The following is a 243793-nucleotide window of genomic DNA, read 5'->3' on the forward strand; positions in this document are numbered from 1 at the left end:
CAGCCCAAAGGAGATGCAAGAAGCTGCAGGTGTTTCTCCAGTGTGAGAAGCTCCATTGTGGAGGCAGCAGGAGATTTACTGGCCAGAAACCCACACATCAGTAAGATTCTAGTTGAGATCTGGTCCGTGTTTCAGCTCCCATATGCCATAAGCAAGATAGCAGAGACAGATGAAGTTTTCACCATCCCTGTTTGAAAACCATGGAGATGCAGCTCTGGGGAACATGATCAGTGGGCATGGTGGGATGGGTTGGGGTTAGACTTAATGGTCTTAGTGGCCTTTTCTAACCTTCATGATTGTGTGATTCTATCAGGCTTCCTGTCAGACCCAGCTCTAACACATTCAGGACTCAGAGAAACCCAATGCCATCTTTGTATCTCTTTTATATTTAGGTGAAATGGCTGCCAAGGACCTACAGTGCCTCGGACATGACCGAGATTTTGTGGTGTCAGGTGCTATGGAAGGCCAACCCCTGTGTGGGTGATTATTGTCCCTTCTCTTTCTCCCACATGTTCAAACACAGAGGCATGGACTGATGGGTTTGAGGCAGAAAGCTGTGTATATGGACATGGAGAAACTCCCCAGTCCAGATGTTAATTGCATCTGGGTTGAATGACACAGCAGCTTATTGATATCATTTTCTCCTTTTCTACATGCAGTTGAACAGTGGCAGCCTGTGATTATTTTAACTGACTGATGCACAAGGAGATCCTTTCATTATAGGGAAGAACTGCATCTGAGGGAGTGAGTTTAGAAACACAGAGAAATGAGTGCAGCATTCCTGCATCTTCTAAACAGCACAGAAGGAAGGGAGGTGTTGGGGGGAAACCAGGAGGGGATATTAAGGAGGGATTAGTGCTCCGCTGAAACAGCAAACAGAATTAAAATGGAAATACAGAGGGAGGTTGAAAAGTCAGCTGCTAAATGCTCTGCAAGTGAATGCTGTTAAATATTTAAATTTCACAATCAAGCACATTTTCGTTTATTAAAAAAAAAAGAAAGAAAGAAAGAAAGAAATGCCCAGGAGGACTCTGAGTCTGAGTCATTAAGCAGGGTAATGACATTTCCACCTCTTCCCTCTATAAATAATTAGAAGTGAGTTATGTGCAATGGAGGAATAGCACTGCGGTTGTGCAGGTATGGGATGGATTGGCCCAGCCCACCAGGCTCCATGTCATCCCCCATAGCTCAAAACAGGGCACCAAGCTCAGGGATGTTCTAACTGCCAGGAAAGGGGTTCCACCTCCACCAGTATTCCCCAGTAACTACCAAAGAGCTGTTAGTTGTTCCAGGCTGCTGAGAGGTGATGGGGACACACACCTATCGGCGTGGCTTTCTGCTCATCCAATGGTCGTCATTCATCTCAGCTGAGAATGGACGTGTGAATACATGTAAAAATGAGTCAATCTTGTATCTTGTTTCAATATTTTCAATTAAAACAAAACACCGGGGACTGACCTGAAATTTGTTTTCTTGTTTTATTTTCTCACCATTTCCCAGTGGAGTCTTCAGCAGAGCCAACAGGATCCAGCAGGCACAGCTGAGGAGCTGTTTTTTTCACTCAGCTTGGCTGTTAACTTGAAATGGTTGTTCTGAGGTACTACGAAAGGCCCCTCATTTTTGGTATTCAGAAGTTTCCACAAACACCAAGCCACTTCCAAGCCTTTTGAAGCAAAGCTCAGCTTTGCAGAATCAAACTGGAGCAGATCCACCAGCCCTCACCCACTGCGGCTGTTAAGAAGAGCTGAGCCTTCTCCCACTTCCAACAAAAGCCATAGCGACATCAGTATGAGCAAACACTAAAATGAAATTGCCTATAAACAGTGAATTCCTCAACACAGACTCCATCCAAATCATCATTTAAATACGAATTTCCAAACTTATCTCCTGCCAAAAAATAAATGCATTTAAACAGTCCTGAGCTGTGTGTACTATAACACCTTATTTGCCCATTCTAATGGGCCTGGAAAGGAGATAAAACTCTCAGAGAGCATTCCAAATTTCTCTTCCATGCTGATATTTACAAAGATCTGAATCAAAGGAGGGAGAAAGAGTAGAAAAGTGGTTTCTGCTTTGAAGCTTTGAACACTTAGGGTTAGATCAGATAAAGGGCTTGAGCAGAGGGGTGGTTAGCAGCTCTGGACTTTCATCTCTCAATCCTACCTAACTGCTGCTGAATCCTAGAAGTGCCTGAGCTCTGAATCACACTGTTTGACATGAAGGTATTTTAAGCATGGATTTATGTCCAAAAGTTTGGCTCTAGCCTCTCTGCTAGCTTCCACCCATGGTTTTAGGGACTCAGGTGGTTGCTGTGCAGTGCAAAGCCAGTGAAAGCAAATCACTTGTTCAGGGTTTTGCACGGAAAGCTCCCATGGAACAATGTCCATGGCTTTTGGAAGTCCTGAATTTTGGAATTGTCTTTTGAAAACCCCGCTCTGTGTCCTTCTAATAAAGCTCTCTCCAAGTAGGCTTGTGCCTTGAGACATTGAGTGGGAAGAGGGCTGGAAGGAGAAATCAAGGCTGGGAGACCCCGTGCTGCTGGTTCTGAATCATTCATGGAGCCCAGTTTTCTGTTCTTCCCATTTCCACATAATTTGTTGGGAGCTCAGTGAGCAGAACTACAAACAGCATCCTTCTGCCCTGGAGGGAGAACAGCTGGCCAGGCTGTGCACGCATCTCTTCTCCCTCTTACATGGGAAACGCTCCCTTTCTCTCTGACTACACTTCAGGACAGTTCTGTGCATTGACATTATTATTCATGCATGATCCAGAAAATGTTATCTACAGAATAACCGTCTGCATTTAATAAAATTTTCAAAGCTACACTGGTACACCTTTCACATTATTTTGTTCTGAGTGACAGATTAGTAGTGCAGAGGGAACACTTGGTTCCTCTGCTCATCAACACAAAATAAAACCAGGGTGTTTTGCAGGGATCTGGTGGCGCATCAATGAATTTGTTCCAATCTCTTGAGCATGTCTCCCACAGGCAGTATTTTATTTTCCACATGGAAGCAACCTCTCTCTTTGAGATGAACAGGCCAGCAATGTAACTGAGCTATCCTGCTTATGATGAGAGAGAACTGCCTGGAGGCATTCCATGCTCTCAATGAAGTAATCAATACAGCAGCATGGATGGCCAAGGACTGTGACACGCACATAAGGATGGGTGTGCAACCAGTGCCAATACTCAGCATCAGAGGAGGGATCTGGGGGGAGTTTGTCACACTGCAAGTATATCTGTGTTCAACTGATTTTTTCCCTTTAGTTATTGCTTCTATGATCTTAAGGTCCCTTCCAACCCCTATGATTCTGTGAGCCTGCGATCATAGAATGGATTGGGTTGGAAGGGTCCTTAAAAATCACCAAGTCCAGGCCACTGAAAAAAATATGAGACATTTCACAGATTTATGTCCCACTTACTGTCCATTGGCACACCCTCAGGTGTTATTTAATGCTTTGAAATCTACCCGTTTTCTCAGTCCCAGCTCAGTCTAGCCCTGTGCATCTCTCAGGAAGAATCCATCCCATCTGATGGAGCTGGTGGGCTCAGAGCCAGGGAAGTGTCTGTGATCTCAGTGCTACAACAATGCCTCCTTTGTCAGTGCTTTTTAAGGGAAAAGCTGCTAAAAGAACTCTAATATTGCATGCCATAGGGGAAAGTTTAGAAACACGGCATAATTAGGAGTAGGAAAAGCTTTCTGGTTTCCCTTACATTAGGGATTTGTCACAGCTTGTTTCTCCTGAACCACAGAAATTTACTTCCTGGCATTGAGTGAATGGTAGAAAAAGCTTTCCGCAATGAGGCACACATGTGACACCCCAGGGCTCATAAACAACAATTGCTACAGGATAAACCTATTTCCAGGGTCTGCAAACTCCTCCCCCCAGCTGGCAGAGCCCTGATTTTCTATGTTGTGATTCAGATCTTCAGTAAGCTCCTCAGTGTGTTTCATGTGTTAAAGACCTATCAGTGAAAACGCAGCAATATGGAAGGTGGGAATAGGAGACCTTTGCAGAGTAATGACAGATCTGCTTGGAATAATTACTTAATGGGATGCATTTGGGCTGTCTGGATCTGCATCAAGCCCACTACCCTTGAAAGCAGCATCAGCTGCACCTCCCTGGGAGCAAGTGGGTGGGTATATAATGGGATGCAGAGGTGTTACATGAGGTTTGCAGGTGGAGATGGGGGATTTCTTGCAGCTGGAGGAACAGTGCCAACTCTTGAGTGTGAACCAGGAGGGAGCATGAAGAGGATGAAAGGTCCCTGAAGGAAAAGCCAGGTTGGTGTGGCACCTCTGTGGCTGGAAATGTGGATGCTGAGGTATGGGTAAAAACTGCCCTAAGTGGGGGTTTGATTTGCTGGAACACCAGGATGGGGAAGAGGGGGATTGCAACCCTGAGTGATGTGAGGCTTTGCTCCTGCAGTCGTAAATAAAGATTTGCTCTGATGATTTGGGATTTCTAAGCAATGATCTATATACAGGCTCACAGCTGGGGAGTTTCTGCTCACCCAGGGTCCCGACAACCATACTAAAAAAGGTATCTGGGAAGTACTTTGCATCTGCAATGCTCTGAGTGTCACTCTCTGGTGGTGCGCACTTCCCTGGCAAAATGGGTCCCTGCAAATCCCACCCAAAACACTTCAGTGTGTCTATGTGGCTTAGCTTTCAAGCAGTGATATCTCAGCAGCTCTAAAAAAAAAAATAAAAAAAAAAAATTGGGATTTATGAGGGCCATCCCCAAACCTGGGTAGATCATGATTGTACCCAAGTACAACTGTTCTACTGCCCAGGAATGCTGGAGCTGGCCAAACAGGGAGATGCTTACCTGGCTTGCATTTGTGTAAACACTCTATATGTCTTTCCATAGCATATTACTATCTCTCTGCCTTTGAAAACTGGGTGCCTTCACAATCAGATCTTGCTTACCTCGCTCTGAGCATTTTCTTGACTTACAGTCTTCACAAATGCAAGAAGCTTAAATTTTTAAGCATTTGCAACCAGTTTTCCTTCCATCTGCCAGCAACTTGGAGCCAGATGTAACTGGCTCAAAGAGATTGGAGTGTGTTTTTCTGTTCAATATTTGAAAAATGGTTTTGTTCAGGTTGCTGATGGCTCTTTGAGCAGAGTCAATATTTGATGGTGGCTAGTGCTGTGAAAACATGTGCTGGGTTCTAGTTGTGAAAAAATAATTTTATTAAAAGCATGCAAGCTATTAATGTATTAGCTGCTTGCTGGAGGTGTATTTGGTAATGGTCAAAAAAGGCCAATGGCAGAAGTAAGAAAAATAGCAGCTCATAGAGACCTGAACTGCTTGGCAATCACTATGAATCTTCCATGTTGAATGCCAGAGGCCAGTGCCAGTTGCCTGCACACCAGGAGTTCTGTTTGCCGGCTCCAGAAGCTCCTCGTTCATCATCTCCTGCAGATGCTGTCCCTGCAGAGGGTCTGATGCTCTCTGCCTGATGGGCACCAGAGCTCACATAGCTCCAGCATGTGCTCTGTGGTGGGCACTGAGGAACCAGGTTTCCATTATCAGGTTATTATCTTGATGCCCTGAGCCCAAAATAATCCAAGGAGGCTGATCTGGGTCTGCTGGCAGGATGTAGGTTGGCACAGCATTTCTGCGGTGAGCCTCATACACCTCTAATGCCTTTTCCAGCCTCTCTGCAGTCCCATCTGTCTTGAGGTGGCTGTGCCAAGACCCTGTGGCTATGGCCACCCACGCCTGCAAAGAGCCAAGCAAATGCAGTGCTGGTGCTCCTTCCCTCCCTTCAGGGTCTGGGAAAGCCCTTCTGGCTATTGCACAGGGACTGGTCAGAAGCTGTGAATAATATGGTGCTCTTGCCTTAAAGATGGAATTGCTCTCACACAGAGGTGTGCAGCTTCATTCTGAATGCCTCCTCTGTAATACCTTAGACAGGCTGTCCTTCTCACAGGTTTTATACTTTTAAGCTGTTCTTAGGATTCCCATGTCTCCTTGTGATGCATCCTAGTTTGGGAACAGTGTACTGCAAGTAAAGATTGTTGGGCTGATATCTTGGGCACTCTTTAGTTCAATTACTGTGATATAATCTGGAAAACACCGAGCAATCCATTCTTTCTCCTCTCTGAACAATCTTATTGCTCCACAAGTCTTTCTCATTTACAACTTCAGAACAATTTACTGCAGCTTGGGCTTAATACTGCATTAAATGAAGTTCAAAGGTGGAGAAAATGCTAAACGAAGCCTAATCCCTTCCTAGCTTATATAAATATTTCTAAGTAGCTCAGTATTTGCAGCAAATTGCTTCCCTGGAGACACTCTCCTGGGCTATAACCACATATACATTTCAAAGTCTTTAATATTGACTGAGCACTGGAAGAGGAAACTGATAATGAGCTGGGGAATATCGTGACACTGAGACTGAATCTGCATGGATGCTGCCAGAGTGAGCCTCTCTAGCTACTGGCCCAGATCTGTGGTGTAACAAGAAATCCATGGTGTATCATGATGAAGGTGCCCAGTGTGGCTCATTCCAGGGTGCAGTGACACTGGCACCTGCCTTTGTCATCTGGCTGGAGTGGATGAAACGTGACTAGTGGGGTTGCTTGGACTGATCTAACATGATAGATTGCCTGAGGGTGAGATGGGAGAAAATCGCTTACAAAAGCTTTTTTGGTATCTTTGTAATGCGTTCTGCTCTAATGATTACAGCAGCTGCTTGCTTGTAGTGCTATTTCCACGTGAAATGGGGACGATGTTGCTCAGCCCAGGAGCAGGCTCGCTCCTCAGCAGACAGAACTTTGTTAACCTTTGTTTAAATCCTCTCTCAAGCTGTTTTGCTCTTTCTTTGGAAAGCAGCAACGTTTTGCAGTGGTAGAAGGACTGGTAACATGGATCATGGTGCTGGAGGAGGGTGAGCTGCTTCCCAAGGCACAGGGGATCAGAGCCACAACTCCTGTGGGTGCGGAAGGAGCAGCTGCAGGAGGATGGCACAGGGACAGGGCTCAGTGATGAGCAGTGCTATAGCAGTGGAGCTAATGATGCTTCAGAGATTGGTGTATGTTGAACTGAGGTTGAACTAGAAGAATTGTTCTCAAGAAGGCTTTGTCTGAAAAGTGACAGCGGCTGGAGTCGTTCACAGCCCTGCTGAGGAACAAGGATCCAGTATGTCTAACGTTGAGCTGTGAAACGCTGACTGGAGCTGACTTTGTGACTGTGCTTTCTTTTCTTCTGGGGCTGCTTCTGACACTCACTGTCAGGATGCATGAGGGTTTCCACGTGCTGGAGGCATTAGGGGCCTGTGCCAGGAGTGCTGAGATCCTCCTGATACAGAACTGGCTGCATGGAGGTCTGCTTTGCTTTCCAGGCAGGAAAATAGCACTGCAAGGACGCACTGGGGGACACAAACCTCTTTACACCCACAGTGCTGAATGCTCTCTGCAAATGACTTTGAATAAAGCTCTTTGAACCAATTCCACATAAGCTGTGAGAGAACTTCATTATGAAAAATCTTTGTTTGCTCTGGAATAACTGAGAGTTTGGGGTACTATTTTTGCTTGCAGTGTTTGTGATCAGCTCTCAGCCTCTGTAAATGCCTCCATGGGAGCAATGTGCTTTTTTTTTTTCTTTTTTGTCATACTGTGTGAAACCACAGTGTGCTGAACACCTTGCCTTTGTGCCCTTGAGAAACAAAGCAGCAGCCCTAGGCTGCCATGAACATACCTCTCCTGCCCATCCCGGTGGGATGTCCTCATCAGTCCTTCCTGCTGATGGAGACTGCCTGGGTCCTGCTTGCTCAACTGGGGAACCTCCATCAGCCAGGGGGAAAAGCCACAGCTGGATGTGCCCACTTTACCTTTGGCTCCTTTTTAGACCCGATGCTGACATTAGGAAGGACGCAATGCTCCTTGTCCGAGGTGAATGGTGATGTCTCACAGCTATCTGTCTGGTAAAGGCTTGCTTTGTACATGGCTGTAAACTGGTCTAGCCACTAGCCTTAGTAGTGATTAATCTGTAAGACTGATACATGGTTTTTATTCTTTCCATTTTAAAGTCTCTCAGACTACAAAGGAATCTGAAAGGATTTGATAGCTGAGGCTTTTCTTGTCGCAAGAACAAAGGGTAAGTAGCTATCTCTTTCAGCAGCCTAGAGAGGCTTCTAGCCAAGGCTGAGAGATTAAGAGAAGCTACCTGGCAGGCAAGTTGGCTTTTAAAGGGAAAAACAGGCTTTTAAGCTTTTGAGACAAGGGAGAGCTGAGCTGAACACACAGGGAGCAGCGAGCGAAGCAGAGGTGTTTTATATGCTCTCCTGGTTGCAAGGGTAATGGAGTAGGAAAGAATTAGCAAAACCCCTTTGTTTTGCTTTTTGGACCCTTGTAGCATAACAAGTAAATGTTATGTAGTACAGGCATGTTTTAATTGCTCTTGATTGCTTCCGACTCACTTGCTGTCTCAGCTGTTTCAGCTGCAATGAGGAGTTTACCTCTGTAAGCGACCTCAGAGTTTCCTCTGCCTTCACCTTCATTAGCGCATAAATATTTCAGAGGTGAGCACAAAGCCCAGGTATCCTACAGCTGCAGTGATGGATATAAGCTCAGAAGTGCCTGAGTAACTTTTCCATAAGCCCCACTTACTTTGAGCTGTCTGTGTGCTGCAGAGTCACTCGGTGCCCTCAGAGCTTGGTGCAGTGATGTCTGTGCACAAGGTCAGAGGGAGCTGCAGCTCTCAGAGATGGCTGCCTCTGGAGAGGGAAACAGAAGTTGTTCAACTTGGTTGTAGCAAATACTCTGTGATTCTGCAAGGTCTGAACTCCTCATAGGCTGTGCCTGGGATAGAGACTCCCCTTTCAGGTGTGTGATTGCTATGGGAGCATCCTGGTTTTGCAGCACTGTCAGTCTGCAGCATCTATAGAACTGCTGTGTGGCTTGGCTGGCCAAGCAGGAAAGCTGGCCTTACTTGGGAAATTTTTCTGCCCTCTCTTACTGTGCGTGCTTGGTTTCACCTGACTCTGAGCAGCCCCAGTGAGCTGCTGTGAGGGGTTAAGGCACTTTCCTCCAGCTGATTTTCCTCTGGTAGGAGAGCACAGGGAAGCTGCAGCAGTTCAAATGCAGTAAGCTGTGTCCTTCTGTTCAGTCACCTTCCAGGTTACTTTTCCTCCTTCCACTGCTGCCCTGGGCACTGGAGCAGGGAATGGAGAAATGCAGCTGTGCCTTCCCTGGCTGCCATCTCTCACTTCTGTGTTACTTCCACTGTGGCCAGAGGGAAGTACACAGCAGGAAAGTGCCTGGATTGACTCAGCCACAGCATGATGCTTGCAATACTCTGGGATTTCTTGCATCGATGCACTGGGCTAGCCAGGGATGGAGTGGGATCTCCCCATGGTTTGAACAGACCTCCAAGGAGCACAGCCTACTGCACTAATGTTGAAAGCAATGCTTTGAGCGGAATGCCCATGTCCTCAAGCTGGCAAGAGCGTAAGCTTGGTGCTATGCTCAGCTTGGGGTCTGTCCTGAGGTTGCTAGCTTCACAGTGGGGGGAAATGTATCTCATCTCTGTCCTGTGCTGCCCCTCATGCTTCTGCTATAAATATAAGTGGCACTGAGGTTCCTGCAGACCATCCTTTGGCTTTTCTAGGGCAGTCTTAATTTGTGACAAAACACTTATTTGCTGCTCATTGGTGCTTCAGAAGACAAGCTGTGCCAAGACTACAGATACTGCTAACCTTCACTTAGGCTGTAATTGCTTTGTTGAAGCTGTCAAGAGCATAGGTTTGAACTTTTTATTTAAAGCACAGTCATCTGAAGAAAGCAGACTCCTCTTGTCCCATGCCTTCAGGACTCAAAGGGAAAAGTCTCCAAACTGGGTGCTGGTAGAAGGTGCTGCATCAATTAAAAGCTTGGCTGCCAAAGCAAGCAGTGCTTACAGACCTGCATTTATGTCAGAACACAGCTCTTGTCCCTTCTGGAGAAAGCAGGCATTGTACTAGCTTGGTGTGGGAGCTGCAGCAGCCTGAACCCACAGCTGGGCCCATTCTTGCTCTTGCTGTGAAGCAGCACCTCCCTGGGCAGCTGTTGTGAAAACTCCAAAAAGATTGCTTTCCACTGCTCCATTCAAAGAGGAGAGATTAAATCTTCTTCTAGCTAACTCTGGAGCTCACAAATAGTGAAAGGAAGTCTGGAGGCTGCTTGCTAGTGGATCTTCAGGAAATGAAGAAATTGGCTGTTGCTATTACATAGCAATCTTCTGGGGTTTGTGCAAATAGGTCTCCCTCGGCAGCGGGTGCTGCACAGGCTCCTTGCTCTCGTGGCCATCTAATTAGACTGCTCCACAAATTGCATTTTCACCAGAATCATTTTTATATTATGTCCAACATGGTTAGTTAGTTTGGGGAGCACTTATTAGGATTTAAAACAATGAGCTACTAATTATCTCTTGCTCAGGGGCTGAGTGGGAAAAGCAACCTTTTGTCTTTTCTCCTAAATGAGGAAGCTGAGGAGCTGTGCAGGGAGCTGTGCTGCCTGTAAAGTCTCTTTACTCCCTCCTGGGACACTGGCATTCATGCCTTGCTGCTCTCCCTCCTGTGCTGAGTAATTGGTGGCATGGATGCATCTTTGTTTTTTGAAGGAATACATCCATGCATGTACTGCTGAAGTAGTTTAAATGGTTTGAAAGCACTTTTCTGAGTGCACAACCATCCTGGTCATGACTTTTCTTCCAGGTTCAAGTTGGATGTTAGGAAAAACTTCTCTAAAAGAGCAGTCAAATACTGGCACTGCTACCCAGGGAGTGGTGGAGTCCCCATTCCTGGAGCTGTTCCATAGCTGTGGAGATATGGCACTGAGGGATGTGATCAGTGGCCATGGTGGGATGGGTTGAGGTTGTCCTCAGGGAATCTTGAAGGACAGCAGTGTGAGGAGCTCTCCCCTGGTTGCTCATTGGCCCTATGGGGTAGCCAAAGGCCTTGGTTAGATCACAGCATGGGCTCCATGCTTGTCTTTGTGTTTTATTCTCCTACAGAAGAGACCTCAACCTTATGTTCAGTATTGGTGCTTAACCTCTAATGAGTTGGTCAGAGGCTGACTTAGCCCATGAGCTGCCCCTGGGGCGCTGTTCAGTGTGGTTTAAGGCACCTTATCACAGGGCTGTTGGCCTTTCTGGCTTATAAGCTGTTATTAGGGGACAGCAGAGAAATAAGTGTAAACGTCTGCTATGAAGTGTCTAAAGTCAAGCCCTGCAGAGCTGCGCGAGTCCCCAGCAGTGCTGCTTGTGACCTTCTACTGATGCCTTTTTGTGGGCAGTGGCCTGTAAATGCTTTAAACCCCTGGCTCTGCAGTAAAACTACAGTGAGTGGTTTTGTGTTCCTGCCTCTCTGTGGTCTTCACAGTTTTTATGCAAAGAAAATTCTGAAACAGTGAACGCTCTTAAATAGGAGAGGTGGATGGAGCCTCGTGACTGGGAAAAGTAGGGATCGCATCACTCGTGAGGAAACCAAAGCTTAGTATGCCAGCAGGCTCATCCTGCCTGCTGTGTTTGTGTCCATTCCAGGGTGTTTTTAAGGTAAGCAGCATCCTTCAGAGCGATTTTCAAAGCCACAATGAACTAAAAAACCCTGACAACGCAGCTGAAGGTACATCATGCCCTGTGGGTCTGAGCATGTGCCTTGATAATTGTCTTGTTCCAATGTTTGAGTCAGTTTAATATTAAACTTATTCAAATAGTGAGGTCTCTGCCAGTGAAATGGATTTACATATGTCATTTTGTTCTGCCAGCCCAGAATCCCCTGGGATGCTCTTGTAGTCATGTTACCCCTCTGCCACAGTTTTTCTCATTGTAAACAGCAGCCCAAAGTCAACAGCTTTGATTTAGGGCTGGGCATGGCCAGCACTGCTCGCTTCTGTGCTGTCACAGACGAGAGCACTGAGTGCTGACCTTGCACAGTGTGACAGAAGCATGAAGAAGACCTTTGCCCCTTATTTGCTTTAGGAGGAATTGGAGGTTCTCTTGAAGCCCCAAATTCACCGTGGGGACCACCTCATCCACAAGATGCTCCAGCTGGAGTCAAGACCAGAGCATTACTCATTCTTAGCCCTGTGAAATTGGAGCAGTTGGGAAATTTCAGCCAGATTGATGTCTTTATTTATGCTGAGTGGTACTTTATACAAGCCTGCTGAAGCAAATCACCATGATTAAATGTCAGAAGCTGGTTTCTTGTAACCTTTGGTGAGAAAACTTTCCTGTCTGGAGGAGTATTTCAAGGATGAAATACTCTCTGGTGCGGTGTGCGAGTTTAAACCCTCTTGAAATAAAATGCCCTCTGAACAGGGTTTAAATACAAGTGAGGTGACACACAGACAAGTAGGTGTCTCTTGTCTAAGAAAAACCTCATCTCAGATGGGCAGCTAAGCTGCTTTCATGCTGAAAACCCTTCTTCTGCTCCCCACTGGGGTGGCTGGAAGTATCTCTGATGGTCATCTTCAAAAGAAAGCAACTTTGTGGTTTGTTCTTGGTTGTCCTTGTTGTCCAGAGCAGTTCAGGTCTCTGGTTCTACAGACTTTATCATGCCATGGCTCAACAGCAGCTGCTTGGAGCCTCACCAGCACTACTGAAGCTGCTGTTAATGCATGGCACCCATAGCATTGCAATGGAGTAAATACAAGGATGAAACCATTTCTGCACTGCTTGGTGGATACACATCTGCATCCACATGAAAGGCAATGATGCGTGCTGGGCTGTGAGTCTCTCTGAAGCATCTATGGGATCACTTATGACACTCAGGCTGCAACTTGGGATCCCTGTTTGCGTTGCCCTGGGCTGGGAGCTATAAGGGCATGCTGTCATTAGGATCTTTTGGGAAGTGTGATCAATGAAATGTCTCTGCTTGTCAACCCTGTCCCACCCAAGAAATGCTGATTTGTGAGGTATTGCTTTGGAATGTCATTATTTTTTCCTCTGCCTTGTTTTTAACCTTAGATATTAGGACTCTTTGGTGGTTCCTACACCCCCTTCTTCCCTAATGCTGTACAAATATTCTCTAAGTCAGACAGGAATCTCTTTTGTCATTTAACTTTGTGATTGACTGCTAATAAGTTACAATTCCCTGATAACTGGAAATTGTAAATCTACCTTCTCTCATCCTTCATGCAGTCTTCCAGGAATCGAAATCTATATCCTCGAGTACCATAAATCTCCAGTCCTCCATTAGCTGCAAGTAGGAAACACAGACAGCCCAGTTCCTTACCTCTTCTCTGGATCTAAGGAACAAAAGGACTCAAAAGACTGTCTTTGCTGTGCAGGTCACACTTAAAATAGCTTTCCTGGTCTCTCCAGGAGATTAATACTTAGCAGAGAGGCACAAAAGTATTGCTGCCTTCTAACAAATTACAAAGGCATGACAGGAGTTGTCTAATGGGGTCATCTTATTTATGGGATTAATGACACATCTGAAGCCAGTTGTGTCATCTGGCAAGAACTGTCTTAACAGAGGACCCAGGGGGTGGCTTACAAAGCCCCCTCAAAGCTGCTACGGTTGAGTTGCAGGAAACAATTACTTTAGGTAGGTCAAAAGTAGGAAACAAGCTATTGGTGACAGTGATCAATAGTTAAATATCATTACTGGAGAACAAGTGCAGATCAGACGGTGCCAGGCTGCTTCCAAGTGCAAGGGATGCCTAGGGAAGAAAAGACAGCCAAAAAGCTGTGATAAACTCTTGTGGGGAAACATCCGTATCAGTGATGTGCTGCCTGTCAGCTGCATGTCCTTATGTTCTCCTGCTCCCTCGTAATAAGAATGGAGGGACAACTCCCTTGGTGCTGCAAGGATGGCTGTCCCCATGGCACATCTCTCTGAGCCCACTGCCTTCACAGGTGAATCAGGGACACCTCTGAGTCCATAGTGGAGGTGTAACTCATCCCTCATCTGCAGGGTTCATCAGTGAATTTAACCAGAAGACAAGGCAAGAAGGCAATTAAGCTATTGATTCAAGATTCTGTTGGGAAGAAGCCTGCAATCAGCCTGTGCCAATAAACCTTCAATCAATAAAGATTGATAAGTTGTTGTCTGTAGTTTTGGTTTAGGCAGGAGCTTGATAGTTTCTGCTATGCAAGTTAACCTGCTTTTGGAGCATTTCATTGGGAGAATTTGGAGCGTGGAGTTTATCAGTTTGTTGGCCACAGGATTTGTGTGGGGATGCCTGGAATCATTGGGGTAGCGCCTGTTGGGGCTGTATGTGTTCAGGTAGCTGCTAAAACATCAGGATCCCAGCACTGTCCTCCATTAATCACTCACAGTTCTGGTCCTTTCATGCAGATTTGTACTGAAATGCAATTTTCTGAAGCTGAGCTCTTCATTTGGACTCCATAAAGTTTTCTCATATGTATTCTGATAGCTGAAGAGCAAGTGTGCATTGTCTCTGGATTGGGACTTTTGATGAAATCTTAGTGTGGGGCTTTGTTCCAAATGGAACTGAAGGGGATTTTGTCTAACAGTAATGTGGATTTTGGATTTTCTCTGGGGTGGAAACTCTGCTGTTCAACCAGTGCCAGTGAATAAGCTGTCAGAAGTTCAACACAGTGGATTGCTTTTTTTCTTCCCCCCCGTGTTCGCATGGGTGTACAACACAGTATTGTAAAGTAAATCCCTGGGCTGCTCCAACTAATGTGCTCCAGTTTCATTGGCATTTGGCCTACTATTTCAGAAAGGAAAATGTCACTTCTGACCTAAATAAGATTTTGCTTCTAAGAGGCTCTGGGGTGAAAACCCGCTTCCAGTTGAAACCTAAAGGCTGTGCTTGTATGGATCAGAGTGGAGTCAGCTCCACGTTTTCAGTGCAACCATGAGCCAATTAAAGGTAATAAGATTCTTAGGACAGTGTAGTTAATAATGAAGGGTGTGCCTCCAAGTGTCAGGCCTGTTCTTAATGAGCCCATTGGAATATGGATGCATTGGGGAACTTCTTGTGTCTGGACTGGGATGGGAAAAGGTTTTCTTCTGGCTTTTCCAATTCAAGTCAGCCAGTGAGCAGATGCTGCTTTTCAACTGAAGGCAGAACCCCAGAATCTGAAAGGTGTAGAATAAGATGTGAGATTGGTCAGAAAACTAAAGTTGGGGAGAAAGAAGGATGAAGTTGTCTAATCCTTCCATGTAAGCATGAGAAGAAACGCTCTTATCTTTATATGGCATAAATGTCGTTTTATGGACTATCTGTTTAGGACAAATATCTTTGTATGCTTGATATGAGATTCATTTCAGAAACGTGCTGGTGCTGTGGAGGACAGAGATTGAATTTGGATGCTGGGGCCAGCCTTTGTCAGGCTGAGCTGTGGGCCTGGATATTAAATAAGAGCCCTTATTGCTGTGTAACTCCAGGATGGAGAGGAAAAAAGTGAGTTCTAGGAGGGCTTTTTTGAAATGTGGCTTGGGGTGGGTAAGCTTTGGGACTGTTGGGTTCCTGTTCTCTCTTATTAACCTCAGGCTGTGAAGTTGTGGTTTAGTGAAGGAATGACATCCCTCTTTACTTGCAAGTCAGCTCTTCAGGTGCAGATGGCAAAAAGAACGGAGACAGGAGAGCTTTTGGTGATTTGAAAGGAAAAAAAAAAAAACTAACTGAAATCTAGAAAATGAACCTCTTTTTGGGTATAGTTATCCTAATGAAATGGGAAGTAAAATGGGTGAAGGTGGAGGAGATCTTAACTTAGCAGAAGTGCTGTGGGACGACTTTGCACCTGGATCCCTTCTGCTGCCTTACAGCTGGTGGTGCCACTGCCTTTCTCATGCAGGGACATGAGATCCCAAACTCCCTGAGCAAGATGCTTTGCGGAGTGGTCAGGCATGAAGCATAGAAAGAAGGAAAAACGAGATTGACTTGGGGAGAGAAAGTGTGACAGCTCCTCTTCAAATGTGACAGAAAGGGGCCAGGCGCATATAGCCACATTTATTTCAACTCTTTCGCTGGCTGGAATGAGAAGGATTTCTCCTGAATATGCTGCATTTCCTTTTTTTTTTTTTTTTTTTCTTTTATAACCTACCCTATGAATAAGGCTTTGGTCATTTTAAAAGCTGACATGCTAATAAAAGGCTATTAAATCCTGCCACTTCCTCTACAGAGGAGGAATAAGTCAAGACAGACATGACCAACGAGAGGGAAAGAAGGCTCCAAATGTGATGGTTTATTAAGCATTTCACCCTTGGTGTATTTAATATGTATGAGACTACTGTCACTGTCCTACTAATGCTCTTTCAGATCACAGTGACAATGGAAAGGAGCCCTAAAGTGGAGCAGAGTGCATCCCATGTGAATGACATTGCCAGGGATACTTCTGGTCACAGCAGTGTGAAGGGAAGGACTGGGGAGCTCCCAAGCCACAGCTAACAGCACAAAGTTTGTGCTGGTTTGGGTAAGTGGGTCTGACTCTGCATCTCTTCTCTGTGCTCTGGTCACCTGAAAAAAGAAATGATTTTGGCCAGGACCTACACACTCGTAAGCACAGTGTGTGTCAGAAGCTGGGGCCGGCTTGTAGGTCTCTCACCCTATTTCTTAGGGTCAGGAAACAATTTTCTCATTTGACCCCCTCTTCCTCCCACTGCTATCCCACACTTATCTATGATCAGATTTTTTTTTCCTTTACTTCTAGCACAGTGCTTAGCAGATATTTCCTACCAGCCCTGGCCAAGTGATAACGCTGACCAGAAGAGGAGGCAGACCAATTTTCCAACTAACAAAGATAAATTTAAATTAAATTATGCTGGACTGTCCTGCTACAACACCAAAAATGTCTCCCTGAACTCAGCCTTGCAGATTATTGGGAATAAACACAAGGTTGCCCAGAGCTGGTAACCCCACTGAAAAGGTTTTGTGACCCCATTTCAGGTTGAAAACCTCTTTTTGAGAAATGCTGAGCCCTCAGAAAGAAGAAAAAGCAAACTTGCTTATAGTAGGCTGAAGTGAAGCTTTGCTTAGGAAAACCAGAGCTTTTCCTGAAGTTACATAAGCACAAACTTTGGATGAGTGAAGCCAATTGCCTCTGTTGCTTGCTGTGTATCGTGGATGTTCTGCAAGGAAATGTGAGATCTGACTTCCAGAGGTCCTGGTGATTCAAATACGTTCTGGCTTCATCCTCCTCAATAAAGGCCTTGTGGAAGAGGTTGGGAAGGAGCCCATCCAATCTCAGGGTCACTGTCAGCACATCATGATTGTAAAAGAAAGTAAGTGTGGAAATGTTCCTTGCCATCAGTTGGAGGATGCTCTTAGGGACGGCAGGAACTCCTTTTGCTCCCATCTCCTGCCTTGCTCTCTCCACCATCTCTCAGCTTTCAGCCACTGGGTTCAGCTGATGCAGAGCAGGATCTCGGGATGGCCGCTCTCCTCCCTATCCCCGCATCATCATCTCGGTGTGTTTTCAGTTAGCTGAAGCCTTTTTAATAGATGTGGCTGAATTATTCATCATGCACAAATTAGTTGATGGGCACTGTCCTTCTGTGAGTTGTTTATCATGCTGGTTTTTTTTTCTTTCACATGGGCCATTAACTGGTTAGAGATTTTGGCCAGAACTTGGCAGTTTCCAGCCACTTGCTCAGACTGATTTTCCAAGGCCTTGGTGGTCTGTTTGGGAAATTTTCTTTCTCCCATGGGGCAGTTTTTGCTCTCAGTGGCTTTATGGCACATAGCAAGTGCTCTCCTTGCTGGTTTCAAGCTGGAATAGGCATTGCAAATTAAATGATTTCTTGCTTTTTCCTTCTGAGAATAAAACTTTGCAAATGGCTGGGGTGCAGCCGAGGGGACAGCAACTTTAACTTCATGTGGCCCTATGAAGGACCTTGTCTGTGCTCTTGGGGCCTCTTATGGATTGCTAGTGTGAAACAAACTTGTTAATTTCATAGCTCTGAATGCGTCAGCTTCAAACAGCCAATAGGGTGTTAAAAGAATCACGCACACATCTTTGCTCTTTCTTATCTCTAAGTATTCAAAAATCTCTTGAAAATGTAATTCCCAGACATTGTCATTGCCTCCTTCTATCCCTTCAAGTTCTCTTCCCTCATTTTCCCACCTGGGGGCTCTACCCACATGTCTGCAGTCCCTCCCATCCTCTTGTGCCGTGGGGTTTTGGAGGTGTCGCTGCAAAACCTCCCCAAAGGCTGTTGTTGAACTCATATCTGTGTGAAGGTGTAGTTGCTGTAATGCCTGCTGTAAAGGTGCTCTAGTTTGGGGCTTTTGCTGATATCCCAGGATCTCTGTTTGCAGGAGCTGCAGAGCACCCATTTCTCCTGTGCTGCTTTGCAGGGCTCAGTTCCCAGCATGCATGCACAGAGCTGCTTCCAGCCTCAGTATCTCCTCCTCTCCCTCTGCCATGAACCTCTTAGGTTAATTTTTTTCTGCCTTCTTTTGTTGGTGGTGTTTTTTCCCACTAAATTAGCTTGTTGTTGCACCGCCCATACTTGCTAAAGGTCACAAAATAAATACTGCCACTGTCTCATGTATCAAAGCTGCTTCCTACATTAGCTTTTCAAGTGTTTTCAGATCGTTAGAACTGTCTCCTTGTTCTTTACTTTTGGTGATCAAAGCATCATTTAAAAATCACATGCAGAATGTGCTTCATCTCCCCCAGCAGTTCCTGTGTTCTTGGAGAACGTTTCCTTCTCTCTGATTTCTCTGGATCAGCTCAGGAGGGAAATGGTTAAATGCTTTATAAGAGGGAGGAAAACAGTAAAATGGGCCTTATTTGTTCTGTAATGAGACTCCAGGTACCAAGGCGAAGAGTTACTGACTGTCAGTGAGCGCAGCAAATAGGAAACTGTCTTATACACTGTTCTAGAAGGCTGAAAGGTCATAAAAAGGATTTAGCACTATCGCAGGAGACAACTTTGTTTAAACAGTGTCATTAGTCTCTTCGTAGCTCTTTTTATAGTGCTTTCTGCTGTGTTTCGTTGCTCTCTTCTATTTTTCTTTTCCCCCTCTCTCCTTTTTCAGTGTGGAAGTCTGTGCAATCTCCTCAAAGCCACCTGGTGCCAAGGTGGGCTGAATGCTGCATGAAGTGGGGTCCTGGGGGGAGGGGGATTGGGAAAATGGGCTGTAAGGAGCTGGAGGTGATGGGATGGCGGCTGAGGAATGGCCCTCTGACTTTGTGTGTTTCAGAGGTAAAAATCCCAATGTCTGTGATTGGGAGAGATCATCCTGGTGCTTGCATCTCATGTGAGCATGGACAGGCAGAGATCATTGGGGTCACATGCGTTTTCCTCATCTGTAGTGGCAAGAATGGTGCTACGAGGGGTGGGAAGTGCAGGGATGGCTAAAGAGTGCTCAACTATGTGAAAAAAAAACAATTCAGGTTTGAAGCAGACCTTAGTATAGGAAATGGGAGAGCTTGTGCACATAGACCCTGAAAGGGCAGGAGATGGCAGAAAAAAAAAATAAATCTGTGAAAAGACTTTGCCAACAGATATGTCATTCAGGAGTGGTTCCTATAACCAAAGAATGGCAAACAGTACTCTTTATGAAAGGAGGAGGAAAAGCAATCCAGGCAGCAAGTGGCTTTTCACAGTCTGCAAAGCTTTAGACAAATTGTGAAGGAAAGAATAATGGGATGAAAATAGGACCAGGTCCAATCCAGTCTTACAAAGGCACATTGAACCTGCTTGCCTTGATATTTTTTGTTGGTAGGAGAACTGGTTCCCTCCACAAAAGAAAAAATGCATTTCTTCTTTGGCTGGCTTTTGGTTAAGTGATGTTTTGGGGATGTTTCAGTGGATGAAAAGAAATGAATCATCTGTGCTAAAAGACAATGCTGGTGCATGAAGAAGTACTAATATACAATAAAAATAAAAAAATAAAAAACAACCTGGGAAATGGGTTCTTAGCAGTTGGAAGAGAGGCTTTTGCTAGGTTTGAGAAGGGCTGAGGGATGCTTCAGCCACAGCAAATGCTGGAGCAGCAGTACGAGACTGCCTTGTCCCCATAGGCACCACTGATGCAAGGCCCGGAATGAAAGGGATGGAGAAGGAGGGATTAGCAGGATTAGTGATGCAAAACTTGCTGAATTTGCCTGGGTTTTCATTCAAACCAAATCTAAGCACGCAAATATTCATAGTGCACAGTCAAGGTGGTGAGCATGGCTGACATGACCTTGGCGGAGCCCAGCTGATGTGCCATCCTTCACCAGCACTGCCTGTGGAGACGCGGCACAGCCATGAGCATTTTCTTCTCATCTGTGCCTTGCATTAACAAATGGAAGGGACCAATAAGGATCATTGAGTCCATCTTGGGAGGATATATTGACTATAATTCAGTTCCCATTTATCTCTGGGACGTGGTTGCGTTAGGAGAGTGTTCATTTGGCAAGAGCAGATGATGCACTGCAGGGATGCTGGGGCTCCAGCAGGATCCATCCTGGTCCAAAGAGCGTAAGAAAGGCAAAATGTGCAGCAGGAAACTCCCTTTGCTCTCGCTGCTGCTTTTTCTCTCGTGCCACATCTGACCCTCCTTCTGCAAAAAAGTAGGGAAGACCCGGGTCCCTCCTGCCCTTTCCTGTGGGGTTTTGCTGTGCTCCTGGAAAAAGAGGCCACCAGCAGAGGGCACACAATATATGGAGATGGAGATCCCATAAAGTCCTGCGAGCAGCGGCCTCCAGGCACTCCTCAGCACATTTTTTCCAAAAGGGGAGAAATCGAGGCATGGAGAGAACTGGCCCCTCCAAAGTTGGAGACAGTTGGAACACAATGTGTGTCCTGCAATGCAGAGCTCTGATATTCATTGCTCTACACAAGGAAGCTTTGATTTGGTTTCACTTCTTCCCCTCAGACTCTATTTTCGGTGTTTGGGTGTACTTTTATTTTTCTCCTTCTGCCTGACTGAGGCACTGAGGATCTGTATTGAGGCATTTACAGTCCAAAAGCCCCAAATCCGGCAGGGCTGGTTTGGGTGCTCATTGTCCTGGGTGCAGAGATGGCTCCAATCAAAAACGTTTCAACCTTCATGAATGAAAATTTCTTTCAACTACTTCCAGGTCCTTTGGGTTTCCACATACTAAGTCAGCTGCAAATGTTGTTTGAAAATGCTTAGCAAGGTGGAGTCCATTGGCATCAATCAGTCACTGAAGACGACCAGCTTGTTTTCTTGCTCTTCTTTCATATTCCTTCCCAGCAAAGCTCTGGAGGTGTCATTAAGAGCAGTGAGCTCTTTGGAGGCAGCCTAACTGCTGCTGAGCAGGTCGGTTCTGCATCATTAATTTGCTTCTCAGCTTCTCTCCCTGCCACAAACTGAGGGCAGTGAGTGGCTCCTCAGCAGAGTAAGTACCTACTGGGGGTTCTGCTACGACCCCCAAAAAGCCCTGCACCAAAGCAGGATGATGTGCCTACATAGAGGGATGTACTCAGCATCATGTTGCCTGTGTGGATGGAAACATCTGGGTTGACTGACAAGCCAAGCACCCACCCCCTGGCCCAGAAGCATCTCCAGTGATGGGACCTGCTTCTCACCAGCTGCTTGGTGGCAGTGGGGCAGGATGCAACAAGGCAGCAGCGCAAGGAGAGAAGGGAGGAGCAGCAGTGACACATGTACCAGGTACAGAGCCCAAAACATAACACACATGAATCTGTGGTGGGTTCTGAGCCCTGTATCCTCCATCTGTGGTCAGTTCAGGAATTTGGGAGCATCAAAGTGGTTGTGCTAAGTCAGCAATTGGCTCTCTGGCAGCGTTAGTGCAATAAATTGCTGTTATTAATGTCTGTTTGTTTATTTATCCCCCCAGAATTTCTCAGTGGGGCCTAGATTTCCTTCTTGTCCTACCATAGCCCCTCTACATTATTAAAAAGAAACATCCTATTAAATAATCTCAGAAAATAACCCTGAAAATTGCACCTCAGCCTTAAAATGGAGGGCTGAAAACATCCCTGGGAGCTCCTCATACATGTCACCTGAAAATAATAATTCTAATTAGCTTCCATGCCTGCCCTTGGGTCCAGGCTAATAAATCCTAATGAACAATCACTGATTTGAAGTATATTCTTCTGAGTTATTTAAGACAATAAGCGTGCCTCGTTCCAAGGGAACAGTTAACAGCAATGGTGGGTCACTGGCACATCCCCTTGCAACGAGCAAGGCTGGAGGAGCAGATCACTGGTGTTTTCCATGAGACCTTGGGAATGCTGAAGTATGACTTGTAGAACACCAGGGAAGCCTTAACTAATAGAAACATCTTTGCAAAAGAGCACTTTCAGGGCAGGCTGGATACTGAGTGATGTGACTGCTTAAAGCAGCAGTGAGGGCAAGATGACTTGGGCTCAGTCTCCTGCTAGCAGCTCAGTTTCAGGCTTGAGGCAGTAGTCAGGATGTCCCTGCTTTTCTCCCTGTGTGGGCATGGCCTAAGAGAGAGTGAACTGTTGGACCCTGATTGATGAAATGGGGATGAGCTACAGACTGAGGCAGGATAAGAGGTGGCTTTATTCCTGTGAATTACCCAGGTGGCAGCAGATGTGAAAGCAAATCCTTGCGCATCTTGGCTGCTGAGCAAGCGTCCTTCTCCCCCCCTTACAAAACATGTGCTGCCACTTTTCTCCTATAAATCAGCGCCTCTTTTCAATGCTCAGCTTTGCAGTAAACTGGATTTCCCTTAACAGGTGAAATTCTGTAAAGCACCTGCTTTTCCAAGAGCAGCATCTCCTTCCCTCCTCCCCATAAGAAGGCTGAAGCAGCTCCTGCTACGGAAGACCAGGTGGACAGATGACCATGCTGGGGGCACCCAGCACAGAGCTGTGCAGTGGGATGTAAGCCAACAGCATCCCTCAGACACCTGCAGCACATTGGGGTGGCTGCCCATAAAGGAGCACCCAAGCAGAAGCCAGCTGCAGTCTCTCAGCACTGTAATCGTGTTATTCAGAAATGCAGTTTTTCTGTGCACTTGATGTCTGTTCAGCCATGTCCACCGAGCTGTTCTTTGTCCTGCAGATGCATTTAACCTATTGCTTCTAGCTCGTTTGCACTTTTATTTACTTGCCTGTCTCTCTAGGTCTATAAATAAGAACATTTTCACCTACAGAGTTAATGGAAGGGCAAAGGTGGGATGGAGTAGGACTTCTTGCATTCATTTGCCTTTAGTTTGCAGAACACTTGTGTTCTTGCTTGGTTTTTTGATGCAGCCTGAGCTGCCTGGCTCCTGTTACATCTAGCAAGAGCTTTACTTCTATAAGCATGTGCTGTCTCTTTAGGCTTGTGTACCTGCTTCTGTTGGAAACCTACAACACGCAGAAAAAAGATGATGGGAAAGTTCAGCATGCCACTGATCTATGCACAGCTGCCACAGCATTGCCCCATAGGTGAGACTCTGGAGCATTTTGCAATATCCACTTCTAAATTACCCAGCAAAAACATTTTACACCTCCCTTCCTTTTCAGGATTATCCTAAGCAATTCCTATTCACTTTGGTACTGCTGGCCATAAAGCAAAGAGGCAGCTGCAGAGATTTTAGCTAGAAGCTGCATCTCCAGACCTACCTGTGGCATGAGTGGGAGCCAGCCCTGGTGGTAGCAGTGTGATGGGACCACGTGCAGTGTGTTGGGGCAATGTATGATTCCCATCCAGCCTTGTAGCAGAGTCTGCCAGCAGCTGCCTGGGAAGCCTTGGGCTGCAGGGAGTAAAACTGACTTTGACTTTGCCTTGTATTTATCCCCAGCAACTACTGCTCAGATTTTCTATGTCTTGCAAGCTTCGGAGAAGGTGATGAGCAGATGGTGCACTCCACCAGGACAGAGAGCCCCGCATCCTCTGGGTGTCCGTCTGTCCATCCTGCACAGCCCTGAGATGCTATTGCAGGGGAGGAGCAGACCAGGTGTCCCAGACAAGGTTTGCAAACCAGGACGTGACTGCACCCAGCCTGCACCCGGCACGTGCAGCTGTTCGATGTCTACGGTGTGGGATTAAAATAGCCAGCGTGCTCCTCGTGTCCCACAGCTCTCTGCTTTGCAAAGCTGGAGCCTGCAGCAGCCCTCTCCCACAGTCCCACCAAGGGACACCCCTGGGCCAAGGGCACTGCATGGTGAAGGCATGCACTTGTATGGGGCCTGCAGAGCTCTGGGCTGTGCCCTTGGGGACTGGCTGCATGGACTTATTTCAGTTTTTGGAGACAGGAGTTAGCAGAGTTTCATGGGAACGCTTTATACTTTCGCTGTGCGTTTGGTCCAATATTTTCTAATAGTTCTAAATCAGTTACTCATTTAACCCGGGCTGAATAAAGAGACTTTGAGAGGCTGAAATTTTGGCCTTGGAGCAATAAAGTCTTTCTAAATACTGCAGAAGCTGAAATATTTATTTTTGGCTTTGTTCGCTGTCTAAAGTGATGAAAGGATTCTTTCAGGCAGCTGCTCTCTGTGTCTTGTAAAAGTTGGCTGCTCCACAAAGAGGGAGAAAAAGATGCTCCCCTGACCTTCTGACACTCTTTGTGAGCCTCATGCTTCATATAGAGCCTCTTCTGCTGACCTCCCTGGAGCCAGAGACCACTTGGATGTCACCATCTTGGGCTGTCACCTTCCAACACACGTTGCTGCCCAGCCAGGGAGAAGTTCATTTTGTCATTAAGGCATAGGGGAGCCTGGATCTGCTCCTGTCACAGGCTTCTTGTGTGAGGCCAGATGATAGACTGCTCGGGTAAGATATTGTCTCTGTAAGATTGTTAATGGTTTTGTTCTCCTGATTTCAGCTTTGGAGGCAGTCTGAGGAACACAAGCTCCATAGATGTTATGTATGGAATTAAGGCAGAAGAATAATAGGAGCTGGCAGAAGGGTGCGTGGGCTCACGTTCTGTGCCTATGCAGTGCTGGATCTTGGTGACAGTGGAAGGAGGGAGCAGAGCAGTGCTGACCCCATTGCAGGTGAGTTTATGGGATGCTGAGCACCATGCAGGTACTCTGAGGACGAACACCCATTGCAGACTACAGGTGTTTGGGCTTTGATTAAAGACAGTAAAGTCATGGCTGCTGCCTCACCAGGCAGGGCGGCAATGCAATAAATCCAGATAAAATCAGCAGAGCATTAAACAAGCCATGAGTGATTTACAATAAATTGTGTAAAGAACATCATAGGAGTTTCATAGCACGAGGAAATTACAGCTGGAGCAGGGTGAGGCACTGCTTAGTTCTAGTTTCCTCTTGCATTTAGTTGCATTCAGCTAGAGTCCTGCATGGGCACTGCTTGTGCTACCTGCATGCATCCCAGACCCTGAGTGCTTTGCTGCTTGATACCTGAACCCACACAGCACTACAGTGTTTTGCCTCTTTGGTTATACTTCCTTACCTTGTGTTTGCTGCCCAACAGTTGTCTTTGAGGGCTGGAAGAGAAATGTCAAACCACTTAGTGTGTGTAAAAGGCATCTGCTTGCTTCCCCTCTGTGGATGCGTAACGGTCCCAAATTAAATTATTGCTCATGCAAAGCATCTTCTAATATATTCAGCCCATACATATTCTGTATATATCCCTGTGTACGTTAAACCCCCTAATATATTCATCTCCTTGACATCATCAGCTTGGGTAATTCGTTTAAACTATTAGCAGCTATTTAAAAGACTTTTTCCCCATAAGATTTGGTTCTTAGTGCAAGAAAGGTCATTTTGTCCACTAAATTAGTGAGTCTGTACCATCAGCAGTTTGCCTCAGTGATTTCAAGTATTCTGTCACGCCATAAATGCATTTACCAACAATAAAATCAATTAGAATAATTTTACCTCTGATGGGGCCTGACCTACAGTGAAGTCATTTAAATGAACAAATTCATTTTAATTCATTTTAAATCTACTCAGGTACTTCTTTAGTTAAATTGTGCTTTATTTCCCTTTAATTTTCTGTTGTCTTCTGCGTGGAAGAATAAATTGTCTGCAAGAAATCAGATTCTTGCAGCCTTTAAGGTTTTAGATCTGCACCAAAAGTGTTTTTGATACTGGCAACAGGCTGAAAAGTCATTATTTTTGTCTTGTCTTGCCCATCTAATAAACAAGTGGGAATGTAGCAGGCATCTGTAAAAGCAAAGCTCCTCTCATTCTCACTGCATAAGGCTACAGAGTCATCAATGACGTTAAGGAACATGAAATTTCAGCTCTGTGGAAGGAAACGCTCTTGCTGCAGCAAGCAAAGTTATCCAAAATGCAGATGGGAAGAGTAGCATAGGTACTGATGAATGCTGGATGGCGTTCAAATTGACCACAGGTCCAAGAGGAGAGTTGCCAGTAGGTATGTAAAGGCAGAGCATTGGGACAGCAAGCCTCAAGCCAGCCTAAATTTGTTTTTTCTTTGCAGGGACAACACTCTGTATCTCTGGGGCTTTTGGTGTCGGCTCCCTCTCACCAAGCATGTGTGCATGTATGTGTGTAAGCACTGTGTTGTGGAGACGAAGGCATAAGCGAAGGGCAAACACGGAGACCAACTTCTTCTCCCATTTCAGGTTTGCCTTCCAATAATTTTCACTGAATCAGAGAATGGTTTAGGTTGGAAAGGACCTCTAAAGGCCATCTGGTCCCCCTCCATGCACTGAGCAGGGACACCCACAGCTCCATCAGTGCTCAGAGCCCCATCCAGCCTGACCGTGGGTGTCTGCAGGGATGGGGCACTGCCACATCTGGGCACTCTGTGCCACTCCTCCCTGCCATCAGTGTATTATCATGCCCTTATTTTGGGAACATTTTCCAAGAAAGCACTGCCTGTCACTGCCAACCTGGTAGCTCCTCTTCTGCCCTGCTGGGGCTGTTGGATTTGAATCAACTTCACGTGGAAATTATTTTTAACAAATATTTCTTATGGAAATATTCTATTTACAACATGTGCTAAAAGCATAAAACGTGAGAAGGCAGATTTGGGCACTGTATTTTTATTTTTTTTTTTTCCTCAAGGACTCGGAGAATATTTTGCACAGTTATTTTAAACAGCTTTTATATTTAGCAAGACTAAGCATGATACGAGAACTAAATAAATCAGAGCAGCAAACACAACAGAAGAAAGAGAGAAGCCACAAAGCAGGTTTTGAGCCTGTTCAAAACATGTGGATTTGGAATACGTTTGCATTTGGAAATGTTGCATCTCGGTAGCAGTGCAGGTGGGTGAAGGGTTTGAAGCTTTGTGCTGCTCTAACATGGCACTGAAAGCTGACAGGGATGGAAAATGGTGTTTTTCTGGAGGATAATTGGAATTGAGGTGGAATGGAAGCATCACAGTGTGCTGGTCCTGGTCAGGGCTTAGGTGGGATTTGAAGCCTTTGTACTCCTTGCGTGATCCTGGTGGCTTTCTCCAATCTGGCAACTGAGAGCCTGTGGCTGCAAAATGCAAAACCCAAGATGTTTTGGCAAGATGCCCTCCAGGGCTGTTATGGGGATAGCAGCACCTTGCAACTCACTTTTCAACAGAAGGCCAGGGAGGTGAGGTGTGGACATCAGAGCACAGGGCAGGATGGAGGCTGAGCACAGCAGAACCTGATGGAAAAGGAAGGGGAAGGGCTGAGATGGGAGTGCAATGGGAGAAGGAGCCCTGGAGTAGGTGAAGTGTTTTCTGGTGCTGAGGAAATGACAAATTACTGGTGAGTTTGAAAATCATAAAAGTAAAAATGTAACTCTGGCCTGGGACCTATTTATCTATCTATTTTAAAAAGCATTTTAACATCCATGTATTTTTAATTAAAAATACATTTTAGCACCAGCACAGCCAAACTACCACAGTGCCAATCTCCTTTTTTGGAAATTTTTCCTTAGCATTCTGAATTTATTACAAATTCATTGTTTCTAATACAATTTTTCCCCTTCTCTCGTCAATTTATTATCTGTTTTTCATTTCCCTTCTCTTTTGTTAATCTTTCTAAATAACTTTAAAGTGGTCCTCCATCTATTTAGCTAAATGAATTCACTCCACAGATACTCATTATTTTGAGAATGATTTATGCAAGCACTATTAGCTAGATTGTTCCTTGTTTGAAGGTTTTTCTGCAATCAGAAGAACTCAGATTTGAGTCAGCTAGAATGAGATCCAGTGGAAAAAAAAAATTATTACATAAAGTATTCAGCACCTCCATCAGACTTCACATGTGGGAGGTCAGCTCACAAGGCATAAAAACACAAAGCAGCTTTCTGCTGTGGGTCTGACCCACTGATCTCATGTTAGCCTGGGAAATGCTATAGCATCATACCCCAAAATTAAATCAGATTGTTGGGGTTTTTGGTTTTTGTTTTCCAGCTGATCCTTGCAACTCTATGGGAAGAGGTTCTGTGTCGCAGTCACAGTGGGGTGCAGACGTGTCATACAGAGGAGCAAGAGCCAGGATAGCCCTCATTCCTTAGGGTCACTGGGGGGTTTACAGCCCTTGGGAGGCTGTAGGAAAAGTGGGAGGGGGAACAGCCCGTAAAATTGGCTTTATGAAAAATGCTTGAGAAGACTTGGGGAGCTTTCTGCAAAGTCCTATCTTGTCTGTACCAGCAAATAGCTGCTTTGCACTAAATAAATGAAATGATGAAGAAGACAAAGGGACTGAGGTTAGATGCCCTCAATCCACGTGTAGGCTGTGACAGAGCACATCTGCTATTTAATTTACAGCAGCATTGTGGTTGCTGTAGCTGTGGGAGCTGTCTTGGCCCGTGTGGCTGCTGCCTGTGTGATTTTGGGGCAGCTGTGCCCATCTCCAGCCTTCCCACCTCCTGTGTGCTCTGGAGTACAGCCAGGTGCGTGCCAGTGGGGGACGATCTATGAGGGCCAGTTAAGAGCATTACACATCCCATTAGGGCAGCTGTGAAATTGCAAGCCAAGTGCCCATTCAGGGTATATACATCCTCAGATCAGTATTGATCTTGAGATTTCTGCTGGCTTATTAATGACAGCAGTGCTGTGGCCAGATCCTTCTAGCTGGTGTAGACCTGCAGCAGCTCTCCTGCTGCCAGCGCAGCCATCTGGAGTAAATGGAGCAGGATCTGCCCTGCTCCTTCCAACTGCCACACGTAGGTTAAGTAGGAAGCATGGGAGGGAGGGAGTGTTTTTCCAGCAAAACGTTGTCTCTCTTCAGCAATGACCACCATTGGAGCTAATTCATCTTTTGGAGGATGAGCCAAAATCCTCACTGAGGATTGGTTTGGGCCTATTTTTTTGCCAAGCTTCATCAGAATCCTCTGTTCTTGCAATAAAAGTCCCTCTCAGCTGCCATCGTTGTATGGAGTTTATTAATAAGGCTCTTGGCTTTAAATACTCTCCATCAAACAACAGGTTAAGACCTTGAAATTGCCATGCTCAGTATATGATGCCTGGCCATGGGAAGGCTGTCTGCAGCCCAGGCTCCCCACAGCCCCAGCCCAGACAAGGACAGTTGCAGGGGAATGGCTTTGAGGGTGGATTTGTTGGCCAGGGGAGCAGCATCCTGCTCTCTGACATGGGGCTGGAGGGAAGCAGTGCCTGGTTTATGGCCTGGGCAGCAGAAGCTTGGCCTCTTCCCACTACAGTAGAACTCCTTTTGTTCCTTCAAAGGTCATTTTCCTGAGCAAGGTAATTTACGAGTGGAATTCAAGTTGCTCAAGGAGAGCCACACCAACTCGCAGACAAATCTTCCCTTCCTACAGTAAATTATGATTTGCCCTAATTATCCAGCATGGAAACTCCAAGCGCAATCTCTCCTTCGCACCATCGCTTTGCAGGCCCGTGTCCTGCTTGTCAGAGGCATTGTTTGTTCAATAATAAAATGGCCACATACTGTTAATCACAACCTGCAAACATGTAATAAAACAACCACCGAACGCGCGTGTGTAAAACCATCTCCTCACTGGCCCCATTAGGCTCTGTGCTTTCTGCTCGGAGAGCGGCATGACCTCCCTTTTCAATCAATTCCCAGTTATTAACCATGAAGAATAGCGTTGGGAACTGCATTTGCAAATTGAATGTGGTGGTGTAGACTGAGCTCACTCTTCAAAAGATGCCAGTCGAAGGGAATGCATCAAGCTAACGTTCTTAATCTCCCTTTCCCCTCTTTCCACCTGCGCTACAGACGGATATAATTTACCAAATTTGAAATAACTTAGAAGAATCAAACTTCCTAAGCAGAGTTTTGAGGGGACAGTGCCTGTAACGGACTTTCTATTATCTGTTTATTCTGATCCCTCCAAGCTAAGCCCTTGAGAAGATTAGCTACTCAGCTAAAAATCACTGCAGTTTAAGAGCTGATCTTTATTTATTAAAACGCTCCGACCTCTAACTTGGGCTTATCCATTTATTTATTCAGACTAATGAATTAATGCCCCCGTGGCATTCAGGGGGGGGCTGCGGGACCCCCATGGGAGTGGGGTTGGGTGCAAACCCACAACGCCGCGCTCAGAGAAAAGCACAAACGGGGGGCTGCATCCGCCCCTTTGGGGTGCGCGTTCACGGGGAGCCCGGCGGAGGCGGAACAAACCCTGTCCCCTCCAAAAAAAAAAAACCAACCAAAAAAAGCTTTGTAAGGCCTTTAGGGGAGGGGTCCGCCTCCCCTTACTCGTGAGCGTGGCAGCCCGAGAGGATGGGGGGGAATCTTCCCTTCGCCACGCATCGCCCGGAGCCTGAACAAAGGTACGGGAAACGCAGCGCAGCCGTCCGGGGGAAAACATGCAGCCGACCCCCCGGGGCTGCCCCGGCTCCTCCCGGCCGCCCGCCCCCGCCCTGCCCCGCCGGGCTCCCAGCCCCCTCCGCCTCCGCTTCTCTCTCCTCCCCTCTTCTCTCCCTCCTCCCCCGGTAAATCCGAAGTTTCCTGTTAAGCACGGGCGAAGCTTTGCAAAGCGGTTGCGGAGCCGCCCGCTCGCTCCTTGGGATTACCGTCGGGAGAGACTCCGCTCGGCTCCGATCGGCTCGGGAAGGGCCCCCGCCCCCGCCACCTCTCCTCCTCCTCCCCAGCCTTCCTCCATCCCCGAGGGCGGACGCTGCACGCCGAGCCCCGGTCTCCCCCCCGCCTCCGTTGGATTTACGTTGTCGTTGGGGAGCTGTGTATGGAGGGGGGGGTCGTCCGCCTTCCTTTGCCCCGATTGCAGCCTGGTCCCATGTGAACCGCACGGCACGGCTATGCTCCTGGGGACACCGAGCTCCGCCGAACTAAGGTAGGACCCCACCCCCTTCCCAGCAATATTCCATCCCTGAAAATCTAAAGGATGGGTGGGAGCACCCCAGAGGAGGGTGATGGAGGGGTGGGGGCACGGACATCCAGCTTCCCTTCTCGAGGGTGGGAGCGGCCGCGCCCGGAGGCGGCTCCTCGCCCCACACCGCCCGGCTTTGTTGCGGCCGAAGCGGCGGGGCCAGGTGGGAGCCGCGCCCGGCGCTGCGAGGGAGCTGCAGCCCCTCACCCCTTGCCCTTGCCCCGCAGGTCCTGGCTGCTACCATGAGTGATGGCGAGAGCCGAGAGCCGCGCCCGGCCGGCGGCGAGGTGCGGGTGCCCATCACCGTGCCGCCCCGCCGCCCCGCCGAGCAGCCCCTGGACGATGCCGGCTCCGTTCCCAGCGGTTCTCCCAGCCGCGACCCGCCGCCCGACCTGGCCTCCGAGGAGGAGGAGCAGGTGCCTTACCCGGCTCTGGCACCCACCGCTTTCTTCTGCCTCAAGCAAACCACCCGCCCGCGCAGCTGGTGCCTCAGGCTGGTCTGTAACCCATATCCTTTCCCCGAGGGACACCGCACCCCGCACCATCCCCATCCCACTCCCGGAGCCCCTTCCCGTGCCCGGAGCACTTCACCAGGGTTCTGCATCCTAGTGCCCAGGGATGCTTGGAGCCCTGGGGTCCCTGCGGTTCCCTCTCTGCACTGCCCTGGTTCCCATTCCCAGGAGGAGGATATGGGTCTGCACCCCCTCACTGCAAGAGCGGGACATGTCGGTGTGCATCACCCCCTGTGTGTAACCCCCTGCCCTGGGGAGGAACACGGTGAGGTCTCAGCTGTGGTATGGGGCAGTGGGATGAGGTGCTCTGGTGTCACAGGGATGGGGACAGCACCGAGTTGCCCCCTGCAGAACGAGGAGAAATCCTTCAACTTCGCTTCTCTCCCAGTCCGGGTGGGAGGGAGAGAAGTTTATAGGCGACCTCGTATTTATTTGAGACGCGGTGGGGAATTTCAGACAGGCGCTGACCCTTTTGCTGTTTATATAAGAGCTTGGAGTGCATGTGTGCTTTCTCGTGGCAGAAAAATGGAGCGGGTCGGAGTTTGGGGAGGGCACACACATTGCTCCTAAAAACTCCCCTTTGCTTTTGTTCTTTTGCAACTTGCAGGCAGGGAAGGAGGAGGGAATGCAAAGCTCTGCATCTTCCCCCGTCTCCTGTGTCCTTTATCCAGTTTATTAACGTTAAATAAGAAAGAGCAGTCTGTTCTTTTCAGTTGTGACATACGGGAAAATTGAATTTTACCCGAAATGCTTGTGTGAAAGCTGAGAGTTGTCAGTCTGTCTCAGTGATCTTCAGAAGTGAGCTTTTAGCTGTGCTCCGCACGTCAGCTCAGCAGCATTGACATTGTGCAGATAATTAATGCTTTTTACCTCTACCCTGGTACCTGCCTGCAGCTCGCTGCCTGCATCCTGCCGCCGCTATTAAAAGCATTATTTATTAATACTGTTAGTATTGATCTCCTTTCAGTTAACCAGAGAAACCCGTGCGCATCTGAGATCACCGCTTTCCACCGCCCGGTGAGCGGTGTCATTAGGAGGAATTGCACAACCCTCCTCAGGACGTTGCCTTAATCCGTAAGGAAGAGAAATCTTGGAGGGAAAAGCCCATGGGTTGTTTTTTTTTTTTATGGCCTTGAGCTTCCCCTTGTTTCAGCTGGGTTCACGTAAAGTTGCACAGAGAGATTTCTGCTTTATGGTTTTGCAAGAAGGGCCACGTGTGTATTGAAGGGAGAAGGAAACGAGCAGGAGCTGTGCACAGCAATGCTTCGGCCCTATAGCCATTAAACGTGGAGGATGGTTCTGTAAGTACAAAAAGTGAAGTATCCATTCCATATCCTCATATCTGAGGCAGAGCTGTTCCCACAAAGTAGATTATCTCCTTTCAAAACTTTGGGGGCTAAAGGAGGGTGAGGCCTCTCCCCGGGCTCTGGCAGCAGCTTGCTCTGGAGCATTGCTCTGGGCTCAGCAGTCTTAATGCACAGGTGCTGCCAAATTAACCCACAGCTGATAGGAAGCAAAGTGGTGTCACCTCCCAGCCAACAGCATTCTAGGGAAATGGGTTCAGGTGCACTTGTGTGGGTGAGGTTGTGCTCTTATTGTTGGGCAGAACTTTGTGTCACAGCATCTTGCCAAAGAATTCACAGGAGAGCAAATTCCTTTGTAAAACTTAACTCGTGTGACATCATATTGGATGGAAATTGTGACGGTTGGTTCACAGTGAGGCAGAAATCTAATAAAAGCTCATAAGCCCCTTCTTCAGCATTACTGCTGTCGGAACTGGCATTTTTTGGCTGGAACAGAACAACGCTCGTGACAGGGGTCAAGCTCCTGGCTGGGATTTTTCCCCACCTCTGTCTCCTCCTGCCCACCACTAGTCCCATGTGTTGCAGTGAGAAAGTGTCAGCCCTTACATTTCTTGGTGAGAGTGCTCGCAGTGCTGCTGGGTGTGCTTTTGGAAGCTGTGCGGAGGAGCACAGAGGTGTGCATCGCATTGGGAACTGGGGCTGAGTGCATGGTGGTGTTGGGCTTCTCAGGGATGGATGCCACTGCTGAGGGCTGGGAAACTTGGAGAGATTGGAGGAGGGCTGAGGTCCCCCCATAAGGACTGAGATCCCTGCCAGTGATGTCCCAGGGGAAGAAATAACTCGAAGCAGAGGTTGGAAGCACCAGCGGGTTTCTGGCCAGCCGTGCAGTTGTGGTGACTCTTCCTGCCTATGTAAAAGCACAGATCCATAAAGCGTGATAATGATCTTTAGGTTTGCATTAAAATCTCCCTCTGTTGCAGACAGAAGGGTGTAAATGTGGGGTTCTTAGAATCTTGTGTCTGAGGTGCGTGCTTCTCTGGGAAGCACTGAACCTTTCTGTAATGCGGGTTTCCTCCTTCAGTGCTGGTTTTTGTTGTCCTTTGGTCTCTTTGTGATTGGGAATGCTGGGGAAGTTTTCCCTCTGAGCCTCTAATGCCCCTGTCCCCCCTCTCCCCGGCTCATGGGGTATTTCACAGTGTGGGGTTCATTGTTTCTATGATATTCTTGCTCCGAAACTTGCACGCCGCTATGCAGAAAGCCTTTATTTACCCCTGTGCTACTGAGTTGTCTGTCTGCCCAGCATGCCTCAAATCCTGTGGGTGCTCCATCCTGCACGATTGGGGTTCTGTTTCCATGTAGGCAGCTCTGTGGCATCTTCCTGGGGTTGACACCGCAGAGCTGGGTGCAGGAGCATCCTAAAAGGAGACGCCGTTGCAGCTCAAGAAGTGCTGCTGAGTGCATCTCCTGGCTTAGGGCAAGCCCCTGTCAATCCCACATCACTTGAACTGCAAAAGCAGCCCAGCCGCTCGGAATATTTGTTGTCAGCAGAGATAGCGCAGACCTGTGCCCCGGAGCAGGTGGAATCCCACACGGCTCAGCCAGAAGCATGGTTCCCTCTGCAGCTTAAGCAGGAGGGGGCTGCTGCCAGGCTTAGGAGCAGCTAAAAAAAGCCCCTGCCTGGTTCTTGGGGGGACAGGTGGGGCTGGGATCAGCTTACGGGACCGGGAGCGTGCTGGGCTGGAGGCATGCAGCCACCCCAGGGCTGTGCATCGGGTGCTGGAGCAGCAGGCAGGAGGTGTGTGGCTGTGGGGTTGGTGACGGTGCTTCATTTGGAAGTGGAAAAATCTCCCCCCACAAAAAAAAAAAACAAAAACGCACATGTTTATGTATTAATAAAAACACCAAATTTTGCCAAGAAATGAAAGCGAAAGATGTGCGTGGAGCTGATTTTCACATACGGGAGCAATAAGCAGAGAGTTGTGACCATTAAAGTTTAATCACAGGAGCGGAACGCCGGGGCTCCGTGGTGCTGAGCGGCTGATTGTTGTCAAACTGTGTTTGTGTGTTGTCTTGTGCAGGCAATGGGCTTTCATAAGCGATGACTGCAGCTCAGGAATCTCCTTCCTAGCTCAGGCTTATCTCCAAACCCTGCTCCAAGCAGGAATCCATGTGTGTGTATATATATATATATGTTGGGTTGGAGCAAATACACAGCTTGGGTGTAGCTCCTGTGACACAGGCAATGGTCAAAGCTGAGTTCTTTGCTGTCTGGTGTTGTATTGTGTTACCTTCTGTTATTACCGACATTATTTGCTCTTTTTTAAAAGATATATAATTGGAAGCAAACTTACTTATTTCTCCAGTCCTGGATCTCCTACGTGGGTTTATTTATGGAGGGCTGTGGGTGGGACGTTGTGTACTTTGTGTGCACGTTGTGAGGCGCAGAGCAGGATTTGGGCGTTGAGACCCTGCGAGGTCCTTTCCTGGTTATTCCCAAGCTGTCAGCCCACAGCAGCCCCAAGTTATGTATGTATGTATGCAGCTCATTTTCCCCCCCCCCCCCCCCCCCCCGAACATAATGTTTTGCTGTTGCTTACATTTGGACCATGAAGTGCCGAGTCGCGCTGTGCCCATCACTGGGTGTCCCTGCTCCCCATGGGTGCTGGGTGCAGCAGCGCTGTGCTGGGAGGGCAGGGTGCAGCCAGCTCTGTGCATGCACTAGGGCCAGAGCAGCAGCAAGGAATGCTGCTTGGTGCCCCCTGGCACCTTCCTACGTGCGTGGCTGGGAAATAGGCTGCAATCCGTGCTGGGACCTGCTTTCCATCACAGCCCCAAGTGGCAGCACGGCTTCGATAAGGCTGGAGGAACTTTGCTGCTTTGTTCGTGATTCATAAAAACATTCCGTGATTCATAATAGGTTGAGTTCTGTGTGCCTTCGTTGGAATAAAACCTCCTGTGATTTATGGTCTCGAGTGGTTACAGAGCGTGGTGGTGCCAGCGGGGTTGCTGTGGGACTTGGCTCTGCTCTCCTATTTGGTAGAGCCTCTGCTTGCATCAAACCTGATTTTTTTCCTAGTTTTTATTATATTTTCTGAAGCGCAGCTCTTTGCAGTGCTTGCTGGTCGCCCTGACATCGCTTTGGGGCAAACCCAACATTCCCAACAACATCCTGTGTGTTATTCCAAACCAGCCCTCAGTGCAGGTGTCTATAAATACACTTGGATGCTGAAAAAAAATGTACTTTGTGCAAAATGATGTATGTGATCTGTGTCCAACGCTCCACGCTGCAGCTCCGTGCTATGGACAGGGCCGAGCTGTTTGTTGGGTGCTGCTATGGATCCAGCTCTGAGCTGGGGCTTGCAGTTGGTTCATTCCTTATTGCATGAGCAACATGTGCTGGCTCTGTTCTGCTGCAGTGTTGCAATTTGTGGCTCGGGGCTCTGTGCTGGAGCACACGGAGGTGTGGATGCAAGCGGCTCCCGTTGCTTTGGCAAACTTTATTTGCTTGCGTTCTGCTCCGTAACCAGCGTGTATCAGATGTGAGGAGCTTTATCAGAAAGCCTTTGCTGCTAATCTGGCTTTATTCAGACCATACCCTGACAAGTGCAGCGGGAGGCTTTGAACTAATCATCGTTTGTCATCTCGGAGTATAAATATTGCTGTTAAAATATTGAAGCGTGCCGTGGAAAAACCTGTTCCCAAACAGCCATTCTTCTGGTATCATCCGGAGCTGCTGAGCACTCACAGAGTGCAGGGAGAGGTGCAGGTGCAGCACCCAGCAGCATCTCCTGCTGAATGGCAAGCAATTAGGCACGGCGAGGGAGAGAACTTGTGCAAATTGTGACTTGTCTAAAAATATGCTGTACCTCCACATGTGTTTTTAGTTCCGCTTATTTTGGCTCTCTGTGTTGGCTCAATACAGCTAATCAAGAGTTTAATCCCGAGCTTCCTGTTTAATGTCAACAGAAACTGGCTCGGTTGGCACCCGAGGTCCGTGCTTCCCTCACCCTGCACTCCTCAGCTTTTGCTTTTCTCTGTGAAATGCCCTTTGTTCCCATCTCCCAGCCAAGCTCAGGTTCGTGGTTCAGCAGTGGGAGTTCCCATCCCTTGCAAAGTGACTGACAGCCACAGAGCTTCTAGTGCTGGAGCACAACGTTGGGATGGCTGTGATTTCAGGCAGGCACGTGGGGATGCTTGGTTCCTGCTTTCAGGATGGCTTTTGTAACAAGGGAGGTTGGAAAGCTAATTACAGAAATGCTTGCAAAGCAGATGGGGGGTTTTCCTTGTTGTCTTGCAGTGAAGGTTGGCGTGTGGAACACCTGTGTGTGCTCGGGAGTGTGAAGAAGGGAAAGCAGATGGGGCTGGTGCTGGTGCCCAGGAATGGGAATGTGAAATTGTGGCTGGTGGAGTGAAGCTGAAGCAGAACCAGGAGAAAAGAAAAAAAAAACCAAAAAACGCATCTGGGCAAAGTAGATCAGGAATATAAATAATGGAAATAAAATCAGATTTTTGACTTTAAAAACGTAACGTTCTGTAAGCTGTGGTACAGCCATGCTGCTGCCATTCCTCACTCCTCACGCTAACATCAGCAGAGCCACATCCACCAGCCTTGAGTTGGACAGTGGGAGTAATTTCTTCTCCAAAAGGACAGTTGTGCACTGGCACTGCTGCCCAGGGGGTGGTGGGGTCACCATCCCTGGAGGTGTTAAGAACTATGAGATGTGGCACTGAGGAATGTGATCAGTGATCATGGTGGGGTGGGTTGGCGCTGGGCATCTCAAAGGGCTTTTCCAACTTCAGTGGTTCTATAATTCATCTCTGTCCCTATTCCATTTGTGCTTTAGTTACAGGCTACGCATGCAGTGACTCAGAGTAGAAATTTGTCCCAATATTGTCCCAAGCCAGGTGTGTCTGAGCAGGTTTGATTCCAGATGCACTTAGAAAACAACTGCTCACCCATTTCCTCCTCATTTCTTAACCTCCTTAGTGCTCCTACAAGAGCTGGGTGGTTCAGAAGTTAACTGTGCATCTGCACACAGCTTACTATACCCACCATTCACTGCAGGCAATCATTACAATTCTTTCAGTGTGTTTGTGTGTGCTTTCCCTTTGCTATTAATTTTTTAAAATTTATTCCATGTTGGATATTTCCTACTGAGAGAGATGCTGACTTGTTGCAGTAGATATTAATAAACATTTCTTGTGAACTGTAGCTGTTTCGCAGGGACTACTTTTTATTTTCAGGCTGTAATTTATAATGCTTCAGAGAAATTCATTTGCTGCTTTTTGAGGCACTTAGAAGCTGCATCCCAGACTGCGCTTTGTGAGGTTCTTTGGTTGCCTTCAGAGTTCTCACTTCTCAGATTTGGTGGGAACCAATGAATGCAATTTCAGTTTGCAGTTTCTTTACAAGTTGGCCTGATGCATTGAGAACACATGTCTTTTTCCCAGCATGTTTCCACGCCAGATCCACCATTCACTGAAACAGGAGGCGCTGCGTTTGCCCTATCTCTGGTGACATGCAAGGCCATGGATGGGCCCTGGGCAGCCTGGTCTGTTGGGAGGCAGCCAACCTATGGCAGAGGGGTTGAAACTGGGTGATCTTTGAGGTCCACTCCGTCATAAACCATGCTATCCAGTTGAACTCTGCTGATTAATGGCAGCAGAAGTCCAGAGCTCAGAGTCAGTGCTATTTCCTCATGTTGAGGAAGAGTTTTAGGCAGTTTGGGGCTTCTCTGCCTCTAGATCTTTTCCAAATTACCATCTAGCTGTCTCTGAGATGTTCTACTGTATTTTGTGTGTTTTCTTAAATAGAAAAGTAGGTTTAAGTTTATAATTCAGTTACGCTCTGAGCAGCACCTTCCTAGAGCCACTCAGGTTGCAGCTAGCTCCTGTTTACCTTTTCCTTGGCTTCTGTCACCTACATTTTTAGTTTGGGGCCAGCAGCGTCCACCCACCTTACTGGGAAAGAAAAGATGAGATTTATCCGATGGGCTGTGCCTAAATGACATCTTTGGAGTAATTCCATTAGAGCAACCAGGATCGCATTAGTTTACAGTGAATGAACTCTGAATCATGTTTCTGTGTTGGTTGGTTGTTTTAAATTGCTTTTACAGACAGGGAGCACTGTGAGTGCCCACGGACAGAGCTGCGATTAGTTTTCCCTGGATTATGCACAGAGCTGATGATCTTGTGCCCATGTAAATGAGGAAGAGACGCAATACAGCCCCAGCCCCACGTCTGCATGCCACAAACACTTGGTGGGCTGCATTCTTACCCCATGTTCCTCCCTGAATTCGACCCTCCTGGGCCCCCAAATCATACCGCAGCAACCTCTGCCGTTAGCGTTAAAGCTCATGCAAGAAATATGTTACCTCTATTTGCACAGATGTTTTAAGAGAACTTGAGCTCAGATTTTGCCCTTAATTCTTAAGGTAGCATCTGGCGTTCATGTCCAATCCGTTAATCCTACTGGTGAAGCAGCGCTGTGATTTTAAATGAGATATACCTTTAAGTGAATGTTTAGCTTTTGGGATGGTGGGAAAGTTATGATGCGATCTCCTGTGATAGTTAATCCTAAGATTTCAGAAAGCCTAAAATCACTGGGATGTGAGCTGGATTTTTGAACCAGCGGTCGGGAGCCACTGGGCTGCATAGAGGGGGAACTGGGAGAGAACTGGGGCTGCGGTCCACTCAGAGCTGGGTGGGAGTCACAGCTCTGATGGTATGCAGCTGTAAGAGACCTTTTCCTCTTTATTCCCCGTAATAAAAATCTGTACTGAGCCCTGTACCAGGCGGGCTAGTTTTGGCAATGGATTAAATGCATGGATTTGGGATCTAATGATGCCGGTTTCAATTGACAGATGGAAATGGTGCACTTTCACAATGCTACCAGTATTTTGCTGTTACTGCTCAGCAGCCGGGCCTCTGGAAGCCATCCGGAGAAATAAGAGAACTCTGTGTGCCCATCTCTGTGTCACGGTTCCTTCAGGCAGTGAGTTCAGGGTGGGCACTGCTCTGCGCCTGCTGCTCCCATCCTTGTCCTGCAATGCAGGAGAAGGACTTGCCAGATTTTCTAAGATTCCACAAACCTTGTTGCAGAAAGTCATCCAGAAAGGATGGGACATCTGTTGTGTTCCAGAAGGCTGGAGAGTGCCACGAGCTGTGGGTGTTACGAGCAGGGATGCCTTGGGACTGGTTGTCCCCTGGGGCCATTGGCATACCCAACTCTTCAGTTCCCCCCCATTGCCCATGTTTCTTGTGATTTGCTGTTGTTCTGATGCAAGGGCTTAAGCCCTCTGAGATTTGTGTTGGAAAAGCAGCAATTTGCACAGAGCTGCTGTCTCAGAGGAGCTGCAGCCCAGGTTTCTTCTTGACGTGGCTTAGGAGAGGAAGCAGCAGCAAGTTGCTGCTGTCCCTTGTTGGCGATGGCAGATGTGGGGAAGGATGAAGAGCTCACCAGGAGACAAAGCAAACTGCAGCATTTGGTACTGCGCATGGGAATTCTTTGGGCTTAGTTTTCAGGCACAGGTGATGGAAAAGCAGAGGGACAGACAAAAGCAATGTGTGTGTGCATGTGTGATACATATCTGTATGATACATACAGAATACTTATCTGTGTGTACCTGTGCTTTTGTTCCTAGTGGAGTAGACCTTGCGTTATTTATTTATTTGTTGCAAAGGAATGGAAGCCTTTCTTGTGCAGCTTGATAGCAATCAAGCTTATTCCTTGGTTTCTCCATGAGGGTGTATTCAGGTGGATTTGGAGGTGTTAACAGAAATCTGAACTGAACTGACTGAAATAATGAATCTGCGAGAGCTTTGTCATTGACTTTGGTTCCCTACCATAGAAGAAGCTCAGAGAAGGTTCAGCAGGAGACAATGGGTTGGCTTTGGAAAAGAAAACAAGACTTGATTCTTTTTCTTTGGCCCCATGTTCTGGATAGGTAATTCCAATGCCAGCAAGGCGGATGGATCCAGGAGCAGGATTTAGCCCTAAACACACTGTGTATCCCCAGCCTCTTATTACCAAGCCCTTTTGTAAGTGTGTTTGTGCGTAGCCTGTAATGGTATAATGTACACTGTAATTTTGTTGTTAAATCTGAGCCACTTTGGCATGGTGGGGACTAGACAGCTTATAGCGATCGGAACATTAGGGCTTATTGAATTTCATAGCCTGGGGGACTGAACCGCACAGAGCAGCTCTTGTAGGGGGAAAAAAAAAAATAATACCCCATCTATTTCTCCTGAATTTCTTTTCTGGATTGATTTTTTTTTTTTGGTTTTTTTTTTTTCCTCATTTTACAGACTCGGACTTCTGGGCACAGAGGGTTGGGAGAGATGCCAGTGGTGGGAAACAAACCCTGGGATGGTGGTGTCCTATGAAGTAGCCTCTCAGGGAAGGAGGTTTGGATCCATTCCCAAAGGCGCTGGGAAACGCCGCGTCTGCTGGGATTTCCTTCACCTCCCTTCCCAGTAGAGGCTTTGGTTTCATCTCTCTCAATACTGGAAATGAAAAAGAAGCCAGAAGGGCTTTCTGGTTCTGATGTGGTTGCAGCATTTTCCTTTTATCATTGATCTCAAATGTTGTTTCTGCAATTCCAGGCCTACACCTGTGCTGTAACCACTTCTGCCATGCTCTCACAGTCTGCTTAGACTGGGAGAAACTTGGTCATTGAGGGCTACGGTTACAGAAAAGGACAGGTTTTCATTACTGGGAACTTAGCTAGATGCTTGTCTTGCATACTATGGATTAGCTCCATTTTTCTGATCCTGTCTGAGTGTTTCTCGCATGTATGAGATGGCTCCATCCCCAACCCACAGCTCCACACACCCATTAAGATGAGCTGAAATCTTACTGTATTGCTGGAGCAGGGCTTGCCTGGAAAAAATCAATGCTCGGCCATAGCCAAGGGAGGGTCGTCTTAAGGCTGTATTTAGTCTGTTTTTACATTAAAAAAAAAATTAAACACATCTCTTATTGAAATTTCCCAGGCCCTGCTGAGTCATGGCTGTTTTCTTGGTGCTCTGTTGAGTTTTTGACAGGCACCTACCAGGCTCTCCTGTATATGTTTGTCAGGGGGTGGAGCTCACCAAGCTGCTTCTCATGTGCACAGGCAATCAATTATGGAGCCCATTTGCTGCTCTGTTATTAATATTTACAGAGCAGCACTTGCATTATAAGAGCAGATCATGTGCTTGGAAAGCTTCAGGGAAGAAAGGTCATCATTTTGTAGAAAGGAAGAAAGGAACCAAAGCCAAGAAGCAAGAAGGTGACATGTAAGGGGCCAGCAGCTGAGGTGTGAGACACAGGTTGATAGTCAAGGTTGAGGCTGGGGCTGTAATTCCTCCTGTGAAGCATCACCAAAATAGTTTATATCCCTGTGAGCAGAACAGAACTTCTAAGAGATGGGTTCTAGAGGTGAGTACCAATTTATGAAGCTGTGCACTGCATATGGTCAGCGTTCTCCAAATGCTCCAGGACTTCTGATTACCCCAGTGTTGGCTTGAGGAGGACGGGCAGAGCTTGGGAATGATGGAAAGGGAATAACTTAAGCTAAATCGCAGAAACCTTTGGGTGTTACGTGGTCATTGGGAATCTTGTCTTGCTGTGAGCTTTTCTGATATCTTCCTGTTGCTGCTTATCTGAGACCAGTGGGTTCCATGTGCAGGGAGCTTCCACCACACAGTCCTCTATTGCACTGGTGCATTCCCACAGTCCCATTGTGACCTAGCAGAGCTGCTCATTTTGGTAAGGGCTGTAGAATTTGCCCTTAAGCAAGACAAGAGGCATCAGTTAGGCAAAATCAATCCCCTGCCTGCTTCATATCACTTTGTCCTGATAAGCTGTCACTTTGGCTCTTAACACTGCATTTGAAAGCACATCCCTGCTCTCCAGGATGGGTCAATGTCAGCAGCAGTATCAGCTGAAGGATGGATTTAAGCCTCCAGCTCGTCGCAAGAAAAGGGAACGACGTCTGAGGCATCACTTCTTGGCAGCCTTTGGTCTTTCACAGGTTGGAGAGAAATTTGGTAGGCTGAAATATCCCTGAGCCATCCCTTTTGGTTTAATGGCGCTAATAGGAATTGTGACGATGAGGAGCTGGAAGTGTATGAAGGAGACTCTGTGTCACCTCATGGCTGTACTTGGGGGATGCACCAAAGCAAACAGGTCCTTGGATGTCATGTCAGGGGGTCACGTAAGGACCGAGTTCAGCTGACCTTAACCCTGCGTTTCCTGGCTCTGCCTGATGTAAGCCAGACCTATTGCCTTGTTTGCACACTGGCTTTGCAGCGGGGGTGATGGATTGCAGTGTGAGCTTTACCACCCTTCATCGCTGCTTCCTGTGCTCTTTTGGCCTGTTATGTTCAGTTCAGTCAGAGTTTATTATAAATAACTTCAGATAGCTGAAATATCCCGGGCTCGCTTCTTTTTTTTTCTTGGCAGTTGCAGAGCATGAATCGGCTTTGAGGTTATTGAGGTATTTTAACGTAACATTTACAGCCCCTATCTATACAAAATGTGACTTGTGTTTATAGAAGTGTGCCTTTAACAGTCTCTTATCAAAACATATGGGACTCTACAGTTGGATGCTGGGGTTCCTCTAAAGCATTCCCCAGACAACACAGTTCCACGTTACGTTGTCTTATGATGTCTGGAGACTTAACCGAGTCTGTTGTTCTGCAAATACAGTTGTGTGTCTTTCTGTCTGGCCCATGATGCTCGCCTCTCCTCCTCTGAGCTCCCTTATCGCCGAGTCCCCCTTCGCCCCTCTGTGTCCTTGGCAGGCAAGGCAATGTCACAACACAGAAAAGCACGTCGTGCTAAATAGGATAAGATATCAGCAAAATGGAGCGACAGGCTGACATCACGATATGTCTGGGAGCAGGAGGTTGTGAATAAGCCCCAAGAAGTGACGTTTGCATTTTTCCCTGCTGCAGATCTCACAGATGTTTTGTTCTTATTTACGGCTCCTTATTTACATGGCCAGAGGCTGGGGTCAGACTGGGCTGTGGGTCACCAGAGTGTAAAACAGGGAGAGCTATCCTCCCTCAAAGACATCAAAAGGAATGTGTTTGGCCCTATGAGTGTGTCCTCATCCAGTCCCACGTTGGACACTGTCCAGGTTTTATGCAGCATCAGAGGGCTCTTGGTGCAGTCTGTTACCGCCTGTTGTTTCACAGCAGGAGGACGGGGTGTCCACTAGATGCCCTCTGCATTGTAACGCCCAGACCAGCATCCTTAAAGAGTTGCATTGTTGTGTTGCATTTAATAGGGCTGCCAAGAAGAACAAGATCTATTGGGCTCTCGTCCTGCAGTGTTGTTTTCTTTGGTACATTGTGACACGTTGCCCTTGCTGGAGAGCTGGAGAGCCTTCCAAAAGCTTCACTTTCTCATTCAGAGCCTGTCCAAGCTTCTATCCTGAGCTGCTGTAGTCTGTAAATTGGAAAGAAAGTTTGAGCAAAAATTGGCCTTCCTGTGGAAGCTCTTGTCCTCTCCAGCCCATAAATTTTAATGGGAATTGGGCATGCTGAATCCCTAGGTGGCTATGCAAATCTCAGCCTTTTCTGAACCGAATCACAAGTACTCAAGCCTAAAGTTCTTTCTTATCCTGGTGTCAGGTTTGAACTTGGGTACTTAAGTTTGTATCTTATGGCAATTTGTGAGAATTGATCAATTTATCTCGAGACATTGTTTGCAGAGGCTCTGGTGAGTTGAGGAGGATAATGCTTTATGTCTGAGCAGCATTATCTAAATTAAGTAATGAAGTTGTCTGTCTATGGGCAGTCTGGTTTGCCTTTCTGATGGAGGTAGATGCTTTGATTTATGCAAGTTCACAGACTGGTAGCCCAGGCCTTGCTGCAGCTGTCAGGGGGAAGGGAGCCTTTAGAAGGGCTGAGAGTGGGTGACCCTATTGAGCCACCCCTTGTGAACCCACACTGCAACAGCTGGCAGCCTGTGGGGCTGATGACTCCGTGCAGCCCTGTTGGGTTTTGGTAACCCTATAGCAGTGAAGTAGGGAGGCACTGGCTTGTTTTTGGCATTTCAAAAATAGAGTACCACATGTGCTTGCTCGATGTCCCAGCATCTCCTGGAGCCTGCCTTGCTCTTGGATCTCCTGCCAGCACTGGGCCTGGGTAACCTCTCCCTGATCTTGATGCTGCCTGGTGTCTTTTGGTTGCAGTAACACCCCAGCTGTCGTGTGGTTGTCTGTGGGGGCCGATGAGCCCCTGCTCTTTGAGTCTCATCCAGCAGGGAGGTGACTTTGCGCTCATGTCCCCTGCCTGCACGGTGACAGCTTCTTGGGAGCCGTCTGTCCACTAGATGTCAAACCTCTGCTGCAGAAGGGGTGCTCCAGCATGCGGGGAGGTTTCAAACACCGATGGCGTGTAGGGAGCAAAAATGGGATTTAAAGTCTGACATGGGCGGACGTCCACCGATGACCTCACTGCCCATCTGGGGAGCATGCAGGGTTTCATCTGGCTTTCTCTGCTGACATATTTCAGGTTAAAGCAGGGTGGGACAGGACTGCTTTTTTTTTTTTCTTTTTCTTTCTGGAAGCATATGAATTAGTTCAAGTGAAGTATTTCAAGGGTTCAGTTCTCCTGCAGATGCAGTCCTTCGGACTGAAGGGGCTTCCAGATTCAGAAGTAAACCTACAGGGACCCACTTCTGATCTTATCTTTCTTTTATACCCTCGTTTGTTTGTTGTTTTTTAAATGGGAAGCACCTGCTTTAACACAAATAGCTGTTGATCATCATGAGCATAACTCCCTTGAGCTGTTGCTGGACATGGATGAGGCTGGAGCACAGTCAGAACCTCTGCTCTCATGCAGACTGGATGTCTCCAGTGCTGTTGCTTGCTCCAATTTTACTTATTATCAACTTACAGCAGGAATTTGGTGTTTCTTTTGTCTTGGATCTTACTGTTTCACTTTCATTTGGTTTTCATATTCTTTTTTCTCTGCTTCTTTGCTCCTGCCTGCTACCAAAGACAGGACATAGACAGATTTCTGGTGGTGCCAGGTATGCAGGCATGGATGGAGGTTGGCGCATTGTGTATGTTCCCCAGTGTGTGCCTGTCCCTTAAGGGCTTGGCTGGGCCCCATGTTTGGGTGCCCCAAAGGAAGGGAGAGTGCTTCTGCAAAACAGCAGACAGTCCCAACTCTGCCATGACCCCATTGTGCCAAAAGCCAAACGCATCTAGTCCTTGGCAAGTGCTGCTCAACTTGTCTCACAATTCGCATCAATCATGGTCTCCTTTTGTCTTAATTAAGCAAAACATTGTGCTTGTGTGTTCCTCAGTGAAAAGCGCACGCAAGATTCCTGTTTGGGATTGTTTTTAGTCTCTGAAATTATTCATGAGGCTGCTTTTCCTGATTTATGACAGCACCCAGCACATCGTCATGTAAATGACTTTTAAATGGAATGTTTCAGCAGTTTTATAAGAATTCCTCATGTGAGGGGAAAATAAACAGTTTGTCATTTACCAGACTGTATTTGATTATTAGATTTGTTACTATAAACAGCAGGCTATGCTTCCTTAAGCTGAAGCTGCCGGAGATGTATGACTTCTGAGAGACATACTGTTAAATAAAAGCAAACCTGATGTGAGAAATCAGCACGGGACTGATCAGCCCCATTCCTCACTGGCCAGATACACAAATCTTGGCCAGAAATGAATATCTGACGCTGGGATTAATGAGACTTTAGATTTTTATGTCTCATTTGAAGAGCTGTGAAAGGTGGTAGACATGGGTTGGGTGTCCTGAGTACATGGTGGAGCTCCAGGCTGTGCTTTAAGGTCAGAATACTTGTGTGATGTTTGAAGAAGTTAATGCAAAGGGGTGAGCATGGCAAGACAAGTGCAGTACAGTAAAACTTCAGCATCCTGTGAGGGGATGGGATGGGCAGAGCATTTTATATGCAGGCAGTGGCATGGAGGGACCTTCTTGTTGAGTGGAAATGCAACCATGCAAATTCATCAATGTGTTGCTAAAGGGATGTAGAATGTCTCTCAGGCCCATGGGGATTGGGTTAGAGAGGAGAACCTTAAACCAATAACTGCATGGCAGGTTAGGAGCTTCATGCAGAACTCATCTTCTTCCCTCAGGCTAAAATGCACCCTGCATGGAAAGGAGTTTTGTGTAAAACTGTGATTTGGAGGAACGTGGGGGCTTTAAGGTCTGCAAAGAGCATTTGGGAAGTGACAGGATCAAGCTGTGGGGCTGGTTGTGTTGTAGGTGACTGTGTGCACAGGGGTGCTTTGGGCCCTCTGCCTGCAATCGATGACTTTGTGCTTTGCCACAGCACTGAGTCTGCATCCCCTGTCCCCGTGCACGCGTGATGTTGGCATCTCCAGTGCACTTGGAAATGACTCAAGCACCAGGACAGACACAAAACCGGTGACACATTCCCGTCACTAGGCTCCAGGCAGCTCCATGAACCCGTCCCTGCTGCGACGCACCAGGAGCCAGGAAATGTGGGGGATGCGAGTTACAGACAGAAATGAGCAGGGAGCAAAATCAACCATGAAATTGGTAATTTTAGGAGCTCCACGAGGGAAGAAAATGCTTGTTGTTAGACACCATGTAATTGCATCGCGGTGCCCTTGGTTACAGGAGCCAGACAGCATCAGTTTGCTTAGGAGTCCTCACGCCTCCTGACACCCGTCTGCAACAAACATGGGAAACAAGGCTGGATGGAAAAGATGTCATCATGACATGGACCACGCTGTGCACTTGGATGTTTGGGTCCCCAGTGGGTATGGCTCATTCTTGCAAAGGCTGTCCCTGACCTGGCTGAATTACTTTGGGCTACGTGGTGAAGGAGATGTGCTTACGTCTTATAGTATGACCCTATGGCATGAGCAGTTCTTAACTAGCTCCTGCTCCTTCTCTCTTGCACGTTGGTGCAGGATTCTCTCAATTGAGGTGCGTGGTTTCAGATGCTCCTGGGGCTGGTTTGTGGTTGGTCACAATCACAGTTTTGTAGAAGTTCGGTCTTCAGAGGTTGAACTTCAGTGTGAACCAAACATAAACCATAGTGTTAGGGGTTAAAACCTGTTGCATGGTAAAAACCGAGACTCGACGAATAGGTTAAGGTTGGATTTTAGGAAACGTTTATTCTCTGCAAGAATGATGTTGCATCAGCACAGGCTGCCCAGGAAAATGGTGGAGTCATTGTCCCTGGAGGTATTCGAGAACTGTGGAGATGTGGCCCTAAGGGATGTGGTCAGTGGGGATGGGTTGGAGTTGGACTTGGTGTTCTGAGAGATCTTTTCCAACCTGGCTGATTCTACGGTTCTCTATAATAAAGGGGAGAATGGTCTGAGAGGTTGTGGTGGTGCGTGAGTGGGCAATGTTTGTAGGGAGAGGCTTTGGGCATGAGTCCCCTCTCCATTGCAGCAGGGTTGGCTGTGATCCTTCACATCCTCTCAGCAGTGCTAAGGTTGGCAAGGGTGAAAGCCAGGGAGGGCATGGGGAGCTCGTGCTTCATCTGTCACGGGAATTTAACTGGAATTAGCGTCTGAGCCGAGTGCTGTGGTGTCAGCTATAAATCCTGCCGGGAATACGGTGTATGTCTGGGTGAGCTGTCATGAGTCTGGGCCCCTTGCAAGGGATGATGAGCTGCAGGACAGCCCTGGGAGGAGCTCTATGCCCTGAAGTCACGTGTGTTGCTGAGTTTTGGCAGTTCCCAAGTCTGCAGCCCAGGCACCTGCAGCTGGGGGCCATGGAAAGCAGCAGGAGTGGGGACCTGGTGCCACCACAGAGCTTCAGATAGGACTTTTTTTTCCTTTACTTATGGTTATTTCTATCAGTGCTGAGCTGAAGGGCTGTCCTTTGCTGACACTGGGCCTGGTGCCAGCCCACATGCAAGTTTGGGTCTACCTACTCACTGGCACCCCTCTGCTCAAGGGTAACAGATTGTGATTTTTACATGCAAACTTGTTTTGCTGACTATTTTTATTTATCCCTGAAAAATGAATGCTACCTCAGTTGTAAAAACAAATCTCTGCCCTTTGCTTCCCAACCAGCACGAGCCTATGGATGGGAGGGAGGCAGGCAGGCACGGGTGGTGACTGCCAGTGGGGTGAATGCGCTCCATCCCCAGCACTCCATGTGCCTGGTGGCCACCAGCCCAGGTCCAGGAAGCTTTCCTGCCATGGCACGCATTCTCTGGATGGGTTTTGTTGTCTCCAGCCTTTCGAGCTGATCTCATGGTGGTAGGGCAGTGCCAGGAGGAAGCTGCTTGCTGCTGTGCAGGTCCTAGCGCTGCCTTCGCCCTTCCCTCCTCCTGTGGCCTCACTGCTCTTCTCCACAGGGAACTGTATCATTATTCTTTCTGCCTGCTGAAAAGGCCTTTACCTCCCCTTGCTCCTCAAGTGAGCCTTTTCCCAAACACTTTTTTTTTTTTTTTCTCTTTTTTTCTTCAACAAAACTGATTTTTCACCTTTTGCCGAGGAAAATGTCATGCCATTCTTTTTTTTTTTTTTTTTACAAGAAGTATGGATTTTCTTCCTGCTTTTACCAATAAAACAGCACGTCCCTGCATCTTCACCCTTTCAAAAACTTGTAGAGCTGTGCTGAAACTGATTCCAGATTTAGATGTATTTCCATGAGGGCTCCACGTTGGGACTGTGGGGCAAGGACATGGACATCCCAGTTTTGTTCTATGCAGAGCCACTGTCCATAGCAGCCCATCACAGGGGATTATTCTATATATGTTTAAGACATTAGCAGTATTATCCCAGTAATGCTCTCTTTAGACTTAGTTCAATTCAGTGGGCTTTGGGACTATGAGAGGGACAGGATTTGATCTGATGGAGCTCATTGCAGGGAGTTGGACCAGATGGCTTTTAAAGGTCCCTTCCAACTCAAACCATTCTATGGTTCTTTGGCTGTGAGAAAAAGCTCTACATTAACTCTAAAACAAAACAAAACAAAAAAAAAAACACAGCACTTTGAGAAATGGAACCTATGTAAAGCCTAATGACCATCTATTATTTCCCTTTCCTTTACTGTTTTCAAAACTTGTAATTCGCAGAGGATCACTTACGGTATGCAGCTGTGCTGTACATAATATGCAGCACACGTTCGTATTCAAAAACCCAATAAAACTGGTAATTAGCCCCTGAAACAAATTAGAACCGAAGATACAGTTTTATTTTGCGTAGTGCCTTTTTTGCAAACTATGCGTCTCAAAACACGTTGGAGAGTTAAGTAATGCAGAACGTAAATAATAAGAGCACTGGGAGAGCAAATTAGTAGAGAAGGGATGTATATTGCTGCAAAGTGTGGGAAATTGGGGTTGGGAGGTGTATGTGCAGGTGCCACGTGGAGCTCGGTGTGGTGAGGAGGGGATCTGTCTGTCTGCATGGGTCAGGCAGCCGAGCTGAGCAGCCAGGCGGGTGAGGGATGTGCAGCAGGCTGTAAAATTAAGGAGGGCAATTTGGAGGCAATTTGTTCATCTTTCCCTTCCGTGACTGAGGACAAGCAGTTATTGCACCGCGGCGTTTCCCTTCGCTCCCTCTCTGCCTCATTGACTCAGCTGCTCGCTTTAAATCTCAGCTGAAGGCATCACTTTTTCTCCTTCCTTATAACTCTTACTTTGCCTCTCTGTGCTGTTATTTTTAATGCTAACTTCGTAGCTGTATTTAGTGCTGGGCAGTGGTGTGGGGTGTGAAATACGGTAGTGTGGGCACAGCTGAGCCTTCTCACCTTCTCCTCCATAGAGATATTATGTTTGGAAAAGGCCTTTAGGATCCCACAGTCCAACCCCAACCCATCCCCACCATGTCTCTCAGTGCCGAATCTTTAGGGTTCTTGAACACCTCCAGGTACACCTCCTATCCTTGAGATGAAGCAGATCTTCCTGCATGAGCTGAATGCTCTGGGGAAACTTGAAGAATGTGAGGGGAAAAAGTATGTAGGATTTCCGTAGGGCTGATGGACCTGATCTGGGTCCCACTGAATAGTTTTAGCTTTAGGGCGTTTTGTCTTGCCTTGATAGAATGGAACTCATATTTTGATTTTTGCTTCAAGAAGAGAATGGGGAGTAAACTTTAAATAATAAAAATAATAACAGTAACAAGAAGTGTTTCTAAAACAGGTGCAGGAAGCAAAGAAAGAAACCCTGTGTCAGGTGGGAGAAAGCTGTTGCAGTTCTTAATTTCTTTGGGACGCTCACCAAGACGAGGAAGCCAAGCATCACTCCTTGCTTCTGCTTCATTGCCCCAGATGGGTTTGATTTGTGGAGCAGGGCAGAGGCAGCAGCCTCACCCATATGGAACCCTGATATAGGGCTGGATATAATAGGCACACTTCTGCATGGATTTTGTTGACGTGGGGCTGAGCCGAGGCAGCACAATGGGAGCAGCATCCCATTGCCCTGACCTTGTGAGGAACAGCAATCAAAGAAAGCCCAGACCATTGGTTTTCCTTGGGTGTTATGTGGTTTGTATGGTGGACATCAGCCAACCTGTGGGACCTGCAATCCATCTCCAGCCCTGGTGAGCTGTGCAGTCTGATTGTTGATTTAAAAACAAACAAATTTCTACTGTTACATCTAGAGTTTCTCAGTTTGTATTTTTTTCAGCACATTGATCCGAATGTTTGTTTGCTTTACAAAAGCCAAGTTGTTTCAGTGACTGGGAGCACAGATGTAGTTATAGTGGTCTAAAGGATGAAAGAAGATGAAGCCAGGGGAGCACTTTCTTTAGGCCAAATGATTTATCAACAGGGAAAAGACACCAAAAAGCTTTGGGGTTCAGAATCGTAGCTTGAGCAAAATGTGCAACTTTTGACACTTCTGAGGATTTTTGATGTTTTGTTTTTGTTTTTGTCCTGGTGCATGTTTGCTCCTGCGTACAAATTCCCCAGGCAGATCCTAGAACAGAGAATGTCAGCACCTGAATTTGTTGGGTTTTGCAGCAGAAGAGAAGCTGTGTTTACAGCAAGCCATGCCATGCTGCTGCAGGAGGATGCACTGTGATCTTGCAGGATGGGTTTGTGCCAGTTTCACAGCCTGGGAGGGAACCATTTGGTATCTATTTGGGATTGTGCAGGGCTATGGAGCACCTTGTTGCCACAGGAGCTGTTTGCTCAGAGAGGTTGTGGATGCCCCATCTCTGGAGGCATTCAAGCTAGTCTGGATGGGCCCTGGGCAGCCTGATCTGGAGGGGGGCAGCTCAGCCCATGGCAGAGGTTGGATCTGGGTGATCTTTGAGGTCCCCTCCAACCTAAGCTGTTCTGTGATCCTATGACTTACAGTCATTCAGGGCTACTGGAAGTTGGGCCTTGAGTTCAACGCCCCAGAGGCTCAGGCTGGGGAGCTTTAGGCTCGTGGTGCCATTATTTCAGTTACCATGGAAATGTGGTCAAGCTGCTGGTAACCTGCTTCCGTCTGATCTCTGGTTTGGGTTTGCTCCCTTGTGCAGCCAGCTGCTGAACCGAGCTCTTGGCACACATTCATGGCTCTGCTTGAAGTTAGAGGGAAGTGAGAATATTTGGGTTTATTCACAAGTAAAGCAATCCTAAAAGCAATGCAGTTTGGTTGCCCGTCCTTCCCTGGAGCACACAGGAGGCATCAGCTCCCCCTCCTGCATTTTACCTCCTGTTGTTTTGGTGCTCTGAAAACTTCCCTGCACAGATCCTTAATGAAGAGAGATGTGCGAGCGCTCGGAGGAGACGTGGCTCTCCTTATGGTTCCGGGACATTTATAAGCTGAAAGAGGCCTGCAGCGTTCTGTATGCTGAAAGATGAAACCATCTCCTGAAGCTACACTGGAGAGATCCGGTGATTTTTTTTTTTTGTGCTTGATTTTTTTCTGTTTTACTTTTTGGGGGAACCCGGAGCAGTCTGCACAGCGCTTTTAACTCTTGTTTTGGTCTGATGGGATTTCTTCATCTCATTATGCAGCAGATGAAATGCTGTCCTTGAGGAAAGGAATCACTGCTTTGTACAAAGCCTTAAAATACTGAGCTTTTTCTTCTCTATGGAAGCCTGCTTATTTAAAGTGAAATTGGGCTGTGGTGAGAGGCACTGGAATGGTGGAACCAACCTGTCCAAAGCAACGTCCTTTCCCTTGTGCTGTTGGGGTCCTACATATAAAACAGTTCCCTGGCAAGCTTTGCTTTTCAAGGCCATGATAGCATTACATTTCTAAAGACCTACATTAACCCAACAACAGCATTTAATAGGACAAAACAAGCAGCATTTAACATCTTTACTCTAATCCTACTCTGTGTAAGTTTCTTTTAATTCCGCTTGTTAAGCTAATTAAACCCCACAACTAGTGTAATTATTTAGGTTAAAGCTATAGGCGTTTCTAAAAACAACTTGTAATTCTGATTTTTTTTTATTTTTTTATTTTTAAGAGCACATTCCTGTAGGTGGTATTTATTGTGTGCCCCAACAGCACTGGCACTCCACAGCTGAGAGATGTGGTGACTCCATTGATAGGAGTGTTTCACATTCCTCTGCCATCCTTCACAGTACATTTCTGCCCTTGAGACCAGAGAGATGACACTGCTTGTGGGTGGGTGTGACAGAACCGAGGGATGGTCCTCTCTCTTGTGTTCAGGATGCGTGATAGTGGGGATGTTTCGTGTTTGCATGGTTTGGCCATCTGCAGAGTGGTAATGTGTCATCCCCAAAGTATGTGAAGCTGGGAGCATCATCAGGCACTGGTCCCTGGGGAGAGGTGACTGTTGTTAAGCTTGGGTTTCATCAGGTGGACCAGTGTTATAGGGTTTTTTTGTGCAAAGGAATGCTTTATGACAGTGATGTTTCAGGAGGCTTTAACCTCACCACCCTCAGCTTCTGTCCCATATGCTGATGGTTTAAACAGCAGTGAGATGCTGAATGGCTTTTACAGATGCAGTGCTCTTGATGGCATGCAGATCTTGGGATATCCCTCCCAAGCTTCAGCTGTTGCAGAGAGCACACACGTCCTCCCAGAGGTGCATCTTCAGCAGCTGACCTGACTTCACATGTATGGACACTTGGCAGATGCTTTTTCTCTTATTTCAGATGAATTTCACTCCACAAATGTGCATGCACATGAGCTTTAACAAGCTCTCAGCAGCTTTGCATATTTGATTCTGCAATCTTTCCTGTGAGGGTGGTGAGACACTGGAACAGGTTGCTCAACCAGGTTGTGGATGCCCCCTCCCTGGAAGCATTCAGGGCCAGGCTGGATGGGGCTTTGAGCAACATGGTCTAGAGGGAGGTGTCCCTGCTTATAGTGGGGGGGGGGGGGGGGGGGGTGTGGAGGCGGGGGGAGGGGGTTGGATCTATATGATCTTAAAGGTTCTTTCCAACCTAAACCATTCTATGATTGGCTGGCATTGAAGGAATGGCAAACCTGGTTATTACATCTCTGAGCAGCAAACGAGGCAGCTACCTCAAAAGCATGGTGGATCAGCCATATGCAGTGCTGTTTTCTGGGAACCTGCTCACCCCTGCTACAAGAAGATGGGTTTGAGTTTCTGTGGCCAAGTCATGCAGGATGTTTCGTGCCTTGCAGTGGGATGGAGACCGAGTGCAGCCAGAAATGTGCACACAGCTTCAATTGCAAAGAAGTCATTGGGTTGCCTTCTCCCATCAGAGCTGCAGCATCAGACTGGAGCTTTCTCCTGTGCCATCGTCTTCATCCTGGTCCTGTTGAATCCATCACGGCAAGCCAAGCAACTCCCTCTTGAGCACTATTAATATCTCTCTTCAAGTCTTACAGTCTTATTATGGTGAATAATGAAAGCGTTTTCCCTGACCTTTGCTCCTTCGATCCAATTGCATTCTAACAAGTATGTGTATTTTTGACCCATCACGTGATGGGAAAAAGACTCTGTCCTATTCAGGCAGAATTAAAAGGAAGTCCAATTTCAGAACGTATCCAGATGATGGCTTTCTTTTTGGCAGCTTATTAATTTGCTGACTCTCTCTCTCTTTCCATCCCCCATGTTATGATGAACTTTAACAGCAGCCTAAGCAATTGTAATAAAGAGAAGCACTGAAGTTGCTTCTTGCTGTTGTCGCTTAATTGCTACAAGGGAAAACAGTTAAGATGCCAGGTTATGAGGTGTCTGGGGCTTGGCTTATTAAAATTGAAAGAACAATCCTAGGCTGGGAGCTCAGTGGGAGCAGGGCTGTCCTTATAGCATGTTTGTGCCATACTGAGCGTGATGGGATCCCGCTCTGACTGGGGCTCAGGGGTACTTCTGCATTATGAACATCTTATTGTTCAGCTCATTTACTTACGTTTGTTGCTGTTTGGAGAATTGAAAGATTCAGTTCTGTTGAAACTCAGCAACTTCGTAACAGGTCTGTGTTAATGTTCATCCACTGGTGCTGCACAGTGATTCCCAAAGAGTCCCTTTATCCAGAGGTGATGCTGTGAGTGGAAAGGTTTGAAGTGTCATCCTTATATTTATGAACAGAGAGAAACAGCAGTGAACCTGAGTTCTGATTGATTTAATGAGATTTCTGACTCGTATCAGCAGTCTGACTTGGTGAGCTCATTCTGCTGCCCTCTTAAACACAACTCTTTTTAATTCATGTATTATATGTAGAGTTCCCAAATGTGTTAATCCATACTATCTGACAGCTTCTCTGAAGTGGGAGGTTCTTTCACCCAAGATGTTGGTTTTACTATTTAACATCTAAATGAGAGATTAAGCTGGAGGTATAGGAAATAAAGCTTCTCTTGAAAGTCTGACAGCAGTAGGCTGGGATGTAATATTTGCATGTGAAAGGTATTGGGTTAACATTGCTAAGACTTTTTTTATTGTAACTGCAGAGGATAAAAACCATAGAGACGGCTTGATTTGTTTGATATTCATAATAGTTTATCATAAGAGATTATGTCCCATTTACACAAAGCAAACAAACATGAAAAAGTAGAAGCCATACATTCTTCCCCCAGGCTTGTTTAGTTATTATGCTATTAATACAGTTAATTCAATATTATTTGCCTTTGAAAGGAATGGTGGTTGTTATAGAGGTGCTCCAGAATGCTTCATACTATGAACGCTCCCTAATGGTCCTGCGAGCAATCTCACCAAGATCTGTAAATAACAATAAAAGAAGAAGGTTTGGGGTTTGCTCCGCTTAGTCCTATACTATTTGGACTGTTTTTGAAATACTAGAGCTCCCCTGTTGAGAAGACATGCAGAATAACGGCAGAATAATAGCAAAGGAAAGCTGAGCAAATGCTTTTCAATCTCCTTGATCCACTGTGTTTGAGTTCAGCACAAGCTGCATGCATTGGAGTCTGTGCGTGGTTTAGGGAACCTGTTGGGATCTGAAAGATGTGTGGTGGTGGTATCTTGGAATAAAGGAATTCTTCAGGGATCAGATATTGCTGTCCCTTGAAGCCGCATTTCTCCCTGGAACTTCAGATGTGACAGGACAAGAGGTGATGGCCTTACGTTGCGTGAGGGAAGACTCAGTTTGGATATTAGGAAACATTTCTTCTGGTCAGACGCTGGCCCTGCTGCCCAGGGGGTGGGAGAATCACTGTTCTGGAGGTGTTCAAGAACTTACTCTGAGGATCCTGATCAGTGTGCATGGTGGGGATGAGTTGGGGTTGGTGATCTGAGATGACTTTGCTAGCCTGAATGGTTCTGTGTAAATGAGGGAAACCTCAACTCAGCTGGAAAGTGAATGTTTGTTACAAACAAACAAACAAGCAGGGATTCTTCTATGCTGATCTGTAGTGTGTGTCCTGCTGTACTGACACACTGTTTTTGTGTAATTCCTGTTCCGCTTCCCCAGCTCTGTGCCAGGCAGTGGGAGCACTGTGTGCCATGCCTGCCCAGTGCCCAGCTCAGTGCAAAGCACAGAGCACTGCCATGCAGAACATCCCATTCCACCACCTCCTCCAAAAGCACTTTGCAGATCTTGCATTGTGCTACAGATGTTTCCTCGTTTGCAGCAAATTTGCTGTTACAGCAGAGAATGTAGAGGTTTCCTCGGTTGCTCTCTAAGCCCTCTTAGTGCTTGCATCTCCTTCCTTGTCTCCTTCCAATCAGACAAATGCTGCCATGTCTCCCCAGCGCCTCTGCGTGCGATCTCCTGTGATGCTGTATGAGCTGGGATGTCCCTGCCCAATGCTGGTGTGTCCCAGCCCATTACCAATGTGTCCCTCCCTGTACACCACTGGGGTGTCTCTGCCCATCGCTGCCCACTTTGCATGGAGAAAGCCAAGAGAGAGGGGGGACAGTGCTGGAGTTTGGGTCTCACTCTGAATGTGCCAATATCTTCTGTGAGCAGTTTTAGAAAGCAGAAAGCAGGACTCGGCTGTGGGAGAGGAAGGGGGGAACTGTGTGGGTGAGGCAGGAGGGAGAAATGTCTGCTCTCAGCCCAACCCAGGACTGTTTGGCCTCCATCTCAATGGAGAAACCTTTTAATTTTGCCCTCTCCAGGATGACGTACCCCTTATAGCATGGTGCTGCCCTGCAGAGGGTGTTCATCCACCCTAACTGCTTGCTGTTATTTTATATCAAGGGTTAAAATGGCAAATCCTGGGGGTGGGTGGTGGGGGATGGCGCAGTGCCATGTGTGTGCGCATCCTCTGTTGGCTCAGCCCTCCCTGGGGGTTTTGCACACCCACACACCAAAAGTTTTTTTGTTTTTTTTTTGAGGGGGAAGGGAGAATTATTAATGAGTTTGGAGCCGTTACCATGGGAACCTGTTGCTAATGAATCTCTGGGGTTTCCTCTCCACCTTGAGCCTTGTGTTTCCTGGTAATAGTGTTCCCATGGCAACGGATGTCACCGATACCCCGCTGGCTCCATCCCCGCCATGGATGTGCAGAAACTGCTGCTCACTGTGTTGGGTGATTCACACCATAAACCAGCCGTCCCACCTTGCACCTCCTGCAAGTTTGGAAACTTCTCTTTTTCCTTTTTTCCCTTTTTTTTTTTTTTTTTTTTTTTTTTTTTTTTATAGCAAAGAGTTTAACATTTACCCAAAATCCCAGATGTGATCTCCTTCTCTCTGCTTGCTTTCCATCCAAAGCTGAGCACTGCTGCAAACATGACCTTTGCTTCCCGCATACCTGTGCGTGCAGCCTCCTCTGCATCACTGTTGGATTCAGTGCTGCAGGAAGCTGGTGCCAGTTTTGAGGGCAAAACCTGGGAAATTGGTGAATTTCTCCCGAGGTTCTTTGTGTTCGGCCCAGTAGCAGAAAGTGGGAGTTGTCAAATAATTACCGTAAGGTAGTTAGTTTGCAGCCCTGTGTTTTTGCAAAGGCTGTGCTTAGCTGGGGCTGTGAGCAGTGCCTTGAGTGTGACTGATGGACAGTGAACACCCCAAACCATGCAGTGCCCACAGTGAATTTTCTGGCTAGGAGCAGGACAGCTTAGAGGACAAGACTTTAGGACAAGGGCCACAGCCCTCAGCTCCAATTGCCCATCCGAGATGCACAGAAGTTGCTCATCTTTGGTTTTTCACTTTTTTTTCTGCCATTAGAAAGAAGTGCATTGCTTTGGGAGCTTTGATCCAATTAGCTCCGTGGTTGTCAGCATGGATGGCAGTGGTTGATGGCCTGTTGTCATAGGATGGGGACAGTCCTCACTTACACGGTGTGGGCAGCTATGTCCCTGTTCCCATATTTTTTTTCAGGTTTGTTTTGGAAGTGTCTCAGTCCTGCATAGTAATGGGGAGCACTAGGAGCTGGGTTTTCCATAGTGGACAGCTGAGGACGGATGTAGGTGTCTGAGTGACAGCTTACACCCAGGGCCAGATCCTGCAGGCCTTGTGCCAGCGATACCAGCTTGGTGTGCTCATCTACTTTACTGTGTTTCTCTGCTGAAATCGAGTTTACAATTACAGGTCAGTTATCTACTCTAGGACTGATACTTGGGCATCCCCGTCCCTGTGCAAACAGTATGTGATAAAAACAAAAGAGGCAAAAAAAGCACATTTGCATTCTTGTTTAGTACCAATATTCTGGTAAGGATGGTGAAAGAGGTGCATTTCCTTAATGGGAAGTGTGCCTCTGTGTCTGCTGTAGCTGCTGGAGTGGCCGGTGCAGCCTGGCGCCATGAGCTTGTTATGCAACACAAATTCATTATGAGACCACAGTGCTAATGCAGCCCTGAACAGAGGCTGTCTGCTGATTCAGCGTGGCACTGTTTGCTATGGTTGGTCTGGCCATTGGGTTTCCTATCATCTAAAAGCTGTTCTTCAGCAGGAACAAGAGTAGAGCAATTGAGAATATACAATAATGTCAGCAACAACCACCCAAAAGAAAAGAAAGAAAGGTGTTTTTTTCTTTGAGTTATGTCACGAATGCAACGTGACCAAAATCTCCCCCGTCTCAGCACTGTCTCATTGGCAAGCAATGGCAAGACGTGTAATGGATGATTAGTATCTGTGAGGCCTGGCCGTTTATCTCCTTGTGCCAGCTATCTCCCAGCCACTGGCCCTGGCTGTAAATTGTCAACGAAGGGAGAAGCAGTGTGCGTAAGCACTTAAGTGCTTTTGCTATTCAAGGCAGAGCAGACACCGAAATCCATCAGAAGGTCTATTTTTCACCAGGCGGTATTGACTAATCTGTTAAAGCCAAGTCACCTCTCATCACAGGCTTTGGGCATGATGATATTTTTCCCCTCTCTTGGCACCTCTTGTACAGTGATATTTTTTGTTGGTAGCGCTTTGTAGGTGTGAGTAAATCAAAGCTCTGTGATTGAGGTGGAAGAAGGGAGGCAAGAGAAGGCCAGAATCCAACAGGGGAGGGAAGCAGCACTGAGAACTCCCAAGTCCTCGTTCCACGGTCAGACTTTGGCTCCTTAATAAAATGAGAATAGCCGAGGGCGTTTCTCCCAGGATTGCTATCACTGGGATGAAAGCTATCTAGCGTTAATGATGATCATCTAAAGCTTTCCATGTGCCTGTATTCCGAGGTATGAAAGAGCATGGCTAATGATACCTTGTAAAATGATGAATAATTTATCTTGCGGTTGATGGTAGCTCTGAAGTAGATATGAGATCCTGTACCCATCTCACAGATGAGTAAACTGAAGCTAATTGAGTCTTTGAGAGATCATAAATAAATTGAACGTGTTGTAATACAGGATGTTGCTGTTGATATTTTTTTATCTGAAAGAGGAGGAAGGCTCTTGGCAGCATGAAATTATCACAATGCAGGAAAAGGAAAATTAAATAAATGCAGCCCACCAAGTGATTGGCAAGTGAAGTGGGGTTCTGCTAAGTGATTCAGCCATTGTGTCTGCCCAGATTCCCACCAACAACAGAGAGAAGAGTTGTTTTACCTCAGTTGCGTGCAAAGACATGACTGGGGAAGGATGGGCATGGGGACAAAACTACCTCATGGGAAAAGATGTGCTCTGTGTGCTGCTTATTACCTCTTTCCAGTTCAGGAAATATAATAGTGGTACAAATTTATTGCACTTTGAGCACTGCTCATGTATCCGCCTTATGCTGCAATATGCAGTAGGCTGTTTGCATCTATGGAGAAGGAGCCGTAAATGAAGCACTTCCCCTTGCTCCTTTTTGCTTCCTTCCTGCTGGAGGCTGTTGCCTCCAGACCTGACACACTCCAGGCAGTTCCCCACATCCCACTCTCCCATCTCTGCTGGCAAAGACTTCTCTGGATGGAGTTCCTCCAGTACTGAAAAATCTCAGCTCATTATTAAGCAGCTGTTTGGCTGATGTTGGAGCCATCCCATCTGCTCCCACGTTCCTACTGAATACAGAGGACAGAAGAGAGATGATCTCCCCACCCCTTGCCTTTGCAGGAGCTGTTGGCTGCAGCACATGGATGATGTCCTCCCTGTCACCAGTGTTTTTTCTTCCAATGTTTTCACATGTCAATGCAGGAAATGGCAGCAGCGTGTCCATAAGGAAGGGTTGAGGTCTGCCTGTTTCCCTCTCCTCCCAATTAGTTACCTCTCATTTATTTCTGTTGTTCCCAGTTTTCTTTCTCAGAACTACACATTGCAAAGAAATCTTTTGAGGGAAAAAAATCCTTTTTTTTTCTTCTTGTTTTTAGTTGTTTTGGAATGATAAATATTTCGTCAAATGCCTGCCTTCTGGCCTTTGCTCTCTTTCAGCACTTCCAGTACAGTGTATGTAGTGATCTAAATAGATGTATTTAGATTAGAAGCACTCAGAAGAGCTGTTTGCTTTTTCTAAGAAAGTTGAGTTTTGGAGTAGGCCGGTCATCTTGTGTTTAAATCTGTGGAAGGCCGCTTGGAGTCACCAAAAAATGTTTTGAAGCCCTATGCTCGTCTCCAGTAGATGCTTTGCCTTCCAAGGGCTCCTCTGAAATGGATGGCTTTGCTAGGGAGCCTGGAATGTTTTGCTGCTTAATTTAGACTGTTTATCTCAAGAGGTCCTGGAGTTCAAAGCCGAAGAGATGTGCCGAAGCCATTCTCTCTCTTTGCAGCAGCTGCCTCTCGGGTGCACTGATCCCGGCTGCAGGTTGACCATCTTGGGATGCCTGTGCAGAACGTCCTAATCCATCTGCTTAGGATTTCTGCCTCTTCACAGCTGGGTAACCCAACTGGATTCTTCTTCTTACTCTTCTTTCTTTCTGGAATTCCAAAATTTCCACAGAAAAACACAACAGCCAGTACAGCGTTGTGTGCACAGCTCCCACCGCTCCATTGCTTGCTTTGAAGAAGAGCAGTCAGGAGACTGAGGAGGATTTATTGAATCTGGCAGCCCCTCTTCAAGGTTGTCATTGCAATCCTGACCTTGGACAGGGTGTGCAGGACAGCACTGTGGGATGGTTGCCAGTCGGTTTGCTGGCATGAAGTCCCCAGGCTGTCAAATCAGGTTGAAATGCTGATGTTTTCGATGAGGTCTGGGTTTGGTGGATGTGATTCCGTCTCACTCGGGCTGATTCCAAGGGAATTAAATCATTGCACGTGAGAGGCTGTTCGTGGCCTTGCCTCCTTTATCTGAGGGACTGATACAAGTTTTATTTATGATTTCTGCTGTTATCATTTAAAGTTAAAAAAAAACAAAACAACAAAACAAATCCCTCTGCTCAATGAAAAGAGGATTTACTTATTTCATTTAGATCAAAGCCAGACCATTATGAAATCTTTCAGTTGCGAGAAGTAACAATTTCTACAACAAAATGTTAAGTGGTCACACTCTGATATATGCTACCCTTTATGAATTTAATTAGTAAGCATTTGTTTTATTTCATCCGATAATACCAGAGTGCTGGGAAGGTATTCCAGTTGTCAGGACAACCTGTTTTTCTTTATTTTTCTTTTCTCTTTCTCCCTTTCTTTATTTTCTGTCATTTTTGATCACATCACATTGAAAGGAGATTTTATTATTTAGGTGTTCGGGCTACTTTGATTGAAAGGCAGATTTCTTACAGCTAATGTCGTTTGTGGAGCTCTTCTTGCAGAGTCCCTCTGCGTTTTTGCTAGTCCTCTACAGTAAGTCACAGTGGCAGCAATGACAGAAAATGATGTGGAATCAGAGCAGCAGCAGCAAGCAGTGTGTTCCCCTCATCCCACCAGAGCCTCTTCCCTGCGGATCGTGGCTCTGGAAGTCCTTGAGCTGTCTTCCTGAGTTAGCTTCAAGCAGTGCATGCAGCACTGGCAGCAAAGCTCTCCAAATGAGGGTGTAGAGGAAAGGTGGTTCTTTTTGGGGTCAGAGTCCTGGGAAATTCCTGGGAAAAGCCTGGCTGTGGGTGTGTGAAGGGATGGGTCACCACTGTCCCACTGCAGACAGTGGGAGATGTTCTGTTGGCATTCGTGGGATGTGGTGTCTCTGCTCATGTGTTTTATTTTTACAACGTGGATAGCATGCGTGCATAAACTCAGAAGGAAATGTTCCCACTGTGTTATTTACATATGAAAATGTAGTGCTGTGTTGGGACGCTCAGGTGGATTGCTGCTGCTGGTGGAAGGTTTTTCTCCCCCTAGCCAGTAGAACAGCATGGTTAGATTACAAAGATGCTTGTCTTTTATTCAACCCAGGCAGCAGGGAAAAATGGGAAAAGCTACAGAATTCATAAAAGATTTGTCATTGGACTGCAGTGATTTACAGGGAGATAATTTTGTTGATTAGTTTTGGTGCTGTTCCCATGTTACACAATGTCACCCAGCACACAACCAGCCCAGATGTTTGATTTTTATTGCTTTTACAGAAGATTGGGAATCAGGCACTAGTTCTGATAGCATTTCCTTTTCTTATGAAGTATCTGGGAAGCCCAAATGATCCCTTGCCAAATGATATATTGCTTCTCTTCCTGGATTATACTGCTTTGCATCAAGCCTTATAGAAAAATGCAATGGAACTGGTGTCCTTTTCCCTCCTTTCTTTCCTGTTTTGAAGTAATTACAATGGCTGTATTGTCTTCAATAATGATACGATATGGTTATGTTTAACAAAACACTGCTGACTCAAGATTCCAACCGAAATGCATATTTGCTGTTACTGCTGGTAGAGCCATGGGAATGGGTACCATAAAGCAAAATGAAGGGGTTGGGGTGGGCTGGGGCTTGGGGTTGGCACTTCTGAGTTGTTGGTCTGGGGAAAAGCAGAAGGTAATCAGGTTTTCAGTTCAAAACAGGACTGTATAGTTTCTTTCCTTTGCGTCTTCTTTTGGTCTTAAAAGTCCCATCAAATGCATTTTAGAGCAAAGCTTTTTTAAAATAAAATAAGGTCAAGTTTGAAATTAAGCACTGCACTGATAGCAGCGTATCTTGACCTGAAAAAAAATCAGAGGATGAAAGGATTGCTTACACAGATCACCCAAGTGCTGGGAATAATGGAGCAGAGCATCAAAAGGCTTGGGTTCTGAATCCTGCCTCTGCTGCACACTTGCCATATGATGTTGGACAAATTGCTGATTCTTCCTTGCCTTTAGACCCACTGTAAATGTCTGAAAAGCTTGGAGATGCTGTGCTAAAAAGCTGAGTGTGTCCCCAGAGCGTTATTATAGCGACAAGTGAGCTTGGGATGGGCCATGCCGTGTCACCTCCTCCTTTGCAAAATCTGGTGGCTGAAGAAAGAACCTCCTACACGAGCCTGATTCCATTTGTGGGGCAGTGGCATTGCCAGGGATGATTTTGGTTGGCGTAATCCAAATTCTACAAGTTCTTTGCTTTGACTTCTGTCAAAAGGCATGAGCGAGTTGGAACACAAAGCTCATCTCCAAAATGCAGAAAATATCATTAAAAAGGGGCTCTGCATGTATTCCTGTGAACATTTAAATGCTGCAGGTTTTCAGTCTTTCATTTCAAATTTAATAATGCTGAACAGGAGAGACGAAGGAGGTGGATTTTTTTTGTACCTTGATGGGGGTGAACCCATTAATGGACTCCATAAATTGATTTTGTGCTGTGCCTTCTCTAAGCAAACAAAAGTAACTAGAAAATCCTTTAGCATATTTCTGTGTTTGAATTAGCAGCACATCATCCTGTGTTACAGAGTTGGCATGTGTTGTTTGATGAGAGAAACCATAAAACCAGTGGTATAATAGAAATATTTTCCAAAAGAGTGAATTTTGTGCAGATCTTTGTCCCAACTAAAGCAATGGCTTTGGCTATCTGGCTGTCTTTGGGGTCAGGCATGGAGTGTGGTCAGGGCTGATTAAGTCCTCTGCTTTTATTGCTCGTAATCAGTAGAAAGCAAAAAGGAAGATGTGAAACTACTAAATATTATGTTGAATTTAAAGCTCTCTGATTTTAAGAGACTAGTTAAATGTTTCATGGATTTCTTGCATGGCTTCCGAAGCACTCAGCTTCTTGGCATGAGACTTTGCTGCTCTTGGCTTCCCATGGCCAAGAGAAAGCCTCCATGTCCTATTGCTACATGACTCATTTGCTGATCTGTAATGTTAAAATGATGATGTTTTTTTTATTAGTTTGAATTTTTAACTGGCACGATCCATGTGGAAGTCATTTCCCTTTCCCTTCCATTGTCCGCCTGGGACAGAGCTCCCATCCCTTCTGGGTCTATTTGGGCATCACTGATTCATCCAGCCTATGAGTTCCCAAGTTAGTTAACTGTGTGCTACCTGTAAGTTGTGCTGTTTGAAGCCAAAACAAGCATAAAGTTTGCACTGTAAATAAGGAATTCTGTGCAAACCTCCTCCTGGAATGTCAGAAAGATTTTTGTGGGGATTTCAGAAAGATTGTGGCATTTCAGTGCTCACTAGAGCTGCTCTGCCTTGCAGGAACAGCAGGTAAATAAAGCAGGTAAATAAGCCAGCAGCTGATATGTTGTGCTGAGCTCTGGTGGGAGCTAAGGAGCACTGTGAAAGCAGGTGCTTGCTCATGCAACCAGCTTTTTTACAGTATTTTTTTAGCTTGATTTTTCAGCCAAACTCTTTTGCAAGCTCTTGACCTACTGTGGTCTCCTATCCCAACTCCAGCTGCTGCTCTCAGTGGCTCTGAGCATGGCGTGTCCTGCTGGGATTCCCAGGGGACTCGTGGTGCTTCTGCCTCCATGTCCTGAAGGGACATCTCGCACATCAAGAGAGAAAAATCCCTAAGATCCCTTATTTCTGACAGCAAGCTGTTACCCAATTAGATTGCACAAGGCTGGCCAGCGGAAGAGACAGGAAGCCATCAGCGTGCTTGGGAGGAACAACAAAAATGGTGCTGATGGTTTATAGCTGACTTCCAAATGAGATTAGCAGTTCCTGCTGCCTCATTGTCCTGCCAGTTGCCCTTATAACTTAATCAATAGCATTGATTGGTCAGTAGCAGCATGTACAGTGCTGGGGAGCTTTGTTTTTGGCCAGAAGGGTTGTGATGGAGATGAGCTTGGGGGAACAGGTAAGCCCACGAGAGGATGGCCACCAGTTAGGAAGGTGACAGAGGAGGACAGCCACCATCTCGGGTGGTGCCAGAGGATATCTGTATTGTCACCGATCTCTCCTGAGCTTTGTGACTTCACAGTCACACGCTGGGGATCCACCCTGGAACCCAGCAAGTGGTGGATGGGGACAAGGTTGGCAGAGGGTGAAGCTTGGGCTCGGTGGTGCTTTGGAGGTACGATGGGGGTTCCTCTCTGGGAGGATTGTCACCGACAGCTCTCCTTTGTGCTGTATCTCAGCTGGGGTGAGCAGTTAAGAAAAAAATTATTCTCCAAAATAGTGGTGATGCACTGGCACAGGCTGCCCAGGAAGGTGGTGAAGTCGCCATCCCTGGAGGTGTTCAAGGACTGTGGAGATGTGGCACTAAGGGACATAGGTTGGTGGGATGGATTGCGGTTGGATTTGATGATCTGAGAGGGCTTTTCCAGCCTTAATGGTTCTGTGACTCTGTGATTCAGTTTGGGGGTTTGAGTTGAGTTCTGGGTTTGGGCATACATGGGGCAAAGCAGACCCTGGATGGCTGGTTGGGTTGGATAAATAACATGTACATGGCAGGGATGGAAGTTAGGGAGTACTCATCCAGCAGGAAGACCTAGCTATAGCCAGATTGTCTTCCTCAATGGTTACACATCCTTGGATATCAGAGGTTCTTAGCTCTCTTTTTTTTCTGAGGGTTAGGACTCACTGGGCTCAGAACTCTTCCTGCTGCTGCTAATTGCTTGGGCTGAATTCCAGCCAGGCTAATGTTGGCCACAGTATGCCTCTGAGGCCACAAATTTATTATGGCTTTGTCTCTCAGGGAAACACCTTAAAAACAGATCGACATAAAGAGGAATCAAGTGGTTTATTCTGAAGCTAATATATCTAGAGGAGTTGTTTAGGAATAGTGAATTTGGAAATTGTTCTTTTAAAATCAAAATCTTGTGTTTGATCAAATGCTCTCATTCAGAAGAGAGTTGTGGCCTTTAGTGGTGACAAGGAGCTGTGGATATTTGCGGAGAGGGAAAAGCCCTGAAATAAAGCCCCTTGGATCTTTGTGGGGAGGATGACTTGGCTGCTGCAGGAAAGGGACTCAGCTGACAGCAGCAAGGAGCTTGCTTTGCTCTCCCTCAAATTCATTTTCAAAAAGACATAATAACCTTCCCAGCTGCAGATGGCAACCCCAAAATCTGGAGGGGTTGGGGACAGCAGGTGCCTGAGATGTCTCCTGGGTTTTCTGTGCCTCCTGCATGTTTTCAGTATTGTGTAGGACACGGAGCACACGTCCAGCTGGGCACTTTCTCCTGCTTCTGCAAAAGGCCACACTAAGCCGAATTTCAGCTGAGGAGCTAATGAGGAGGAAAGGCAAGAGAAATTGTACAGCTGCTGGTTAATTGATAGCAACATCGATTTCTCTAATTGATGTTTTAGGAGTGGCTGTGCCAGGTTCTCTGCAGAGCCTGTCCCATGCTGTCATGTCTCCCTGGTCCCTTGCTCTGTTTGCTTTCTGCACAAGAGGATTTTGCCCAGCATCTCCAGCATGCAGGCAATAAGCAGGGGACCCCCTCCCACCCTTGCACCCCATGGTTTCCCTGATGATGGACTGAAAATCAAAGTCCTTCGTGCATCTGTATAGTGATGGGGTGATGCTGTGCTTTGTACTGTAAAGTGACGGAGGTGTTTCTTACAATTGTAAAGTGTGGATCCCCATCCCGGTGGGGTTCCTCTTGCTGTGGCCATTGGTCATGCTCTTTGGGATATAGGGACACTCAGCTTTGTGTGTGAGATGGAATTGTCCCCAATGCAAAGCTGCATCACCCCACAGCTTTCTCTGTATCCAGCCACAGTTTTGAGATGTTGCTTCATCTTTGAGAATCCACTGGGCTGGGACTCACCCAGCACTGAGTAGAGAACACAGAGCCCATTTTCAGGGAGAAATAGAGGAGTTTATTTCCTCGTTTCAGTTCTGTGCCCACTCATTCATCTCGGTGCTGGCAAGTGGTGGGTTTGGAGGTGCTTTATGCAGATTTTCTGGGGGATTTTCCTGGCCTAACACTGACTCAAGGCTTGCTCAGCCTCTTTTTGGGGCATTTGCTTAGCTCCTTTTTGGGACATTTCTCACCTCGCTGCCATTAAGAAATGAGGTTTCTCAGCAAGGAGTAGCCTGGAATCTCTCCTATGGCTCAGCGAATAGAAAAAGGTGAAGATTCCCATTGGACTAACAGGGATCATGGAGGAATAAGCAGTTTGGGGTTTCCTGCTGTATTTAAACCCAAAAGTGCTAATTCTGCATGGTGGCGTGCTGTGGAGTTGTGGTGAGAGTACGAATCCACCTGCTTCAATTCATTATTTATCCCACAACATTTACTCCATACAACAGTCACTGTAGTTTGTGCCAGAGCCAAACAGCCCTTTTGATCCACAGTTTGGGTTTTGTCAGTTTAACTCGATCCCTGGGGGACAGGAAGGGAGGCTCAGGATAGGGGTGGGGGGGAGGTGCTAAATGGAGCAGCCCATCTGCCCTTTGCTTTTCTGCTGCTGTCAGTAGTTCCCATTTTGTTGATGATACCCTCACAAGGAGCAATGAAGTGAGATCAAAGCGAGAAGAGAGAGAAATAGATGTGAGTCGGTGGAGCTGCTGCTTGTTGCGCTCTCCCCTTTGAGATGTCTAAATTGATGCTTTGCTGGCCCACATATTAATTACCTATTTTTTTTTTGTTTGTTTGTTTTTTTCCTTCATGTCATTATGGAAATAGAACCGGTGAAAAAGTGCTCTTTCAACTTCCTGGTGGCACTTTGTGCTTTCTTTTGAGCTGTGGCTTTTTGGAGAGCGATTTCGGCACTGGGATGGGTGTTTGGAGCCTTGTAGCATTTGTCTTGCTCTAAATAATAGGATGATTTATTTTCCTTTTGCAGAGCTATGAAATAATCCTTATCTGTGTACTTCTGGACTCTAATCCCTCCTCTTTTGTAGGGTGATTGCACTGAGTGTTGTTTTTTTAATCTTTTTCCTGGAGTCGCTCTGATTCTGAATTAAAAATGCGTGGTTCAAAACCCAGTCTGTAAATAAGAGATGAATGAATGTTTCTGTTAGATTTGTCCTTTCCCCTTGACTTCGTTTCAGTTATTTTTCCCTTGGAGTTGCCCCTCTCCGATCCTTCTGGCTTTGATCAAAAATTCCAAATCCTCCCATTGGACACGGTGCACTTTCCTGGCTCCCCATCCATTGCCATTCCCTCCCACCTCAGGCATCGCATCCTATATAAACTCTCCCATACACTTAATGGCCTGTAAAGGATTCAGATTTCCAACTCCTGCTAATTTGGGAAGCGGGCAGGCTCGCGCTGGGGCACGGTGCGTCATGGAAAAGGCTTTTACACCCTGAATGGAGGCAAAAAAGAATACATAATCATCGGAATGCAGCCACTGCCATTAGCAGGCACTGCATTTCCATCAACCTCAGCTCATCTGAGGGTGCAGCTCTCCATTTGTGGCATACAGGCAGGACGGGGGTATGCAATCTGTTGCAGCATCATTGATTCCCGTCAATAAATGAGTGCTGGTTGAGATCACTTGGTATTGTTCTGAGTGCCAAAGCACAAGGCGAGTTTAGCTCGCTCTTCACGCCTAGGTACCGACTGGAAATGCGCTGGACAGCCTCCAGCCCAGCCTGGGTGTTGGATTTTGGCTATCAAAAGGCTTTTGTATTGGTTGGACTTTGTGATGGAATTATTCACTTTTTTTTTTTTTTTTTTTTTTTTTTTTTGCTGCATTAATTTAATTGACAGAGCTGTGTTTTTTTAATTATTTCTTTGGTTCATGAATTTTTATGATTGGAAGATGTGTTCTCTTGTGTAGCAAGCATGAAAGATTTATGTTGGAATAAATGGGTCGGCTTGACACACGTAGAGTGGCCACACAAATTGCTCTTTTTAAGCTCAGTGGAGATAATTAAAAATAGCTGTGTGGGCATGGGGGAAACAACAGCCCAGATTCGGGCCCTGTGGCACCGGTCATCTCTCTCCATTTTGCCCAGCAGAAGATCAGGAACAGATATGGGGCCTTCATTGATTTTGTATTAATTGCTCACATTTAGCGCTCATGAAAACACTTATGGCTTTTAATGGAAAAAAATAAAAACACATCTAGAGCCTCGGTGGGTGACTGAGCACAGGGCACGGCGTCACAGGGGAACTGCAGAGCCACTGAGCGTTTAAGAGAAATGCAGTGACAACAGGGGGTGGGAATGGAATTAATGGAAGTGAAATTGCAGAGATGCTGGGAGGAGCACAGCACCCACTTCCCATAGCCCAGCAGAAAGGAAACGTGGTCAAGAAGCCCAGATTTCTTCATGTTGAGCTGTCATGTTGTAGAATAAGATCACCCAGTTAATTATCAGTTAAGGGTGGTGGTTTTGCAGAACGCACCATCCTGACATCCAGTTGTGTGAGTGCATTCCTGATGACTAAGAAATGCCCAGAGCAAAAGATAGGCAAGATAACCTAAAGTGTGGCTTTCTTCTTTTTTTTTCTTCTTTTTCTATCAAATACTGTTACAGATGATGCATAGTTGAAATGTTTTGGGTTTTTTTTTATTGTTCTTAGTTCTCAGTCCACGTTTGATCCAGTGGTGAGCACGCACCTAAATCCCAGCTTCCCTGTTTTAATTCAAAGCAGTAAGGAGCATTGTGCAGCACTGTCTCCCAGCTGCAAACCTGAGCTGTGGAGCAGTCCCATCTGTGAAGCTGTGGGTGGGAGTCTGCTTTCAGTATTGCTTTGGTTCCTGTGCTGGCCAGGGGCAACCTTCCTGGGCTCAGCTGGACTGGTGGTAGGTCCCAGGGTTCATCACCTTGTGATTTTCCCTGGTCATTTTGTAGTAATCCTCGATGTATGATTAACATTCATTTTTCTCTGCTTTTTGAATGAATTTGAGGATTTTGAATGTAGGAATAATAAGGAGTAAGGGATTCTGCAGGTGGAGGATGGCAGGCCATTTCCTCTGCCTCCCTCCTGCAGCTGCTGCCAATCTGGGATGTCCTGTTCCATAGGTCTGAAAGAGCTTTCAATTTGTGGTTTCTGTCCATTCCTGGACTGGAAGTTGCACAATTCATGTGGAAATGAGTCAGATTTCCTTCTGTATCTCAGCTCTGCTACTTTCTGTTGCTTTTGTCCAATTGTTTCAGAGCTAAAACTGTGAGTTGTCATGATTTCAGGTGTCACTCCAATGTAAAGGGATGAAGGATGCCCAGCATGTCAGTGACCCTCCAGAACCTGGCCTGTGCCAGGTGAAGGAAGTCCACATGGGTGGGTCTAGGCCAGTTCCTCTTGCTAGAGGAGACTCTTGCAATGCTCTGGAGATGGCTGCAGGACTCCTTGGTGTTTCCTTACCCCTGCAGCTGGGCTGGAGCTGGTCCTTGCATTGCCTCAAGCCCTTGGCTTCTGGGAAATTTGCCTGCAGCTCCTCAGCAGCGCTGGGCAGGAGTCTCTGTCCCCTCCAAGCCCCTTCAAAATGGTCTGACTCCATACCCCCACTATCCAACCATTTATATTAGAGGTGGAAGGAGGCAGAGACATCCTGCAGGTCATCATGCTGCTCCTATTGGGACAGGACTTCAGTCATATGAAATACACAGAGGACAAGATATTTATCTGATGCAACACTGAAAAATCAGAGTTTTTCACAGAATCACAGAATGGCCAGGTTTGGAAGGGACCTCAAGGATCATGAATCTCCAACCCTCCTGCCACATGCAGGGCCACCAACCTCCCCATTTAATGCTAGACCAGGCTGCCCAAGGCCCCATCCAATCTGGCCTTGAACACCTCCAGGGATGGGGCATCCACAGCCTCTCTGGGCAGCCAGTTCCAGTACCTCATCACTCCCTTTGTAAAGAATTTTCCCTCCTTGCTCCAAACCCCAAGTGTGTTGCCCGAAGGCACTGGTACAAAGGAAGCAGATAAGTTTGGGAAGAGGAATGCAATTCATTAAAACCGTCTTCCTTTTGTTTTAGATGTATGCTGTGCATCTCAGAGCATCTTACCTTGGAGTCCTTAGAGCCCTTCCCAATACCTCTCTTTAGTCCCCTGCCCTTCATGGCTTCTAAATACAGTGCTTACTTTTTTTTCTGCTCTCAATGAGTCTGGATGCAGAACAGCTCTGCTGGGTTACCCTAACAGGAGTGCTGCACGTTTTGCCTGCTGAACACAAATAATGTGACATTTGCAATATTTGCACTGGCACCGCATGCGCCAGATGCTGAGAGCAGCAATTAACACCTGATCTGAAACGTAAATTGGCTGCTGGAATGCCTTATAAAATTAAACCATTTTTTATCTGATCTTTTCCTTCCATTGTATTGTGCGAGGTGGTGGCAGAGAAGTATTCAGCACCAAACAGAGAGCAGTGCTGGCACGGGGCTGTTGCTCAGGACTGCATCTGGATTTGATTTTCCTTCCAGTTTGCATCATGCGGGTGCATGGATGGTGATGGGACTTGGGGGGTTGACTCTATGCTGGTGAAGAGAAGGGCTTCCTCCAGTAGGAGGACAGAAGTGCACCAAGCAGTGCACCCAGGGCTGGTCAGGTCTCTCGATGCCTTTGCTTCACATCACTGCTCTGAGCTTCAAGTTTAGAATGCTACAGCGTTTACAGGGGAGGATGTCTGTAAAGATGAATAACAATGATAATTTAACAAGGAGTCCGGCCAATTTTACTTTTAAATCAAATTTCAACAAGGCAGGCTGTACCATTGGAAATGCCAGGGCTATTTATAGTCAGCAGGGATAAAGCAAAGAATTGGAAAACTTTGGTATTTCAACAGCTTGTTATCGGAATGCAATTTGTAACGGGGCCGAAGCCATTAGTGGTGATGCAGACCAGGATCTGGAGCACAAATCTGTGTTCTCCAAGCCCTGCATCGTGGGATGGCATTTAGGACAAGCAGATACATCCACGTTTCTTCTGCTCTCTTGGAAAGACAATTACGGAGTTCTTATTTGGGGAAAAGTGCTGCATTTCTGCTCAGAGTGGGACTTTTTTGGCATCATTTGGGCTTTTCTGTTTCTCCTCTGGTCTGAGGAAGAAGCACCGTGAATCCCAAGTCCTCAAAAGTATTTGACCTATTCACTCAATTTAGTGCTGACTCTGGTTTTGGCGGGAGCATGAAGCTTGGTGGTAGGATGAGCTGGGTAATGGATGCTCAAGGATGCTCTGCCAAAACCAGAGGTGAGGGATGGATCTGCAACTGAGATGGGGGTACGGAGCCTTCGTGGCACTGTCCATAGCGATGGAGGTGTGTTTGGGGCTGCAGTGCAGGGTTGTTTCTGCCAGCTTTGTTCTCTGAACTGTTGGGTAGCCAGGTGAGCCGGCTCTGCCCTGCTCCTTTGAGCCTCCCAGGATGCTCCCACCAGTGGGGGCCAGGGGATGCTGGTGGCTGCTGATGGCCAGCACTGCTCACTCCTTTTTTTCTCTTTGCACAATCCATATAAGGGGTGTTTCCAGCAGAAACCTCCCAGTAGGACTCTAATCTAAACAGTGGCAGCATCCCAGTACTTTCACATAAACGTGCAAGCACAAGCTCCTGCTTGCAGCAGCAGGGAAAAGCCTTCATCTAAAATTAAAAGATTATTAGGAATACCGAGGAGTTCATATAAAAACTCGCCTGGAAGTTGGCTCTTAAGTAGCTGTGCCTCTAGTAGAAATCTGAAAGGAACCTCTGTCTGCTCAAGATGCAGGAGCTGGTGGAGTTGGAGCTAATATGTTGCACATACATTGCTGAGGGTTTTCTCTTTCTTCCTTTGCTGTTGAAAGCTCTGCTTCCACCTCCAGTAAACGAAGCTAACTGTCTGTATCTGGCTTATGCAATGCAACCAACATCTGTAGGGATTTTATAAATGCATTTTAGCATTTATGCTGCTGCACTCACAATAACACTGTGCTGCATCCCGAATGAGCTGTGTGCTGAGATCAGAGGGCAAAGGCTGTGTGCAGAGAGAGGGAGGAAAAGAGAAATGCCCCCTTCTCTCTGTACTTTTGCTTCTTTGCATATATCAGCAAGGAAGACTGCACCTGTGCTATCTCCCTGCAATGGCATCATTGCACAAGGGATGAAAAGTTCCTGAAAGTCACCTCTGTGTTGGTGCGCTGCCGGTAGAAATGTTTTCCTGCTGGAACTCAGCTTCTTGGTAGTCTGAGGACAGCACTTATGTAGAATCATAGAATCATTAAGGTTGGAAGTGACCACTAAGATCACCAAATCCAACCATCATCCCCACCGTGCAAAAAAATATCAACCATGCCCAGAAAGCCATCTCACTTTGCAGCCCCTCTGCCTGCATGTGGCTGGAAGAGAGGCAGAGAGCATCCTAGGGTCATGGAATACCTGCTGGGTATCCCAGGGCTGTAGCATGCTATAGCAGTCACCATGTCCTATAGTGCTGCTGAGCTTGAAAACTGTATTAGGAGATGAATGGTAGCTTCACAATGGGACGACGCAGGGCTCCAGTTCGTATCCATCAAAGGAAATGTAGAAACATTTTATGACTGCAAAATCTTCTGACTTCATCAAAATTGTTTTTTTCTTTTACCCTTTTGTTTCAAGAGTGGTGTGTTTAGGGCAAAGCGGCCAAGAGTAGGGGAAAATGGGCTCTTTGTGTGAGAGCTTTCAGTTAGCAGCCCCCTCCCCCTGCTGGAATGGTTGGTGGGAAATCAGCCCTAGCAATCTGTCATTTGGAAAGCAGCAGCCCCCTCTGCCTCTCTGTCTGCTGATGGTGTTGTGCATTACTGCGAGAACTTTGGGATGTTTTATATGTTCACAGCGTATGTGTATCATGAATGAGTTCATTTGTCTGGAAATGAGTTGATGGCAGCAATTAAATTGGCTCGGTCGCTGCCAACGTGTCTCTCTCTGGCACGAGGCTTGCAAGGCACTGAGACAAAAGCTTGGAAGCACATGGGGAAGGGATGGGGAGGAGTCCATGCGTTGGGGATGTCCTTGGGGGCAGCGTGTCTCAGATTAAAGCTCTTGGAAGAGCTCAGAAAGGTCCTTGTAACAAACAGCAAACTGAGTGCACAGGGCAGGGCAAGTTACTCTCAGCCATCTGTGCCTTTGCATGTATTTTTTTTAGGGTTTTCAAGGCTCTTCCAAGAAGTGTCTGAGTAATTCCATTTATATTTTGGGGTGTGGTGGGGGGTCTGTGTGCTGGGTGTGTGGGTTAGGGGCAGAGTATTCGGAGCTGTGCCCAGCTGGGTCTGGTGCTGATGATGGGAGGCACAACTCCCTGCTTGGGTCCTTTCAGCCTCACCTAGGGCTGTGCAGTGAATAGGAGGAAGGTCATGAGCCCTCAGTGCGCAAAAAAGGGGAAAAAAAATTACCAAGGAGACAATAACATTTGTTCTATTTGCTCATCTTCGTGCTGTTGAGTGCTAATTAACGGAGCAGACGGGCTGGGATTCATAGAGGCTGTTTCATGGATGTGAACTTGGCCAGTGATGTCATGATCTTGAACCTGTGACATCAGAGTTCACGTTGTGATAACAGAGAAGGTTTGTGGTATCATGCCAGAGGTTTTAGGTTTGGCTGGGGAGGAGCATTATAAATAGCCCTTTTACCTAATAAGGGCTGGCTGAAAAAAACCCCATTCCCAACTTTGGCTTTTCTTTCCCCTTGCAGCCAGCCAGCTTGCAAGCTTCCCATTCATAACGTATTCAAAAAAATATTTCTTTAAGAATTTTTGTGTCTTCTCTGTGCTCATACACACTGCACAGGAACTTCTTTTGCCCAAGGACTCCCTGTGAGGTGAAAGCCCTGCTCCATCTGTAGCTCTGGGTCGCTGTGGACTGGAGCAGCTCATTTATCCTCCCATTATTTCATCATCCACAGTTATAAGATCAGGCTGCTGTGAAGAAGAATGACCTGACAATGAAGCACTAGGAGTTAATGGGATCTTTTCAGGGATTTTTTTGTGAAACTTTGGGTTGACCTGTGAAGGGATGGTGTGATGAAAGCAGACACTGAGAGGAAGAGGTGGTTTGGAATGACAGAGGGGGGGGATTACATGGATAGGGCTGGGGATGATGCCAGGCTGCTGCCTCCTTGGCAAGAGCTGGGCACGGGGTGGAGGTGGCCTCCAACCAATGGCACACATGAAAACGAGCATCCTCAGGCTGGTACATTTCTTTTTAATGACTGTTTTATTTAGCTGGCAGCCCTCCCTGTGGCTGAAGCTGTCACCTTTATTACTTGCAGGAGTAAGGAGGAGGGGATAATGCAGCAACTTAGTGCAAATATTGCCAGGCAGCAGCAGCGAGCCAGATGAATTGGCTGTTTATTGAGCTGCGTTGCCTGACAGATACGAAATTCTTTGCCTGAACTGTGTTGGGGTTTCTCTGGGGAGCAACTGCTCCCTTTTTTTTCACTTTCTTCTTTCTGTGCATCATCACCGAGCAGTGCAGTGCAGGGTGGAGGCGATGCCCGTCGGGCAGTGCCAGCATGAACAGCCCTGCTGCTGTGCTCAGCAGAAGTGCCATATATCCTATATTCATGCAATTCCTCCCCCTAAAATTCATCAGACTTGTGTAGTTGGGAGACCAATCCAAAATAATGACTGCAAAGTTTGGGTAAACTACTTTTACCCAGCAGCTACTGTTGCTATACGTTGGCAGGTTCAGGTTAGATAGTAGGAACAATTTCTTCTCTAAAAGAGCAGTTGGGCACTGGAAAACGCTGCCCAGGGAGTAGTGGGGTCACCATCCCTAGAGGTGTTCCAGATCCGTGGAGATGTGGCACTGAGGAACGTGGTCAGTGGGCATGGCGAGATGGGTTGGGGTTGGACTTGTGGATCTGGGAGACCTTTTCCAACCTGTAAGGTTCTATGACTCTACGACTGGTTTTAAAAAGAAAAAGCATCAAGAAAACATTTTAATAAGCAAATGGTACAACTCTCTCTGATCTTGTTTTTTTGGTTTTTTTTTTTTAGTTTTAAAGGAAAATTCTTGTGCTATTAGGGGTGTTCACACATTGTGACACAGGGAGAATACTGGAGTAATGCGATTCTCCATGTTGTTAGTCACTAAATTAATTTCTGTGCTTCTTTGTCAGAAAGTTGGCAACACATTTTGTCATTGTGAGCAGCAGGGTTAATGAGCACATTCTTCAATATTAATCTTATAATCAAATTCTATTGACTCATCATCTCGTAGACATCTCACAAAAGGCTCACACTGTTGTACGCTGTGAGGAGACAGAGCTGTACTGGGAGAAAGGAACAGCTTGGTGCCCTTCTCATTGCCCTTTGGGGCAGTTTGTGCCAGCATGGGTCTGACCCTCGTGGGATGTGATAAGTGATGTTTCGTGGGATGTGTTGGTTATGGTTGGGTAGATGCCCACACGCCACAATGAGTGATGTGGTTTGCAACCTTTTGCTTTTGGAGCTTTCTCTTGGTATTATTTTTTGTCCAGGGAAGCCCGGTCTAGGGAAGCCAAAGTAGGATTAAGTAGTGCACTAAGCAGTGCACTGTTTAGATGGTGCATCTGGATGTGTCCTCCTGAGAAGGTGGCATTCACCACTGTGGATAAGCCCTGGCCATGTGGAGATGCTCTGCCAGGGATGCTCTCCCATGTGTTGGGATGGTGTTGGGAGCACGGCTTGCAGCCCTGGTATTCTGTGCCTTTCCCTGCTGGTTACCCTAATCTGCATCTATCCGGGCCCCACACAAAGTCTTCTCACTGAGCAATCAACGCTTTCATACATTGTTTTCCTTTTCTCTCTTATTCTCTGCTCTCTCCCTGCTTTTCCGAGACCCTCTGTGTTCAACAAGGGTGGATTTGGAAGGAGATGGCAGCAAGGCCAGACAAGCCCGCTCAGCACCCATTAGAAGATGGGAAATGTTTCTGATGTTGAAAAAAGCATTCGCAGTGTCACTTTGTGTTAGACACAAAGCCAGAGACGGTACGGCCTCGGGTCTGAGACATCACTCAATAGTTTTATTTATTGCAAAAGTACGTTTTCTTATATTTTGAAAGACAAAGCAGGTACTCAGCAGGCAGGAACGTCTCCTTTGGTGCTTTTACGTATTACTTATTGTGTCAGTGAGTAATGCAAGGCCTCTCTGTGTTGATGTGAATACAGATATTGAGGCGAGTGTTTAAAATGACGATGCGTGCCATGATGTTATCACCCAACAGATCTAACCCCGCTCTGCCTGATGGCTGCTGAAAGCAATCCGAGCTCCCAAAGGGGCTTAAAGCTGAGCAGCAACAGAGCACAGTGGGACTGGGGGCAGCTGGGAGGGGGTCTGGATCCAGCACGCACAAGGAGAGGAATTCCTCTCTGCCCCAAATACAGCGCTCAAGTCAGCTCTGTGCTTTTGTGTTGGCATCTCACAGACTGTAGAGGACCAAAAAATGCCTGATGTAGCATTTATGTGATAGAAAAAGCCCTGAAGCCAGATTTATTGCATGACAGGACAGCTTGGGTTTCCAAGGCTGTCATTTTGATGTCTTCAGGCTTTCCTTTCCAAATGGAAAGGAGCTAACACAGCCTAAAGTGCCAGAAAAATGCCATAGGAAAGCCTTCTCCTGCCACAACCCTGGGCAATTAAAAATAAGGCAATAAATGAGAACAGCTTTAAGAATTCTGCGGGAGTTCTCCCAGGCTGTGAGGGCTGCACAGGAAGTGTGCAGGGCCGTGGTGGGAGCTCAGGGCTTGAGAATTGGAGGAGGGAGGTCCTTGGATTCCCCTCCTGTGTGGAGGGGGTTAATGGAGTGCTTGGGGGAAAGAGGAAAAGTCAGTCGGGGAGAGTGTGTGTTTGCAGCTGAGTTATAAACTTCTTGAAAATACGGACTTATAAGGCAACGCTTAGGAGAATCTCATGTTGAGCCCTGTGGCATTAATGGGGGGTGGGTCTATTTTTAATTAAAATTATGAGAGGAGAAGACTTCCCTTTGGTGAAACGGAGCAAAAAGAAAAGTGTTGGAGAGCACTCAGTGTAGGCGTTGCTTGGGGTCGGGGCCAAACCTAGGGGAATCTCACCAGCCAGGCATGAGGTCCCGTGCCTCTTAGCAGTTGCTTTCCATTGTAAATGTCAAATTTGACTTCAAAGAGGGGCTTAAAAAGGGAGGGAATAGCATGAGGTTTATTCCTCCGGTCTGCATGTTCCTCCATGAAGCTCTCAGGGATGCACATATATTTTGGCATAGTCTGAGCAAAGGAGAATGGTTAAAAACTAGAAAGAAGGAGATTTTGATAGATGTTGGGGAAATCCTTCACTTGGAGGGCAGTGAGGTGTTGGCACTGCTCCCAGAGCAGTGGGACTGGGCACCCATTGCTCTAGGAGCAGTGCCAACACCTTACTGGAGGTGCCTGAGGCTATGGATGGGCCCTGGGCAGCCTGAGCCGGGGGGGGACACAGTGAGCCCACAGTAGGGCTGGGGGCTGTGAGATCTGTGAATTTCTTTCTCATTTACCTAAATGAATGGGCATTTATAGAACTGCTAGGTTTGCAATCAGCCAAGTGGTAATTAACTGGAGCTAATGAGCAATCGGCAGCAGCACAAGCTCTGCCCACAGATGGGTCAGCAGGGCAGGGTAGAAATGTGGGGTGCTGGATGTATGTGTGTTGCTGAGCCTTCTCAACCCAGAGGCACCCTTTAAAGGGAGCAGCAGCAAGGCACCCTTGGCATCCCGGTCCAGAGGGGTATTTATCCTTACACCCCATGCTCCAGGAGCCCTGACATCTGCACAGACATCCTACACCCACACGCAGCCCAGCTCGCGGCACTGAAGCTCTCCAAGGCAGAGGAACTCAATAGCATACTTTAATCCTTGGCTGAGACAGTGAAAATATCAAGGTCAAATGTGCACTGTCATGAAGGTTTCGATTTTCCCCTATACTCCTATAGCCTTTCCTTTTATATGACACATGGCAGCACGGCTCCTCTCCAGCTGACAGGGCTCAGCTGATGGCTCTGTCCCCAAGTGATGGTTGGGTGGGGTGGAAACCTCCTCAGTCCCCTGGACCAGGCACCTCTGCTCCCCAAAAATGTGTGGGTACGGTGCGGGACACAGTGCTGGCTTAGTGTCTGGAGGTAGATCTGTAGGCTCTGAGCTCCCACCAAAACCCACTGGGCTTTCCCTGGATGTCTTACATGAGATTTCAGTGAGGAATCCCCACAGCCACCTTAGAAGCCATGAAAATGCCTTGGCTGCTCAATGGGATGCTGCTGCCAGTTGTGATTCTGTTTTCTGTCTGAGGCTGAAAGCAGAACTGGATGGGATTTGGTCTTTGGAATTTCACACTTCTTCATTTAGAAGGATAAATGCACACAGCCACCTCCTTTCCCCAGCAAACCTGTACCGATGGTGCTCAATTGCTGTTGCAAAGCCCAGTGTGGTCATGGCAACCTCCATGCAGGTGTGGGCAGATGGGACACGGCTCCTGCCACCCAGCTCATCCCCCGTTAGCACAGCAGTAACTGCCACTTCCACTGAGCAAACCCACCTGGTTTATTTGTAATGCAATAGGATTTGAGGAGACAGCAGAGAACGTCTGCGCCCAGTGTGTGGGAAATGTATTGATGTTAAACTGGAGGAGATTTTATTTAGCAAACTTTGTCACCAGGTTTGCAAGGCAATGAATCAGCTGTAGAGTGGTGGGGAAGCAAGAAGGGTTTGTAAAATAGGATAAGGAAACCTCAGGGATACACTGATCCCTCCATATCCTACATCCACAGCGTGGGCATTCCACTGGGAGGGTCTGCATGAGTGCAGTCGGAGCAGAGTGAGGAACGGAGTGGGACCTCGAGCAAAGCTCTCATCTCAGTGCATTGGTTGGGCTGTGAGTGGCATTACAGAGATCTCCAAATGGGACTGCTGGGGGGCAGCAGCTATGGGGTATCCCTACTTGTGATAGCACTTTATGGCATGGACAGGTCATTGAGCTTCACCCCTTAGCTGCGTGCACATAGAGTCCAGGTATACCAAGCACGCTGTACCACTATGTAATTATTCTCCATCAGGTAGTGAACTTCCTGGTTAAATGAATTAAGAGTAATTATAGGTATCACGGCGTAATTGCAATGTGCCCCACTGTTTGCAGGATGACTAATTGCCTTATCCCAGGGAGCAGCTCAGCTGTGTGCACACACTGAGGTTAGGGAACGTGTCAGGGCTCACACCCATGTGCCCTGGCCTAGGGGAGCTACTGGCCTCATGCTTTGCTTCTCATGCTTTGTAGCTGTGTGTTTTGCTGCTCATTTTGCTGTGCATTGCCCCATTCCTGCTCCCCAAACTCTGACCTGCTCCCCCTGGTTCCTGCCAGGAGCCACTTCCCAGCAACGATGCTGAGTCTGCAGTGGGATTTGGCACTTGCCATCATTATCCTACCTGAGTCTGCCAGGATCTGCAGCCAGAAATTTGTGGCTGAGCTGTCAATAGGATGGGAACAAAGTGAGCTCAGGTCACCAGCCCTGCTGCACAAAGGCAGCGGCTGCAGCCTGCACCTTTGTTGAAGGGATGCCCGACATCTGGCGTGGTCAGGCAAAGCCAAGAGTCATGTTGCCATCAGAAAACCTGTGAGATACCTTCTCCTGTAGAGAGGAAAGCCATCGCCATGTTATTTTCATGGCCACATGCATTGTGCTTTGCAGCACTGGCTGTGCTATTTCCTTGGCCCGTGGGTGACATCCAGTAGCCAGCAAGCTTAATCACAAGCAAATATTTTCTATAGACCTTTCAGAATATCTACTTCAGCCTGAATTTAAAACAAACATTGCCATGTTTGGAAATCTCCCTGGTGCTCCCCCCCCATCCTCTCTGCATGAACTTTTGCTGAAGGGTGACTCATCAGAATCCCTTCCCAGCAGCACAAATACCAACCGAGCTGCCTGGTGGGAGCTGAGGGTCTGCACTCAGAGCTTGGACTCAGGGATCCAACAGCTCACACACCCTCAGCCACCAGACAGATCTTCCTCCATTTAATGCTTTTCCCCCTCATTCCTTGTTTTTTCCCCTCTGGTTTTAGCAGAGCAGCAGGAGCATTGCCCTGGGGTAGTGCTGCACTGGGAGCCATGCATAGCAGGGCAGGGATGTGACATAGAGGATGCTGTCACCCTGCTCGGTCCATGTGGCAACTGGGCACCTTTCCCCAGGGAGCTCATTAACCATGCCCCAAAGTGTGACCTCCGTGTATTTATATCCCCTTCCTGCCTTCTCTTCTCTGTGTTGGATTTAAATGTAAATGTTGACTTCTGGCTTTAATCCTCACAGCAGCGGGTTGGGAGGTGGATGAGAGTAAAAATTGGCGGAGATTCTTCCGCTGGACGCCCGGGTTCTTTAATTAATGCTCTGCAAAATTGGAGTTTGATGAGGGATAACTTTAAAGATATAATTAGAGCGGTGTGATAATTAAATAGGCTGATGGGGATGTAAGCATTTCCAATTTACAGCCAACAAAAAGGTCTTTCTTTGGCAATCGATAGATACAAATCTATGAGCTCTGGTGCATCGAGGTGGACCGAGTCAGTCAGAAGCATCCCCTGAACTCCTGATTTGTTTCTCCAAAAATGGAGAAATGAAATGAAATGATGACTGCCCACCAGTGACAAGGATGCATCTCCTTCAGCAAAGAACGTAATTAGCTTTCTCAAATGGGAGGCATTACAAAAATCCATCATATTGGAGTGCAGGGAGCACCGTAGCCAGGAGGTGCTGGTGGCATTGCTAAACCCCAATAGCAGTGCACAGGGAGACTTCCCAAAACCTATTTATTTCTTGATAAAATTCACTAAAGCTTACCCCAACCCTATAACTATGACAGCAATCTGTTACAGTCACACATAACATTGTCCAGTTGGAACTCTTCCCTCTTTTCCCCCATTCCCAGCTGATCTTGTTGGACATTTCATACGAAATTTAACAACTTCAAATTCAGAAACTCCTTTTTAGGGCTTGCAGAGCAGCAGTCCCCAGTGGTCCCTAAACATAACCTGCCACTGTCAGAAAACCCAGTGTTGTCTTTGGGGGACTTTGTACAAGCACTCTGCGTCCTGGCCTGGCCTCAGTGCTGTTCTGATGGCTGAAAAATACTCAGTGAGGAGAAAAGAATATAAAAGGGAGGAAAGAAATGAAAGCTTTGCTGCTTTGACCGCATCTCATGTTTCTTAATTTATTTCAAAAAATACAATATCCAAAAGTTCCAGCTGCCAACTTTTTCCTCTTTGATGGTTTCATAAATCCTTTAAATTAAAGTTCCGCGTTTTCCCCTCAGCTGAAGTTAAAATCTGTTGATTTAGAAGAGGGAGAATGAAACTGAACGTGTATGCACGTGTACGTCTGAACACTCTGGTTGCAAACGTTTTGGGAAATGCCTTTGCAGGAGTTGGGTTTGCATCCATCCCTGCTGTTTCTTGGTAATAGTGCAGTGCTAACACCGAGCTCTGTGCTAATCCAGTGCTGCCTGGAAAACTCAAGTAGAAGGGGTTGCAGAGATCTATGTAAAACACAAATAGCAAGCAGTGCTTGAGGCAGCCTCTGCTTCCTGTGCACAAAAGTCCTTTTTATCAAAATTCAGATTCATATTTACGATCTGATGTTAAATTTACCACAAGGGAGAAAAAACCCTTCCCACTAAACCTGCAGTAAAAGTAACTGTGAATGTGGGCAGCATGAGGATGCCAGGTCTTGACCCAAATTTAGGAGCTCGCCGGGGACACAGTCAGCTTGTTGGGTCGTGGAGCTCCAGTGCACAGCCAGAGTGCTTTGCAGGAGCTGGAAGGAGTCCTAAAGGCTTCCTCACTGAGCACATGTCCAGCTTGGTGTGTGTGTGGATGGGTGCTGCCATCCAACCGCTGCCAAAGCACTGCTTCCAAAGGGGTGGCTGGAGGAGGGGATTTCCCACACATGCATTTGTTTCCCTTGGGTTTCCCTGCTGTAGGAATCCCTGGGGATGTTGCAGAAGGAGTGCTGGAGGGGCTGCGCGTGGCCACCTAAAATATGAAGGGACTTGGAGATAAAATACTGGGGTGGGAGCCACCGCTGATGTGAACTCCTCTCAGTTCTGTGATTGGTTTCTGGCTGTCACACATCCTTTGCATCCCGTCATTGCTTGCCTGGCTCTGTGGAATTGTTTCAAGGATTCCTCCTCTGTCACAAGTTGGCATGATGGAAAATGTTCTTTGCTTTAGTTCCCTTCTGAATTTGTCTGGGCTCAGCAAGGCACTCGTCTGCTGTTTGGCTCCAGGGCTGGAAGGGGAACAAGAATTTGTGGTTGCTGGGCTGGGGGGAGTCCCAAGGTGCCATCCCCCCCATGCCCAGAGCCCTGTGTTCTTCTGGCCACCCTCTGATTCTCATCAAAATACCGAGTTGTTCATTTAAAATTAAGCTGCATTCTCCAGTGGGAACCGCCTTGGCACCAACAAAGAAAATCCCACTTTGTTTGATGTGAGCCAGTCCCCATCCCATGAAGATGAATTCCTGTTTGCATTGACGCCCATAAATAGTCTTCCTGGGTTTGGAGGGACCGGACGTGCGCTGTGATGCTCTGCAGTGAGAGCTGGGCTGGGGACACCCATACGGGACTTGTGCCAATTGCAGGAAACCCTCTGATGTCGATGAGCCCTTAACCCTTCCTCACCACTATTTCTGTATTTGTAGAAGAAAAGTGATGGTGGTGCTGTAAGCAAATGCACCAGTGTGGCATTTTCCACTTTGTTACATATAAATCCGTGGTGTTATATACATATGCAGATGTGCACATATGGGTGCATGCAGATATGCAGCCGATGGGGGGGATAGCTTCCACCACCCATGAGCTGCATTTTGTGCTGGGTTTGGAATGCCATGCCTTCTTTCCCAGTGGATTTGGCATTCCTGTTGGAGCCAGCAGGATGTTTTAGGCAGGGAGCCACGAGTAATATAGAAAGCAAGCCAGGGCTGCGACTTTGTATTTGAGCTTTGCTTTGTAGCTCATTGCCATGGAGCAGGCTGCAACAGAAGGATGCGGCACTTCAGGGGCAATGGGGAGCAGGCGTTGTCATTGCAGCTCTGCCAATCACACCTCACCTGTCTGTGTTGCCAGGTTGAGAGCAAGTGTGTCCCTCCCTTGCAGAGTGGTTGGAAACCAAGCTTCCCTAGAAACCTCCTGGGAAACGTATTTAATTGGGCTCTAAACAATGAAATGGGAACTTCATAGGTTGTTACGCATATGTGAGTTGTGGGGTTTTTTGTTGGCTTTTTTTTTTTTATTATATTTTATTTTTTTTTCCCTTCTTTTATACCTTGTCAGCAGCTTGCAACTATGGTAACAACACAAAGATGAAACAGAAACTTGATTAAATCAATACATCAGACAAGGAGCTGCCATATCCAGAGCTTCCTCACCCCCAAGCAGAAAAACTGCTGAGCAGTGAGATGGAGCTGTCCTGGAGGACTTTTATTCCCTCTGGAAAATCATTTGGAATCACTGTATTTATTTTTTACTGTGGGTTTTTTTTTTCCTTGACTCTTTCTTTTTCATTTTTACCCCTTTTAAACAAGATCGAGGCCATTATTTAAATGGCAGTATTTTGCATAGCTTCGAAGTCATGGGGTAGGGGAGAAAAATAACATGTTGTTTGGTTTTTCTTTTTGACTGGGGAGCTGGATGGTGGTCCTAAGTGGATCTAAATACAGTATTTCCACAAAGCTCCACATGTGCAAGGAATTGCACCATTGCCCAAAGTCTTGTTGCAGGGACTTTCACGCAGTATTTCCCTAGCATGTTTGCACTGACGTCATAAAGTGCCTTAAAAGCACTCGTGCAACCCTACAATAAGCAGCCCTCGAAGTGGGAATTACCTTCAGCCCTCTGCTTCCCCTCCTGCCAGCACACGCAAACAATTCCTGGCAATTCTCAAACCTTGCTCTTCTTTCTGAAAAGAACTCTTTTAAGTGAGCATGAACTCCCGGTGCTGACGAGGGGTGAGAGCAGGGCAGAGCAGTGCAGTGAGGATGGGGATAAATCCAGCCAGCAAAGCCCATACGTCACCCGTGCGCTGGTGCAGAAGGAATGCAGGATGCAGCCCTGGGGCTGACAGACAAAGCGAGGCACCAGAATTTGTGAACCCTTAAAATGAACATGTGTTTTTTTTTTAATTTTTTGTTTGTTTGTTTTGGTTTTGGTTTTGGTTTTTTTTTCAGGGCGCAAACTGATTTTCCTTCAGTTTGATTATTTTGGTGGAGAAATTTGAGCTGACGAGGGTATGCAACTGCAAGGCAGCCTCAGCAACGCGAGTCATAAAGAATCTTGGATGACTGTGATCCCTGCTCTCTTTCTACCAGAAGACTAAATAAGAAACGCTGAGAACCAGACTTCTCACTTGCTAGGAGCAGACGGAATTGGGGCCCCAAATTGAAAGCACATTCTTAAATCTTGCTAATGGCCCTGGGATGCGGCTCCTCATTCGAGCTCCATTGTAAGCCATGGGAAGTCTCTTTCTCTGAGGTAGACTGGAGCGCTTGTTCCTGTTTGGTGAAACCAGCTGGTGAAATCACAACCCGTTCCCAAATTGCCCCTTTGTCAGTTGCCAGTGACTGAATTCACTCCTGGCCTTGCTCATACCTTCTCTTCTCCTAAACCTGAGGCAGGAGTGCTTGGGTTTGTGGCTCAGGGGCATGCACAGTGCTGGAAGATTGGTTGGATGTTAAGAAAAAAGTTGTCTCTGAAAGAGCAGTGATGCATTGGTTGTGGTTGAGTCACCATTCGTGGAGGTGTTGGTGAGCCGTGGAGGTGTGGCACTAAGGGATGGTCAGCGTGCATGGGATGGGTTGGGGTTGGACTTGGGGATTTGAAGGGCTTTGCCAACCTTAATGATTCTATGGTTCTTTGACTCTTTATTATAAAAGAGAGGGGGAAAATGGCGGAGAGAGCAGGGACAGACAGCTTCTGCTTATTCCAGGTTATCTATGGTGAAGGACTCAATTGCTGTACAGTTTCAGGATATGGATGAGAAATCTCACTTGTGTGGTTTACATTTGGGATTGCTCTCAATGAGGCCGTGGTTTCCATCACTGTGGGTTGGGGTCTTCCCAGGATGGGAGTGCTTCCTCACTGATGCACCAGGGTGAGTCTTCTTGTTCATGCCTTTTCCCTTCAGACAGTTGTACAGAGTTACAGTTTTGGGGGTGCTCAGAATTGGGAGTTGTTGGTTAATTACAATTTTGGAAGTGCTGTTCCTGCAATATATGTTGACAAAGCTGCCCCAGATGCTGTGATCTCCTTGGCAGTGGCTGGCAGGAGGTTAAACCTATTTGTGATGTTTTATATATTTGTATTCTTGTGAAACATGGTTTTCAGAGTCTCTATAAATGCATTCGGGCAGTTTCTTTAAATAACCAAAGATGATAAAACCTTATCAGTGGAAAGGCCATCTGTTCCCATTGCCTTGGCAGGGCAGTGGGAGCATGGCAACTTCTCCCGCAGCCCTTCCTCCCTCCCAACCTCCCATTCTCCATCCTGCCCATTTGCTGACTTTTCTGTGCACTTTCTCAACCATTTGTGTGCCCAAAGTCTGGCTCTTCTTGGACAGAGGTTGCTCTCCATGCTCTCTCTCCCCACGAATTTCTCCATCCCTTCACACCAGTCTGTTTGTTTGGCCCAGACCGGGGGGACCAGTTAACCTTAATCAAGGCAAGCAAATGGAAGGGTGGGAAATAACCTTGTTGAAGTGTTTAGATTTAAAGTTCTGACATTAGAGAGAGTAAATGTCAAGTTGAGCTTAAACAACAGAATAACACATGAAGGGACAATTTTTTCTCTGGCTGCAGATCCACTCACACAGAGTTTGGCTGCACTTCCACGTGAGGACCACATTGTCTGTCTGGGTCCTGAGGCTGCCCCGGCCACCCTTATCCTGTAATCCTCTTTCTTGGACACCCGTTGTATTTTCCCTTGTTTTTATGTCCCTATTCAGTGCTTTTTCCCACAACCCTACATAGGTTCCAGGCTGGAGAGCTGTTCCCCACCTATTCTCGCCCTTCAGCCCCATAGGGCTGAGCTGCAGATTGCAGAGCCCCGCTTTGACTCCCTTTTGTGTTTCTGCTGAAGGGCTTTCCGTTCCCGTGCAGATGCTGCACTCAGGAAATGATGTTTAATCATCCCTTGATTGAACAGAAAAACAGCGAATGCGCTCACTTTTGGGTTTTTCTCGGAAGCTGTTACACAATTGATCAAATGATGAGAAACCTCATTTGGCTCAGTGGGAGCACAGTCTTCGGTTGGGAACTTATTTATGAGGTCCCCTAATGAAGACAGATGACGCTTGTGATACCTGAAATAGAAAAACATTCAGCATGCAGGAAGATAATGATTCTGTGGTTAATTACAAACCCCAGCAAAACACCTGAAGAAATATCAGGACCCTGGTGCTACCTTCCAGCCTGTGTGCTCGAGGTGACTGCCAACAGCTTTTATTGCCAGCAGTGATCAAAATGATCCTGTATGGGCATACCTGCGAGGAGCTCGCTGGAGGCAGAGGTCCTTGCAGCTCTGTAGAGGGTAAGTGGCAGGAGCAGCGTGGAAGAAGCATGAATTAAACAGCGCTTATGAAGTAATTGGTATTAAACATCACTAGAGCTGCCTTGCTGAAGAGTTGTAATTACTGCAGAGCACAGTTGCTGGAGGCAATACGTGTAATACGTTATGAGTGAGTGCGAGGATAGCCCACAGACAGCACGTGGCTGGCTTGGCTGGTGGGGTGCAGAGCAGTGGAGCAACACCTGGGTGCTCCTGGGGGGGATCCTGTTGGGTTTCATGAGCCATTGGGAGGAAAAGTCAGGTCAGTTCACAGCCACAGGTTTACCTTGGCTTCTCTTGATAGCTCTGTGGTCTCCAAAAGCCATCACTGGTACTTCTTAAATGTGCTGAAGGTGCTTTCTGGTGTTTCTAGAGCTTGTGCAAGATTCAAGCAAAGGCAAAGATTTATTTGTCCCCTTTACACACACTGAGCTCAGAGTTTTGGGGTCATCTTACTGCTCCACTGCCCCTTGGGAATTGAGGCCCAGATAGCTGAGGCACAACTGCTGCCTTCTGTACCCCCAGAGGTCGGACATTAGGAGGAAATCCTTCACTCGCAGGGCAGTGAGGTGCTGGCACTGCTCCCAGAGCTGTGGGTGCCCCATCCCTGGAGGTGCCCGAGACCATGGATGGGCCCTGGGCAGCCTGAGCTGGGGGTGGGCAGTGAGCCTCCAGCAGGAGTGGGGCTGGGGGTGTGAGATCTGTGTTTCTTTCTCATTTACCTAAGTGAATGGGCTATTGTAGAACTGCTAGGTTTGCTGGGGGTAGCCAGCCTACAGCAGAGGTGGGGCTGGGGAGAATTTAAAATCCCTTCCAACCCAACCCATTCCATGATTATAGGATTCTAAGAGCGAGCTGGGATCTTGCTGACATGTTGGGCTGGGAAGACACAGTGGCACGGGCTGCATTGCAGCTTCTTTTTGCCATGCTTAGTTGTGCTGTTTTTGGGGGCATCCGGAGTTTCTAGGATTGTTTGGTGGATTTGTCTTTGATGGAGCATCTTCATGACCCAGGAGGTGCCTTCGTCTCCCATCATCTCTGCCAAGAAGCATAGCATCAGGGGAGAGCTGTTGCTTTTTTTTTTCCTGATCCTGGTTCTTAATTTGTTTGCATAAAAAGCTAAAATCAACTCATTGAGTAATTCTGTTCCTTGAAGAGCTCACAGTTGGCCACCTCGCAAGCACTGCAGATAGGAGTGAGCTGGTCACAGTGGTTTTCATCTCGCAGAAATTTGCAGCCCAAAGGAGAGGAGTTGATGCAATGCACATTTCAGGTTTTCAGGCAAAAGTGCTGACTGTGGGAAACCTGAGCGCCCAAGTATCATGCAGAACCAATTGAAAATGGCTTCACATTTTTTCAGTGAGAAATTGCGCTCTTCTCTCAAGAGGGAACTTTTTGTGGAGGTTCTTGTTTCACGGACAAACCCACTTTGCCTTCATTTGGATAAAAGCTCCCTCAGAAAATTTATGACTTTAGCTAAGCTACTGAAGGACAAACTCCTCATAATAGGGGAAGAGGTGAAATAAAGGAGCAAACAACAAATTACATTAGTTATCTCATAAATTTTGGGCTGGAGGAAGAAGTGCGTCCTCCAATATGAGGTACATACGTGGGCTATATGTGTAATCAGGTTTATGGCCCATAGAACTGGCCAAAATTTGGGCTCATATGAAGGGTCCTTGCCCTGTCTCTGCACCAGGTTCTCCTGGGTTGACATTTCAATGGTTAAATCACTTCTCCATCACTGCTGCTGCTTTCCTGCCACCGAGCACATTGGCATTCCCAGTGTCACACGCAGAGATAACTGCAAAGCTGTTCTGGGCTTGTTTAGCAAAATGAAATTATATCTCCTTCAGCCTTTGAGGAAAAGCCATGTCACTAGTCGAGCATAAAGGATCGCTGACCCTTGTTGCTGAGATAAGGGTAAAATATCAGGCTCTTTTCTTCCTTGTTCTCCCTGCTTAACACAAGGTAGGAGTGTGCCTGCCTAAAGACACGAATCAAGCTCCATTGCTTTTATCTTGAGTTAGATAATGCTATAAAGAGCAAAAAAATACAGAATAGGGCAGCAGATTTACAGGAGCCTGTGGAACCCCATCACCAGCACTGGGCACAGCAGAGATGGGGCTGGCATTGGGTGGGTGAGGGGGGCTGAATCCTGGTTACTACAGCTTTCCTGGAATTTCCTGGAATGCCCCCAGCCTGGCGGGAGCTGCTTTCATCTGTGCAGACACTGGGGCCCCTTTTGGAACCTATGCTGAGGGGTGGAAGATGATATAATAAGAATGTGACAGCAAGAAGAAAAAGCAAAGCAATGAGGAAAGACAACATCTGACAGCTTGCAATGGAAAGAGATATTTTCAGGAGCAGATAATTCCTATCTTTATGCCTAGGGAGGCTTCTGTCCATTAGTCACTTTAACGTTAATAAGAATTGTGTGGCCAAGTATTAAAGAGTGGCTTATTATGAAGCAAGCAGGCTGCTGTAAACCATGTTGTTCAGGATGATAGACTTGCCTTGTGGCTCTTTTGTCCCCAAAATGTGAGACAGAGAGGAAGGAGGGCTGCCAGCTGTGCCATATGCTCGCTGCCCAGCTTTCAGCCCTGCAAGGTGGGATTTGGAATTTCTCATCCCAGTGTACACAAAGGGCTTGGCCACCTCAAGGGCTGTTGATGGAGGAGAATGAAGAGCTCTGTGCTACTGGGTTGCTCGCTTGAGCTTGTTCATTGTGGTAGTATCCAGCTGACATCCTCTAACAGCCCAGTGATGTGTTGTGAACTGGTGATCTCCATCCAAGTCCTGCAGAGAGCGTCAGGTCTCTCAGTACTTCACGATGGAAATGAGTGAGCTTCATTGACTTCATTTTTCCCAGAGGATAGATTTAAGTAGGAAACTTCAATTGCATGATTTAAGGGTAAAGATGTGTCTGCTGCTTTTAATTGGAGCTACCAAGATAGCCACATGGAGAAGAAATGAATCTGGGAGGCAGGAGGACAGGAGGCAGTAGGTGAATTGGGCTGATGTTTAAGACATAGGACACAGTGCTGTCCATTAGTGGAAGAAGGAAGATCTCCAGTTAGTTGGGCTTGTTCCCATGCTTGCTGCTTTGGAGTCAGCAGCACCACAGCACTGCATCAGCTCGCCCCATCCAGCCTGGACTCTTGTTAACACTTCAGCAGTGTTCTCTTGGTAATGCTTTCAAAAGTATGTAGGAGAAATGCTGAACTCTGCAGCCAGCTGCCCAGTGACACAGTGAGCACTGTCCCATCAGAGCACTGAGAGCATGGCAATTCCTATTTCCTATTTCAGCGAGGTTTACATGGCTGTTATTTTTAGTTCCAGCACGTTACCCGTATCAAGTCATCTGTAGGATCAGACACTTTCTGCACAGTGCTGGAGAATTCATGTGGGGGAACCCTCGGGATTTACTGTGTAAGTTGAGACCAGCCCCGGCTGCCCAGGACAAGGCTGGATTTCCCCAGGCGTCCCCACCGGCTGCTGCTGCATGCCCAGGGGCTTTGGACTGGACAAGCCCTGGCAATGCAGGTACATCCCCATGGGACCGTCAATAGGACTTGGCTTTTCTCTCTGCGCACTCCACTGGATGTTCATAGGGTGCAGTAGGGCTGCCCAGTGCAGCCATCCCCATCTGCAAGGTTGACTGCTGGAGCGTGCAAAAGGGTTCGTGCAGAAGCTTTTAAAGCAAGGGAGGGGGGGGGAGTGAACTTCGTGCTCAGTCTGTGGCAGCTCTGTTCTCCTTCCACCAGCCACTTGCTTTATGAATTTGTCCATCTGCTTCAAGGGAAAGTGAGAGAAGCGGGACTGGGGGTTTTCTCTTTCCTTTTTGCAGTCCGGGAAATGGGGAAGAAAAAGAAACATCATCTGGGAAATGTAGGCCATCCCATTGTGCCACAATCTGGGTCTTGAAACCATCAAGCTGGGCTTATTTGATAGTAGCCCTTTCTTCCTTAGTCTCGCCCTTTTGATTTTATTTTGGTTTTATTTTATTCAGTCATCTGGAACAAGGAGGCACGGAGGGGAGATGAAAGCAGAGAACACTGATAATAGTTCCTCGGCAGCAAGTTGTGCATAAAATAGCATTATCTGGGGGTTTTGTCCTTTTGTGCTCAGATATGCAGCAGTTGTAAAGCATCTGGAGGAGGGCTGGGGTGGGCCTACCTCAGTGGTTGGTGTTTTGCTGAAATCTCTATCCTTTCTGCTCAGGGAGCATAGTGGTGAGCTCCAAGCACTTGCTCCATGTGCCTTGCTGCAGGGCAGAACTGCTGAGACCCAGCCTGCTCCTGTGCTCACTGCTATCCCGTGGCATCCCTGTCCTTGGGATAACAGCATCAGCAAGCTGAAGGTCTGCATGTGCAGACCGTGGAGTTTTATTCTTTTGCCTACATACCTCTGACAGTGATCGATTAGGCTTTTTACCCTCAGAGAATTTCTACTGGCTCTTGTCTCTGAACCCTGAACTTGCTGCTGTGCTGCAGACTGGTTCCCTGTGCTCTCTGCTACTTGTGCTTGCAACTTCTTACTTGCTGTAGTTCACTTTAATTGTGTCAGCCCCAAACTTGGCAGCTTTCTGCTCGCATGGCATGCAGGATGCTCAGAGGTGTACATGGAAGATGCCAGCCAGGAGGAGCAAACGTGCTCACGGCTTCGGTGAGCAGCACGGATGCGTTTGCGCTGTGTTCCTCTTTGCCCTTTCCGGTGTCATCAATCCACTGTTTTCTATCTGCACTTTTCTTTAAATCCAAAACCTGGCCTTTCCCTCCTTCCTGCAGTCTGTCTGTTATCCCTGTGAGGTCTCACAAGGTGGCAGTGTTATTGCTGTCCGCCGGCATCTCCTCGCTATATGTTCAGCACAATGTATGGTTCAAGTCAGCTGTGATACAGGCTGTGATGCTGCACATGGTGCTTTATACCACAGAGGAGCAGACAGCAGCATGTCCCCACGGAGGGCTTGCAGGGATTGTCCCACACTGCTGCTTTCCCACCTTTGTGGCTTGCAGATGCAGTTCTTTGTCTTAGCAGCTCCCATCTGCAGTGCTTATTGGTAGGGCATGCACAAGGTCAAATGCCCCATCCTTGTAGTACTCAAGGTCAGGCAGGACCAGGTTCTTAGCAACTTGATCAAGCTATGGGTGCCCTGATCACTGCAAGCTAGTTGGACTAGATGACCTTTAAGGGTCCCTTCCGGCTCAAACAATTCTGTGGCTCTAAGGTAACCGGTCCACTGTGTTTACTGAAAAGCTTCTGTGCATCTCTGTTGCTATAGTAAGGCAGGATTGCCATTCGAGAAAGCAATTAGCTCATTACGTGCCCCGATTTTAGCACAAAATGCCAGACATCACACACATATGAGAGTGCCTGGCTGAAGCAGGACCCGTTTGGGAGTATAAAGACAGAAGTGCAGAAGGCAGAAATCTTGTGAGCAGTGCAGTGTCTGCAGAGCCGGAGGAGGGCTGGGGCTGTGGGAAACCCATGTGAACCTGCTTTGTAGCAGGCACCCATGGTGGCACAGGCACACATCTGCTGGCCAGAGGGTTTGGCTCCTTGCTGCTTTCCCTATGCCTTTGGTGTGAAAGCGGCTTTGGAAACTCCTCAAGAGCAGAGGGGCGTCAGAGCTGCCAACAAACAGCTGCTGGGGAGCTTCTAGAAGAGAGCGTGGGGCTCTTTGTAGCTTGCACTCACCCACCACTGCGTGGGAGAAGTGCATGCTTCCATATCACAGCAGCTCCAGCAAGCAACCTCTTGTTAGAGCCATGATCAGAAAGATAAAGCAATAGACCCAAAGCATTTCCAAGGAGAAACTTAGATCCTTCCCTTACGCTGAAGAATCATACAATCTCTAAGGTTGGAAAAGACCTTTAAGATTGTCTAGTTGAACCATCAAGCCCTGCCAGCAGGAGGGCTACGCTGGGATAGAGCTGGGTCTCCTCCAGCCACAGTTCCAGGCTGCTGTCCTGGCCAAGGGCACCTTGAGCTCCCCTGGAACTTCTCCATAGTATCAATCCCCCTGCTGTACCAGGGCTGTGCTTCTCCCCTCACATTGGTCTTCCAGCATTCTTATGTTTGTGGCTGATAAGAGTCATATATAATATTGATGCAGATCTTCTGACAGCCTTAAAGTGCTTTTGAAGTGATGGCCGGAGCATCAGAGTGAGCGCTGGTTGTAAAACCAAACCACTGCTGTTCTGCGGTATTTCTGGAGCAGGCTGAGCCAAGATGTTGAAGTAAAAGGCAATTTCAAGGACTGCAAGGCTGGTGAGAGTTCCTTCATCAACTTCTTCCGAGCAGAGCTGTTTTGTTTGCATTCAGTTAGTACGCATGCCTTTCCAAAACATGTCAATTAAGAAAATTCTGAAGGGGATTCATGAAATAAACACATTTTCTTTTCCTGAATTTGTTTTTGTTGAGCTTTCATCTGAGAATTCAAAGCTTTTGTTGGGGATTTTCACGTTGAGCGGTCTGCTCCTTTTTCAGTGCTGGCTGGAAGTTCTGAGTGCTGCATCCCTGCCCAAGGATGAGCTGTTGCTCTGGAGCATTGCAGTCTGTCCCCAGTAGCCTCTGCTCATAATGACTTGGAAAAAAGTAAATAAAAGAATGGCTGGGTCGATGTGCCGGTAGCACATGTCAGTAGTGAGCAATTCCATGCTGCTCACCAAAATAGCCTACAAAAACACAATGGAAAATCAGAATTTCTAAGCTTTTTTTTCTTTCTTTCTTTTGTTTTTGGCTCTCTCGTGTTTTTTCTGCTGGGTGATGAATTGACTGCAGCCTCTTGCTGGAGACAGTGAGGGCACTGTGAGTCCAAGTGAGTGTAAGCTTTGAGAGGAGGGAGACAAAGGGAATTTGGGGTGCTGGCAGTGTTGCTCAGGGGATGGGATGCATGTATGCCTAAGTTGGGATGTCCTGAGCAGCGCGTTGGTCCTGAGCAAATGCTCAAGTATAGCATTTCCCATAGGACCTCTCTGGGGCAGAGCACAAGAAGGGAGGGAATGGGAAACCCAGGCTTTAACAAAATGTTCAGTTTTGGTGGAGGAAGCAGCAGTTCACATTTGCAAGCTCAGCTGGTAGCAAGAAAGTAGGAAACTCCTAATTAGCAATTAGGAAATGTGTTCTTAAAGTCAGCAATTGTGACAAAATGAGTCTGGCTTTGTGGCAAGAAAAATGTGTGATTCAAGTTTTAATTCCTAAGGCAACAGAAAGCAGAAAATGTGCAGATGTAGGAGAGAGCAGGGAGGCCTGAGAGCACAAAATGTCTTAATGAAGATTAAAACCAATATTGCTACTTCAGCTTTTGGGTGATTGTACGAGAGGAGTGTTATGAAAACTTGGAATTAATAGGTCTATTATCCTCTGAATGGTAAATGCAAACAAAAGCCTCCTATACGTAGAAGCTTTTTTATATGTGAAATAACTTCTGTATTTCTACTGTGAGGTGCAGTGCAAGCGGGCTCCTGGTGCAGACTCATTGCTTCAAGGTGCCTTGTTCAGGGCTGGGAAAGGTATCTCGTGCTCATCCCAAGAAGCACACATGAAACCCACAAATAAGGTGGTGTTCTTTCTCTACTTTCCTTTTGCTGAAGACTCCATCATGGGGATATGACTCAAGGGATGGACTCCTCTGGGTGCTTCAGTCGTTTGGACGTCCAAAGACAGCAAACCTAATGGCATCTCTGCACAGGGCATGCTTGCTCAGGGCAAGACTCGAGGGACCTCTAGGATAAGCACTGAGCTGAGGAGAGCATCACACTGGGATCAGCTAAGTGTGCATCACCTCCATGGAGGTTTGGCTTCCTAGATCCACACATGGTTTGGAAATGTCATCCTTCCTAGAATCATAGGATCTATCTATCTATTCATCTCTGTTCATCAACTTTTGTTTCACCAAGGAGTTGCTCAGAATGAGACAAAGGGCTCTGTGTTGCGACGGTGTAGCACTGCATGGAGAAATACAAGCATCCATGGAGTTCTATAAACTTGAGCTGCTTTTTCCCTTGCTTGCTTAGTCACAAAGCCTGTTAAATCAGAAGGTTTGTAGCAGTGGTTTAATGTCTTAAGCACTGACCCAAATTATCCACTGTCTGCCCCATGAGTGATTGAATGTGCTGCAGCTCAGGGAGAGATTGTCTGCTCCACAAGCCTTCTCGTGCCCCAGCAGTTCAGCCTTTGCAAGTTTTATTGGTTTAGAGTGTATTTGATAGCAACAATTTGACTTTTGTTTATTGTAATGCTTTTTTTGTAAGCAGATTGGTTTGGTTGGAGTTTGTTTTTAAAAGCCTTATTCATCTCTAATCCAGAATAATACTATCTCTGTGGCTTTTAACGTGATTAAATAAGGACAGGCTATGACGACACCGGGCCATTTGCTTTCCCAAAGCGTATTGGATTTAGCACAGAGGGAGGCTGTTGAGCCATAAAAGGAAGGATATTGGTGGCCTCGGTCAGGCAGACCTTAGCTCAACCCCTGTGTTCTCCCTTGAGGTCACAGTAGCACAAGTGCTCCACAATTAGAGAGTGGGAAAGGAGAGCCTTTGGCAATCAGTTTGAGCCCCATCTCTGGATCCGTCATGGAAAGTTGTACCATGTTCCCAGCCATCAGCTCTTAACACCGTGGGGTTTCCTTCCTCATGGGGACTGGTGATGGGAGAAGCAGTGGTGTGCCCTCTGCATTGCCATGGCTATGGATGACCAAGTCCTTGGGATCGCTCAGCAGGGAAGATGCTGCTGCAGCCTGGCAGCACCCAGAAGCAGTTCCTTCCTGTGTGATCTCATGCCAGCCACTCAGCCTCATTATGTCCCATTTCCTTTGTACATAAGGGGTGGATAATCCCTCTTAAAAGAGCTTTCCATGAGTGTTGTAGGGATAAACCTATTTGAGGCCTCAAAGTGCTCCCAGGTGCAGTGATGCTGGGTGCCCCAGGGCTGAGCCATGGCACAGACGTGAATCCACAAAGCGTGGCAGAAGCTGGCAAATACAGCACATAAAGGTGCTAGGAAAAAGAAAATCTCTGCTTGTTATTATTGTTACTATCACTCCTCATAATAGCAAAGTGCTGTAAAAATAAGTAGCAATTCACAAAGGAAAGCCATAGGCCAAAATCCTCCGCTGGTGTAAAGTAATCTAGGGATTGAGCTTGTTAAATCTGCTTCCATAAGCTCATGTTTCTCAATGGCTATAATCTTAATGCTCTTCCAGTACAAATTCTCCATTGATCTGTGAATACATACATAGAATTTTGCAGGAGTTTTTTTGCCCCAAATTCTCACCATTTCCCCCAACATGCTGCTTGCTCTCAGCTGCCATGGGTCGGCTGAGCATGTCTTCCAGGGTAGGACCTTTGTCCAGAGCTCATCAGATGGACACTCTGGGTTTGAAAAGGGACAACGTGAGTGTCACTGCTAGGACTGCCACCAGCTCTCAGTGCCTAAGTATAAATTACAGCATGTGTTACCTGGCTCCCAAGAAGATGGTTTGTAATTATGAGGCAGCTTCTCTGTGTCCACGGTGTCATTAGTAGCTATCAGAAATAATGAAAGGTGACAGTGGTGGGATGAAAGCAAAGGCACCTCTTCTGCTTTTCTGAATGTGGTTGCCCTTTAGGTAAATGATAGGCTTTTCCACAGCAATTAGTGCTTTTTGAAGTGTGTTTGATTAAATTAGATATCTCCCTTCCAAAAGCAGGAATAATTAATCTGCTGGTGACTTGAGTGCTGACAACTTTGTCACTTTGCCATCAACATTCAAAGTATTTCTCTAAGTAAGGGACATTCTCATAAGTAATGAGGACACTGCTTTCAAGTCCTCCTTTTTGTGAACTCTGAGGCTGCTTTTTGGTAACTCTTCTTCATCCAGGGCTTAAGCACAAGTTTTGTTTCTGAAGCGTTATTGAGCAGCCAGGTGGCACATTCATAGAATCACAGAATCATAAAGGTTGGAAAAGACCTCTGAGATCCCAAGTCCAACCCCAACCCACCCCACCATGCCCACTGCCCACAGCCCTCAGTGCCACATCTCCACAGCTCTGGAACACCTCCAGTGACAGTGATCCCACCACCTCCCTGGGCAGCAGTGCCAGTGCCTGACTGCTCTTTTGGAGAAGAAATTGTGCCTAATATCCAACCTGAGCACTGAAGTGAGGCATAGGGTTCATATTTGGTGAATCAAGGCTGTATCTCATGGTTCGTAGGCTGGAAGCCAATGGAGTTTGGATCCCCTTTTCTACCAGCAGTGGAGGTGTGCTGTGGAGAGGTGTGGGAAGCCAGGTTTTCTGGTTCCTGTGCACAGAGCTCTGTGCCCATTGCTCTGCCAGTGTCTGTGAGCCAGGAGCAGGCTGCCATCTGTGTGACCAGCTGCCAGCTGTGTGACAAGGCAGGCTGCAGCTCAGCAGCTGTTTCAACACTTTGTCACCGTGTTGCTGCAGGAGCCGCTCCTGGCACTGATACAGAGCCATGGGCTCCAGGGTCCATCCCATGGCACAGCATCCCATGGCTGCATGAAGGTGACGTTGTGCTTGGGAACGTCCCATCTCCCATCACTGCGACTGCACACCTCCCTGCCTCACAGCATCGCCGGCAGCCTGTGTGGCTTTGCTGTTCTCCTCCCATCAGGGTCTCTGCAGGCGAGGTCAGCTTGCAGCACACCACTCTGCTGACAAAGAGGGAAGTAGGCATGAAGTATAATTAAATTGAAAGCATATTTAAACTGTTTTCTGAGCACTACTTATGAAGGAGCATGGATATTCAGAGCATATTAAACTGTCAAATTTAATAAATCTTAAACAGCGTGGCCATGGGCCAACACCAATGCATATTTTTTGCAGCACCATTTAATTAAGAGTGAGTATTGTTCTTTAAGCTTATTCATTGTTCATCCAAGGCGGAGTGCACAGTAAGAGCCGTAGAAAGAGTCGGTTCAATAAATTAGACCTGGCTGCTGCTTTTTTGTTCGGTAGCATTGAATTTTTACCCAGCAAAAAGAAATACTATGGAAAAGATTAGGGAATACAGGGTGAAAATAGCACTGGTGGTGGAGAAACCGGAGCTGCACGCTCCATCCTAAAGCAGCGTGAGCGCAAGGGATGCATATGAGGCATTTCTTGGGGTGAGTTACACTTGCAACAAATCAGAACTGGAACAGGTCTTAAAATCAGTTATTGCTGGGAGCTCGGAGCTGTTGCAGCCTCGGCAGTGTTTTGGTGAGGATGGATTTTCTTTTTTCTTCCAATACAACCTTGTTACTTTGACACAGGTTGGGCAGACCAGGCTGTGAGTGGCCATCTGATACAGAAATGGCTCCAGCGTAGTCTGTGGCATTAAAAATGATGACTTGGTTGTGGGAAAAAGAAAGTGGTAAGGGGCAAAGGAGTTTGCCTTTTTCATGCACATTGGGACATTGCTTCCAGCAGCGTTCCTCTCTGTGCACAATTGCATTTTTCCATGTCTCAGCTTTGTGAAACAAGTGGTGGCCAAAGGATTTGTGGGAATTGCAATTTCCCAAGCAGAGATTGCAACAAAACCATTAGCAAAGCAGTGGCGGGGAGAAAGGTGGTGCTCTGGGATGCTTGGGAACTTTCTGCTCTGGGTTGCTGCTGGGTTCATCTCTGAGCTGGGTCGGCTGCCCCAAATTCAGTGCTGCTATGCTGGGTTAAGAGATCTCTGGAAAAGAGGATGCCAATTTGGATGCTATGTAGGTCTGCTGGTGAGGCTCTTCTCTTCCCCTTCACATCCTTCAGAGGTGCCTAAAAGTTAACATGGAGGTTGCAGCACTCCAGATGTTGCTCTTTAGAAAAAAAAAAGAAAGAAGTCAGAATAATTTGCTGAGGAACTTCAAATGCAAACGAGCGAAGCTTTCCCAAGATCAGGCGAAACGTAACATTAACATTCACACCCACCACTTCTGTCATGCTTTCTTAGGCTCTGACAGTGAGGAGGCCAATGCTTGGCAAGTCCTCATTTAGAGCTGTCAGTCTGTAACCATTGATTTAGATAACTTGCGAGAGGAATCAAAGTCCCCTTCCTTGTGTCACCTCCTCAGTTCCTCCCCATTTGGCTTCTCAGTCAAAGAACAGATGCTTATGCCCTTATTCTTTACCCAAATCTTTGGGTCAATGAGGCCAAGGAGGCTGTGATGTTGCTATTTCCTCTCCCATGTGCTACATTATGACCTTCATCTCATAATAAGGGTAATTCAGGTTGTATATTAGGAAAAATTTCTTCTCCAAAAGAGTGGTTGGGCACTGGCGCTGCTGCCCAGGGAGGTGATGGGATCACCATCCTAGGAGGTGTTCCAGAGCTGTGGAAATGTGGCACTGAGGGTCGTGGTCAGTAGGCGTGGTGGGATGGGTTGGGTTTGGACTTGGGGATCTCAGAGGTCTTTTTCAGCTTTCATGGTTCTGTGATTATATGATTACAAAAAAAAAAAAAAAAAAAAAAAGAAAAATCCAACAGTAGCTAGTGAGTGCCAAGCTGTAATAGTCCTTGTAAATCAAGAGCTGAGGTCTCCTTTTACAGGGAGATCTGATGGTGTGTTGCCTCCTGCCCAAGGCTTCAGCTCTTCCTGTCTTTGTGTTGTTCCCACCTTGCTTGCAAGAAGTCCTTGTGCTCATGTAGGTTGCAGCCAGATCATCTGGAGGCTGAGATGCAGAGCTTGGTACGGACCATCTTTGAGGGGTTTTCTCAGCTAAAGCACTTTCTATTTGCATGGAAATATAGAACAGACGTTTTTGATGGCATGGCCATTCAAGAAGGTAGGATCACCCCTTGGACATCCACCTGAGCCTCGCATCGGGTTGCAGATCCAACTCGATCTCTGCAGCTGTGTGATTTTTCAGAGGACAAGCAGCCGAGCTGTTATGGAGTGGCTGACACACCGTGGGGAAGGGAAAAAAGATAAATCAAAGAGGAGATCGTCTCTTGAAGGTGACAAGTGCTGAGGTACTGGTGGGAGGTTGTCAGAAGCAATTAGGCACGAGAGCGGCGGTGCGGGCGCACGTGGGGATGCAGGGACGGCGTGGGCAGACTCGATGCTGTGTTCCTAAACCCGAGTGAGGTAATGGGGGAAATCCTCCTCTTGCACTGAGTCACTCCTCACTGCTGAGACGTTTCCAGAATTACGCGTCCGATTGCCAGCAGCCTCCCCAGAACTTTGCAAAACGCTATTTTAACGAGTGCTCTCCACCCCCGAGCTCCCAGCAAGGCTTTGGGAGAAGACCTTGAAATGGAGCACAGCATGTTTCCCTGCTTACGCCGCGGACAGGGTGTATTTCTGGCACCATTCAATGTCAAAACACCCTTAGTATTTTTAGTAAAATTCCTCAGTAGGCACGAGCTTCTTGCAAATCAACGAGAAACAGAGCTCCCCTGCAAATATTCCTGGGATTCTTGGAAAGGGTATCGGGCTCTTGCTTTCCTCCCACTGCAATGGCGCAATCCCACTTTAATTAAAGAAATGATGAACGTGGAAAGGCACGGAGAGCAGCTGACCCAGGGGCAGGCGCTGCCATAGAGCAGAGCAAGTTGCTTCATCCCATAGGTTTTCACGCTCTTGTTGTTGTGCTCTGTCCATTAGCCGTGTGGCACCACAGACAAGTGGTTTTGAGTGGCTTCTTAGGGTTTTCTGCAGTCAGACAGATCTTAAATGCAAAGATTTCCCATTTGCATGTGACCGAGAGGTCTGGATGCCTCTGAGCTGGAATGCAAATATTTTTCAGTTCAACCTCTCCATCCAGCTGGGGAGGAAGAGCAAACAAACAAGCAAACAGATTAAAGCAGTGCAGAAGGCAGATAAGAGGGCTGCTGAGAGGTAGAGACCAAAGTCATTCCCTTCTGATGATGGTGATGATGATGATAAGGCATCTGAAGCAGACGCGACAGTGGGTATCATTGGCTCCAACAAGTGGAAACCCTTTGCATATCTCTGGCTTCATGTGCTCCATCTCCCTGTGGGCTCCTATTATTTAAGCCACTTTTTGAAACTAGGAAAGCAACAAAGAATGCATTCTTCCCCAAGTGCCCATGCTCCAAAACAGCCCCATCTCCTTTGGCACATACTTTCTGCAGATCGAGAATGTTCACCGTCGTGGCCTTGGTCTCAAATTTAATATGCTGGGTTCTGCTGGTGGGGAAAGAATCAGAGGGGTTTTTTTCTTATTTTTAATCCTTCAATGGGCTGCTTAGTCACGACTCAAAGTGGACCCGTATTTCTGTGTTTTGTGAAAGATGCGACTGTCATTGCAAAACAACTGTAGGGAGAATGTGAAAACAGAATAAATCATGAGATGGATAAAGGGAAGGGTGGGATGCTTTTATGTTGTCCCAAAGTATTAAGATTTTATGCCACTCACATTCACTTTCAGATCTGCGAGACAAGAAAGTTGCATTGAAGAGGATGAGAGGAGATAATGCAGTGGAACATGGTTAATTATTAATATTAATATTTCAAAAGAATTTATGGTGGTTGTGGAAGGTTCTGTACTACGTGTTTTCCTCTGCAATGTGCAACATGTTTTGCTTTTTGCTAGTAAACTGCAGGGTGCAAAAACTCAGGTTTTGATATCTGCAGCTCCATACCAGCAGGGAGCATCTTGGGGGTGACCATGTGCGTGCTGCAAGGTTGAACTTGAGGGTTTCAGTGAGAGTGAAGGAGAACTTGAGCTTGGCACACCTATGCAGGGCAATGCATCCCTGGGCCAAAGCTCCCAGCCAGGATCTGTGCTATGTTGCAGCCACATCGTGGGGTCCCATGCTATGGTGTCTGTGCAGGTGGCTTTGCTAGTGGACATCAGCCTGGTGGTGGTGAATGTGAAGGGAGCAACGTGACTTTCAGAGCCATATCTGAAGCTCATGTAAGATCCAGAATTTGAGAAGTTTGTCTCATCCTCTTCTGTTTGCCATCTGAAAGGTATCAAGACGCATGAGCAGATCGTAGAATAGAATAATAGGATCATTAAGGTTGGAAAAGACATCCAACATCATCTAGTCCAACCGTCCACCTCCCGGCTATACTGCCCACTAAACTATGTCCTTAAGTACGAGATCTACTTCCTTAAACACCTCCAGGAGCAGTGACTCCAGCACTTCCCTGGGCAGCCTGTCCACGTGCCTAACCACGGATTTAGCTTTAATTGGCACTGGTTATCTCCTAAGCTCCTCAGAACGAGCCTTCACCGTGTCCTTTTAAAGGATGAAAATTGAGATCTGCTGTTACTTCTAAGCTCTGTAAATTCATCTCTGCCTGCTACAGCGAGGCGCAGGAGAGGAGAAAAGGATGCAATACGCACATGCTCTAGCTGTCACTGCTGGGCTATAACTGCAATTTCATCCAGTCCTAATTTCATTGCTGTCTGACACTTTGATTGAGCAGTATGCCGGTGCTGGCCGGGGCTGCCACGTTACTGTGTGTTAATGCAGGTTTGCAGCGCTTCAGCGTTTGCTGCTCTGCAGGATTGATGGACTTGGAGTGAACAGAGGGCAGACGGGTGCTGCTCTGTGAGCTTCCCCAGCTCCAGCTCATGGTCTCCCACAGCTTTCCTTACAGCCTGCTTGACACCATGTCTAGCAAAGTGCGCACAGCACAAGTTGGACTTGAAGTGAAGAAGTGCTTTTGTCTGGATGAGTTTGGAGAGTCTATTTGGAGTGAGAGGCTGCTCAGAGTCCCTGAGCCACAAAAGCCACTTCCAGCCAGGAGGTTCCCACCTGGACCCCAGGCAGCATTTCTCCCTGCTGAGCTGTACTGTGGAATTCACAGAATCACAGAATCATTAAAATTGGAAAAGTCCTCTCAGAGCACCAAGTCCAACCCCAACTCAACGCCACCATGACTCCAAACCATGTCCCTCAGTGCCACATTTCCTCAATTCTCAAACACCTCCAGGGATGGTGACCCCACCACCTCCCTGGGCAGCAGTGCCAGTGTCTAACTGCTCTTTTGGAGAAGAAATTTTTTCTAATATCTAAGCTGATTTCCTTTCTTTGCATTGCCCGATGAGGTTTGGGACCACACAAAACTTGACATTCCCAGATGAAGCAGAACAAGAAGCATGGCAATTATTCACCAATTTTTTCTATCCCAGAGGGACCATAGGATTCCTCAGTGCCTTACAGAACCCAATCATTAATCCTGGTTAATGATTTTGCCATTCTCACCTGGTTTTGTTACAGCCTTCCCTGGTGCTGTGCTGTCCTGCAAGGAGAAGCGAAGAGCACCAGCAAGGAGCAGGGCTGAGCCTTTGGCTGTGTACAGCTGTGTCCATCTGTCTGTCTGTAGGTGGGAGGTGGGTAAACTCCCTGCTACCAGGGAAAGCAGCCCCATACATGGCCTTAAGGAACATTTTCTGCCTTGATTTGCAGAAGGCTCACGCAGGTGTGTAGTTATAGTGTTAGTAGGGAGCATGTGAGAGTGAGACCATCAATAAAAACCAGAGCTCCATCAAACTATCCTCAGATAACACTCACCCTCTAAGAAGTGGTCTTCCGCTCCTCCCATCAGCCAGGAAAAATGCACACTGAAATTTTCAACCAGAGAGGTTTTGTCATTGTTGTTGTTGTTGTTGTTTCAGGGTTGGTTTTTCTTTTTGCATTTTCTCTGAAGGAGAACTCAGAACTCAGAAAGGCACCAACCCTGTGAGCACACAGCAGCCAGCACCAGCTCTCCCCAACAGCTGTTCTCTGCACTCAGAGCCAAATTGCAGGTGCTGCTTCGGTCCCTTTCATTTGGGGAACTAAAGGTATAATCAAAACACAATTGGGCATCGCTGCCCAGACATGATCTGCTCCTCCCTGAAATTCCATATTCAGGGGAATGATGGAGGTAAAGCAGTTCTGCCACGTGAAAGCCACCCGCGATGCTTTGCTGAACCTCATCCTGCAGTGACCCAGAGCCCATTGCTGTGTGCTATTTCCCCTCTCCATCCACCCTTAAAGCTGCAAGCAGTATTTCAGCTCCTCTCTTTGGTTGTTTTCAGAGGAGAGTGCAATAAAGACCGATCAAAACTCTCACTGCAAAATATCAAGCAGTTTGGCCAAGGGAAAGGCCAGGAGTTTGCTGTGAGGCAGCACTTGGGATGAGCAGAAGTGGGTGTTGGTGGCAGTGGGGTTTTTTCCTTCTGTGCAAGTGGACTTTACAGGCACATCTGCCAGACAGTAAGGACAAAATAAAGAACCGAAGGAAAAAAACCCCACAGATCAGCAGAAGGAGAAGTCCTGGATTTGAATGAAAATTCCCACCAAACCGTCCTGTGATTGCCAGCTGCCAAATGAGGATAATCTTCTGAATTGCATCTTGTGGGCTGTATTTTTTAAGTGAAAAGCCAGATTTCTATTACTGTTACAAAAAGTCATCCGCTGTGAAAACTTCTGTTGCCAAACACGTAACAGAGGAAAGCTCTGTGGTGATGTCAGGGGTTGGGCCAGGTGCTTGCAACAAGGGACAACCTGCACCAAGGGAGCTGCTGCGTTGCAAGAGCATTGCTAGCTTTGCAGAAAAGCTGCTGAAAGATGTTTTCTGGAAAAAAAAACCCTTCTCATGCATCTGGTGTCCCAGCCCAGTGCTTGGCCGTCCCTGCACAACCTCTCTATGCACAGCACTTTGGGAGCTGCAGGTTTGTGCACTGGGGTTTGCAGGCTGGAGATGCCAAGCAGAGTTAAATTAGTTCATTAGAGCTGCATGAGGCGCTGCTCAGCACACGATGAGCTCTGATCTGTGTTTTTATTGAAGCTTATTAGAGCGTCAGTGGATGAGAATTTATTTTTGATGTATTTTATTGCGCGGTGATTTACAATAAGCTCTTAAAGAATGCACCGTCATTGCTCCTAATAATCATTTAATACATATTCATAAAACATTTCTAAACGGTACCTTTGTTCAGAATATGTTATTGGAAGTGGTGCCTGGTTGTGTTGGAGCATCTCAGCAGTGAGGCAGCTTCAGTCATGGCATTGCATTGAGACCCGGGACTGAGGATTCTGAGGGGAAACATGAGTTGGTTGGATTCCCCCAGCAGTTCAGAGAGAATCCTGCTTTGTTTGAAACCCCCACATTGCCCCCAAAAGGTGGTTTATGGGTGTGCTGCACTGTGGGGTGTAGCAGCACTCGGTCCATCACGATGCAATTTTGGTGGTGGTTAGGAAAAAGCCCGCATGGAAGAGATGGGCTGAAGGGAACTCGGTGCTCTGCTTGCAGGTGGTGAAGTTAGGTGGGCACAGTGGGGAAAGTCAGAACTTTCTGAGGTTAACTGCTGAACTTTAAACAGTGATACCTATGCTTTGCTTATTGTTTCATACCTTGCTCACCTCAAATGGAGACGCTGCATTTTCTTCTTTGAGTTCTGGGCTGCTTCAGTGGGATGGGCTGAGTGGGCAGCTTTGTGAGAGCTTTGTGTGATGTCAGCACATGATCTGATCACGGACAGCCATCGCTGGGGACAGGCCTTCCTGCAGGTATCCTGCTCTTCCCATGTGCTGATACTGAGCAACTGAACCTCCCATTGAATGCTGGGGAAGGTTTTGTCCTTGGAGCTATTCCCTCTCTTTATAGAATAGGTTTTATCCTTGGATTTGGCTGCATGGGAAGGATGGGTTGCCTTTGATTCAGGTACTTTGTTCCAGGAGCTCAGCAACCTCCAGCCCCTGTTGTGAGCCCAGGTACAGGAGCTGCCTCCCTTCCTGAGAAATGGCAGTGTTCATTTTGTGCTTTCTCTGAGCTTTGTCACCCTGTGCTGAGACTCTGAGAGGGCCGAGCACTTTGCTTTTACCTACAAAGAGTTGCAGATGGAAAGGGAGCCTGGGGCACAGCTCCTAGGGAAGTGATGGGATCGCCATCCCTGGACATGTTCAAGAACCATGGAGATGTGGCACTAAGGGACGTGGTCAGTGGGGATGGTGGGGTGGGTTGGGGCTGGACTTCGTGATCTGAGAGGTCGTTTCCAGTCTTAATGGTTCTGTGCCTCTCTGACACCCTGGTCGCGCTGCCAGCCAGATCTGAGCACGTTCACCCTTACAAAAGCAAAGCTAATATGCAAATATCACCAGCAGTTGTATAGCGCAGAGTCATTAACATTTGGGAAGCTGTGATTGTATAAGAAAACAAGAAAATAAATCAGCAGGTACTTTATCTTCCTGGTTAAACGTCCATCAAGGGATCCAGTGGGATAGTTTCATTCCAGCAGAGCATCGAGTGCCGTTCTGAGCGGGGGCTGCTCTTGGGTGGTTAATCACAAGGCAGTAATTGACTGTCATAGTGCTTTCTTTCTCATTTTTCTTCTCATTATTCATCGCCCAGAGAGCAAAACAGAGCAAGAGGAGCTGCTGTGGGGCTCCCTGGGGGCTGTGTGGGGTCTCCCTGTCTGCAGGGCTCTGTGTCACTGATGGGGACATGGCCTTGGGGGGGGTTTTGGCACAGAGCAGCTCCCTGAGGGCATGCAGGGCTGGGAGCCCGTCCACCCTGCACGCTAAAGGCTTCCCCATCAATTCTTTAATTAAATGTTTTCCAGCAGTTTGTTGGCCAACGAAGCACTAAGCCTAAATTTGTCTGTTGCAATTAATGAATTCTGGTCCACAGGCAAATAGTTCTTTCTTCTTGGATTTATTTTTTTCTAAGTCAGATGTATTTCTCTGCATGCCTTAGGGCGAGAGCATGCTCCAGGCTGCCAGCCTCACCCTGTCTGGTTCCACACTCCACTTCTGGTCCCCACAACCCTCAGTGGCTCTGACCATCTTCTTCCCTTGGCCATTGCAAACTCCTTCTCTCCCTTCTCCACTCAAATTTTTCTCCCTTCACCCTATAGACCCCACTGGTTGACCACCCCATCCCAGCACGCATCCCATGCACCCACACTGACACGGGGTCTGAGCTGCTTTCTCGAGGTTGATTTGAGACCAGAGAGGCACAGTGAGATGCACGTTTTGGTCCTTCCAATGCTCAGCTAATTGAGTGGGGAATTGAAAGTTATTCTTACTCGGTGCAGTCTGGAGATAGCAAAATATTTTTCTTTCTGGAAAAATTGTTGGACTGCTCAACAAATTTCACTCTCACCACAGCCCTGCAGAGTCCCAAAGCTGCCTGTTTACCCAACACAACCAAGAAAGGAACAATACTGGAAATTGCAGTTCAGAGCACCAAAACAAGGCCTTGAGCCTTGGTCATTTCCATCAGCTGGGGTCTGGGGCTGTGCTGGTAGTAATGCAAAGTGCCATATCCTAATGCAGTATCTCAAGTGGGGAGAACTGGTGCTGAGGGCATGTATTAGTGGGCATGATGGGGATGACTTGGGGTTAGACTAAGGGATCTGAGTCTAACCCCAAGGGCTTTTCCAACCTCCACATTCCTGCAGGTAGCATCACGCTGTTGAAGTGCAGTGGGGGGAAAACCCTGTCCAGCAAAATACCAGCAAGAACCTGCCTCCCTCTGTGCCATCTCACGCAGCAAGCCCCATGGTGTAATGGCACCACAGAAGCTTCACAGAATTGCCTGTGCTGCTCCATACATGTTGCTCTTTCCATTTTTTCACCCTGTGCTTGCAATTGAGACGCTCCTGCTCTTGCTGTTCTTCCTGTGTTTCCAAGCCCCTACCCCAGCACTGGGATGCCCTGGGGTCTGCCATCAGGTTGACCTCAGCAGTGGCCCCTTGCTCTGCCCCACTGCCTGCTACCATCTGCAGAGACCTCTGCTCCGAGCTCCTTGCTGTAGCCTTGAGCACCTCTTCCCACCGAGCTGAAGCACCTCTGCAAATTCCGCAGTGCTCAGAAACCTCCCATGTCTGCCAATGTTGCCAATTTACTCCAGATAACTGGAGAGAGAGGTAATGAATTTCAGCTGTTTACCTCTTTTAAAAACTCGTTTCTGTTTAGACATAATTACCCAGCCACTTCTAAGAAAGGCACCATTGATTGCGGAGCTGAATTAGCATTTTGTTGCGTTGGCTCTGACAACCGCCCGCACCGACACGAGAGCTCTTCATGGGCATTAACTCATTTAAAGTGTAAATTGCAACAGCGTAAATTGTGCCGGCTTTCTCGTCTCACAGCCTGGGCCTGGCTGAGCAAAGCTTTCTCTGTGGCTTCTCTGAGCACCTCTCATACAACACCCGAGAGCTGGGGGCTTCCCCAGGCTGGGAGAAATGCTGCACGCAGGTTGTTTGCCACCAGGACGCAGCTGATAAACCTTCCTCTCCTTTGCAAAACTTATTAAAGCCCGAGGACAAAAAGGTTTATACAACAGTAGAGTACGATTAGTAGTTTAATCTCCAATTTTATGAAAAATGAGTTTTTTAATAAAACTTCAGCCCTTCCTAGCTAGTGCCCGGTGCCAGCATCCGCCCCAGGCAAGCAATTATGAGCAGCTGAGCTGGCTGAGCTCAGTGCAGCCGCCCGTGGGCTGCTCTGCTCAGCTGGGAGCAGTTTTCTCCAGCAGAAATGCCCTCACTGAGCTGTAGCAGGTGTTGAGGGTTTGCCTTATTTTGCTCCTGACCAGGCTGTGCTGTAGTTAGTTTGGTCTTTGCTCAGGTCGGAATGGAGTGCGTTCTGCTGGGACGGATCATGGAGCAATGTAGAACTGTGACTTCCTGGTAAAATGCATTTCTTATTATTTATTCCTATTTTTGCAATATTAAGCTTGACTTAAAACAGTGGGGAGTGCTTTGGGGATTTTCTGTTCACGACGCTTGGAATGCTATGGGATTTTGTTATGACAGCAGTTGGCAGACCTGTTGTGATCTGCAGTGCTGGGAGCCCACGTCCACACTGACGCCTGCATGTTCCCAGTGCTCAGGACTTGTGCCTGGGCCAGGATTTAGGGCTTTGCTGGCCCACCCTGAAGTTGCTGCCCTCCCAGCTGCATCCCAGCAGCACAGGAGCTGCTATGCATGTCAATGATCCTGCATCCCCACCGCTGCGCAATTTCCATAGAGTCATAGAATGGTTTGGGTTGGAAAGGACCTTTAAGATCTTCATCCTTCCTTCTCCTTCTCTCTATCCTGTTTTCCCTCCTAAAGTCAGACTCTTCCTAACCCATCCAACCTGCTGATAAGCAGGGCCTCATGGAAGCACAAGGGTGCTGGCTGCTCCCTGAGCCTAGGAGAAAGGGAGAAATTCTCCCATGTTTTTCATGCTTGCAAAACAGAATTTCCTTGCTTGTTCCTGTCCTGACTTTGTCCCGCTGGCTGTGCATCCTCATGGCTAGACATGGGATGATGGGGACAATGAGAATGATGCTCTGTGGCACCACCCTGGAGCCACTGTCTGCAATGCCCACTCCTCCTCGGGCTCATTCCTCATGTGTTGGGGTAATGCTGTTTTGTTTGGATTGCAAACACTGCAGGGGGAATTTTTAAAAAGCCTTCTTTTATTGCTGTTTAAAAATAAAATAAAAAATGCAGCCCAACAACTTTTCTATTAATATCAAGCATTGTAAGTCTTTTGTTTGCTTGGTTTGTTTATAAAATCCCTCATTTTGGATCTAAGCTACTTGACAGCATCCTTTTGAATATCTGTTAAAATAGATCTCAGTTTCATTCCATGCATTTTGGGAAGGATACAGAGCAATTTCGCTTGTTGGCCGTGAACAGGAGATGGATGAGGCTGCTCCCCAGGCAGCAGCAGGGCAAGCTGGGTGCTGCTGAGCATGGGGAGCTGCCCTGAGTGATGGCTTTTAAATGGAAAAATAATGCAGGAGAAAGAGTCCTGCTGGGGACTCTATGATTTATGCAGTGAGTTGAGCTCCTTGCATGCCCACATCAATCCAAGGCCTCTCCAAGCATTGCAGATGGTCAGGGTTTGCAGGGCAGGGTGCATCAAGCTGCAAAGGAGAGAGTACTCTGCAGCAGCATCCCTTGGCTTCCATCCCACCTGCATTGTTAGCAGTGCAGGTGTTAATCACCGTTATTGTAATGAGAAGGTTGGGGTGCAGAATCTGCTCTCCAAATAGTGTGCGCCACAGCAATCAGCAGTCAGTGCAAAACCAGGCTCTGTTGCTCAGCACAGTGGGGTAGGAGGGAAAAAATCCCCCACCCTCAAATTGACAAAACTGAAGCTGATTTATACCAAGGGAGGGGGAAAAAAAAAAAAAAAAGGAGAGAGATAGCATCAAAGTCATGCAGAGGGTGAGGTCTGAGCTGGTGGCTGTGTGTCTGAGCCTTGTGTGGTCCAAAAGCTGCTGAGAACTGGCTCGTGTCCCCTCTGCCCAAAGGATGGCCAGTGCTCCTCCTTCCTTCTGCCTGCTGCATCTCAGATCCACTGTCTATTTGCTTTGATGATGCTCCAGCTGGAGGCAGGAATAAGAGATAACAGGGGTGAGCAGAGAGAAGCGAGGGCTGTGAGGGTCGCTGCAGAATCACAGAGTCAAAAAATAATGCATTAAGGTTAAAAAAAAAAAAAAAAAAGACCTCTAAGATCCCCAAATCCAACCCCAACCCATCACCACCATGCCCACCAGCCATGTCCCTCAGCAGTTGTTTCAGGGACTTCTGTCCCTTCCCATTTCATCATCCCCATCCTAGAACTGTCCACAGCCCCACTGTGGGATTTCAATCCTTGGCTGACAGGAGTGAGCCCCTGCAGGGCTGTGGGCAGGGGGGGGCTGAGCTCCCTGGATTTGCCTCGTCTGCTTTTGCACTTGAGCACAAATCCCATTTTCAGCACCACCGTAAGAGTAATAATCAGATGCTTGCATGTTGGGTTTGCCCACTGATGATGCAAATAGGTACATCACCACAGACCAGAATAACTACGTTTCTTCCTATCCCCTTTTGCTATCCCTGCTGTGCTAGCTGAGCCAGCTGAAGAGGGTATTTTCCCACTGAGCTCATGGAGGACCAGCAAGCCTTGCCAAAACGCCCCTAGTGAAACATTTCTACCGGAACAGAAGAGTGGAGAATCAATGGGTTTTGTGCTGACGTCGCTGCTGACGTGATCAATGAGTGCCGCAGGGCCAGAGGGGCCATCCATCCAGGGCTGCAGTTTGTTACAAAATCACCATTCTACCCAATTGATGTCATATTCCCCCGTTTGCCTGTTCCATGCTCATGCTAAACTTGCGAGACACTGCAGTGTGTCTGCCCCACAGTGTACCTGACTGCATAGGGACCCTGCATTGCTTCGTGGCATTGCCATCACCTGCCCAAAGCAAAGCTCCTCCTGGCCCTCATGATAAAGATCTTTTGCATCCTGTGATTCTTGTAATTTGGGGTTTTATTACGTTGCAACCATGGGACATGGAGTTATTTAAAGCAGTAGACAGAAATTCACCAGCTGATCATACAGCTCGTTTTAAAGTTGAGCTAATTTAAATGTCAATCCAAACTGCCCCTTGAATCAAAGCTGCTTAAATTATTCTGGAAAATAATTACCCCTATTCATCAGAAGAATGTGCCATGGATCCAAGTATAACATGAAGTGTGTTTGATTGGGGATTTCATTTTATTTTCTCCTGTTTTTTTTTTTCTCTTTTCAGTATTGCAGTCGGTTAAAAAACAAAAAAAGGAAAAGGAAAAGGACAAGAAAAGGCTCTCTGCTCTGCCAGCTCCTTGCAGGAGTTACCCTTATTGTACCCAATGCAATCATTACAGGCTGCTGGGCAGCCCCTGCCTGCAGCAATGGTGATACACAAAGACTGCAGCAATGGGACCGAATCCAGCACCTGTCAGTGCTCTGCTCCATGGTGAAATTTGTTTCCTCCTCTAAACAAACCTTCTGTCCCACGTGCCTCCCTGATTTTTACCTTTCTATTAACATTTCCCAATTATTCAATGCTTTCTGGCAGGGTGACATTTGGTATCGCTGTTTATTGACCCTGGGGACCGTGGCATTGACATTACTGCTATGGAGTGACATTTACATGGACAGCAGCATTGTATTGATATTGATAGTGGCAGCCAAGTGGTAGCATTAACCATGTGAGGCAAGAAGGGCAGTTTCTGTTATTAATGCTGATACGCTTCCAAAAGCTTGCTTGAAGGAATTTCGAGCAGAGTTTTGCTGGTCTTGTGAGGTCTGCAGGGAGTCAATCCTGCACTTGGAATCTGCAGAGGTTGGTTCGATGCCTCTGTTCCTTTTGATTCTCCTTCCCCAGCGTGGAACTGATCTGTGTGGGGCATTAGTGGAGAGCCAGGCTCATCTGGCTCTGCCTGCTGTTTGCTGCTGAGGGTCGTTGGGAGGCTCATGTGTGGTAATTGGAAAATTTATTCTCCAAAAGAGTGTTCAGGTGCTGGCACTGCTGCACAGGGAGGTGGTGGGGTCACTGTCCCTGGAGGTGATAAGAACCATGGAGATGTGGCACTGAGGATGTGGTGAACAGGCATGGTGCGATGAGTTGAGGTTGGACTTGACAATCTGAGAGGGTTTTTCCAACCCTAATGGTTCTGTTATTCTATGAATGTGCCCTCAGTCCCGCTATGAGGCACCATGCTTGGTCTGTGCTCATCCCATCCCACAGACCAGGTTGGCAGAACCTGGTCAGCAGGGTTTGGGTTTTGATCCAATTTGAGACAATCCCGTGCTGGGTTGTGGGGCTGGTGCTGAGCAGAGGGAGACCTCCAGAAATTCTTCTCAACCCCTGTGCCTTTAGCAACCTGTTATCCCCAGAGCTATTGGGCTGCAGTGTGTCTTGTTTCCGTCCCACACAGCTGTGCCTGAGCTGAAGCAGAGGACAGAGGAAGGAAAAGCACAGCTGTTTCTCTTACAGCTTTTTTTATCCTTTAGCCTTTTGTTTGCCATTAGCAACCTGCAGGAAGGTTTGGGTTTGGTCAGAGCAAGACACCGTTTGCCCCATGCAGCATGACTGCTTGGAGGTTTGCAATTCCTGTTGGAGGGAATTCCTGCCCAGGACAGCAAGCACAGGGGGTATGTGCTATTGGGATGCTCTTGCTCTGAGCAACTCACTCAATAATCTTGGCCTGAGAGCCACATTCCCACATGGGAGGTCTTGCTAAGAAGTGCTGGCTATCAGCCCAGCAGTGCACACTGTCCTGCTGTCCCCATTTGGATGGCACCAGTTATTCTGTCGGGGGGTGGCTCGGATGGTGTGTGAGCCACCTAACACCCACTGGGACCTATGTGCATCTCCTGGGGCTGTTTTGTGTGCCCAGAGTGCCACTGCAGGGCTGCAAGCAGGGCTGGCAGGAGCTCTGCAGCCCTCCAGCCTCCTCCTGCGCTGACATTTCCCATCTGTAAAAGGAGATTTTTCTTACCCACCACACGGTGCTTCTGCAACGTTTAATTTATTTGCTTGCTTTCTCTTGTAAAGCATTTCTTCCTTGGCTGGAGATATGACACAGAAAACAAAGTCATCCTCTTCTCTCTGTGTTCAAGGTTGCGGCTGAGTTCACTTCCCCAGGACAGCGCTTTCTGGGCAGGGAGCAGCACAGCTGGGCGCAGGCTGGGAGCAATGCCTTTCCCTATAGGGACCTTTGCAAATGGGATGCAAAGGTGAAGTGTTTCCATGGGAATTGCAGCCCTGGAGCTGCTTCGTCTTCACACTGAGTTTTTTCCCCAGGAGAACTTGGCAACACCTGGCAGTGCCCTGCAGTGACAGCTCTGGCTTATGGGCGCTAAGGGCACGAGGGCACAGAAGGCTGCTTTCCCTCCTCCTCCAGTGAATTCCCCAGGATCCTGGGAAGAACAGAGGAGGTAATGCTCAGCTCAGACCTGCCAGAGCTGTGGGCATTTGCTCTGAATCCACCCACGTGTCCCTCTGTGGGAACAACACTTTTGCCAGAAAGCAAGCTCCAGAAAGCCAAAGCACTGCTGCCCCATAGGATTCAGCAGGTGGGTGGAGAGCCCCATCCCACCCCCTGTCTGCAGCCCCCCTCTGCACAGTGCTCAGCCAGGGTTCAACCCGGCAGCATCCTCCGAGCATCCCCCCGTTGCCATGACACTCAACCACCCCCAGGGATGCGGCTGCAGCTCTCTGCCTGCACTGACCCTCTTCCCCCAGGATCCCGGCGGCTCACCCACACACCCATCACTCTCAGGCAATTACCTGCTCTGATTGCTTGCCGCCGAGATGGGTGCTTATGTGTGTTTTAATCAAGTGAGTCACGCAGGCAGAGAGGACCAGGCACAACAGTGTTTCAGCCCTTGGCTCCTTGTTTGGGAAAATGATGGCTGGGAATATAGTGAGCATGATATGCTCCCGTTTGGGGAGCTTGAGTGGATATGGTGGGTGAGCAGGTTGGGATGTGTGCATAGAATGTTTGGGTGTGTTTAGGGTGAAGCAGGTGTGGTTCGATCTCCATCCTGACCCTGGGATCTTTGTAAATGGTCCATCGGGAATAACAGCCTGGAATGACGGAGGTGTTTTGCCATGAGCTGTGGGAACAGCAGGAAGGAGCCCTCCTGGTGTGCTCCTGCCGGCACTGTCCTTTGCTCCCAAGGCCCATGGCGCGCATCCATCAACGTCAATTCAATCGATACAACCTTATTTCCTCCCAGGGCATCCCACAGCACTTCAGGATGCCCCAATGACGTGCTCAGTCCATTTGCTGTCATCACCCTGGGCACTGGCAGGCACTAACGTTCTACAGCTAGCAGAGAGGATTTGCCCCATGCGTGTGGCAGTGGGCAATGCGGTTGGAACCACATCTTTTTGATTTAAGAGGAGAGGAAATGTCTTCAAGTTGCACCAGGAGAGGTTTAAGTTGGATATTAGGAAAAATGTCTAATCTGAAAGAGCAGCGATGCATTTAAACAGGGCCAGGAAGGTGGTGGAGTCACCATCCCTGGAGGTGTTCCAGAACTGTGGAGATGTGGCACTGAGGAACGTGGGGATAGGTACAGTTTGGGGATCTGGGAGGGCTTTTCCTACTTTAATGGTTCTGTCATTCTGTACAAAAAGACGTGGTTTAGCGAGAAACATTTTTTGGTGGTACAGTTGGACAGTTGGCCTGGATGATCTTGGAGGTCTTTTCCAACCTTGGTGATTCAGTGATTTCCCTGCTTGTTTGAGACCTAGGGGACGCAGGGCAGGGATGCACAAGGCAGGAAGGAGCTGTGTTACGACCCCGGTTTCACTCTCAGAAAGCCCTAGGGATGGAGGTCAATTTTGCATCCATCATGCACCCCTCAAGATGCTTTCCTGCCCATGTCATCTTTCAGCTGGGAGTTTAATCCCCCACTGCTGCACACCCGGCTCATAACAGCCTCCAAGCACCACGACAACAGGCAGGGAAATGGAGCTGTCTGACAAATGACACATGACAAGGACTTAGAGTTAACTGCTTTTAAATTCATTATGGCTCCAAAAGATTGGCTTGAGCAAGGTGAATGATTTAAGGTGCATAATGAGATGGATTTATCCTCCTTTTACTGCCAGTGAATGATCTGTGAACAAGCTTTGATCTCTGCACTACAGCCATTACCAAGATTTGTCAGCACAGGGGGGGGTTATTTGAGGACTGCTGCTGCCCATTCTCAGCAGTGGCTCAGTGGATGCGAGCAACCCTCCTGATGGGACGAGTGCCAGCTTCTTGGTGTTTTCAGAGAAAATGCCTTTGGTGCAAACGCATTTCCAGTGAACCCACCATGCCAAAACCAATGTGGGGATGTTGAGATGGCACTGTGCATCCATGCTCTTCAGATTGCTGTATGCAGAGCATCCAATGATGCCAAGGCTGGGAGCTGTGCCTAGCATCAGTGCTCCCAATCTCTGGCTGCAAATTATCCCCACGCTGGGAGAGAAAGGCACGTCCTACAGCAATCACTTGGCTTTCACACGTGTTGCTCTGCGTCCTTTTGGTGTCTCGTGATTATTTCACGTTTTGTAACAAACAAATGGGGTGCAGTTGCTCCAATAACTCAAGCTAATGCTTTCTTAAACAAGAATTCCCTGTGGTCAGTCCATCTCCAATGACATGTGCCAACTTGGTGTCTTTGAGGCTGAAATATTGCTCCTGGGCCGTGTGTTTGTGGTGCTTTTAGGGATTTTCTGAAGTGCAGCTGCCTCATTTTGTTCTACAAGTCATAAGTAAATGAACTCCAATGATCCAGTGCAATATGAGCACTAAAAATAGCTTTAATCAATCAACTTTTTAAAAACAAGAATGTTCCTAAAAATTATGCCAGCCCAAGCCAGCGCACCCCCATGGGATTTTTGTTCTGAGTCACTTTTCTCGCAGTTCCTTTCTTTCTTCCCCTTCATTTTTTGTTCCTGCTCCTATTTACCAAATACCATTTGAGTTTGGACTGTTTTCCATTGCTTAGAATAAATGACGAGGTGGATATTGCAGATTTTTAAAGCTATTTTTGTCTCTGGTTGCGTGAGGTGATGGGAAGTGTTGTTCCCACAGCTTGCTGCTGTTTCCCAGGTTGGATGGGGCCATGGGCTGCCTGACCTGGGACCCATGTCAGGGGTGGGGCTCAGGGGGCTGTAAGGACTTGTAGTGGCAATGCTGAGTCAGGGTCTGAAGCAGTGATTGAGCACCTGGTGGGAAGGCAGGGCCAACCCAGGGGAGCTCAGGTGTGTGCAATGCACCTGAATGATTGGATGGGTACAGCCAGGATCCACCCCGTCCCAAACCTCATTTAAGGGTTGGCAGTAGAGGTAGGAGCATCTCTTGCTGGAAATCCCTGCCTACCTGAGGCCTTCCAAAGGTAAGCAGCTCTTTATCCTTTGTTTCTGTATCTGTGGCTGCTGCATTTGGGCTTGTTCTCATTTACTGTAGCTAAAGACTGCCATCCTGATATTATCATCCATTATAGCATTACAGGACCCTTCCAACCCATTCTGTGGTTCTTCAACCCAACTTATTTTCTCATCCTATAGTTCTGTAATCATGAAGGTCTCTTCCAACCCAACCGTTCTACAGTTCTATGATTCCTGTAACCATTTCACTGCTCCAGAGCCATGCTGCTGTCTCCTATGGTAGCTGCTTTGTATGCGCCATCCCAGTGTATATCCACATGGTGGGGACCAAGCATCCCAACCTCCCCAAAGTCCTTTGCCAGGGATGGATGCTGGGCTCAGCAGCTTGCGAGTAGCACCCTGGCTTCCAGCTGGCCTTGTTACTGAATGGAAAGTAAGTCTGTGGAGTTGCAACACAGGAATTATATCCCCAGGTGCATTGCATACTTAGCTCTCCAAGACTGCTCTGAAAATCCTCATCCCACAAATGTGTGTGTGCATATATATGTGTGTGTGTATGTGTATATTTAGTGCATTAGTCACATCTTAGACTGTAAAAGCTGAAACTTCAGTTGGCTGCTGCTTCTGTAAACATATGTTCTCCTTGTAACTATAACTTGGCTTTTATTGCTGTGTGTTATTCCTCAGCATTGTGTGCAGTACGTACAGATATGGTAATAGCAATAATCGCAATGCCACCAGATCCAGGCCTTTAAAATAATGGGTTAAGTCTCCAAAATCCCCTGACTGGCTTAAAAATAATAAGATTATGGGAAAACAGTAAGGACAATGAGCTTGTCTCACTGCTTTGCTGGTGCTGGGTACTGGGCTCCCACTGCTCTACTGTAGTTTGGAGCCAGGGCAGCTTCCCCTGCCCCTGGGTTCAAGCAGCACTTCCTTCATCACAAGGCTTGGGATGGAGCAAGGAGCTCTATGGCACTGCTGTGACACTATGGTTTTATTGTGTTTATTGCAGAAATATTTCTAAAATTCAAGGGATGGATGGTAGAGATTATCTTAATGGTGAGGCGAGGGAGGGGAAGAGCAGTGCGTTAGGGGATGACTGAGCCCTTCCCATGCCCACACCTGGAGTTTTCTATGTTTTTGGTGTTTGTTTTTTTTTTTTTTTGAGGAGAAAGGCACTGAAATGCAGCCTGGGGCTGCAGACTTGGCAGTGAACCTGGGCAGCTTTAATGTGAGTATTGAAAACATTGCTTTCTGGTTAGACAAGCATTTTCTTTTTTAGGCCTTTCATTTTTCTATTGAAGGAGGCTTCCAGATTTTTAAAGGAAATATTAAGACTTTGGCCTGCAGGCCAAGAAATCCCCTTATAACACTGTGCAAATGTGTAAGTACAGTGAAGTCTTCCAGAAACAGGAACTCTCCACATCATTTTGCTGGACGAAATGCACGCAGCAGAGATCCAAGTTGCATCACTGCCGCTCATTCTGCACTGCACCTCTCTTTGTGCCAAGAATCAGAAGTTTATGGGGCAAGGAGCTGGGAGAGGCTGGGTTTGTGTTTGGGTTTTTCAATGAAGCAGAGTCATTCATTTCTATTTCTTTGCTATGGGGCTGAGGTCAGCCGTGTGTTGACGTGAAGATGTGGCCATGTTGGGGCATCTTTGGGCAACCAGCACTCTCCAACCTCAAGCCACTGCTGGTGGTCATTTTGATAAAACCCCATGAAAGCTGCTGGTGTGCACCAGCCCCTGAACTAGCAGCAGGTGGTACCAACACGAATAATGGGGCAGGGCCTAATTTCTGTGCTGCCTCTTGTAAACACAGGGTTAGATTTTAGCAAAAGGGCATGTGCAACTATGTGAGCTTGGCCCAGATTCGCTTTGGATGCTGTTATCCTGGAATGTGCAGCAAAGGATGAAACACTAAGCAAATCTTTTGCGATGACTGCCTCCAGCGGTTCATCTGCATCTCCCCTTTGCATTTTTTTCAAGCCTGAGAGTCACGAAGTTGGCTGCTTCTGAAGGGGATGATCCTGGAGCAGTGATATCCATGGCCTGGGGTACCAGTTTTGCAGTCAGAAAACTGGCTGGGGGGCTCTGGCTGGCCAAGGGCTGAGTCGCAAAGCTGGGGGCTCTGCTAATGTTAGCAGCAAGGAAGCAGGGAGTGAGCTGAGCCTTGAATATCTGCAAACCAGGGGGAGGGAGGATTAGTCCCATTAGGGCAGAGCTCTCGGGGTAATCCTGCTTTCAAATTAGGGAGCAAATCGCCATCATTAATCTGATTCAAAATTAAGTAGGGCAGGGACTTACTGCTTCCTCCTCCGCTCCATTCTCCCACCAAAGCAGAGCTACTCCCCACAGCTCCTCCTCAGCCTTTTCTTCCAAAGTAGCCAAAGTTCTTCTGTCTTCTTTCTTGCTGCTGCAGCTTTGCCATTTGGTGGAGGCTGACCCTGGCTCACAAAGTGATTTGGCACCAGGGTGAGAAAGATCTGAGCAGCAAACAGTCTGCCCACACTCCTGAAGTCTCCATTTGGCAGCAGTTAAGCCTTCCTGGGGACAGGCTTTTCTTTGTTTTATCTGAAAAACTCCATTCTGATGGAGTGTGGCTGTCAAAGCCAGTCCATGCTGTTGATTCACTTTTGACTAATCAGTGTTTTCTAATGGAAAACAAAACCTAATTCTTGTTTGGCTTTGCTGAAAACAGAGGTTGGGATGGCAGAGAGCAGACTGAGAGCAGGAACAGAGCAAGCAGCCCATGTTAGACAGTGATTCTGAAGCCTCATTCATTCTTGCTGTAGGAAAAAGTGCAGGTGATGTGAGCTCAGTGTTTCCCCACCGCTGCTGCAGTGGAGGAGCAAGGCTGGAGTAAACAGATCCTTATGTTCTCCTCCAGGGGAAGCAGACCTCATTCATCAGCATGCTACACAGGTTTTACTCGTTTATGGTTCAAAATCCATATGCTTTTATTTCTTTCTTTAAAGAAAAAAATAATCCACATATGTAAGTGGAATGAATGCGGCTGCAGGCACCCTGGGAACAGTCCAGGAGCTGTGTTTACAGGGATATCCACACGAATCCCATCAAGCAATGCAAATACTGTAAGTAGGACGTGGCCATGGGTGAGGATTTGTTTGGGTCTGACATGAGCTGTTCTCTCTGTGGAGCAGGATTACTGCTCTGCTCCTAATTAGCTGAGAGGAAAGGGGAGCCAGACAGCCCCTAAAAATGTCAGAAATCAGAACAAAGTCAAAGGGAGAGAGGAATTAAAACAGACCAGTGCTGGTGCTGCTGCAGACACGAGTGCTCTGGGGCTGTGGCCAGAAGCTCACCTGCTCCAGCTCCCATCGAGGGAGCCCAGTTTTATTTGTTTCAGTTGTTTGGTTTATTCCACGTGTGTCCGTTTTAGACAAATTCAAAGAAGGCAGTTTTTCGTTATCAGAAATGAGACAATGCCTATGTTCTTCCCTCTCCATGATCCCTCACTGGTGTGTTTGAAAGCATAAAGGTTTATTCATACACAGGTGTTTCCAATTATTTTCCCAAGAACAGTTCTCTCATTCATCTTTAACTTGTGAAACTCCTGTTTAGTTCCCCAGAACCTTTTTTTTTTTATTTAATTATTTTTAATAGTTATACCAACAGCAGTAACCATAAGCTCTGGGCCTGTTTTGCAGTGATGCAAATCACCACTTACTGTGCTGTAACTATTAATGTTGAACACTGGTGGATCCTGCAAGACAATGCAGTCTTTTTTTTGGTGACTGTGGTGACAGCCTTGAACCCTTTCCTTCCCTAAAGCTGTGCTGAGCACCCTGTGCCCTACATCCCATGTTGCAGCATGCCAGTATGACTGGCCTTGCCAAAACTCGTCCTGGTCATGATGGCTTGGCTTTGCTTTCATCTTCAGTCATGGTGCAGAGCTTAATTTGGACTCCATGAAGCTTAGAAACTGTGCAGGGGAGAAATAGCTGTGTTATGACGCCATCCCTTTGGCATGAGATAGAAATAAGGGAAGCAGCCCTATGGATTGGAGCAAAGAATGGGTTGCAAGCTGCTTTCTGGTGGTGGTGATGCCTGAATTCACTCATTTTGTTTGGTCTTTCTTCATCTGGCAATGACAGAGTTAATGCTATCAAACTTTTGGGGTGGTTCGGTGGTAAAAACCCTTGAGTTCTGGAAATGAGTGCTGCTATGGAAGGAGGACAGAGGGCTGCCCTCAGCATGCACAAAATACAGCAGATGGTGGTGTGGAGGACTTCAGGTGGACTTCAGATTTTAGCAAATCTGGGATGCTAAGGGGTGTTTTCAGTTTGTGTGATGAGCGTAGGGTTTGTAACGTGTAAGTTGTGCGGATCATAGGCTTCCTATTGGCAATCCATGTGTTCCTTAACACCTCTTCTCACCTGGTTCGAGCACGTCAGCATGCTGGTCATCCTTCTGAACTGTGTCACCCTGGGCATGTTCCAGCCCTGCGAGGACGTGGAGTGCCAGTCAGAGCGCTGCACCATCCTGGAGGTAAGGCTGGCCCTGAGCTGGGACCCATCATGTCCCCAGGATACCCAGAAAGCCCTACACATGGAGGTGGTTTCTGCAGTCAGACACACTTGGGCATTCACTGTCACCCTGACACGTGGTAGTGCAACACATTTGAATCTCTTGTGTATCTGCTGCTTTAATTCCTTCTGAGTGTCCCAGCATTACAAGGAGGTGACTGGGATCCTTCCCAGCAGCTCCTTCTCCTTTCAAAGCCTGGTACTGGCTGAATGATTACAACGTATTGAGTGTATTTGTGAAAAACAGAGTGTTATCCCAGAGAGTTTGCAGGCAGAAAAGGGCTGTGAGTAAAGCCATTGCTATTTTGTGCTGCCACAGCTTGCAGGAGTTAACAGAAGCCAAAATATGAGGTAGAAAAACCTTAACTCCTTTATAGTGACATTTGGATGCTAATTATTAAACGAAGTGAAATAATGGAGTGAAACTGTAGTTTATCAAGGGATAAGGTAATATCCAGAGAAGGTGCAGCTCACACAGGCCATGCGAATGGACATTGATGTACAATGGGAACTTGGCTTCCATGTGGGCACTGTCATGTTTACCAATAATCCACCTAGGCCTTCAAATGGCAATGCCAGAGACTAATGCTCATGCTTTACAGGCAACACACCGAGCAAGAAGCTATGCCCAGGGGTTGCCATCACCCACCAAGTGCTGTAGGTCATGTTTCTGAGGTCAGTAGGTGGCACTTTGGTACCACTGCCCAGCCCTGCAGCCTCTGCCAGGATAAACAGTGCCTCTGCTTTCCCTTTCCATGGTAAGAGAGCACAGTAGAACTGACTGTAATAATCTTTTACTGGTCTCCAGGCATTTGACGACTTCATTTTCGCTTTCTTTGCGGTGGAGATGGTCATCAAGATGGTGGCTCTGGGGATCTTCGGGCAGAAGTGTTACCTTGGAGACACGTGGAATCGCCTGGACTTCTTCATTGTGATGGCAGGGTCAGTAACAAAACCTCATAAAGTTGCCTTTGACGTGAATGCCAGAAAACGCCAGGGAACCCAATCTGTAGGTTGTCCTGGCTGGTTTTCATAACATCTTGTGTGTGATTCCCAGCTCCAGCCAAAACCAAGTCCCATAGGTCTCATTTGGTTTAACCTCTGGCAATCACACCAGGTTATGGAGTGCAGCGTGGCTGTCAGGGCAAAAGCCTTTGAGTTGCCAGTAGGGATCCTCTGGCCAACGTCAAACTAGGTTTGTGCTGATCTAACCCAGTGCTCACGGTAAGGTTTCCATCTTGACAAGGGATGGAGAAAGCACAGGGCAGCTCAGTCCTACTCCTGCCACGTGGTATCATCAGAATGAGACAGAGGCAGAAATTAGACAAACAAGGGGAATCGAGCCTGAAATCTGTTTCAGAAGGTTGAAATCCCAGTGTGAGAGGCTCTCCAGAAGTTGACTAGCAGCTGCTGTTGCTGATCCTCCCAAATTACGAGTGCATGCACATGTCTCCAGTAAACTTCTGTTGGTTTATGTTTATATACCGTCTCTCGCAGCTGCTTATTTGTGTAGGATGTGTTAATAAATAGATACAGTTTATTTGTGGAATCACCCCAGGAAGATCTGTCTGCTTTTGACATCAGCTCATGCAAAATTGCAACTTGTGTGAACTGAAAACTTGGCAAGTCTAAAACTTTATTCTATAAATAGATGGATTTTAGAAACTCCAGGCTCTCTTACCTGCTCAGTGTACCCTACGAGTGGATAGACTGCTTTAATGACAAAGCTCTGCCTTATTTCTGAGTTCCTGGCTTTATAATGACTAGCCTGGGGTTAATTAGAACATTCCTGTAATACGTTGAGCCATTTTTACCCTTACATTAGTAATGTACAATCTTAATTGCTCTTAGAGAGTTGCATTTTCATCCACATTATTTGTCTGGTGTACAGCTTGGAATGGCCTTACAGGCTTGAATCAGACAGGAGCCCTCCTGAGCAGAGCTGCTTTGAACCAGTGTGAGGTTTCAGCCTAGGGAAGAACAGCAAGAACAACAGCAGTCATTGATAATAATTTTTTTTTCTTTTTTCTTTTTAATTTCCCAAGCTGCTGCAGCAGCATTTGAACATTTAGTAGAAGAGTGGGGCTGTGACTGTGGGGGAAACGTGGGGTCAGAAACGTAACGTTCATAACCAACGCACCAACAGGACCCTATGCTGAGCTCTCTTGATGGGCAGGCAGAGCCATCAAACAGGTCATGGTAGTGTACTTGAGTATATTTGGGCCATATAGCAAGAAGCACACAGTTGGAATAACAGGTGCTTTTTCCAAAGAGTGGATGGCTGTGTTACAGTTCTTATGAAGCAGTTCTGATAAGAAGTGCTGCACAGAGCTGCCTGCATTGTTTGTCCTATTTGCTGTCCTTAAATAAGCTGATTTGGCTGACAAGCAAGTGTACCAAAGAGAAAGGAGGGTGAGCAGGGAAACTACAAAATAAACATATCTTCTGCCTCTAGCAACAGATTGTGTCTGAAGTTTGTTCCAGCACTGAAAGCCCTTTCATGTTCTGCTCGCCTGAGAAATGTACCCTGGAAAATTTCAGAGCAAATGGAGCTCACAACCTCTGGGTCTGTCCAGCAGCCAAGTTGAAAGCATTTCCCAAGCATCAAAAATGTTGTCTACAAAGGCTGAAAGCAGAGATGTTTCTTGTGCATCCTTCCCTGGAGGTGCTGCAGGCTCATGTGGTATGCTTTGGACATTTTTATCTTGACAGCTGGAGGAGTAGGAGCTGCTCACAGCAGCAGACAAAGGCTGTGCCTCTTCTTTCCCACTACCCAGAGGCTGTGGGGAATCACCTCTAGTCCATGCATATCCCTAACATCCAACTCCAGCAAGTTTCCATTGGAGTTTTCCAAGGTATCCTTGGCTGAAAAGTGCAATGTGCAATCAGGACCCCAAGCTTCTCCTTGGCAAAGGATCCTTGGACTTTTCCATGAAGGCTTGAGTTGATTTTGCTGCAACAGGTCCAACCTGGAACCCATCACCATCAATCAGGTGGATCAAGATGGCTACAGGGGGCAACTTGCTTTGAAATCCTAAGTGGAATGCCATGGAAATCTGGAATGTTGGAGGCAGAAAGGCTGTTTCCTAGGCCATAGCCTGGATTATTCATCTTTCTTCAGCACTATTGAAACTCCAAGTGAAGCCCCAGGAGCTGGCCCTTAAACAAGCACGTGGGTGCATGGAGCAGTCCGTATTCCTTTCACATGCTATTAGGAGTTCAAAAACTGTCTCAGTTACAGCAAAACCCACATGTTCAGTCACCTGATAAATCGTGTGTGTGTGCTGTGCTGGGACCAAGCCAGCCAGCAGGCTCAGGCTTCAGCTCTATGCATTGAGACAGTGCTGTCCCTATTCCTGCAAGGGCTGCTTCCAGTGCTGGCTCTGGGCCCCTCGGTGCAGGTGGGGAATGGCATCTCCACTGGGTGGTCCCAGCAGCCCCACTCTGGCTGCTCATGTTGGGTGTAAGGTCTGGTGTTGTGCTGTGTCTGTTCGTCATGCTGGGCTCAGTTCCTACATACAAGCTTTAAGGTGGTTTTGATTTATAAAGAAATGTTAACTGCTCCAGGGGAAAAAAAAACCCACCCCTGGGAGGTTATCAAATAGCTAGCCCCAAGTCACTGCTGGGCACAGAGTAAGGTTCAAGGTGCAAAGTCACCTCTGTGTCATAGCAGGGATTTTGCGAGGTGACACCGAGAAGCTTCTTTCCAAGGCAACAGAGAAGCAAACATCTGGATATTCCCAGGCAAACTCAGCAGAGCGGAGCAAGGCACCAAATAAGAAGTACAGGAGCACCCAGGTAGTGATATTCCCAAGCAAGGCTGGCCCTACACCAAACCCTTCTTCTCTGTTGCCTGAAATCCAGAAAGTATGGCAACTTTTTCTTGATGGTACGTAACCATTTTTGGTCCATCCTGGCTGAAGAATGCTTAACCTGAAAATCTCTCCACCGAAGCTTCTTCTGACAGCAGTTCTGCCTTTCTCCTGTATCTGTTGATTTTCTTATTTTTTTAAATGCTCATTCCTTATGGTATCCAGCAGCTTACTTGCAGGGTTCTTCTGATGCTGTTATGTTATTTGAACAGACATGGTGAGAGATTTGTGATATATTTACAAGTGCTTCCCTGTAGTCAAACTCATAAATTGTAATTACAGCCGTGCTAACTAGCCATAACCCCATTAAAAAACAACACTACCCACATTTGCCACTCGTTGCTATAAAAGAAGAAAACTGACTAAACTTAATGTCCTTCCCAGCCTGGGAGAGAAATATTTATGTGAAATGGAGACGGAGCCTGAAAAATAAAATGTTCCTTATTCTTAATAATAAAATGAGAACCAAACTACTTCATAGTTGTTTTTTTGGCTTCATTATTCACACTTTGGTCATAGGAGGATGGATAAGCTGGTGTGAAAATGCACCGGGATGAGGGCAGGGGGTGTAACATCAGAACATCTCATTGATGTGGAGCTGTGCACAATGAGATAACAGCAAGGGTGAGCCATGGGGAGCCCCAGCTCTGTGTCCCTTATTTGCAGCTCCCTGTTGTGCCAAGTCCTGCTTGAACAGAAGCTCCCCAGGTGCATGCCTGTCAGCTGTCCGTGCACCATGCTGCTTGCATGAGTGTCTGCAGCCCTTCGAAGGTGGGAATATCCATTATATCCCATACCAACAGCACATCAGGAGCTGCTCCCCCATCCCACAGCCTCGTGCTCGTGCTGCATCCTATGCCCTGACACCTCTTCTCTCTTTCCCTGCAGCATGATGGAGTACTCTCTGGATGGACACAACGTCAGCCTGTCTGCAATCCGCACCGTGCGCGTGCTGCGGCCGCTGCGAGCCATTAACAGGGTCCCAAGTAAGTAACCATCAGCATGGCTTTGGAGGGCTCAGCTTTAAGCTTTCTGATGTCCTCTTCTCTTGCTGCCGAGGGCAAGTTCATTGATTTTGGGTTGTGTTTTTTTTTTTTTAATGTGAAATTGGACATCATTTATTATTATTAGTGGTGTTAGCAAAGGACAAGGGAGATTTTATACCTGGGATGCTGAATTTTTGTAGCTGATTTCTAGCATTTTTGTGGACTCTCTGAAGCAAGTAACTCCCATCTCCCACTAAATAGCAAAGTTCCCATAAAGAAAGGGGAGAGATCTATTCTAGAAGAGATCTTCTTGCCTGGGATGGACTTGCTTTTTTCCTCTAGGTTATTTAAGGTCTCTCGGTCTCTTTGAGTTCAGGGTTTGAAACGTAGTATTCTCCATCGTTGGTAGAACACCATGAAGGAGGATTTGCTGTCACGTAGTAGAAAATTGGGTTCATCCACAATAGGAAGTTCAAGTGGTCCCTAAATCCATTTTCGAGTGGCTTCAGCTGCTTGTCTCCTAAATCCAATTTGACAGATGAACCAACAAGATGAAATAATTTCCTGCCATACCAGCTGTCTGCTGAGTGACCCTTGCAAGGCACTAATTTCATTGCTCTTCATTCACTTTCTAACTATGCTCTGCTCAACGCAAAATGCAGCAGCATTGCATGGAAATCACGCATGCTTCTCACCACGAAAACGTACATTTTGGGGTCTTTTTAAGAGCGTGTTTGAATAACACACCCCACCAGTCATACAACCATAGAATTAATCATAGAATCATGAAAGTTGGAAAAGACCAATAGGATTATCAAGTCCAACCAACCTTCCTGAGCATCCTGCTGGGATTCATTGCCCGTCACGTCGGCACATCCGCAGACAGCACAGCAAACTTCCCTGGGTCAGTTTCAGTTCCAGTGCTTCAGACAGACATGCAGTTCTCTTTGTCACTCTGATGTTGGAGCTTTGAAGTGTGTCTTTCAGGCTGTCTGAGGTTGTTTTCTTTTGGTCAGAAGACCGGCAATAGGAAACCATCAAGTTTTGTTAATAGCTTATGGGATCAAACCCAAAGATTTAAGCCCATTTTTGGTGTTGTCCAGCGTGCCAGGCCTGGAGGATGGATAATCACAGATTTACCTGTTAATGAGACACCAGCTCCCTCCGCTTGGCGCTTTACTGCTGTCGCTGTTTCAGACTGATGCTGTAATCCAGGGCCTGCAGAGAAAGGACAGCAAAAACCTTCTGTGTCTTGGATTTTGGGGTTTCCAGCGATGTTCCGTTGCTGCTCTTTCATCCATAGGGATGGTCCAGCTCCAACAGGGGAATCACCTGGGACACCCTCACTTCTCAGTCTGTGCCCACATCCTCAGTGGGATGCCATCATCCAGAGCAGTGTTTTCAGCCACAGAACAACACTGAGCAAATATGAATTATGGCTGGAGCTGGCACGCAGTTGCAGGGACCCATGAGAAATTGCCCAGCAATGTATCCCTGTGGTGCCTGGGCACTTTCCTGGGCTCCAGCCAGGGCTGCTAGCGCCGTGCTTCCAGGCACAATAAATTCACCCACGAGATTATTTTATTTTTATTTGTTAAGAAGAGAAAGGAGAACCCCAGCCAATAAAAACATCGTCTCTATTAGAAATTATTCCTTGGAAATGACTGGAAAAATACAATTTCTGCAATTTATACGTTTGGCAGGGGCTGTAGTTTGGGTGGTTGTTTTGCTTTTTTTTTTTTTTTTTTAGTAGTGGCTGCTGTTTTTTCAAGCCCATTTTGCTGCTTTATTTTTACTTTTCTGCTGTGTGGTTCCAAGCTCGTTTCACATGGAATGGGAACAAAAAGAAATCCTCTTTTCAGCCCAGGCAGTCCTCGTGGAGTTTTCCCATGGCAGAGCTGTACTCTGCTGAGAGCCCCGAGCACCCGGATAGAGAGCAGATGGCTTCCATCTCCAGAACAGTGCCACCAAACAACCCAAAATACCAGAAGTAGCTGAGCGGAAAAACGTTGTCTGGCACACAGAGAGGAATTTTAACCGTTTTTTTGTAAGATAGATAGGTGCAGAGCTGGAGGCATCGTGGTGCATCACTCCTCCTTTCACCAGGCCCAGGGGCATCACGGTATGAACAGGAGCATTGGAAACTGGTGGTGAGCTGGAAATCAGTGGGGGGAAAAACAGCTCACATTGCTGTGAATGTGGCTCATAGAATCATAGAAATGCTTTGGGTTGAAAGGGACTCTTAAGATATCTAGTTCCAACCTGTGCTGTAGGCAGGAGCACCTCCCTCTAGACCAGGTTGCTCCAAGTCCCATCCCCTCGTGGGACGGCTGATGGGCTGAGGAGCAGACCCCACACAGGTGGTGAAAGGAGTTTGCTGAACACTTCTTAGTGGGACAAAATGCTTCCAAGGGCGGCAGCAGTGTCACCACCTGACCCTGCAGATGCAAGGTTTGCCATCGTGCTGTAAACCTGAGCCCTTCTCTCTGCCGAGCACTGGGCTCCTGATGTTCAGTTTCTTCTTTTATTCCTTCCTATGATTTAGCACTTGCTTTTGTCTGTTGCTCTTTTCATTATTCCTCCTCTCATCAATTATCTGCTGTTGAAACGAGAGCTGGTCACTGTCTCCGAGGCTCATTTAACCTCTGCCGAGCAGCAAGTCCTCATTCTCTTTTTATTCTGGCATTCTCTTTGGGTTTGAAGGTGCCCTGGGGCAGCACCCAATCCCTGCTCAGTCCATTCAGAGAGCGATGCCAGGAGCTGATGAGGACACAAAGGTTTGCTGCAGCCCCGCGAGCTTCACTCACTGCTCCATCCTTTTATTTAAGCTGAGAATTTTTGCACAGAAATCAACTTGTCTCTGGCAGCACAGGTGCTGGGAGCCCCTAATGTGCATGCATGTATACAGAGAGCCTCGCAAGGATTTACAGGACTGAATGAAAATCTGATGGGCACCCCCCAGTTCCTGTGCCCTGGCTGCAAGGCGTGGAGCATCCTGCTTGCCCCATCACCCAGTTCTTCTAACCTGTTTTCTCCTTCTCCCCCCAGGTATGCGAATACTCGTCACCCTGCTGTTAGATACTCTGCCTATGTTAGGCAACGTCCTCCTCTTGTGCTTCTTTGTCTTCTTCATCTTTGGGATCGTTGGTGTGCAGCTCTGGGCAGGGCTGCTAAGAAACAGATGTTTCCTGGACAGGAATTTGGCAACGTAAGTACAGCAGAAATCTCCTGTTCTTCCTTTCTCCCTTTTCCCTGATGGAGGAGCCCATCGTGCTGATGGTGGTACTCAGGGGGTGCTCAGAAGTGGCCCCCCCAGCACACCCTCTGAGTCCCATTTCCCTCCTGGCACTCAGACTGTTGGTTGCTGGCTGCAAGACTCCAAGTCCATCTAGCTGCTTCTTGTTGGCAGCTTTCTGAGGGTTTGCAGTGGCTTTCTCGTTTTTTTCCTGGAGTATGAAGGTGTTCACACCACGTCCAAGGAAGCTGAGAACCCTGACAGGGGGAATTTTGAGGATTTAGACCAAACGAAAGCATGAGAGCACTGTGACAACTGCTGTGTGGGTCTGGGAGGTCACCCAATGCAGCACAGCCTCTAGCACAAGGTTAATTAGGAGTGTGCATGCTAGAACATAGAGTGACATAGAGATGCTGCTGAAACACCTTGTATGTATGTCTCTGTAGGGTCAGTAAGATAAGTACCATGATGCTGAAGGCATCAAAGATATTTGTACCACTCTCAGCCTGAAACAGAGATAAGGAACGTGCAGCACATCCAATCACCTGCTGATGCAAACTTTAGTTAGATTCTTGCAAGCTCAGCAGTTGCATGGGACAGCATCCCTCCCAGGTGCTGCAGGTGCTAAAAGACCTTAATTGCCCAGGTGACCTTTACCTGGGTCCCCCACCATGCCTGTGGCCCTTCATTTAAGCTCAGTGTTGGGCTCTTGGCCCTGCTCTCAGCAGGGCTGTAGGTGCACCTGCCTCCAGCTCCCTCCCAGTACCTCTGTCTGGGCTGCCTGGATGGGTCTGCCCCTGTTACACTTGGAGCTGGCATTGGGTGACCCATGGCTGCTGGCTTGTTCCCTATCATAGGGCAGCTGTGCCCTTGCTTGCCTTATCATCACCAGCAAAATCAGGACTGCATGTGAGTTGACACTGTCCCCTTGAACTCCTGCAAAAAAGGAGGCATGCAAAATAAATCCTTGCAGAAAGTCTCCTCTTAGAGGCTGCTGAAGACACCAGTAGCTCAGAGGTGAGGAAATGCCTGAAGGCAATTAACTGGGGCAGCTCCAGCTCTTCAAGAGGAGATAGGACCTCTAATTATGTCTGCCATCATCTGCTGCTTGCAATTGTATTGTCTTGGAAACGAGCAGGTATTATCCCTTGGATTTACCCTGGGTCCTGTTCCTGCCTCACACTGAGTAGTGTGGTGGCACAGAGCAGTAGCTGGATAGGGAGGGACCACCAAAGATCCTGCACCAGGAGTCTAAAATACTGTGTGATTTCCTGCGAAGTGGAGCTTTTAAAATTAATCACAAGATGATTGTTTGCTAAATAGAGATATTAAGCAGTCAAGAAACAGGCTGTTATGTAAAGGCATCATAGGCACCACAGGATCTGTTTATCAGGGTCTTGACCGCTCTGCAGCAGTCAGGTTCCTTGTGATTAGCACTGGGAGCTGTTTGATGAGGCAGGAGTACTGTGAGATGTTCTCCTTCCACCTTCACAGCCCATCAGGAGCTTCAGAGAAACTCCAGATTTGCTCTGATGTTCTCACCCAGACTGAAGCTGCCATCTGAGTCTGTTTTGCTGAGTAAACTTAAGACCATAGGAAACTGGCAGGCATGGAGATAGTGTGTGCTGATCCAGCTTTACAGTGGCCTTCATCACCCCAACAGTAAGTTGTGTAGGTGCAAAGACATGGAGTGAATCAGGAGTAGTGTAACAAGGAAAGATGTGCACATGGCCCAAACTCACAGCTCTGGCCTCAAACAAGCAGTTCCCACTGACCAGCAGTAGGATGCTAACTGCTTGCAAAGCAGCATGGAGATGCAAGCCCAGGGTTGGGCTGGAGAGGATCCATCACTTGCTCCATCCCTGTGCTGAGCTGCTGTGCTTGGCATCACTGTTGAGAGCCTTGACCATCCATTCCCTCCCAGGGAAAGCTGCCAATGAGAACAAAACAACATCCAAACCTTTAGGCAGGGGCTGTAGGATTAAAGTTAAGCTCTGGTTTTGGATAGAAGTAAACAGAATGGAGCTCTGCAGGGAAGTAGGAATGAGATGCTGGTCATCTACTCTCATCTGCCAAGTCCTGCTAAATCCCAGTGTTGTTGTTCTCAGCCTGAAATAATGTTCACCAGTGCTCCAGGAAGCTGTGTGATTGAGGGTGGATGGTGCACTGTGCTGAGCAGGTGATGCTCGTGGTTCAGGTTTTCTTGCAGTGCTGTGAAGGGGAGGACCTGAGTTATGGTCAGGGCTCCTCGTGGTATTTGCAATGGATGTGTGAGGCTGTGACTCCCTGGCCAGAGGTGAACATCAGCTGTGGTGCCTTGGGGGCTCCGGTGGTTCAGAGCCCCTTCAGCTCCTGGAGAGTTTGGTGGCCAGGCCGTTTCACTTAGCATCACATGGCAGCAAGAATGGCAGTACCAGGATGGGCTCTGAGTGTAGGAGATTCCCAGCAGTAGGAACTGAAAGGGAAATTTCACACTGCTTTTGAGTTGGCCTGGGTTGAGAGTTGAGAGTTCATCATGGATGGCAAAGGCAAGCGTGACCAGCAGTTTACCTGTAAGATCTCAGATCTGCTGTCCCCATGCAGCCCTTTTGGGTCCCTCCTGCCAGCAGGAGATGCTGCCATGGTCAATAAAGGATCTGGGTCACCCCCAGAGTGTTGTTGCTGCTCCTCTTAAGGTAACACTTGTGTGTTATGTTGTTATGCAGAGGAGCATTTTCTTCCTTGCGGAGCCTTTCAGAGATCTCAGCAGGTTGGAAGGGGGAGAGAGCTGTGAAGTGTTTTGTGTTTATCTAATGCTGCAGGACAATTCTAATGTGAGCGTTTCGGTCTTAATTAACTCTGTATCCGTTTGGTATTGTACTGCCTTTGGCTCCTTGGCTTTTGTAGACCTGTGCAAAGGCACACACAGCCCAGGCAGGCAGCTGGCAGTTTGAAAGGTACTTCTGAGGGTTGCTTAATTGCTCCTCCCGGCATCTCTCCATGTTGCAGAGATGGGTTGGCAGTGGGGTTTCTTCCAGAATGAAGCCTCCCCTCAGAGGGAAGTGAGCTTGTTTGGTGCTTTCTGCCTTTTCTCTTTCCTCCTCCATTCCTCAGGAAGCTGAAGCAGGATTGTGTTCGGACCGTGCTCCAGCACTTAGGGATGATGCCATGGCAGGACTGAGACTGGGGCAGATGGGGCAGAAAGCCTCCTTTGATATGAGAGAAGATGGACTTTCCTGCTTCAGTGCTATCCTTCCTGCACATAAATGTGCCCAGGGAAATACAGCAAAGCTGCTGTAAGCCCAGAGAAAGATGCACGCTGGGCAGCTGGCCGAGAAAGGGGCGTTAATCCTTTCTAATGTGATAACAAGATCCATTCTGGGGCTTAGTTTCTCATGACTTTTCCCCAGAGCACAAGAGTCTCATGATTAGTGGATTCATTACCATTAATAAGTTCTTTGAACTGTGCCTGTTGGCAAAAACCAAGGCAGTCCAATTGACCTTTCGTGCACATGGAGGTAGGTGGTCTTGGCAGGGTAGCTGTGGATGCTGGGGATTCTCTCATTCTGTAACACTTTACTTCTCACTCCTGCTCTCTTCCTGTCTTTCCCCTTTTTGGTTTTGCCAGCACAACCTTCAAACACGGAAACTAAAAGAAGGACTTAAATTTGCAGTGTTGTCTGCTGATTGGGGTGTCCCTTCCCGCTGCACTCTCTGTGCCACTATGGGTCTTTCCCCACTGTATGGATGCATATGATGTCCTGTGTCCAGGTAGACAAAGAAGGGAGAAAGGCTTGAAAAGGGCTGGGCAGGAACTGGCCCTGGTGCACTTGATGTTGGTGCACTGCCTGTCAAGAGCAGGACTCTTAGTTTGTAATTTTTATTTATTTCTTGGGGTGTGGGGGATGTTGTAAAAATGAGGAAGGAAGAGAGAAGGGAAGATAAAACCAGTTAGCAGCAGAACCACACCAAACTTCATCCACCCTTTGCAATCAAGCTGTGCTTTATTTTCCTGCTTTTATTTTCCTCCCACAGTCACCAAAGTGTCGTTCTTTGCGTTTCTCCCCAGCGTCTGTGCCCAGATCTCTCTGCAGCTTATTAGATCACAGCCCGAGGCAGCGTGTCTGCAAGCAGCCTTTTCTCCTTCAGCCCAGGGCTTCCTACACCATGACTCAGAGGCAACATGCAGCCTCTGAGATCTGACTGGCTCACTGAGGGCCTTTCAACTTGCAATGTGTAGTGAATAGAGAGGCACGGAATGAGATGGGGTTTGGTCCTATGGCTCCCCAGCCTGGCTGCATTCTCCCTGCAACAAAACTGGGTGCATGGGCTCCCACAGAACCAGCTGGCATATTGCTAGTTGTGTCCCTGCCCAGCTGGGCTGGGCACATCAGGAGGTTGGAGATCACCTCTGGGGGCTGAAATGAAGATGATTCATCCGGGTCAATGTACGTGCATCCCTCCTGCAGCTGGGAGGGCAGTGAGCTGCACGCAGCACTGAATGCCATGTGTCACTGTGCCACGGTGCGAAAGGCAGCTCGTGGGGCTGAATGCTGTGTGTCGTTGTGCCACAGTGGGAGAGGCAGCTCCCAGGGGCTCGGCTGTGAGATCGGAGCAGAGCATCACACTGACGCATCAGCCCTTCTGTCTGAGCACTTCTTCCATGGGCAGTGTTCTTGGCACGGGCGTATGTGTGTCTGCATTTGAACATGAAACTGCTCCCGGGAAAGGAGCTTGTGCAGCCATAGCTGCTAATTACCCAATCATCCCTCCAGATGGTCCCTCTCCCTCTGCAAGTCCAGCTTTGCTCTGGGTAGAATCCTAATTATGCTGGCCTGTGAGCTGCAGCATGCTGAGCCTTCCTGTCCCTCCTGCTGCCAGCTGCCTTTTGCGATCGGGGAACTCCTGCTGCTGGTGTTGCTTCCAGGGTGGGGAAGGAAATAAGTTTTTGTAGAGTTTCACAGCTCCTCCTGGCTCTGGAGGAAAATTTCCTTTGTGATCAGTTCTAGTCTGGAGGAGTGTCATCTGGAGCGGCACATCCAGATCAAAAGGCATTGCTTTAAGTGAAACAAGAAAGAGCAAGAGATGTTTCCAGGATCACTCAGCCTTGCTGCAGGGATAGGAGTTCAATGCGTAGCTACAGGTGTGCAGCTTATGGGCTGTGAGACTTGCCTGTGGCTCTCCCTGCTGCAAGCAGCAGGTTTGGGCACTGGGAGCTGCCCAGCCAGAGCCAATGCTTTGGGTTTACGTGATGCATCTCATCAGGATTTGATGAGAACTGCAGAGAGCTACAGAACCTAAACCGGAGATCTAGTGCTTTGATGGGAAGGCACCATGTGAGACATCTCAGTATCTCTCCTGCTATTGCCTTAGGGACTCAGAGAGCAGTTTTGCAAGGTCCTGGTTTCTGCATCTGAATGCAGCCCCTCTGTACCCACTAAGGCCAAAACAGAGCTCCCTGCTGGTGGTGAGTCAGGAGAAGTTGCTGCTTGTCTTCTCTGCTCCCTCTGTTTCTTCACTCGAGTTCCTCTGCTGTCTTTGCCTACAGGCTGTAGCAACTCCAGACACATCCCTGTGTCTCGGTGCCTTTTAATCCTTTGCCTCCCCACCATAACCCCCTCTGTGTGACAAACTCCTCTGCTTGGAGTGTCTGATCTTCCAGCAAACAAGGTGCTGGTGCAGTGCTCACCTTTATCTTCTGCTTGTTTTATATGGAAATTTCCTCCAAGTGAAACCGTTCTGTGGGCGGAAAGGAGAGGGCTGAAGAAAAAACATTTTTCATGTGTTTCTTCCTTGTCTCTCGAATCTAAGATACGGGGAGGCAGATTTTACAGTTGTGTCTGGGGGGAAATGGGAGTGTTGTGTGATGGGAGGTGAATAGCTGCTGAATGAGTTGTTATTCACAGCCAACAATGCCCAATTTCACTACCGTGCTCCTCTTGCAGCTGGATGAATCTCAGCACCCATCTCAGGTAGTTCATTGATGGAGGAAAAGGTTGTTCAGGAAAGTTGTTCAGGGCTTATTTCCCCTTGGCTCTGCCCTGCAGCAATTGCTCTCTCCTAAAGCGCAGTTGCTGAGTGACTTCACTCAGGGGTTATGGGGAGCAATTTCAGACCATCATACAGAGTATCACTTGCTCAGCAATCATTACAGCCACATTTATTCAATCGTTGGGAACATTCAGAGCAGATTGAAAAAAAATACAGCTGTCCTGTCTTGAAGAATTACCTGCTTGTCTGCTACCCACATCTCGCTTGGTCATGTAATTTGTGTTGCTTTTTCCCTTATCTTCTTCTTGATTGTAGAGCACCTTAGATCCCCACCGCTCTGAACAGCAGATCTGCTGCAGGAGGTCTTCTCACCTTCTTGCTTTGAGCAGTGCTTCAGCAGTGAGTGCTGATGTGCCCCACAAATGCTCGTCCATTGCCATGGAGAGGCCTGCATTCAGAGCACCGCTTGGAAAAGGCACATCCCTGCCATGCTGCAATTAGAGCACTTGCTTATCTTCTCTCTAACAGAGCTTTATAACTTTATCCAGGCCAATTAAATCAGCATCCAGTTCCCATTAATGTGGGCTCTTTCCTTCTGCAAGAACAGAAGGAATTTGAGATGCCCGTAGCTGCCTCTCTCCTTATTAAAGTTCAGCTCACTCATCCTGGAGACGTGCTGAGGGGGAAATTTCTTGGAAAGCTGCTTTGCCTTCGGGTCATCTGAAGCATGATCTGAGCATCAGAAGAGCTCTCTTAAAATCCTTAGCTGGGAACAAAAAGTTACCTGCCCTGGCTTGTAGGAAGTACTTGGGCTGCTTTTTTCCTCTCTTTTTACCACTTCATTTCAGCTGTCAGCCGTCTTGCCTCATTTGCTCACTTGGAAAACTCAGGCTGATATTTAACTGAAAGATCACTGGAGCCTTACACGATGATGTAAGCAAACAGCCTTACAGGCAGTGGTTGGGGCTGATGTCTCTGCGGTGGCTTCCTGTCCCCTGTCTGGTGAGGTGGAAATGGGAGGAATTGGCATCAAGTTGCAGGGCTTTGGGATTTGCAGGCAGAAGGGAGGCACTTCAGAGCGGTACAGTTGCTGAGACCTTGTCCTCCTACTGATGAGGTATGATCCAGACTCAAAGTCTTACTTTTGGCCATGGACAGAGGCAGCATAAGTGATGTTTCTGGCAGTTTTCATTAGTCTTGCTTCTCTTTGGTTGCTCTATATATTGAGGAGCAGGTGCTGGATGATGGGCACTGGTGCTCCTGACTCCAGGGGCACAGCTGTGGAGGGGACACTGCACAGAGAAAAATGGTAATGGGGGGTGACTGTGTGATGGCAGCTGTCTTGTGGAGCTGCAGGAAGATTTGTTGATGTTCTGTGGATAGCAGCATTTCACAGAATGGTTTGAGTTGGAAAGGACCTCTGAAGGCCATCTGGTCCCACTCCCTGTGCTGAGCAGGGACACCCACAGCTCCATCAGTGCTCAGAGCCCCACACAGCCTGACCGTGGGTGTGTGCAGGGATGGGGCACCACCACCTCCCTGGGCACCCTGTTCTCATCCATCTTTCCTTCTTCCCCTCCAGGACATATAACCTTACCTTCCTGCATCCGTACTACCGCACAGACGAAGCAGAGGAGAATCCATTCATCTGCTCATCCCATCGTGAGAACGGCATGCAGAAATGCTCCAACATCCCAACCAGGAAGGAGTACAAGGTGGAGTGCACCTTGAGCATGGACTCCTACACCCCAAGTTTATACAACCCTGACTTCAGCAGCAAGAATGCCTGCATAAACTGGAACCAATATTACAACGTATGCATGGCAGGGGATGTAAACCCACACAATGGAGCTATCAATTTTGATAATATTGGCTATGCCTGGATAGCTATATTTCAGGTATGATTCTCTAAAGGTTTCCTGTGTCTTTGTTTTGTCATCCTTTGCCTGGGAGGATTTTGATCAATACCTCAGTGGAGAAAGGAATTTGCTTGCCACCTGCATGAAGCTGCACATAATGACACGTAGAGTAAATGAATCAGACATTGTGCACCAATGCTCCAACAGAGCACTCAGAGAGAACAGGGGAACGGCCACTTTTCAGTGTTCCGGAAGAGGGGGGAAATGCTTCAGGCAGACAAAAATCTGGCAAGTTTTGGCACTGCAGATTAGACCTGGATAAATCCTAAGAAGGAAGTCTCTTTGAGAGTTGGGGTCCTTACTTATTGCTGCAGCATCAGGAAATGGAGAAAAATGTCCACATCCTTAAGCAAGATTTAATATTGTTCTGAAATGTAGCAGCTAGCATGATAGCAAAATTTGGGTCTGAATCAAGAGTTACAAGATCATACTGGTTAGCATGGTATGCTGTGGGGAGGAGTAAATAACCCAAACAGACTATTCTGGCTAGAATTCCTGGGAAGGTATGTCTAACCATGTGGGGCTGGAGACTGACTTGATCCACTCTTGTACAGCTCTGCAATGAAGACCACAGAGCTCCTGACTCAGGCTGGGGAAGATTTCACGGGTGGCAAATGATAAGGCATACTCCAGTAACCAGAGCATTTTCAGTGCATTTGTAGCTCTGGAACACCGCAGAGCTCATCTGCACAGTCCCGAGGCTGTGGTCTCGTAGGGCTGGTGGATTTGAAATGAGGTGTGCGTGGTTTTCAGTCTTTATTTTGCAGTTTGTTTTTGATACCGATTTCTTTGTGCTTTCAGCTACACGTCCTATTTTGTTTGGTCTTCCTGAAGAGCAGGTGACGTCTTCCTAAAAGAGAGACAATCTCCTTTCAGTTTTCTTAATGACAAGTAATTGCTCATTCACCTCTCTAAATTCCACTCCTGAATTTCCTTCTGGTTTCATATTATAATATGAACGTAATGACTTGTCATTTTATCTGAGAGCTGTGAAGAGGCGTTTGCTTGCTCTGAGCATCTTGTTTGCTCTCACAGCAGCAAACCTCAAATTGCACCATTGCTGGTGTCAGGGGCTCAAAACCAAACCCAGAAGGGCTCAGACAGACCTCATGCCTCTGTTAAGCTGTTTTTAAAGATGCTTGGGTTCTCTCCTGTAATTAATATGTTACAAGAGAATCCCAGCTGGTAGTGAGCGCTACATGAAGGGAAGAGGGAAATCAAAGCATGAGTCTTAGGTGGGTCTTCAGCTGCACTTGCTTTCTCCTTCTGCTCTCACACAGATGATGATGTGTCCAGGAGGTCCTTTCTGGCTCCCACCACAGGACAGCGGTGTCCTTTCTAGAGAAAAGGCAGAGGCCAGTGTGTTGCAGACTGCCTGTGCAAGTGCACTGAAATTGGGCAGGTGCTTCTCCAGGGCTCCTGCTTCCTTTGTGCTTCCCGAGCAGATTTGCAGGCAGCAAGCCTTCGTTTCATGTTGGTATTCCATTTCTCCAGCATGCATGGCCTGCAGATGTGCAGGTTTAATCCGCAGAGATTTCAGCTGGGGTCTTTGGAAAGAGCAGAGGGTCTGGCGAAGTTGGATTTTGTAGCTATAGATCACTTTAACCCATGCCAACAGGTTTATGGATGAATTTAATGCCACTTAGGCCATCCAAATGCTAAAGAGTGTTTCCAGACAAACAAGGCTCTTACATCTTTATTCCCTTGTCCTCTCTGAGTTTTCAGAATAGAAAATGAAAACAATATAACTCCAGGTAAAGTAGCAGCTGTTGGGAGTAAGGTGGTTGCTTAGCTTGGGTGTGGAAAGACTAAATCATTACTGCAAGAGGTTGGATGCTAAATCAAAACAATTGCTATAAGCAGAGAACATTTAAGAAGTAAAGCTGTTGAGTTGTGCTCTCATTACATTTCATATTGAGGCTGGGCAGCACCAGGTCAGCAGTTAGATGAGGCCTCAGAGGAAGGAGTGCAGAAAGTAGAACTGACGGCTTTCGTAGCCTGGGAGCTTCCCTGCGAGATGCTATTGAATTACTGGGCAGAAAGCACTCTGCTGTGCTCTGAATGAGACAGATCCAATTGTCCTGAGCCCTTCTGGGGAATAATGAATACGTGGTACTTTGCAAGGGTTATGACAGAGGACTGAACCTCAAGGGCTGGCGAGCCTCCCGTTTGCATAATGGCAATCTTAAGACTCAGCTGGATAAAGCATCCCTCATGATTTATCCCAAATGAGTTTGAAATCTAGCACGGTTTAAGAGCTGTCAGGAGGCAGATTGGTGAAATGAGCCCCACAGGTGAAATAGGGAAGGAATCTTCTGAGTACGGTCACTGCAAGTTGTGCCCATGAGTTTTCAAGGGCAGTCTGATACTGTGCAGTCTGCAAACAAACAAAACCAAAAGCAGACTTTGACAGGGGAATCTGGATTTCTCTGCTCCTTGTGGATGGGATGCCAGTGCACAAAGCTAGCAGCATGGCTGAGCTTTCTCAGCTGCCAGAGTTTGGATTTTAGCAGCTAAGCTGAAAGATGTTTAGCTTCATAGTAGGGGTCTTAAACTTGCAGATAACCTGGCATACAGATGGGGGACTTAGAACTTCACACCAAACAGTGAAACACATTGCTGACCTAAGCAGAAGGGTGAGAAGCATCAAACAGGAAAGCCAACCCAGTTCAGACAAAATCTGAGAGTAATAAGAACAGTAGCTGCATCCATGGGCGTTTGCAAGGATAATAATTCCTTATGTAATCCTGAAAGTGATTCATGTTTTGATTCCCCTCATTTGTTGTGTAATAGACTAATTCATGTATATATTTGTTACAAAGGCACGTTCAATGGCAAATTATATGAACTAATTAGCTTATTAGAGAATAAATGAAAGGAGATAGAACCTAAATTAACTGTGAGGTTTGGCATGATATTAAGATCCCTTTACTGCATACGAGTTTCAGCCATAACAGTAAGAGCAATAATTACAGGTATTGTCACACTGCAAATGATGAATTACTCACCTAACCAAAGTCCAATTTAATTTGAATCACTGACAGTCTCAGTGGAAGAACCAAAAAGCTGCCATGTTCATAGCTGTCAACCTAGTGCAGCCAGGCCTGAATGCAGAAACCCCATTATATATACAATACAAGGGTGTTGGATGGTTGCTGAGATGCACAGTTTGGGAAAAATAAAGCTGATTTAGGCTGCTTTGTAAATCTTAGCACCGTTGTGTAGATGACTTCAGGTCTGACCTGCAGAAGAGCAAAGACCTATAATAGCACTTCACATTGGGAGGCAAAGCTGAAGGAGCAATAACCATCAGTGGGGTGGAAGCAAGGAGAGACCAAGCGAACGAACTTCCTCTCTGCCTCCTTCCAGGATGTAGGTGCAAGGACTGAATTTTGAGAGCAAGTTTTAAGCTAACGTTCATCCAACACAGGAGAATATTTGTTTGGGAACTTGAGGAGTTAGCTTCTGGTGAGGGCTGATTTTCCCTTTCCATGGCTTCTTCTTAATACGGTGCATTCCAGAAATACCCGCATTTTCCAGCAGGCTTCCTTAGAAGATCCTCTTGAAATTCCTATCTGGATGCAGCTCTCGGATTCGTGACTCTCTTCCTGGCTTCAGAGTGCATATTGCTTCTGTGAGGCTTTGCTGTAAGAAGACATCTCTGTTAACAAGTTAATCAAGTCCTACAGGTAACACATCTCTGGCCCATCATCAGAAGGCCCTAGCGAGGGAATTCTCAGAGGAGACTGCTTTGCATTCAGCATCTCCCTTACTGCTGTCAGAAGGAAGAAAGAAAAACCTGGTCCTGCTCATGAGAGCTGAAGACAGCCCAGCAGGCGCACGACATGATGAGAATGCCCAAGAAAGAAAAAGCTGAATCACCTTCTCAAAGATGTCTGGAAATAGAGCAGCATTAAAGGAACTGTCAGCAGCAGCAAGAGGTTGAGGAGTTGTCTTGATTGTGTGCTTAGGTGGATAACTCATTGCACCTGGTTTGCTGAAACTAGGAGAGTGTCACAGCAGGTGTGCTGACCTGCTCAAGACGAAAAGTTTGGGATGGGAAGTTGGGGGAATGGATGCCACCCACTTCCTCCTTCATTTGTCCTTCTGTGGATGCTGTACTCTGGAGATAACAGCAGGCTGCCTGAGCAGTGTGACAGCTGGCAGTGACAGCCACCTGCTGCTGGCCACCTACTGACATGGTCCTTTTGTCTGCGTGTGAAGTTTTCTTTCCTGTGCTCCAGAAAAAAAAAAAGCTCCTTGGAACTTGTGCAAGCTATCTCAATCGAATCCCGATTGATTCACTTGGATCCTGCTCCATGTGCTGATGGGGAGCTTGCTTTGTCTCTGTGCTGCTGACTGCTGCCACCACGATGCCTACCTTGCTCACTGTCCTGCAGATGGGTCAGCTGGGGAGGTTCGCATCATGGGATTCCAGGTTTGGAAGGAGGAAGGTCCTTTTCTCCCATTTCTCTGTAAACTACTCTTCCTTGCTGTGATCTCTTCCTTGCTAAATGTGGGTCCCTGCCCACCCAAACCATGGTACGCTTCTATAGCTTTTTTATGGAACAGAAGGAAGTGGAAATAGCCTGAGGCTTCCAACTGCAATTCTATGTATGTATGCATAGTCCTGTGGGCCATGCTTTTCAGAAGCAGCTGTCACTTTGGGTGCCCTTGTTTTCAGAGTTTGTTGTATAGATAATTTTCTTGTCCGAAAAGGGACTTTTCTTGGTCAGACGTTTCATTCTTTAAACTAGAGATGTGTGTCATTATACTGGAGCTGTGTGTCAGCATTGCTCATCTGTGCTGAGTTTGGCGAGAAGTTTTGGCCATCATCTAAATTACAGGGTTTGAGTTTTGTTGGTGTTGTGTTGTTGTTGTTTCTTAATTTGGCCAGCACACTAAACGTTGTTTGCTGCATTTGAAGAGCTTTCATGCTGAATACCCAATCTAAAGTTATCCAGCCCCTTTAAAGCATCTCAGAATGTGCTTCCATGAGGACTAGCTGCTTTTGAAGGTTAATTTTGAAGGTTAGGAGGAATTGTCCCATGTAGCACAAGCCAGAGCCATCCTGATTCCAGGACCAGGCCCACCAACACGTGGGAGGTATTAGAAGGATCCAGGGTTAGACAGAAACCTGCTATGAACTCTGTAGCTTTGGAAGGGTTTCATCCTACCTCAGAAATGACAGATTTTGGTAATTATGGCAGAAAGAGGGGTTCCTGCAGCAAGCTATGGATCTCTGGAGTAATGTTAGCAATAACAAAAATCCTTGCTGTGTTGGGCTCAGTACCCCAAGCTGCTACAGGTCCCAGTGGTGTCTGGAGGAGCTCTGTTGTGCACACAGCTTTCAGCAAGGCTCTCAGTCTGGCGTAGGCTCTCTTCTCATTGCAGGTGCTTCATCTTTCATCTTTGCTATGAAACTCTGATTTATGGGTCTATATGATAATGGACTCATTACTGCTGAAGTTAAGCAGTTAAGTACATTCCCTGTGCATAAGATACTTTACACAAACAATGAAGACAGGATAATTATGCCAGTAAATCAAACCTCATGAATATGGACTGAGATGTGATTTGTTACAAGCAGCAGTCATCTGAAATCAGGGATGTTTTCGCTGAGGATCTTGCATTATTTAGCGCTAAATGGGGAGACAGCAACAAACCTTTATTGTGCAGCAGAAGTTGCTGAGGTTTGATGCCATTTTAAGCTCTTACGTTCAGTTTCATGTTGTTCAGAGCCTCCAATAACATCATGACCTGTCCAACTTTATTGCACTCTGGCTGTGTTCTGCTTTTTGGGATCCATTCTGATTTGGTAGTGTTGGCCAGGGATCACGCTTCCATGGAACAAACTTGAGAGGTTGTCACTAATCCAAGATAAATGCAAGGTTGCACTGTTTCCTTTTATTTTCTGTTTTGCAGCTTTTCAGAGCAGATGCATGCTTTGCAAGACTCCCAGTTTATACAGGAACAGCTTAAACTTTCTTTGCAAAGTGAGCAAGTCTCAAAGCGAAAGGAGAAGCAGCTGTTCAAAGGACATTACTCAGAATACAATAAAATCTGTTTTTCTGACCACACAGGTTACTTAACAACATGTGTCATGGGGAAATAATTAAAATTATGAAATTGACTTCAAAAATAGTAATTTGATTAGCTGCCAAGCATGCTGCCTCCAGAAGAGGAATACTCCATTATTCACTGGCCAGTGCTTGCTAGCCAAATTGATGCTCCAGAGAGGACAAAGCGTATAGATAAGAGGCTTTCTGAGATGAATGCTGGAGGCCTTATAAAACTTACTGAGAGCATCACAGTAATTAATAGCTTTCAGAGTTTATGTTGTTGTATCTTGTCTCGATGAGGTTTGTAGACGAAAGCATTGCTGCCTGGCCAGGGAAATGAGATAAAAGTAAAATACAAAACCAACAAAATGGAATAATCATGACAGCACTCAGTTGCTGTTCAGTTTAGCATAATTGATTTTGCTGCGGCTAATGACCATCTTGTCCCCAAAGGACCTTGTTTAGGCCAAAAAAGGAAGAAAAAAAAAGGCTAAGTGCAAATTGTTTATATGAATGAAGATGAACACTTCCAATGGTTTGGAAACACTTGGGTTTCTCTATCTGTCACCTCCTGCTCCAGTCGGGTGCTGAGGTGAACAAGCACCTGCGATTCTGAAATCAACCCAGGGTGTTTGATGGGAGTTGATAAAAGTGCAATGTGCTGATTTTGGTTCCTGTGCTTAAAGAGGCTGTTTCTACATGTGAAGCTGGCTCTGGTAATCAGAGAAGTGAAATTCTACCATAAGAGAGGTCCGGGCTCTGGGCTAGCTTGGAGTTCTGTATGCTGCACCTTCAGTTCTTAGAATCACAACAATCTTCCTGGCTTCCTTCAACTGATGGGTGGCACCTCGAGGTTGGTTTGTCTGCAGCAGCCCATCTGGCAGTAGCCACGGGTGCTTTCTAATATACAGAAAAGAGATCAGTGTTTGGCTTTGCTAATTGGAGGAGCCTAGGTTGAAGTTTGGGTGTTTTGGTGTGATTTTTTCCCTTCCCTGGATAGTTATTATTTTTTTTTCCTTTTTCTTAACTGACACTAAAGCAAAAAATAACCTGCTCTTGAATGGATTACAGCCAAGAACTTGCAAAAAATGTTGGCAGAGCACAAGGGCAGGGATTTTTATGGTGAAAACTCCTTGGGATAATAAAAGAAATTGTTCTGCAGAGACCTTTCATGTGACCCCAGGATAAAAAACAACGTAAACTTTCTGTCTCCCTGGGAACAATGAGGAGGTCTGAGTTAATTGCCAGTGTCTTTAATCTACATCTCCCTTGTGATTTTCACTCTGGAGTATCACATTGATTCTGATTAGCTTGACTAGATTCTGTCCCCAGTTATGCTGCTATAAATCAGATGAGCATCTTAGTGAGAGCTGATGAGATTATTGTGGTATGAGCAAACTGAGAGAAGCAGAATCACGGAGCAGGAGACTTAAAAACAAAATCCAACTCTCCACTCTCCTCCTGTCCATCTGAATGTGGTGATGGGGAAATGCCAGACTAGGAACTGCATGGAGGAGCTGAAGATCGATGAAGACAAAATCTGTCTCCATTCACCTCAGCGAGCTTTCAGTTAAATCCTTGCACTGATGTGAGAGAGGCTCAGACACAAGATTTAGGGCTTTAGTACTTTGCCTCAAGGGTATTAATAGGAGAAAAATAACATATCCTATCCCTGCCCATGTTGTGTAAGAGCCACAGTACTGAGTGAGCTGGTGAGGACTGCATGAGCATCACACAGGATCTGCCAGAGGTTTGGTGATGGCTCTATTCTCTGACCTCTGCCTCAGTCCTTTGGAGGCCAAAATCCTTTTCCTGTGCAAAGGGGGAATGTCTCCTTTCCCTCCAGGTCTGCTGCATGCAAATGCAGTTGGCAGCACTCCCGAGGGCAACCTCTTAATTGAATCTTTCGGTTGTTTCCCTACAGCTGATGATTTTAGTGTGCCACGTAACTTGCACATCTTTTTCGTCAGGGCAGAATTAGAAAGCGTGCTTTTTGCCATCTTATCTCTGTTGATAAATGATTGCATGTTGCATTTATTGGTAGTTTTGAACTGGTGCATTTGGAGGGGCTGCTTTATACGTCTGTCTGCGAGCAACCATGGCTTAGACGTAATTTCATTACTCAGGATGGATTGCTGAGATTGGAAAGCACAGGAAAGGTGCTCCAGGTCCTCAGAAAACCTCTATAAAGAGCTTGGAGGGCCAAATGCTGGAGCTGCCATCAAGTGGATTAATCAGATTGGAAACTGCAGAGTGGAAGAAGTCATTTCTGCTTAGCAAAGTAGGTGGTATTGCATTCAGGAGGCCCCCAGGGAGGAACAGTAGTCCACGCAGTACTGAAAAAAATGTATCAGTGTTCTTGGAATTCTGGAGAGAATAGGAGTTGTTAGCTTTCCCTTTGAATTCATCTGGTCTGAGAATGAATGTGTAGGATGAAAGCCTGTGCTGCAGCAGTGAACCTTGCACCAGTGCAGATGCCTCTGTCTTGGTTCCAAAAATAGTGAAGGAATTTAGTTTGTGGTGGATAGACCAGCTGTTGGCTGATTCAAATGGTCAGGTTCCCATTTACACCAAGGCCTTGCTTGGTGTATGCAATGAGATCGTGGAGCAGATAGAAACGCACATGTGAAGTCATTGGGAGCCCTTTAAAGGGCAGCAGGAAAGAAGTCCTCAGCATGGCAAGAATCAGGCTATAAAAGTCATGGAGACTGTTTCAGTCCAGACAGGTGGCCATGCATGTGTGTCGTCCTGCATTTCTCCAGAGCTATTTGATTAAAAAAAGAAGGCAGATGTCTGTGAGCACGCTCTCTTACAGGATTGCTAGTACTCTGTAATCCTCGGCAGCTCGGGAATCCTCCCCTAGGTGCTGCTGCATTTATACTGGGCGATGAGTCCAAGAATGAATCCACAGTGATGTCAAATAGGAGAACAAAAGCCCAGCGGTCTGTTTATTCCTCCTGTGTCCCACTTGGTTTACAAGTGAGTAGTAAATAATGCAAATTCTAATTACATCTTAAATATTCTGAAAGCTGGATGAGCCCTCTGGAGGAGAAATGTGGCACGTTGATTGATTCTTGCTGCAACTGCTGTCTAGCATGCAAGAAAAATACTTCGATAGATGTTGGGTTGGCTCTCACACTTCTCTTGGCAGCTGTTCCCAGGTGGGAGCTGGCAGTGCCTGCAGAAGCCCAACGGCAGCCCTCAGGTAACTCCTATTGTGGAGAGGGCTGTTTTATTGGTTTAATACATTTGATTTGAGGATTGCCAGACAAATGTGAATTCGACAGAGGTGTATCTGATATGTTTGGAGTCCGTGGGCTCATTTTTCATCCCTGAGTGTAAATGGCCGGAGCACCTGCTATGGCAGCTGTGCTGAAATGCCCCTGTAGCTGAGGAGAAGGGGGATGGAAGGAGGGGACTTTAAACAACACGAAGGAGTTTCTTGTATAGCTGGTAGTGATTTAGCTTACCTTTGCGTCCCAATGAGATCCGTCCATTTTCCTCATCAGCTTGCACATGCACTGAGCAGGGATGCTTTGCTGCCATGCATGCAAGGGATGGGGCTGGAAAGAATTCTGCTCTCAATTTCAACTTGTTAAATGAAAGATAGAAAAGGGCAGTTTGAGTTTGATTGCTTGTCTCTTTCACACCACTGAACAAACTGATTACTGCCAGTGTCTGCCCAGACATCTTAGCCCATTCTCAGACTCAGGATGAGTAGCAGCCCTTGCATCCGCACACAAGGTGTGTCTGTTGCTGAATGCTTCCTATCAGAGCTCAATCCCTGGAATTTACATTGACCAAGAATATTGTCTCTTTTTTTTTGTTAAATCCATGGCACCAGAGCTCAGCATTGCTCTCTGATACCTGTACAAGGATGTGATTTTTATCTAATGCATGTAATGGGGAACAGGAAAAGTGGATGCAATTTGTGTAAATGCAGCTAGCACACCATCAGACCTGACTGCTCAAAGGCTTTAGCAGTGCTGACAGAGTATAATAGCCGCAGAGACAATTTGTACCTGCTCCTCAGCAGATGACCTTTATTGGTGTTAGTGTGGGACTGGCTGCAGAGGGGTTTGAGCACATGGGATGGCTCCTCACCCCACTGCACAGTGGGTGCGTGTGCTCCAACACAGGAACTGGGTTTGAAAAGTTTGTGGTGAGTCGTCACTGCATTGACTTTAAGGTGAGAGGAGGCAGGGGTGAGTAACATCTCTCTCTTCCAGCATTCATGAGCTTTAACAGTCTCTGGCAGGCTGTAGGGACCGACGGTTGTGAGCACAGCAGTGCTCTCCCTTTTGCAGATGTGGTCATATCCCAAAGACCCATGTCAAGGAGCTTCTTGCAGCTCTGCCAGGAACAAACAAACAATAAGGGGAGAAAAGTGGCAAGAATTCATATCTGACTTCCCTGAAAACATTTTGCCCTGATGCTCCAGGTGCGAAGAGAATGTTGTTTATTCACTGCTTTGACAAGTGCTTTGTCAGCCTGCTTTTCTGTGCTGTCCATATAGACAGCCATCTGTACTGCTCAGGCTTGATCCTTTCCTTGTTCCCCACAAACTAATTCACACACAGTGATGAAGCAGACTGATGTTTCAGTTCCATCATTGTGAGCATAGTTAAACTTGGGAATGATGCCACTGAAATTGGAGGCTGCAGGTAATTCTGTGTTTTGTGCTAGGGGTGCATCAGTGCAAGTAAATTCAGAAGGAGCTTTGATTTTATTGGAAGTTGTGCTGGAATTTCAGCTCTAGCACCACTAGCAAGACGGCACTAGAAGTTTGGTATGTTTTATCTAAATAAAAAGTGTAAATTACATGGCAGCACTCGCTTTGCTCTGCACACAGTCTGTGTGGTGTTAATTAAATCCTCAGCTTCTTTTTTAGGAGAAGAAAGATTGAGAAAACAAGTATGAACTCAGTTCTCTGTTTAATTAAAGTAACTCTTTTCCATTCGGATGCTTTGCCACTACGATGCTGGCCATGCAGGTGTAGTGGTGAGACAGTAGGTATCACAAAGAGACCAGTTCTGTAGAAACAAATTTGGCTTAAAGCCTTAGGAGTTTTACAGGTAGTGCTACACAACCTGGAGCTGAGGCGGAGGCCCGGATCACCGCACAGAGAGACTTCTGCTTTGTTTGTAACCTTTCCTTGGTATTTATTTGCACTGGCTCTGAACCAGCGTTTCAGATGTTTTATTGTATTGTTTTATCATTTTTATTGTGCCAGATTTATGTAGAAAACTCAGGACTGTCCTTTGGTTTATCCTGAGTCAACTGGGAATAGAAGTGCAGCAGATCTGGGTAGATCCTGAGAGAAGCTAAGGAGTGACGAGTAGCAGAAGACTGATGTTTACTGACTGACTCTTGTTCTCACACTTTCTTTCTCTGTCTTCCTGTAGGTTATAACCCTGGAAGGATGGGTTGACATCATGTACTATGTGATGGATGCACATTCTTTTTACAATTTTATATATTTTATATTGCTTATAATAGTAAGTATGAACTGTGAAATGCTCCTGTTCCTTGTCCTTGTGGGGTAAAGGTGTTCCCCTTTCACAGAGGACAGCCAGCTGGGATTTGGGATGGGAGAGCTTCCTCCCACCCTAAAGTCTAATGATGCAGGCTGTGATTAGTGCTTAGGGACAGGTTATTGGCTACAATAGGCTCTGTCCTTTTTGGTGTCATGTGTGATGCATAGTCACAGCTTGTCAAGCCATATGGTCTTTCTTCCTTCATAGTCTACTAGTCTTGGACTTGTCACCTTGGTATGTCCTAACATTTGTGCCTTGGCCAAGCAACTGCTGATCAGAACAAAAAGTAGAGGAGATACAGCTTTTCTTTAGATTCCTCAGCATGCCAGAGGGCAGCTTATATCAATGAAGAGCAGTCAAAAGAGCTGCTGAACTTCACATGAGCCTTTTAAACAAAGGTAATAATAGCATTACAACTTTTTGAGGTCTTACAGTGCTGTCATTTCTAGAAACAAAGTGTCATTCATTGAAGGAGCTTGAGGTTGTTCTCAGAAGCTGCTACCCTACATTGGCAAGGCTCTTTTTCTGTTTTATAAAGGGCACAACCTTCCCCAGGGGTCTACATCTGTGGAAAAGAAACATTTAAGTCAGGAGGAGTGCAGGGGACAAGTTTCATGTAGATGTCAAGTAGGACATGGGGTAGGGGCATTTCCAAGTATTTTTATGACTGAATATTCTTTATATAGAGCTCTGTCCTTGCCTCTGTGGTTTTCTGTGTGCATCAGGGCAGTGTGAGAGATAGTGATAGAGCATTCTGAAGCTGGTGATGTTTGAACCTTTAGCAATGGGCCATGCATAACAGAGAGTTACACTCCACTCTTTTGAGTTCTTTTCTACATATGGATCCTTGCAGAGAAGCCATCTGACTAACCCCCAGGTCACTGGGAGTTGGGGTAGGCACCCTTGCTGCTTCTGAAGCACTCTCCAGGCTGGTATTACGAACTGGAGAATAGCACTCCCATTGGCTTCCCCTGAGATTTTCACCAAACAATGGCCCAGATTAAATCCATGCGTTCCCTACCAAGCCCAGCACAGAGGTTTGGCTGTGTAAGCCCTGGCACTTTCTTGACGTCAGTCCCTTTCACATGTAAGGGGAGTGATTCTCTAAGGGGAATATTTGACATTTTCCTTTGGCTGATTTACGAACTCAAGTGATGAAAAGCCAGTTAGTGGACTCACCAGCTGAGGGGAGGGGTGTAGTCCTAGGTCACTTCACATCCCTGTCCTTGGGAATTCATTTTGAAAGCCTGCTGTCACCTAAGAATTCATCAGTTCAACCAGTCAGTAAATCAGGCCTTTCTAGGAGCACCAGATCTCCTAGAGATAAGTTTCTCCATGTCAGAAAGGTACACGAGTACAACATTACAACACATGAACCCTGATTGTCCTCCTTGAAAGGAGGATGCCCTATGTGGGGTGTGAAGTGATAGAGGGAGAGATAGTCTTGGTACAGCACAGATTGGACTTCAAACCATCTTTTCTTGCAGATTGGCTGTGTGCTTCCTAGTGATCTGTTTTGCTGTAGTAACTGATTATGTTGTGTTTCATGCACCCTGCATTAGTGGCAAATGTCGTCACTGCTGAGAGGAGGAAAGTGGCGAAGGCTATTGTTAACAGCTTTCTTTGCCACTGCCAGAATAATTTACCATGGCTTAGGAACAAATTTAGCAGCTTAGGCTCATGTTGACATAACATTTGGTGAGCAGACCCCGAGATTTGGCACATTTGGAAATCACAGGATTTCTAAGAACGCTTCCAGCACGGGCAGCATGCGTTGCTTTGTAAAGTCCCTGCTAATTCCTTTTGTTTTCTCCAGGTTGGTTCCTTCTTCATGATTAACTTGTGCCTGGTTGTGATAGCAACACAGTTTTCTGAAACAAAGCAGCGGGAGAACCAGCTGATGCAGGAGCAGCGGGCCCGTTATCTCTCCAATGACAGCACAATTGCCAGCTTCTCAGAGCCAGGTAGCTGCTACGAGGAGCTGCTGAAGTACATCTGCCACATCTTCAGGAAGGTGAAACGGCGGACGATACGCCTGTACAACAACTGGCAGAGCAAGCGCAGGAAAAAAGTCAACCCAAACAACACCACAAATGGGCAGAGCCGCCGGAGCAAAAAGCGCATCACCTCCATTCACCACCTCATCCACCACCACCACCACCACCATCACCACCACTACCACATCAGCAATGGGAGCCCGCGGGGGCCGCGCTCCAACCCGGAGATCTGCGACCTGGAACTCAAGGTGATGAAGCCTGGTGGGCAGCTGATGCTCCCTTCTCCATCACCCAACTTGCAGAGCCCCGCGCCTCCTCCAGACTCGGAGTCTGTGCATAGCATTTACCACGCAGACTGTCACGTTGAAGGACCACAAGTGAACTGTAAGTCTTCCAATGCCCCTGCAAGCATTAAACTCACTACTGGACTCTCCAACCATGGCAACATGAATTATCCTACCATCCTGCCTTCACCAACTAGCAAAGCCAGTTCTGTCCCAGTTCCCAAAGGAAAGAAGAATGGCAATTCACCTGTGGCTGTAGTCAATAGCCCAGTAACTTTGGGCACGGATTCTTATGGGAAGCTGCAGCAGCTGGTAGGAGAGCATGGTAAGGACAATTGAGCTGATTTTTTTTGCTTGGGGAAAGGGCAAAAGGGCAGATTGCTCAAGAGAGATGTTAAGGATAGCCAAGGAGGTTGCTGGAGATGAAAGCTGTTTTGTGCTATTTGCTATTTGAGGTGATCACAGAAGCCAGAAGTAGGACAGGTTGAGAGACTGACAACTCTGTTCCTGCTAGCCTTGCATTTGCTGTCACTGGGTAAAGCACAGTATGAGATGATGTAGGCAATGACTTCAGACCCCTTTCCGTGGTTACAGAGCATGTATTTTTGAGCTTTTCTTTGTGCTTTGTGATATCCTGAATGTTCTCCTTCTGCTCCCACCCAAGCACAGATCAGTGCAGCCCCTGGAATTGAAAAAGTGTCTTGAAAAGGAATGGTGTGTGGAAGCTGGTGGGAGAGCATGACGTATAGGAGACATAAGATGTGTAAAACAGGGAGGCGTTGAAATAACCTACAGCAGATACTTCCAGAGACCCCCTGGTGCTGCTTTGATGGGCTCTGACGCCCAAGGTTTCTTTTTGAAAGAAGAAGGAGAAGGTTTGGAGGTAGGCCTGCGGATACCGCAAAGGCTAGCTCTGTGTTAGTCCTGAAAGGATGCATGTGAGAGCAGGAGCACAGCAGATCTGCAGCTCTCAGGCTTCCCCTCTTTTTCACCAGTGTAGAAGAAATGTAGGACTGAGTGTTACTGCAGATTTGGAGATCCATTCAGTCTGAGTGAATAAAAAACATGTTAGGGACTCTGTTGTACCTCTGTCCCATCCTTATCTCTACAGACTGCAGCCACAATAGCACTGCTAGTTAATGCAGCTTTATCTCCACTCTGATATAAATCATCCACTGCTGGAGTAGCGATTATGTGCAATTCTTAGGTTTCTGTTTTGCATATTTTCTCCAGTTTTGCATATTTTCTCCAGTTCTCAACAAAGCTGGAATCAAAAATAGTCTTAAGCCCTCAGAAAGTCAAAAAGATCTAGCTTCCATTTTTATTTTTGATATCTTTAACACAAACTCGTCATCTGTTTTTATCAATGCCTGCGTTTTCCAAAACTGTTTATCTGCTTATGCATGGACACAAATATTTGTCCTAGTGATGTATGTGCTGAAAAAATACCAAGCCTAGCTTGGGGGAGGTCACAGTAAAGGTTGCTTGCCAAATAGGTTGGTTGGCTTGTCTTTGTTAATATATATATTTTTTTTTAAGTGACCATACAAAAGGGTAAAGTGGATTGTTTATAGAAATTGCCTTCGGCAGATATTTCTGTACTTTTGGAGCTTAGCAGAAGGGCAGAAGGGCCAAGGTTAGTGTTCCAATGTTCTTCCGTTGTTAAGCAAGGGTTTTATATGAATCACTGGTACATCTTTAACTATGGAAGTTAATGAAGGTTATTATGAGAATGTGTATTTACCTTGAGATAAAAGTCCAGGCTCACAGAAGTCTGGAGCTGGGAAGCCAAGGACGAGCAGAAGAGCTGTTGCAGAAGGGAGTGCTCAGCTCAGAGATTTGGTCCTCTGTGCTCACAAGAGGATCTGCTGCTGGGGCTCTCTCCAGGAGAATGAATCTCCACGTCTCAGCTAAGCCTGCAACGCTCCAGGGCCACTCCATTGAATTTGCAGATTTTCACGTGGCCTCTGGTGGTTCTTCAAAAGCCTGAGGTTAGATGGAATTGCTATTAATAATGGAGCTATAATACCTTCTTTCAACGGGGCATTTCAGCCCAGAGGACACGTCAGTGCTTTAAACAAATCTGAGATTGTTTTGTTTCAAGTGCGATTATATGGAGGAAGCGGGTGGTGGTTGCAGCAGCTGATGTAGCACCGTGGGCAGCACAGGGGCTGGGAGAGGAAGCAAGCCGGCCACGTCCATCTGGAGATCTCAGTGCACAGTGCCCAGCTCTTCACTTCCACAACTCCAGCTCTTTCCAGGTTCTCCTTCCTGCACCTGCCACAGGCCTGAGTCCGATTCACTTCTGCACCACATCCCTTTTTGTACAGTGTGAATGACAGACTGTCTTCCAGGCTTTGGGAGGATCTTTAGGTGCCAAGCATCTTAGGTCAACTCATGGTTCTCCATCCCTGCCTGGACTTAGCAAAGCAGCCATGCTAAGTCTCTGTGCCAGGCAGGGAATGTGACTTGGGCTCACAAGCTGTGCCTAACCCTCCTGTCCTCCACCTCTTTGAGCAAAGGGCTGTTTCACTTAGTTCTCTCCCCACTCTTACAAGTCAACAAGCAGAGTCTGTTCGCCGCAAGTTTTGTGCAAGGGGAGCACACAAGTGATAACTGAGTACATTAAGGAGGTATTAGCAGCCAGGGCACTCTCAAACCCAGCTGGAAGCAAGGTTGATGTCTGCTGGGAAAGATGCAATTGTGGGAGAGAGTATTCTCTTCCCTTCTTTTGTTGTGGAATTGAGCAGCATAAAGTACAGCCTGTTCCTCTGCATTCTCGTGCCCTGCAATGCTGTGAGGTTATTTTAGCAGGCAGCCAAGGAGACTCTGGTATTTTGAAGACATCTGTGGCGCCAGTGTTTTTCATACAATTTTTAACACTTTGATAGCATACAGGATGACTGGCGAGCCCACTGCCTCTGTATCCATGCTCATGGGTCCATTCTGCAGTGTTTCCTCATCTGACCAATCCCAGTCAGAAATGCCTTGCTGATGTGCAGCACTGACCAGTGCTGCTTGCAGGCTGAACAGGGGGGCAAATATTTCTGACCTGCCTGGTGTCTGCAATGTAAAGACCAGGAGGAGGTCTGCCCTCTCCTACGAGACTATTTTGAAGGCCACTGATATCTGAGTGACATTCAGGCAAGTAAAATATATTCTGACTTTTGTCACCACCCAGCTTTCAGTCTAACAAGGTGCTGGATTTTGTGGGCTGTTGCCTTCTCTTTGAAGATGTCCTCAAGTGTCAGCCAGGAGTAGCTGAAATCAGCAGCATTAATGCTGGGTGAGCTCCAAGCTCCTGGGACCACAGCCAGGAGCATCCACTCGGTGCTTTCTGCATGGTGTCCCTGAAATGCCTCCATGTGTACCCCCTCCCATCTCCAGGAAGGAGCATTTCCCAGCGGAAAAGTGGCATTTGCACCTTGTTTTCCATCAAGGAAAGTGTATGTCGATTCCTCTTGGCTTTTTTTTTTTTTTCCTGCCATTAGTATCTGGCTGCTAAATATGAGGAAATTGGGGATTTGGTTCCTGAATGGGAGGAAACAGAATCTGATTTCTTTTCCACCTGACTCATCCTCATGATGCCTGCCCACGTCATCACTGTGCCCCAGCCCCATGAGGACAGCCAGCATTTCTCCTCACACCACGAAACATGCGGTGATGTATTTGATTTTAGAACACCCTGAACACTCAGTCCCCTGCCTCAAGTAAAGAATACACCTGAGCTTTATTAAAAGCTGAAGGAGGGATGAAGGAGAGCAAAGGGACTACGTGACTCCAAACTGATCTATGGTCTGTAGCCATCTTTGGTTCATTTCTCCCTCTCCTTCCTCATTATTATCTAAATGGAAGCGCTACCTAAATTGGGTGTAACAGCTTGATAGCACTCAGATCACCGCTAATGATGCTAACTTAGTCAGGTATAATCAAAAATAATTGAAAGTGAGAGGTGTGTGGGTCAGTCCTTCCCAAGCAGCAGAGCACAAAATGGCCATCACACTGCAAGGAGAGGTCCCTCAGCCCTGGGACAGGGTTGAAGCGTGGAGCTGGGGATTGGATAGAGCAGAACAGAGGGAAAAATAAGGCGGATCAAGAGCCGCTTGGTAAGATGGAGTACTGCAAGGCTTTATTCAAGGATGTAGCAGAAGCCACTTCTGCTACCCACGTGGGGATGCAGAGGGCATGGCCACCATGTTGCAGGGAGGCCGTGGGTGCAAGGAGCTCACGGTGCGCTCTCCCATTGCAGGTCTGCGGAGGACTCCCAGCCGGCTGTCGGGGCTGAGCGTGGCCTGCCCACTGCCCAGCCCGCCGGGCGGCACGCTGAGCTGCGAGCTGCAGGACTGCCCTTTCTGCGCCAGCCTCCTGGAGGACCCCGAGTTCGCCTTCAGTGAGTCCGACAGCTGCGACTCCGACAGCAACGGCATCTATGAGTTCACCCAGGACTTGCGGCACGGTGACCACAGGGACCAGCTGCAGCAACAGCGGGGCAGGAGGAAGAGGAAGAAAAAGAAACCCAAGGAAAGGAACAAGGTCACCCGCCTGTGGAAGGCATTCGGCAGCAAGCTGAAGAGGATCGTGGAGAGCAAGTACTTCAACCGAGGGATCATGATCGCGATCCTCATCAACACGCTGAGCATGGGCATCGAGTACCACGAGCAGGTGAGTGCAGATGGCCTCAGCATCCTGGAGGGTTTGCTGTGCTGGGTGCTCGTGTGTGGCAGCTCTGTGGCACGGGATGGCTGTGGCAAAGCCATGGTGGAGAGCGGGTTTTGTGCAAGTTGTAAACGCCAGGTGGGACCGAAGCCTGATCCTGATGGCATGTATGAAGCAGAAGCATTTTCATGTGTGTGGAAAGCCTGGAAGGTGGTTGTCAGCACCACTGAGGTGCTGAGATGAAATGCACATGATAGGGCTGGGCAGCTCACGGGCTGACTGTGAGTTATCTGCTGTGGATTATTCATAGGAGCATGAGTTGTTCTGGTGGAAATGCCCCTTTGGTCTATGCTGGTGGTGTGTGGGTACCAAGCTGCTCCTCCAAGGAGCTCCACCTCAACCCATCCAGAAGGATCTCCTTTGACCTTCAAATAAGAACTTTAGCTGTCAGGCAACGCTAAAAGCAATGAGGGAAAAGAAAAAAGAAAAAAAAAAAAGAGTTCTATCCTGAAGGCTCCAGCATGTTTAATTTGATCTCATAGGGTGCAAAGTAGATCTTTCATTTAAGTGCTTGGAGGGAGGAAAGAGGAAATCATGCTGTTCCCAGTATTAGTGTGAACGTGGCGATGGCAGAAAGCAGTGCTGGCAGCCGAGGACAGCTTGTCCTTGCTGGCTGATGGGAGCCACGGTGGGAGAGGGAGGTGAGTCATTGATGTCTTCAGCTGGTCACTCTGGGGAAGGCTATGCTTTTCTGTCTAAGGCAGAAATGGTTGCTTTCAGCTGTTTTCCGAAGACATGCTCTGGAGTTTCTCATGCTGCCTTTGCGTTGGGTGTTGAAAATATCCTCAGCAAGGCCAGTAGATCCTCATACTCATTTTCTGGTCGGAGGTTCATCCTGTGTTCCCCCAGGTTTCCCCTGCAGGGTAAAGAACAAGACAGTATCTGTAAAGCTGTCCCCCCCTCTCTGCCGCTGTCTGCCCAGGAATGAGGAGGAAGGGCAAACAGTAGCATGGTACACCAAAAGGCAGGATGCTCTGCATTTTTTTCTCCATCACTTTCCTGAATTCAGTTCTTTTCAGGACTGTGGCAAACAGTCCTCCAAAGTGTTACTCCTCTATTCTCTCCCTGCTTAGGTGTTTTGAACGACCATATGCCATACTCTGCTGTCTGAGGCATATTTTCTTTCAGAAAAGCGAGTACTCAGCTGAAACCCATGAACCTCAGCTGTGCAACAATAAATTAGTTCACGCTTACAGCAGAAAGAGTCCAAACTCAACAAAGCAATAGCTGTCACTGTCAGCTTTCTGTCTGCTTAGTTGTTCCACAAGTTTTAAAATTAGGAAGTACACCTTGTCAGTCACCTTTGAATAAACCATTCACTCCTCACAGCAGCTGCATTTCTGCATGGATACCCTTTTGTCAGACGGATACACGTTTGTCAGTCCTTGGGTATTGCTGTGATGGGTGCTTGGGGAAAGCTTTAGGCACGACGCAGAGAAAGCCTGGGGATCACATGGAGTCTGTCCACAGTCACTTGTACAAAGGCAAATTGCAATAATTACGTCTTTGCTGCTAATGAAGGAAAACTCTGGCCGGCAGATTTTTATGGGATCTTACCTTGTAAAACATTTGCTTTAAGCCATCTCAAAACCAATGGCAATAAAGATTCTGAGCCTTTTGGCTAGGGAGCATCAGGCTCGTGCCAGCTTTGTTCGCAGGCACTGCCCAGCTTGGGTCCAATAAAAAGGGGGGAATTTTGAAGTGAAACCTGTAAAAGTTTCTCCACGTGCTTGCCTGAAATGTGTCACTCATGCCCAGCAGGGATAATGAGCTGCAGAGCTGTCAGAACCCAGGCTTGATGCACCTCACCCAAACACTCTCCCATCAACAGAGTGATAATACCTCACCCTGCAGGGAGAGGTATTATCTGAAAGCAAGAGAAAATGGCTCTGAGCTCCTGAACTGCTTGGCACAAAAGTCTGGGGCTTCTGCAAGCAAAGCAGGGTGATTTCAGAGCCCACAGTTCTCCTGGTGTGAGAATTGGTTGTGAGGCTTGAGATGCAGGGCTGGCTTTTTGGGAAGTTAAGGAGAAGATGCCTGAGCAAAGCTGTCATCAGCCTGCAGGGCGGTGTTGGAAAAGGGGGGCAGGAAGTTTTAAAAAAAAAAAAAAAAAAAAAAAAAAAAAAAAAAAAAAAAAAAAAAGGCTTGTTTTGGTACAGCATGCTTTGTGCCAGGATAAAGTTTAGTTATTGCTTTCTGGTTGGTGATTGAGGGATGCTGCCGTGGTGCTCCATACCTCTGCTTAGAGCAGATACTAGAAGGTGTGAAGGTGTGAGCATTCTCCAGGCTGTTAGCCAGACACAGGCATTTCCATCATCTCCTTCTCCATTCTCCACAGGGCAAACCTGGAGGCCATTCCCCCAAGGGTTTAGGAGCTTGTCTACAAGGCAAGCTACCCTATACTGTCCTCCTGGCTCTCCTCTTTCTTTGCCCCCCTGGGCTGTTCAGTGTTACCAGTAAGCCACATTCAGGGGCTTGCTGTGGGGAAGCCTCCTGCCCTCTCAGCAGCACAAGCTCTGAAGCCCTGCAAAATGTCATCTACCATGGAGACATTTGCTCTGGGTAGAGCAGTTTAAGCAAGTTCCCTGGTTCTGATTCTTGCCATTTGTTTTACTGAACAGTCACTATCTGGCTGTATTAAACTGGGCTGCGATCAATGCAACAGCCACAGAGAACCTCCCTCCCCAAACCTCCCCAACTGTAAGAAAATGCACAGTCCCTTTAAAAAAACACATTAACAGCTGTTTCCTTTTCCTTTCTGGCTTCTCAGACTTCATAGTCATCAGTGACTTGGCAAATAGATGGGTGCATTGCATGCCTTTTTAGCTGAGTGATGTTCCAAGTCAAGGCATAGGTCCTGTGCATGTGGCCTGGGTGGAGGGCACTGAACAACACATAGCATGGAAGAGAGAGCAGTACCAATCCTCAGTGCATTGTCTTACCTCTCATCCTGGGACATGACAGCGCTTTGCAGAGAAGTCGCATGGAGCCCTCTTGAGGCAAGCAAGCAGTATCGTTGTCCTTCCCTTCTTGACGGAGGGAATCAAGGTTGCAAGGTGCCAGGCTGGAGGAAAAACCTGATGGTTCTCATCACTTTCCTGCTGGCTCTCATAGTAGCTGCAGGGCAAGGTGCAGCGCCTGTGTCACAGCAGAGCTTTGGCTGTTCTCTGTCTGCACTGTAGCAGCCCCTGAGAGAGACCTGTCTATATCCAAATTCCTTCAAGGCTTGAATGTGCATTTTTATGGGAGTCTGAAGCTCCCAGCAGTCTGCTCACACAATTACTCTGCCTGCTCTTGGCTAACACAGCTGGCACCACCCCATTTAATGCCTGCAGCCCTTTTATAATACTCTCTTAGGTGAGGATCCTGTCCTGTGGCTCAAGGCACAAGTGAGATAGCAACAGAGAATTCACGGGGAGGAAGAGAAGCTGGAGCAGCTTTGCCCAGAGCTGTCCTTTAGCAGGCAGCTCTTCCCGAAGCCAGACTTGAGGATTATATGGCAGTGCAGCCCGTGTATGGCAGGAGGTCTGGGTAGCAGGAGGCAGCTGATGAAGGCAAGCGAGTTTCTGTGGGACATCAGTCATTAGCAGCAATCGGATCCTCCCGCACAGTGCATCCGCCTGGTTAACAGCCAGCAGCATCTCCAACTGCCAGGTTGTACAAGGCTGGTAATTAGGAAGTTACAGGATGCTGTTAGTTAGCATCAGCACAACTTGTATTTCAAAGGTTAATTGCCTGCTTTGGAGTTGTTGTTTTTTTTTTTTTTCTTTTTTTTTTCTTATGCTTTATATATTTCTCCATCTCAAGCACAAACAGGTACTCCCACAGATGAGAAAAGCCAAGTACAAAGAGGAAGGCAATCCTCACATTAATCTTCCAGGCAATTTCAATAAATTGGATGATTTTATTGTGCATTCATTGCAGCTGACAGTTCTCCAGGGTATCTGAGAACGTGCCATGGTACTGCAGTAACCAGGCAGGAACAGTGCATTCCAAAAACATGCCCTCTGCCATGCCACTGGGGCAGTGTGAAGCCTGGCACAGAGCAGACCTGTTTAGGAGCCAGGTGTCTGAGTGCCTCTCTGACACTGAAAGCTGGTAGCTTGCTGTCTCAGAGTCAGCTCCTGCACATGCTTCAGTGCCTGGTCTGAAGAAATAATTGTTTCATTTGGCTTCTGCTGCAGGGTCAGTTCAGCCCTGGCAAAGGGTGGTGGACTCAAATCCTTCTCATCTGTTGTCAAGGCCATGATAAAGTGAGACGAGTTCAGCCCTGCTAGGAGAACCTGATTCCCCCTCCCCCATTATCTGGCAGAAGGACAGAATCCTGTTCGTTTGTCCAAGAGCAATGCTGGTGATATCTCTCCTTAAAGGCGAGCTCCAAATTCATCCCCGAGGGCCCCTGACTATTCTAAATTGTTAGAAGAGACCCCTACTTGGCTTCCCAGTGGAATTTGCAGAAGTAGCTGCTGATACTTGTAATGATTCCACATAAAAGGCTCAATTTACATCAAATGGCAGTAGAAATGCTATTTTATATTCACTTCTCAGAAGAGAAGTACAAATTAGTATTTGTTCCAAGCTATTGCTGTTCAAAGAGCTCCTAATTGGTTTTCTGATCTCTCACCCATGGCGTGTCTCATTCAGAGCAGCTGTCTTCGCAGTAGGTTGGAGATGACCTTAGTGAGCACCCAGTGGTCCATGGTTTATCAGTGTAAGAGAAGTATTGGGTTTGAGTAGCACATTTTATTCTTCTGGAGTAAAAGTAATTCTGTGTGATTTAAGGTAGCAACCAGCTTCTCTGGTGAGCATTTGTCAATTTTGGCTTGAAAAATTGTTTTGGCCTGGAAAGCTCAGCACTTATTCAAAAGGCAGAATGAAACCTTTCAGCAGCATTTGAAGCAAATTGCTTAAATTCCTTTTGAGTTGTGAGTCAATAAAATATTATCCCGATCTAAGATGATGACTTTCAGATAGTAAAACTTGTTCACTCTTCGAACTTTGTGTGATGCAATTTTAAGTACTCAGTCTGGAATTGAGGTAAGCAGATACCCACCAGCCCAACTCAGGATGTGTGAATTCAGCCCAGGGAAGCATCCCTGCTTCCCTCTGAGGCTTTCCACATGCACTGATTTGGTAGGGAGGCTTTGAGAGCATGTATTGGGTCTTCTGAGCAGAGCAATGGAAGTTCAACTCATTCAGCAAGCACCTGCTGATGGCTGAATTCCCACCATTGAGAGGAACGTGAAGGGCTTTATCTGGAGACTTTGGGGAAGTGCTTCCCATTTTCTTGTGCACCAAGATCACACCACTTCTTGAGTGCTCTCCAGACCTCATTTGACGGATACTGCTGGGACATTTCCAAAAGTGCCACCAAGTTTCTTATCCTTCCTGCAGAGTTCAGGCTGCAAGGCTTCTGATCAGAGCCAGCAGTAACTCATGGCTGAGCGCTTACACCCAGCAAACATTTCATTCCCATATCACAGGGAATTGAGGGTCATAGGCAAGAAGTGAGGTACTTGTGTCCTAACATGGCACATAGGTAGCAAATGTAGCAGTCCAGAGGCAGGTGTCCAGCTGCAGACTGGATCCCTGTCTGCTGAACCTTAGTGGCCTTCATGGCAAAGGGTGTAAATCACGTCCTTCCTTGGGAAGCCTGCCTGTGAATGGTGTTCATGGAGGCTTTTCTCTTACTTAATTTAACTGATTCCTCCGCTGTTCTGTTTTGCTCTGCTGGATTGTATGTTCTTGGTATTTTATTTTATTTTTTTACTATATAAGGGCAAGCATACTAGAGATCCTTTCATTCCTCTGCCTCCTACCAGACAGGAACAGCACCTCTCCAATGCAGAAACTGAGCATAATAACTCATTTCAGTGCTGACATACTGAGCAGTCACGGGAGAGTCAGGAGAACAACAGAGCTAGTCATGGCAAGGGGAGCTTGCAGTCTGATCTGCTTCCTATAGATGTGCTCATTGGCCTAGGGGGTAATACAGAGCTATTCCCCATAGAGCTGCAGGCACATTTTTCCCCACCACCAATGGCTTAGTTCCTTCCCCTCGCTTACGCCACTAGTTGCTCTGTGTGGCGAGGGATTGACCGCACAAACGGCATCCGCTCCCTGCTGAGATGGCTCCTTAAGCAGGTGACAGTAACGTGCTTCCCAGCATAAACAGTGCATGGAGGCTGGCGTTCTGCTCGGTGCCAGCAGTGGGCCTGCAGCACGTGGCCGGACCCTCCAGCTGCTTTACTTCCATCTGGGTCACACAATAAGTCAGCTGAGCCAGCCCCAGTGCCTTCTGTGGCTGAGCCCGTTCAACTCCCATGCTTCACAAGCACGCATGATGGCAACGGGTGGTTATATATAGAATGTAGACGGATTGTTTGCATTTCAACTGGCAGGTAAAATAAACCAAGTGTAATATAGCCTCAAGAATGAAAGCAGAGTGCATTTGCCAGCTGCATTTCATCACAAAAATGTGCGTAAATCACAGCCCTGGGCAGCCAGTTTCAAATGCTGTACTGACAATGGCTCTAATGTGCTCCAAGGCTGGGAGGTTTGATACAGCTGGGCAGCGGGGTGTCTGCTTGCTGCAAAGGGAAACTGCGATAAGAGAGAGCCTGTAATGAAGAAGGTGGTTTTCACAAGCAATGAATGCGACGTTGCATTGAGCCTGTGCCTTCCTGCTGGCCATCAGTGAGTTTTACCAGAGCAGGAGAGGAACATGCCCTGGAGTGGCAGGAAGCAGGGAATGCCTTACCTTCTCCTGGGAGTTCTGCTGTTCTGCAGAAACACCACCTCTCACATTAGCTGAGGCTGTCTTGTTGTTCCCTGATGCTTCCCCAGTCTGTCTGCATCTTTCTTTGCTTTTCTTGGACTTTTTTGCTCCTCAGAAACAAGGATTGTGTTTTGTTCTGTGTATATCACCCCACCATATGAGACTCCCAGCTTGCTGGATGTTATTACAACTAATAACAGTGGGAATGGGAACAGTGCTGTGCCTCTCTCAGCATTAGTATTTATGCCTGAAGGTTGCAGGTAGATGCTGCAGAAGCAAGTTTACATTCCAGATTCAAACCAGAAGCAATAGAAGCGTAGCACGAGGAGATATGGACCATAACACAGGGAGACATGCTGAGAAGAGAGAGGGTGGGGTGGTGCAAGATAATGCTGGGCCAAGGGCTAACAGTGCATATAGAGTGGTTGTTCCCAGCTGTCAGCTGGCAAAAGAAATATTCATATTTAATATCTTTGTGCCTTTCCAACCACTCCCTGTGGAATTCTTTCTATGAAGATTTAGAAAAATATAGGAAGACTTGGAAATACGTTTAACTGATAAAATATTAGGGAGTTGTAGGGAGGACAGTCACGGCACACCTAAGAGCGAAGTGGGATTACTGTTTGGCAGTCCATATGGGGTGATGACAATGTAGGCTGTGAGCTCTGGGAAAAGATTCAGTAGCATTGCTGTGTGCTGCCCATGTTCCCAGCGCTGAGGATTCGCAGGCAAAGGATTCAGGATGCCCAGGTAGCAGTCTAGCTAGCTCCTTTCACCAGAGCAGAAGAATCACTGCAAGGAAATAAGCAGGTGTGTTTACTGCTGCTGTCAACCTGAGTCATGGGTTTTCCTCAGGTTTTAACCAGGGTTCACCAGCTAGGACAGTGAGATTATCCAGAATTATGAATGAAGCTTTAAACATCTCCTTGAAACCTCCTTCTGAATCTTTTGTCACAAGATCAGGATGTTTTTATTATAACTGAATTGGAGAGGTGGCGGGGGGGGGTGGAGAGCTGCATCTGAAAGTAGTGAGACTTACTCAAAAACGAGGGAGATTTGGCATGCCTGTGTGCATTCTTTTCAAGCTCTATTTTTGTTTGCTCTGTCTGGTTTACAGCCTTTAAGACAGCCTGAGTCCCAATTTGGGAAAAAACACTGTGTGCATAGGCCTTGTAGCAGGAAAGCTTGCTAGAACCATAATCTGCCACAGAATAGCACAGGGGCAGGAAGACCCCACGGCCTCTCCCCCGGTGAAGGCATTTCATTTCCCTGTTGTCAGATGTCCGATGCCTTTACAAATGAATACCTCCACTCTCCCTGTTCTGTCCCATGCACAGATGAATCCAAAACTTTTTACCATAGTCCCCCAGGAGAAAACAGCAGCAGGAGAAGTCTTTTATTTAGTTTATGTACTCCAAAGGGAATTGAGCTTGCTGCAGACAGACGGATCCTGTAGTTCTTTGGCTCTCGGCATGACTATACATGGACTTGTCTGTGCTTTAAAATTAGTTTGGTTTGAGGTGGTTTGTGAAGCATGAGTGTGCTGATTGCTTCTAGCAGCTCTACCTGTGGAGCCTTAGGACAGTGCTTACATTTCTCACTTAGCTCTCTGGGTAAAACGTAACTCACAGCAGTGCTGTTCATTCCCTGTGGTAGATGGTATGGCTCTCCACGTTGGGAGGGCTTTTTCATGGGGTGATAAATGCTATTCTGGAGTTGGAGTGTGTATACCTGGAGTCTCCCATCCAGGCAGAAACTTCATAGCTCCAATCTGTCCCAAATCCCATCAGTGAGAAACAAATTTAACCACAGGGAGCTGCTCAACATGGCAGAGAATGAGACTTCCTTCTGTTTGCCAAGGGCTCAGAGCTATCAACTGTGTTAGCTAGCATTGTTTGTCTCTGGTCACTGCTTCTTGGGAGTGCAAACAGTGTCATTTGTGTAAATGATTTTCAGCCCGAGAGTCTGAAAGCAGCGTGGGTTGCTGAGCAATTATCTTCTTGCGAATGACCTGTGTTATGGGGACCATATTTCTCATTTGTGCTAAGGTCTCTTGAACCTGCCAAAATAAGAGATCAGCATCTTGGATGTCTTTAAACAGAGCTACTGGTGTGGTGTGCTGAAGTCCTGGCAGGTACCAGCTGATACGTGTGCCAAGGTAGAAGGGGCAGACCATGGAAGTAGAGAAGGATTAAATCCCAGAAATCCTAGTTTGTGCTGAGGACTGGGAGCTTCAAACACCTCTAAGGTCCCTAGAGGTGAAAGTAGGGCTGCTCACCACCGCAACACTTTGCAGAGATACCGAAGATACACTCCTGCCTCTCATTCCCTCTCCTTTCCCTAGCTCTGTCCCCTATGCCACTTGCAGTCTCCCAAGGGTCAGGCTGGAATTCTCTTTTTTGTATCCCTTCCTTCCTGCTGCCAGAGTTCCAGCATATGCAGGTACCCACCAAAGTAGCTGGAATCCCTCCCTTGCTATAGAGTACGTGACTGAGGACATACATGCCTCTCTCTTTCTCATGCACGTGTTCTCCCTGTTTCTGAGACTGTTTAACCTGTAAGTGAGTGATGGACAATCAGGCTGAGGCCAACAGACAGATCCTGACCCTGCAGCTAATGGTGGAGCAGATGTTTCCCACCCAAGCTTGAAGAATTCCTTTTGTGTTTCAGAAATGATTTAATGCTATAGATTTCCTCTCACTCCTTTTCCCCCCTTTGCTCGTCAGGGTGTAATAGCAGAGGTGTTCATACATATTTGATCTTCTAACTATAGCATGAAATCTGCATGCCATATTTATTGTTGCAGCTGTCACTTCTCTGAAAACATTCAGTAAAATGAAGGTTAACAAGCTTGGGCTCTTGGGAAAGCATGTAAAACATCACTGCAGAGGACCTCATGTCATTACAGCGGAGTAAAGAACAGATACTTTCTGAGTTTCTGCAGTTATTTGTCATCATCTGAAACAAATACTTTTCTAATCGTATGTTCTTATTTGAAATTCTCAAATCCCCAAATCAATATATTTTTTTCCCCTTGTACAATATACAAGGCAAGTACAAGATACAGAGCCTGAAGTGATGGTTTAATAGTTTAAGAATCAGGTTGGCACTGGCCAGACTCAGTGCAGCCAGCTGTATGTTCAGATCCCAGGGGTGAGCACTCACTGGGAGGTGGGCAGTACTCCATGCTATTTATTATGTGCTCATTGAAAACCAGGTGTCCAGTTTGCCATAGCTGGAGGAAGGGGTCCTCTGCCTCTCTTGGGAGGAGCAAGGGCTCAGCACACTGCTCTGTGTCCCCACCATAGCTGTGTGCTTCCTTACTCCTGTGCGTGCCTGGGTTGAAGTTTAAATTTTGGTTGATTCCAATGGAGGTTTGCTTAAATAAGACCAAATGGCTTTTGGCATTTGCTTATCAGCTCTTTGGGTGTATTAAGTATAGGTGGTATAGAAGGTCTTGTCAGAGCCATTGGGCTTATGGCTGTCTCTGTAAAGTCTCTGTGCACAGGTTTAGGTTCAGCATGGCTCAAGGCAGTTCTCAACGTGCGAAGTGACGCTTCAGCCATGCTGTGGGCATCTCTGTGTCCCACTGTACTTGGGAAAAGCAGAACAGAGCCAAGCTGGACCCTGGTACAAGTGCTGTGGCAGCTGGGCATTGGTGCAGGCCCAACTCTGATCCAGTGGGACTGTGCAGATGGGATGGAGTGGGATGAGCTGGGAAAGCTCCTTCTAATGATGCAAATGGAGAAGCTGTCGAGACTGATTGGGCTGGAGTGTGGGAGAGTTCAGACATATTTCTAGTAATCACATCCTTCCTGTTGTGTGTTGTTTTTGTTTTTGAGACTCTAAAATAGATTGTGTAGGAAGTTGCAAGATTTGGACTCCTCTGCCCAGTTTTGCAGATGAAGATAGAGAGGAGATAGAGCTGCTCTGAGAGGCAGCCAAATGCAGCTTCGGTGCACTTCTGAGAAACCTCTTAATGAACAAGAATTGCTTCTGCCTTGCAAACGCTCATCCCTCCCTCTCCCTATCACGTCCACACCGTAAGGAAATTGGGCAGGCCGTCTTCCCCTGTGTGAATGTCCCATCACCAGCAGTTAATTAAACTCTGTGCGTTGCCGAGTGCAGCGTGTCAGTTTGGTTAACGAAGCAGTGACTTACCCCATTAACTGCAGCTCTGTGTAAGCAGTTGCATTCTGGGGCTCTCATTCCCTGCTCTCACTCCTCTCACCCCACGTTCGCTACACACCAGTAGTTTTTGCTGTGCCAAATGCAGCACCCAGAAGGTGTCGTTCTGTTTTTTTAGCATCTCCATAGAAACCACTTTGGAGTTGCAATGTTCAGGGCTTAAACAAATTTGAAAAGATTTACTCTAGTGATTCGGGTTGATCTGGTTTTAGACTGCCGGTCACCAGGAAGAAGCGTGTGTTTCAATGATAAAGTTGGGAAGGAAAACAGTGGAAGTACTCAAAGGTAGAGATGCATCAATTTTCTGTCGTTTCAGCCCAGGCTGAAGCTTTTGTGATAGCAGAAAGTTTACGTGAGGGTTGTTTGGAGAGAGACGTGCCTATTTTTTTTTTTTTTCTTTCTTTCTTACACCAAAGTATAGATGAATTTCTTGCCTAGAAGGATGCCCGTCTGGGTGTGAAGCTGCCTCTTTATGTGCGGGCTTCCTCCTTCGCCCTATTAACACCACCACCTCTCAGTTTGACCCCTCTTAAAAGGTTTAAATGCATATAGATTGGTGTACTTCTGATGTATGAAGTCCTGAGCCTCCTCTACTTTCTTCCTTTTACAGCTTTTAGATGGAGGGCCAGCACTGCTCAGAGCAGCCAGGATTGGGCATAGGGCTGGTGTCCACCTGGCTGGCAGCAAAGGCTGCTCTGTGCTGTGCCATGGAGGGGCTGGTGCAGAGGGCATGTTTCTGTGATCATTTGGACCTCAGTCCCTGGCACAGCAAGCCACAGCAACTTCTAGACAGGGATGAGCTCAGAAATGAAAGAAAAATCATCAGACAGCAAAGGAGGAAGCCCCTCGCTGTGCTCGGGTGTCCAAGGGTCACGGTGGTTTCGCAGCGACCGTCCAGGCCCACAGTCACCGAGGCTCATTGCCATGGAAACACCCATCGCCTTCTCAAGCGAGAGCATTTGAGCGAGTCCCAATGTTTAGCAAATAATTGCTTGAGAACCACTGTGTATCCCATCCCTTGATACTTTAGAGGCTAAGAAATAAAGTAGTGTGACAGCTTTCGCCGCAGTCTATCTGGTTTGGAAACCCATGAGGAGGATTCCCACTGGAGGCAAATCTTTGCAAGCTCAGTTGCTTTCTCCATTGCTCACTGTGTGTGGCTGACTTAGCCTTGCTGGTTTATTAAAGCCACTGCACTGGAGATTGCATCTCGGTTCTCTTTCACTCCCCCTCTTTGAGTAAAATTGTGCGTTGCCCGTTTCATTTGAAAACTGATGTTGCTGTGTGGAAGATAGGGATCGGTTTGGCTTTTTCCTGGGGTTGCCTTACAGCAGGGGATGCCTGGCCCTGCTTCCAGGGCAGGGAGTGGATCAAAGCCCAGACAGCAGGGCCAGCTGGAAGAAGGGCCCATCCGCCTGGGCCTTGCTGCTAGAAGAGCATCATTCCTGCAGCCAGAGCCATGGCAGGGGTGTGAAATGCTGCCAGAAGGAAAACTTGAGTGTGACATGCATGAAGGCTGCAAATTAAATACGCTTTTTTTGCTTTGCACCTTCTGGCAGATTTCCCCCCTGGTGAGTGCATGGTGGTGGGCTGCGGGATGGCAGAGCCACATGCTTTGGTCAGGTCCTGAGCACAGCAGGCTTTGGGTGGTGGTGCAAGGCAGCACAAAGGACTGCAGAGCCTGCATCTTCCATAGGGAAACTGCCACAAGCTGGTGAATCAGAAGGTGTGTGCTGCCTCTTATACCTTTGCTTTCATCTGCTGCACAGGTCCACTTGAAATGACAGCAGCACTTAATTGCATCGCTTTGGCATTCATGACATCGGTGCTGATGATTTGAGAGGTGTTGTTATTGTTGCCATTAGCGGTGTAATTAGTGTTAGAAGACAGTCCCCTTTGCCCAACGCACCAAGGCTGAACAAACAGCTTCCAAAACCCAGTGCATCCACTGCAACAGTCCCTGCTCTCAGGTGTTCAGCAGCCCTACATCTCTGGCAGCTTGGCACAGCAGCCTCATAATACTTACAATAACTTGAATTAGTGCTTCTGTTATTAGGGCTGAAATAATTGTTATTTCTCTGTCTTAGTAGGGATTTTATTTCATTACATCCAATAAGCAAATACAGTCTGGTTTTATACCCTCCCATTTTTGCCTTTTCTTTTTGATCATTGTGGATGGTTTTAATTGCCACTTTAGCGTGATGCTCATGGCTAAGAAGAATGTATCAATAATTCACTTGCAAGAACAGTGTGGCAGATCTGAAGTTCCCATCTGCCTGCTTTGGCTGCAGGCTAGAGCACCCTGGGTTGCTTGCAGTGTTGTGTTCTCAGGGACAAATATGAGCTTGTAACAATTGCTTGGTTTGCTTTAGGCTTACTAGAGGGGAGGAAAGGTGGATTTTCCCTGAATTTGTTCTGCTGGCTCCCAGTGTATGTCTTTGATGCAGAGAAGAGAGGAGCTGCTGCCTGTATTACAGATGTGAATTTGCAGATAATCATTTCAGTGCTGATGAAGCTTTTGAATCTCGAGCAGCTCATGAGTGTTTCTGGAAGCTGCAGAAAGACTACATCAAATCTAAGTCTGTACCAAACACAGTCCTCTCTGGAGAACAAAAGAGCTGGAGGTTCCCACAACTCTGTTGTCCCCAGAAGATATCCCTGAGAACTGAACTTCATCAGTTTACAAATACAGAAGTAAAATGTAGCTACCCACAGTATTAGTGGCCTGGATCTATTAACCCAAGCAATCTTTTTCAGCCAGTGTCAAAAAAACACAGCAAATAGAGCTCAACTCACCCAGTTCCTCCTCTTGTTCTAAGGCAAGTTCCATTCTTTATATATGAAGATCATAAGGAATTTCGTATCTTTTAGGACAACTGCATAAGGTGGGTGTCCTTGGTTAAAGAAAGTCTCTGCGCTCTGCCTGTGCTATGGTGTCTGATACTTGTTGAGGATCACGAGAGAAACTAGACAGTTGGGGAATTAGGAAAAGAATTTGGGAGTCCTGACATTTGGCATCCAGATGTAGACACTAGACCTTCCCCTGATGAGCCAAAGCTCAAGGCTCAAGTGGACAATCCATGTGAGAATTGTACCACTAAATCTTCTCCTGATGTCCACCCAACATTTTTGTTTTCTTCTATGTGAAGGTCTCTGAACCGCTGTAGGAAAGCTCTCCTAATCATCTTTTCTTTCACCCAGTGCTCAGAGTTCAATTACTGCAGATTGCTCAAGCTTCTAGAGAACTCTCCTCTCCTTGAACTTATTTCCCCATCAGCCCACTTCAGTTTCTTCTCCTTGGGCTTAAAAGTTAACTTAGTCAAGGTCTTTGTCAGCTGTAGACTAAACATACTCCCCATCCTGTTCTTCCCATCAGCAGTCCTCTGGTGTGCTTTCTTGATGCTCCTCATCTCCTAATACCAGTACACAGCCCACAAATGATGAATGCACATTATTCAAAGGGGCTCTCCATAAAGGTCTGTTAGCAGGGGATGAATAATATCTTGACAAAATAGATTTAAGTGGCCCCTTCTGAATCATCTTGGCAGTAATAGAGAGAGTGTGTCCATTTTTTGATTAAATATTTCCAGTGCCATTAGCTTGGGTGAAGTAAACAACTTCTATTGAGTTTGTCTGCTAATGACAACCCAAAGGCTTTTGATCTGTGTGTTATCAGCGAGCGAGCCTGTTGCTTAGTTGTGGGGAAAGATCATATAATCATTGCTAAAGGTGCCTCTTGCAGGACAGTCAAATTGTTTGGAAACAGTTCTATATTCTCTCAGCCTTCGTGCATCTGCCACCTTTAATGCCCAAGGACAGAAGCTCTGATGTACAATGCTGTAACCACAGAGACTCTGTGCACAGTCAAAAATAGGCAATTCTAGTTTGGCTGCAAGATTTTTGCAAATGAAATCAGCCTTGATTTCTTGTGCAGACTCCTTTGTGTCCATTTATATCTCAAAGCAGTTGTAGCATATTCTTTGTGTCTATTCTTTGATAGCACATTTCACAATACTGTGTGCTTTGTCTTAAATTCTCTACCTCCTGAAATCCTCTGACTCAGTTTATAGCTAAAAGGAAACTGTAGGCTCTAGCTCTTCTTTCTAGTTAATGGTTTGAAATACAAGGCATTTTCAGCCCAAGTATAAATTAAAAAAAAAAAATCACGTTCCATGGTGCATTATCTTTTTAATAATGCATGAGTTGTGAAGCTGATTTGGAGCATTAGGCTGATGATTTTTGTCCGCTTCTTGTTGACTTCAGTACAGAGAGTGGTCAAGACCAAAAAAGCTTTGCAACAGACAAGAACTGTGTGAATACATTTCATTGTGTGAATATATAATTTTTTTATGGTGAGAGATTAGCCAAGTATATTGGATGAGAGTCAACACAGGCCTCGCAAAGCGATGTCGTGCCTCGCAGATCCGCTGGTTCTTTGAAGGGCTCCACCAGCATATGGATGAGAATGATTCAGGCTGTATAATTTCCTTGGAATTTCGCCAGCCACTCTTAAAGGAACAAAGCCGAAGTGGGATGGATGGCATCCTGCTCGCAGAGAGAAGCCTGATGATATTTAACAGCTGCTTGAGAGGAGAGGATGGACAGAAGTAACGGGTCCTCTGCTGAAATGCCAGTCACTAGGGGTGTTTTCTGATGTGCTGGGGTGGGTGCAGCCCAGTTGCCTCACTTGCACCCGACGCTGTAGAAGCAACTGGGCATTTGTCATCCTCAACTCAGGCAGATTTGCTTTTATTCTTCTATTTCGATAAAACTGATCATTCTATCAGTGACAGGCAGCCAGTTTACAGTCTGCGCTCCGGCCTCTGTCCCCAGATGGGCTGTAACAGTGCCTGGTGAATGGCTGCAGGCTTTCATCCCTGGCTGTTATCTGGAGTGCTGGCTCTTTCCTCCTGAGACTTCTCCTCTAATGACTAAACCTGAGCACTTTGGGCCTTGTTTGCGGGGTTATTCATTTATTTTTTTTTATTTAATTTCAAGTCTTATTTTTTCAGCCATCTGTCAGGGCATGTGATCCTCCATCAAGATATAATCTGGCTGATTGACCTACTTTTCAAGAATAGTAGCTGTAGTTTTGTATGCTACTGCTGGTAGCGATTCAGATTGCCCAAGTCCTTTCCTCCTGAGGGTGGAGAAGGCAGCAATTGATCTAATCCAGCTTGGCATTTATGCCACTTGAAATGAAATTGCATTTTGCTGAATGAAACTGAGAAATGGAAAAGTAATACAGCAAATATGTTGTGCCATGTGGGACCTTCTGCCTGGGAAGTTTCCTAAGGAAGCTACAAAGAAGAGCTGATTATCCCTCAGAGCAAACTCCCTGACCAATAGCTTTTGTTACAAGAGATAGAAGTACGGTAGCCATGATTTCTTCAGTAGAAAACACTCCCAGGAGTCAATACCAAATGAATGTGAAGGCTTCGTACAGTAGCCCCAGGTTGTATATAACTTGGCTGTGTATATGGTCATTGCTGGATGACATTTACTCTAATGGCTTTTTTTTTTTTTTTTTTTTTGCCTTTTTCTTTCTTTTTAGTTTTTTGTATGCTGGAGTTCATTAGGCTTGTGCAGCTTCCTCCAGTCCTCCACTGATGCCTTGTTTGCAGCTCCAAAAGGGAGCGGTACATTTTGCATTTGTTTGACAATATGCAGTTAGGTAAGAAATTATTAGCAGTGACTTTCATCCACAGAGCAGAGACGTAAAAGCAGTTCCACAGAGCATTAGAAGATCAAGTAGGTCAATTGAAAGGAAGAAAAATTACCATCAGCTACCTTCAATTAAACTATTATCGCTCCACATGAAGGATCCCATTTAGAGGAGAGCATAAAACCTGAGAGTAGAGGTGAGTAAGAGAAAAAAATTGCCATTTATAATTGCAGAGCCAGAAAGGGAACATTCATCAGTACACATGAGGAAGAGATATCTCTCCTTCTCTTTGCCTGCTTATAAGTAGGGCACCCTTGGAAATCTCTCAGCGAAACATTTTTTGTCATCAGAAAGCAGAAGCTTGTCAAAGCCACACTTCTAGTAGAGATGGTAACCCCATCTGTTAACCCCAACCCTGGTTGGCTGTCCAACACAGGGCAGAAGGCACCTCAGACCAGCAGACATCCTGGTGGCCAGGGCAGGCTTCTAGGAGCTGGGGCATCCTGGTTCAATTTGCTGGTCTCTTTCCAAGGGCAGTGAGCTTAAGTAACTTTTATCTGCACCAACCAACCAAGCAATTTTTGCTAGTAACTGAAGCCATATCATATGAAGGCAAGGCAATTTGTGTTGTCTGTGCTTTAGTCTAGATCAGCTAAACTAGTTTGAAGTTGATTGCAATACAGTGAGAGTCCTAAGAGTCAATAACCTACATCAAGACAGTTTACAAAAGAAATACTTTACAATGCAGTAACTCGAAAGGCTACTTGCATTATTCTTCCTATGTTTTAAGGTCAAATTATGGGCAAGGAATGAAGAGGAGAAAAGAAGCCAAGTCTTAAATAGCTTTTCCTTTCCCTTTTGTCATTTCTTTTCCTCTTCTCACTTCTTTTCCCTTCTCTTTTCTCTTTTTTATTTTTCTCTTCTTTTATCTTTATTTTTCTTCTTTTCTTTTCACCATAGAAATATCACTATATCCCCTTTGGTCTTTGACAAGTGAGAAAAAAAATGGAGAGAAAAGGTTAAAACGTGGCCTTCACATTTGCTGGCAGCCTTCTGAGATGTCACTTGCATTCCTTGACGGCTCTCTGCTTCAGCTGTGAGCTTCTGGCTCTTCAAACTCCCTCCAAGAGAGCCTTTTCCCAGATTGTTTTATAGATGCTAGAATGAAATAGCTGTAAAGAACGAAACAGTTGCAAAGAAAAACAAGCGCACAGCTCACAGAGTTTAGGGCAGCTCTGTCACTTCTGCTGCAGTTTCAGTCCGTACGGTTACCCTCCCTCATCCATTTCTGGTGTTGTTACTGCATTTCTGTGTTACACTTAGGTCTCACCACGATGCATGAAACTCCTCCTGCATCCCAGCCCAGCTGGGGCTGCCTTTTATCAAAGCCTGCAAGCTCTCAAAGCAGGAGGCTGAGCCCTCTTGCTCGTGTTCAGGTGGATGCCAACATTGGCTGTGTAGCAAGATGCCTGGGATGTGGATTTGGGAGCAGGAACACCAGCTGCTGTGAGCAGCCACCTCCAAGGAGAAGAAGGAAAGGAGATGGGCTGCAGCTTGCACACCCACTCAGCCTCCATCAACACCCCGCTGTGTTTTACCCAACACCCCACCCTAGGTTTGTGGAAGGCACACAGCTCCAGGGTCGCAGGCTGAAGCTCACTATGAGAGTCTGCCTGTAGCATTAGCATTATACAGACATTTCCCACATGTTCTGGCTCTTTAGAAAGAGTCAGAATAATATTTTGCAATGTCAAGCTCTCTTTAGCAGTTTCATTGATTTGCTCCCCTCCTGTAGTGCCAGTGCTTCAGACTCGTTTAAACTATTTTCCACAATTTTTTACCACTATTGCTTATTAAAAAAAAAAAAAAGTAAACTAAACTAATTCTTCCCAGACATCACTTTAATCTGTCCCAGAAAAACTGGCTTTCATCTTGCAATTGCTTTCACAGTGGCATGTAAACCATGCAAATGTAATATGGAGCCCAGTAATCCATCAGTTAAACAGATTAGTTAAGTAGGAGGCTGTGTGGCTTCAGTGAGTGAAGCAAGCAGGCTTTAATCTCACCCATAGAGGAAAAGCTGGCTCAAGTGTAGCTCTGTTGTGTGCAGCCAGTGCATGGCAAAGGGATGAAAACTCAGAGGGTTGTGGTCATGGTGCTCTTTGGGAGGCAGTGCTGGGCTTGAGGCCAGGCTACAGAGGAGAGTGTCACTACTCCCGGGGCTCTTTGCATGGATTTTGTAGGATTCTCACCTTTTTGCAGCTGGTAAGATTGTGACAGAGGCTGCAGGTGTCTTGATATGCTTTTACAACCTGGAGACGTACTAAACCGTAAAGATGCTTAGTGCTTGGATTATCTAGACTGTAATAATTGCCATAATTTGGGTTTATTCATGCAAAGAGTTGTGCGGTTTGGACTTTCCTTCCCTCTACCTCATTGTAATTAGCCCAAAGGCCCCTCTTCCCTGCTCCCTGCCTTTCTCTTGCGTTCTCTTCAGGTATTAATTGTGAAACAAAGGTGATGCCAGAGCTCACAGGCAGGTAAATTCGTTGTAATGGATTAGCTGGTAATTGGAAAATGGCAGCCCTTGAAAACAGTGTGAAGGGAGAAAATCCAGAGTGTCCGGAAGCAAAGCGTAAATTGATGGTTCATTATGTCTCCTTTTCCTGGTCAGTTGCTGCAGACTGAGCTTAAAAGTATAAAGCAAGAAAAGCCAACATAAACAAGTGCTCAGAAGCCCATTGACAGCTTTCGGCTCAGGACTAGAGAAAAAAACAACACAAGTGCAAAGGATGTTTATGAGACTAAATGTTCTGGATTTGTTTACCACTCCTCTGCGTCTCTGCCAGCCTCTGCTCTGCCTGTTCAGGAGGAGCCAAACGACTGCTTTGGACTTGAGGGGGATTGCTGAAGCAAAGCACATCCTTTACTCTAGAAATATCCTTCCCTGTTCATTCAGCAGGAGGGACCAGGTGTCTAACAGCCCTTTTCTCCGGTGTAATGCAGACATGATTATTTATTCTCAGTATCAGAGCAAAAAGGTTCCAAGCCAAAGCACAGAGGCAACCTGCTGGGGATTGAGCCCAAGCTATGTAAAATAGGTCTTTGTGGATGCAGGAATCAAGAGGGGGAAGGTAGAAGATTGGCAAAAGGATGAAGAAATGTACAAGGAGATAAAATGGCTTGCTTGAAGAACTGCAGTAATTCAGCTGCACTAAGAGAATCTTGGGCTGCAAAGTCTTACTCTTCGTCTTCATCCTCTCTTTGTGGGCGCCGTCAATAATTTGACCATTATGGATTTCTCTTTCATTGATTTTTCTCCTGATTCCAGGAAGGCTTTGGGTTTGCACTGCATCTTACTAAAACCAGAAATATTCTCAGAAGGAGACCATCCTTCCGAGGTTTTCAGACCCAAACTATTTAGAAAAGGATTTTTTGTCTGTTTATCTGAACTCGGAATGAACTGCTGAAATGTTTGATGTTTGTCCCTAATAAAAACATGGTTTTGAATCACTGCAATATTCTGCAGCATAAATATGGACTAAAAGTGAGCAGAGGTGGTTATGCTTTCCTGGGACGTGTTTTGCTTGGAGTCAAAGCTAACTGTTGCTTTAAACTTACATTCAAGGATGCTGAAATCTTGCAAATTGATCCCTTGATGGGATGCTTACTCCTGAAGCTAAATAGGATTAATTTGAGTCTGAAATCTGTGAGATTTGTGTTTGAATTTGAACCATTTACAGACATTACATGGTACCTGATCTGGTGGAGGTACATGTGGGTTAGCCATTCTTTGTGCTCATTTCTGCTGTCTCCAGCACGACGCTTCCCATCTCTCTCTGAGCTGCACTGTGGTCTCTTATGCCCAAGGGACAGCTTTACCCACCATGTCCTGCACTGCATCCATTGTGGTGGTTCCTGGCTGTTTTGTAGCATCACACTGTGTTACTTGGTTGCTGTCTGACCTGTCCTGCTTCTAAAAACTTGAACCACCTTAAAGGTCAAGAATTGCAGCAGTAAAAGATGTAGAGATATCCAGAGTGGATGGTGGGTCGTGCACTCTCACTGTCTTTTGAAAAAGACACTTCTCACTGATACAGATTGGGGCCTTACAGTAGTTGCCTTGTCATTGCTGTTAGGGCTTACAAAGCATTTGGTAAACAGCAAAAAATGCCACTTTAGAAATACTCTCTTGGATGTGCATCGTTTTGATGTCAAGCTTTGTTAGCCACTCCTTGCTGGAAAGGCAGGTGTATTTTGCAGCACAACCACATCTGAAGCAAAACGTCTGAAATTTGCTTTTCTGCGCAGGTCAAAACAAGACATCACAGCAATTTGAAAGCTTTGTTGCAACTTCATTTTCTCCCAGCCAGGAAGTTTGACAGAAATAATCCTTACCATGAAAAGTTTTGTTTTCAGCAAATCAACGTTTTGTTTTTCCCAGAGAAAAAAAGGCTCCTGGAAAAATTCCTGCTGTAGGGTTGGTTTGAATTTGAACAACACAACAGTGTCTCCTGGTGGCTGACTCCAGGGGAATGGCCAAATCCATCTTAGCTTAGTGTCTCTTCCTTGACCCTCCTTTAGATCTTTGCTCATCAGTGAGTGAGAAAAGTGGGAAATGAATTGCGCTCTGAGCAACAAACTATTTCATAAGCCATAAAAATACCCACAGCAGGCTGTTTTCTAGGTTGATGTTGAAAGAAGGTAATTACATTTGAAGACAGTATCACTGGATGTTTGGCTAATCTGCTGTTCAGCTTCTGCTCTAATAATACAGGAGCTCACGTCAGCAGCTCAGCCAGCATGGAGGGCCACCCATCCTTGTCACTGCCCAGTGGGTTCTGCCTGCAGGTCACTGTGAGGCTGCACTCTCACCACCTCACATTCCAGCAGCACTTGGCACCAAATGAGTTCTGCCTCACACCAAATACGATCACTGAAGGATAATGAAGATCTCGTTTGAAGCACAATTATTGGCTTTGCAGCATTAGCCTGCTGCCATCACCTTACCCAGGCTTCTCCCATCGCCATTCTTGATCTGCTGGATCAGCTCCTCACCACTGCTATTGATCCCATCTGTGTCCCTTCCTTTCCCTCTTCCTCACGCCCTATCTTACTGCCCATGACAGATTTCTGCAGCTTTTCTTCTGAACTCAAATATGAAGCAAAAGCTAGAGAGTAAACAATAGGGGCACCAAATTGTCAAAGGAAGTTGCCCCATCAGTATAAGCAGTTATACTGGCACATTAACTGGATGCAATCCCATGTGTTCAACAGGCCACAAAAAGTCGTGGGGTTGGCTTAGAAACCACGGGATTTTAGAGAATAAGAACTTGCAAATTCTTCTTATTTGCCAGAGGGTGTTTTTGTCCAGCTTATGCTTTTCAGTCTGGACAGTGACTTTTTGGTAAATCCTCCTGAGGCTGCTGTATTCGCACAGCCACAGAATTAGGGATTTTTTGAAAAGATCTCCAGGTATCCCAATTTCATGATAAAATTGTGGCTCTTGGCAGCACATCAGGCAGCAGTGAGACGAGCTGGGAGAGTGCTGAGGTAGGTGTGGCTCTATTGGATCAGACAACTGCAGCACTGCAAGCCACAATTTGGGATATTCTGCCATTCTATATGGAGACTCATTCTGCTGCCTGGAGGGCTGCAAGAATTTAGCAAGTTATTCTGCTTCTTGTCGAGAGTGCTCTTGCATAACCCCAGCCCAGGGGAAGTGGAACGTGCCAGCTGTGTGCTGATGGTGACAAATGGCTCAAGGATGCCATGGGCACGGTGTCCTGTCACCACTGTCGCTTACAGCAGGGTGGCAGAGCCAGAAGGGCTCTATTTCGGGTGCAGTCTCCACTGGGGAGCTGGTTAGGTGCCATCTTCGAGCAGTCCTTTTCTTCAGCTGGCTTTTCCAGGACATTTTGGCATTGTCGGAGAAGGGAATAGTGTGACAAATGCTTACTGATGGTAGGGAAGGAATTGCTGTTTCTGCAGTGAGAAAGGTGCAGGGAGGGCAGCCCAGGGGCCATGCTGTCTTAGTGCTCCCTACAGCCGCCTGGGTCGCCCCTTGCTGGAAACTAAAGAATGGAAATTGCACAGTCCTTTCCCTGGTGTCCCTTAGTAATTAGTGTATATGAATTGTAATCATGAGGACTGAGGCTCTTCGTGCTGTTTCTCTTGGATAAATGGTTGAGCAAAAGGCAGACTATAGCATAAAGTAATTTAGCCTATGAGTGATGGTTCATTAGCAGCCCACAGACTGTCGCTGCCGATAGTAGGGGCTGTGCAGACTTTTCCTAGCATCAAGTTAACTCTTTTCCCCTCTATTTCAATTGCCAGAGATTCACTTTGAAGAACACGGAGTTAAATGTGGTCATGGCACAGGATTAACTGTGCCTTCTCCCTTCAGAGCCACAAATAATGCAGCAACATCCCTAAGAAACTGCCAACTATTAACATAGCATCTAATGACTGATGGGGAATAAAGGAAGTTATTATCAGTCAGGAGATGAGTCAGATATGAAAATAACACCTTTTTCTAGGCAATATTATTGCACGGAGAAAATGAAAAAGAGTCATTTTCTTTCACAAAGGAGCGGGTCGTGAGCATTAGAAATGCGCACTGCAGAGCTTGGTGCTGTTGGAGCAAACCCCAGCCAACCTTATGGATGTGTCCCTGCTGTGCCAGGTTCTTGCCATGAATTAGGAGCCCAGGTGCTGGGCAGGCACTGCTGCACCTCCCAGGAAGGGAATTTCTGAGGCCGTGTCTGAAATAAGAGATTGTAGCCTAAGGTGATTTGGTGCTGATGATGAAGGAGGGAAATGGAAAAATCAGTGCTTAGGTGTAAGCTGCATGCAGACTTGTGTGATCAGAGAAACCCACTCTGATCCTAGAGGGAATTCTGGCATTTGCAGCTCTACTGCTGTCTCTTTAACAGGGTCTGTTGTGAGTTACTGATAGGACTTCAGAAAGAGAAATCATCTTGGATTTTTTTAGGGCTGATTTCTAAAGGCAGTCAAGGGAAATAAAACTGTTGATCCGATTGACTTTCACAGAGATTTGTTTTCCTAATACTTTTAAGAGCTATCTGTAGGAAAAATGCTTTGTTTGTATGTAAACAGAGCTATGCTGTGTTGGAAGTGCTTCTGCTTGGGGTATAGCAGGACCCATAAAGCTCTGCAATAAAAGCAGCATGAGTGATGCAGTTCTAAATAGAAGACTTGAAAGCCATACTACCTTTGTAGATGTTGTTGTAAGAATGGACAAGCACCTTCCACTGCATAGTTTCTTGGGCCCTTATATTGAGTGCACGTGTTCTGACACTGCTTCAAAAATGGACTGGGATTCCATGTTTCCAATAAGACTGGGGGCTGTGGGAGGGACGCAGGAAAAACATGGCCTGAATGCATCATTAGCACAAATCCCAGAGGGAGAGGAACATATCAGCCCATGGCTGCTTTCCCTGTGCATCTGTTTGACCATGTTGCTTTTTTGCCCCATAGCCAGACGAGCTGACCAATGCCTTGGAGATCAGTAACATCGTCTTCACAAGCATGTTCGCCCTGGAGATGCTCCTGAAACTCCTTGCCTTTGGCCTCTTCGGCTACATCAAGAACCCATACAACATCTTTGATGGGATCATAGTTGTCATCAGGTCACTGCCAGTTCTTTCTCCACCGTGGCTTTTCTGCCAAGGGCTTGGATCAGCTGGGGAATGGGATGGGAATGATGTGACATGTATTAATCCTGAGTTCTCTGGTTATCATTGGGTATATTTATGCTGCCCCATTTTATATTTCCACCACTGGAAGGGCCATCCAAAGTAAATGGACCTGGCAGATGGAGAGTAAGGTCTATTTACGCCGCATGTCTGGCACTGTGGTTAATTTTCCACTGGAGTGCAGAACTGCTGGTCCTGGGAAAGAGTACTGTGAGTGTCCGTATCCCAGCAGTGTGCTTCTCCCAAATTAACATGTAACTCAGGCCAGAGCAGGGCAGGCAGGAGGGCAAGAGAGGGCAGTGTTCTGCTCTCCTCTCCCAAGGCAGTACTGTCTCAGCCTGCACTGAGGATGGCACAGCATGCATGTGAGAAGGTTGTGCAGCACCTCTCCATGCTGGGTTTCAATCTACCAACACTGTTCGTACCTTAGTCGATAATTTGAGGCAGAGAAGACAAGGCAGACGTAGAAAGTGTAAATCAAGATAGTGCTCTTGACTTCTGTTGGCTCATCCCTTTGATTCAGAGAAGTGAGAAACAGAGAAAAGGCCCAGAACAAAGGCCAGTTGTGGCTTGTTAAATATTACACACAGATCAAACGGACCCACCCTCACAAATGTAAATCCCTCTGCATATTAGCTTGGTACAAAATTGTAATCTACTTCTTGTGGCTAGGCTTGTGGCTGTGTGTAGTGACAGCAGGAGACATGCTGTGTTGTGAATAGCCACAAGCAAGGGAATTAAAGAACCAAGAAACCAGCTATAAAGGATATAGGTTGTGCATGAGTTTGTGGCTCTGCACAGCTGGAAGCAAAGGTGTTTTTCAAAAGTGAGAAAGCAGCAGCAAATCAACTACCCCTTTAGGACTTAAATGGTGTGAAACCCTGCAAGAAGCCAGCCTGCTTAGGGCTTTCAGTGTACAGGACTGCTGTTGATGGTTGTTCTTGGCTTCCTGCAGTGTCTGGGAGATCATCGGGCAGTCGGACGGCGGTCTTTCCGTGCTCCGAACTTTCCGGCTGCTCCGGGTGCTGAAGCTGGTGCGCTTCATGCCCGCCCTGCGTCGCCAGCTGGTGGTCCTCATGAAGACAATGGACAACGTTGCCACCTTCTGCATGTTGCTCATGCTCTTCATCTTTATCTTCAGGTACCAGAGGCTGCAGCTCTTCTCTTTAGTCGTTCCGCTTATATAATGCATAGATGAGAATGCAGCACTTTTGCAAGGCTGCCTGCATGACAGAAGTGCTCACAATAGGCTGACAAGCAGACGCTCAACAGATCATTTACTTCCTTGCAGCCTCTGTTTTCTGTGCAAAACTGTTATTCTGTAGATGAATAAAGAACACAAGCGGGCAACAACTGTAAAACAATTGCTCTGGAGTTCTTGGGAATCTCCTTTAGCTGTGTCTCAGCAAGCTGTCAGAAACTGGACTTTACCAGCCTCATGTTTGAGATTGAGGTTGTACAGACTTTGAAGCTTTTGACCCCATAATGCTCCTTAGGATCCTGTTCTTGGAAACCAGATGGATTAGGCAGCTGGCATTGTGATCTGCTGTTTTCTAGAAACATGAGATGCCTGATTTGACATCAGCATAGATAATTATAATGACACACGACACACAAGAGCCAAATAGCAGGATTTGATTGGTGATCATGTATGTCAGTGGTAATGCAGAGCCCGTCTTCCTGAGTGATACCACTGGCACAGGGAACACTGGGAGGGGAAAATGTGTCCTAAAAAAGTACTGCAACCTTCCCTGCAACCATATTTTGCACAATAATGTATTTCTTCCATTTATTTCCTTTTTTCCTCCCACTCCAGCATTCTCGGCATGCATCTTTTTGGATGCAAGTTCAGTCTGAAGACTGATACAGGAGACACAGTTCCAGATAGAAAGAATTTTGATTCCTTGCTTTGGGCCATTGTGACAGTATTTCAGGTAAGCTCTGAATTCTGTTGTCAGTAAAAGTCTAAGAAGACTTGAAAATCCACCCTTATTTTTCCTTTATATAGTAGTTAAGGCCAAGACCCGCAGTCTGCTCTCCATTCTGCTCCTGTTGTGTAGATATTTGTCTCCTCACTTGTCTTCACTGCACACACAAAAAATGCACTTTCTGAACAATTTCATTTAACCCAGAGTAGCAAATACTGTCACAAATCAGAGCAGGTGTTGCTGGCTCTTTATGCTGGGGAAGTCTTTGTGCCAAAAGCTGTGTTTCCTCTGTGGGCAAAGTCTGTTATACATTTGAAGTTACTGGCTATTCCATAATGGAGCAGTAAGCTGCTAGACACAGGACATTCTAAATATAAAGATTAGTCTTTACTGTTAAAAAGCTCAGTCCTTACAGCCTAAGTGCAGCAAATGGAGCACAGTGTAAACAATATTAAGCAAAGTTTCTAAATGCAAGGTGCAAACCGGCCCAGAGCCTTCACTGTGAATGTTATAACTTCTTGCAAAGAAGGAAGGAGAAATCAGTTGTAGTCTCATAGATTTGGTTTGGATTTGTTCTGTTTGGGTTTTTTTCCAACATAAATACAGACTTCTGCATTTATTCTGACAGTCTCATTGACAAATAGAGTCAGCACAGAGCACAAGGGTTTGGCCCTACGTCCCATGAAGGTTAACAAGAGATGTGGCTTAGCGCTACTGACTGCATTCCTACCCCAAAGTGACCTTATTTTCAGGGTTAGAGGCCACTCTCACTGCAAGCCTGAATTGATGAGCAGCATGCAGCTCTCATCTGTTTTCCATAGGCTCCTGGATTTCTGAGCTCCAGGGAAGCTGGGAAAGTGGGAATCCCTGAGGAAGACCCCTTGGAGCAAGAGTTCGCGAAGATGTATATTTTTTGGTCCAGTTTGTCAGTAGTCTTACCCAGAGGAAACTCTGGGTTTGCTTCTCTGAGTTTCTTAACCCAACTCATGTCATTAATCATGTAAAAAATCATGTTTCCTGCCCTTAAAAATATACCTTAAAAAGAGCATCTCTAGAGAGGACAACAGCCCCGGCCCCAGGTCTGTTACCTTTTGATGGTTATTGAAGGAGGCAATATCCCCACTAAATAATGGGACTCTTACTTACCATATCCTTTATATTGCTGTATCTTGGATCTGAACTAGTCATCTTACGAGCAGCAGCACACTAGATCTTCCTGCAGAGAGGGGAGGTTTGGTCAAGGGAGAGCTCTGACTAAATGAATGTTTTGCTGTCTGTCTCATGAGACCTGCTCATAATTATGCTTAGAAAAGGTCAGAAGGAAAGGAAGGAATGAGTATGTCAGCGAGGAATTGGTTGCTCCTGCTATGCATGAGAGGAGTGGAGTAATCAGAGTCTTCCCCTTCACCTCTCTGCAGATCCTCACTCAAGAGGACTGGAATGTGGTCCTGTACAATGGAATGGCATCAACATCTTCATGGGCAGCGCTCTACTTTGTGGCCCTGATGACCTTTGGCAATTACGTGCTCTTCAACCTTCTGGTTGCCATTCTGGTGGAAGGCTTCCAGGCAGAGGTAAGAGATCTGAGCAGGGGGAGGGAGAAAATGCGAACCGTGCGCAGGCAGGATTGTATGGATCAGTTCACATCAGTGGATCCAAGCATGCAGGCAGCACTAAATTTAACCTTAAGCAGTGCAGATAAGCTGGGTTGGGCATGTGGAGCTCATTTGAGTCTGTCCTTGCAAATAAGGCCGGCTGGACTTGGCATGAGGCTTGGGTGAGCAACACTATGGTTAATCTGCTGCAGGGTGGAAGTCACTTAGGATGGATTGTGGTTCTTTATGAGGCACCTCATGTCCCGTGGAGCAGGTAGGATGCAAGCTGCTGAATCCAGGACTCTGCTTGAGACTCTATCCCCTGTCTGTTATTGGAGACTAATGGCACAGCAGTTAAAAAAGCTGCATTGCAAGGTTGCAAACATTAAATTTTGAGATACTTGGATATGATATAGGCCACATAAATTTTTACTCGCACTTGAAATTAATGTCTGTAACATTGTTTTTCAAAGTCCTAGTGCAAATGGAAATGAATTTGAGACTTAGCAAAAATCATTCAGTCTCAGTTAAAACTGGGAACAGTGCTATCAGAAAAGCTTATGTCACGCTTTGGAATTTTTTAATTATTGCTTTTTTTTTTATTTCTGTGACCATCAAGAAGGCAAAGCTGGAGTGGCTTCAGAGGCACATTGACTAAGAAACAAAATGAGAGAATGGTTTCAGTTTTCACCGCCTTAGCTCCCAAGGGAAAGAGGAGAAAGAAACTGTTTTTATGGGTTTTTTTCACTTTTCATTTTTTTCCCCCAGAAGTGGCATCATGCTCTCATTTGCTGTGTTTATATCACACTTAGACAAGCCATCACGGACCATGGAATATAATTGAGATATTCATGGACCAACAATTCCCTTCTCTCAAGCCAGCACAGCCACATTATGTCCTTCAAGGATGTCTGCATAGATTCATTATTAAAACATCCCTCCTAGCTTCCTCACAGCACTAACAGAGGAAAATTAATTGAAACAACAGGAACCAAGGCCCGGATTGTGAAAAAACAACCCTGCTGTACGTTGCTGAGGGCTGTTTCATGGATGCTGAGGACTGTGAGTGCCACCTGCACACACAGAGGAGATGCAAGTGGTCCAGCTCTCTGCTTTCAGAATGAATGGCTCTGCACTGCATGAGTGAGCATCCTGATGGCTTGTCCAGTGGGGCCCATGCTCTGAAGATCTAGCACAGCTGGCTGCAAAGACCATGAAGATCCTTTTCCAAGAGCAAGCTATGCCCCATGAGTCAGAGCTAGTGTTAATGCTGTTCGCTTTCAAACTAATGTCCTTTTCTTAGCGTCACAGACCTCAGCATCTGCTGGCTCTGCTCTGGATACTGTAACACCTTTGGCATATTCATGTGCTAGGAACGTGTGGCAGATGAAGACGTACATTCTAGCCATTAACCTAGTGAGACCAAAGTAAAGAATTACCAGTCTCTCTACAAGCCCTGCAGTAATTGCTGTCTTCCAGGCCAAACATGATTTTCCTCTAGGAGATTTGTTGGCTGTATTGAGAGTGGCTGTTTGACCTGCGTTCTGTCGGTAAACAACACAGGCATAGCAGAATAAAGTCTGTGCTAATGCAATAGATTTTTCTGAACTGAATTTGGAAGCAAGTGATACATTGGCCACATGGTAGTTCAGAAAAGAGGTACTCAGTGGGCAGCCATATGTCAGATCCCCTGTGATTGCAGCAAGCAGCAAATCTGGGTGGAAAAAAGAGGACATGGCAGGGAAACCCAAATAGATGATAACGAGGAGGTATGACCTGAATGACTGGAAACTACTCCTGCTCCTTTTGTTGCTGGTACACTGGTGCTCATAGCAAAGTGGAGACATTTGGGAACCATGAGTTCTCCTATTTCCTTCTGTCCCCTTGGCTGTGCCTCTTCAGCACATGGAGATTTAATTCTTAGCCCAAGCAGTCTTACACTTATGAATAGAGGGCCCTTGCAAAGTCCCCTGCTTCTCTGTTACGCTTGCAGCCCCCGAACATCCTTTGATGCTTTGTGTTTGAGGCCATAAGAAGGCTTTCTCCACCCAGCAGCCTGGCAGCTCACAGTACATTTGTACTGTGTAGATCCTGTTCCTTGCCTGCCTGCTCTCTTAGAGCCTGAATCACCTGCTAATACGAAGCCAGAAATGGGCAGCCTTGTGCAATCTTCTCTGAGTGTGTGATTACAGACCTGGCCGATTGGCTGTCACTTCTTGCTCAGAGTTAATGGCTCCTTTCAGAGCTGTTGTGGACTTTGATTTAAATATGTGTAAGGAGTACTTTTCAAAGCTTGTATTATTCACTCAGTGCTGCCTCGGAAAAGGCCAGCAACCACAAGCATGACATTTGCAGGGCGCATTTTGCTCTCCACTTCCATTTATTATAGAATTTGACATCAGGCCTATGGGCTTGTCAGATGCCTCACAGTGAGGTATCAGCTGTGCTACAGAAAACCCTTCTCAGGGCTGTGTTTTGGCTGCAAGAGCTCAGTTCACTTATAAATGCATAACTTATCTCTGTTTGTAAACCAGAGACTGTTACAGTCTCCTTGGATAACTCCCAGGAAGAAACTGGAGCTGGATGGAGCTGACTTCTCTTTTTTCATCTCTAGTTCTGTTGGTATGTTGGCAGAAATCCGCATTTTGACCTCTCTTGACTTTGCCCTCCTGCAAAGAAGTGCTGTTAGCAGCGATGACAGACACTGATGTGCACCTCTCCTCCCTTGGCTCAGGTGTTTCTTTCCCTTGGGTGGAGAGTGACTCCTGGGAGACTTGGGCAGCTAAGAGGGTGCACATTAGAGTGGCTTGAAGCTCTGAACCATCAGCAGTATTTCAGCAAGGACAGTAAAAATTACACTGTGAATCACAGTACACAGACTCAGCTTAATCTCAGCTTCTGATCTGCCTGTGGAGCAAGTTTGGCAGGCGTATCCCTAAGAAGAGAATAGGCTTAACTGGCCACAAAACCATTTTTAGTACAGACTATTCCTCATTTACGCTTAGGACAACAAGCAGCCAAATTTCAAACAGGACCATAATTGCATATTTGTGCTTCCATTGTTCCCCTGTCATTTTGAAACCTACCCCAGAGCTGCTCCAGAGAAGCCAACAAACCTTCCAAAATTATGCAAATCTTTTAGCTACTCTGCAGTGGTGCTTCTGCTCTGAAACAGAGAAAATGAATAAAGGAGCTTAAACCTTTCAGTCATCCTGTCTGTTTGGCTGCAGCAGTTAGCAATACATCACGGATGAAATTAAGTTCACTGACGCTTTAGCACCGTGTCTCTAGAAACCATGGTAATTTGTTCAGGCATCAGTTAAGGAACTCTGCTCCTTTCTCTAGGCTCGGCTGCTTCAATCCAGCCTTTTCCTACTGGTTTGCACTGCTTTACTGAGGTCTCGATGGATCAAGGCAGCCATGCTGATAGCTTGCCAGAATCCCTTCTCACTGCAGACCCACCAGCAGAAGAGAACCAGCCAGTATCTCTTTGGTGGTAGGCTTGCACATGACTTAGGCTGGTCATTATTGGTAGCAGGTTGGGCAGTGAAGGAACAGTGCAACAACATTGCAGGAACAGTTGTCACAATCACAATATCATCCTTTCTAAGCATGAAAATAAATCATATCTAGGAAAAGGGGTCATTTTCTAGGGCAGCATAGAGGGAGCTTGGCAGTCTCCTCTCATGGTCATTGGGCCGAGCTCTAACTGACCACGATAAGCTGAGGTATATCTGAGCTGCTAGCTAATCCAAATGGCTTTTGTGCTAAAGGTGAAATGAATCATCTGTTAATTACCTTCTCCTCTCTGCAGGGGGATGCCAATAGGTCAGACACAGATGAGGACAAGACATCTGCCAACTTTGATGATGATTTTGAGAAGCTGAAAGACCTCCGTGCAACAGGTAGGATCTCATTTCTGTTTTCCCATGAATTTGAGTTGTGCTGCAGCTCTCCTCCACAGTCATCTCCTCCTTGAAATGTATGGAAGAAAGTGGAAGAATCATTTTTGATTCACAATTAGTCTGATAGGTGTGTTAACAGAGCAGTACATGAAGCGTGTTGGGAAGCTAAATGAGCACTGATGTTTCCTTTAAACAAATGTCTTTCCTCATTCCATCTTTAGTAGAATATTTAGTTATGTCTCATCGTTTCTTCTGTATCATTACCACAAAACAGTTTGCTGACAGCAGTACTCTCACACGACTTCTCAGCAGCTTTTCTGATCAATCATGTTCTCATCTGTTCTTTTTGATTCCTCTCACAAGAGCATTTAGGCAAGGTTTGATTGATGGAAATGGTGCTGATTATTTGTGTTGCAGGGGGACCTGACAACTGGTTTGAAATAAATCCGCACTGCACTACTGCATGTAGTATTGCTGCACAATAAGCATGGGATAATAGGTGATGGTTTTCACTGTGTAGTGTTTGCAGCAAGGGAGGGGAATAGAATGGATCAGGTATTGAAAGAGAGTGAGTATTACAGTGGTAAACAGGAGCCAGTTTAGTTTCTCTGTGTTTTTATGCTCAGCTTGGGGGTTTTGTTAGGATTACTTTAAATGTTTCTAAACTAGGGGTCATTTCAGCTAGGGAAACAGTGCTGATTTTAGTGAACAGATGGAATTTGGCTTAGGAAGAGGCAGAAGTAATTTGTTGAGAAAGCTGAGATAGAGCTAGGGCACAGCAAGGTAACACTGCTACTGGGACTGCAGATCAAATAACAAATTCCAAACACCAAATGGGGAGAGGAATCTCCATTGCAAATAGCTGGCAAGGAGACTCACAGCTTAAATTTCCTTTGCACCAACTATTTGGTGGACAATTTCAAATAATAAGACAGTTCTATGGAAAGAAATATTTTCACCTCTTCTCAGATAGTAGAAGAATAGAAAACAGGGCTGAGCTTATTGTCAGTCAAAGTCCATGAGAAATGGTGTGTCTCCATAAGCCTCCTATTTGCCAACCAGTGACTAAACAGCATAAGGACATTAACAATTCTATTACAGTGCTGTTGGTCTGTAAACAAATACACTGGCAAGAGGAACGTGTATTGCAGATGAGCAAATTTTGAGCTGGATCTTCCACCCCTTGAAGTGAGTGGCAGTGTTCCCAGGGACTTCTGTGGTGCAGATCAGATATTTGTGTCCAAGCCAGCTACTAAACAGATGACACAGTAGAAGCACATTGCATTACAAAAGCAGCCAGTGGAGGAGAAATAGCAGGGGTAATGCACTTACTTGGATTTCTCACTGCAGACTTCTCCATCTTTCCTGCCCATCACAGATGCTCCCATCCTTTGCCCTCTACAGTGATGCAGAGTGACTGTGATGCTACAGTTATTAAACCAGAATCAACTAAACCCAGTAAAACTAAAGTTAGTTCAACTTCACTCTTGTGTTTGAAAGTAGGCTGATGGTTTGGGGTACTACTGCGCTCCATAGGGCCAGAGGCATTACATCTGGCTTGTCCTCAGTTTGAATACAGTTGCAGCAGTCCATACGTGCTCTACAGCTGAAATACTTCCTACATTACCACATTCGGATACACCATTCAATTTCTCTGTTACAGAAGGTTTATTCTTCTAGGCATGTAGATGTTTAGAAGCCGTTTCCATTTCCTGCCCTCTGAACAGATGACTAAAGGCAGTGACTAATGTTTGCTTCGTGCCTTCCACGCAAAGGAGCTCAGAGCACATCAGAACAGCATAAAAATCTCTGCACAGGATGCTGTGTCAGGGAGAACAGACTGACTTTGTAGGGTGAGTTTAGCCAGTCCTCAGTGCCCTTTACCTGTAAACTCTCTCTCAGAACCAAAAATCTGTGACTCTGCTCTCCTAATCCCCAGAAACGCTGAGCAAGAGCAGTTCCCTTTAGAGAGCACAGTGGTATTTGCCTTGTGCCTTTCAACACAGTCAGTTAATCTCAGTGTTCCCCACAACTTCTCATCTCAGTTTGGCAGAGTTCCTGAAAAGACCCAAGAACCAATGGCTGTTTTGAGGAGTGATTTCTGTCACTCTGGCTGAACATCTACCATGTGTTTTCTCTCCCCTTCTGTCCAGAGATGAAGATGTATTCACTTGCTGTCACCCCGAATGGGCACCTGGAGGGCAGGGGAAGCATGCCACCCCCTATAATCATGCGCACCGCTGCCACACCGATGCCCACTCCGAAGTGTTCCCCACACATGGATTCAGTGCACACTTTTGTGGACTCAAGGAGAGGGAGTAATGCTTCTCTAGATCCCCTGACCTACGACCAGAAGTCCTCGGTAGGTTTTCAAGACTAACTACTCTCTCTCAAGTGCCTGAAAGTAGCACGTGTGTTGCATGCATAAAGTTCTATACAGTGATTCTGGTTTGATGCTTCTGGTGCTGCCACAACTCAGCAGGGCCAGCTGCTGTGTTCCTCCCTGTGTGTACGCTGCTGTAAAATGGAGAAGGCAGAGGGATGGGAAATACAGAAAGGCAGGAGAACAAATTCCAGAGGGAGAAATGAGTGGGTGTGGGACACTGTGGCAGGACAGTGACAGTATGACGTTCAAGGACAGTGAGTATGTGAAGTAGGCAGAGAGGGATGTGCTGGGATTCAGTGTTTTCTTGCCCAACATCTGATCAGAAGTCCATGCCAAGCCTCCCTGGAGAGCAGCAATGTGAAATAGGTCACAGGTTCATACAGCTGGCTTAGCAAACCGCTCTGAGGAGAAGCAGGCACCTTATGCCAAACCTGCTGGCCATGCTATGCTGTCATGGTATCAAGTGTACCTGTGGAGCAGAGTTAGATCAGTGTTTTAGGGTTGGAGCTGGAATCTGCAGGAAATGAAGCATTTGACCCCAACAGCTGAGCCCCCTTTATTGCACGGCAGCCCTGTTGGAGGGGAAATAGGGAAAGCAAAATGTGAGCAGACTGATTGCCATTGGGAACAGCTCACAGAGCAGAGATCAGGCTGGAGCTGGCTGGTGTGGCAACTGATTGTATTTTGCCTGCAACCAGGGAGCAGGAGGGCAGCTCTGTGAAAACAGAGGGAGCAGAATTAATAGACAAAGTGGATTTCTGCTGCTGTTTATCTGTCCTATTCCTCTGCTCTGTAACTGCAATATCATGTTCAAATCAAGGCAGCAGACTGTGAAGGCACTTTATACAGAGACAGTCACCATCCCTTTGGTAAGCTGCTTAGTCAAGGTAGTGCTTTTGAAAAGAAAATAGAGATGACTGCTGTTTGCCTTGGGGTTTCATGGGATTGTGAGTAGTTGGAGAGGGTTGTTCATGGTTTGAATCCTTTCTCTGAGAACACATCAGTGCCAACAGCCAAAGGAAGATGAAGCAGTCAAAGGAGAGCTGGCCAACATTGAGGAACAGGAGGAGAAAGGCAGTTTGCCTTGTTTCTGTGCTGGGAGGAAGCCATGAAGGGAAAAAGGAGTTTTCCTTCTAGTCTTCCTGTGCTGACCTTAAGTGTTCTTAGTGTAGCAATCACCTGCCAACCAAATGGCACTAAGATACTGCTCACAGCCAGGAATTCACTGTGAGAAAGACATTCATTCTACCTCCTTATGCAGCAAATTGAAGAGAAAGCAATGCAAATTTGGGCACAGTTTTCAAGTGACACTTGGGTGATTGGGTGCCAGCACCCTTCTGGAAGCCAAGGAGGTTGTGTGCTGAAACCACTTGGAAGTGAGGAAAGAAAATGCTGTTTTGGCAGTTAGCATCTTTGGGTTTAGTTCTTATGCGCAACTGACATTACCAGGACAGTAGGAAGTGATAAAGCATGTAAGCTTTGTAGCTGTGCTGTGAGTGTAGTTCAAGGAGTGCCTTCACAGTGGGTGCTTGGTTCCCATCTAAAGACATTGGTGTGATGAAGTCGGAGCAGTAAGGAAGGCTGGAAGGGGAAGACAAGTTCTGCAACAAGAGGGATCTTCCAGTCTGGAGAAAATGCCATACCCTTTACTTCTTCCTGCAAACAAACCCTCAAATGTCTTTCTCCTCTCTCAGTCCAGCCTCCGCAGTTCTCCTTGTGCCAACTGGGGTACCAACAGCAACTGGGGAAGCCGGCGCTCAAGCTGGAACAGCCTGGGCAGAGCCCCAAGCCTCAAGAAGAAGAACCAATCTGGTGAAAGAGAGTCTTTGCTCTCGGGAGAGGGGAAAGGCAGCACAGATGATGACTCCGATGATGCCAAGTCCAGCACGGTCAGCAGGCCCTCACTGCACCGCCGGGCAGAGTCCTTGGATTATCGCAGCTCCCTAGACCTGCCCGAGCTGCTGCAGCTGCCCCCCATGCGCCATTCGCTCAGTATCAGCCCCATGGCTGTGCTGCCTGCTGAGTACCAAGACTGCAATGGCAAGATGGTGCACGTCCCCAGTGAGTTCTTCCTGCACATCGATGGCCATAAGGAAGAGGCCGTGGACTATGAGGATGACATGGAGGATGTAAGCTGAGGGGAGAATTGGGTACTCGTGCATTAAGTGGCTGCTTAATCAGCCACTTTTAATCAGCCTGTGCTCCGAGAAGGCTGATTAAAAATCCAGCTCAGGCTCAGATGTGTTGGGGCCTGGTGGCTGGTGTAGATAAAACCAATCTGTGCCCTCTGTTTCCCAAAAGGTTTTCACACTAATGGTGTGGGCTGTTACATTGCAGTGGTCTCTAACAGAGTGTTCTGGCATTTACCTATTTTTTTTGTCTGGCTGCTGTTGTCTTCTTGGTCAGGATGCCTCCAAAAATGAGCTGTAAATCACAGAACTCATGACTTTGCTCTCTGAAGCTGTTTGGTATCTTGAAGGCTTGGAAGTTCAGAAAGAGAGTTCTCTTCACTATTTAACTCTGTGATTGTTTGAGGCCATTTTGATTCTGACACGGCTCTGGATCTCAAAATGACATTACAGAATCACAGAAATAACACATTCTTAGAAGCCTTGATTTGTCGTGTTTGTATTACACTGTAAAGCAGCCCCTTTCTTCCCCTCCTTTCCTCCCTATTTCACTAGAAAAAATATGGCAAACCCTCCCTATGCCTGCCTTAGCTCTGCCCCAGTGCTGGGACTACCTTCAGGCACTCTGAAATGCCAGGTATTGCTCCCTTTCACAGAAGGATTATGGAAGCTGAAGAGGCAGGAAAATAAAAGAGGAAGAAAAGGTGTTTCTTCTTTTCTATCCAGAGTTACTGCTACCGGATTCGTAAAGTCCTGGAGCCCTACAAACCAGAGTGGTGCAAGAGTCACGAGGATTGGTCCCTCTACTTGTTTTCCCCACAGAATCGGTGAGAAATCCCAGCCCACCACAGTAGTAAATGAATATGACATTTATAGCTGACATTCCCTTGGGAAACATCCTTCCAAAGCAGTAGCACTGAGTGTTTTATAAGTCTGACCCTTGATTTTTAGGTAACTTTTCTGTTATTAACTGTGGCAGAATTGTTGCATGGGTCACTCCATGCCTGTCTGGGAACAAGAATGGTTTAACCATCATTTATACTAGCCGTTAGTACATCTGTTTACTCTATATTTATTTCTGATAATGGTAGAAGCTTTGTGCTTGTGGAGGGAGACTAGTTGACCACATGGGCTGATGCTGGTGGCACAGCTGCTGGTGGCTTTCAAGGACATGCTGTTCGGGTGGGAGTCTCTCTCCAACCCAAATATCTGAAGGATATTTTTCTTTCCTCCGTTTCTCCAGGTTCCGAGTGATGTGCCAGAAGGTCATTGCCCACAAAATGTTTGATCATGTGGTGCTGGTCTTCATATTTCTCAACTGCATTACAATAGCCCTGGAGCGACCAGACATAGATCCGCACAGCACCGTGAGTCATTTTATTCTTGACCTCACTTGAACGTCTTAATCTTATCAGTGCAAGACCCTGAAAAATAGAAGATGTTTGTTTCCTATCCTCTTTAAATAACACGCTGGTTTTTGCTGGTTTATGTTTTACAGGAGAGGATATTCCTGAGTGTTTCTAATTACATCTTCACTGCAATCTTTGTGGTTGAAATGATGGTTAAGGTAATTACATCTCCATACCGTGACACGCAGTGAGGCCTGACAGAGGCTGAAAATCTGACACAGTTATGATATGAATGCAGTTTTAAATGTCCCTCCTCTCCTGGCTGTAGGTAATAGCTCTTGGCTTTTTCTCTGGGGAGAACACCTATCTACAGAGCAGCTGGAACGTCCTGGATGGAGTTTTGGTCTTCGTATCTATCATAGACATTATTGTCTCCATGGCATCAGCAGGAGGAGCAAAGATCCTGGGTGTCCTTCGTGTTTTGAGACTGCTGCGGACCTTGAGGCCTCTCCGGTGTGTTCCTGGATAGAGTTTGTTTTATGTTCATAAATCAGGACATTGGGAAAAATGTATATGATCCATCAAGGCATTGCTTAATAACACGAGAAGCTGAAATATGGTATCATCTTTGGGGAGCTCTTGTGAAACCGTTTGAAAAGAGTGAAATTAGTTCTAATTATAACCTGTCTTCTACAGTGTGGAGAAGAGCGGATGGAGTTTGGAGCGAGTGGTGCTATCACACTCAGGCAGTTAGTGCACTGAATGCCTCCTCCAGCCTGCAATTTTATCACCGTTTTACAAATCAGTCTCTCTCCTTGTTAAAGTGTGCAACCTCGCAGCCATTCCCAAGCAAGGAGGTAGCATTGGCTGCGAGAGAATTTGCAATTGAACAGGTGCTGGTGATAATTTGATAAGCTCAGGCATCTATATCTCCTCTCCTGCGCCTGCATATCTAACATCACTGCAAAACAATTTAGCTCTCAGCTAGGAATACGATTGAGAGATGCTTTCATTATTTGAGAAAAGAAATAAAAAGAATTTGTATTTTGTTTACAGTGATGCAATAACAAAGAGTGTTAATGCTTGGGGGATTTTTATCAGCTCATGGCTCCTGTTCTATTTCCATCCTGCTCAGCAAGAAAGAAACACAAGGCTTTTTTCATGAAATTTCAGAGGCAGTAAGATAGGCACCTCTAGAGACCTGTAGGCCATCTCATGGAAAGCTTCTTGCTGCTTGCTTATGAGAATATTAAAAAGAGGCAATCTTGTTTAGGCCCATGACTGACGCTGCAAGAGCTATTTGTCTGCTGGTCTGTATTTTTGGTGACAAATAGCTTTATGAGCATTTGCCTCCTCTCTTGCTCCCACACTCTGTTCTGTTGGTGGCAGCAGTGTCCCCTTGCAGTGCTGGCTGCTCTGGTCACCCTGGACAAACTGTGGCTTGGTTTGGTTTCAGTGCAGCTGTCTGACACACGTAACTCAGGGCAGAAGTCAGGGCTCAGGCAGCTCATAAGCAAACGTAAGGGGAAAAAAGAATTGGTCTTGGAAAATAACTAGGCCAGATCCTATTAATAGAGAGGAATCCATCACACCTGATGGTGGCTTCACTTATTGCAGCTTCTAGGATTCCTCCAGGAACCATTCCTAATGCTTTGTAGCTGCAGTTCAGACAGCCTCTTTATGTGCAGCCAAACAAGACCATATTGAAACCCTCTGTCCCTGCAGCATACACTTCTGATGTTTTCTCTATCTGGCAGGTATGAAAGCCTCATTACCCTGCAAGGGCTCTGCAGGCCCCTCCTAAAAAAAGCCTTGGTGTTCTTCAGTCAATACACCTGCCTGCCCAGAAAAGCTTGCTCAGGCTGGTTACACTTCCATGTGCAGACACGTTTTTCAGACGCCTATGGGAGAGCCATTCTCCAGGCATTTAAACACAAAAGGAAAATACGTGTTCTCCACAATACCCGCTCCAGGCCGTGCTCAGAGCATGCCTGGACTCTTGCCACCTCACAGCAAGCAAGCCATGCTGCTCTTTAATGGGATGACCTTCTGGCTGTGGAGCTGTTGGTCGCAAGTCCCTGTTGGTGAAGAGTCCGCTCAGGAACTAATTACTGCACCAACTGAAACTCAAATCAAAATGACTATTTTTTGAGATGCTGTCACAAGGTTTGGGCCAGGAGGGCAGTCATGCACTCTGACCCTGCCTTTGAGGCTTCTGGTAATCTCAATGGTGGCAAGGTGGGCATCGCTTTGTGTCCCTCTGCTCTGTTCACAGGGGCCTCAGTGGACCCAGCACTCTGGACCAAGCTGTAGTGGGAACTTCCATGATGTCTTGCCAGTAGAGAGTATTTCCTCCTCTGTTTCTAGGAAGTGGTTGCCCAACACAGTGTCTTACACTTTTTAATTCCATCTAACGTAACCGTGGATGTTCTGGTTGCCTAACTTCATCAGTAATCATCTCTGAATGCTGCCTGCAGATAGAGGGGCTGTGATAGCTTCACCGCAGCCCAAGCAGGAGAGGAAAAACAAACACACTGAAATGCATTTAAAAAAAAAAAAGGCTTTATTGTTTTGCTATTTTTTCAGAGTCATCAGCAGAGCCCCAGGTCTGAAGCTGGTGGTAGAAACCTTGATCTCCTCCTTGAGGCCTATTGGGAATATTGTTCTCATCTGCTGTGCTTTCTTCATTATCTTTGGGATTTTAGGGGTGCAGGTAGAGTATTTCCCTCATCACTGCCGTCTGTAAGCAGCTGCTGCCTGAGAGTTTTTGTCACCTGGGGTTAAGATGGAAGTAATGAGTTTGAATCTCTCCAGGAAAAGATTTCAGTTAGTTGTTAGGAAAGAAAGGCCAGACCCTAAAAGGAGTGCTCAGGGGTGGGGTTGGCATCTCCTCATCGGAAGGTGCATCAGATTAGAAGACAAGACCTCCCTGGCTAGGGGAAGAGAAAAACAGATTCCAGCTGTCCCACCTGTTTCTGTGTGCTGGGATTTATAGGGTAGCTCTTCCTCTAGAGGAATTCCTATCCCCCATCAAAACAGAGCAGGACTGAAGGATCTCCTTCCTACTGTTGTGTCTGAGGCAAGAAGCAACTCTGTCTCAAGACCTGAATTTTCACCTGAGTTCATTTCCTGCTGCGTGTGTTAAGTCAGGTATCTGAGTTGGGAGGAAAGAAAAGGAATTTGAACTTGGCAAAAGGTTCTACCAGGGGACAGAAAGATGAATCAGGGGGACAGATTTTCCATAGCTGCTCCTTTTTTGTGTTCTTTTTCTTTCTTTTTGGCTTCTCAAACACAGCTTTTTAAAGGCAAGTTCTACTACTGTGATGGTCCTGATGTGAAAAACATCACTACGAAGACCGACTGCACCAATGCACACTACAGATGGGTTCGGCGGAAGTACAATTTTGACAATTTGGGACAGGTAAAGTCCTCATTGAGGGATTTTTTGTACCAGTTTTTACTAAGTGAGCATTTAAAATGTATTTTTGAGAAAGGTGTAGAACAACTATCAGAGGAAGCTTCCAAGAACAACGTAGATATCATCAATCAGAGACAACTCTGACTGGGTAGGAATGAATCAGGTCACCTGTTGGTGTTTTGCAATCAGACTGCCTGAAGTTATACAGTTTCTCTTTAATAAGAGAGTTTTGTCTTAGAAGAGCTGTTTTTGCACGCAGTCCCTTTTGTATGGATCTCAACTGTCACTTTTAATCTTTCGGCTTCCAGATGTTAGATTTACAAATGAAAAAACAATAAGGTCTTCTATACTGGCTAGAAAGCCTATAGTAGACACTGGGGTGTATGATTACTTTATAAAACCTCGTGACATTTTGCCAGCCTGACATCGATTTTTAATCATGCTTAAGCAACTGGGCAGCCTGATTTGGCCAAGCAAAAATCAATCTATATGTGAGGGAAAAGTAGTGTTGCCAGTTTGCTCGCTTTTAAGCCAGATGTGCAAACAGGTAAAATCAAACCACAGTATGTTGCATTTCTCCACCAACTCTGGGCCAGATCATTTGTTAGGAGCTGTGCATTGTTTTGTTGAGCATTGCCTGTTACTAGTTTCCTCCTTGAGGGCTAAAATGCTAGAACAGTCTTCCCTGCTTTTCTTCTTACAGGCTCTCATGTCCTTGTTTGTCCTTTCCTCCAAAGACGGCTGGGTAAACATCATGTATGATGGTCTGGATGCTGTGGGTATTGACCAACAGGTAATGTACCGAGAGATTAAAAGTGCTGCCATCAGAAATTCTATACTTGGGTGACTGGTTTTTGAAGTTCCATAAGCTGCATACATTTTTATCTCTTACTTCATCGAGCATCAGTGATATACCCAGTCAACCCTCATTGTCATAGAATCATAGGATCATGACAGAATCATAGGATCAAGTGCCAGGGAGGAGCAGAGTTATGGGACCTACTTGAAGTCCATGTTAGGCTGCTGAGGGTTTCTGCTATTATAGTGGCTGGACCTCTTGTATACAGCCAAGCACTGATGGGGGTTTTAATTACAACGATAGTTCTTGAGTTGTCCCATGTGTGCTGTTGCACTGTGGCTCCGTGGAAGATCTGATGAATATGAGCAAACATGCATGAGATGGGGAGACAACCAGAGATGTGAAAGAAGCATTCTGTGATGTGAGACGTCAGCGAAGGGTAGTCAGGAGTCTTCAGTGAGTAGTATGTGATTGTAACTACTTGTAACTCTTCGCATTCAGTCTTCTTCTGCTTCAGAATCTCCCGTAACAAGAAAGAAATGTTAACAGTATTATCTCAAAAAAATAAGCAGAAACCTGTCTTTGCCTAAAAAAAAATCACCCAGGTGGGATGATACAAATGCACTGAGATTTATTTTAAGCTATGTGAAGTAAGTGCCAAAATAAATAATTTCCATAAGCCAAGTTATGCAGACTAAGGCAGGTTTTACCAAAAAAAAATTGCAATTCCAGTCAGTAAAAAATGAATAAGAGGAAAAATCTAAGTCCTCCCAGCACTCTCCTCCTCCCCACGCAGCTGTACAGTGCTGTCTTTTAGCTACGTGGTGCCAGATGTGCCGACTTGCACACATCTCATCCACATCACTTCTCCTCTCTCTCATTTTTTTCTTCTCCACCTCACCAGCCCATCCAGAACCATAACCCTTGGATGCTTCTCTACTTCATCTCCTTCCTGCTCATCGTCAGCTTCTTCGTGCTCAACATGTTCGTGGGGGTGGTGGTGGAGAACTTCCACAAGTGCCGGCAGCACCAGGAGGCAGAGGAGGCCCGGCGTCGGGAGGAGAAGCGTCTGAGACGCCTGGAGAAAAAGCGCAGGAGTAAGGAGATGTACCTGTCTGGTCGGTAGACTGCGTTACAAACCAAAATCTTTCTGAGCCCTGCCTGCTCCCAAAGCAAGACTTTTCATTTCTCTTTGATTTTGTTTCCATGGGATTCCAAGAGGCTGTTTTGCTTCGTTACTTGGTTGGCGGTACCTTAAGTCTCAGGTTGCCAACACCCTGGAATTGTCCTCTACAAGCCTGATGTAAAGCATTACCTGTTTACTTGGCTGGGGAGCAAACTCTCCTCCAAGCAGAGTCCTGTAGCAGGAACTGGCAAGCTCTGCAAGGCAAAGGTGTCCCTAACGCTCCCAAGCACCAAGCGGAAGCTCGTGGTGTGACTGAGGGATGCAGTGAGTAAACAGCTGCAATGCTTGCTGTGCATGTGAAGGCCGGTTCTGAGGGTATCCCTGAGGCTTAATGTGCCGCTTGCATACGATGATGGTGATGGTTTGATTTATCAGTTCTTTTCTTAGCCCAAGTAGTTGTGATGCTTTTTAGCGTCCTAGTGCATGGCCCCGCATGCTACAGCTGTGATGCATGAGGGCATGAACATACCAAGAGCCCTCAGATGGGGCTGTCCAGAAAAGCCTTCTTGGGAAGATGTCCATTACAAGAGATGCTTGTCCCATCACAGGCTGGGGGAAGTCCTTCAGTGCTACATGCTGGCACTCTGTTTATCGTGCAAACAGTATATGTGCAAATATTGGCCAGATGCAGGACCATTAAGGTGCAACAGAAAATCTTTAGCTGAAATCTGTTTCTAGTGTACTCAGTAGGAATGATCAGATCAGACCAGAGAAACACTGGAGTATGTGCTCCTTTCATCACTCAAACCTTCCCAGGGTTTCTCATGTATTAATTCTCACCTCCACTTCTCCTTGGCAGGCTTCACCAGGGATAAACCTATAGCACCTGGAGGGTATTACTAGGGAAACCCCGGGAAACCTGCCACAGTAACTTCCCAGGCAGCTCGAGCAAACAGAGATAGCCTGTGTTAGATGGCATGCATTTTGCAGGAGTAAGCAAGGAGACTTGGCCACTGTGATCAGGGATAAGGCTGGAGTGCTCCTGGCCCTGCTTGCCAGAGAAGTCTCTTTGCCTAGCACTGTGCTGTGTGTGAATTTTCTTGTAAGGATATAATATCTCGTTGTGATTAAATGGCTAGTTGTCTCCCAAACATCAACCTGTAGGTATTCATTCTAAGCAGGGAAATTGCATTTAGATTGAATAGTCTTTTGTCTGGCTGTAAAGACTCAGCAATCAGAGGTTTTGCTGACAGAAACCCCATCCCTAGCCAATTTCCTCCATTCATTCACACAGTTGAATCAGAAGTCAGGCAGCTCTATCCCTTGCAGCTCCACTCCTGCTCTTGTGCTTCTCTTTATTAGAGTCACAGGAGACCTCAGCACTAATTTCTGCACCCTCAGGGCCTTAATGACAGACTGACCTGGCACCAGACTGAAGGCCAAGCCCATTTTGTGTTAGCTAGTTGTGAGTTAAGAAGGTGGGTTAAAATCAAACCTTGGTCAGAGTAGCCAGTCACAAACAGCCTCTGAATCTCTTCGAAGATTTAGAAGAGTTTAACTGCAATTTCATTTCTCTTTTCCCATCTTGTTCTTTGTTTGGGGCTCCAGCTAGAATTAGAAGAGGAAGCCCTGAAGGCAGCATTTCAAGCATGATAAAAGCAATCTGTTTCAGGCTTCCTGAAGGAGAGGAGGAAAAGTCCTCCTGCATGTGCAGTTCTTCTACCTCAGAGTGCTGACTCAAGAAGATGCTCGGATAAACTCAAAGGTTACATGCAAAAAAAATAACTTCAATGCAAAGAACATAAAGCATCCTTAGAGAAAATAGATTGAGGCACAGGTAAAGTGGTGTAGCTTATCCACAGCCAATTGTTGTCCCTCATTAGTAAGTAAATCTTATTACAAGTACATCAGTGGCTCACTGCTAGTCACTGAAAAGAGCCAGTCCTTGTCAAAGTGATGGACACAGTTACTCTGTCCTTTAGCCAGCTAGATATAGATAAGATGGAGTCAAGAAGATGCCTTGTGCTGCAGACCAAAGCACTACAGAGATATAGGCTGTAACAATTCATTGAGAACACAGGGAGGAGGACAGCTTTCTGGAAGGGGATCAAGTCCAATAGAGCAAACAAGAGTCTAAACATTTGTTCATGTGCAGGGCTTCTGGGAGGTTATGTCTGATCATCTGGCTCTGAGATCTCCTACCTGCCTCTGTTCAGCCTGGAGAACTCAGCATCCAAGTTTGTGTTGTTAACGGGGCAAAATCAAATATCAGATACACGTATTGGAAGTTTGTTGTATAGATTTGAATGTTTGGGGTTTTTTATTTAAATGGGAGGAGTTGTCTCCTCCTGGGTAACTTAGAAAGCGATTGTATTTGATTTCAAAATAAGGAAAAAGGAGCAGTCTCAGAAAGATGTGAGATGTGGTTGGTGACGTGTGGCTGTGAGTCTGCTGGAGTGTTGGTGTGCGTGTGCTGGCATGGGACACTGCACAGTGATGGGTGGAAGAGAGCCCAGTCCCCATGGGACAGAATGGTGCACAGGAGACTGGTGGTCCTGCAGAGGAAGCAGGAAGCCATGATGGGCAGCCTAGCCGTGCTTTTCCTTCAGCTGCTGTTCCTACCTGAAGAGATAATAGGGGAAAGAAGCACTAGGGCTGTTAACAGCAGCCTCTGTCCATCTGGAGTTGCCCATCTGTGTGCCACCTTGTCGTTGTGTCCTTACTCCTTTCTGTTGTGATGCCTTCCTGTGTGTGGCGACCCTATGTGTGTTTCTGTGTATGGAAATCTTTGGGCACCTGTAGGTTCCTCCATGCAAGAATGCACCATTTGGGCATAATAGGCTGCAGCTCAGGAGTGGAAAAGGTTTAAACCTCAGCTTGTCAGTGCCCCATCCGAGCAGATCTGAGGCAAGAACTGTAAGATGTGCAGGTTGGGTGCAAGAACTGTAAGATGTGCAGGTTGGGTCCAGGGTTTGGACTCAGCTGAGCATGGCCAGCACTGAGAGGAGGGAGCTGCCCTTCTGCTTATCATCAGTGTCCTGACAGTGCCCTTCTGGGTGCTTGTGGTGACATGGACTCATCAGTTCCTGTCCCTTTCTCCTCTCCCATCACCTCTTGGTGAGTGCTTTTGTAATCCATGCACTGCAGACGCTGCTCATGTGCAAAATAGGTGCAACAGCTCTCCAGCATGCAGTGGGTTTGCCAGTTAAGTCTGCTCACATGAAGGGAAAAAAAGAAAAAAAGAGGGCAGGGGGTTGAATATGCCATAGAAATGTATTTGATGTGTTTTTTAAAGATAGAACTGCATGGAGTACTTTTTTTTGCAGAGATAAACTAGAATATTTTTCTGACACAGTTCCTACCTCCATCAGCTCTATCTACCACTTAAATAAGTGTGCGGTAATTTAATCATCCTGCCACTCCTCAGCCTTTTAATGAAGTTCTCAGAAGACACCGACTGAAAGCAGCCTCCCCAGATTGAAGTCTTTGATTAAAGTCACATGGATCAGTTTGATCTTCTCTGCCTTCAGCACACAGGGCCAAACCCAACCCACCTGCAGCTGGTGAAGCCAGCAGCTGCTGAGCAGAGCGAGGTCAGGTCAGACACAGGCAGTACCCTGGGCTTCAAGGGCTGAAAGCGGGTCTGGGGGACACTGTGTGCCAAAAACGGGGCAGGAAACTCCAATTGTGGCATCTCCCAACACAGAGCCGAGCATCTGGGCTTTGTAGAAGCAAGAGGCTGGTTTTCTTTTAAGACCCAACATAGATACCTTTCAGAGCACTGACTGTAAGCCTTCCTCTCTAGGGATGAGCAATCATGGGCAGCACACAGTGGTATTTAAATTAGCCCATCTCAATGCCGTGCATCCAGCAGAAACATCTGAGCTGTAACTAAAAATTCAGGCACTGCATATCTTAGCGTTTAATATTTCCAACTAGGGAATTATCAAACCATCTTGCTTATTTTTCCAGGCAGCTGCAGGTATAGAGCTACTGTGTGCCAAGCATGCTTATAAAGCCATTAGGGCTTTCTAATGTTTCATGCAGAGGAGAATAATGGAGGAGCTTTAGCAAGCAATTGTAATGCCAACCTAAATGGTTTTTAGCTGAGAGACAGTGCTTCATTAATTTTTATGTCAGCAGAATCGCAAGCAAAGAAGTTTAAATACTCGTCAGAGAGGTGAGTTCCAAGCATTAGCCAACATTCAGAAGTGGAAGCAAGACAGGACTGTGATTTTCCTTTTGTCTGTGTTTGATGGTGTTCCCCTCCCATGTTTCCACCAACTCAAACCATCAGCTGCAGCTGCAGGGATGCTTGTCTGCATTTGATGTTTGTCTGCCAGTTGGCCGGCTGGAGTCTGGTCACAGAAGCTGTTTCTGTGGAGCAGCCAGGCACAGGTTGCATTCTGCCTGCTCTAATTAATGATGCATTCAGTGTTCCCTGTTTGCAGCGCCCAAGTCCCCACCGTCCAGGTTCTGCAGAGCCCACCTCTCTGGTTGAGCAGGCTGTAGCTGCAGGTGTGTGCAGTGAACACTTCCACCCAAACTGCTGGAGGGTCTGAGCTGTAGTGTAGCTACGTTGACTGATCTCTCTCTGCTTTCACCCTCTGCAAACCTTTTGCCATCATGGGATTGCCCCAGCCTAATACCAGCATCACCAAGAGCCCTTCCTGCACTGCCCTGCTGACTACCATTAGCCTCGCATGAGCAGTATCTCCTCTAATGGACATTGCATGGGTTGCTGCACTGAGTATGACAATGTTGTTGCATGTGTTTCCAAGCATTGCCAACTGTATCACAGACTGTCTTTGTATGTGTACGCCCCAGGAGATGTTTTTTTCATCCGTTAATCTGGCTTCAGGGGTGCAGAGCATACTAACCCTGAAAGGCATTCCCTAGGGCTCCCTCATCCTGGCTGAAGCTAAACCTGTCCCAAGTTTCATGGGCAACCAGATGACCAGGGGTAGCAGGGTATTCAGATACTGCCCACCACTGCTAGTGTTCTTCTGAGCTCTGTTCAGCTCTTCCCAGAAGTTGTTTTCTCAATTTTCCAAAAAGACATTTACAGGGGGGGGGAGAAAAAAAAAAGCAACAAACCAAGTGTGTCAAAATTCTGAATACACACAAAAGCATATTTTACAGACTTTAGTAATATTTTGTGTTTTTATTATTGCTTTTTAGACACACCAGATCGGCCGAGCTCAATAGCAAAGAGAGTCCAAGATGGCCAGTAGGACTTAGGCACATAAAGCAGCATGAGAATGGATTCAAAAACAGTTGTGTTTTCTTTCACCTTGTATTCCCACACCCTTCAGCAGAAAAAAAATAAGTCTGTGTGACCTCAGTCTGAAGGAAATGCTTTCAGAATGCCTCCACTCCACTTTCAACTGTCATAAAAAATAGAGTAGTTGAAAGAGAGCAGCAGATTCCGTTTCCTTTTATCTCATTTATTTTAAGGTTTTGGACTCTAATCTGGCATTAGTTGCACTACCAATAAAAAAATCAAAACCAACTGCATTTCAAGAGTCACTCCATCTGAAAGATATTAACACGATGAGAGGAATGGATTATGTATTTCACGAGGGCGCTGAGTGCTTTCAACTTCATTTCCCTCCCTGCTTTTAAGGTGAAGCGACACCCTTTTTCCCAACTGTTCCTACACTTACAGCTGAATTTGCTGAAATATTTGCAAAAATGCCCTTTTTATTATGAAGAATCCTGCTCTGGCACAGTGTGACCTAACACGTCTCTTCCACTTGCAGAACTTACACTAATGCTGAGTTTGACCTTGAGTCCACTCTTGGAATATTTACGTTTCTTAACTTCAGAGAGTCCATCTGAGTGCCCTCAGCCAACTCATGGTCACAGCCTAATTTAAGAGATGCATGCAGTAAATAGAATTCAGTCATGGGGCAGCGTCCAAACGCTTGCCTTGGGACAGCCCTGCAAAATTGGTCATGTGCAGAAGTTTCCCTATTTCAAAGAGAAGAAAGGAGCCATGACCGGAGGCAGAGAGATAAAATTAATGCAGTCAGAGCCTGAACGTTTTCTAGATGCAATCATGCCCTTGTCATATTTGCAGAGGATCTTTTCCTGATGGTCTCTGTAGAGAGAAGCGCTGAGCACCCCGCTCCATTGCTGGTGATGCTGTCCTGTGTGCTGTAACCCTCACGCATGTGCTCCACTTCGCCACCGGCGTCGCTGTGTTTTCTGTAGACCTCAGTGACACACCAGAAGCTTTCTCATGCAGATGTTGAGCTCAGGTTATGCTTTTCTCTTACTTACACGTAACATGTCAACAACTGGTTGAGATGTGTTGGAGTCCCGAGCAACAAGACCTGCCCTGGGCCTTTTTTCTAAACTGGAGTGGGAGCTTTGCTGGATTTGGAGCTTTTTGGTTCTCATTTCCATCCTGCTTGCCACCCTTCCTGGTTTGTGACAGAGTCTCATCACATGAAGGTTGTCCCCTAGCTTGAGGCAGAGCAATAAGAACAGGGAACCTTGGGGAGAAGAGGACCTGGCTGTCAGTGCTGTGGGGGTCCTTTAAGCAGACCCAAGGAGTTTGGCTCAGCCTGAGAGCCCCACTGTGGTGCTTGAAGACCTCACTGCTGAGTAGAGGTGCTTTGCCTTCCATCAGGTGCTCCGATCAGTTCTCCCAAGGACTTTGCCTGCACTGTGTGTGTGCAAGGTGTGGTTGTGAGAGCTGCCAAGCGAGCAGCAGGGCCTGTGCTCATTGCATTGCCTTTCCTTGTCTTTTCCTGCAGAAGCCCAGCGCAGGCCTTACTACGCTGACTATTCTCCAGCACGGAAATACATTCACACCCTCTGCACCAGCCACTATCTCGACCTCTTCATCACCTTCATCATTGGAGTCAACGTCATCACTATGTCGATGGAGCACTACAACCAGCCAAAGGTAAGAGCCATCTGTCAATGTGTGAAACGCAGACACGTGGGCTCAAAACTTTGCTTTTGCTAAGAAAACACTGGTCCAAATGTTTTCTCTCCTTATCCCAGCTCTGACTGACTCTCAGACTATAAAACAGTTCTGTGTTTTAGTCCAGGGTTTTAGAACGTTCTGTTAATGGATATAACAACGAAGCTAATGCACGCAGGGCAATGCGTTTTTCAATGAGTTTGAAATAAACCAATTCTAAGTATAGCCTTTCTTGTTTTTTTTCTTCACAAATCCTCAAGTCCTTTTTTCCAAACTTCTGGTATAAATCACATAGCCTGTACATTTGCAGCATATATGAACCTTGCATTGCATTATTGTTCATGGAGCTGTGGGCTTAGTGTTTGCTTTTTTGCTGTTGCACGTTCTGCCAGGTAACCTGCAAATGTCTCCTGGGAGCTAAGCCAGGGGGCACCAAGCCACAGGGTAATGTGTGTGTTTTACACCAGCAGCCTGAATGCTGTTCTGCCTCCATCGTTCCTTTACATAACAGTCTCTGTTTCACGTGTAAATGTTATTTATCCAGATGAGATCGTATTTATACTTGTTTTACATTCACGTTTAACAGCGTGGTGTAAACCTGAAGGCAAACCATCACAAATGGTCCAAGAATTCGGGCTTAGGCAGTGAGCTTTATATGAGATAGAAAATAGCACCACATTCTTTTAACTTAGCTATTCCATTTTAGGAACAGACGCAGGGAGGGTGAGTGGTGCACTGAGGATTTCTAACATCTGAAAAACTTTCAGCTCCTGTTCCCCAAAAATCAGCATTTAGAGTCAGCAAAGCACAGCCATCACACCGGTGTGAGGAGAACAGCTTTCCTGTGGTTTGAGGCTTCCTCTGTCAACAGAGCATAAAAGCCTTTTTCTCCTCCTCTGATGCATTTTATTTCCAACTGTGTCTGTTTTGAAGTTCATTGTTGTTATTTTCTATTGTAAGAGACCTGTACTTCATTTAACTTAATTCCGCTTCCCTCCCTCCTCTCTCCAAATCCTTACTCAACCAAAGAGCTGTTTTACTCTGCAGCTATCTATTTTAAGATCCAAGCAAGATTCTTTTGCTATTGTTGGCCTCTAATTCCAATCAAATCCATTATAAACACTCATCATCTTGAAGTATAAACACTGTGGATTCCTGACTTCCGAGAGCAGCTCTATAGAGAGTGAACATTGCACCAAATATGGATATATTTGCCCAGCTTTAGAGATGTAACATTTTTCAAGAAGGCAAGACTTAATCCATCTCCAATATTATATATTTTTCCTGAGTGCTTTAATCAAAGCCATTGTCCTAAGGATTGCCATGCAGGAATGAAACCATCCATTAAGGCCGCTCAGAAAAAGTAAACTTTTTTAGTGGGAAAGTGTTGCAGTTTTCTCTCTGCCCCGGACCCTGAGCAATTTATGTAGTGAAGTTGGAGGACTGATGGCTCTTACTGTTCTTAGCACATCTAATATTAGTGCTTGTGAAGGTTTGGTCTGCATTGGTGTCTAATACTGTGTTTTGCTGTGTAATTTAGGGCAATTTTGTACCAGAGTTCTGCAGTCTGTTACATCACTAGTTCTTACATCTCTGTGCTTTCCTACCCTTGTGTCTGCCAGTCCCTGCGCACTGGATTGAGGAAAGGGCAGATTGATTTAACTGTTGCCTCTCTTTGCAGTCTCTGGATGAAGCCCTGAAGTACTGTAACTACGTGTTCACCATCGTTTTTGTGTTCGAGGCAGTCCTGAAGTTGGTGGCATTTGGTTTTCGAAGGTTCTTTAAGGACAGGTGAGAGTATTTTAAACTTCTTTGTAATTGGGACAGAGCTGTAGTGACCCAGTTTCAAAGCTAGCTGCTGAATAAATGTAGCATCACTACAGTAGTACCGCATGCTGTGCGCAAGGGAAAGCAAAGGGCTGCCTCTCCATGGGTGCAAACTTCATAGCATGGGAACTAAAAATCCTAAAAGCAGCTGGGACTGCTTTGCTGAGGGAATTCAGGAAATCCTACAAAATTCTAGACCCCCTCCTTCTGTCATTATCTGCTCTGTCAGACCTGACCAGCCCAGCCTCGTGGTCAGAAAACCTGTTGGCATTAATGTAGTCCTCAGAAGAGTAGTTTTGGCAGCATGCTCTCACAGAGTTCTACAGGCAAGTCTGTTCTGCTGCTGGACCCACCCATTCCATCGGTAGGCTGCTGGCTTTAGAGAAGCCCTTGGCAAAGGTAAAGACAGTTGTGTTCAGCCCCACTGCCTTCAGATCCTAGCTTCAGAGACCTTCAGATCATATTCTACCATTCAGCCAGAAGCAATTGTGTGTGAGAGCACATTATGGTCTGGCAACTTGCTGGGGAGCAGGGTGAGATCAGACACTTTTCCACAAAACCAGTGGGTTTGGTTCATTTACCGTGCCTGGGTGGTGGAAGCTGCTATGAGCAACGTTGCTTAAGAGGGAAATTGCATTGGAAAGACACTCAGTCTCACATCTCACTGTATTGCAGTACTGGTGTGGAAGGTCCTCAGCAATTGTTAGGCTGTAAATCAGTAAAGATACTCAAGTGGAGTAATTTAATTGAAGGAGCAGGCGACACAACATGGTAGCAGCTGTGCTACATCACATTGAAGGTACATCTAGCCTAATATCTTGTCCCTGCGACTGGATACCAAGGGGCAATAGCAGCCCCAGCATTGGCAGTAGCACTTCCCAGCATGGGATCCCAGCCAACAGCAGCTTGTTGCTCAGGGCTGTGTGCCAGCTTCAGTGAGTTGGTTTTATACCACATAGAAGATCACGGGCATAGAAGGTACAACAGCAGAGAGACCTTTGGAATTTGCTTGTGATTGATTTTAGAAGTTAATTCTCTGTTTTTGGGTGGCTGTCAACATGCAATTAATATTTTTTTCTTATTGTCCTTCCTCTCTTTGTCTATTAGATGGAATCAGCTGGATTTGGCCATAGTTCTCTTATCAATTGTGGGAATCACGCTGGAGGAAATTGAGATGAATGCTGCACTGCCCATCAATCCCACAATAATACGCATCATGCGGGTGCTGAGAATAGCAAGAGGTACGGCCTGCTCCGTAGGTCTTCAGCCATCCCTCCAGACACTCCAGGAAACGGTTTGGCCATTTGTTCTTCTAGTCCTGCTGTTTCAGTTTCAGTATGAAGACAGTTAGGAGATAAGCCTGCAGAACGTTGATTCAGAAACAAGCCGGGTGGGGTTTTGTGGGTGTTTCAAGAGGTGTCTCAGATTGGTCTGTGATTCAGACCTGGGCTCTCTGTCTTTCTGTGCCAATACCAGACAAGATCAGAAACTGAGAGAGAATCACCAGTGGTGGAGGATCGAAGTTTGAGATGATGCTTTCTCCCCAGCAAAGTGTCTCCCCCTTGGTCTCCCATTTTCTTGCTAGGGCATGCTGGAGTTTTGTGATGTTGGATTTGTTTCACTAGTGTCACTAATGTTAGTTGTTGTAGGATGTAGTAGGGATGTTTGGATTTTCGGTGGGCCCTGCCAGGATGCAGTGAGCTCGCCATCTCTGTGATATGAAAGCAAGAGAGATGGGACCCCTCATTTACAAGGTCTGAAGCTAGATTTCCTTGCTGGGTTCTTGAGATGTTTCCCAGCTCTGCTTAACAGGATTTGGTTCTCATTGTAGTGCTGAAACTGCTTAAAATGGCCACCGGAATGCGAGCTCTCCTGGACACAGTGGTACAAGCCCTTCCCCAGGTAAGCTCCCAGACTTCATCCATGCCTGGTTTGTTCCTGCTGACAGACTGTGCCTTTTGGGCCTGGGGATGGCTCTGTGCCATGGGACTTGGTGGGCACTGGAAACCAGCTGGGAAGGATGTTCAGCTTTTTCCACTGCCACCAGCACCTTGATAGAAGACTTTTGCCTTGTCTATAGTCTGTGTTAGATGGGAGAAACAGGATGGTAGAAAAAGAGTTAACAGAGAGCGTGTTGCTGTAGGCAGAGCTCTTCTAAGACACAGAATCCACTGAGAAGTTCAGGAAAGACCAGAACAGACAAAGAAAGCTATTGGTGAAAGCTCTAGAACGAGTTAGCTTCCAGCTCAGCAGGTTTCTTTGGAAGGCAGCAACAGCCACATTTATTGACATGTATTGACAGAGGAGCTGCAGACTTTAAAGCCAAGTGGGAGACGAATTTCTGAGTGTTAAAAACCTGAAGTGAGGTCTCAAATCACTGAACTCTCATGTGCTGCAAGAACAAAGATTCTGCCAATCTTAATGGCACTTGACAGGATCATTCAAGTGTTCAGTTCCTGGGACTACTTTTTTAAGGATCAATTTATTTGGGGGGAGGAAGGGGGGAGAAAGAAGGAAGTTTTGCTGACTTGTACTCCTCCCCCCCAAAAATTTGGAGTGCATCAGAAGAAATCCAAGAAGTTTAGGGCTCATTTGTATTTAAAATCTTACAGTATTTGTGTTCTGCTGATTTGTGGGTTTGGTGTTCAAATTCCTGATCTTCCTGTCTTTAGAGTTCAGCAGCCTACACATTCCTATTTCATGTAGGAATATATAGCAGGCAGCACTGGAGGTGGGGAAGGGACTCTGGATTCTTTTGGATTTATTGACTCCTGAACAAGATGGTATGAAGATGCTCTGAGATCAGAAAGGAAACTGTGCTGTGCTTTGTCCAGAAACGAGTGCCATTATGGGGTCTCAGGACCTCAAGGATCAAGCAGGGAATCAATAGGACTAGTGTGTGTAATTACCCAAATAAACCTCTTTGAGCTAGTTGCTATGTGCGGGATCTGTTAAAAGGAGCTAGGAAACAAGGGGAATTTCTTTTTCTTGGAAAGGCCCATCGACTTTTCATCACTATCATGAAGATGTTTCTAATGTGAGACATTTGCCATTTGGTATTCGGATCTCCTTTTCAGTGAAGGAAAGCTCCATCTTGGCTGGGACTGAAGCATGGAATTTACCAACTTGACCCCTGTTTTGGCATTTCAAGAAAGCTTTTGGTTTGTGTCTATTATTTTTCTTTTGAAAGCATTGTGATTACAGAGTGTATTTTCTCTCCTTCATTCTTTTCTTTCCCCCAAACAATAGGGTGGCTGCAGGCCAGACTTTTTGTTTCCTCTGGGTGTTCTTGCAGCTAACATTCAAACTGAAGCCTCTTCTACAGGGAAATCCCCAGGGATATTCTAAGCAGATCTGGTGCCGATAAAAATGTCACTTTGCTCATCAGTGAAATCCTTCAGATGAGCAGGGAGGTTTTTAGAGACCTTTTCCACAGTGGTCACTTTTCATAAAGCTACAGTTTTCATTTCAAAGGCAGGGGAAGAGTTCCTACTCCAGTGATTTTAGCAGCCTGAAACCACAGCTGGAAGATCCTCACTGAATGTACATAAGTGGCAAGAAAAATTGATTTTGTGTTTATTCATTCAGGGGAAAATTCTTCATCTGGTGTTTGTAGAATGCCCTTTTATGGGCTTACAAACATAAGATATTACCATTCCAGTTCTCATTTTTTTCTTTTTCTTCTGGTTAACTTTCATCAGCTTCTTATTCGGTTTGATTCAGCAGCGGAGGGAGCCTGAGTAAATCCTAGAGAACCAACTATCCTCAGACCTGGGGGACGTGGCCATTTTGATCCAAATTTGTGGATGTCATAAAACAGGCTGAGTCTCTTCTCTTGGAATACAGACTGACCTTGAGCTTCTGTTTCTAGTGCAGAAGGACTTCCTGCCCTGATGCATCCTCCTGTTCTAGTAAGCTGTTGTCTACTCCTGTACATAGCCCCTCTCCTTCACCAGGAGACTGAAAAGAAATCAAATAGAGGAGAACAAAAAAACAGAGGCAAGAGATACAGAAAGAGCAGTCAGGGAAAGATCTCAAAATGGCACCATCTTTGTCCACCATCTCCATTCCCTCTTAGCCCCAGAAAGTGTTTGGGGTAGTTTGAATCAGTCATCACGTCCCTGCTGCAGGCCATCTCTGCTTGTGCTGTCCTGGTTCTTTTAACCTCCCCCCCCAACACAGTCTTAGGACAGCATCTCCTTTTCGAACAGGAATCCATTTTCCAATTTCACAGCTGGTTAACTGAGAGGTTAAGCTAGTAATGGGGCCAGGGTCACCTAGAAAGGCACTGTCAGCCTCAGCTCTGACCTGTGGTGCACTCTTTTAGAGAATAACAGAAGCCTGTCATGGACTGTAAGGCACAAATTGCTAAAATCTGCTGCATTGGTGGAAACTTGAACTAGATGCAGTGTTTTAAACCAAACAGCTAAAAACAAAGCTGGGTTAGCACGACCAGCACTGACATCACCACTCAGACATTGCAAGACCCAACTCAGCCAGTTCAGTGCTGTTCACAGATTGAAAACTTCCTTGTGACCACAGAGGCCAACTCCCAGCATAACACAGGGAGCCTGAGCTCCCAGCTGGACTTCTGTGTGTCTTAAAAGCCACCCTATCTTGTGTAAGGATGGGAAGCGTTGAGGCATCGGCCATCCACTGTTGGTGAAATGCATTATTCCAATAGGTGTGTGCTCTTTCTGCTAAAAAAAATCTGGTGTCTTCAATCTGAATTAGGCATGCTTGCTTTTTTCATTGGATGTTACTTTGCTTTTATCTTCAAGAACTTCTTTTTGGAGGTAACAAGAGAGAAAATAATCTCTTGCACTCTCACAAACAGAAGAGCATTGAACTCCTTATTCTCTCAGTATGAAGCATGTTTTCAAGACCCATTTCACATTTTTTACTCTGAGCTCTGGCCCCATTAAGATTATGTAATGAATTACACCACTCAAGCTTCAGCTGGCTATTTACTTGCTTATATGGCTGGTGGCTGCATTGATTTTGTACGCAATGTCTGCACCGTATGACTCCTATTCAACAGTAATCTTTCAGTCTCTTTCACATCCCCGGCCCCTCAATGTACAATTCACTCTTTCTGCAGCATGGTCGGCCCTTGACCCTCAGACTCATAGCTTTGCATTTGGCTGAGTTAAGATGCTTATTGTGTGAGTGGTCCCCATACCGAGCAGCCCAGCTCAGTCAGCACAGCATTCCCAGTATCAGTTGCCAGTAACCTGCAGCCAGTGCTGAGCTGCCACCACTGCTCCTGACAGCACAAAGTGGAATCCAGCCCAGTTTGCCAGCCTGGCTCTACAGTGCCAACAAGAGGAAAATGTGGATTTTTCCTATCAAATCTTGTTTGCAGGATTAGCAGCAGACACAAAGGGAGCAAAGGGTGTCGGTTTATCCCTGAGCTTTTTGATGTCATGATTTCACTTCAAGCAAGTAACACAGGGTTTTTAATCCTGAAGCAAATGAGGCAGTCATGGAATTACAAGGCACAACTGAACAGCTACAAGGACTTATTTTCCAAGGCGGTCTGCATAGCTTTGTTTTCTTTTTTCTTATGCTCATCTGCACCACTCTAATTCTGCTGCAGTGACTGATTTTCACCGCTGTGACGAGGATTGAGATCCAGCCCATCTATTTAGACAATCTGGGCTCTTTTTCCTTCCTTTTTTCTTTTTTTCCACTTGGTCTGTGGACAGCACATTAATTAAATGCAGGACTGTCCAGCATACCTCCTCCTTGTCTTCAAAGCTTGGAACTCCCCCCATGTACAGTCTGTGCCAAGAAAAAAAGTGAAGAACTGCTCGTCCTATCCGTCCCCTGAAGGACAGCCTATAGTTTGTTTCTGTCCAGGAGTTCAGCTCTTCTTAGTGCTGCAGTTTCTGTGCTTATCTGTAGCTCTTGAATATGTTTTTTGGCATTGTCTAATGGCACTTATGGGACATGCACAGCAGCCTGCTTTTGCCAGGAGCTGGAAACACAATGACTGTGAAGCAAGAATAGAAATGTCTTAGCAGCAGGCGTTTCAGTTGAGTCTGCTTCTGAAAGATGGGTAGGTAGGTATGTGTCATGCTACACACTGGAAAGCCTTGCAGAGCAGCCTGAGAGATATCCATAGAGAAAAGAAGCAGAAATCACTAAACAAGGAAACCACTGCTCTGCTGGCTGGTAGCACTGGTCACTGTGGGGCTCGGTGGGTATGCAGTGAGGGGAGCTCATTCCATTCAGCTGGTGGCCCTGTATTTGCACCACTCAGATGATCACAGCCTCAAGCTTGTCTGACTGGCCCTTTTCCACTACTCCTGGAATTCACACAAATGGCCTCTCTTTTCCAGGCAAATACATCCATTTTCTCTTGGGTTTAATGCACAAATTAGCCTGTGTTTTCTTGCTTCCAAGCCTATTGCTCTCACTGAAGAGCGCTGGAAGGAAGATGAGACTCACGTCCTTGGAAAGGATTGGCACAGGCTTAATTTTATGAGAAATTGCTCTTGACAGGCATCCCTGTGTGCATTGCCTGCGTGGCCAACTGAAATGCCAAGGTGTGGGCCAGTGATGCAGAAATAATTGATGTCAGAGCAGGAAGCGGCACGAGAAGAACCTCAGTGTGTCTCAACCAGCCACTGCAGGAGTGGGACACCAGAAGACAAATATTTCATCAGTGCCTCATACAGAGCAGGGAGAGCAGAGACCAGCGGGTGCTTGAAGGATTTGGGCAGGATCACAGGGCTGGCAGTGCAGCAGAGGAGTGGTGGTGCCCAAGTGCCTGGTATCAGTGCATTAACAGTGAGCACAGTGACTTGCCCGTAGCACTTGGCATCTCAGCATCCCCAGGGACCTCCCACAAGGGGTGAACGCCACTGTCTGTGCAATATTCAGATTAGGACCAGAGGCACAGCAATCCACAGGGGAACTGGCCTTACTGGTAGCAGTGTGATCTAATACAGAGGGAAACTGAGAAACGGAAGAGCTCAGTTCTCATCTGTTATATCCCATTGACAGCGAGACTGGCCTGTGTCCAGAGGAGTGTGCCTCACACCTCCTGCAGCCCAGCATCACTTTGTGTCACTTGGGAGGCGCAGCACTTGCATATCAAACTAACAGAGCTTGGTGTAGTTTCTCTGCAGCCCTGTGCTTGCAGATGATGGCTTTTTACTGGCATAGGTCAGAAGTTGGGTTCTGACGGGACATACGGTGGTTCCACGGTCACTTAGGGAGAGGCAGAAAGCTAATGGCAGAGGTGTCTGCAAGAGCTAAAGCAGAGACAGCCTTCCCAGGCCTTGCAGGAGTGGTGGGAGAAGGGTTTTGCTGGAAGCGTGGAGGGTAGAGTTGCTTTCCTCACTGCTAAGCAGGGTTATTCCAGGACTTTTGCAATGGTAGACCACAGATCCAGCCGGAATGCGCTGTATTGAAGGGAGGGAGCTCCTTACACGGGGCCTCCCTGCTCCTCTGCATGGATGGGATGGAGAGCTCTGCCTCTCTGCCCGCAGAATCCCCTGCCCCAGGCACACACACTTTAGCCAGCAGCAGATAGCAGCCAGAGTGCCAGGGAGTGAAGGTCCAGGAGGAATCACAAATACTTACCAGTGGCTCCGTCTTCTCCTGTGGTTTCTCTGAGGTACTTAAGGACACCACCAACATCTCCAAGACGTTCTTCATCTCTGCTTCACTTCTTCCAGGCCCCAGCCTCCCCCCAGCACTGGAGCCACAACAAATGATGGATAGCCCCTGGCTGACAGAGGCTGGGGTTATTTGTAGTTTTCTCTGCCCAGCCAAAGGCACCAGTCTGGGGGAGCTTGATGGATAAACACAGCATGGGCTGTCCTGTTAAGAGCTGCTAGAGCAGAACCACTTTTCAGAGCCTGCCCGGGTGACTGGCTGCCAAAGCTGAGGTTTCTGACCAGAGTTGGATCTCTGTTCTTGATGGAGATTCCAGCACAGCCATCCCAGCCTTCAGATGCTGGGAAAAGTGCCTGGGCGTGCTTCTGCCCCCTCCTGCTCCTTGCAGATACACGTATGCTACGCATACATACGCATAGCATTTTTCTTGTCTGGCCTCAGTGGCTCTCAAAGTGCTTTAGATACATTAATTACCTACTCACAGGGGTATTAGAAGTGGGTATGTTGGGTTACAGGAGGAGAATGACTCACACAAGGTCATAGGCTCACATTCAGCCTGCTGTCTTAGCTGCTCAGCAGCTGCTGGCTGACCTCACTGCTTCCACCTCAGCTCGTCTTAGGAACATGCCTGGGGTCTTTCTCTGTGCTCATGCCTTGGCGAAGGCCATGGGCTGACGAGGACCCTCCTTTCCCTTACTGAGAGATGCAGACCAGAAAGCCACACACTGGGAGAGACAAACTATTAAATCTGGCATTGGCTTCTACTGATTCAATAGAAAGCCAGAAGCTGCACAAATAGACCAAGTGGTAAAAGAAAAAGAGGTAATCCATTTTGCTCAGCTGCTTTCTCTTGAGCATCAGGTGTTCAAAGGCTGCTGAGCAGCTGGTACCCTGTCCAAGTCAGGAGCTGGGTGGGATAGAGTTTAGCCGTAAGGATGATGCCGTCAGCCATCTTAGGGTCTTTCACTTGCTGCTGTCTCCCATGGGGTCACATTTCCACATTGCTGTCAGATTTCAATCCCTTTCCAAGAGATCCTGTGCATCAGCCAAGCTTTGAAACTGCCCCTTTGAGTGCTCTCAGCCCAGGGCAGATACATCCTCAAACACTTCTCAGATTTATCGTGATGTCGTGAGCCTGCACAGCAGCTTGTGAGTGCTCTCTGAGCTAGCTGTGAGACGTGTTGGTTCAGTAATGTAGTCACAATCTTAAATACAGAGTCCTCTACAAATTCTCACTGTGCACATTGTTTATGAGCAAATGTCAGCTCAGTTCAAAACAACCAGTTATCAGCATTTCTGCCTACAAGGTGCCGTGCTTTGTATGTTGGCAGCTGGATAATAGTGTTGAGTGATAACCTGGTAATAACTTTGATGTTATTCTGAATTCTTTGGAATTTCATCAATGCCAGAAGTTTGCAGGCTGACTTCTAAAGCATTAAAACAGCAGTAAAATTTTCAGTTTATAGGTTGCTTTGAAAAAAAAAAAATCCAAGCTCCTCTTCTGCAGTGCTGCAGCATCAGTCTTTCATTTACATTCAACCTAGATAACTTGTTTATAACAAACAAAAGTTGTTTGTTATTATTTGCTCATTTGCCTCCCTGGCAGGATGCATGTGCCTCCTTTCCTATGTTTTCTGATTTGCAGTCATTTTGCAGACTGCCTCCCCATGTCTTACAGACTGTCAGTGGACCCGCAGACTTGAGCTAGAAAGCATTATTCCGGAAGGCAAAGAAATCCATGCAGTGAAATAATCCAGAGCAGCCATCCACATCACTGCATTATCTCTATTATTCCCCGGAGTGTGGTAACAGTGTTAGTAGAATTGCAGAGCTCTATGTGTAGGAGCCTGCTTAGGCTTTATTGCAATTACAGTCTCCACTGGGTGATTGGACTGCTCCCATTTCTTTAATAGAAACAAACAGACAAAACCAAACAAGAAACACGTACCCGTCAGTGATAGCTGTGTTAATTTGGGTTATCATTATTATCCTGATAACTTTTCTGATGCCATTAAGCAGCATGGTAGGAATATCCAGCAACACCTCAGAGAAGAAAACTCTCTGAACCTGAAGAGTTAACTGGCAGATACCTTGGAGATGGTGAATCCCTTCGGTACCCAAATCACCACCCAGCTGTTACTCAGAGATAAAATGAGGCTCATGACACACATCTAATGGGGGAGCGATCGCTCTGCCTCCATCACCAGCCGATAGACACAGGCATTTAAAAGGGCAGGAAAGGCAAACGTGGCCAGTTAGTGGCAGGTAAAACGCAGGCAGTTAGCTGGTCAGGTTACTCTCCCCTGAGTCACCAATAATCTGCACTCTGAGGTGATTTAAAGGCTTAGACTCTGGGGTGGATCAATGTAATGCTGTTATTATCAGTAACCTCTGGGTTCCCTTCAGCATCATTGCACTTCTGTTACCATCCCCTTTGGCCTCTTTGCAAATGCCTGCTGATACCTGATAGCAGCACACCACGCAGCGTTCAGACTGCAAGAGGCTGCATCCCAGTGTTGGTGTATGGAATAAGGCTTTTCTTCTGAGACTCTGAAAGCTCAAAGTCTGGCAGTTGTTGCTGAGAAAAATCTGTAAATGTCTCTGGCAAGGCTGGGAGGATATACATCCTACTGGAACATGTGTTCCTTTTCCAAAAGTCCTCCAGAGCAGCAGAACTGTTGAAAACCAGGCGAGTCCTCCTGTGGCTCAGAACATGTCTGAAACCTTCAGCCTTCATGCTCAGAATTGCAAACCTGGCAAGCAGAAGGGAAAGGCCCTTAAAACTCAAAGCAGAGCACACAGTCACTTAAACTACCAGCGTCCCTTAAGCTACCCCTGTCTGAAACGCAGTGCTAAGTGCCACTGGGGCTGCAGCTGTGGGCTGGCCAGGTTATGGCTGAGCACAGCATCCCAGGTAAGTGGAAGTGGGATAGAGGCACCGGCCCAGGGGCTGCTTTGCACACAGGAGCTCCTTCCCCCACCCGGGAGCCTCTTCTGTGTCTGTCACAGCAGAATTGTGGAAGGGCAGCAGGGTGCTGGAAGCCAGGAGATGAAATGCCCCTGGCCACCGGTGTCCTTCTGTTGCTTGTATTTAAAATGTGATGGAGCAATTGAATTTGTGACCTCAACTTGCCTGACCCTTCTTCTGCTTTCTCCTTGTGTAGGTAGGGAACCTTGGCCTACTTTTTATGCTCCTGTTTTTTATCTATGCTGCCCTGGGAGTGGAATTGTTTGGCAAGCTAGGTGAGTAATGTGCCTGCCACAATTTATTTCATCCGGTTGATATTTATTTGATACCTAGCTGCTTCCTTTCTTCCCCTTATTCTTGGGTCTTCACAGCTCTCTGTCTGAAGATTAAAGCTTTTCTCTTGATCTCAGGGTCATGGGTGACACATGAAGATGTAATACAGAACCTGTCCAATGCGCACACACACACGAGAGGTTTGTCCCACACCACCCGTGGCTGTAGAGGAGCTATTTAGTGTTTAAATAGAAGTGTCGACGTGGATGTGCTCGCAAAGATGGAAGTTTGCTACTTCAGACAGCACACGAGTCTGCTGAGCCTGATGACAGTCAGATTCGTGTTGGAGTAGCGCCACCATAAACACGTCCTTCCTTGCAGCTTCCACCACACTCCATTAGTTTGTGCACTTGGCTGACATTGCTCTTCCAGCTGCCCAAGTTTGTCCATCCATTGTTCTTCTCAGCATCACTTTCTTCTGTCTGCGTAAATCAGGAAGCATCCACTGGTTCCTGCAGGTCCAGCGTCATTTCTTCCTCCAGCTCAAGGTGCTCGTGTCCACCTCTCCAAAGTCAGGCAGAGGCAACCTATATTACCCATAAACCTGGCTGAGCTGGGCAAGCAGGGCAAGGCAGGGAGTGCCTGTAAACGTGTAGTGCAAAGCAGACGTGTCTGCCCTCCCAATGCTTACATCCCAGATAGCATCAGTAGGGCCCATCCTCCGTGGTGATTTTATGGCTGTCATTAATCCCCTTTATGAGTTCAGCCCTGTGCTCAGATTACAGATGCCTGAAAGCAGAATATTTCTTTCAACCCAAGACAAATTATTTTTCAGTCTCCACAGGTTCTGTGTCCACCTCAAATGAAATACTGTGCATTTTATATTACTTGTCTGGATATATGGATATGTATTTATTCAGCCACAAAGGGGAAAAGAGTCTTATATGCAGAGGCACCTTCTGCTGAGCTGAATCCTTTCTCTGTTTCCAGGCACAGCCTTGCCAGTGCCAGCCCCCAGGTAGCCCAGCACATGGCAGGGACAAGGCAAGCCCTAAAATGCCTAATGGCAAAACTCCCATGCAAGAACCATTGCTGCCTTTCATCAGGAAAACATAATGAGCTCATGTTTTATGGAAGGAGGGATATTTTGTGTGTTCAATTTGCATTCATTAGTGTATTATCAGTCGGGGAAAAAGAAAAAAAAAAGTAAAATTAGTTGATTTTATTGCATAGAAATAAACCTTACCACAGGTAGGCACTGCACAAATAATCAAGGTGGAAAATGTAATCAGCAGAATAACAGACAAAGCAGATTGTGAGGGGCAGTGTCTGTTGAGACACCCAGCAAAAGGGGCACAGGGGGCAGCTCTGAATGAGCATTGGCAAACAGCCCTTCACTGATGTGCTCCCCCCTCATCCTCCTGCAGACTGCAGTGAAGAGAATCCTTGCGAAGGGCTGAGCCGGCACGCGACGTTCACCAACTTTGGGATGGCCTTCCTCACCCTCTTCAGGGTGTCCACGGGGGACAACTGGAACGGTATCATGAAGGTGTGTGCAATCTCTCCTCCTTCTTCTTTATAGATATGGAGCTGCAGTTTTCTGGCAAATGTAGGCCCCTCTTGTCTGAAAACAAAAGCAGTTTCCTTAAAAGTCAAGTGTGTTTTCAAAGCGTAATATTGCCCACGTCTTGCTCAGCCTGAAACTTCATATTCTTAACATATGTAGTATTCTTTAGGAAAAATGAATCGTAGAATGGCCCGGGTTGAAAAGGACCACAGTGCTCATCCAGTTCCAACCCCCTGCTATGTGCAGGGTCGCCAGCCACCAGACCAGGCTGCCCAGAGCCACATCCAGCCTGGCCTTGAATGCCTCCAGGGATGGGGCATCCACAACCAAATTGTGCCAGTTGTTGTGGCTCAGAGAAGTAACCACAGACTCCATGTCCGGATCTCTTGGGAAATAACACCATCCTCCTCTTTGTAGACAAAGGCTATATTTTCTTCTGTTTGTTTGGGTTGTACCCACAAGCCTTTGTGCCTGGGATATGTTGCAGTATATGAAGGTTGAAAATTACCTTTGATCATTTTTGACATTAAACTATTCTCTCTGTAATTTGGAGCCCCAGAGTTTACGAATCCCTCCCCTGTTCCCTCTGTTGCAGGACACTCTCCGGGAATGCACCCGGGAAGACAAGCACTGCCTCAGCTACCTGCCTGTTATTTCTCCTGTCTACTTCGTCACCTTCGTCCTCATCGCACAGTTCGTCCTGGTCAACGTGGTGGTGGCTGTGCTGATGAAGCACTTGGAGGAGAGCAACAAGGAGGCCAAGGAGGATGCTGAGATGGATGCTGAGATCGAGCTGGAGATGTCCCGAGGAGCAAGCACGTCAGCCACCAGTGGCAGCAGGGGAGGTGCAGTGGCCCTGGAGAGCAGAGCACCCTGCAGAAGCCAGGAGGCCATGAAGTCCGAGCCAGCAGTGCAGGCGAAGCACCAAGCCCTGGTAATGGTTTGCTTGAGGTGTCTGCTCTTCTTGTGCTCAGATAGGGAGGGCATGGTTCCTGCCAGTTCCTGATACCTGCTATTGGGCAGTCTGGTCCCAGTGACACAGAGCCCTGGCAGCATGGGAGAAAGGCAGTTTGCCTTATGGCAGAGGTGGAGTCTGCATCCCGCACCTCGAGCCATCTCGGGAGGTTTCCCCAAGGTGGAAGGCAACTTGTGACATTCTCCAGGGCTAACACTGTCCTGGATGTTGCTCTAAGGGAGAGTTGAAAGGTGATATTTTAGTTTAGAAGCACAGTGTCCCACGTCCCTGTCCTGTTCCTCCAGGTCCTTGTTGTTTCAGTTCAAGCAGCAGCACCAAGGAGCAATCTCATAAAGTCCTGATGCTCTGGCTCTGACACGTGTGAGAGGGATGGCAGAAATTCCCTTCACACAGACACAGAAATGCTGCTCAGGTTCTTTCTAGTGCCATTCTGGTATTTCCAGAGAAGCCTCAAGCAAATTGAAGCTCTTGCTCTGCCTAAGGCATGGCCAGCTTGGACCCTGAGTGCTGTCATGTCCCCACCAAGAAGCTGAAGCTTTGGGGCTGATCTCCCAGATAATATCTGCCCCCCAGTTCTTCTAGCTCTCTGGAAAAATGAGGCAATCAGAAGTCAGGAGGAATAAAGGAGGGGCTGTGAGATGATTGTCTCATCCAACGTCAGCAGTGTATGATTAAGAGTGAAAACAGAATTGCTTTGTCACCATGATTGCAATAAATCTGCTGCAAAATCAATGGGGGATGTGAGATTAAATTACATTAAATTAGATTTTTGTAAAATCCATCAGACTCTATTAAGTCGAGTAAGAAGGAACTTAGTTACATAGCAATGGGGAATTCACTACATAAATGTAGTTGCTAATAGAGATTCCTGCAGGAAAACACACAACCAACACCTGTGTTGCCTTTCTCAGCAGGGAAAGACAGTGCACATCCCTTCACACAGGCTCACACGGAGGTGTCAAAAGGTGCCCTGCCACATCCTGCCACTTGTGCAGCCCACATTTCCTTTTCTCTTCCTTCCTGCTCTGAGCAAGTAGGGCAAAACACCGTGGGGCAGACATGTTGGAGCACTGGGACGGCCTTGCTCTGCTACTGATGCTTTTTATCTCCCTAATTTGAAGGAGGCGCTGAGCTGTGAGAACGTGTCTGTAGCCATCCCAGACACGCTGGAGGGGGCTGAGACTCCCATGATGGAAATCCCGTCCTTCTGCTCTGTTTCCCACCATGTCCTGACACCTTCCCACCACCCCCGAGGCCGCGAGGCTGAGGTGAATGGCTCCGTGCTGTTGTTCTGCGTTGTGGCGTTGTGCTTTGGTGCTGTGCAGCTGGCAGGGCTGTCTGAGATGTCCCCCACCTGTCGCTTGGCGGCCGCAGCTCTCGTCCCATCCTCAATCCTTCTTAGTTCTGCCTTTGCATGTGCAGGAGAGCTGGGCAGGGGGATGGCGGTCAGCCTCTTCTCCCAGTAGCTAGCGATAGGATGAGAGGTAATGGCCTTACATCGTGCCAGGAGAGGCTTAGGTTGGATATTAGGAACAGTTTCTTCTCCAAAGTAGTGGTGATGCTGTGGCACTGCTGGCTGGCGAGTGGTGGGCTCACTGTGCCTGGAGGTGCTCTAAAACCGTGGAGATGTGGCACTGAGGGATGTGGTCAGTGGGCATGATGGGGATCTGGGAAGTCTTTTCCAACCTCAGTGATTTTATCATTCTATGTGCTGTGCTATGTGATGTGTCAGCTGTCTGTCTTCAAGCAGTGCATTGAGAGCTGGAAGCTGGCAGAGTCTTTTCTTGCTTTGTGGAGAGAACTGGACCGCTTTGGTTACCTTACTGTGTCTATAAGACCTTGTTTCTGGTACAGTATTGAGGAACCAGCAAGGCATGAGCAGATCAGCATGTTAATCTGTGAGGCTTTCAGCAAGCACCAGAGCTGTGGTGTCGGGGAATGCTCTGGGGAGGTCACTGTTCCCTAGAACAGCTGTAGCCCCACAGAGTGGCACCCAGCTCCCATCATGTAAGGATCCTGCATGGATATGCCATGCTGCAGGCCTGTGCACGAGGACATGCAGGCAGCCTTGGGTGTCCAAGGGGAGCTGAGCCAGCCACAGTGAGGGCTGGGTTTTGAGCTGTGTGCTGACAGCAGGCAGCTTCCTGCACTCTATGCTTTCAGGCTTCTTCCTTCAATGCTGGGGTTGACTTTGGCTTGGCACTGGGTGAGCAGATCCTGTTAGGAGCCTCAGAGTGGGGTGGTCTGTACCATCAGCCCCAGACAGCCAGAGGAGCCTCATTAGACACTGGGAAGCAGAGGAGCAGCTGCCCCACTTCTGCCTGCGCCATCCCATTTGCAAGACAGCACAGCATGCCATGCTGCTGCATGTCATCAGCCCTGGCACTCTGTCACTGCTGAGCAGCAAGACAGAGCAGGCTCGTTAGTAAACATCTCTCTGCCTCCTCCCTCACTCATCCCCCCTCTTGGATATCCTAAATCAGTGGGCTGCAGTCATTCAGCACAAATGGGCCTGGAAGAGGAGAAGCAGTGTAGCACTGCTGTGGAGCTGTGCATGAAGCAGTGGGGAGCACATCCACTGCCATCAGGAAACTTGCAGTGATCACCCAGAATTAATTTGCTTCAGGCTTGGCCCATTTTCCTCCTTCATGTGACTGTCAAAGCACCGCCTAGTGGCAAGCATCTCACAGTATTCCTAGGCAACTTCTGGGTTCACAATAAGCTCTTGAAGACCACCAAGCAGGTTATCCCTGCTCAAGACAGGCAGTGAGTGATATGAAGGAATAATCCTCAAAGAAGTCCCTTTCATGGAGCCGTCTGAAAGCTGTGGGACCCCAAAGGAGGATCATTGCGAAGGCATCTCCCAGGGACAGGTGATAACTGTGACTTTGTAAATGCAGCTGCATTGGGGCTGTGGCTTTCTGCTGGCAGAGGGGAGAGTTTGTTACCTGACAGCGCAGCCCAGGTTCTGCCAGAGTCATCCCATGCTAGGGCCCAACAGCTGGAGCAGTGCTGGAGATGCACAGCCCTGGGATCAGGAATTCCCTTCCTCTGGGAATTTTGCCCACAGCTTGCAGGCTGCAAGCCTCTGAGAATTGATGGTGTTCCCCAGTGCAGAGCATCCCACTGATTGCCTTTGCTTCCAGAGGACCTTCTGGGCGTTCCATCACTCAGCAAAGGTCATGTCCTGCAGAGAGATTAGTGGGATTGTGTTTTATTGAGTTCCCTCTGCACCAGAGCAAAATCAGAGCTCCAACAGCATTCTGATCCCCAGACAAAAGAGGAGGGAGCAGTGCTCACTGACTAAAAATGCTTAACACCAAGCTGCATCTTCAAGGCCCTCCTGGGTCCATTTATTCCATTTCTGCTGGTCTGAGGGGGGTCTCACAGTGAGTGGGCTGCTGCCTTGCACCTCTCCATCATGTGCTGCAGTCCTCCCTCACTGCTTCACAGGCTGGGAAGGAGCTATGCTGATTGCTGTGGATGCAGCTCCCAAGCACAGCAGGCATTTCCCAGCAAGGAGGAGGAGCAGTGGTGGTGGGGCAGCTCCAGACCTTTCCAGCTGTCAAGAGCAGCTCACCAGGTGTGAGCCAACAAACTCTCTGCACACGTTTAATAGTTACAGGACTTCTGACAGTGGCTCAGAGCCACTTGGCATTTACCCAAATCCCTCAATTGGGTCTCAATAGCCGAAAACTTTAAAACTGCAGTTGTTTATGTCAGAGGGGATGTCTGTCCTTTTGTCCCAGCCAGAGAAGACGGATAGGTGAGATCCCTTAGAGATGAACTGAGATTTCCTAGGGAAATGCCCCAATCCTTCTGCTGCAGTAAAACAACGGGACGAGGACTTTTCTTCTCCATGCAGCACCAGGATTTCAATGGCCACCATTCATTCCCTGTTGTGAAGCCAGAGCTCGTTAGCTGGGAGCTTGTTAGCTGTGATGGCCAAGGGCCAGCTGGCACAGCCACCACACCGTGCTCTAACTGAGCCCAGAGGGATGCTCCAGATGCCCCCCATCTGTAATAGCCACTGTTGGACCCCCAGCTCCTCAGCCAACTTCAAGAGGGCAAAAGCATGGAGTAATTTGTCTCCGAATGCATCTCTTTTGGGATCTGAGGACAGAAATTCATGAGGAATGTATGGAAAATTAAACAGATTTAACCAGATCTTTGGTGAACTCCAAATTATCCAGTGGGGGATCTCAGGCACAGGTTTTGCTTGCACAGAGGGAAAACAGCCCAGAGGAGCAAAGCAAAATACATTTAATTTAAGACATGCAGCTGGGAAAATGTTTTCAGTCCGTCACCGGGAGACTGACATTAAAGGAAAAACCAGAGGGATTCACTGTGCTTTAGATAACAGGGTGAATTGTGAGGGGGATGTGTTGAGGAGCCCTGCTTGAGGCCAAACACAGAAATCCCTTCCCTGAACCCAGCTCTGCACCCACACGTGTGATGCCCTGGGATGCCCTGCAGCTGCCTCCTCTGGGGTCAGCAGTGCCCAAATGTCACAGGGGAAAGGCCGCAGGGTTTGCAGTGATGTTACTGTGGGTGTACGTTTCAATGTTTGCCTCTGTCTGTGTGTGTTTGAGGAGATCATGTATGGATTTCCAGAAGCACGTGGGGCCTGGCACTGCCAGCAGAGCAGTGTCATTGGTGCCTTGTTTCATTCGAGCCAGAGTCTGAACTCTGTACTCAGCTGTGCTGCCATTGCAGTCACCAGGGCTGCAGGTTCTCTATGAGGTGCCAAGAAGAACATCTGCACGAGGTTTTAAAGCAAAAAAAAGCCATAAACCCACCCAGATGCTGACAGACCCCTCTCTCTCTCTTGCTTTTCAGGGAGGCATGGCCAGCCCGCAGCCTCAGGATTCCCAGAACCTGCTGACGGTCCGCAAGATCTCCGTTTCACGCATGCACTCCTTGCCCAATGACAGCTACATGTTCCGGCCTGTGATGCCAGCCAAAGCTCCTTTTCCCCTCCACGAGGTGGAGATGGAGACGTATCCCTGCAAGTCACAGCGAGGTACCATCCGCGTGGCTCCAGCCAGAGCCATGGGGCAGATGCATGGTGGTTGGATGGGGAAGATGCCCCCGGAGCTGCGTATGGGTTGGGTGTTGCTTTGGTTGTCCTGACACCACTGCAGGACTGCAGCTTTGTGTTTCTGTCACATCCCCGTGTGGGGACATCTGGGGAGAAGTGGGGCTGCCAGGCAATGGGAGAGGCGTGGAGGACGGGCTGCTAGCCGAGGAAAAGGATATTAACTGCACATTTCATCTCGAGTGATCAGCCCTGACATCAGGGATACGAATCAATAAAATCAGCAGGAATGAAAGCTAGTGTCGGCAGTGCTTCCTGAAGAGCTCCTTACAGCTCTTGTTTCAGTCTCAGAGCAGCTCCTTTTCACACGGTACATTGAGTTCATAGATGGAGGAGTTTCTTTGGGAGCATAAAGATTAGAAAGCACCCTCCAGTGCCTCCACAGCCCTTACAGTGAATCTTGGGCAGAGGCCCTGCAGCCAGGGAATCGCAAGCTGTGCAGAGCCTGGGAGCATACATTTACCTAACTGCATCCAAATACATTTCCCCGTTCTGTCTCCTTTGTTGGTGAGTTGGTTTGAAGGGGAAATCAATAAGGAAGAAACTATCTGCCTCCCTAAAAGCACATGTGCTGCTTGAGTGGCTCCCAGGCACTCACCAGCCTGGTTTCCTTTAGTGCAACATTTGGAAATGCACGTGCTGCTTGGACAGAAGAGCAGTGGGTTTACAGACCCTGATGGGACTGGCAAGGTCTGCTCTGATTTCCTGGGGTGAATTAACTCTATTTGCTCAAGCAGCCTGGATACCAGGTAATGTTCTCTGCTCAGTATGTGCTAGTATTATTTCACCTGCAAATTCTCTGAGCAAAGAAAACAAGGTTGAGTTTCATGGCCGGACGGCTGGGGATGCTTTTCATCTCTGCGGTGGGTGTAAATCAGGATTTATGCCAGTGTGGGACTGCTGTGATGGGGGCAGGGGTGGGTAGAGCTGACCAAGGACTCTTCATCCTTCCCCAGTTTCTCTCCAGGAACACTCAAACGATGGCTATGATGGGTGCTTATTTTCTCTCCTACTTAAGTCATAGTCCTGTAAGGTACATGAATTGTAAAACTGAGCACACACGGATTCCCATTAGCATTAATTTCGTCATGGGCTTTTCCCTGTTAGTTAAGAATGTCTGCTGTTCTGCCCATATCTTAGTGCCAGCACACTGAAGATGCTGTGAGGTGAGCAGTCTTGGGCTGTTGTGGTCATACAAGCAGTTTGCTGATTTATTGGAAGAACAGGAGAAAAGTGTACAAATACAGAAGTGTTTGGATTCCTTCAGTGCTCCCGACTGTGCTATCTAGAGGGGTTTTTTTTTATTTGTTTTCTGTATAAGAGCTAGATGGAAAGTTTCCAACAGAAGGAAATTCCAACCAAGGACGGGAAAGAAAGTGTAGGGTTTTGATTTTATGGCTGTATTTGTAAAAGGTTTTATGGCAACATTTTTCTGCATCATAAAAAACGTTTTGTGAAGCCTGGGTTAGTGCATGAATAGCACAACTCAAGAGTGAAACTCTGCCCATAGGAGAGCCCAAAAACAAAAGAGGGAGAAGTGGGGCGGGTTGGGGGGTGGGAAGCCCACTGCTCTGCTGCTTCCATGCTGTTGTGGAGAAAAGCTCCAAAAGAAAAGTGATTAAACAATACGTTTTCTTTCTTCCCAACAACAAACCTCTTTCTGAAATGCAATTGCAAACTGGATGGCTTTTGTCACAGGTTCAAGTTCCCTGACCTCTGGGCGAGATCTCTTGAAGTGATGGATAGCTGTGTTTTTAACATGGAGCGGCAGCGCAGGAACAGATGCTGGGTTTCAAGCTAATGAGGACTATAAATCCTGCAGCCAAAAAAAATAAAAAATAAAAAAACAAAGATCTTTCAAACAAAGTAGAACCGCAGTAAAGCAGCACTATGAAGGGGATGGGGAGGTGGGATTGCCTTTAGGTGCAGCTGGGGAGCTGGGAGCCTTCTTCAGGCTCAGCAGCCTCTGTGCCATGAATGGGAGCCAGCCACGTTCTGCTTCGTGTCAGGCAGTGGTGGGACTGTATGAATGGTAGCAAATGGGAATTCTGTCCTGTGCATGTCAGTATTGTCCCCTCCTGGGAAAGCCAGGGCAGGGTGTTGCAAGAGAAGGTTTCTGTTACCTGAAACAGAAAACAGAAGCTATGAGCATCGAGTTTATAGTGGGCAATATCCTGGAGAGGGCAGGGCCACGTGTAACGCAGATGCTGGAGCCTACAGGCGCCACTGCAGCAGCAGTGACCGTCCCCTCTCTGTGTCCCAGGGTCCATCACCTCCATCCGCTCGCAGCCCGTGGGGACGTGCTCCTCCCTGAGGGTCCCCCCCGAGTCCCTCCATGTGGCTGTGCGCTCCCCCGGCCGCGAGGGCTGGCACCGCTGGAAGGTCCTTCCCCCGCACGTCGTCCCCCGGTCTCCTGCTCTCAACAAGCTGCTGTGCCGGCAGGTAAGAGGCCAAGAGTCAAGAGAGGGAAACCCCTGTAGTCACCCTGCTGTTTCTCTTCTTTTCCAGTTTTCTTGAAGCTGACAGCAGCATTCCTCTTTTTAGAACAAAATGTTTCCGGTTCTGTTGACATAAAATCACAGAACCATGGAATAGTTGGGTTGGAATGGACCTCAACACCCATCTAGCTCCATCTCCTGCCATGGGCTGGTTGCACAATGTTCTCCTGTACAGCCATGGTCTGATGGGAGCTGGCACAACAGCACAGTGAGGGATGCGTACACCCACCAACTTCTCTGCCACATGCAGTGCCACCCGGCAGACCCCCAGGCTCTCCTCATCTCCATCTCTCTCCTCCTTTTCCAGTGCAGCTTCAGGTTTACTATCAGAAAGAACAACTTCTCTGAAAGAGCGGTGATGCTTCAGCACAGGCTGCCCAGGGAGGTGGTGCAGTCACTGTTCCTGTGGAGGTGTTAAAGAACTACAGTGTTGTGGCACCGAGGGATGTGATTTGCTGTCACGGTGGGGCTGGGTTGGGGTTGAACTTGGTGATCTTAGAGATTTTTTCCAGCTTTCACGATTCTCTGATTCCAGGAGGCCATTTGGACAGACTCTGTGGATGGACACCCTCCAGACCCTAAGGACAACGTGCAAGCAGAGCATGGAGAGATGCCACCATCACCAAAGCACCCTCAGCACACCCTCACCCCCAGCCCTCTCCACCTCGCAGCCTCCTCCCTGCCATGCTCCCCTCCACGCTCCCCACCAACCTCCCCACACCGGCACCCATCGCTGACTCGGAAACACTCTTGCAGCCAGCACGGGGTCCCCAGTCCCACCGAGAGCCCCCCAAGGCCCCAGGGCTGCCTCCTGGAGCCCTCCGACCTGGCTGACGAGGAGGTTCGCCACATCAACAGCTCAGCCAAAGACTGGGGGGAGCACTCGGAGGCCGGGAGCTGCTCCACATCGCCGTTCGTCTCGCCGGCCGCATCGCCGGTGCCCTTGAAGAATTGCAGCACAAGCAGCCTGGCAGCAGGCAGCAGCAAGGAGAGGGACTTGAAGAAGTTTTACAGCATCGATACGAAGGGCTTCCTCACCAAGCCCAGCTGGGCGGATGACCAAAGGCGGCACTCCATCGAGATCTGCCCCTCCGTCCGCGATGGGGACTGCGGCTTCGAGGAGCGCGCCGAGGAAAAGCCGCGCTCCCCTGCCCACATCCAACCGGAGTCTGAGTACATCCATGGAGCCCGGAGGAAGAAGAAGATGAGCCCGCCCTGCATTTCTATAGATCCTCCCATGGAGGATGACGGCGGGGCGGCCTCGCGCACCAAACCCTCCGAGAACAGCATGCTGCGCCGCAGGACCCCGTCCTGCGAGTTCCCGGCGTACCGAGAGCCCCTGGAGCCGGCGGAGGCGCAGCCGGGGGAGCCGGGCTGCAAAGCGGAGCGCCGTGCCCAGCACCTCGCCATCCCCGGCTTCTCCTTCGAGCAGTCGGATGGCGGCGGCTCCCTGAGCAGCCTCTCGGATCTGCTGGACAGTGGGCGATCCACACCGGACTGCGAACTGAGAAAGCCGGAGCCCTTAAAAACTCAACGGAGCAACGCCGAGAAAAGCAAAGAGCTGCTCAGCGTGGCCAAGAGCCCCGTCCGGATGCAGGACTTGGTGACTGTTGCGACAGAAGAAGACATCGACGAGCCCGTATAGCTGTCTGGGATGGGGGTGTGGGGGGTCTCAAGGGCTTGACACCGACGTGGGGTTGGACACAGAAGGGAATGCGCGGCCGCGTGGCCACGCTCTGGTTTTTCCCTTTCTTGCAGTCCCTTCTTCTTAAGCGCTGTGGAGGTTTGCAAAAAAAAAAATGAAAACATTAAAAAAAAAAAATTATTATTATTATTATTATTATTATTTAAGAAGAAACCAAACAAACGGATGAAACGGTGCCGGGTTTCGGGGCGGGGGTTCAGAGGGGGCTTTTCTAAAGGGCAAAGTGGAGGAGGTGGGGGGCGGCTCTCGGTCCTGTGCGCCCTCGGTCACATTGATCCGGGTGGTGGCGGATGGGGGCTGAGGGCTCTCTTGGTCACTTCGTTGTGGGGGTTTTTTTGTTGTTGTTCTTTTTTTTTTTTTTGTCTGTTTGTTTCGTTTTGTTTTTAAAAAGATGCTCAACTTTTTAAAAGGCACTTTTAGAGATGTCACACGCCGTGAGAGCGCCCCGGAGATGGGAGCTGTACGTTGTCTGTATATCAGCAGTTATATAAATAGAAATAATGTATTTGTGAGATACAAAACAAGGCAAAAAAAAAAAAAAAAGACAAAAAAAAGTACCCACAAAAACTCTTCTTCTTCTTCATAATGCACATATTTTTATAGAGAAACAATACTGTTTTTTGCATTACGTGTGACTCCGCGGCCGGGTGGTGTTTCCTTGGGTTTTATGTGGAACTGATTATTACAGCCGTTCGTTTCCCAAATGTTTCTGCTCCTCCTTTGCTCTCCTTCCCCCTCGTTCCCCCTCACCATCAGCCCACAGCTCCTCCTTTCGCCACTCCTTTCATTTTTCTTTTGTACTTTAGAGGTTGTGTCCTAACAACGGAAAGAAACCAAATCACTACTGAATTGTAGCCAGTGCAATAATAAGTTATTCATCCTTCTCGTCTGTACAATGGTCCTTTCGCTTGTTTTATTTTTTTTTCCCCTCCTTCTTTTAACAGATATTCAGGTTAAGCGCTGCAATAATCCGAAGCACCGTCCACAAACAAGGTGTCCTGCATCACACGCTAAAAAAAAAGGCAAAAGTTCAATTGGAAGAGATTAAAAAAAAAAAAGACAAAAATAAATAGTAAATTATTTAAGAAATGTATTTTGTTTCCTGCAGTTCAAAGCGAGTTGTTGGTACAGCGTGTCGAGGCGCAAAGAGCTGCTGGTGGTGGTGGGCCGTGTGAGCAGTGGGATCTGTTCTCCTCCTGCTGGAACGCTGTGAGATCACAGTGGTGGCCGTAACCCCTTCTGTTCACAGTGGTAATCAGCACCAGTGAGGCTGGGAAAGGCCTCTCACATCCCCAACCCCACCGTGACACCAAACCACGTCCCTCAGTGCCACCTCCCCGCTGTTCTGAGCGCCTCCATGGCACTGACCCATCACCGCTATTCCAGAGGAGGAATTGTTCCTAATATCCAACCTGAACCCACACCCACACGGATGTGGTTCCTCTGCCACGTTCCAAAGCCTCTCGAGTTCAAGTCAACACCATTTTAATACTTTTTAATATACACGTTTCGTTTTGGGGTTGATTTTCCATTCTTAGCCTCCATTCCCTGCCTCTTCCCTGCTCCTCAGCCAGGCCCTCTGCTCAGGACAGCCTCACCACAGAGCACTGACATCACGTGTCGGTCGGCCCCAGCACTGCGCACCAGCAGCAAAAAGACACAAGGGAAAAAAAACAACCAACCAACCAACAGAAAGAATTAAAGCAACCGTTTTCGTTTGGTTCATTCCATGCCGCCTCATATTTATGCATCCACGTATATCTTCTGTTATTTATGCATTCATTACTCAAAAGGAAATGTATCTCGTTTCACATGTATTAAACTGTATAAACTGGAAGCCTGGCCTGACTTTGTGAGCAGCCCGGGGCCCCGCGCGGCTCTGTGCAACCAGCAGCCAGGGGGGATGACTGCAGTTCTTCCTTCCTGTTGGTTTAACGGGGGATTCTGGAAAAGCACCATCAAGGTAATTCCTAACAGCGCTTTGGGGGCTGTGGTTGTGTCCTTCTGAGGAGAGGAAGGGATGCGGATTGAGCCCTGAGCTGAGCACAGCAGTGCTGTGTGTCCTGTGGTGCTGCTGTCACTCTCCAAAGCCCCGGGGGGGGACCCAGGTTGATGGGAGCCTGGCAATGGATGGAGGTCTGTCCCACAAAGCGCTGCTCTGCTCTGTGATTTCCAGTTGAGGCTCTGCAGTGGGCAGTGAGCTGCATACAAACCCATCTCCAACAGAGAGCAGCCATCTGCTGCCTGCTGCTGCTGACCAGGGGGTTCCTGCTGAGGAATAAAAGCCAGGTTGAGGCTGGAACATCTGCTGGTTGGCCAACATGTGCTTTCCAAGGTAATTAATAATAATGAGGCCAAATCAGCAGCAGGGTGAAGCAGCAGGGCTTGCTCTATGGCTCCCCCTGTCCATGTGGGTAGCCTGGAAGTGTTGGTGTTGGGATGATCTGGGAATCACCTGTGTGCTGAGTGCAGCTCCTCCACCCTGTGCTCAGGGATGCTGCATCCCCAGCATCCCCCCTACAATGGGAACCTGACCATGTCTTCCTGGCTCTCCTTTTCTCAAAGGGATGAAATATCTGGAAGGACACAGTTGTGAGTATGGGAACCACTCGCCTCGGCGTGCTGCGATGGCTGGGAGCTGAGCAGGCACAGAGGCAGCCAGAAAGAGAGGTTTGCTGGAACCCCACTGGGGCAACCCCATGCTGAAGCACCCCACTGGTGGCTCTGGCCAACCACAGACCTCATTTCTGGCTGTGGGAAGCATTTGATTCCCCTCTCAAGTGCATGGATGAACTCAGCTCCTGCAGCAGGATGGCACGAGGAGAGTGCTTGGAGCAGGGGCAGCACCTGAACTGCAGCAGTTCCTATGGGGGGGAAAAGACATCCCCGAGCTGCAGCCTCAGCAACAGATGTGGCCATAACCAACAGGGCAGAGCTCAGTGTTGCTCTTCCTGCTCACTGAACCTCCACAGCACTGAGCCGTTTCCACCAGGCTGCCTGCAAGGGTGGTGTTGCTGAAGATTGGAAGTGAAAAGCACCGGATGAATGTGAATTGTTACTATTTAAATGGATCGATCGCTCTTCTGCATTTTTAATTACCATTTGGCCAAAGTGCAGCCTGCAGGGACCTCGGGGAAGGCAGCAAGCGAGGACCTTGAGGCTGAATCTCGGATGGCATCGACCTGAAACAGCCAAGCTGAGGAGAGAATAAAAGCATGAGAGCAGCACAGATACGAACCATCCCCATGCAATTACAGACAGCCCTTAATCAATCAGTGCTGCGAGATCGCGCGGGTGGCACTGATACTAATAACTATTTGATGTTTGTACAATCCTCCTTAGGTTGAATAATCAAACTGACTTTATCCATTAAACCTTTGCAATTAAGCTTTAAATCCAGGGCTGTGTTTTAATGGCTGGGTCTATCGCTTCTTCTTGGCAGGGTTTTCATTGGGGATTTTGCTGCATCCCACCAGACCGAAGCTTCTCCCCAGAGCTGCTCACTCTTCCTGTTCCTCCAGCCCTGACCAAACCTGGAACGCAGCTCCTCAGTCCTCCTCCTCACCCTCTCCCCATTCCTGTTGGCATGCTAATTTATTCCATGGCTCAGATGGAGGCCCTAATTAATTTTCCTCATTAATCAAAAAAGAAAAAAGAAAAAAAAAAAAGGGTCTCACAAATGGAAACACGTTCCAATACAAATTAATTCTGAATAGAAAACCGTGCATCTCATAGCAATGCTCTGCAGCTGCTGTCAGAGCCGGACCCCAATCCCATCAATTACCCACCATAACGAGGGGTGGGTGCGGAACAGCAAAGGCCGGCATTTCTGCTTTGGCTTCCTGCTGCTCTTTTCTGCTCCAGGGGGATATCGGTAACCATTCCTGGTTGCTCTGAGCTGCAGCCCAGGTAGCCGGCAGCCAAAACAAACAGCCACAAAAGGAGTGTTAATTAAACGGCTTCGCTTTGCAGCAACGGATGGCTGATCGGGAGCGGTTTTATTTTTCCCCCCGACAATTTTCGGAGGAAATATACGACTTTCTTTGAAACCTTCCTGAGGGACGGAAGGGAAAGGATAACATTGCGGCCATCCCCCTTCCCTCCGCCTGGATCCAATCCTGCTGCCCGGCTGTTGTTTGCTGGGCGTTGAAATCTCGAATACAACCTGAAAAATCTGTCTGAACGTCGGCACAGAACGCGTCCGTGGGAACGAATAATGCTGGAAACCGTGGGGACGAAGCAGCTCTGTGACCCCGCGGGGTGACACCAGACCGCGTGAGAGCCCCAGAGACCCCCGACCCCAAGCGTTCCTTCCCACGGACAGCCCAGGCTCGCTCCTTGCCCAGCAGCAGCACCTAGCGGCCGTTTCCCTGCGCCTGAGCGGCAGGAACGGCTTAGAAAGAGCCGCCCGAGTTCGGGAGGTTTCCGAGACCCCGCCCCGCCGTTCCGCGGAGCACCGCGCCCCGATGAAGTTTGTCCCTTCCGCCGCTCCGTCCGTCCCCACGGCAACGGCCCCCGGCAACATGGCGGCCGCCAGCAGCCCCAGCGTCTTCATGGTGGCCGTCAACGGGCAGATCGAGAGCGGGCAGGTGAGCGGCGGGGCGGGGCGGGACTCGGAGCGGTGAGCAGCGCGGCCCAGCCCGGCGGCTCGGCCCCGTAGCGCGGCCCCGGCTCAGCTCCCGTCCGTGACGGCGGGCCGGGCCCGGCCCCGCTAACGCAGCCTCTCTCCTGCAGTTCCCCGGGTTCGACGACCTCTACTGCAAGTTCTGCTTCGTCTACGGCCAGGACTGGGTTCCGGCGGCGGTGAGGCCCCGTTCTGTGCCCCCGGCAGCACGCGCAGCGCAGGGCCGGGCTCACACCGCTTTATCCCCGCAGGGCCTGGAGGAGGGCATCTCCCAGATCACCTCCAAGAGCGACGTCGCACCCACCACCTTCGTCTGGAACTTCCCCATCGACATCACCTTCAAGAGCACCAACCCGTCCGGCTGTGGGTGCTGCGGGGTGGGAGCCAGCCTGTGTGCAGGGAGCCTCTCTCACAGCCACGTCTTTTGCAGGGCCGCAGATTGTAGTGAGCGTCTATGGACCTGATTTCTTTGGAAATGATGTGGTCAGAGGTTATGGAGCCGTTCACATTCCCTTCACGCCAGGAAGGTGAGGTGACAGCCCTGTCATCGTTCAGGGCTGAAATAGAGATGAATTTCCAAGGTACCGAGTCATTTCAGAGACAAAAGCATCTCTGGATCTGCTTATCATGTCTTGTTCGTTTGGCAGAAGGGACGTGGAATTTCTAGCAGTAGTCCCATGTTATCCAATAGTTTTTGGCAATCTTTTAGGATTTTGGTACTCCTTAAGTTAGAACTGCCTGAAGTCAGCCCACAGATGAAGAGCAGTACGTTAGCTCTCCCCCCAATACTCTCAGCACACACTAAGCTTTCATTCTCACCCCTGGAAACTGACTCAGTTATGCTCTTCCTATGCAAGCAAACACTTTTGATACAAGTATTTTTTTTTCTTTGTTCAGTGCTCTGATGTATCTGAATTGTTTTAGGCATAAAAGAACCATTGCTATGTTTGTTCCGGAGTCCACATCCAAGCTGCAGAAGTTTACAAGGTAATCATTTAAGATTGCTTATTTTTAAAGAAGTTCATGGTTTTATTCACAAGCATCTGCCCAGCTGCTCACTGATGAGTGTGTGTGTATTCTTTCATTCATAACCACACAGTTTTGAGCTATGGAGGTAAAGTCACATTTTCAGGTGTCTGGGTTTTTTGAAGCATTTTCTTAAATGCCTGTCTAACTTGTTGGGTTTTCATCCTCACATTTCAAAATTGTTGGTTTGAAAAAAAAGGACAGCAGTCTGGTACCTGAATTCTTTTACCAACTGTGTCCAATTATTTACTTGCTGTTCTCTTCTCCAAGTTGGTTCACGGGGAGACGTCCAGAATTTACTGATCCAAAAGTGGTAGCACGGGGAGAAGGAAGAGAAGGTAATTCTGCAGGAGCTCCTGCTCTAACCCTTGCATGACAGCAGGCTACAGCTTGGCCATCTGCTTCTCCTCCTGGAAAAGCAGACCTGCCCTGCTACTGAGTTCAGCAATGACTCAAAATTTGCTGCGAACCAGCATTATTCATGTCTTCTTTCTTCTAGTAACGAGGGTACGATCTCAAGGCTTTGTCACCATTTCCTTCAACGTCGTGACTAAAGATATGAAGAAGCTGGGCTATGATGTGAGCCCAAGCGACATGCAGAACCCCTGCCTGGTGCCTGCTACAGAAAGGATTCATAAGTACTGAACTCAGAAGTGAGATGGTCAAAGGTACACAGAGAAGTTAAGCACCGGGGATTCGTTTTGGTTTTCTTTTTCCTTCAAATGGAAAATGAGCATCTGACTCAATTGAGAACATTTTACCTGACCTTCATTCTAAAAACAAAACACTAACCCATAAGGCTTTGGAGTAATTATGTAGAATATTATTCTTTCAGAAGAATACAGGTTGAGAAAACATATAAATTAACGCTGTCAGATCTGTTTAGCACTGTATGGGAACTGCTGATCAGGTCTGAACCTCTGATTGACCACCTGAGGCAAGCCATGAGCTGCAGAGCACAGGTGAAGGCAATTCTCCTGTGCTACCAGAAGGGGTGGAGCCTGGCTCCACCTCTCCTGGATCCCATTTAAGTGCTGACTGCCACTGAGGAAGGATCTTTCTGGAGATTGCTCCTCTTGCGAGCCTACAACATCGGTGAGCATTTTTCATTTATTGTCTTTCTACTGCGATAATCCTGCTTAGCCTCACCTCTGTGCACCCATTGACTGGGCAAGCATTTTTATGCATAATATTGGACTATCTCAAAAGAAGACCTGCCAAGTCTTTTTGTAACAGCCTTTTTTACTATCTTTTTGTATTTCAAGAATAGGAAGGTTTGTGGTTGTACTGATTTTCCTTTGTTGAAAACATCAGTGCAATCCCAGTTGTTTTTACTAATAATTCTGTGGTAGAAGTGGGAAATCATTGAAATTAGGATGCTTTCCAAAGAAGAAGGCAGTATGGAAATGTTGCAGTGAGGCACACGCTTTTCTCTGTGCCATGCACTTCTGTCTGCAAAAGCCACAGCAGGTATCTTTGTAATCCCATGTAGTACTGAGCTGGTGCAACTAAATAAAGTAAAATAGTTGTGCACTAGAAACCAACCCTTCCACATTGTTAGTGGGTTTTTGTACTTCAGAACAAGATGATGACTCTTTCATTTCCAGGTTCTATTTCTGCATCAAGCTGCAGAAGGGGGGGAAAAAAAAAAGACAGCTTATTTTACAAGTGTTAGAGAACGTGGTGTTAAATATATGCCTGCTGCATGCTTTTAACCTCTGATAGAACAAACAGAATCTCATGTGCAGATATTGACTAAAATGATAAACCTTGGAGAAGGATTTGAAATGAAGTTGCAGTCTCAGCCAACCAATCATGTGCGCTGTATTTAGCTCCAAGTCACACTGGTTACCAGAGGCACTGTGCTGTACAGGACAGTCAGGAGTAGCACAAAAGACCACATTTGCTTAAGATGGTCCCTTCAGGCCAGCAGATCTTGGTGTTTCACACTAGCCAAGGTTCTAAGCTGCATGCAACATTTTTTAACAGCCTTCTGCCAAAATAATCATTCAGGTGACACACTGTTGTGACAGTATGGATTCAAAGAAGAGAGAATAGAGTGTGAGGAAGGTGTTTGTTTACACAGTTAATGGTCGTGTTTGCTGTAACTAGGTTTTCTCACTGCATAACCCAAATGAATGACCTAAACCATGTTATTTGTTACTGGTGGGTGTAGAAGAAATGTCAGTCAGGGCCTGAAGCAGTGATTGAGCACCTGGCGGGAAGGCAGGGCCAACCCAGGGGAGCTCAGGTGTGTGCAATGCAATGGAGCCAGGATCCACCCCTTCTCACACCACATTTAAGGGTTGGCAGTGGAAGCAAAGCTGTCTTGCTGGAGATTGCAGCCTACCTTCCACTGGTAAGCAGCTTTTTTGTGGTTTCTGCATCCTGTTCTGCTGTATTTGTTTGTTCTCACTTGCTGAAGCCTAAGACTTTGCTACTTAGCTGTTACTGCTGTACTTTCCATCACATTATAGCATTACAGTGCGTGACAGGAGCTCTGAAACTATTCTCAAATGCCTTCAGTGTGAGGACACAAAGCTGCTCCTCAGTCTGAACAGCTTCTTTTCTGACATCTTACCACAGCCTTTCACCGAATCCTCCTATGAGCTACTGTTAGTGCTCTTCCTGTGGGCTGAACAAACCCTACTGTCTACATGTTTTTGTTTCTGTCTTTCAGCTGCCTAGGGTTTGTTTTTGTTTGTGCCAGCATGGATGTTTCTAAGTCCTGAATCATCCAAGGTATCAATTGTACCTATAAGAACAGCACAGAAGTACATGCTGTGGTAAAATGACTAATTGCCTAGTCATCTTCATATTTACATGTGGACATGTAACCTCGTGTTTTGAGTGCATGTATCAGGAGGTAACTGTGAGAAGGGCTTACAGTGATACCACCCTGTAAGTGAACTACCAGGACCTCGAAACTGTAGGAACAAAGAGCCTCCAGAACAAAAGCCAAGTAAAGCAGCCAAGTTAGAAGTGGTTATTTCACACTGTGCTGTCACCAAATAAAAATAATTTCTGAAATGATAACATGAGCACTGGGATTTTTTATTGTGTTTGCATCTTTTGTAATATCGAGAAGTACTTCTCCAAATGGCCTTACAGATCTCTTTCATCTCTTTGTTTCTATTCTGGCTTGTTTTTGTTGGTGGATCCCTTTACTAGAAGTGTAGAACCAGTTGTTTTGGCAACTGTTGTGATCTCTCAGCTGAGTCACACTGGAATCAATATTAGTAAATATTTCCTGCTGGCTCAGAAGAGATGTGAGGAATTATTGTTTCCTTTTTAGAAGTATTTTGGAAGCAGTTATCGACAGTAGCAGGAGAAATAGCTGTGTGTGAAAGACCTGGATCACACAGACATTACCAGCTACCACTGCTTAAATCTCTCTCTTCCCTGGAGCACAGTTACCTGCCCCAGGTCCAATCAGAGCACAGCTGCACAACAGAGATTCTGCTCATGAAAAAATACAGTTCAAAGCAGATAAAATGCAGACTCCACTCCCAGAAGGCTGCAGTGAGTTTACCTGCATACAGCTTCACACTGTGCCACCATCTGAAGTGATACCTGGTTGAAAGGTCTTAAAACATGTTCCGTGCATGGATGCTTTGCTGTAGGATCTCTTCAGTCTGACAGTCTGCTCCTTATGCAATGGCACGTGTGGGGGTGATGTTTTCAATAACAGCTTCCTGAGTTCAATGCCATCTGTTTCTTCAGAAAGGTGACTGTTGATCTATCTAATAAACATGTTCTCCCATAGACAGGCTTGCTGCTGCCTTTATGATTTTCCGGACAACTGTCTCGGTTTTAAGTCTCTGCTCCTCAGCCATGGCAGAGGGTTTGCAGCTGTTTCACACTGGGGAGATTCTCTGCTCTCATGACAAAAGAACAGAGACACGATGCTGTGGCTGACATTAATAAGGTAGGGATTTATGGTCTGTAAGTGTTCACTGCAGTTGCTGTTAATATATGAAAGGTTAAAGAACCCATTATTTGAGAACAGCCAAAACCCAGGGAAAAAAAAAAAAAAGTTGTTATAGTGGAGGCTTGAAGTAATTTCCTTTGCTCCATGCTCCAGGCAGCTGTTCCCACCCTCATCATTTACTACTTACTCATTCTCCCTTCTCCAACCCTGGGCTGAAGTTCCCAGTGCTTGTAACACAGATGGTGGTACAAAGCTGTCAGCTGGCACTGCAGCCTCTGCTTTGTTCCACTTAAATCTCTCCCAGACAGTGAAATTGGCCATTAACCTCTTAATTCCACATAAAGAGTTTTTCCTGCTTATTTGGAACTTGTGTTCAGTTACCCTGCAGGTGGTGGGGATGTGAGTGCTAGTGCAGCAGCTGTTGGAATCTAACACAGCAATGACAGTGCATGTGAGGGATTTCTAGTGAATATGCAGATCCCAGTTCCTCCCCCCAGCATTCTGGCCAGGCAGACAACACCAAAAACAGCAGTGAGGATGGAGGTTATGGAGGTTCTTGCTGCTCCACGCAGTGCAGGGAACAAATCAAACTTCACCTGGAAACAAACCCCCTGTGGAAAGGGCTCAGGACCAACAGTCCTTGTGCTGTGGGAGAGCTTTCCTGCCACTGAAGTGGAAGCTGCCCTGGAAGGAAGCAGCGAAGGATGTGGTCTGAACACTGACTTGAAAACCTGTCAGCAAGGTATTTGCAGCTCTACCAAAACCAGAAACAGCAGCATCAGCTCCTGCCCTCTCGTGGCAGTTCTGAGGAGGACGTTAGAGATCTCTAATAACAGTGAGCTAATAGCACTGTATGAAGGACACCTGAGTCATGCTCCCATGGAGAACTGCTCCATGCTGTGGTGCCAGCTGCTTTGGTCCTCAGGTTGCTGAGGCTGTTTTGCAACAGCAGCTAGAAATTATCTCCATCTGAAAATGAGTGCCTTGCAGACAGATTCAAGCTGACAAGTGCTTCCCTGCAGCAGTGCTGGTTACAGAACAGGAGCCTCCTGAGGTACAAAACAGATTGAAAGTCAAGAGTTTCAGCTCCAACTCTGCGCAGCCCTATCACTGGCAGCATTGCAGCCCAGCACCAAGCAGTCCCAGGATGGCCCACCTGGGTCTGGCAACATCATGTCAGGACTCCCTCCTTCCAGCCCTTTCCCATTTCCCCATCAGCACGGGCAGATAGCACCAAGCAGCAGAGCCTGTGCAGGATGGCTGCAGAGCATCCCTTGTACTCAAGGTTTGTGGTACATTTCCAGTACCCAGCCATCTTTGGAGCACAGACATTAGAAAGCATCTTTTGGCCACTGAAGCCAGGACAAAGGCCATGCTGCAACAGCACAGTGAGAACAGGAGATTTTCCCTATTGGCTGCAAACGTTTTGGTCTCTTGTCCTTCAGCAGGAAGATTAGCAGAAGCATCTAGATGCAGCAGGCTTCTATTTTTATACCTCGATTCAGGTCAAGATATTTAAGCATCCAAATTCACCTCAGAGAATATCACTACATTTAGTGCTAGACTTGCTGATGAAGATATATTTTAAAAAAATAAAAAAATAAAAAATAAAACACCACCACCCAACACAATACCAGCCAGTCCAAGGTCTCCCAGGTAATACACCATTACACCAAGTCAAAACTGGTTCCCTTCAGCTTGGCTACCCCTCTGACTTCCATTCCCCACCTCAAAAGCCCTTACAGAAAACCAGAGACCCCACTGAGAAAACAAACTACTGCTTTAATCCAGCCCCTTGAAATAGCACTGACTTTTTTCACCTGAGGATGGGAATGCACTTGCTCAACCAGTGGCACAAGCACTGAGATCAGATCAGCAATGCACCCAGGCTGCTTGCATCGTGCACTGTTTGTGACCTGCTGAGCATCTGCTCCCTCTGCAAAGGGAGGCCAAGTGCCTGTGCTCTGCACCCCAGCTGCTGGCTATGGAGATGTTCAGATGCATTAGAAAGGCCCTGCACTTCAACAGCAATGTTTGCTTGTTTCCATGCATGCCCTAGCCAGCAGTTCTGCCATGAGGACTCCACCAGCACGCGTGGCTCACTGACTGGAAGTTGTACCCACTGGCTGTGTTACACTGGTAAGCTGCCAATCCCCTATTGATCACCACACTGCTGCCAATTAGCTACCTGATAGGTAATGAGCAGGGAAGTTTAAGGCACCAAAGGGAACAGAGAGGGAGATTTTTAATAGTTGAAGCCTGAAGTCTTTAACAATTAGAGGGTATAATCGATCAACACTAAGAGGCTGGATTGCTACCGCCGTATATAACACCGGCTCTCAGTTATTTATAACCCTGAGCTCCAAAACCATCTGCTGTCCTTACCAAAAATCCATGTTCATTTGCGTCCCAGCTCAAAATACAGAGAGGACATTACCTGGAAGGCACACAATAGCTACGTTTTTCAGAAAGAGGAAGCTTTCAGCACGAGGGACTGCGTACATCAAGTCTGGTTCTCAGAAAAGTGGATTGCAGGCAGCTGCGGAAGTCTTGCCAAAGCCAGAGCACAAGCTGGCCACAAGCATTTCCCCACAGCTCACTGAAAATGAGCGGAAGAGCAAAGCCTGCACCACTCGCAACCCAAAGCAAACAGGAGGCAGTGGCAATGCACACACTCAGCAGAAATACTTGGCGCTGCTGGCAGGGCAAGCCTCTGCACAATACTTCATCCAGATAGCCCTCTTCCTCCCCAAAAGCAGGCAAATAGCACCCTGATTCACCCTGAGA

General features: G+C 47.0%; 2 protein-coding genes and 2 long non-coding RNA genes across 16 annotated transcripts; 3 read left to right on the forward strand and 1 right to left on the reverse strand.

Moving 5' to 3' along the window:
• The first annotated feature begins 4178 nt into the window (after nucleotides 1-4178).
• Nucleotides 4179-21925, forward strand: LOC125700935 (uncharacterized). The gene is made up of 3 exons (XR_007380091.1): nucleotides 4179-4286; nucleotides 16230-16383; nucleotides 16621-21925. It is a non-coding gene; the product is annotated as an uncharacterized LOC125700935 (long non-coding RNA).
• Nucleotides 21926-30674: 8749 nt separating this feature from the next.
• On the forward strand, nucleotides 30675-231631 carry CACNA1H (calcium voltage-gated channel subunit alpha1 H). 12 transcript variants are annotated; one of them, XM_048961277.1, is made up of 35 exons: nucleotides 30676-31048; nucleotides 31312-31591; nucleotides 122235-122347; nucleotides 123194-123327; nucleotides 127146-127243; nucleotides 130292-130451; nucleotides 138031-138346; nucleotides 149835-149927; nucleotides 151783-152572; nucleotides 156497-156909; nucleotides 181095-181246; nucleotides 182268-182453; nucleotides 183129-183246; nucleotides 184659-184814; nucleotides 188650-188740; nucleotides 190894-191102; nucleotides 192821-193255; nucleotides 193982-194082; nucleotides 194499-194622; nucleotides 194754-194822; nucleotides 194933-195117; nucleotides 197191-197317; nucleotides 197900-198025; nucleotides 198726-198815; nucleotides 199726-199939; nucleotides 206712-206863; nucleotides 208566-208675; nucleotides 209819-209952; nucleotides 210543-210613; nucleotides 219505-219583; nucleotides 221009-221130; nucleotides 221744-222088; nucleotides 226964-227147; nucleotides 229486-229664; nucleotides 230256-231631. In XM_048961277.1, exons 2-35 carry the CDS (start codon nucleotides 31327-31329, stop codon nucleotides 231363-231365), a joined length of 7251 nt encoding a protein of 2416 aa, XP_048817234.1. In that variant the 5' UTR covers nucleotides 30676-31048; nucleotides 31312-31326; the 3' UTR covers nucleotides 231366-231631. The 12 variants fall into 12 exon arrangements, with proteins under 12 accessions (XP_048817246.1, XP_048817234.1, XP_048817235.1 ...); XM_048961278.1 differs by having other exon boundaries at nucleotides 221744-222082; nucleotides 230256-231630; XM_048961279.1 differs by having other exon boundaries at nucleotides 199726-199918; nucleotides 230256-231629.
• Nucleotides 231632-233401: 1770 nt separating this feature from the next.
• On the reverse strand, nucleotides 233402-235778 carry LOC125700540 (uncharacterized). Of its 2 annotated transcripts, none has more exons than XR_007379968.1 (3): nucleotides 235591-235778; nucleotides 234525-234621; nucleotides 233402-233696 (listed from the first exon to the last, which is right to left on the reverse strand). It is a non-coding gene; the product is annotated as an uncharacterized LOC125700540 (long non-coding RNA). The 2 variants fall into 2 exon arrangements; XR_007379967.1 differs by having other exon boundaries at nucleotides 235214-235778.
• Nucleotides 235779-235891: 113 nt separating this feature from the next.
• B9D1 (B9 domain containing 1) lies at nucleotides 235892-241289 on the forward strand. The gene is made up of 7 exons (XM_048961290.1): nucleotides 235892-236014; nucleotides 236160-236228; nucleotides 236301-236412; nucleotides 236480-236576; nucleotides 236974-237036; nucleotides 237346-237413; nucleotides 237575-241289. Exons 1-7 carry the CDS (start codon nucleotides 235892-235894, stop codon nucleotides 237718-237720), a joined length of 678 nt encoding a protein of 225 aa, XP_048817247.1. The 3' UTR covers nucleotides 237721-241289.
• Nucleotides 241290-243793: the final 2504 nt, after the last annotated feature.

The sequence above is a fragment of the Lagopus muta genome, chromosome 15, assembly GCF_023343835.1.
Source record: "Lagopus muta isolate bLagMut1 chromosome 15, bLagMut1 primary, whole genome shotgun sequence".
NCBI lineage: Eukaryota > Metazoa > Chordata > Aves > Galliformes > Phasianidae > Lagopus > Lagopus muta.

What these genes read in the sequence shown, in the direction of transcription:
- CACNA1H (XM_048961277.1), top strand. Translation starts at nt 31,327, where the DNA reads ATGAGTGATGGCGAGAGCCGAGAGCCGCGCCCGGCCGGCGGCGAGGTG. An exon ending in ATTTTATATTGCTTATAATA is followed by an intron (nt 149,928 to 151,782) that starts GTAAGTATGAAC and finishes TGTTTTCTCCAG; the next exon opens with GTTGGTTCCTTCTTCATGAT. An exon ending in CTCTTCATCTTTATCTTCAG is followed by an intron (nt 182,454 to 183,128) that starts GTACCAGAGGCT and finishes CTCCCACTCCAG; the next exon opens with CATTCTCGGCATGCATCTTT.
- B9D1 (XM_048961290.1), top strand. Translation starts at nt 235,892, where the DNA reads ATGAAGTTTGTCCCTTCCGCCGCTCCGTCCGTCCCCACGGCAACGGCC. An exon ending in AGGACTGGGTTCCGGCGGCG is followed by an intron (nt 236,229 to 236,300) that starts GTGAGGCCCCGT and finishes TTATCCCCGCAG; the next exon opens with GGCCTGGAGGAGGGCATCTC. An exon ending in AAGCTGCAGAAGTTTACAAG is followed by an intron (nt 237,037 to 237,345) that starts GTAATCATTTAA and finishes CTCTTCTCCAAG; the next exon opens with TTGGTTCACGGGGAGACGTC.